General features: G+C 41.3%; 3 protein-coding genes across 7 annotated transcripts; 2 read left to right on the top strand and 1 right to left on the bottom strand.

Moving 5' to 3' along the window:
* Positions 1-21,597: 21,597 nt before the first annotated feature.
* On the top strand, positions 21,598-174,264 carry KIAA1549 (KIAA1549 ortholog). Of its 3 annotated transcripts, XM_030478696.1 has the most exons (21): positions 21,598-22,188; positions 91,714-94,455; positions 95,947-96,035; positions 102,035-102,212; positions 102,624-102,751; positions 104,161-104,344; positions 111,409-111,468; positions 113,983-114,128; positions 124,379-124,556; positions 126,734-126,918; positions 142,108-142,310; positions 145,623-145,747; positions 147,703-147,717; positions 151,110-151,315; positions 154,031-154,254; positions 155,785-155,929; positions 157,599-157,832; positions 158,856-158,908; positions 162,483-162,628; positions 164,479-164,633; positions 169,680-174,264. In XM_030478696.1, exons 1-21 carry the CDS (start codon positions 22,068-22,070, stop codon positions 169,932-169,934), a joined length of 5,772 nt encoding a protein of 1,923 aa, XP_030334556.1. In that variant the 5' UTR covers positions 21,598-22,067; the 3' UTR covers positions 169,935-174,264. The 3 variants fall into 3 exon arrangements, with proteins under 3 accessions (XP_030334556.1, XP_030334557.1, XP_030334555.1); XM_030478697.1 differs by lacking the exon at positions 147,703-147,717; XM_030478695.1 differs by lacking the exon at positions 147,703-147,717 and having other exon boundaries at positions 157,599-157,928.
* An 8,338-nt stretch (positions 174,265-182,602) lies between these two features.
* TMEM213 (transmembrane protein 213) lies at positions 182,603-187,606 on the bottom strand. 2 transcript variants are annotated; one of them, XM_030478715.1, is made up of 3 exons: positions 187,325-187,606; positions 185,011-185,079; positions 182,603-183,382 (listed from the first exon to the last, which is right to left on the bottom strand). In XM_030478715.1, the coding sequence occupies exons 1-3, from the start codon at positions 187,404-187,406 to the stop codon at positions 183,213-183,215; spliced, it is 321 nt and encodes a 106-aa protein (XP_030334575.1). In that variant the 5' UTR covers positions 187,407-187,606; the 3' UTR covers positions 182,603-183,212. The 2 variants fall into 2 exon arrangements, with proteins under 2 accessions (XP_030334575.1, XP_030334576.1); XM_030478716.1 differs by having other exon boundaries at positions 185,011-185,076; positions 187,325-187,491.
* A 5,182-nt stretch (positions 187,607-192,788) lies between these two features.
* ATP6V0A4 (ATPase H+ transporting V0 subunit a4) lies at positions 192,789-220,037 on the top strand. 2 transcript variants are annotated; one of them, XM_030478707.1, is made up of 21 exons: positions 192,789-192,951; positions 194,793-195,004; positions 195,499-195,577; positions 196,379-196,473; positions 197,816-197,941; positions 198,337-198,428; positions 199,488-199,614; positions 199,927-200,009; positions 204,317-204,410; positions 205,789-206,001; positions 206,419-206,569; positions 207,360-207,499; positions 207,808-207,965; positions 208,420-208,513; positions 210,264-210,382; positions 211,289-211,505; positions 213,095-213,202; positions 215,152-215,286; positions 216,261-216,378; positions 218,329-218,500; positions 219,608-220,037. In XM_030478707.1, the coding sequence occupies exons 2-21, from the start codon at positions 194,888-194,890 to the stop codon at positions 219,699-219,701; spliced, it is 2,532 nt and encodes an 843-aa protein (XP_030334567.1). In that variant the 5' UTR covers positions 192,789-192,951; positions 194,793-194,887; the 3' UTR covers positions 219,702-220,037. The 2 variants fall into 2 exon arrangements, with proteins under 2 accessions (XP_030334567.1, XP_030334566.1); XM_030478706.1 differs by lacking the exon at positions 192,789-192,951 and having other exon boundaries at positions 194,310-195,004.
* Positions 220,038-220,513: the final 476 nt, after the last annotated feature.

Below are 220,513 nucleotides of genomic sequence, written 5' to 3'. Positions count from 1 at the left end.
GTTGCTGGTCATTCCCAACAGAGTGACTCCTGTCCAAGATGTGGAATCCCTCTCATTATTGCAGCTTGTCCATTCCTGGAGATGACCAGAGGGACGTTCAGTGGGTTGTACTAGGCTGTCTACGGTATGGAGCCACCCTTTGCGTTAGGTGTCTGACAAATGGCTTCTGCAAGTGTATGATAACTGCCTGATGGCACTGCACAGCACCGCCAGGCGATGGGCTTGCATCAGGACATAGACCTTCAGGTAGAGCAGGAAGCTTGTTTCATCAGTGAATGCCAGCAGTGAGGCAAAGGCTCCTTTCCATGGGCTTGGTTTTCCAGCCTTCTGTCTCAGGAATCTCTGGAATAAGCGGCAAGCATTGCGGAAACTGTTGCTACAAATTTCTAGGTAGGTATGAAACTTTTGGTAACAAGAGGTCATGGGATCTTGATCCTAGCTGCCTTAAACTGTCTGAGACCCCAACTCAGCAAAAGCAGTTAAAGCTGTAATGCCTGTGCCTGTTCAGCAAACCAATTAAGCCTGTGTTTAATTTTGTCATGCGTCCTATTAAACTTCAAGGTTTTTAGACATATGCTAACAGGTAATTGCATGGTTAGGTGCTCTACTGGAAATGGGGAGTTTACTGGGTCATGGTATAAGGAGGAGACATTAGTGAATGATCTAATCTCAGAAGCAGCTGTAAATGCAGAAGAGCTAGATTAACTAGTGCAGAGTTTCTCCATGATTGTGTCATGTTATGGTGTCTTCTTTGTTCTTTTGTTTTGTAAAACTATAACAACTGCAAAAAGCTGTTTGTCATTCTGTTGTCCAAGACCAAATCAGATTAAAAATGCACTGTAGTTGGAGAATGTATTTTCTGAGCCTTTTTTCCCAGGAGGGGAAAATAGTTTCTAAATTTAAGGAGCGTGATTCTGATGGAGCCTGTGAAGCCTTGTGACAGGAAACAGAGGGGTTTCAACCACTGTATAGAGGGATGAGAATGATGAGCATGGTCTTACAGAATCCAACACCATCAGTGGCCCAAGCCTGGATTCCAGACTGCCCAACAGCAAGGAATGGTTTGCAAGTGCAGCCACTTACCAGATTTCTCCTCACATTGGTCATTTATCTGCGTATTCACTTGTAAATACTCCTGAGTCCAGCTAAATCTACCTTGGTAGGCATTTCACTGAAACCCAAGAGAGCTCTTACTGACTAGAAGAGGGCAAGGACTGTCCATGCATCTTCCACTGGCACAGCTGGTCACAAGCAGTTCATTCCCCATTCCTTTAAGCTCACTTAAAAGATATCAAATGTAACACACACACATAGTTTAGACTGCCTGGCAGAGCTTGGAGAGCCCAGCCTGCTTGGAGCCGAGGTCAAGCACTTCTCTCCCTGTAGCACAAACCCACTGGCACTGCAGTAACGTCAGCACCTGGAGAGCATGAGCCTGAGCAGCTGGTACAAATCACCACCACCAAGTCTGGGCCACTCCAGCTCTTTCTGGGCCAAAAGGAATCTCTGTTGCTGCTTTCAGAGTGTTAGTCTCAGCCAAACCAGTTCATTCAAGGTGGGTATGGCTCTAACCTGAAACTGGGAGGGTAGGGGACACAGTGATATGGTGTATGCATAGTGATGATGCTGTTCCTGACATGTGCTGCTTGTTCTTCCCAGTGCAGCAGCTATGTCTTGATTCTTTGGCGTCCAAAGTTTGGTACCTAAATTCATATTTATACATATGAGGAGAGCTTGTCTGACTTTAAGCACTGCTCTGCCCTCCTTGTTGCTGTTCACTTCAAATGAAACTGGAAAAGGGGGACTGGGAGAGGGAGAGGAATGGTCCTGCTCTGTGAAACACATTCTGTTATCCTTTAGCCACTTGCGCATGTGTGTCAGATCTCCACAGCACACTCATGCTGGAGCTGTGGCCCTGCATCTTGTAAATCCTCGCATCCTCTCTTTCTTACTGTGCCAGTCAGGCCAGGGTAAACATGCCTGCATCAGCGTTTCCCGCACTGTGCTTTCCCTTTATGTTTTCTCCTGCAAGGTAGCTGTGCAAATAACGAGCAATAAAGGCTGTTATTTAAAGGCCCCAGCACTGTGCTGTATATCAAAGTCTCTGCTATTTGGGGCTTTTGCTCAAAGGGAAGCAGCCACGGGAGGAGCTCGATGCAGATCCTGAGTCACACTAAAACCTATCTGTCAAGGCAGCAGGCTGGGACAGGAGCAGGATCATCCAGGCAGTGCTGCCACCACTGTGCCAGCCCTGAGGACACAGCACAAGCCAGGGAGCAGCACTCCCTGTGTCAACCATGTAAGAAGGTCCAATGAAGGGGCACACCAGATGACAGCTTAAGTACACTAATCTCCAGGCTGCATTTGTGCACAAGCCTTTCTGGACACATCCAGACACGTGGTTTTGGGATGTAGGAGGCCACAAGTCCAGGAGGCATCTGGAACACTTCCCATTTGTACTGGGACTGCCTCTGGTGTGTGAGCTCATTAAATATGAAAAAGTCATTTTATTATCCCTTTTTTATTCCAAGCTCATAAAAAAATTAATTTAAACTTTTAGTAATGTCACAGGAAAAAAAAAGGGGGGGGGGAGGTAAGGTTAAAAAGAAGGGCTTACTGTAGTTCACAATACTGTGACTGGACTCTGAGACAAAAGTTCACATCCCCTCCAGATGCCTAGGGACAGTCTGAAAACTACAGAGAGGAATTCATGCACAAACAAAGAGCAGGGCTGCTACTGAACTGCTCCCTTATGGACCAGGGTTTGGGTCACAGCTCAATTGCAGCAGAAAAGCTCCCTTCAGCTCTCAGAGGGTGTTTCTTCCACACCCAAACACTTGATCTGCTTCTCTCCCTCGCGCAGCTTCAGGCCTCCTCAGATTATGGAGCAGGAGAGATAGAAATAACAAAGGCAAGTCTGGAAGGAGGCCACAGGAGGCCTCAATGAAGGTTCAACCATACTTTACGTGCACGGATTGTTTGTCTACCCTGTTCTTAAAAACATTACATCACGTGGAGTCCCCAGACGTTGGAGCTCTGCTCTCTTCTGTGTCAGTGAGCCAGTGCTCCCTCCTTATCCCTGCTTCCTCTGGGCTCAGAATACCCCCTCCTCTTTTACTTAATGACCCTTGTCCTGCATGATCCCATTTCCTCACCTCTCCCCGGCCTCCTTTATTTTCTTTCAGTATTGTTTTGACCCCAGCATGTGTGTGCATAATTTAGCAGGGTGAGTGAAAGCCGAGGGGTGCGGGGAGGGCTGGTGCAGACTGCAAGAGGCAACCGCACGTAGTGGAGGGTGATGGGAAAAGCAAATCCCATTAGGCTGGGATTTGTTAGGGGGGTTTAAGGCTTTAAAATAATATTAGGAATGACCGTGTTTGCATGGAGACAAGGCCTAGAGATACTGATGTTGATAGCTCACCGTTCAGCCTTGTGATAAGCACCTCTTTCCTAGCATGTTTTAACCTTTCACATGCGTGCCTCTCTGGTGTTAAAACACAGGCTAGGAAGAACCAAAGTGGCCAGGAATCCCTTCCCTGCATCCATGCAATCCCCTCCTAGCTGTGTACTTGCCCCAGTCTCATTCTCTACACCACCACCACCCCCCCCCCTATGCTAAAATATGGAAACGGGGGTGCACAATACAGACAGATAAAACAAGGGAGGTAAAAAAGACTGTGAAGGTGCAGCACAAGGTGGGAGAGAGTCTGGTATTACTCGGAAAGGTGAAAAAAGGGGATGAAATGTTCTCAGATGGATACAAGAGGAAATGAAAGGCAACCAAGTAGAAACCAGGCAGTGGGTTGAAAAGGAGTAGAAGGAAATAGATGAAAAGAGGGGGTTTTCAGATGCATTGAGTTTCCACTGCTCTAACCAAAGTAGAGAAGACTGGTGAGGGGTTGCTCAACCCCTTGAAAAAAGATCAGGTGCTCTCTCAATCAGGTTTTTCCATTCAGCAGTGGGCTGTGCACAAGGCAGTCCATTCGGGTGCAGGAAGAAGACGTTTTCCCACCAGTTCTGGCAGCGGAACCATGACTCCATCAGGCGCTGCCTGCAAACAGGAGCCATCACTCTCAGTACAGGGTCCCTCCGAGGCGCAGGGCCCCGGAGGCCGGCAGAGGGCGCCCGGTGCCCGCAGCGCTCGGCTCGGCTCGGCTCGGCTCGGCTCGGCTCGGCTCGGCTCCCCCCGGCGAGTTCAGGTACACGCTGTCTGTACCAAGAAGTAAAGGGGTTTCAAAATCTTGTCTTATTCCTGCTGTTTAACTGCAGTTAGGCGGCTCTGGAAAGTTAGCGGTGGCCAGCGAGTTGTACTAGATGCGGTGCTTCCATATGAAATAACGCAGGCTGGGTGCCAGGTGACATTTTTAAGTGCTGAGCAGGGTGGACATATTCAAATATATAGGTGTGAAAGAAGGCTGGATTGAGATTGAGTAATACTTCACTTAATAAGTAAAGAAGAAAGCCCACATCTTGCCACTTCCTACCAGCACACCAATGCTCTGGCAGTCCCAGCAGCTCTGGAGTCTCCCCATTCCCCAAGTTTTTGTTGCTGAGTACAACATTACATGTTATGGAATATCCTTTATGGTCAGTTGGGGTCAGCTGTCCCAGCTGTCCCACACCAGCCTCTTCCCCTCGTCCAGCCTATGTGGGGGGGGCAGAGCGAGAAAGAGGGAAGGCCTTGACCCTGTGCAAGCACTGCCCAGCAACAGCTAAAACACTGGTGTGTTATCAGTGCTCTTTTGGACACAAATCCAAAACACAAGACTCTATGGGTTGCTGTGAAGAAAATTAACGCAGTCCAGTGAGACCCGGGAGAGATGGGAAACTTCCTGAGAGACATCGTAATTCAGGTGCTTTGAAGCAGAGGTAGCAGAAGAATTCAGAGAACATAGAGACAATTACAGAAAAAAATACTCAAAGATTTCAGTTAAAAAAAAATAGTTGGTACTAGAGGTAAAGCAAAAGCAAGCAGAATATTCATTCAGCACTCAAGTAAGGGTATCACTAGTGCTTTTCTCTAGGAGGAGTCAAAGATCCTCAAACACATAGTTTTGATCACAGGGCTTTCCTTTGATCACAGAGAACAGCGCTGTGCCTGTGCACAGGATTTTATAATACCTCAGTTGGATATCAAATGTTAACAACTCCGACACATCCAGTGCTGGAACCATCGATTCCCAGCAATCTGACGGAACTACTTCAACACAAGATCTGGATGGTGAAAGGTCGCAGGGGCCCATTCATCCATCTCAGTTGCCCTTCCTTTGAACAAAAATGGGAGTCCTCTGGCTTCTTAAATCCATTACTCTCCAAGGGCTCCTGGCTACAGCAATGAAGATGAAGAATATCACCTCTCAGGAAGCTGAGGGGCTGTTTGGGTTGTTGGGGGTTTTCTTTACACACCACACCCCCCAACATATTTCTCCTCAGCTGCAAAGGCAGCATCCTGATTTCAGCCCCCCGAGAAAACTGAGTGGAGAAAGGTGCCTGCCTTGTCCTTCCTCATTACCCCTTTCAGGGTTTTCAAAGGGGACAAGGCTTTCACCAAGAAATACTTCAAGGTTTTGAGCTATGTGCAGACACTTGAGATGCCAGTGATCTGCTTTGCGAGAAAGCGTAACTGATAAGCGATCTCTGAGAAGCAAACTGCCTGCAGTTCACAACGGAAACAATGTTTGGGTTCCTTTCATTATGTTTTATTACTCCTTATGTTTAATGAAAACTTTGAGAACATTTTCCTGAACCAGACTTGCCATTTATGAGCTTATTTCACCACAAGCAGAGGTTACAGAGAAAAGATCTGGTTTTATAAGAGATTTTTAATAGGGTATGTGCCCCCCTGTTCTCTAACAACAGGCAGTCAGGATCAGAAGGCAATGCACACACTTACTCAACAGCCCAGCTTTCTGCAGGTGACTTCTCTCTCACTTTTCTTCCTTCTTTTCTTTATTTTCTCCCATCATCCTGATTTTCCTCTTTGCGATGAGCAGAGGTATCAATGGTCCTAATTGGTTTGTGCTGACCTCTGTTACTGAGCCATCTCACTTACTGGTCCAGGGAACTATATTTACTCTCTGAACTGTGAAGCAGTTGTTCTTTAGATTATTATGGCCTCTATCTCCATTTATTAATAGGCTTCCACAGCAAAGGGCACAGCAACAAAATATGTTGCTGAATACAATAACAATCATCTGAAACTGATTCTGCTGCATCCACCCTCTGACCCATGCAATTCATGTTTGTCTTAAGCTCTCCATAGCCTGGCATATGCTCCTTATACGGGCTTATACGACAGGTTACCCTGGCAGACAGCCGTATGATCTTGAATCTGTTTTCTGGTGAGTAAACACTGATTTCTTGGACTTGTGGGAGAAATCTTTTCTCAGTTCTCTGGGGAATGCTTCAATCAGAGAATCTGGCTTGGTGGGATGGAGCCCCACGAGTGGCTCTGAAACTGCATGTTGCATGAAAGGGGCCTGGTGAATGGAAAGAAGCTCTGTGACTCCTCTGGGGAAACAAATGCAACTGCTACTGCTCTCCTGCAGAGGAGACCCTGTGATCATGTTGAGCATCCCAAAAAGGAAGAGAATGAGTGTGACACTTCTTTTACACCTCCAAGGAAATACAATCATAAACTCTGATCTGATGCTAATGAAAAGACTCCAGCAGACTTTAGAGCAGGCCCGCAGATAGATAAAGAGAAATTATATCATCTGAACCTTGCTGCTGACAACAACTGAAAGGATGATATTATGGTATGATCAGTCATAGCAGTGTTGTTAAACCTTTCAGACAAACGTTTTGAGAAACGCAAGCCAAGGCAGGAGAGCTCTCCAGCTCTGCCCTCCTCATTTGTCCCTCATTTCTGAGGCAGTCTGGTCTCTCTTGCGACCAGGGGCTGCCACTAACGTGCTGTGGACATACCAAGAGGATACTGTGGACATGCAGCTCCCCACAGCCCTCTCTCTTGCCCTCCACGCTCCCGCATCATAGAGTTTCCTACATGCAATAGCTCTGCAGTGTTCTGCAAGGTAGAGGAAGAAGCCTCAAGCACTTCCCCTAAGCCCCTCCATGAGCATGGGGAATATTCTACTCTCTGAAGGAGATCAGCGCAGAGACAGCCAGAGAGGTAGGGTCAGACACAATACAGGCACAGGGCAGAGTAACACACTGGTATTAATTTTGCCCCAGAGAATGGTCCAGTAATTGCAGGCTGGCTAGGCTTAGCTCAGTTCCAGGGAAAATAAAGGAAAACTTGTATGGGATTCAGCCAAGAAAGAATTAAGGGAAAGAATGTGATTAATGCCACTGCCATAGTTTTATGGTACCTAGAAGCAAACTTGTCAAACAAAACTGATTTTTGTGCTTTGATGAGCCTATATATTTGGTTGACAAGGGTAATTGCATAGTGATAATGTATGTGAAACTGTGTTGGGTGTATGAGTCAGTAGTGCGCTGCATTTTGAGTCTAAAAATGAATGCCGTGCAACATCAATACAGCATGCTTGAACAGTTCTGAGAGGAGGCCAACTGACAGACCCCAAAAAGCCAGTGAGGAGATCAGGAGAAGTCCATGGAGATTAGGGCAATGCTGGAAGCTGCTTAATCCATTCATGTAACAATTTAATCTGTGATCTAAATGAAGATGAAATCACTATTGATAACAGCAGGGCAGAAGACAGTGATGAAGACAGTTACACAGAGTGATTGGACATGCTCTGATAGCAAAGGGCTACTTAATCTTGGAAAGGTGGAAGCTGTGAGTAGGAGTAGATGGGGAAGTTTTAGCTTAGTGGATGGAATCAGTGAGTCTGAAACATCCAAGATCTTAGAGGAGATTTGGTGAAATGAGCTATTTTTTGATTGTAAGGGCATAAAGAGTCTTGGTTCCAAAAGCAATTACCAGAGGCTCTCCAGGACACAAGACGTTCATGATCAGGGCCCTTCCCCAAATCCCTCTCAGTCTTCCTAAACAGCAGAAAGTCTTTTCCTCCCCAGTACAACGCCAGCCAGGGCTGTGGAGAGGACACTGCTGCCTGCACCCCACAGCAATGCTGTCCTATAGTGCGAACGGGAGTTGAGTAGTGTAAAGCCCATGCGGACAGCAGAAAAGATAACCTTCAGGTTCTGCCTCCTGATGCCATTTGCCCAATTAATATGCTCAGATCTGCCATTAAGGAAGATTGTGCTGTTTCTGTGTGGAGTGGGATCACTCTCTTTTTGCAAACTGATATCCTCTTCCCTGCCATCAGCCTGGCAGGGGCAGGCGGCAGCAGGGGAGCGGCTGCCCAGGAACTATGCAGCACACCCCAGGAGGGAAAAACAGTGGGGTCGAGTGACAAGTACCCGTCTCAGGTTTACCAGTTTGTTGGTGTGTTTTTCTTATTGGGCTTCATTGGGGTTTTTTCTGGTTTGTTTTGGGATTTTTTGTTATGGAATCTGGGAATAATGAGTACTGATGCTTGTGTACCGCTGCTGAGGGGAGGAAGCACAGACTTGTGAGGCAGCTGGCACTCTAAGTCATCTCATATCGCTGCCAACCAGGGATGGTTTTTTCCCTCCAAGTAGTCTTCTGCAAGGTAATTGACTCCAGCACTCAGCATGTGAATAGGGAAACGAGCAGCCCCTGCTCTGCACTGCACTGATCCAACACACTTTCGGCCAGCAGCTGATCCAGGGGGCTCGAGAACATCTTTTCTGAAAGAAGCTTATTCAGCCAGAGGAAATCAGAAGATGAAATGTGAGTTGAAACAAAGAAAGAGCATTTGTACATGTTTTACCAGAAAACACGGTTGTTTCTACAGTTTCCACTGAACATAAACACACCTGTTTGAGGTCAAGTGCCAAAACCAACTCTGTCTTAAAGGCTGGCTTTTTCTGACTCATCCCACACTGCTGTTCATCCATTCCTCTTTGTCTAGCTGTGGTTTTCAGCAGTTCAGTGTCTTCTTTATTCTCCCTGGACTTAGGAGAAATTAACACTTGCCTGCCTGAAGGTATGTGGGTTAGATATTCCCTGGTACGCTTCTTTAACAGCTCTGTGATATTTGAAATGGAATTGGTACATTGTCATTGTTTCTTCCTATTTGCTTCCCTCTAACATTCTTCTGTACAGCCTGGTGGGAAAATAGCCCACAGGAAAACAGAGATATTGTTGACATTCATAAAAATAACTTGTTTTCCCCATCGTTTTTCACACATAGATTTATCTTACTACTTCTGTTACAACCACTAAACTGTCAGCAAGTGATTTCTGCAGAGAAAGTATCAGGGATCTCAGTATCCATGCATCCTGCTGGGCTACATTTAGATGCAGCATCTTAAAATGGACCCAAATGGCCAAAACATGCAGATTTCCTGGGCTCATAGTGAGCAATGCCACAAGCCTGCCCTGAGGCATAGGCTTGCGGAGGTCCCAGCAGAGGCACAGTAGCTCTGGTGCCAGATCTACTGGACATGTGCTGAGTGTTTCCATGGTGATATATGTATGACATAACATCTTCTCTCTATACATGCATGGTCTGGCCATCCTCAGACCATACTGTTATGTCTCATACATATACGGAGCTAAAAAAACCTCAGTAAGCTCCAAAAATGAGTGTCCAGAAGAGGAAGGGCTGAAGCATCGCTCCCTAACCACAAGCAGGAATTGTCTTTTTAATGTGGTCTACCTTGTTTCTCTCTCCCTAGGAGCTTATCCTGAGGAATGATTCAGTTTCTACATACCCCTGGCTTTTCTTGATCATCTGATATTCATGAGGTTTGCACAGTAAGTCTGCCTTCCTATGTGAGCTATCACTAGGTCACTTACAAAAGCAGGACAATTACCCTAAACGGTGAATTATTAAAACATGCCAAATGGCAGCCCTCTTCCCCATAACCTTTTTGTAGGTCTATGCCTCTTCTCTCCCTTCCAGCAGTTGGTGTGTTCGTCCTGTCCCTGCTACACACTGAGGAACTCGATTACACTGATATGATTCCACTGAATTTGAGGGGATTACCTTTCAAATTACATTGCTTCTGTCCTTCAAACAGTCACCCTGGTCAGAGTTGTATTTAAGGGGTATAAAATAAGTGCAACTGTCAGAAGCTATGAATTATACAGGTAGGACTCATTAGACTGTAGGGAACCATGCAGGTCTCCTGTAACTTGCCTGAAGGTACCTGCGTTTAACCTCCTGGCACTCCAAAAGTCTATCTTTGGCTCTGACTACATCTAATTTATTCTCTATTTGATGCAGGGGTTTTGCCTTCTATCTTCTTCCTACACAGGTTTCCATCTCTTTGCATCTTCCTTTCTTTTTCTCATTATCGCTTTTGCTCTTCAGCTGCATGTTACAATAAGGTGTGGGGGTTTTTCCACAGCATTTCTGCATGAGGCTGCAGTGGAGCTAAGGCTGTGGTGAAAGGAAAGATACCAAAAATACATCAAGCAGTACACTGCCGAATAATTTAAAATACAATATGTCTTGTGTTAGTCAAACAATACAGCACTTGATAACCTATCTGCAGCTGAGAGGATCATTTTCAAAGGGTCATCCACTTTGCAGCACAGAATCCAAGGATAAGAGGTAAGCTTTAGGCTGAACTCCCAGCCAAGGATCCTTGCCATCCTTTCCCATTCTTTCTTTTAGGTGGAAGTGAGGATGCTAGAGCTAGGGACTAGGACATTTAACAAGATTTTTTACTGTAGCAAGAAATGACACAATGGAAAGGAGGAATAGGGATGGAAAAGATTTATAGTTGTTTCCTTGGCAACTGAAACCGTGGAGCCTCATGCAGGAATCCCTGAGAAAAATCCTAGAGGAAGCCAGACTAGATGATCATAATCGTCTCTTCTGCCTTCAGACTCTGTTTCAGGCTAAGTTTACACATCACAGTGTGGTGCTGCATAAAGAGATCAAGCTAGTGCTAAATGGAAAGCAGAACCTGTAAGGTTATAAGAAATCCTTGGGAAGAGGAGAAGCGCTACTGTCTCCCTTTCATAAAATGGGGAACATTTTGTCATGCAAAAGATGAAAAGATTGAATAACTTGGCAAAGATTATTAAAATGTCTTTTGCAACACAGAGGGCACACACATTACAAGTTCCTGCTTATCACTCTCATTGCTGCAATGGAAACACATTCCCCCTCAATTGAGGGTGCACTGAAGAGGTTCAAGGAATTAGCAGAAGGGCTAAGGCAGCAGAAAGCAGGTGAATCAGCTGCTGTTTAGTGAGTTATGTTTGCCCACCACACAGTACACAGTAGTGCTCCATGGGGGCTATGGGAACAAAAGGGTCTGGGTCCTGCACAGTGTTCAACTGCAGCAGCAGTGAATCTTCATTAATGGATTTAAATGTAAGAACTGGGGCATATATATGAATATTAATGAGAAAAAAAAAAGATTTACTAACTTCATGCTATTAAAAGATTTCTAGTCCCAGAGAGTAGGTGGAGCCTTTTAAAAGATGTATAATGAAATATAATATATAATGATATAAAACGTTAAGAGCACTGAGAATGTGCATTTTGAACCCTTCTAATTTTCTGTTTATACAGTCCTTTGCAAGTGTCAAATGGAAATGCACCTTCATTTGAACATTTTTCTGCTCTATGTCCCATGTACTGGCATTTGTTAATGCAGAATTTTATGGCCATGCATTCTGGGGAGCTACTTGGCAGTGGGCAGATAGTACTGATGAATAATGATGTCAGATAAATGTGTAACTTTCATAACGAACAGAAATTTCACTGCCTGGAGAGGCAGCTGATCCTCTACGGCACAAAAAGAGAGAAGATATTTAAGGCAGCGAAAATGAAAAAGGAATTTAATTTTATTATTTTGATTTATGGGTACCCAAAATGTGACATCAGGGTTGGGATTCATTTCATCTAATGTTAACCATCTACAAGAAAGGACCTAGTTATTGAAGCCTTCCTCTACAGTCAAAGGAAAGAGCCAGGTGAGGCCAGAGGCTGATGTCTGCCCTATCTTATCATGAAATGCGTATTATTTCTTTCCTTTCATAACAAAGGAATGGAGGATGGGGCTTGAGTTTCAAAGAAATGTATGCATGTAACTTCAGTTAAAAAGTATCTATTACAATTGTCCTGGTTGATCCAAGGAATGCAAGTTCTTTCCGAAGTGGATGTAAGAATGGTTTCCTCCTACCAAAAAGGAGACGTCTATAAGCAATCAAGGATGCAGTACACTGAGCACAAACGAGGAAATGCAGGATAGGTATTTCAGAGGAACAGAAAGAGAGAAGAATGTATTGGAGCAAGAGTCAAGCCTTCTGAAGCTTCAAGGAAGTATACTCCACAGTATGATGTTATGCACATTTTTCAAGATATACAAAATGTGCTTCGTTTCAGAAAGCCAGGTCAGTTCACTCGGTTAATTCATTAACTTGATTTGGGCAACTTAGCATGTTGTCACTGGCTCTTACAAGTCTCTACTTCTTTTGTATTTTTCTTTAAGCGCTAGATTGTGGAGTCATGTGATCTAATAAAATTTTGAACTTCACTTAAAAAGAAAAGAAGCTCAATTTTTTTTTTCCTAGATGTGTAGCAAAACTTGAAGATGTGAACTGCAAGGCCTCCAAAAAGGGAAATGCAAGACATGTATGATCCCTTAGCCAGCCTTATGATTTCTGAATGTTCGGACTTGAATACCAAGTTGGCATTAATATAGTGTTAACATCATCCATTGCCTGCCTTCCAAAACTGTGTTAGCTGTGTTATACATGGAAGGAAAAAAGGATGTAATTCACTGTATGGCCTTCCTCTTTTCTTCCCCTTCCCCTGTGTATAAAGCCACACTTTGCCCCATATGTGCAGCTCAAGAGACATTTAGAGATACAATTATGGTGCAAACATAACTGGGTTATTACCACAATAACACAACAAACCGCTCTAGCTAAAGTATATGTATTGCAGGCCTGTGATGTTAAAATCAGATTTCCTTGAAGTGCCTTTGGTTGCAGACAATAAAACCAGCCTGTATGATAGAAAACCACTGAAAATAACTTTTAAAGAAAGGATCCATTTTTACAATAGCAGCATTTCATCTGATGTGCAGACCTTGGTTCATAATTGAAAGTGAGACAGCCAAGGGAACTAGTAGGACTAGGCTAAGGGAATTCAACCAAACAATGCTTTGCATTCAAGTAATTGCATGAAATTGGGCTATTAGTGTAAGTTTTGCAAATTGTAATAACATAAAACAAGGTAAAATATTCTCAGTGTATGCATTCAACTAATCTGCTAAAAGGGAACCACAACTGGTTTCAGACAGAGCACAGAGAACTTCTATTAACTATTCAAAGCTGTGTCCAAATATTGTTCTCTGTCTCACAGGTTCCTCAAACAGACTTTCAAAAGGAAACGTTTTATAAAATAGTAAATAAAGATAATCTAATAGTTAACTTGTGGTTTTCACTGGCAAGGACATTACTAACGTGTCCTTTATCTGACCTTCATTTAACGTTGCATAAAATATCACCAAAAAGAACTGCAGAAGGAAAGAGTTTTGGCTCTAATTGCAGCCACTCACTCCAGTAGCTCTCCTGACCAAACACCAACAGTAGCTGCAAGTCGTGCCTTTTTAACTCCTAACATGGGGTAGGATTATTCTGTCCTGTGGCTTTCCCTAGCTAAGAAAAAAGGTTATCAGGAGAGGAGTCCCAAATTCTCCTTTGTTTTAACTTCTTGGTCTTTACTTTTTACTCTGCATTCATTTTTGGGACTCAACCTCAGTATATGGAATTGTCATCTACAGGGGACAGTTTTAGAGATGGCTTTTGACCATGCAGCTCCAGCCCAGCCAAGTCATCACAGCAGACAAATGCTGGCCCACCATTGACTCGGGCTAATTATTCTAATGCTTTGAGCTCAGTCTGGCTAATGGCTACTTCTGTGGCACCTGAGAAGAAAGACTGCAATTAGTCATGCTTTTATCTTTATTGAAGACTTGGCTGCCCAGGAGCATGTGCCAGCCACGTGACTTGCTGGACTGCCGAGGCAAATGCCTGTGTCAGTAACGTCTCTCTGGGATTCAGAGCCAATTTCCAATTTGCCTGTCTCTTCTCTCTCATTTTTGAAGGAAGGGAAATAATTTTAATTATTTCTCCAATGTACATAGACTATGATAATATCAAATAACCAATTAATGTATCTGTGCCAGTAATTCAATCTCTTTACTAGTGTTTTTCAGCTTAAAATCTGTATCAGAGTACAGAAGAAAACACCACATTAGCATCCTGTAATGAATGTAAATGTAAAAGCTGAGCTGTGAGTAAAAGGTACCTTGTTAACACCAGAGCTTTCAGCTCATTTCTCTGTCACTCAATTTAGCAGCGGAGTAAGCCTTCTGTGGCACCTAATGTTGTTCCATGGATTCTGCTCTGTGCCCAGTCTACATGAGCCTTAACATTCCAAAAGAGGAAGGTTTTGTTGTTGTCCTTGGAGGATGATTTCCATGCTAGTGCATCCCACTGCCAGAAATCTTATCTGGAGGTTCTGACTCAGGTTTGCCTTTTTTGGATTAAATTATTTCCCTTTCAAACACTGCCCTTAAGAAACTCTTCTTTTTCTTGACAATCAAGGCTTTTCAAGTGTTACATGTCTCTCTAGAATGTCTACCTGTCCTGAGTCTGTACAATGGTCTTTCAAAGTTTACCTAGGGCACAGCTGCACCGTGACACACCAGGGTGCAAATATCCCTGTGGCAAAGCTAAATGAGCTGGCTCCAAAACTGGGATTTGTACTTTGGCTATTTAGTAGAGAGAGAGAAGGACCATCTTTTCTGGCTTGCTTTGTTCTGTGTCTGCTGAATTTGATACAATGGGGTCCTGGTTTGCAGGCAGGGTTTTTAAGCTCTACTTTCGGGAAAGAAAGGAAGTAATGGAAGTGGCAAGGAGTTGCACATCGCTCCAACTGCAGTGTTCAATGCTAAAGAAGGGTGTTCGGTGGGGGTCAATGCTGGTTGAAGAAAATTATGTGAAACGTGGCTTAGGAATCATGCCATTTGGGCCTCAAGTACAGTCATATAAAGGAAGTTTCTTGCTTTATGGAGATCTGGATGGTGATATTTCACTGAGAGACGGAGAAGCAACGTGGAGAGAAAAGGTCTTTATGGTGACATAAGGGCAAGAAGACTGTAGAAGATGAATTTGAATGAAGCTAAAAAACCAGTAGAGAACAGAAGTATAGGTATTTTGTGACAGGTATTGGCTGGGAGGGAGCCTGGGGTTGTAACTTCTGAAGGGACCAGAAACCATTAGCAGTAGGAAACCAAAGTAGATTTGAGGGAAGGGAAAGGGGTTGTTAATGCATTTGTCTCAAGAAGATCAAACTGCCATCATTTGTCAGCAGGAGCAAAAGCTCCTAGAGGCGAATGTCATGGGCAAGATTTTGAAAGTGTTCATTCCAGCTGCTCTTACTAAAATCTGTCAAAGCATCTACTGATGGCTCAGTTCAGTTACTCTTACTTTCCCAAAACCACTGATCCTTGAGTCTGCGAAACCAACCGATCTGCTTTGTTCATCATATGAATTAGGATAGTATTTGATTAATCTTTGGTATAAACTGTATCTGGGCCAGACAGGAGGTAGCCTTATCATTCTATATGAAGTCCAAATGGTTTCCGGAATGGGAGATGTGCCCTGAATTATGAAGTGATGATTGGAAACAGATGTGGGGGAGGATTTTGCAAGGTCTGGATGTTTTTTGGAAGTATTTATTGACATTGCATAAAGTGGCAGGAAGGTTTGTTGATTCTGTTTTGTGGGAGGAGTTTAATGGATGTATGTGTAAGTGACCTTTCAAGTGAGCATTCTGTTTAAGAGGGATTACTAAGGATATTTGATACTAAATTCACTGTATTTGAAATTTACTTCTCTTAAGTTCCAGAACTACAGCTGACAAGATCTGGCTTGCTCAGTTTTTGTGTGTCATTCCATAACACAGAGAAATAATCTAATTACTGTTATAATCAATGCTATAGTAGCTTGAAATGCATTATTTTTAGTATGGTAAGTTAGCTAAGTATAGATAGAATTATTTTTATTTGCTTAGGGTATAAGGTGAAGGATAGTTTGATAGAGCAAAATATATCTGTCGCGCAATAATTTCTGAATATGGTATGTCTATGTGTTATGAAATGATATTTTATAAACAAAATGAGACAGTTAAGGTCAGGATTGGTTGCAGATATGAAGCAAAAAAGACCAGTGGTTCAGAGAGCTGAACCTCAGAAGCTGAACCTTCATACCCCTCTACTGGAGGAACAACACTAAGCTCATTTATCCTAACGTGTTGCCTCAGAAGAACTCAGAACTCAGACAAGACAGGAATTTGAGGTAAAAGGTTTTGGCAGGTGGTGAAAGTGAAGGGTTGCTCCTCAGAGGAGGCACTTAGTGTAACTGTTCTTAGGAAGAGGAGTATGAGGCTGTGTGACAGAGATATTTGTTGCAGGCCTAGCGCCAGAAGCCCAGACAGCCTGAGGTATTTGCGAGAAGGTGACAGGCCTTCCAGCAAAAGAGAGATGCTCTTGGGCATTCTCTCTAGTGTCTTGATGGAATCTGTAGAAAATGTGGAAGAAAGCAACCTACTAGACACTTTTTTTCTTTAACAAAAGGCTATTTCCCTGAGTTACCTCTGTATATTTCTCAATCTTAGAAGCTCAGAATTGAACACACCGCATGCCCGCACCTCTTGCTTTTTTCCTTTTTACATAAAAACAATCTGGTATTTGTGGGGCCATTCCTGGTGCCAGTTTTCAGTATTGCATTTCACACAGTTACAACATGACACCATACAGGACTGTCTTTTTAAGCTACGCAAGTACAAAAATTTATACCCTAATGAAATTTGTTATTTTTTCTTCCACTTTTTAACCTAGAAAGCATATTTTCTAGTACCTTCCTTGTACTTTCTAGAACAAAACCGATCCATTTTGTTAGTCTTGCCTTTTGAAGTTGACTCTTTTCTAGTGCCAGGAGTTGTTACTGTACTTCATCAGCTAGTAAAGAGGATCAGGGCAGAAGTAACCTAGAGCACAAGTTTGGATCAAGTATGAGAGGTCAGCAATATAATGGAAGCGGGGCTATAAGACCGGGCTGTATTGATCTGTAAATGGTTTGAGTCTTTTTTTATGTCACATACCACACGACTTCCCATAGCACACGGTTTTGCAGAGTAAAAGAAAAACTGTAATGTCTGATCTCTTAGATACAAGTGTTGTTAAGAAAACTAGATGTCTGAGAGCATTGGGAATAGCCTAACAAACCATCTGAGGGTCTTCACAAAGCCAAACTAGAGCACTGCCCTCTGAATGTTTTTTTCAATGGTAGTTCAGCAAATTGGAAACATTCACAAAAATCTGTTTCTTCACAAGTTTCAGCAACAGCAAAAGAGCAGGAGAAAAAACTCTGTTGCTTTTTAACATAAATATTGTTCACTGAAGGAAAATACATCATTAGCATCTCTGGTCACTGAGTCCCAAACCAGTAATAACTGAAAGTTAAATTACTAAGCAGTTGTCTGGTTCCATTGGAAATAATGTTGATGGTCTCTGACTCACTTCAATGCATCTGAACCAGAGTTTTGATGTGCAATGTTGAGAAACAGGTTTCTGGATTTAAGTATTATGCTATGAAAAGCAAGGTGAAAATTCCTTTCAGGTTGGTAAGAGGGTCTAACTCACACCTTCACTTCCAGCAAAACCCAGGCAACAAGAAGTGAGCACTTCCACGAAAAGCCCTCTGAAGACTCTCTTGTTTCTGTCATTGCAGCATGGGTGCATATTTCCACTGCTGAGTTTGCAGCTTCCCAATGTCCCTCTGTGTGTTCATTTGTGAGGTTCCTACCCAAAACATTGTTGGGTTTTTTTCCCCTTACGTTCTTCACAAAACAAACTCTCAGTTTCTAGGTGAAGCCTGTCATCATTGATCTAATCATACTTTGTGCAGCCTTTAATTTTTTTGCATCTTCAGTCTTGCCCCAGTGATAAATCAGAGTAGCTGTCACTGTAGTGGAAAGCTCAGTAATGTCAAAAACTTCCTGGTGTATATGGAATGGGAAGTCATTCAGCAGTAAGTAAATAACCCTTGCAAGTCACACTTAGAAAAGATTTCTTTTACTCTCTGCTTAAGTAGGATGCCTAATAATCTTGCTCCATACCAACCAGGACCACAGAAGGGTACCACAGGAAAGAGAATTTCTCACCTTCCAATTCAGTTACTTCTTGCGATGAATGCATTTGTGAACTGCAGAGTAAAACTTAGTTAAAATTATAGCTAGTTTCACTTGGTGAGTTTGCAAGTGACAATGTAGAGAACCCTGTGAGAGCCAGACAGTCCAGAATTTCCAGCCTATACTAATGTCCTAGCAAAATTTGATGTATTTTTTCAAATTTCTGTCTTGATAGAATCTGAAGTCTTCTATAGATCTTGGTGTGTGTGTGTAATAATGTTATTGTAAATGTCGTTCTTCACTTAAGATACTTGTTAGAAGCATGTAAGGTATAGGGTGTGGGGTTTTTTTTCTGTTCCAAAAGGAAAGAAGGAAAGGAAAAACACACCCTCCACTACAAATCCCAACATGTCATCCCTTCAGGGAGTATTTGAGTGAAATTTTTGCTGGTTATTCTGTATCACCTTCTATCTGTGCATCAGCAATAGGTGAAAAGGACCAGAGAGAGGGAAGATGGTGAGGATGCACTGACCTAGCCTGAAGAAGTCCTGAGGAAAGCACAAAATGAAATACAGGCTGAGACATGCTTGAAGCTGTAACCACAAAAAAAAGGTCCTGTGTCACAATTCCAGCTGTACAGAAGAAAACAAGACTTAATGGTAAACAAGAAGATACCGAAGAAATAGCTGAAGGCTACATAAAGGAAAGATGCAGAAAACCCCTGTAGTGGGTCTTAAAATTGTTGGGAGTCAGCTATGACGAATATGGGTAACTCCTGCCCTGGTTCATCCAGACAAGTGGGTGAAGTGCATGTCAATCAAGTTGCCACATATGACAAAGCTTTCCAGGAAAAAGGGGTGTGAAGAGGACTGCAAAAAAGGTTAAAGGAACTAATCAACAGTACAAAGATATTAAAGTTAATGCAATCACTAGGAAGAGTAGGAGCTACAACTGCAAAAGCATTGCCCCAAAAGTATGGCTTGAGTGAAACAGGAGGCTAAGCATGACAGAGGATTGTACGTGACTAGTGAAATTCCCAGAAACACCTTCTGGGGAACAGCAGCATAACAGGTAGCCACCTCACAGCTCCTCTTTCAGCGCTGGTTGTTATTTAACAACAGGAGTTTAATTTGGAGGTGTCTGGTGGAATGTGTGAAATTGCAAAGGAATAGAGAATACGCGATCAGATGTGACAGTTCTTAAATTAGTCCAGGAAGTGGGGAAATAACATAAATACTCATTTGGTCTCAACAGACACAGAAACCAGGGAGCATGAACCCAAACACAAGATAGGAAGATTATTTTCGTGAACTGAACTCTGGGAACTGGAGCAGGAAATTGTGTTAGCTGAGACAGTGAATGACTTAGCAGTTGCGGTGGATTTCATTATGGGTAACATCTCAGAAATGTGAGAGGAGTTGTCTCACACTTCAGTCTGGGAAGTTACCTTTGGATCTTGATGGAACAAATTATCCACAGGCAATCTGAAATGTACTACAGGCAGCCTTATGAGCTCTAGAGGAAGTTATGCCTTAGAGTTACTAGAGGCAGTGTAAGGACAAGGATGCGAGGTGGTATCTTTCATCAAAAGAGCTGATAGGCAGCATCTGAAACATGTTTTGAAATTAAGTATTTCAAGGGTCTTAACTGCCGAAACTCCCACTGAATCTGAAGCAGGGAAGGATTCCTATTCACCTACTGAGTGCTTCTGAGGTCTAGCTTATTAAAAGAACAGGAAACCCACATTTTGCAAACAGAAAGAGTATGTAACTGCATGCTCCAATGACAGGCACGGGTGCTCACTGCTGCTTACAATGAAGGCATATTGGAATGAAGTGGGATTGTTAAGCTTTTGGTGGCTATTGTTCAGCCTGCGCTGTGGATCTGCAAAAGAGGTTGGGAAGGACAAAGGAAACTGAGAGAAATGGCAGCTAGGAAGTGCTCGACATGGCACGTATCCACAAATGGTGGATATATATTTAAAAAAAAGGCTAAAGAGTGCTCTTTTGAGTTGAGCTGTTTTCAGATGACTGGCATCTAGCAAAAAACAAATTTAAAAAAATAGGTGTTTGATTTGTAATGAGTTCTGGAAAGCAGAAATCTCTTTTTATTTTAGTAAATAAAAAGGAATATTGAAGACCTATTTCTGTCTATCAGCAATTTAATATAACAGAAACAATTCCCAGGCCCTGATTTTTTTGTTATCTGTTCAGGTTAAAAAAAGAAGGTGGGTGTTATGCAAGTTTTCCTGTATTCAGTTTTTGTTAGATGTTTTAAAAAAATATGGGGTTTTTTGGCTTCTTTTTGCAATGTTTAACATCTTTGCATGGGATATTATGGTTTAGATTTTGAGTTTCATTTTAAGATACAGGTTGTAATCACCCATGAAGTTTCTGTGAAACATCTCTCCACTGCACAGAATGAAAGAAAATTATATTGTACTGGCCGAGACTTTTAGAATGAAAGTATAGGTCTTGTGCTGGAAGGCCCGAAGTACTCATCATGGCGATGCCTTTGATACCTTGCCAAAGACAGGGTAACTGTGGACTTTTTGACCCTGAAAATGTCTAACCTAAAACCAGGCTGGTTTATTATGCCCTCCCCTTATCCTCCATGCCTATAGTGAACCACATCTTCAGCTGATGTAGTTCGGCTGATTTCAGCAGCGCTTGCTGACACTGCCAAGGATCTGCCACATCGCGCTGCCTGCATGATACTGTGTTGTGATGTGCGTTGTTGTGTGATGTACAGCTAAAGCTTATGGGTATCACTTTATTCCTGTATGTCAGCAAAATGAACCCTTCGCTCCTTCCATCCTTTTCTGGGAGTGAGGTGCATCTGTGTGATCCATGTTGTGCAGAGAACAGCGTTAGGAAGGACTCTGATGTACTGTTATGCACTGTTAGCCTGTTGAGCTGCGGGAGCAGCTGGAAACTAGGTGAGCCCAGCTCTGCTTCCCGGTGGGACCTTTTCCCAGCTCTCGGTGTCGACCGGACTCCCCGGTGCTCCTGAGGCGAGCCGGGGTCTGGAGGAGCCCTGTGGTGAAAGGGTCCCCGTGGTCTTTGTGCTCATTTCCACCTAGAGCAACACCAACGCTGCGTGGCTGTCCTGCCACGTAGCTATGCCCTCATCCCTGCGCCTTCTCCTTTTCCACGCGGGCGTTCATTACTGTTCCAGCCCCCTAAACTCCGCTCGCAGCCGGGGGGAAGCGAGCGCCTGCCCACGGGCACGACCTCAGCCCTCGGCCTAACGGAGAGACCCCCTGGGGGGGGGCCGGCCGCTGGGTGACCCGGGCCGCGCGAGGGCCTTGGCCCCTCCCCTCCCTCTCCACAGCCCCCGCCCAGCGGCGGGGAGGGGAGGGGAGGGGAGGGGAAGAGAAGGGAGGAGAGGGACGGGCGCGCCCCCGCGCAGACGCGGACGGCGGGGCGGGGGCGCGCAGGTGGCGGGCGGTCCCGTTGCGCTCGCCGCCGCGGGACGGCCTCCGCCGGGATTAGCGAGGGAGGGAGCGGGCGAGCGCCGGGCGGAGCTGCCGCCGCTGCCGCTTCCCACGTGAGGGGCCGTAGCCGCCAGCCCGGGCGAGCCTCGCTGCTCCGGGGCTTCCCCTCCACCTCCCTGTCCGGGGGCCGAGCCGCTCACGGGCCCTGCTGTCCCGCTCCCGCCCCGCCGCTGCCGGGAGGCGGCTGGCGCCGTGGCGCTGCCCCCGTGAATACCGCTCACGGGGTGGGCGTGGGGAGGGAGGGCTGCGGCGGCCTCCCGTCCCCGGGTGTCCCAGCCCCGCCGGCGGTGGATGCGCCCGGGAGGAGCCGCCGAGCCCTTTCAGCCCGCGGGGGGGACGCGGGGCGCCGCGATGACTTGACGCCGGGCCGCGGCGTGCCGTGCCGTGCCATGGAGGGGGTGACACGCTTCGTGGTGGCCTCGGCGGCCGCGGCGAGGTGGCGGCCGGCGCTGCCCGCCCTGTTGCCGCTGCTGCTCGCCGTGCCGGCGCTGCGGGGCTCGCCCGCCGCAGGTAAGGGAACAAAGGGGGCCTGCCGGGCCGCGGCAGGTGTGCCGGGCTGGAAGGGGGTGGTCGAGCTCCGCCGTCCCCGCATGCCGGTGTGTGTTACCGAGGGTCGGCAGCGCCGGTAACAATGCGGCGGTGCCGCGGGCGGGCGGGGGCCGCTCGTGTGCGCGGCGCTGCTGGGGAGCTCCGCCAGAAAACGCGGGCATTGTTCGCGGGCGGGGAGGGGGGGGCCTGGGACGCGGGACCCGTTCCGTGCAGCGAAGAAGAGCAGCGGTGTGGGGAGGCTGGTGGCAGCCCTGTCCCACACCTCCCGGGGGACCCCGTGTTCCCGGCGTGTGGGGTGCCCTGTGCGAGCCGGTGGTGCCCGGAGCGGAGGTCCCAGCCCCTGCGGCGTTTGGGGGTGCCAGGAGCGTTTGGGGGTGCCGCATGCGAGCCGGTGGTGGCACCTGCAGGGTGCAGGGCAGCCGGGTTCGCTTTCGCCTTTCAAGTTGGGAAGAAGCATCAGAACCCCTGGAAAGGCAGCGTGCTGCTTTCTGAGCACTGCTGTGGCGTGATGTGCGTGTGGAGAGAATTGTTGGGGCTTCAGAGGGTGTGTGTGTGCTTAGTACATACTTTAAAGCAGCCAGAAATCAGTGACCCCCTTTCTTCTCCCTTCTTTTCCCTAGTGGCTCTAGGGATCAAAATTAGTCTGTAGTTAAGCAGGCAGTTTAATCACAAAGATGTCTCCTTTGGTTCTGCTCCCGTAGTACTTCTTGGTTCATCTTTAATACTTAAAAAAAAAAAAAATGCAACAACTGCCATTTCATAGAAGGAGACGATTTTGCTGTGACTCTAGGTTTTCTTTTTGGTAGATTACAGGTATAAAGTAATACATTTTTATCAGTGTCAATAAATCGTTGATAAGTGGAAAGCGGTGATAAGAACCTGTATTAACCAATTTCATGAAGTGGACCAGTTAGTGTTGGCTCTTTTATTTAAACACGTGGCGATTATTTTGTTGGGTGCTTAAGAAGCCTTGGTGTTATAAAACGTGCTTACCTTATTAAAAATGCTTTGTTTCTGCTTCAGAAAGTAGTTTGCGTTTTGGTGGTGACTGATTAGCTTTTCAGGGAACTTGCACTCTGCTCCCTTTGTAGCCAACAAGAGTTGTTCCATTTCCAGCCTATATGACAGTTGATAATTTCTAGTAAGCTTCAGAGATTCTTTTTCTTAAATAGTACACACTTTGCATACAAATAGGAGAAGGTGAAGCAGTAGGTTCATAAGTTGGAGACTTGCTCAGGTGTTTTTGCCTCTTCGAGATTAATAGAATAGCTGGGTTTCTCTTTCTAGGTATTCATAGGAAGTCAGTGAAGGCCTTTGTTTAATTGTTTGTCTCATACTTAGTAGTTCTTAATTAAACGTTGTGGTGGATTTCTGTCAGCCTTTGCGTGATTGTTGTGCATTCTTGTATAACTTAAAAAGAGCACTAGAAATATTATGTAACCTAGCCAGTGTTTGTTCTGCTGGAAGAGAGCACCCAGAGACAGCAGATCTTGCCCAAAGCAATGCTTTCCTGCTCAGCCTAGTGCAGGAGCCTTCAAGCTGTTTTGATTTGTGAGTCTTATAGTTTTCTCTTTCCACTGGGCATATGAACTTTTGCATACTAAGAGCACACTTGCTCTTCAGAGGATGCTTTTGATAGACATCTCGGAAATGGTCCATTGATCATAGGGATTTAGAGACTGCAGGTTGCAGAAAACAAGACTATTTTGTTCCTTTTAGGTTAAGGTGAAATGCTTTCTTAAAAAGCATGACAGGATTCCAATTTCTCTTGTCTTGGGCCCATAGTGTTTAAAAAAATTAGGATGCAGCCTTTATTCTTTTAGCCTTGAAATGTTTTGATGGTGATGTGAAAGAGGAGATGTGTAGTAGTCATATGCAGTAGGCTTGGACAATGTTCCCTTAATTGCTCCACAAATTTACAACTCCCTGAGTATCTCTCTTGGGCACAGTTCATTTGCTTTCCTTGCCTTTTGGTCTTGACCAGCTTAGGAACAGCAAGAACAAACTCCTACAACTTTGACTTATGCAGAAAAGTCATGGAGTAAGAGTAGAATAGCTATTAGAGCCACTTGCTTGCAGTAGAAATAGCAAAGTGAATGTCAGTACTTAAGAAAATTTAGTAGAAAATCAACTTGGGTTTTGGAATGCCTGATCCAGCTCCCACTGAAGTCACATGTCGCTGAATCAGGGCTTCAGCTTCCACAATTAAGCAGATGCTGAATTCTGAGTATGTGGATAGGCTGCTGGTATTGCCAAAGGTAGGTATACATCTGAGCACCTCTGAACTAGGGCTTTGGTCAGGCTCCGTGAATGTCTTACTGCTCAGCGCAGGCTGTGGTTTTGCTTTTGTTCCATTGCACAATCTGTGCAACTCCCGTGCTGACAATCAGGAGGATTTATCTTGTCTCGCCACGTGGTTTTCATGGGGAGTGTGGAGAGCTGTGAGCTGGACTCTGAAAAGTCTGCAGTGAGTCTCCTCAGAGACTCGGGGACCAAAGACAACTTGTGGAGGTCAAGCAGGGAATCAGATGTAGCTGCCTTATGGGACAGTTGCAGGATATTGTTTATTCAACTTAATTGCATGAATGTGTTGCAGACACTTGAGTTGGCATTGTGTCTCTTGTGGCCAGTTCAGCTTGTCAAGCTTGCTTCCAGTTCATTTTCGCAGAAGACCCATATGGTTGGAGGATTCCCTTTAAGGCTGCTTTCTATGCTGTGCTTGCTTTATTTATGTCAGCCTCGTGTCTGCAAGCTACACTTGTAGTCTTGCCAGAGGAAATGTGTTCTTTGTTTACATGTTCTTTCAAGAAGTTAGAATGCTAAACAAGCTAGTGGACAGTGCAGCTTTTTGTTCAGTTGTGCCTGTTTGGTGAGCGACATTTGTTTTCTGTGAAGTAAGGTCTTTGATTTCTCAGGCAAGGCTGGGACTGGAAGTATACCATGCCTTTGACAAAGTAGGCTTTAACAGCTTTGACCTTCCTTGGGAAATAGATTTCAGGCACTGGACACGTTAAAGAGCAGTGATTCTTGCTGCAGCACGTATCTTTTCCAAGAGATCTGGGGAGATGATGCTTATGTTAAATGGCAGATTCTGACAACCCAGCTCTTACTTTTCAATTCATAGTGTGTGTGTGGGAGGGTTGCTTGGGAGAAGAGTGAAGCAGAGTAGACTTCTTAATAATACAGTCTCACTTCAACTGTGGGAAACATGGTTTTCCTTCATTTGAAAGTAAATCTGTTTATGGTTGATGTCCTAAGCTACCAGTGAGTCTCCGACCTTGCCCGTTGTGGTATACAGTATGAATTACACTAATTGCGAAAGAGTTATTATGGATGATGTCCTTTACTACTAGTGTGTCTCCAGCCTGGCCCATTGTGGCATACAGTATGAATAACACTGATTGTGTAAGAGTTATTAAACAGAGTGTGTCGTGGGAACCTATGTTCCTATATATAAGTAAAGAGCCATAAGGAAATAGTGTCTTAGAACCCCAAAGTTAAGTCAAATGGTAGCATTAAATGAACAATGCAGACTCATTTTCTTTCTTGGCTCATGTATAAGCACCACATTTTCACAGAATCCTTGTCAGTATGGCCAGTTTCGCACTCTGGAGTTACATGATGTGATGTCTTTTTATCCCTTTAAAAGTCGTATATTTCTGTGCTTTTCTTTAGTGGTTGCTAAACACACATGAGCTCAGTAACAGATTTGATTGACACTCCCTATATGTGCTGTGTTTTCAGCTGTCGATGTTATTGGAGACAGCTGTTTTGGAAGACTAAGGGAAAACCTTTCAGAAGAGCAATGGATCAGTGGTGTCTTTTTCCTAATGCATGAGATGGGGAAGAGATACAACTGACCATCAGTGCTCACATCGCTGATTACATCAATGTAATTAATGGCAGGTAAAATGCACAGGGTAGATACTGGAAATGGTAGACTGGGCTGATCGTGCTAGCTGTCATTAAAGCTGCAAGATGTTCAAAGATGCTTGTAAGAAATACTACTGCTTTGCGGTGAAGTTAAGAACAAGCTTTACTATTTCAATTGAAATTTTATCAAGTGTACATTTTGCTATGGGCCGAAGCTTTTTTTTTTTTTTTTCCCTTTGAGAAATGTCAGTTGGAAGAGTTCAGCTACTTCTGCTGTTAAGGCAAGAGGAAAACAATGGTTACTGCTTTGAGTTCTGCCAGCTTCTTTTCTGAACAACTTTAATACCCTTATGCTTTGGAGTATGCAGTTAAACTTTGGCAGATTGTGTATGCTCTGAAGGGGATGTTTTCTCCACTGCTGCTTTGAAAAGGATATTTTTTTCAAAAGCTTGTAACAACCAAATTTAGGCACATAATGTGATAGAGAGGATTTTTTTTTTTTTTTTTTTTTGTCTGCTAAAACTTGGATATAGCCTATTGTCATGGAACCTCACCTACCTATTAATACTGACCAGGTGCTAAATATGCTTCCCATAGCCCAAAGCGATATGTGAAAGATTTGACTTCCCTGTGAAAGTCTATCTAAACTGCTCCAGAAGTGGGACCGCATTGAGAACTGGAACCTGCCTGCGTTGTTCCTAAGGGTGTGTCTGTGCTATGTAATGGAGTGCTCTAACTTCTTTAGGAGAACTTGGGCATCTACTTTGTGGTGTGGTGTTGATTGCATTAAGCCCAAGAGGGAAATCAGAGAAGGCTTTTAGAAAGACCCACCATGGGACTCTGATTTTAGTTAAGCAGCAGGGGTAAGGGAAGGCTCTATGGATCTTTTCCAGTCACTGTTCTGCTCGTTGACGAGATGCTTGCACAAACTTGGAAGTTGTAGGAGTAGGAGGGGGTGAGACACACAAATCGCAAGAGGGTTTACGAGAAGGAGACTGGAACTGGCAGGGCACAAGGGCTAGGAGGCAAGACATTAGGTCAGGAGTGGGAAATAGATCTGTGGATAAGGGAAACTGCAATGCAGAAATTAAACCTCGAAGAAATAAGCAGTCCTGCCTGGTAAGGATAAGCATACTGGGAAACACAGATGGACTCAGTTTGAAAAAGGAAAATAAACCTCCAAAAAATGGTGCTGAAAGAAGGAATCAGAAGCAGGGAAGATAGGGACTGTGACAAGACTTGAAGAGATGGAGCTAAAAGCATCAAGTTTGGAGTTTAAGAACAGGGAAGCGTAGGCATGTTGTTCTGGGACACTTTCTTCAGAATTCTGCATAGAACCCAGGGCTTCAGAGTGTTGGCCCTTTTCTCCTCTCAGCCAAGAGCATGATAATCTGCTGCTTCTCCTTGAACATTTCATGCATGTGCATGTTTCAGCTTTGTGACAGCAGTGTTTTTCAGAGTTTGTTTTAAAAACTGGAAAATTTCCTCCACAGAAATTGTAGCAGCATATGAAGACTGCAAAGGCAAAAATTGGCAAGTTGGAAATACCGACATTACAATAAGCTGTACAGTTTTTATTCTGTGCCTGTAACTTATGGTACAGCTATACACACATGATCACAAAGTGTATGCCCATATAGATAATATTTATAGCTGTGTAGGCACCTGCGCATGAGTATCTGTACATACACATACCCCACATGCAGACAGGACCCTCATTGTATTCAATGTACAAAACTGATCCTGCTCTGGGGAGAAATGGGTGTTGGATAGCAAATGAAGTTATCTATAAGACTCTTGCTCCTTTTGTAGCAGATGTCTGAAGGTGTGAAATGAGTGAGGCGAGGGTCAGGGAAGTTTGAATAAAGGCTTCACTGTTAATGTAATTAAATGCTGTCCTAGACAATTGAATTGTGTTGCTCTTGCAGAGTTTCAGTGATGTGAGCAAGTTGCTTAAACCAAGCTTCCCACAGGTGGTCACTAGCTGTGTGTTCCTCATTTACTGGACGTGAGACCTCTGGGATCTGTGTTGCAGAAATGCTGAGTGCTTACAGCTGCCAAAGAAGTCAAGGGGAGCCGTTCTTGAAAAGATCTTGTGTCTGTAACTCTAAATACTCATTAATGTTTCAAATTAGGCAGTCAGAATTTGACCTTGTTTCTTGTTTCACCATTTGTAAAATGTAATTTCTTAGATGTAATTCCTTGTTTTATTTTCAAAATGGTATGGAATGTTCAGGTTCAGTAACAGAAAGCAGGAAAATTCATCAGAAAGCCAGAGATTTCTGTCTTTAGAACGGTAAAGAATCCAGGGTATGATAAAACTGTCTACTGAACTTGAATTCACGGAAATGTAAGAAGTAAACTATTTGTAAGCAAAGAGTAACAGCTGGTGGTGTAACAGTACACGCCATGTTAAGGCTCTTCTAGTGAGAGTTAACTAGCCTTATAGATGGAAAGGCATAGAATGCTGTGTCAAGGTGTAGTAGGATTTTGGTTTTGTTTCTTTTTTTTAAACTAAATAATCATAAAAAGAACTCTTATAGTTGCTTATGTTTGTTGCTGACTTTCAATTCTAGCAGTTTCAACCTATATCCCCTACCTGCTTGTTCTTCACACACAAACTGTTTTCTAATCCTTTTAGTCCTCTTCCATTTTCCCCTCTGATTTAGAGAGGCTTCTTTTTTATTAATCAGTTCCCTGTATAGTATTTTGAATTGGCTTTAGCTATCTGGTCAAGACAGTGTCTCTGGTCTTGTGGCTTGAAATAGATGTAAGCAGCTAAAATTCACTAGCAAGTAAAGGGGGGGGATAGAGAGGAATGCTGGAAACATAGCAAAACAAGGGCCTGAAAATCCAGATGCTTCTCAGTGCACGATAGTATCATACTGAAGAGGCTGAAAACCTGCACAGCGGTTAGGATGGGGAATAGGTGGTGCAGCAGTGCTGTATGGAGGGGCCTGGTGTTTATCGTGGATCACAAAAAGAATGTCAGTCAGCTGGATCTTACGGGTGATGGTCTTTGGCATATCCTATGTAATAACTTGTTCATTCTCTTCAGTGGTGGAATAGTTCCAGCTGGAATGCTGTGTCTAGTGTGGGACCTTGTCCTTCAAGGAAGGGACAGGCTACTGGACACAGTTCAGATCACAGAAGTATTGATGTTGCCAAATCTGGAACAAAAAACCTCCCCCAAAACCTGTCAGGTGTACAGGTCTTTATTCAGACATCTAAGAGATAAATACAAAAAAGTGTAATAAACTTGTTTATGTCGAGTAAGAAAATAAGTAAAAGAGTTGAATTGCAGGGAACAGGACAGGTTTTCTAACTGCTAATCTTTCTAACACTGAGGATAATGAAACCCTGAAAGATGTACATGGTTTGGGGCAGTAATGTGTTCTGTCAGCAGAGTTGAAAGAACAGCTTGTATAATGATCTAACAGAAGTGGATTGCAACAGTGATTCACAGTGGTGAAAAAGGATGGAGTAGATGACCTCCTGAAATATTTTTCAATTCTGTTTTTGTGAGATTCTAGAAAAACCATTATTTATGTGCAGACTACAACATTGGGGTCCATATCTGTTCATAACTGATAACTTTGGTGTGCTGTTCAAGTGAAGAAACAATCTGTGATTGTATAGTTAAGTACTGTGTCATAATGTTTATGCAGAGAAAAGCTAAATTAGGATTTCATAAGTAGCCTTAGTAATGGTACTTCCTAACTTTTGAATGATTGATTTTTAGGCTTATGAGTTTTGTAAAGTTTCAAAGAATATTTCATAATCCTTGCTATGGTAACTTTAGTAATAATGGGCAGGAGGAACACACTAATTTTTTAAGTTAGTCTCTGTGCAAGTTCAGTTTCTTAAGCATTTTATAATACTGCATAGATTATCACTGAGAAGACAGGCACAAATAAATGGTGAGGATGTGGTTCTGTCTGTCTTATCTTTATTCATCAACTGAATTATTAGCATTTGTATTTACAGCAAGTGGGATGGAAAGAGAGGCAGTATTAATGCTCAAAACACTTTGTTGATATAACTATATATAGTTGGGCAAGCTGGCAACTTGTTCATCTTGGCACTTAATTTAGGATTTATCCTTGCCCTTAGCGAAGGGAGAGATGGTGGAAGGAAGTGATGCAAGATAATTGGGACACTGAGCATTAAATAGCACTAGACCAAATCTCTAGTTGCCTGTGTTGTATGTACTGATGGCCAGTGCACCACATCGACAGGGGTCTGTGTTGAAGGGAGAATGCAGAGCTTCTGTTCTTCAATAGCTGAGAGACAGTGGGTGCCCCACCAGGTGACTGGGAAGTGACTGAGTTTCCTGACTGGACTGACAACTGCTGGGAGAGCAGTATGGATGTCCTGGCCAGAGCCGTGTGCTTGCTGCTTAGGTGTGTGCAGTTCTCAGCTCTGCAGTGAGTGTGTCCTGACAAACCTTTTCTGGACGGTTAAGATAACAGGCAGCTGTCTTTGTGCCATTTGACTGAAATTGGTTGGTATGGCAGAGGAAGAGAGGGAAGATAGGAACTTTAATAAGTAGGATACTGAAATAAGGAACAGCAAAGATAACACTAGGGGCCGGGGCTACTGTAGGAGTGGGTGAAATTTGGAATATGGATTTAGGGTATTGATGGCTTAGTTGAGAAGTGCTGTGGTAAGAAGAGGGCTGCTTGATACTGGTAAGTTGGAAGTTTTCATGGCTCCCCTGTATATTTGACTAGAGCATCCTCAGTTTAGAGCTTACCCTAGAGCTGTGCAGAAGAGACTGAGGCACTTCCATAAGGCATTTTCTAAAGGACTAGATGGTCTCAGTTTTAGTAGAGAAAAATTGGGTGCCTGCTAAGATATACTTGAGAACTGCAAATACACCTGAAAATAAATGGTCATATAGGACAGGTAGACAGTACAGGTAAAGATGTTTTTTTCTTAAATAGTATTTGATAGAATTGACAGATCTCATTTTCTGCCTATTTTTTTTTTTTTCTTAATTCACACCATGTTGGACTGAATTTCCTATTGAGTGTTCATACTGAAAAAGAAAAATTAAACTGGTATGATTTCAATGAGGAGTCTCCTTTTGTTTGCTCCCCAGCCAATAGTGTATGGAACTAGTTTGTGGATATAAAGTGGAAGTAAAAATTCTGTCCTAATTTAAAGGCAATTGCTTGATACTGCAGGGTGGTGCAGGGAATGTTTATTCTCCTCCTAGTTGGGTGTGAACTCGATTAGATGTTGAGCCTGTCTCACCTTTCCCTGTGGCCCGTAATTCTGTTGTAAATAAATTCCCCATCGTGTATGCAGTTTGCAGTAAGCAGTGCTCAGCCACAGAGCCACAATGATTTAGTTCAGCATTATTTGGAGACAAAGCTTTATGTAGCAGACCCCTCTGGGCTAATACTTCTTTACTTTGTGAATAGAAGAAAGATGGTTGTTCATCAGCTATGCTGGATTCTGATTAGGTAACTTCTCGAGTGGATGTCTGTATTTAAAACTGCAGCTACTGCTGAATTGGGACTAAACTTGTGTGATATATTGGGACTGAAATTGCATGTCCCAGAACAAAATCCTGATCTAGAGCAAAAGTCTGGTTTGAAGATGTTTTCAATTAGAAGCTGTCAGTGACCTTACTTCCTGTCCTTATGCTGAAAGATGAAACAGATTTGGGCTTCCAGCCATTGACATTCAATTTTCAGAAGATGTAATCTGTTCCACTCACAAAGAGCAAAGAAGAAAGAAAGAAGGTTTTCCTTTGTGTTTCCAGAGTGTGTGTGCTTTTTATACTAACTTGGAAAAAAGAAGTTACGTAAATGCTAAACAATATAGTAATCAATGTTTTGTCAAGAAATATTTTAGACAGTATTAGTACAAGCAAGGAAGTTTCAGGGAAATAAATTGCATTAGTCAGTTCACTTTGTTTGCTTCTGTGACTAGTTACTTTGCTACTTCTACTGCAGCCATGTTCTTAAAACTGTAAAAATTTTCAGAAGGATTAGGATAGCTGAGGAATGTGAAATGAATGTAAATCCATTTTGCCTCGTTTTAAATTGACTGGATTCCAAGCAGACAGTGTCACTTGAAAGTATAATCTTAAAATCCTGGGAGCATTAGAAACAAAACTGAACATAGTTTCTGTACTAGAGTATTAATTCTTATGATTCTTTAGTATTTACTGCTGCTATTTACTGTGTGTAAAGTTTGTTGAGGTCAGGTGAAGATAGTTCTAGAAGTCTTGAAGGGTTTTTTTTTCCAGATTTAGTGTAATAGACACTCAAGTTATTTGCTTTTATGTATTTTTTGAGTGAGCCGAAACCATCGTTAAAACATGCTACTGATATGCGAGATTGCACTGATAGTTTGGAATAGCTGTGTTGTTTTATATTTGGAAATAAAACACACCCTTGAAGAACAGAATGCAACTGTATGTTGTATCATGTATTCAGTACAGACATCCGTGTCATTTAGGTAAGGTACTTCAGAAATGCTATGCAGTTCTTTCCCTCATTCCTAAATAATATGAATCTTGAAGGTCTCATCTAAAACTTCTTCTCTGTGAATCATAGAATAGTTAGGGTTGGAAAGGACCTTAAGATCATCTAGTTCTACCCCCCCTCCCATGATGTTAAATCATATTTACAGATTTACGATTTCTAGATACTTGTGAAAGCAGAAAAATACATAAATTCAACATCTTCCAAATGCAGGTGAAAGAGTTAATATGCTTTGTGGAGTGTTTTGATTTGAGTGAATGTTTCAAGCTCCTACTTCCATTTCTCATACATCAGAAGTTACATTTCTAATGAATTAGTGGACTTAGGTTTTATGAAGACATATTTTACCATATGGAATGAAAGCAATGAATTAAAATGATAGTTGTTGGAGTTCTTCTGTGTGGTTAAGATCAATCCTTGTGGATGGAATTATTTGGAAGAGGACAAGTGAAAAGCACAGGTGCATGTTAAATATAGGCAGTCAAAGCAACCACCCTAACAGCAGGTGTTTGTGGAACATGCATATGAGCTCGGGCACATAGTACTGGTTTGTGCTTGTAATACATTAATGTGTGTGTTTTGGTTTGGTTCCCCCCTCCCTTCGGTTGTGAGGGAAAACTAAATAGGATTGTTTATTTTTCATGATTGAAGAATGTGTAAAGAGTTGAAGACTGTCTGTGCAGGTTTGGCTGCATGGATTGAAGTTCTGTTGTGCTCACCTTTGGAGCTACATTATACAGTAATTTAATACCAGTTTACTCTGGTAATTCTACAACACCTTCCTGAAGTGTTTTATTCTAATGTAAAGGAGCATGAGTACATTCTGTCAGCCAGAAAGCAGTAGAATAGGGAGCTATGGGAAGTTTACAAGATGGGGAACCCAAATGATCAAAGCTCTCGTTAGACTAGCTATCTTTATAACCTACGGCATTTTTGTTGTGCTAACTTTTGTACAGCTTATCTTGCCTGGAGACTTTGTAAGGTCGTAAGCTTGTTGATGCTTCCTGAATTGTTGCTGCAATATAAGAGAAATAACATTACTGCATCCTTTCTGACTTCTGAGACTGGATTTCTTGCTGCTTCAAGTATGTTGAAGGTAAATCTATTGAGTTTCATCCTGTTTCTGCAGGTTGAAAGAATTCAGAGCTTTTAAATTGCAGCTCTGTGAGCTGGGTGGAAAATATTGAAATAGGAGTTTTGTTTGAAACCTAGCTATTTAAAAATAATGTTTGGGGGTTTTCTTTTGCTGATTTGCTTTCATGAAAGAATATCCAAGATAAGTAAATCAAAGCCAGTGGAGTATGTTATTAAAAATAAATGTCTTGTATGTCTCATACAAGAAACTCCTGTTCATAGTCTTTTTGGGAAACAGGTTTGTTTTTTCTCAATGTGCAGGATTATTTTTTTAATTTTTTTTTTTTTTTGTATTTGAGAAGTTGAAAAGAGCATGGTAGGTGTAATTTATTTTCTTTATTAAATGCTTGTGTTCATGCAGAAATTGTTCCATGGCTGTGTAATTGTGTTAGAGTAGCATGACTTGTGATGATGTAGTCTCTGACAGTCATATCAATAGCCTGTTTTCCATCCAAAAAAATCTTGCAGACCTATTCATAGCATCTTCTGTTAGAGTTTATGCTTTGCTAAGTGGGCTGTTCATGAAGCAATCAATTTCTGTTTTAAACAAGTAGATCCACCAGATTTTCCTCTCTTTTTACACATTACAGCAGGTGTTATGTATGTTGAATCAGAAGACAGAATAGTAATAGTCAAAGCTAGTCTTTAGAGCTCAGTCTTGTTTCATATCAGTGTTCTATGTTGTTACTCTGGAATGTTGAATTACCATAATATATAGACCTGTTGAAATAGAGGCACAAGACCAAGAGATTTCACTTCACAAATATTGTAACATGGTTTCTTTTATCCAGTATAGTAAATCTCAAATCATTTTCTTCGTCTTCTTTTCACCTCTTGGAAGAAAACTCTTTTATGAGATTTTCCCCCCTCCCCCCAACAACAACAAATTTATCACCATTCTCTCCTGTGCTTTCCCAATGCTCCTCTTATTTTCTTCTATATATTCTATATTCTACCCTCTTTGCTATGTGTCTGTCTTAGAGTGAAAGTTGCAGGGAGTTCTGTCTTACCTCCTGTTGAAAACCAGGAAAAAAAATGACTTGATTCCAGCTTTTGTTGGTTTTGCACTCTATACTTCTTACAAGCTCTTAAAGAGGAAAGTAGAACTTGTTAGGCATGGGTGGGGTTTTCTCTTGTTGAGGAAGACTTGGAAAAATGGGAGGAGAAACAAAGCAGGAGTGCAGTCTCTTGCCAGACATGAATGATTTTTCCCCTCTTACGAAACTGTGACTCTGTTATTCCGTGCAGGGGAAAATCCAATTTAGGATGTTTCTGTTACTTCTCTCCTAGCTCGTCATTGCGGCTTTTTGGATTGTTTTGTGGGCTGTATTTTTAACGAGTACTTTATCGGGATGCTTTTACTGTTTTGGTTTTGTTTTGTGTTTTCTCCTTTAAGTGAGGTAGTTCTCGAAACCCTCACTTGGAGCACAGTCATGCAAACAATAGGATTGGCACCTCTGGAGCACAGAAATGAGTATCTGGGGACATAAGGGAGTGGCAAGAACCTTTCAAAACACAGCTGCCACTGACAGAATGGCACCACAGCTCTATTTTACTCTGAAATTAGTTTGTTAAGGAGCAAACTGGATTAGAATTTGCTTGATCTTAAATAGCATCTGCTATTGAGAAACCCTTATTTTAACAGCAACTCCTTTCTCATTTGATCTCAATTACTTCTGGTAATTTTATGTGACTGTTGGTCTTTCTGGAAGTTTTGTCTCTGAAAGAAAATAGGATCTTTAGATTTTTAAGTAGTTCAACTCAGAGTATGTAGTAAAATCTTTCTCTTGAAGGAAATATTCATATGAATGATTGAATTAAAATGTCTCCTTGGTCCTCAGTGGTATTATATTTTCTATGGAAAGTTTAAGCTCCATCATTTGTCTAGATAAAGGATTTTCACTTTTATAATTGACATGTTAAGAGAACATTTTAGTAGGAGCCTACATCCTTCTTTACAGTTGATGCCTTCTGCGTTAGGACTGGCTTCAACACTTGCCCTAGCATCAAAATAATTTACTGTTCAGTCCCCACATGAGCACTTCAGTTCCTTTCTTCACACAGTTTCTGCATATGCTCTCCCTGTGAAGCCTCACTAGCCCCAAAGCTTTGCCAGGACGCTAGGCTTCCCTCCATCTGCTTGCTTCCCTGCGCTACAGCCACTGCTCCTTCTTTGTGGTCCCGGAGGACTAGCTGGGGTACTGGTTAAACCAGTGCTGCTATTGCATTTTCGGTCCTCTTCTATTTCTGTATGCTGTATCAAATAGAAAACCACCTTGTAGTTACACCTGTATTACTGCATGTGCAAATCAGGCCCTTACTATAAATTTCTTCCAGTCTAACAAGCCATGCTTGTCTGTAGGGCAGCAAGTGCATCCCTGGGCAGTCTGAGGTGAATGCACAAATACGTGTTTAGAAGCATCAGAGGTTTTCACTTTGAAATATAGGCTGTCCAGGCCCATGTGAAAAGCAAGAAAATTTGGGGAGTTAAGATTTAGGTGGCCCAATATGAGATGGTAAATGTCTATCACTTGACTGAAATCAGATTTTAAAGTATCTATGGTATATCATGCTGTTTACCTACTGAGGAGCTGCTGCTTTAGATGTTTTCTGCATCACCTAAGAGAGCAAGATTCCAACTAGTGGGCTTCAGCATTAAGTTGGTAGTGGAAATATTTATTTTCTTGCCTGATTCAGTGTTACCAAGTGAGAGACAGGATTTGAAACCAGTGTCACTGAGACAAAATACTTTGAGTGAGTGCACTCATCAATTCCCACAGACTTTTGCAAAGTTTTACGAGTGTGAACTTGCCCATTGCTGATGCTGAAGACAGCTTTACTGAGAGCAGAAAAGCTAAGTTAATGGTATTGGGTTCCATTGGGTTAATGGGTTGCCTTCCAGAGCAGGAGGAGCAGCAGCGATGTTGGCAAGCAGTGTGGTGCATGTCAATTCTCAGCCCCTTCTGAGGGAAACTGGGCGAAGGCTATCTAATGTGTTGTACCGTAGAAAATGCAGGAATCTTCCTGAATGTTGTGGCATTGTGGAGGATTGGGAGCAGAAAAGAATACTGAAATATTGTGGAGAAAAATATAAAAAAGCATGTTTCTTATTATGGAGTAAATGGATATATTTTTATTTTTGTCTTGGTCTTTTTAAAGCCAAGTGATACTGAACTCAGTATTTCTTTTTCTGTTGGCTTAATGATGTAACAGTGTCTTGGGGAGAGGAAACCTCACCAGGGAGAAACTAATAAAAGTGAGTCATTGAGGCTGTGCATATTGTAGGTCACTTTAGGGAGACTGTGTTTTTCCAATCTTGTGTGGAACTGGAAGTGTTACCCTTGTGGTTTTTTTAATTATGATTTAAGTATCACATGGCTGTGAAGCATTAAAAATTCTAAAGCATCTCTGGGACTGAATTAAAAAGTCAATGTTGCAGTTCTCAATGATACTTTAAATGGAGGATGACTTTTTTGCCAGAATAGGCTTTCATTGAAAAACAGACTTGCTGAAGTGTCCCTACATAATGGTGTAAAAGCTTTAGACCTTTTGCTGTTTTGCATAGTTAACTTCAATAATAAAATTTTGCGCTGCCACGAAGATCTAATGTAGGAACATTTTCCAGAAGTATGTATTTCAACATATAATTCTAGTCATATTTCACTGCAAAACCCATAATTTTCACGGATTCTCTTCAGTATTTGTTTGAAAATCAGTAATAGGTGTATTTTTCTGGCTATCCTGTCTAGCAGTATAATGGTCTTTGAGATACTCAGGGAAATATGAAGATCTGTCATGATCCTGACCGTAACAGACTTAGGCTCTAATTAGGGCTGGTTTATGTAAACCAGTTTGGGAACTGACAAGTTCTCAGTTTCCTAATCCCTTGCAGGGGAGGGAGGGAGGGGGGGAGAAATCAACCCAGGAGGCCAAAAGCACCATACAAATCTGAACTTGCTGACATTTTAAAGAAAACTGCAGGTGTTGCTAATGTCAGGTTTCATTAGATTTTATTATTAAATAGGAGGTTTTGGTACTAGTTGGACTTTACTGGAATCTTCTCAACAGGAAACACCAACATGCATCTTTGCTGTGAAGCAGTACTGTATTGAGTATTTGGACTTTCACAGCTTCATTGTTTTTATCACCTGCATGTTCCCATATCTGTTTTGTAGGAATATTGGTATGTGACTTGCACCTGAAGATGATGTAAGGATTTCCATGCAAGCTTATTACTCTTCCGTAAGGAAACTGTGGAGCAAGCTTGATGTGAAGTGCTTTTCACTTTTCATCAGTCACTAAGTTAACAGAGCAGACATGAAGATCCTTTGGGATTTCCCAGATATTTGATAGAAAACTGATATGTATCAGTAGCTTGTGGTTTAATATATAGGTGTTTCTTCTTCCTAGACCAAACTCAAGTCAAATATACAGCTGCCGATTTTTCAGGTAGAGAAACATCATTCTTACGTCAACAGCATCACCTTATGGCACCCACAAGACCATATGACTGACATTTGATAACCACTGGCTACTTCTTAGAGCCTTCATGTCTTGAGGGCATAACTTTTGCTTGGTGTAATGCAAAAGTTTGTTTATTTCACTTTATGTATACTTTAGTTTATGATGAGATTAACACTCCAAGCAATGTAATTTACCTCAGAAATGCTTAAAATGAAATAATCTTTACTATTTTAGCCACTTTAAACCCTTTGGTAATCGTCTTCTGTGCAAAGGTCTAGTATCTCCCAATGAATTTGATCTTTTTCTTGATGATTATGTTTGTATGTTTAAAAATGCCTCTAGATGAAGGGATGAAGGGGAGTGTTGTTAAAATGCTCTGGTTTTGTAAACCTGAAACTGAACTGGATAAGAGGGGAGCAAGGAGAGGGAAATTAAATGTTCTGTTAATTAGTTTAACATATTAGAAAGTAAGCGGACCATGCTTGAATCTTGGCATTACAGAAGTATAAAAAATGGTAAGCATATTTAGTCATGGTTTGTGGTATTTTAGGTCCTTAATAACAAAGGAAGGAAGATAGGGGATATATTTTCCTTTTAAATCCTCATTTCAGTGGTTTTATTCCCCAGTAACAGAAGTTGATAGAATAAAATGGTGGTGAGGGAAGGGAAGAATCCTGTTCAGGTCTCTGTTAGCTTGTTTGCATTATCCAATTTCATATTTGCCAAGAGAAATGAGGTTAGTATGTTTAGTGAAAGGTACCACAAACACTTTTCATTTACTAAAACAATATTTTTGGTATTGAAAAACATTATTGAGTGCTTTTTACTTTTCCTTCTTCAGCTGTGGGGAAATGGGCATTCGGTTTTTAGATTATAACAACTTTTATACTTCTATTAAAGTTGTTTTAGACCAGCTTTATGAACTATTTCAAATTCAGCGTATAACCTCCTGTTTTATGACTATGGAAAGACCTACTATTGCAGCTCCACCAGATACTGCATATGTATTTTCTTCTAGATTAACCCTTGGGTAGGGTCTTATGGGCAGTGTTCTCTGTAGTAATTTAAACATTTAAACAGCATTATTGCACTTCTGTCATGAACTGTTACAGACTATCACACAATATGCTAGACCAATGCATCGTAAATGTAGGATACTACTTAGCAAACATGAGAGGGATGTTGCTGGTTTAGGGTGTGTTTAAATGTGTTGGATCTTGCTTTGTCTGGCAACGTGAAAAAGACATGAAGTGACTTCCTGGATTGCAGGGATGTTGTTGGGAATTGGGAGTAATGTGCGCCATGGGAGCTGAGTCCTTAAAAATGTACTCCACAAAGGTATCTGTTGTGATTAGGTATTAGCTTTAGATTAAAAAGCTGATTAAACCCATTTGTTTAAAGGTGCCATGGAACAGACACTAACATAGTGTGCTAGGCTTTGTTCACTAATATGTTAAATAAAGTTTTTGTGGAAAGCTTCATCTTGTTTTTTGTACAAATCGCATAGGTAGGCTAAGCTGATTTATCTAGAGATAAACAGTGAAGGCCATATTGATACCACAGCAAAAACTTCTGGAAAACAATGTTTTGGGGCTGCAGGGGAATGTATCAGGAGGAGGAAGAGTTTGGTAGGCTGTTGAAGAGGAGCTTATTGTGCAATAGTGTGATCGGGAATAATCTTTAAACACATGAATGGAATCTGGGAAGTTTCCTTACCTGTGTACGTGGCTATCGTGTGGTAGGTACTAGTGTCAACTGTTCAGGAAGGATATTGGCTAATGGGGGATGGTTTGGAGAACATTCCTGTGAGGCTTTAGAAAGGAAGTTTCCAGGTGAAAGTGCCAAAACCAGCAGCCTCGTTAACATGCTCTAGGGGCAGTGGAGATGTGACTTGATTTCTGTGTTATGGAAAATATAAATTCGATAGTGGAAGGGCCTTTGGACCAGATAGGAAAGATTTTCAGAAAGGGGAAATTGAAGCTTAAGAACATTAGACTAGGAGTTATATACATATGGTTTGTAACAATGAGGAATGGTTAACTATAGAGTGACTTACTGTGTTGGAAACTTGAAAAAGCAGGAGTTAATTTAAGCAAGATTTGTGAATTGTATTAGGTGCTGGAAGATCACATTGTTACTTTCTGTCCTTATAAACTTCTGGTTATGTGCTGTAAAAGAATGACATTATGGAGTCTAATCCTGTGGCATGGAATGTAATTCTCCTTTCCTTTGGCTCCAGCCACCTGTTGGAGCAAATGACAAAACCTGCTCTGGCCAAGAGGATACGATTGTGCTTGTCTCCATTGCCTGGGGTTTGGGGGAGATTGATACAAAGTTTTAGTAGTTTAGAAAGAATTGCTTCTGTACCAAAAAAAAGGTAAGATAATAATGAATTGCAGTAAACTTACAGAATATGATGCTGAAAGCATAACATGCAGTCTGATACATAAAACTTTAGCTGATATATCAGTATTGTAGTGCAATTCTGGAACACGCAATGTTTTGGAGAGTGGCAAGGCACAACATGGGATGGTGGTGCTGCTGCTATGGCAGGCTCAGCAGTGGGGAGCTGGAGGTGACCTGAGCTCGGTCACTACCACCCAGGCTGACTGTGCTCTTCCCTTTTTTTCTAGCAAGTGCTAAAGTGGAGTAGAGGTGTTACACAGCCTGTTATGCACTCATACCAGGAAGGATTCTGTAGATGTATATGCAGATGCTCGTGTTTGGATAATACTCTGAATTCCCATGCAGAGACAAGAAGAAAGAAGAGCAAGAAGACTCAGAGTCAACTTTTCCACCAAACAAGAAGTTCCTTAGAGATGTATGCCATCACAAGTAAGAAGTAGCTCTAGAAATAAAACTAGAAGAGGACCAGAGAACAAGTTGTAGATGCCTTTCTTCCCTTCCCTATTGACTCCATTATACCAAGGGTTTAATTTGCTTGGAGTATTGGATAGTATTAAAATAAATATATATTTATATTTTGGCATGGGTGTCATGCCAGAGTTCAAATGGTACTGGCTGGTATTACGTGTAGAAGGGCTCCCTGCAAGCATGTTCTGCGCGCTGGCAACTGTTAGTATGCACAGAGCGAAGAAGCTGGAGTGAGTAAATCTGACACTTTGGTAGTAATGGAAACTTTTGAATAAATAATTCAGTGCAGTACTATAGAAGCTGATATCTGTGGTCACCAATATCAATCATTTTAATGGGTCTCTCACTTCCTTGCTAAGTTAGCCATTTACCGGGAGTATTTGTTATTTAAACGGTGATGTGAAAGGGGGACAGCAATATCTCAGTAGTTTTGTCTGTGTGGTTTTGAGCTGTAACCTTTAAAGCCTCTGCTGAGCAAAATGCTAGCATAGGGTTATGTCTGTGTCACTCTGAGGAGAGATCCTATCGATCTTGTACTTGCTGTCATGAAGATGGCATCATCTGAACAGGACCCTTCAGGCCAAAACCATTTACTGCTTGTTAGCTGAACTAGTTTATATTGGTTCAGTTGTTTGCTGCTGAATTGCTACCATGTTCAGAAATCCATACTGAATTTCTTGCTCTACAAGCTATATGCAGCAGCACTATCACTCTTTTTTAATTTGTAGACCCCTAGTAGCTAGTAAAACTTGATAGTGATGGGTTTTTCCCTTCTAAGTCTCCTTTTGTGGATGTTCTAGAAACAGTTATATGGTCTCCCCAGGAAACTGGGAAGTAAAGGTTGAACAACCTTGCTGTAATAATATTTGAGGGTTCCTGAATCCAGGTTTATACTAGGTTTCAAACTTAGTGCAGTGGTTGACCAAGAAAAGCAATGGGTGGGGAGAAGACGAGCTGAATGGAAATGAGGCAACTGTTTTGCAGGTTTTTCTTAGGGAAATGAATGTGGCTGAAGAAGTGTTTTTTATTGATGGTGCCCTTTATTTTATTCACAATTGGCAGAAAATGTGAAAACTGCAATAATCTGAGAAATGAGAGAGGAAGGATGTCCGATGGTGCGATTGAATAGGGTTGTGTTCTGAGAGGTCAGGGCAGCGAAGGACAAGCTTGAAAAGGGCATCGTAGATAAAGGTGCAACTAGAACAAAAAGAGCAACAAAAGAGAGAACAGAGAATAAAAATATGCTCTTCAAGACCAGCATATCTAGGAAACAATCTTTTGAAGCTGAAGTAAATGAAAGTCTCCAGTTCTGTAGGTAGTGATGCATTTCAGTAAAATTATTCAGGAGCTCCAGGCACACCATCCGAGTATATTAATGTGCAAGAGCTGACTGACAAAAAAATAGCTATTTAAACAGTTTTTGATGTGTGGAAAAAACCTGCCAGTATGGAAGAAACCAAGACAAGTCTGTGTGCCTTATGTTTCTCTTGAAATGAGAAATAACTTCATTTTCAGTTGAAAACTGGATCTTTATAGAGATACGTGATGTGTGCGTAACTTAGTGAAACTTCCTTTTGGTTTTTTTTTTTTTTCTTTGTTTAAAGCGAGGGCTGTAACTCTTGTTACAATATGTCACAGAACAGCATATTCTGAAGTAGTCGAAATTCATTAAATATATATCAGACCATGCGAAGATCCACATGTTGAATTGAATAATGGCACTGCCATGGAGGTAGTGGGACAAGTTTTCAAGCATGTGTGTAGGTAAAACAGTTGAGCGAGAGCTTTCAAACATTGCATGGTTGAATGAAGAGGAAGGTAACTTGCATCACCCAGCTGCAAACTTGAAGGAGGGTAGTGATTTTAGTTTGTTCTGGGGTTTGTGTTCCTCTTACTATAAAGGTTTAACTTAATTTCAGCAAAGATGTCTTGGAGGAGATAGCATTCTGCCAGCAAAAATTCAATTCCCCAAGCATGTTGGGAATTAAAGTAAATTGTTTTAATGGAAGGTTTAAAAAACACTACCTTGTTTTGATAACATACCTAGCAACTTTTATGTCTGCGACTGTGTGTTTAGTGTGCTTTATCCGCATTGCTGATACTGCAATTTGTTTCTGCTTTACTCCTCTGTCTCTGCTGTTTTGTAGCGAAGGTCAAATTAACTCTGTGATTATTCAGAGCTAGGGAGATGGAGTAAACTTGCAGTATTCATTTTTCTGGTGGTTTTTTCTATTTTTTTGCAACTAATGCAATATGAATACAGTATTTTTCAGGTGTTTGTCTAGGTTTCTTTTGAATCTATTTATGCTTTTTGGACTCTTAATATCTCATGACAGTGAGTTCCACAATTCAGTTAAGTTTGGGGAGAAAATACTTCTATCTTGTTGCTGATAAGCTTATGGTAGTTGATACCTTTATGATTTTTTTAATTTTTTTTTTTTTATTTTTAGCGTTTATTCAGAAATGTCGTAATTGTTTTTTAATTCATCACATCTACTCATCACTCTTAGAAACCTCATTCTCATATCTTGCCTCTGTTGTCTCTCTTCCAGTCTGAAGAATCTTATGATGGAGACAGTCTGTACCTACACTTTATCCTTAATCTTCTCTGATACCTCAATTTTTCTTTTTCAGGAGTGATAATTATAACTGTGCAGCACTTAAGATGAGATCACAATGTTTACATATAGTGTGGCATGAGAACAAGAACAGAAACATGTTATTTATTCCTTTTCTAGTAGTCTTTACTGTTCTGGTTTGTTTTTGATTTCTGCTGAGCACTGAGCTGATACTTCAAAATCATGGTGGATGGTACTTCACAACCTCTATTCTTAAGTTAGTAGTAGCTAACTTAGAGCTTATTGTTGCTTCTGTAGGTAGGGTTGGTTTTCCTCCTTTCTGTATTTCACATTCATCAATTTTGAATTTCGCCTATCATGGTAGAAGCCTGTGGTGTCTGAAGAACCTTCCACTGCTGCGCTGTTTTCAGTTGAGACTTTTCTAAAATGCTGTTTGCAAGTATTGTCAACTTACTCAACTTTCTGTTCCTGAGCGCGGTTTGAGGGTATTAAGCATTGTAGCTGCACCCCTATTGGAAATCTTTCTGCATTCTAAAGCTTTTAATTGCTTACTGCTGACATCTTCAGCTTAGTCATAGTAGTTAAATTAGGGAGTGATTAGGAGCCTTATTAAAGGCTTTGAAAATCCAGTTAAAATTGTTTCAAGTGGATTAACATCGTGTACGCACTGCTCTTCACAGGACTGTCACTGACGTGACATATTCACTTCTACAAAAATTATTTGGGAACCTCTGAGATTATAACCATTAACTCTTTCACAGATTGTTGTGCTTAGTCCATCTGTGCAAGGCAATTGGGTAGCAGGTCCAAATGCTGATGGATTACAGGATCTCAGTGTTTTGGGAAGGTAGGTTTATGCTCTTGAAACTAAGCAACCTGAGCAAGAGTAGTCTTTAAATAATGGAAGCTTTCTTCAAAAGTAAGGCACTTTAGGGTAATCTTGGGAAGGAGGCTTATGCTTTTGTCTACCACCAGTAAAACCCAACTCCAAGAAGAGACTGTATGTTCTTGTTGTTATATACCTGGCATTTAGGGGTGAGTATAAAAGCAACACATCTCATGAGATTTACCTTTAAAGTGTTTGGCTACTATCAATGGAGAGAAAAGTAGAGTCTTACTTGCTATTCTTGGGGGTTAGCAACCATTTACAAATGTTTTATTTCTTGGTTTATACTACAACTATTCAGTTTCAATTTGTAAGCGATCTGGAGTTACTTGTAGCACTACAAAAGATCTCTGTGAATGAAAATGTGTTAGTTTCTCTTTCTGCATGCCTGTGTGTACATCCATGAAACTAAAGAAGTAGCATTATGCTTAATATTCAGCCTCCTGAGAACTGGTATGGAATCTAGTTGAAATTATTCAAAAGTAAATAGTTGCACCTCAGGATACTGTATATAGCTGAGCTTGATGTGTTCTTTAGTAATTTTTCTCATGTTTTTCTAATATAAATGTTTACAATTGTGCTTAAGAATTGCATGGTAGTATGCAACATTATACTGATTTTAAAGCAAATATATTGATGCATATGCATAGATTTATACATGTATGTATACAATATTTATATATATATATACAAGATCCATATAAAAAATACATGTATGGATGTATTTTGGCAGTATTACTGCCTGATGTGCAGCAGTAGAAACCTGGAAAGTAAAAAATTTGACTGTTAGAAACCTATTTTGGGACCCATGAATTTAAGACCCTGTAAAAGAAGAAGCTGTGTCTACGGAAAACGCATAACTTTTCAACAAATCTTGGGATTACAGCTTAAAATCAAACAATGCTTAACTGTTTAACAATTTTCCTGTCCATCCTTAAACTGCTGAGTTGATGTGGTTCATTGTATCAACTTAAATGGTGGATATTTGCTTGCGAGATCATTCTCTTCAGGCTTTTTTTTTTTTCATTTTATAGTTTTTTGAAACTTGTGAGTGTTCTTTTGATCTAGGAAACCAGTTTATGTTGGATATGCAGCATACATGCATACATAACATCCAAATACTGCTGAGTAATGCTGTGGAAGAATTTGTAGGGGGAGATATCGGAAAGAAGCAAAGCCATGATTTATTGTCTATTCCAGAATGAGATGCACAACTTTTTTTCATCATTATTATATACAGTATTATATATATGTTTTTCCCATGCTATGGTGGGCTTGCTTATTCACATATAGCAGAAGTTAGCAAACAAATGTTATGATGAGAAGGCTAGGTGCAGGAGTGAAAGCAAGTAGTTTATAAAATACCGTGTTGAAGCTGCTAGAGTTGTGTCAGAGGTGAAGACAGTATGCAAGCCATTTTTTAAATTATGAAAGTCATTGTAAGCATCTTGATCATGAAGGCACCAGAAAGACTGATTAGACTCATTGTTGCCAGTTATTAACAAGGTCATGTATAGTAAACTTTGTTGTCACCTTCATCTATTCTCGCTCATTAAGAAAAAGATTGGGAGAACAATATAAATGGTAGCCATCTCTTCTCGTAAATTCCACAGAGGGAAGTTATGTTCAGGGGCTTGTAATTTCTCTACAAACCATACACAACATCCCAGCTGATGTTTGCAATACTTGCAGTTGACAGCAGACTGAAAAGCCATGCAGCTGGCTCAGTAAGGTTTTTATTTCAGTTAGGGCTTTTAAATTATAGCTGGCCATATAGTTTGTGGCTTGATCCTGTATAGTGAGCTAGAATTGGGCATTTCCTGTTTTCCTTGGGAGGACTTGATGAAATACAAAACTCTTGAGATTTTTGTTTCTTGTGTCACGTTTGATAATTGAGAAGTTGGTTGTCCAAGGTACTTACACTTCAGGTTTGTGCTTTAGTGTTCAGGACAGCAAAAACTTGTCTGGATTAGAGAGAAATCGTGGCTCTGTCCTTTTTGTTATGCCAGTATAGTCAAGTGATGACTTGGTTTTACCTCTTACATTGTGCATCTAGTGTGACTCTTAAATGAGATCCCCCTGATAAAATGTATAGAAGATTTTGCATAACGTTTGCATAACGTCCACTGTTGTTTCTCTTATAACTAGTAGTAAATGTTAGCTCATATAGGAACAGCTGAATGTTTGTATGTTGTCAGCATCTATGCAATTCTGATCCTTAATGGTATCAGTAAGGAGATTATGTACATTTTCAGAGTGTTACAGTTTATCTGTGAGGCTCCCAGTTAAAGATTAACAGTTTAGGAATACAATAGAAAAGATACTTCTGAAAAATTAGAGTTTTATTTCAAAACCTTTGGTCTTTCACCAGTGAGAAGATGATCTTTTCAACAGTTCATTTAAAGCTTTGTGCTTAATGCTGATTTCTGTATGGGGATACTACATGCGTGAAAATGTATGGCACTGTCAAAGGTTTTTACTATTCAAATGCATATTTGGATAATGGAGAAGATTTGGAGTGGAAGAAAACACTTGACACATTGAGTTCATTACAGATCTTGACTTGCTACACTGGCAGTTCTTTTCTGAAAGGAATTTGTGTATTGAAATATGATTTTGATTGTGAATTTGGATGTTTTTCAGTATGTCAGCATTCATGTACAGTTCTTCAGGTGAACCATCTGTATGAAACTCAACTTTTAGTTTCTGGCAACTTACGTAATACATGAGAGAAAGCGGAATGATCCAGACAAAATGTCCTCAAACTATCAGAGGTATTCTGTTGTTCTGTCTTCAAGACCTTGCTCGTACAGAGTTGTGAACTGTGTCAAAGCATATAATCCGCTTACTAGAAAAAAGATAATTGAGTAGTACATTTTGTCATTATTTTTTTTCCCAGTTTCCACATAGCAGCCAAATGGAGCCTTCAAATTCTGGTATGAAAAGTCAGTGTCTGAAGATATTTTTCATGTGTGTTCTGACTTCCTGAAGTAAGAGGAATGGTAGGGCACAGTACGCATTCAAACCACATATCTGAAACTTTAAATTGTCCAGCGGTATCTTTCATGGAATGAAAGATTCCATGGGTGGTTCGTGGGAGCAGTTGATACTGGAAGAATGGTGCACCCACTTTCAACTGTTGCGGTCTGTCACTTTGGAAATAAAAAAGAATGGAATTGGTGTAGTCCTGGCCAACACGCTAATGCACAGGTGCACTCATTGCCAGTGGTGAAGTCAGCATATATAGCCTGTGGTAGTACAACTGCTCCAAGTGGGATTTATTTCTAGAAGTGTTATGTGTATTTTTTGGAAGTAACATGACTGTATTGACTCTCCTCTCTTGAGGTGAAACCAAATCCTGTAGCTGTCAAGGCTAGCAGACAGCAGTGGGGTTTGTAGGAGAAATAACACTTGTGCAAACATCGCCCATCAGGAACTATAACATCTCTGTATGCTTGTTGGCTATATTTACCTCCCTATTTTTTGAAAATCTTAAGCTAATGTTCCTTGCTCCTCCTCCTATCTCCTCCACTCCCCTTGGTCTTATTGTGGAAGTATTACATTAGGTTTATAAAGAATAAACTTGTCAAACATGTCCATCCTGGTTGGAAAGTCCTGTTTTAAAATAGTATTTTTAACTGTTTATTAGTATCTAGGATACTGAGAAAATCCCATTTGGTTCAGATCAGATGATGTAAGAGAACAGCCAAGCAGGGTGTCTTGCACCATAGAAGTGTTCCTGTGTTTCATGATGAAAATACTTACCAGCAGAAAGATATCATGCTGGGATCTCTTTGGGTATCCCTGGGTGTATAATAAATCCTACTACACTAGAATTAAAATAGAGAGGTTAATTTTCCATTGATGTTGATGATCCTTTTTGTTAGCTGTGAATGAGTTCACAGGCTCATTCACATGAGTAGTTTAAGACTTATTAGGGCTATGATTATTGCTGTTCCATTGGGCAGCAAAATGTAATTTCAATGTTACCTAAAGCATTGATTTACAGTAGCTTTTCACACTGAGCTTCTGCAAAGGTAGCATTCCCCTTGCTTTCCATATTGCACTGTTGATAAAGGTGATTTCAGTGAGAAGGTTCAGCACGCTGGTAAAATCTTTGTCTGCGAGCTGTATTGTGGGAGGTCTCTGGCCTTGCCCTTGTTCAGTGTATCTTCACTTGAACACTTCAGTACCACTTTCCGAGGCTGTGACAGGCTTTGCTGTTCTAAAGAAACCTGAGTTTTGTTTCTTCAGTATTAAAACTGCGGTTAAATTTCTCTAGAGAGCCTCAGCACTTGTATGAAAATTACCGCTATTTGGTGGTGGTGGTGGTAGAATGGAACTAAGGAGGAAGTCTGTGGGAGGAGGGTTTGGTTCTTATTTTTTTACTATGTAATATATACTGTATAATAATTATAATGTTTTGTTTTCTTTTGTAACCCCTGGACAAAGAGAAAGGAAGATTTCCCAGCTCTACTTAGTAACGTAGGTTCCATATCTATGTTGGTGTGTATCCTTAATATGGGAGATATGTAAAGAGAACTGTGTTTAAGTAGTGTAACGCTTCTCTCTCATAGTAAGTAACTTGTATTAGATCTGATAGGATTATTTGCATAAACGATGACTTCAGAATTGGCAACAAAAATTTGTTGGTGGAAATCTGTTTAATTAGGTTGCTTGCTAGCTTATGTAATGTAAGAAATGTCCATACACTCCAGGTTACCCAGCTTTACCGCACTCTGTTGTAAGTTCTCCAAAAACTTTACTGCACTAGTAGTCTGGTGACATACTTTACTCTCTATTTACTCTTGGAAACAGTCATTGTATCTGTATATGTAATTAACTCGAATATAGTAATCTTCTTGGGGAAGATAACATCACATATGCTGCGAAAGTCTGTTGCTTGTGTTCACCATATCTACCTCATATCCATATGTAAATAGAGGAAAATCCAGAACAAGCTTCAGCAGTGATGATCACAAAAAGCCGTGAGTACAAGCCTTACAACAACGCTTAGGGCATGCAAAGCTGCAGTAGTTGAAGTCTTGCAAAGGACGTGTTTGTGCTTCTTTGTATATGCTTGGCTTTCTAAATGGCCTTTTTCCCATGAGTAGCAGTTGCCTAGGCTTTTCTAAGGTCCCAGATGTGAGATGTCTCATCTCACTACCTTTTGATCTCACAGGGTTTGTAACTGTGAAGGCTGTGCATGACTCCTGCTGGCTAGACAGAGCGGGTCCTTCCAGAATGTGCTTGGCTTATAAACCACCAACTTCTGGAAGAATTGAATTGTCCTGGTATGAAGCTGTCTCTTAACTAGCAAAGGCTTAAAAATCTATTTGGTGGGCTGGTTGCCCAACTGCTGCTTACTGCATGCAGAGTTGCATGCATCTGTTGGCAAAGTGTCTGGTGTTGGCTGCTGTTACAGACTGAAAAGCGTGCTGTGCTGTGTCCTCGTACAATCAAGAGCACCAATTTCTGCATCCTCTAGAGAGTTAAACAAAGAAGATACTAATCGGAAAAAGCCTTACTGTGAGTTTACTTGCTGATTAGTAAAGCAAAGAGACTAAGTGTGTCACAGATTTGTAATATGTGAATTCTGAAAGATCAAAAGCATGTATTTTGTGTAGCAAATGTTGGGGCTGGAGGTGATGTGGGGATTGCAGACTGTTGCCTGATACGTTCCTGACTGCTGCCTTGCTGGCATCAAAAGCACAGCTATGACAGTCTGTACTTATGTAAAATGATGTTGGTCAGATTATACTCTTTCATAATGCAACTGTTTTCTAATGGGGCTCAGAGTCAACAGATTGATCATGTGTCTTTAGTACTGAACATTTCAAAGACTTGTAGCTTCATGAGTTATCCTCTGTGAACCTGAAGCTGGGGTGAGATGGGGTGTTGCCAAGTGCAGACTAATTTGATTTGATTTTTAGTTTAGTCCTTGTTACGTGCAGACTAAATTATATACTATATAGTTGGTGTGAACTGTCTGTACAAAGTTATGGAAATTAGTTTATACTCAGACCTTGTAACTGAGTCATTACTAAAAACAGTTAATCTTTCAGTCAAAATATTTTGATGTTAATAAAGGTGTGTTAGAACATAGGGTGCTGGCTCTGACTTCTTGTGTAAATCAGTGTATCCAAATGATGGGGTAGGAAAAGCAATTTCAAGACATCACTTCTGTGAAATAGTATAGCCTCTGGAAATGTATTTTCCAGCTCTTGGAAAGGAGGCGGAAGGGGACTGTGTCTGGCTAAAAGCAACATAAAAGAAGTGACAATGGGTGTTACGTACAGGGAGGGAATGGAATAACTCTGCTTTCAGGTCTCCCCTAGAGCTTTTGAAATAGGAAACATATATAAGCTTACATGAAATATGATTTTTTTTTTTTTTTTTTTTTTTTGTTAAATTGACATTTGCTTGCAAATTACCTAGTGAGCCATGTCATTTAAGTCCAATGTTCGGAATTCTCTTTACATTTAAGCTGGAACCTAAGAACCGCTATAGGCCTCCTCATCACATGTGGTCCCTCATGATCTCACTTAAGTCCCTAAATGAGTCACTATATTTAATCTTAGATTTCCTAAATTATCAGGCTTAATAAAGAAACAAAATATTTGGAATTTTGGAGAATGGTAGTTCATACTCCTTTATTGAATACATTATGATACTGTTAGAGAAAATTAATTAGGGACAGGTTTGCTGCAAGGCTGGCAGGCTGGTTTGAAATGCTGGGTACAGCCTGCTTACAGACCTGTGCAGGTCTTCATCAGTGATGTTATTGCAGTTATCTAACATCCTAAGTATCATCCAAGCTGTGCTCTAAGCAAAAACTGCTTTGCATAATATGTTGAAATGCTATGTTGGAGAGTCAACAAATATCAAATCGTATTGGAAGGGAAATGTTACCAGCATGCAACAGAGAAAATAATAAATCCTTCTATTATTATTCTGAGAAATAGATATAAATATGATGTAAAAGTTATGACAGAAAATGCAGGACTTTTTAAATGTGTAAAAAGCTAAAACCAGAAGGACTTATTAAATAAAAGCTGTTACCTTTGCCTATCCAGGCTAGGGAGTTTGAGTTACAAAGGGCAGCTGGGGTATGGTGGGGAAAAATAAACCAACAAATTATCCTGCTTGTGGCCTAGGAAGAGAATAGGGGGTTTAATTTCACAGTGCAAAAGTGAGGTATAGTTAGATTAAATGCAAGAGTATGTTGTACATAAACAATTATGCTTGTATACAGGGGAAGCCTTTTGAAGCTCTGCTTACATCTGTTATTTGAAAATGGCTTCCTAGGGTCCTCAGGATTCCCGAGCGGTAAAAATAACCAGTAATGGATGTGGGATAATAGGAGTATTGTAGAGGTCCTAAAGACTTCAACACCTGCCCTCATATATATGTATAAAATATTGCTAATAGCAGTCTTTAAACTGCATTTTTCTTTACAAAGCAGACTTGATACTATATCATTTTAACATGAGTCATCTGCTTAAGTCTGACTTCCTTTAGTCTGTAGAGTGCATGTTGATACAGTAGAGTTTGCATTTTAGCATTTGGTAGACTTTTTACAAAGGAGCAATTCAAAGCCAAGCACTGGCTGTCTGCTTTAATGGAATGCGTCAGTTAAGGCAATTTCCTGTTGCATGGAGAGAAACCTTAAGTAGATTTACTGAATGTGACAGGAGACGTATGTAAAGAGCAAATTATTTAGTAGTTTGGAAAAAAGACATTATGTTGCTTTGGAAGATTTGACTGAGCGACATGTTACATAACAGGTAATTCTGTAGGGTATTAAATATGCCAGTTTTGGGCAAATTATAAACACAAAAGCAGTTTTCTTGTGCCTCTTTTATGCATTTGATCAGGCATATCAGACAAGGCTCTGCATTGTCCTGTTCCTGTCCAATTTCTGTTTCTGAAGGGAATGGAAAAGCAAGGCGCTGTGACAAAGTGAACCCAATTTTATGTACTTTAATATCTGTATTTCCATTCTTCATGACTTGGCGGCAGTAACAGTCCCTTTTAATGCCAGGCCTGTGTACGGCTTCAGCTGCCACAGTCTTAGGTTGCTTTTGAACTAGGATTTTGTTACTTTTTTTTTTTTTTTACTCCTTCTGTGAAAAGACATTGTATTAACTTAATTCCAGGGCAGTAATTTTGGGGATTTGCTTTTTAAATAAAATTACCAAATGCCATGTGTATGGCTTGGCTAAACAGCAGTTAGTAATTTGCAAGAATTGACAAGTTTTAAACGCTAGCATTGTGGAGGGCTTCATTCACGTACTACTAGTCGTAAGCAAGAGCAGTCTATTGAAATAGAGAGATGGGCTGAAACAGGAAAAATGTCCTTAGCTTGTGGCTGGCCTGGAGAGACTGTTGCAGCACAACAGTCCATTTATAAAATTAAAATGAACAGAGAGCAGTAAAAGATGTTGTGGGGATAAAAGCATCACAGTAACCTACAGTGAAACAGAGTACGTGTACTGGTGGAACGCACAGGATGTGAGGCATCTTTTGCCACTTCTGTTTGTTTAAATCTTAGCTAAATTTAAAGCTCTCATTTGTTCTTGCATGTCCAAAGATTTGCCAAATGTTAACGTTTTGAAATTAGTGGAAAACTTGAGTTTGAGAAAGGATTTGCCAAAAGGTGTTTTCCGTTTTTCTTCCTTTTTTTCTTTTTTTTTTAATAGGAAAAGATTACTTCAGGAGTAAACACTGTGCTATTTATTCCTTTTTTTTTCATAACCATTCACTGCACTGTGGCTGCTCAGAGGTAATTTTGCGGTCATCTGTTATAAATCACTTCTGAGAATTGCTTCACTGTGTATGGCATGAATTCATTTAATAGAAAAAGTGACCAGCTTTATCCTCCCATTCCTTGTGTAGCTTTGAGCACTAGTATTGTATTTTGTATAGGAGCATGAAAGATGCGTGCTATGGTGATGTTCTAGTACAACTTTCCTCTCTTCAAGGAAACCTAGTATTTAAAGAAAATTGAAACCACAGATGTTTGTTCACTGTGATATATTTTTCTATCATTCCGGTTTTTTATCAAACTCAAAAGAGAGGGTGGTGGCAGCCTCTGAGATCAGAGGCAAAGGCAGCTGTCGGTCTCCTGGGCTGCATTAGGAGGAGTGTTGCCAGCAGGTTGAGGGTGGCGGTCTTCTACTCAGCACTGGTGAAGCCACACTGGAGTACTGGGTCCACTTCTGGGCTCCCCAGTACAAGATAGACAGGGACGTACTGGAGAGTCCAGCAAAGGGCTGCTAAGATGATGAAGGGACTGGAGCATCTCTCCAGTCTGAGAGCGCTGGGGACTGTTCAGCCTGGAGAAAAGAAGTCTCAGGGGGATCTCATCAGTGTATGTAAATACCTGAAGGAAGGGTGCAAGGAAGGCAGAGACGGCCTCTTCAGAGGTGTCCAGGAGGGGCAATGGGCACAAACCGAAACACAGGAGGATGACTGTGAATGTCAAGAAACACATATTTACTGTGAGGGTGATTGAGTTGTTGGCACAGGTTACCTGGGGAGGTTGTGAGTCCCCATCCTTGGAGATATTCAGAAGCTGTCTGGACATGGTCCTAGGCAACCTGCTTCAGGAGGGGGGTTGGACAAGACCTCCACAGGTCCCTTCCAAACTCAACCATTCTGTGATTACAAGGCGGCATTTTGTTGTCAGTTTAATTGAACCATTAAAAGAGGCGAGGCTTGTCATCCTGTTTGTGTTAGCTGCCGTGGAACAAATGCAAGCTTGGAAAAGCAGTGTTTTTGCAAGGAAGTGGAGTCGTCTTTTTATCCACTCCCTTTTTTTTTTTTTTTAAAGCTTGAAATGACCTTGTTTGGCCTAATCTAAGGTTATGCCATGTGAAATGATGTTCTTTTTCAAAATGGGAGTCGTACTTTCAGTATGTGGTACCAGTATGGAAAAGATTCCCAGCTCTTGATCTGCGAGTACCAAAGCCGGCAAAGTAAAACCAAGAGTGGGAATTTTGAGCATGTAATCTGCAATGTGTATCCCACTGTTGTTTTAGAGCATTGGGCGGGTGGGGTGGCTACTGACAGCTCTGCAGGGAGTTATCTAATAATGCAAAGGATTATTTTACTTAAGAACTTCCTGAAATGTTGAGATGTATGGCATTCCTTGATTTTATTTTTTTTGGAGGTGTGTGTGTCACTTTTTTCCAGTAATTTGTGCATTATAAGCTAAAGCTGCTGCTTTGATTAGGCTGGGGAAGGGGACATGCCAATGCTTGGTTTTTCAGTCTTATCAGCATTATTTTGACTTCAGCTCTCTGGATAATAATGTGAAGTGAACTGTCTGCACTGTGATTTACTTGATCGGTTTTATGGTGGTATGAAGAAAAGAGAATTGTCATATTAGTGTTTTGGTTTCTGTTTGTTGGGGGTTTTATGTGTTTTTCTTTCTTCCTTTGCTGTGTCATGGTTCAAGAAAGGAAAAGGGCTACATAGGTTTTTCAGCCTGACCTAGAAGTTTTGGTTTGTTTTGTCATCTGCCCCACCTTCTTTGCCTGCTTTTTCTCTTAATACATTTCTCTGGCAGCAGAGAAATATTTTGAAACCTGAGCTGCAATGAGTTCTAGTCATTTACTGTGTGTAGTTTGAATAAATGCAAACTGTATTTAGCATTAATAGACCACAGTGAACAGCGTGCTATAGGAAGGACTTGTTAAGATAACTAATAGGTCATGCCTCCATGCCTGAAGCAATATATTTTATCATTCCTGGTGAGAGTTTTTGAACAGTTTTGGCTCTGTATATACCTGCTGAGTATCTGTTCTAGATCAGGATATAACCTGCCTCTAAAAAGTAATTGCTAAAATGTCTTTTTACTAACAACATGGGAAAAATAAAATGGTCATGAACCCAAACACGGATAAAAATTTCTCTAGAAAGCTACGTTAGGATTGAGAATCTGTTAATGGTGACTAATAAAATGGGCCAAAATATTTATGAAGCCTTATGAAACTCAGCTTTCAGAGATAGCATGGTTCTACTGTTACTAGAATCTATTGTTACTATATCATGGTTGCAGGAAGACTAATGCAGTTATCCTGACATGGAGGGAAAGATAAGGTAAATTGTCTTTGGGCTTTACATAGCAGCCCGTAGTATGGAACTGTAACTTGCTGCTGGTCTGGCTATTGCTCGAGAGGTTAATTGAGATATTGCTTGATGTAGCATAAATGTTTCAGAGGTAGGCAGGGGATTCTTAATGCTCTCTGTTCAGCTACAATTCCCAGTAGTGCTTCATACATTCTTGTGGCCATCTAAATTTGTCAGTTTCAACTCTGCCAGAAACTTTAACTAAACAGAAATCACAGTTTTGTTTCTTTTGACATGCATGTTTATATTAACTATACCATTGCTTCTGTAAATTGGTCCAAGTTGGTTTTTTAAATACTAAAATCTCTCTCTCAAAAAAACCTTGGTGCATTTTTTTTCCCTCATATCACACATTCATGATTTATGGTGACTCAAACGGCAAGGAGGAAGAATACTGCTGTTGCGTGACTAAGGCTTGAATGATGCATAGGGCTGAGCAGTTAATTTTGTAAACACTTAAAGACTGTTTTAAAGATGTTTGGAAACTTGGTCTTTTTCAGCCAGCTTGCTCCTTATTGAAAATCAAAATGCTGCCCTCTTCCAAAAAAGAATTGCTAATAGTGAATTTATTGAAATAAATTTCTAGCATCTGTCATGGCTTTTATAATTGAAGGCATTCTTACTGATTGGATTTTTATGCGCACTTAGTTTTATAACTTCTAGTTTCTTCTTTAGAGACCTCCTTCAAATGGCCGTTTCTTAGATGTACCATGGTTTTGCCTGTAATCTCCATGTTGAGCATAGGATTCTCACCACACAGATGCCGAAGGGTTGAAGACCTGTAGCTTTCTGTATCTCTGGACGAATCAGTATCACATGTAACTCTAGATGATCTAGTCTTCTTCAGAATCAACCTAAAGCGGCACTCAAAATTAGACAGTACATTTTGGTACCAAATCAAGTTATTAAGCTTAGTTAGAAGAACCTAGTACCTGAACTCCGAACTGTAGCACAGAAATGGTTTATTATTGGGCTGAAGAGCAAGTCTGAGGAAAGCTTTTATCTGTTCTTTAAGGAAATCTCTTAGTTTCTCTGAGCTATGACTGCAGTGCTTCCAGGCAAACCAGCTGCCTGTCAGGTGACTTCCCACCACAGAAGTGCTCGTGTGGGATCCTCGAGATGTGTTTTGGCAGAACCAGGCCACCTGCAGATTCCAGGCTCAAGGGCAGTTAAAACTTTCAGCTAGCTACAATTTCTCTGTTTTGGAAGCTGGCTGTGTCCAGCCCTATGCCCTTTATATTAAGGTCAGTTATTTATTCTGAGACCAGAAATTTCCTTAGTTTTAAACTTAGGTGGTTGGTGACATGTTGATGAAATTGGCCTAAGTTGTGGGGGTTTGTGGAAGTTTGCTTGCTTGCTTGTTTTCACTCAGTTCATAGTAGCTAGATAGGGAATAGTAGGAAAATTTTTCAGGAGTGGTTCCCTAGATAATTCTCCTGTGCAGCCTAACATAAAGAAACTGCCAGAAATACACGTGCTTTTTGTTCCTTCCAGATAGACACACACAGACTGAATCATGTTTAGTGGTATCAACGCTTCTGATGTGAGTCCCAAATGCAACCTGATCTTCCATGCTATTTCTTCTTGTTCCTTGGTGGGTTTTTTATTTCTCTGCACGAATCCTATTTTTTTAATTCCAGCCAATTCTTATCTCTACAGCTCTCAGCATGGAGATGGTTGTAGATAGTTATGGGGGATTTTTGTTACAACTAGGTAAGCCTATTTGTTTCAGAAAATCTTTAGCCTTGTTTATTTCAAAAGCTGGAAAGACCTCACATGGCTTCTGAAACTACTTTAGCTGAAGTGTATTATGGTAATATATAACAAACATAGGTAGTTTTGGTATGACTCTGTAGGTAAACATAAGCCAAGTAAATACCCTTCTTTTAATTATATTTTTGTTAGATGTCTTAAACAATTTCATATCTTAAACACGGTAGTATTTCTAGTGCCTTATAAAAACACAAGGTGTTAACATATTTCTGTTAAATCTTTCATTTTAAGAAGCAAACTCGTTACTGTGTTTGCATTTTGGTTGAACAGCGATGAGGTAAGACTTGCAGACTTTTCTGTGACAACCTTAATTGAGCACAAGATGTAGTAGAAACCTGTTACAGATACAAGCACCCAGAGGTGAATCTCTTAAAAGCTTATTTAGGTTGTGTATCTCCATATCTTGCTAAAAGCCTTTTTTTTATGAATAAGAAATACTTTCATATGCGAGAATTCTGAAGGCTGTATGGTGCTAAAAGCATCTGCTTTGCCTGACCATCACTTTGTTAATTTCACAAATAGCCTTGGCACAGTCACTTTCCACGTTTTAGAGTCCTTTGGCCTTTTAGTTAAGTATTGATTTGAACTTATGGCTTTGCCATCTCCTCTTCAGTATACACTTGTTTCTGAGAGAACAGAAATGAGTGTATACTTTTTCTAAGAAAACCTAAAGTACACAAGCTTTTCTCTGAAATGATAAGGGAGGAGAGAGAATAACTTCATAGTTTTAGTGTATTTATGGGCTGTCAGTGCATCACAGACATATTCTGCATGTGATGTGAATTTTTTCAGCTTTTCAGTGCTTAGGAAGTTCATTCAAGTGTTTCTGCAGGTACGTTGTTGGTTTTATAAGTGTTGGAAGTTACAATCCACTTTGTCTTTTCACAGCGTCTCTAGTTCTGTATACAGAAGGTGATGCTTTCCAGAAAAGTCTCAAAACAGTTATGTGGACTACTCAATAACAAAGATTTTAACTTAGAAGGAGCTATTTACAAATGCGGGAAACCTAGGGATAACTTTATTCTTTACTTGTTCTGTAACCCTCAGGCAAGGCCGTTTTACTCACAGTACTGCAAGTATGGTCCGTGCCAACAATGCTACAAAAAAATGGCTGGCCTCGTGCCAGCACCATTATCCTGTCATTATTCTGACAATAAAGAAATGCAGATGTGCCCCAGTTCATACTGTCTAAAACACTGGAGAATTAAGAATGATCAAAGTACATCTGATAAGATTTTGGCGCAACCTTATCTTAGGAGAATCTAGAGGGGAAGGTGGGGTTGGTTCAGCTCCTTTTTATATCAGCTTATTGTATTCTCAACAATGCTGGCTCATTCGTGTTGGTAATGGAGTGAGCGGTGAAAACAGACTTTCAGGTAATAAATTCATCATTTTATGAAAATGGTGTTTCATAAAATGGCAAGTTTTGCCCAAAAAAATGTCATCTTTGGAAAAGTCTGTATGCTTGTAACTGTACTTCTCCCTAAATGCTCAAGCATTATAGTAGATGGGCTATGGTGAGATGATTTCATCAGTGCTGGGGTCTTAGGTATCTTTGCTCCACTAACCTTTGTTAGCTCTTCAAAGTGTCTGGAAGACTTCAGTGCTAGGACTCAGGTTTTTCAGGCTCTACTTTCTAACTTCTTTCAAGTTGCTGGAGATTGCTTGTACCACAGTTTAATCTAGATAAATGTTCTTGGCTTTAAACTATGAATCATGTGAGAGGTTCAACATCGGAGTAAATGCTGTTCCTTTGCACCATGAAGCTAATGTTGGATTATCTTTGAATTTCTTGCAGTGAAAGTTGTGTAAGTCCATCTTTCTTTGCTGTTGGGGCTGTGCTGTTCTAAATAGTAAGTTAGCTTCACTTGATGTGATTAGTTTGCCCTGTTTGCACTTAAAATTCTTTTGGGCAGTGGAGTGTTCATATGGGCGATAATTTTGGGGCTTAGCTGGCCAACAGTGAAATTCTGGAGGACCTGAGAGGGAATAAGAATTGATGTAGACCAACAGCACTTTCCTTTAGCAAAAATAAGGTATGTAAAGAAGGTCTGATGCCGCTGGCACTAAAAATGGGCTAAACCAGCATATTCCCAGGGAGGGGGCTGAGGCCTTTGTGTAGTACTTGACACTGGTGAGTCCTGGTTTAGGTGAGGAAAACATTCAGCGCTCCTCAAAAAGCACCCATCATCTTAATATGTTAGCTTATTTTACATCTGGGGAACATGGGCTTGTGGGAGACTCAAATGATACAAGAAACTTGGGAGAAGAAACTATAGTTAAGTTTTTATAGCAGCATGTGTCAGTTAATACACCTTGCCAGGCTTTTGATTCCTGAAAATGTCTTTACAGAGATGCCTTTTACAAAACTCTCCATGTACCCCCTGATTTAGATCTATTGTTTTAATCAATAGTCAGATTTTCCCAAAGTATCTACTTGGCTGAAAATATTGAATAAAGAATAATGTTATTGAAAGAAGACACTTGATGTACTAGCAAGGGAAAAAAACTTCCCCCACGAACATTTTACCCATTTAATTAGGCATAAAATGATTTTGTAGATTGGTTATGCAAAAAAGCTTTTTATCATTGTAATTGTTATTCCATTAGTAATTCGATCGAGAGAAAATTGCTTCAGTCTGTAAAGAAGGAATACAGATTTTAATACTTGTGGTTTTGTGTACAAACAATCTGAGCTTAGAGTAATGATTTCCATAGCGTTTTCTTGGGTTTTTAAGTGCAATGAAAAGAACCTTTCGGTTATTTACCTCTTGCTGCAGGGTGGGGCATGTTGTATTAATTATCTTACAAACCGCTTTATGGAGCTTTGAATTAGGACCACAAGATCTCATTTCATTTCTTGTTCTCTATAATTTCCTAGTTTCCAGCTACAGGTATTAATTATTGAGCCCTTCACAGAGGTGGCTGCGTGCTTCCTTCATTTAAGGAAATTTCATTTTAGTGCTCATCCGCAAGTCACTTTGAGTTCTTTCTGAAGATTTGGGGTGTCCCTGCCCATGGCAGGGGGGTTGGAATTAGATGATCTTAAGGTCCTTTCCAACCCTAACTATTCTATGATTCTATGATTCACTTTTGTCAAGGTTGACATTTAGGTGGGAAGTTAGATGACGAGGAGGCATGCCAATGAAAATAGCATGGGATGTCTCTCTTGTCTGTCCTGATGGAAAACCTGATGAGATGCAAAGTATGCAAAACCTGAGAAAGACCATTTCTTGCTGGTTGCTTGATTACTGCCTTCCTATTATGGCTATTTACCTTTATTTTTACTTTCTGTGAGAGGAATTCAGCAATATAGCTGTTTAAAATTGTGTGTGATTTTGGTTACGTCCAAGATGGCTCTGTGCAAAGCAGGCTTGGATGTTCAGGGGTTTGCTAGTTCATGCCAGCACTACTGTGCTGCTGGTTCCAAACCCAGCGGTTCTGTTTTCATAGCCCTGCAGCTGACCTCTGGGCCTGGAGTACCCAGAAGGGGGTTTGTGCAGGCTGTGTTCCCTCTTTCCTCCTAACTTTTTCTCCTACCACAGTGGCTTAGGTAGTCTGTGCATGGACAAAGAAGAGTTGACCTACTGACAGAAAAGTATCTATTTATTGACAAGTGGTGCAATCTGTCTGCCATAGTGTTTACCACAAAGAAAGCATACTGATTCCTAAAGGTATTTTTATAATGGTGTTTTTAATATGCTATTTGTATAAGCACAAAGAACAATAACTTTACAAGGCCAGAGGTGAATTGGATCCCTCTTGAGTATTGTTTGCTTCGATGTCTAATGTTGTTATGGTTTTCAATGAAGAAGTGATTCAGTCAAGTATTGTTTCCACTGTGCTTTTAAATTCAGACCATCATAGTAGTGAGGAAGGAAGACATAATAAGCACTTCGTTCACAGAAGTTGTCTCACATGTCTGTGGCGAGAGCTGAGGCTGCAGAAGCCAGGATGGCTTTTACAGCAGCTGAGCAGCATTATGGATGTCTTTGTCAGTTCATTTGGTTGGGAGCTAAATGCTTGCAAATACAATTTACATATGCAGAAAAAAACCCTAAATGTAAAATAGCAATCTTAAAGTCTTGGAGGAAAAGAGGACTAGCTCATGTAGAGTTTCTCAATGCTTTTAAGTTTTTAAAAAATGTTTATTGTTTTGCAATAGGGACACAAAATGGAGAATGAGGCATTCACTGCTACAGACAAAAGGCATATTACTGCACTGAGCAGAAAAGGCTGATCTCCCTTCCAAAGCTTCTTCTGGTGGGGGAGTTGTCAGGATTTTAATCTTTTCATAGAATCATATTTTTCCTAATATCCAATCTAAACCTCCCCTGGTGCAGCTTGAGGTCATTACCTCTTGTCCTGTCACTTGTTACCTGGGAGAAGAGACCGACACCCACCTCACTACGTCCTGCTTTCAGGTAGTTGTAGAGAGCGATAAGGTCCCCCCTGAGCCTTCTCCAGGCTAAACAACCCCGGGTTCCTCAGCTGTTCCTCATCAGGCTTGTGCTCCAGGCCCTTTACCAGCTCCGTTGCCCTTCTTTGGACCCGCTCCAGCACCTCAATGTCTCTCTTGTAGTGAGGGGCCCAGAATTGAACACAGTATTTGAGGTTCGATCTCACTAGTGCCCAGTACAGGGGATGATCACTGCCCCCGCCCTGCTGCCACACTGTTGCTGATACAGGCCAGGATGCTGTTGCCCTTCTTGGCTGCCTGGGCACAAGCTGGATCATGTTCAGTTCCGTCAATCAGCACCCCCAGGTCCTTTTCCACTGAGCAGCTTTCCAGCCACTCTTCCCCAAGCCTGTAGTGTTGCTTGGGGTTGTTGTGGCCCAAGTGCAGGACATGGCATTGAGCCTTGAATCTCATGCAACTGGCCCCTGCTCATGGATCCAGCCTGTCCAGATCCCTCTGCAGAGCCTTCCTACCTCCCAGCACATCAACACTCCTGTCCAGCGTACAACAAGCTTACTGAGGATGCACTCGATCCCCTCTACTGATCATTGTTAAAGTTATTAAACAGAACTGGCCCCAGCACTGAGCCCTGGGAACACCGCTTGTGACCGGCTCCCGGCTGGATTTAACTCCCTTCACCACCACTCTTTAGGTCTGCCATCCAGCCAGTTTCTGACCCAGTGAAGAACCCACCTATCCAGGCCATGAGCAGCCAGTTTCTCCAGGAGAACACTGTGGGAAACAGTGTCAAAAGCTTTACTAAAGTCTGGGTAGAGAACAGGCACAGCCTTTCACCCACCCACTAAGCAGGTCACCTTGTCATAGAAGGAGATCAGGTTGGTCAAGCAGGACCTGCCTTTCATACACCCATGCTGACTGGGCCTGATCACCTGCTTGTCCTGTATGTGCCGTGTGATGGCACTCGAGGTGATCTGCTCCAGAGCCCTCCTCAGCACCGAGGTCAGACTGAGAGGCCTGTAGCTCCCCAGGTCCTCCTTCTGGCCCTTCTTGCAGATGGCCGTCACATTTGCTAACCTCCAGTCAACTGGGACCTGTCCCGTTTAGCCGGGACTGCTGGATCACCAAATTGCACCTCAGAAACAATGAGGGTCTCTATCTTCAGTTTGAAAGTGAATATTATTTTAGGGAAAATATTGCTGCATCATCTTTTATTCATTGCTCTGACGGGTATGGCTAATTTCATATGAGTTTTTGGCATTATTGTATCTTGGGCTGCATCCAAAGGAGCGTGTCCAGCAGGTCAAAGGAGGTGATTTTCGCCTTCTGCTCTGCTCTGGCAAGATCCCACCTGGAGTACTGCGTTCAGCTATGGAGTCCTTAGTACAGGAAAGACATGGACCTGTTGTAGAGGGTCCAGAAGAGGGCCACAAAAATGATCTGAGGCCTGGAGAACCTTTCCTGTGAGGTAAGGCTGAGAGAATTGGGGTTGTTCACCCTGGAGAAGGCTCCAGGACACCTTACTGTGGCCTTTCAGTACTTAAAAGGGGCCTATAAGAAACATGGGAACGGACTTTTTAGCAGGGCCTGTTGAAATAGGACGAGTGGTAGTGGTTTTAAACTGAAAGAAGGGAGATACAGGCTGGATGTGAGGAAAAAATTCATTACAATGAAGGTGACAAAACACTGGCACAGATTTCCCAGAGAGGTGGTGGATGCGCCATCTCTGGAGACATTGAAGGCCAGGCTGGATGTGGTCCTGAGCAACCTGATCTAGTTGAAGATGTCCCTGCTCATTGCAGGGGGGTTGGACCAAATGACTTTTGAAGGTCCCTTCCAACCCAAACTGTTGTGTGATTCTATGATTATTGAACTTTAAATTCTTTGAAACTCTGATGTTTTTGACTAACTGGGGAAATCTTGCTACCCTTCAGTGATGAAGTAAGGTTTTTGAAGTCATGGTAAATTATTCAAATCACTTTTTGCTTGTAATGCAGCCTAGTTTTAAAATGCTGATCAAAAGAGTGTTTAAAAAAAAAAATCCAACCAAAAAAAAACAACAACAAAAAAAAAAACCAAAAACAAAAGCAAAAAAACCAAACCAAAACCAAACCACAAACAAAAAAACCCAACAGAAAACAACAAATGCCACAACTTTTAAGAACAAAATCATTCTAGTTTTCAGAGTTCTGATTTCAGGGCAGAAGGTCCAGTCTTGTCCAGTTGAACTTTAAAAAGCTGTCCTATTTTTCTTTTTTCAGTGGGTGGCAGGCCCATATAGAGTAGAAAATAAATCAGGTCACCTATGTCTCAGCAGCATGCTCCACATGTCCTGTTATAGTTCCTAGTTCATAAATAAAACTGAAATACTATTAGCAAGTATCTAATGACTTTGCCCCCAATCAAGACATTTGTAAGATGTGATCCCCAAAATTTAAAGGTCATTCTTATTCAAAAAGTTATTCAAGCCTTCAGTATAAAGGAGGAAGAAAATTCTGTTTATAAGTTTTATCTGTAGTGCTGGCTGGTTTTTTATTTTTCAGGTATTTCTATCTATATATGTGTACAGTTGTCAATATATATTTAATAAGTATGTGTATATAGTAAATTTTTATGTATTTAAATGTTAATTTATTAATCACTTAAGAACTTCCTGCCATTAAAACTTTTGTTTGCCTTGACTATGTAAAAAGTAACCTTAAAAATTTAAAATATCAGTTTCTAGAAGTTATCACAGGCACCCTGCTTTTTTAGTTTCACTTTTCCTCTGTTTAGTTGGAATTCACTTGCCAGAGCTGCTTTTGCTGTTCCTTCTTTCTGTGATACTGTTAGCTACAGCATTGCAATCTCACAATAGCTTTCTGTACAGAAAGACTTCAGACAATTAAATTTATTTGTAAATTGGAGGGGGGACAGATGTGTTCTCAAACTATAAGTGTATAAGAACATTTTTAACGGTCCCTGTCAGCAATTGAATAAGGCTGGAAACAGGTGATTTAGCACTTTTGCAGTGTGATCCATTCCTGTCCTCCTGCCCCCCAGGTGCAATCCCCTCCCCTTAGAAGTTAGAAGCTGTGCTTCCATTTCATCAACCTCTTAAAGAGCTTTGAAATCAGGTTCGCTAATTTTGGTCTGAATTGCTTATGTGTGGATTTCTCTACCTTCTGTCAAGAGGTAATGATTAGAATATGAAATGAGTCTGTTAAGTAATGGAGTAGCTAGGCATCTAAACAAGTCTGCTCCATGAAATGATGTGTTTAACATTATTTTTCAGTGTGGTGCATGTTTCCTGCTAATACTTTGTAAGCTGGTATTTTGGTGGAGATTTTGGCCTTTGAAAAATCTTGATAAGGAAAAATATTACAGAAACTTGGTTTGACCAGTCACTAGTTCTCTTGCAGTTAAAAATTTGGCATAATCTGCCTTTCAAACACTTCCTGTGCTGCTTTGCAGATGGTTAAACTGTGTTCTCTGGAATCTGCAGTAAGCTGGCAGGATGTGTACTGGGTTTATTTTAATGATCACTAGAGGTGCAATCTGTTTCATAAAGCTTTGTAAAATATTTTCTAAAGCTAATTCTCAGTCAGACAGTTATGTGCCAGAGGCTTGAATTATTTGATTTACATGCCTCTGTCTCTTGTTCAGTAATTTAAGCATGGTCTTGCTAGGTTAGATCAGAAATCACTCAGAAATCCTTCAAGTGAAATACTCAGTCCCCTTTTGGAGAACAGTGGTTGCTGTCGGGACTCCTCTGCTTGATCCCCCTCAGTTCCTTCTCTTAATGTTGACCCTGACACATATTGGGTCTCCTCTTGCTTCCCAGAAAAGTGAAAGTGTATTTTCTGAAGCATATGTGATGTCAACACTTGCTAGTACTTTGCAGCAAGGCTGACTTAATATATACTTTGAGCAGAATATTTAAGAATTGTTAGAAATAAAAAGAATAATTTGCTTCTTTGTACTGGCTGAATTTGGAAGAGGTTAGAATTTTCCCTTTTTGGCACGTTTGTTGGATTAATGAACCTTAGCTGCTTCAGGTAGACTGCTTCCAGTTTTAGATGAGCTAGCGGCTAAAACTTCTTGTCTTGCTCTGCATATAGAAATGCAGGTATGTTTCTTTTTTCAATATTACTATCTCTACTTTCCTCAGTGTGCTTGCTTTGATTGACTGATGCTCTGTCACCATTGACAAGTGCAAAGTAGCTTCAACTGCTTATGGCATTCTCAAAACACAGCGTGTTCTTAAGAACAGTTTTCTGTAAATTGATGCTGTAACTGTATATTCCAGATATGTGATCAAGCTGCTTTTTTTTAATAGTGAACAAAATGACGGGCAGAGAACTGCATCTGTGACTGGATGAAGGTGCATCCTGACTCTGTCATTGCCTGAGATCTCCATTTAAAAGCAGGCAATGTTTTTGGGAGGAGGGGGGTTATATCCCATTCTGTACTGGAGAAATTCCCCCTTCTTTCAGCCAGATGGATTGCATCACTGTCTAGCTCTAGCTGAATTGCAGATTTGCATCAATAAAACATTAATGACTTACAGCTCAGCCTAAATTAAATATTTAAAGTTCTCCATTGTGCCCCAACCTTGTTGTTGTAAGAGGAACTCCAGTGTTTACAGTTCATCATTCATATTGGGTGGGACGTCTCAGAAAATGCTCGTTTTTTATGTTAAATAGCTTAATTGCCTTACAGCTTTCTGAATTAAAAGCCTTACTCAATTAGCTCTTTGCTAATTCTTTAATGTGCACCAGAACTGAGTCAACTACAGTTTTGCTAAAAATAAATAATCCTTTGCAGTTTCAGCTGGACAGTATTTGACAGTTCTACTTCTGAAATTGTGAGCCATGCCTGTTAGAGTACTTATCTGCAACTAAGTCTGAAAGGCTTTATTTTGGAGGAGAGAGTATTGAATTTAGGGGTAGAAGGGAGTTGGGGTTTAAATTTCCTTTCCTGCTCATGAAAGGAAGAATGGCCAAGAGCAAAATATTTTTGGACTAAACCATTTCTCTTGATTTAATCTTCTGCCGAGAGCAAGAAGGAGTTTCTGTGTGTTTCTGGGGCACAAATTGGATCCTTTGTTAGTTTAGGATAAATGACAGGTTTGGTGGGCTTAGTAAATCAACCGACTAGCTGAACATGCTTTTGCAGGTGTGTTTTACTTTTGTTCCTCATTAAAAGATTATGTAGTGACACATGTAAATATTCTATTTAATATTCCTTGGAACTTTCAAGGTAAGAGAGTTTATGTTGGTAACGTTACTGAACTGTTAGTACTAGTATCCACTTTTTGTTCTGTAACCAAAAGAGGGAGATGGTTTGAAAAAGAAAAAGCAGGTAATATTTATTCACTGAAGTCCTTGATGTATGGACAACATAAACGTAGGATTATTTAAAGGAAGATGTAGCTCAGTAAGCTTTGGAAATAGTCTCGGAGATCTGGATTTTGAGGTGTACCAATGATAACCTATTGAATTCAGTGAGTATTTAATGTACTTCGTTGCAGAAAGCATTTGGCACCTTGTAGGCGGAAGCTCAATCTTAACACAAATTACTTTTCGGTAAGTAAAAAGTAAGTATTCTTCTGTTTTTAGGAATATAGAGAGAAGCATTTGAATGCAAAATATGTTTGACATATTTTGTAATCAGGTTCATTTGAGAAAGATGAAGGTTCAGTAACTTAAACTGTAGTATCAGGTTACTAAAATACCTTTTTTCCTGACCTTTGCTTTGGTTTCCATAGTTATGCATATTTATTGTTACAGTTCCATATGGGGCAGCTGTAAACTGCAGTGTTTAAGAACATCTGGTTATGCAAACCCTTGTTGATGAAGGCAAAGGAATGGAAGTAAACCTAATGTACTGAAAGACTGCCACCTTAAACAAAACCCTTGCATGTGGAGTTCAAGTATAGCATGAGTTTTGTTTCTATTTTTTTCCTAACTTAAAACATTTTCTGAAATAGCATGTGCTCCTTGTTGTATAGTTCTCTTAAATGTTTCGTTCTTTAACATACATGACTACCTAAAAATCAAGAAACAAAATGGACCTTATCTCCTTATCCCATTTTTAAGACAGTTCTCTAGAGGGTAGAAGGGGCTTAGAGGATACCAGGCTGGCGAGCCTCTAAACATGCAATGCTAGGAACTGTAAATTAAACCTGTCAGTGGAAAGCAAAGCCCTTTGGACTATATCAAAGTGTTATTGTGGAATCATGAAATAATCATGTAGACAGAGAAAAGCGGTTAGGTTTTACCTTGATTAGCTCCTAGGGAAACCCGTTTGCACTCTAGGCAGTGATTAGTATGTGTTCTGGAAGCACAGTGGCACTAGCTCCATCTCTGAATCACTAATAATGGGATCTTTGAGTAAAAATTATTGCAGGTTTCAAAGTGGTAACAAGCTCTGTGTATGTTATGTTTAGATGCCTCTGTCTTTCCATCTGAAAGAGTATAAAGAACCTTTAATTTGAAACAGGTTGCCTATTAAATAGTGAAAGCTGCATTTGATATATTCATTAGAAGTATGTGTTTGATATTTATGTAATATTCAGAATATTCTTTACTTTGGTAAGCAAGGGTATTGTTTATTTTGGGGTTTTTTTGGGGGGGTTTGGGTGGGGTTTTTTTGTTTGTTTTTTTCATTTTAGTCTGTTGCAGGACTCTTCTGGAGTCTCTATCAGCTTAAGGGTAATGAAAGTCCTTTTAATAGATAAAAAAGAATACATAAAAACCATGCCCTCTGTATTACAAAGCTAAAAAACCATTGCAAATGAAGTGCTGCATCATTGAATATTTAGATGAATACAGGTGAGTACATCTAATCTGTGACTATCTTGGATTTAAAATTGTCTATGCTTGCCCATATGGAAGAGTAAAGAGGAAAAGGAGGGGGATGGCAAGTAGATCTCAAGATGCAAGACTTCAGAAAATTATTTTGTCTCTAGCTTTTTTGTTTGAATTGTAGTGAGGTGGAGGGAGGCCATAGGAAAGGAAAAATACATAGTAGTTTTTGAGCAGTCTTAGGGATTACATCTTAATGTATCATCAACACAGCTGTTACCTGCAATACTATGTCATGATTACATTTTATGGAAGGAGGAAAAAGAATTAGATGAAGCGATCCTTTAAAATCCAAAGATTTAAGATATTATTTTAACATGTCTTATAGCTATTAAAAATAAAAAAGAATACCTGTTTAATATATACTTTATGGTCTTAACGAGTTAGGGGAATGTGAGGATCCAGAATAAACCATTCATAATTTACAATGCCTGAAATTTAGAATGTACGAAAGCAATCTGGAGCTACAGCAGCCTGTATGGCACTCCTGTCTTCAGAAAGATTTCTCAGACCTTCTGGGATGCCTACAACAAACTGCACAAAAAAAGTCCACGGTTTGTTTTTTTGTTATTATTATTATATAGCTCTGTCTTGTTTTCATGATGCAGTGTCATGCAGTTGTATTAAAGTAAACTCTAGCAGTGCTAGAAAAGGAAATGGTGACGAGGATCAGTGTTTGTAGGACCTTCACTTTAAAGAAGTTTAAATAATGCTTTCTAGGTTGTCAACTGCTGGGAGAAGCTTTAATGATCTGGCATCATCCAAACTGGGATGTTACTCTTTTTTGAAGGTAAGTAGGGGGTCTAAGGAGATTTCTGAGTTCATAGATAAGAAGGAGAGTGTTCCAATAAGAGGATGGAGCTACACAGAGAAAGAAGGGAAAGTGTGGGACTGGAAAGGGAGTTTTCTTGGTGCTGCCAGAAGTGTGGAGTTCAGGGAACTTGGGAATAATGAGAGTTGCAAGTCACAATATGTACAGAGATTTTATTCATTATATGCTTTCATTCTAAAGCTTTGATTCCAAGATGCTGATAAATTAGTGGCTCTAAGTGGTTTGAGTCACTCTAATGAACTTCAAACCTGTGTTCTTGAAAGCAGGCTAATACTTAGTGTACTCTTAACTGGACTTGCTGAATTAGGCAAGAATAATAACCCGAGCTTATCATTGCTTAGAAACCAGCAAATTGTAAGTGACGTGGAGTCTTCATGCCTGATGTGTGAGAGCTTCAGGTAGATACTGTGGTGTAGCTGTGTTGATAACCAGGTCAGTACTGAAGCATGTAGCACTTTAAGGTTATATCGATTGGCAGAATTTAGTTACGGTACAGGTAAAGTGTGTCAAGCATAGAGTTTAATGGGAAGAAGCAGAAAAATCGAAAGACTGTACAATGAATCAAAACTAGCTTCTGGAAAAATACGCTATCATCAAAGTGGGACCTCCCATATTAAAAAACCAGGACTACACATTTTCCTGTGCAAACTCAGGTTCTAGTGCTCTGAGGCTTACTCAGTTTCCCTCGTGGCCTTCCTTATTCTGAAGGCCAGATAATGTTTTATTGTAGCAATGGTCATAATAGATGTCAGGCTGATGTCAGTGATTTGTTTTTAAACAATCTCAAAAAAAAAATCTCTAAACCACACCCAGTGATTTAGGATGTTTAGATTTACATTGTTAGCATGTGGAAAAAAGTAAAGGCAGAACACATTTAATACTTATTTTACTTTTAAAGCATTCAGCACTACCAATTCAGCTTTACTACTGTAAGATCAGATATTCCTCTTTACATTTCTCTAGAGGTAGAGCAGAAGCTAGACAGATTTTGTCTGCCGAACTACTTAATCTGAAACTTGCCTCATTTAGTTTACCCTTCAAAGGTGTTTCCTCTCTCCACTCCCCCCCTTTTTTGTGTGTTAGCATTCTGTTGGTGCTTAGTACAGTGAGCTGACTGAACTGTTTACTGCTGCTGAAATAGGGGGACATCTCACTGCTTCCAGTGCTCTGATTGTTGCCCAGTTCCTCTTTCTCGGTGGTTCTGGTGTGCTTTGGACCCTTCACTGAGCCAATGCATCTCACTAACCCAGCAAAACCATTCTAATTTTACCAATTCTATGCTGTTTGTAGGCTGCTCCCCTGTATAGCCTAGCTCTGTTCTTGGACCTGGTTACTACCTTTTAAACAATTTTGCTGAAATAGCAGCATTCTATTTGTCCTGCATGTCATGGCTGATTCTTGAAGACAGGGCATTAAAGTCTGTTTTGCAGAGTTTGAAAGTTTGCAGTAGTTGAACCGACTTTGAGGGGCACTGCAACTCACCCAGCACAAGGGGAACTTGTGGTTGAATTGTACTAATTAGTGCACCTTTTTTAGATTTAGAAAAAACCTCTGAGCACCAGAAAATGAAAGAAAGTTGTACATCAGGAGTTAACAGCTAAATGTATCCTCAAATAGATCAAAGCTGCACATTATCTCTTTGCTGAGTTTCTGAAATCAAATGCAGAAGAAACAGGTTTGTTGAGATGGAGATGCTTTTAATCAGTAAAGCACCATTTGTGCTCGTTTCATGTTCATAACTGAGCTTAGCCAGATTGAGCCTGGTGTTGTCCTGGTTACTGTCATCTGGAACACTGTGCAGTTTCAAACTTTACATTTATTGCATTTGCAGTGCTCCAGTACTTCCGATCTTGGCACCTCAATAAATATTTTGTGACATTTCCTCTCCATCTCATCTTGCATGTCTTCTAGGCTCCTCTGTGTGTAAGGAAATAACGAAGAGGTTACATCCGATTTGTCTTTGCTTGCTGTTGTGGGTTATTGGACAAATATCAAGCCAAAAATTATACTTCCATTTAGTTAGCTAACCAGCTATGTGGTTAAATGACACTAGAGCCATCTCTTCAGTCTTGTTCTCTCCTGGGATTTTATCTTATCTTACTGATCCATGACATTGTAAAAGTGACGTCTTTGTCCTTGCCTTCTCCCTTGTGCTGGGTCTCACTCTTCACTCCTTGTTCTCTCTTGAGAAAGAATTAGTGGATTTATTTTTAGCCACACGTCTGATTCTTAAGCTGCTGCAGTTGAGATGTGTAGAGTGTTTTAAGCACTGTGGTCTTTTTCTATCCTCTTTTAAATGTAAGCATAGTGCTAGTATTAACTTGAAGATAACACAACCTACTTTACAGGAGTTTCTATCACTACTTTAAAGAGTGAATGCTTTCTTCATATGTTTGAAAGAAAAACTTAATTAAATCCTAAACTGTTACTAATGCAAAATAATTTTGTTTTATTTCAAAAATTCAAACAGTAGAAAGCTGAAGTTGTAGATTTTTTTTTTTTTCAGGGGTGTTTACTTCTTGTTGCTGTAATGTGCAACATATATAAACAGATTTTCACATAGTTTCACTTAGTGTTACATCGAGATGCAACATACAAATTCTGATTTTTCTCCTCTCTTCAGCCTTTTACTCCTCCTCCTCTTCCTTCAGCAGAAATGTCCTTGCACAGATAGGAAGACACATAAAAACATGCACTGAGAATGCGGAAATAAATTCTATGCAGCTGTTTAGTTCATTAGCTTTTCTAATTCCTTATGGGAATTAAATTACTGGTGGGATGAAGGGGATGAAAGGTTCACCACAGTGGGATTCTTGGATGCAGTGCTAATCAAAGTTCACTTAAAGCTGGCATGCAGCTTGTGACTGTTGGATCCTATGTTTTTTTTTTTGAGACGCAGAAAAGATCATTACTCTGCTTAGTCACAGTACAGCATAGTTTTATGAGTAATTATATAGTATAACAGACTGTTTTAGGCTGGTTTATATAACTTCTTCTGGTAGGGCCTTTTTTTAATCTTAAAAACATATTTTCAAACAGATGCTTACCAGAGTTTTGGTATGTTGCTTTCTCCCCTGTTTTAGCACATTCTCTTCAAGGGTTAATTTAATTTTGCTGCTTAATGTATTGACAGCCTGTCTTCTGACATGACATGGATAAAATGATGGCAGTTATTCTGTGTTTTATATAGCTCCCAACACAGTCTTTTGCATGTACAGTGACTTGATTTGGGAAGATAACCCATGGATTTTAACTTCTGCTCCCCAAAACTGTGTCAGTTCCATAGTCTAATCTGTGCATGTTGGAGTTCAAGTTATTGAGCCAGAATGTAGCATAAGCAGGAAATCTGAATGTGCTGCCTTTAGGCCAGATATGGCCTGCTTGATGTATTTATCTAGATCCCATGGCAGCTTGTGTAGAAGTCTTAACAGCTTGGAAACAGAAGTTAAATTTCTGATGCTTAGAAGCTAAGAGGACTAACTGTAGAGAATGTGTACCTTGTCCTCAGTAACTCCAGCCTTCAGTCCAAGTAATAATTGTAGTTCAGTCTGTTTTACCTCTTCAGTTTATAACCCTGTGTTATAAAACAAAAGCATAAACTCTACTTCCCTCCTATTGATTGTCTTTTATACCATGTCAGATAAGATGCTAATTTTATATTAATGAAATTACTGGTTTTATGAAGTGAATAAGATTGTTCAATAAGAACGAGGGAGGAAATAGGTATTCAGAGGACTTCAAGCTGCAGGCTGAAGCATAGACAATGCTGTAGTTGCACTTTACCATTCCATTATTAAAACCAGAAGGAAACCATGCTTACTGTCAAGAAGTTTTTGCAGTATTTTGAGCTGAAAACAGGATTTAAAAGAGAGCAGATTTCCTTGAAATACAGGAATTAATTTTAGTGGTAGAGAGGACTATCAAAGATCGTTTTTGGATGGAAATTTTTGTTGCAGCTAATCACTCTGTGTGTGGAGTCTCTCAGTAATGGGAACAGGAGTCAAAGTTGGAATAATGTAGCAGATTCATTGTGTTATCATCATCATTTTCAAGCAATTGTTTTACTTGTCTAACAAGTGAATAATTATTTGGGGAAAACGTGAATGCCTCTTTTCTCACTGGGGGGACAAAACACTGTCTGCTGTTTGTGCTGGACATTTGGATTGTGTTCCAGGTTGAGCTTTGCATCTGAAAGTGTTTGGCTGCTTGATCACATGCAGAAGTAACTTGAAGGATCTATTTTCTAAAGTGAATTAGGTTCAATGTTTTATGCAGCTAAAAAAACCCCCAAACCAAACCTGTTGTGACTAGGTGGATTTTGGGCTTTCTGCACAGGACAGAACTAGGTGGGTAAGTGGAAGGTCTGCTTGGTCTAAAATAAATCTGTTCCATGATGGGCAGAATTTATGAATCCCAGTGCCTTGATTGTAGTGTCCTGTTTCCCTCTCCCCCCTCCATCTCCATCCAATCCAGGCAGTTAACAGCAGATCAGTGTCAAAAAGATATTTGTACTGGGGAAGCAGTATGTGTGGTGCTATGTCTGGAGCTGTGGATATGCACGTTTGCTAGGCACCTGCTCCCAAAAGGCATGTTAAAAGCTGAGTTCTGCCAGAGCCTCACTCAGTGGAGAGAAAGGCAGGTGAACAACTAGTGTATACTTCTTTCCTCATCTCAGATTCTTATGTCTGGGAAATATAATTGAAACTGATTATTTCTGAATTTCTAGACTTGAGTGTGTTTTTAACTGGTCATTGGATTCAAAAGTTATTGGAGAGGACAAAACATAGACTAACATACTCCATACTCAGGAAGTCAGGTGTAGTATTTTTTAGGTTATGATCTGTGCAGAGCTGTGCACCATCGGAGGCTGGTAGGAGCAGATCTGCAAAGGAGGCTGCTGTAGCATCTCCCAGAGACTGGGCTGGGAATAATGGTCCTCAAAGTGCCCTTTTTCCATTGCTGTCTTCTGCTGACAGGTGGTACAGCACGCTTTGTTTACATGCCTGCGATCATGATTTCTGCCTGGTTTTCTTGTAGCCTTCCTTAAGGTGATCATTATGCCTACTGTGCCCAAAGGCCCTTAGAATTTTTAAAGATGAGTCAGGATGTTATAAATCTTCACAAGAAAGTTCGTATCTTCATCCTAAGTTGCTGGCTGCGAATCAGGGAACTGGATGGATTAGAGACACAGAAGTGAGGATTTAAGTCTCCATGAAATCACAGCAGAGTCTGGATATGAGCATTATCTGATTACCTGTATTTTGATTTGTTGTGTGAAGACAGTCTGAAGAAGATATAACTGAAATAAGAACTGAATCTCAGGCTATGAAATTGAGAAAATATCACAGCTTTAAACTCAGCTGTGTGGGAGGGAGGATCCTTAGAACTGATGTAGAACATACACGTTAATGTATTGTGTACTATGTGCATGTATCTATTAGATCTAATATATACATATTATATATGTGCGTATATATGTATAATGTTTTCGTCACCCTTTTTTTTTCCCAGACCTTTAACTGTGTTTGTATTTTGATTACATGAGACACCTTCCATTTGCTTTCATCTTAACGTGGTTTGTATAATGTGACATTTCAGAGAGCTGGCAAACAGGAAGGCACATCCCATGTCTCTGGGCATAGAAACTGCTAAAACTAGAACTGCCAACTGCAGGTAGTGCATTGGATTTTAATTTATTTCTCCTATCCCCTAAAAGGATAACTGGTCCTTTCCCACAGAGTGTGGCTATTGGGTTTAAAGTTAGTGCTGCAAGATGTTGAAAGCGTTTGGGCTTTATCTTTTTTCTTGTCTGTCAAGTGTTAGCAGAGACTTTTGAGCACATAAGATTATTACAAGGATGCCTGGACCCTGAGGGTCTCACGATGTTTGGTGACTTAGCTGCTTGTGAAGATGACCGTACTATGGCTTTGTGAATACTTGTGCTAGTATACCTCTTTTGTATGTTTTTTGTTCCTTTATTAAGCAGGTTGTGATTTGACTGACATGTATATCAGGCCTGGCTGTGTATTTTAAAATGAAGTTTTCTTGGGTGGGAGCACTACTGCTTGCATATCTTAACTGAGTTTGGTACCAAGTGCTTCAACCTTTTTTCATGTCACTCATTTGAAGAGATAATAAGCAAAAACATTGCAGGTTAAACAATTCAGTGATCTGATGGGACAAAATGGAAAATGCTGTTGGAAATACTCTCAGTGTTACTCACATCTGTAGGAAACTTACATGGCCATATGCTTTTAACTTCTTCCAAATCCTAATTAATAAAGACTGAATGTGTGTATGTGTGTGAATGAATAAAATCTATGATTGTCTCAAGTAGAAGTGGTGCCAGGTAGTTAACTTTGCAGGGAAGGAGAATAAGGAGCTAAAGGAGGAAAAAAAAAAGTCTTCTGGGTCTAGTTTCAGTCACTTTAAAGAAATTTAATTTAGAAAACTCCTACCAGCACTTACTGTAATTTTTAAGAAGCAGGATATCGTGGAGCAGGTGTCGCCAAGGCCTAAGTCTGAATCTCTGCTAGGGGCTTGTACATAGCGCCACAAACCAGCAAGTAACAGCAAAATGTCTTTCATGCACTATAACTAGGATCATCACCAAGAATTCCCATTTTAACTATCCCGCCTGTCAGGTAGCAATGTATACTAGAGGAGGCAAACCACACTTTTTTGATCCTAGGATGGCAGTGTTAGACCAGCTTTATCTCTAGAGGCAAGGCACATACAGATTTTCTTCTAGTTTTACTTCCATATAAAGAGCAGCCTCTCTTGCCTTCCTAACCGAGGCTGTATTATCCAGCATTGCTGCAGGCACCAGAGCCTCGACCCTACAGCACAGAAGTGTAAGAAGACAGACACACTGTCTGTCCCCATTTCTCATCTGAGCTTCTTCAGGTGAAAGCATCATATAGTATAAATTTGGAGAAAATTTTTCAGTCCAATGTGTAGTATATGATCACTGCTTTCTCTCATGAAATTGTCAGCAGTGATAGGAATTTAAAGCATTCCACAGCAGCAGGAACTGTCCTACTTTGCTCTTACTCTCAGTTAGCAGGGGAGCACTAGTTGATAAAAATGTGTGTAGTTTTGGAAGCCCAAGTAGGTCTTGGAGTGCAGCTGAGGATAACTATAGCCTAGGTTACTGAAGAAACTTCTTTGCTAGCTATAGGAGTCCAAAGCAGCTCAGAATACGTTTTTCATTACTTTGGTTTTATCCTTGATGTAGGTATTGTGGGAAGCAGCAGGGTAGGGAAAGAGAAGGTGAAATCACCTCATAAAGTAAAAAGTGGTATGTGTCTGTGACAGGGATGATTTCCTTGACTGTGCAATTGTACAGGCGTTTGTACTTGTAGTGCTTTTAAAATGTTTGTGGCTGTGACTAAGAAACTGGTTATAATTTCTTCTTCCTTTCTTATGCTAGTAGGAAGATGTGGAAACAGGTTTTGGGGAGCTGAACATTGGCTGTGTTTTGCTTACAGGTGGAAATATTACTCTCTTCGTTTGAGGCTTTCAGAATGTTTGACTTCATTGTTACTCCAGTTGTAATCAAGAACTGAAGGGTCTGGCCTTTGAGAGGGAATGGGTAATGCTGGAAGGCAAGAGAAAGAATTTGGAGGCTTGCCTTGCTTGAGAAAAGATCCCTGACAGCACAGCTAAACAAGTTGTGCTTCTATAATGAGTTCTGTGGTTGTTTAGAGATACTGTAAATAGCACATTCACCACAGAGGATGCACAACTGCTAACAAAGTCATGCACATACTGCTGCTTTGAAACACTGTTCCTTTTTGCTGTGGGTCCTCAGTGGTGTGAAGTTGTTTGTATATGCTTTTGTCCAGCTGAATATGGAACATGTTGTTCTGTTGCTCTTAAAGAGAGTAGTATGCATTTTGCTTACTATCCATTGGCAACTAATTGATTGTTAGGATTAGGGAATTCCTTATAATCACAGATTACAATCCCTGCTCAGCATACCTTTAAGTATTTTAGTTGACTTATTCCTTAGCAACCTCATGTTTATGGTAACAATTCATTATATGTAAGCTAAGATTTTTAACAGATCCTGGAGAAATTCCTTTCTCAAGTAGCAGGAAAGTTTGGTTATTCCTAGACACGGTTTATTGGTTTATTTTCTTTAAACCAGCTTTTCTGTATATGAGAAATTGCACAGAAGGCTTAGCCCTGCAACCTTTTTATTTTTTTTAAACACGTGACATTGATTTCCCTCTGCAGTACATCTGAACAGCTTGGATCAGAGAAAATAGGTCTGAAAGAAGTCTCAAAGCAAGAGTCAGCTCTAATTATAGTTCCTGATGTGGTTATTTAAACTATTCTTAAAGACCTCCAGTGATGGAGACTCCTGGACCATCTGGAGCAATCCTTTCCAGTACAGAGCATCATCGACCTTTGGAAAACTGATCCTAAAGGCTATTAGGACTGAGCTATGCACTGTGGATGTGGAAAAGAGATTATTCCTCTTTGCTATAACTTTACATGTGCTTAAAAACCATTGGCATGTTTTGTTTCGTACTTTTCTTTCCCCCTGTGTCACTTTTCCTTTAGGATGATTAATCCCAACTTTACCTCAGTTGTTTCCTCATTAGAGAACCTCTGTCCATTCTTGTACTTTTCTTTGGATTGTTTATAATTAGATCATACTTTTCATTAAGTACAGCATCCAAAACCTGACACAGAGTCACACATAAAGCTCTTTTATTTCCTTTTCTAGTATCATAGCATGAGACAACCAACTTGTGTTCGTATGCCTTCGTGCAGAACCCCATGCAGTCAGCCAGGCGAAGAGCACTCCATTTCCTACAGCACTCAAGGTGCTTTGCATAGGACTGCACTGGAGGGACTAAGCTCAGTTGTACCACTTGTGCTGGGTGCCATATTATGTTGGCCCTGCAGGAAGGAGTCTGTACAGAAAAGAAAAATCTTACTCCAAAGGTTGAACAAGGCTCAGATCATTGCAAAAGGAAGTGTTTAAATGTAGTGCATTTGAGAGCAAAGCTTTAACTGTCATCCTCCCAGTGCTTTTCTATCTTCATTCTGTGATTCTCTCAGTACCATTCTCTTTCCTGGATGATACCAATACTAGTTAATGGACTGAATTCTCTGTGTTAGGCAGTTACTTTCTGTGTGCTGTGTGCAAACTTTCCCGTGTTAGGATAACAGCACTTTACAGATATGTGAATATCTCTGTATGCTTAAAAGTAAAGTAGCTTGATTATCAAGCTCATGTTCTCAAAAATCGTATCTTCCTTAGACCTTTTCAAGCCCCACCTGGTCCACTTAATAAGAAAATGTTTGTTTCCTTGTGTTTTATAGTTATTGGGATGGGGGACAGAGTGGAATGGACATGACACGACAATATGCCCTCTCTGAAGTGCTTTTTTCTGTCCAGGAAGCAGGGAAATGTGCCGTAAGTCTATGATAACTATACTCCTGCCAGTCTTTGCATTAGGTCAGGTTATGGCAAGAGAGTGTTCCTGGGATAGTAGGAATATCTCAGAGATAATTATGCTAGAAGTCCATTACCAAGCAACTGTTGGAGGGGGGTTTGAAACCACAGGGAGTGAAATACAGTAAACTATATCTTATAACTTGTGTACTGATCTCCTTTTCCTTTAGCATAAATAAAAATTTTATATTAGTTTGGCTACATGGCAGAGTAGTACAAATTATCTGTTGTGACCTGATCTAGAAATCCTGGCCACTTTTGATCGTTGGTACTTCAGCAGTGTCTTGTAAAAGGCCAAGCTTTTGTAAGGGGAAAAAATAGCCATATGCATGATATAGCCTCTTAAATAGTTAGAATCAACTTGATATAGAAGACTAAGCTTGATTATATAAATTAAGAAAGGGGAAGAATCCCAACATACAGGAGCTGGGGTGACCTCTGAAGTGCATATCTGGTTATACCGAATATGCTGTTCTCTAGCAACCCCTTTCCTTTAAGGCAGGAGTGGATTTTCCAGCTGTGTAAGGAACATATCAGACAATTCATGTACATTGTAAATACTCCATTTCAAAGAACTGATGATAGAGAAGGTTAGTGGTTTTCCATTTCTTTTGAACATATTTCACCGCAGATAGAGTTCTTCTGAATAGAAAATTTAAGATTGATGTAGTATGGAAATTATCCTGTATTATTTACGTGGAATAAAAGTGAAAGTAGTTATTAACATGTGCAGTCATTTTAATTTCAGTTTTATTTGGAGATGTTGTGATGTGCGTAAGCTTTTTTTTTTTCTTTTTAAATCAACAGAAGCAGGCTACAATTATTTTAAATTGTACTAAGCACGCAGCAAAGTAGAACAATTGTGTGTGTTTGATCACAAAGGGGTCTATTCTTTATTTTAGAAAATCATATCTATTTATTTGCATTTATATGCAAATAAAAATGTGCATCAGCCTTGTCTCTCCTCTGTGTTCTTATTTTTGGAACGCATGTCATGATTCCTAATAAAACTGAACTCTTGCTTACTTTTCTGCCTTTTCCCTCATCACAGATGTAACTGAACTGCTTCCTTCCTATAGGTGAGTGTTTTGGGAAGGGAGGTACTTCAAATGTGTGGGATCTTGTGCAGAACACTGGCAGCCCCATTCATACACGCTGGCAGAGGCCCAGTTTCTATGCAGTGATATTTTTCAAGTAGGAAATTTAAACCTATTCATGACATCAAACCCCCAACTTTTAAGTTCAGTTTCAAATCCATAGAGTAATTGTTCCAGCTTCCAAACACAGTGTGCTGTCCTGAGGCGTACCACATATGAAAGGAACCCACTGCCTCACCAGCTTCAATGTGATGATACTTGTTAAGTAGATAGGTTGAAGCTATTGACAACACCCTAAACAAAAAATGTGCTTTTAAGTTCAGTTCAGAATCTAAGGGGTATCTGTTTCAGCTTCCAAACATACTGTGTACTCTGCTGAGGAGTCCCAGATAAGGAAGTCATCAACACTTCACTGGGTTAAACTTTTAGGTTGTCCTAAAATGTAGATCAGATCATCTTGAAATAAATACCAAGGTCTGAATTCAAGAGAAGTCTGTACTCTTCTTATGAGACCAATATTCACTGTTCTGGGATATTACTTATTTTGCTGTCTTTGTCTTGGAGACTATACAGCCAAAATGCATCTCAACCCTGTTTCCCAGTTGCTTTTTCCAGTGTGCATGGGGATCAGCATGATTTTAACCAGATGTGAGACTCACCTGAGGAGCTCCTAATCCTGGCCCAGTTTTTTTCTGTGGAGAATACCTTTAATAGTGCCATCTGTGATAGATGGAGTAGTGCATATAGGTCTGTGCTTACCCAGTACATGCTGCAGTTTACAACCCCTCACTGACTCCTGTTTGTAGCTTTACTGAAAAGTAATAGAGGTAGATTTGAACCTTATGCAACCTTAAACACTAGAGCCTATGGAGAAGTTGAAGGGATGACCCAGGGAGCTTAAGGACCAGGAAGGGTCCTAGTAAGGATTTAGAAGGGCCATCTCTTCAGTGTCATTATTCCCTTCAGCAGCAATTCACAGCCAAGCTAACATGATGCTGTGCTACAGGGTCTTGAAAAGTCTGATTATAATGGGATGCTTATGGCAGCCAAGGTGACAAGTGTGCAGTGATTATTACAGAATGTGGCAGAGTTTGGCTGTTGTTATCTGCAAGTGCATGATGCCTTGCCCACCTCCGTTTCTCCTCATTGCCTTAAGGAAAACATATTTTCTTTCATGACACCAATAAATGTCAGTTATAACAAAAACATCTTCTCTAAGGCTAGTGTGGCTGTACTGTGGCTTTTCAGTTTCTTTAATGCTCAGTTGTTCTGAAACATGTTTCAGTTTCTCTCTGCTAATAGCCTTGATTGGGAAAGGTGCATTAACTGTTCTGTTTCCCAACAAGTTGGTTTTGTTTCTCATTTGTCTTATATGTGTTAAGTTTTGGTAAGGGGATAGTCCTTGCCTCTCCTTTTTAGTGTTGACTTTGTAGTGTATTTCTCAATATATTAATTAGGAAGTCATCCTCTGTGATGTTCCTGAAGAGATACCATTCCTGTAAAAACTGCTGTGAGCAGACTGCCCTATAGACTAGACTATGTAATACTTTCCCCTCCCATATATTTCTCTGTCCTTTACAGTTGTTATGTGACCTTTCTGGTTCTCCTATAGGTATTTCTAGTAAGAATAATCCTTAATTCTTTTTCTGGACTATCTGTATGTTGTTTCCTACAGCAAATCCTTTTCTGATTTGTTTCTGCAGCTCATGTTATTTACTTATTCTTTTGTTTCCGTTGTTAACTGAGGCGATGAAGTTTCTAGGGTCATGCAGAAACTGCAGCTCTTATAACAAGATGATCTTATTACCACGAGGTGGGGGTTCAGTATCCACAGTTGCTTTCTCTTAAGTGTGGAGTGCCACGTGCATCTGGAGCAACTAGGAGTACCAAGAAATAGAAGACTTCCATCTCAGTATCTTCTGTGTTATTCTGCGGCTGATAACTTGTGATCTGCCAGCACCGACTTAGCGCTGGGAAACGATGATGGAACTTTGCTGGAGCCAGTAGAGTTGAACTCATTTGTGTTGGTCATGAACATGGCCTCAGGTCTGAAAGCTTAGACAGTAGTAACTCAGGATAACCTGTTTCCAGGAGAGTGCTCTGAGAGTGGTGATCAGGCCTGTTGTATTGCATTAAGGACATGGAAGAAAAGGCTTTGGGCAAGTTTCCTTTCTCTTAAGATGCTAGCAACTGTGATTTCTTGTCACATTTTGAGGATGTTAAGGAGTAAAAGAAAAAAAGACCAGAATTAATTATTAAATCTTGAGATGCTTCCACAAGGAAACATATTACTTTGTACCATAATTCTTCTTAAAATTAGTGCAGTTCCAGAATCTCTGGTAAGGATGGTTGCATTGAATTTGCCTATGTTGTGCAGTGGATGACTGAGCTTGACAGCCTATAGGGAAGGGGCAGAGAAGTGTGTGCTGTGGTTGTTTTGGTTATTTGTTGTCGGTTGGTTTTTATTACTTGAAATAGTGCTTGTGTTGCTTTATTTCTTCTTTCCTAGTAATTTTGCCAGGGAATTGTCTTCTGGAAGTTCTGTGGCTATAAATTATGTCAGAAGTTTGATCTTTCGTATTACGCAGTGACTCTTTCTTACAGGGCTCTTTTTAGGACATTTCTCTTTTTTGACCACGTGAGGTCAAGGCCAAAACCACTTGCATGTAGTAAAGAAAAATATTGGGTAGCTTATTTCGAACCTCTACTTAAAGTGAGTACTTTAACTTCTGTTCCATCTCTTTGTCCCTTTTTCCACGTTTTCAGCTCTTGGTGAGCACTTAGTTTCAGCCCCCAAAGGCTGCGGTAGCTGGGATTGTTCTGCGCTTTTCCAGCTTTTCTGTGAAATCTCCTTTTTCTGTGAAAATGCATTGACATTTTCATGTGACTTAATTTGCCAAGTGATACATGCTGCGAGTACCACTAAATTCCTTTATATCTGACTGTGCGAGAGCTTTTCAGTATTATTTGCTTATGCATATACAGCTGTTAGAAAAGTTAAGCATGTACAGGTATATTGTTACATTCCGGCCCTGGAGCAATAAAGTTGTTTTGCCAGTTCAATACAGAATGGTGGTACTATGCCAGTTCAAAATCTCATCTTTTCAGATTTTTCATCATGCTTTGTGTAACAAAAATCTTGTGAATTAACTTCTCAAAGGAGCTGATTTGGGGTGTTGCAGGTTGGGACTTCCATTTATCCCTTGAAGTAATATGATTTTTGAGCAACAAGCCTGCTGATCTGAGCAACTTAAAGCTCAGTCAAGGGTATTTTCCTTTGTCAGCGCGGCACAGTTAAAGATATGTGTCAGAGAGTCCCTGTGGATAACTGGGTTACTAGGATACAGCATAGGCTCTGTTTTAATTAGACAGTTACTCTTGTCTTCAGGCTGTCTGTCATTTCATTGCTCCTAGAGATATTGTAGTGATAGTGCAATTTAAGAAATAAAAATTATTTTGTTTTAAGGACATAAGGATATTTGTATGCACTGGGTGCAAAATACTACTCAACTGATATGTCATCTGCACAAAAGAGAAGCTAATATAAATTTAATTGGTCTTTTCCAAAGCTTCCAGCATTTGCATTTTGGAGGATGCTTCAGTGTTGAGCATAAACAGAAAGCTTCTCGGTAGTCATTCGGTTGGATGAAAACTGACACTGGCTCTTTAGAGAGTAAAAGTCAAATTGCTATGCAGAGAGCAATTAAAGAATAAAAAAAAAAAATAAAAAGGATTGAGGAGGAAGGGAGAAAGCTTTTTCTTCTTAAAAATGTGACCTGGTTATCATGACAAGCAAATCTGATGTGAGTTTTTCTTAGAATGAACATTTGTAAAGCCAATCCAAGTTTGTGTGTACTTTATCCCTAACATATGGCTTCCCACATGATGATGTCATGTACAACTAAATGCCAAAAAAGCCTGAGTGCTCCCAACAAAAGCTACGCTTTAAGCTCTAATTTGATTTGCAGTTTTCTGTGCGTGTGCATGCATGGCCAGCCATCCGGTCACGATAGAGCACTGAGCCCTGCATATGAAGCCTTTGCTTTCCTCAGCTGTGGGCAATGGTATGTAGGAATGTGTAGTGGCCATGGAAAGCTTTTGTGTGAGAATCATCTACCTCTTTTCCCCCTGAGATGCTGGAAATGGCATGAATGGTCATGGCTTTCTCATTTTCTCTGCATTCAGGTATCTGTTCAGAGAAGTTCTAGAGAGGGACTGTCAGCCTGAGGCATCTTGGTGCTGTAAGAGCTTTATGCAGTTCCACAACTGAGGACTTCTGCATCATTTGGATTTGCAGGTGGTGTGTAGGTGTGACAAACTGTTCTGTGCATGGGTTTTGTTCCCAGCCCACTTGTTAGCAAAGTTGTGATTTTTCAAAAGTAATAATACTGTTTGGGAGATGAAGCTCATTGTGTGCTTGTGTTTGTGGAGTCGGTGGTGGGGTTGTTCCCCCTCTCCCCATCTGTATGTTCTTCTGCCCTTACTGCCTGATCTGGTGGTACGTTACAAAAAGCTTCACTTTGATTACAAAGCTGTTCTTCCCTTTTACGCAAAACAGAATGTGTTACAATGGTATTAAATGAAGAGAAGCTGTGGGTTTTTTTCTTTTAATCTACCATTTACTGTAAACTACTGCAGGGTCTTGTTCTGCCTCAGCAGTGGGTATGTCAGGAAGATTTCTGGATCAGAACACAGACTGTGGGTTTTCTGAGGAGGTGTTCCGTGGGCTGTGCAGTGGAAGTTGGGATCCCAGATTACCTACAGCTCTTTAACATGATGGTTACCAGCAAGTGTCCTAAAGGAAGTTTTGAGTGTTTTTTAATGTTTGATAAGGAAGAATTACAGATATTACAGGTTCATTAGTATTGGTTTTCAAATGCGATGTTTGATGAGGAGTGTCGTAGTGTATTTTTTAATACACTCAGGTATGAATGCAGTTAGATTGTTTTCTACTTAAACCTCTTTCTTTACAAAATCTTCATCACCTCTGCTGGCAAGCAAGCAAGGGTTTATCTTTGCCCCTTCCCTTTGTGCTTTGGCGCATCTTTTCACCTCATACAGAGATGGAAGCTCATGCTCATTTGCTGTAGAGGAAGGGGAGTTTCTTGTGTACTTGCACCTGGGCAGCAGCTGAGCCACATCTGTTTGCATGTGGATGAAGAATGACTTCAAGATGTTCCTCTTCTTTCCTGGCTATGCATTGAAACCCGAAGTGTGGAAAAGTGATTGTGTGTGTACATAGGCACTCACTTTGCATGCTTCCTATTAACACTGTTATTTTTCTCTTAATACAACTTTATTTTTTTTTCATCTATTTGCTGCAAAATTTTACGTCCAACTGCAGCTCAAGAATACCAAGGCTCAGCATACATTTTTTTATTTCTTTACTTGCTCTCTCTTTTAGCCATTCAGGTAGTACAAGCAGTTTAATTAGTTAAAATTCATAAGTGCACATGGTAAATGATGAGATATTCTTTTACAATAAGAAAATGAGCATCTTTGGGAAACAGCTGTTATGACTCCAGTTGATTTGTGTCCTTTTCACAGCCTAAGCAACAAGGGAGCATTGGGCATGGGTGCAGCATGTGCTATGGGGAACAGAACCTTCCAAACACTGCCCAGAGCCCCACAGAGGAGCTGGAGCTCTGGAAGAGAGGAACTGTGCAGTCTCTCATCCCCTCCTTTCCCTGGCTTTTGTGTGCCAGGGTTGATTACTGTCAGCGTTCAATCCATGCTTAATGCCTCCCAGAGAAGAAAGAAGACAGCTTTTCAGCTGCACATGCTTCTGTGACTGGTATTTTCTTCCAAGCCAGACACCTAAGAAATTTAGTTAGAGGCTTACACAAGAGAACTGTGTAAATTTTTTGCGGTGACCTAATGCATACAAGCTCTTTTTTACGGAAGCTGAACTAAATGTTGTTAAATAAATTAGGAAGTTATGAAGTGTTAAGTGATATGAAGAAGAGTTATAATTTTTTTCAGATACATTTAAGTCTATCATTTTTTGTACCCTTGGGTGGTCTCATCCTATGCTAGGTTCAGTTATTTCAATTTCTTAATTTCCGTTTCTCAAAGAAAAAGTGAGATTAAAAAGCGTTGTTAAAAGCTTTCTTTAAATGCGATGTGCTACTCTACCCTGTAGTCAGGGAGCTGTTTCAGGTGGTGAATATTCCTAGTGAGTCCATAGCTTTAATTTTAAGAATTTGAGAACTGTTATCAAGTGTTCAGGGCAGTGTTCAAGGCCAGGTTGGACGGGGCTTGGAGCAACCTGGTCTGGTGGGAGGTGTCCCTGCCTATGAACTAGATGATCTTTAAGGTCGCTTCCAACCCAAACCATTCTGTGATTCTATGAATAGGAAATTTCCCATAATAATTGGAATGCATGTAGAGTCAGTTGCCTCTCTTATCTAAAATACCTTTGTTTGAAACAGGGGGCAGCAATAAAAGAACAGTTTTTCTCCTTGCCTAGAAAAAGAAAGGTACTAAAATTTAATTTTGTAGACCGTTGTATTAGTACACAGAAGATCGGGTTTTTTGAGGTGATGTGTGTTTGAACTGGTTTGCGGCTAGGCTGCTGGCACTTTCTGATGCTTGCAAACTTTATTAGATGTTACTTAGTTTCTAAAAAATAATAGAGCAAAAATTACTACTTTTATTCTCAAGGTTTAGTTTTATCAGCAGTAAAGACTCCTCTGTTATATTTGTTGTTGTCATCCCTGTACCTATCATCTTAATTTAACATCTTCATAATACAGGAAATAACCTACATTTTGGTGGATACTGGTAGTCATGATAGTGTACAATTGCCACATTTTAATTGCAGAGTGCAGAAAAGTGTTGCAACTTTTTTGAAGCTGCAGGAAAGACCAGTGGCAGAGGCAAGAGTTACATCTTGGATCCTACATTTAAAAATATATGACAGTATATTATAAATAAATATATATGAAAGCTTCTGAACAGATGCATATATTATATATTTGGAAAATCATCCTTTTTTTGCCTTATTGTAGAGTATGGAACAGACATTACTTTTCAGCACTGCAGCTACAGGAAGGACGAAAACTAAATCTCTCTAATTGCTTTTGGGAAAAATTACTAGTCTAGTTCCTGGTTGATGAACACACATAGCTTTCTGGCAAGCGCACATGGTATATTTTTGTCACTGAAGTCTGTAGACTGCAGCAGTCCTTTGCTGTAGTCATGGGAAAGTGCTGTGCTGCGTTATGGCTCTTCCCAAATTCACACAAGTCTGCACTAGTGTTAATGGTGCACGGCTGTGCATCTGTAAATACAGACTTGGCAGTTGAAGGGGTCGTTGTGCTCAGTGACAGGTTTCATTACTTGTGAATTTCATTCAGGCTCTAACCAGTTCTGCAGGGCAGCAGAAGCAGCGGAGAGTTCGTCGCCCCAAGCCCATCAGCGCATTTCCTATGCTGTCATTCTTCCTGTGTCCGAATGTCGTTGTCTGAGCTGAGGCATTGTACTGGTGCCATCTGTGCCTCCTGTGGCCCCTGCCACAAGCACTCTCCCTTCCTCCCCTTTGCTGTAGCTTGGGATCACAGCTTTGCTTCCTAAGCTAACTGTTCTTTCTCATAATGTTATCGGCTTGGTGCAGTTTGGCTTGTCTGATTGTCGGCCTGTCACCGTTGCTGAGCTCAACAGCAGTACAGTTGCTGGATGGCAAAACCGTCACCCAGCAGCTGTGCAAACAAACAAGTCAGCATTGATATTCATCAATAGCTTTGTGCAGTCATGATGTTGAGATATACCAGAACATGTGCAATCTGTCTGATTTCTTTGTCCCACGCTATAGCCAGATCAGCTGCTCTGCGCTGGTGAGGGCGTGATTGTCATGCCACGGTGTGCTTTCACCTCCTTCTCTTTTTCTTTTGCTTTTCCTTCCTCTCTGTGGGCTGTCCGGCTGCTCCGCGGTGCATCTGCTGCACGTCCCATCTGCTCTCCATGAGAGGCACACACAGTTCTAACAAGCAGTATTGAAGTAGTACAGTGTTGTTCTGGAGGTGACAGGAAACGATAATTTGTATTATTAATGGCATGTCACTAATGCTCCCTGATTTTAAAATGCAAAGCAAAGCAAAAAGCACAGAAGAGTAACTCGGGATCTTGCTGATGAGTTGTTTCAAAGTCCTAGATGTACAAGTGAAGTTTCCTTACTCCACTTACCCCACGTAACTGCTGTTACCTTGTCTTATAGCCTGTAAGTTTTTCAGGACATGGTATGTTTTCCTTAAAACAAAACCCCATCTTTTTCAGAAGTTGCATTCTTTCCTTCGCAGTGTCAGTGGCAAGACTCCTTACATTAGAGGCACAAGTGTGTGATAAAATTGTTATTTACTATTTATGTCTTTCAAGTTAAAAATGCCTATTGGCCTTGCGTCTTACGCATGTCTGTTGGACAGCTTATGGTGGTGCAGGTGACTCTTCAGAAGATCTTTGTGCCATGAAGTCATTTCCAGCAGGATCTGGCCTTGTGACATCTCCGCTATCCTATTGAGCAAAGATAAAGGGAGATCTCTGGGTGAAGGAAAATGATGATAACATGGCACAGGCATGAACACGCAGTGAAACTGTTTTGTTTGTGGAATCACCTCTAGCTTTGGCTCAAAGATTTGTGGAGATACGTGATCAAAAAGGCAGTTATTAATCAGTTACTCTGTATTCACCTTTGCTGGTCATATTAACTGTTGTGTAGCAATTTTACATTTACCATGCTTACTGTGTTGAAACTAACACAGCTGTCTTGCGTTACTGCCACAGGGATTTACAACATGAAGCTGTGATGAACAACTTCTATCTCTTAGCATGTTTGCCTGTAGAATTCACTGTAAGCAAGCACTAGGACTCCAAAGTGTGATGAACGTGCACAGGATTTTACAGGGCTGGCTAAAAGGAATTGTGCATGGGGGGAGATGTGATTCATTTTGGCAGTGTTTGTTTCATAGCCTTGAATTTCTTTTCCTTTAGTAACCCCCTGCTTATTCAAAACCTCACAAAGAGAAAAAGGCTGAAAGCCTAAGTCAAAGTGGCTGCACTGTGCCATGTTCAAAAAACTGACTTCTATGGAAGAAGTCAAGGATGGACTTGTGTATTTGTCTTTCATAGCTTTTACAGGAGCGTACCTGTTCTATTCTTTCTTCCCCCTGTTTTTCCTTTCCCTTTCTCCTCCTCCCCCCCCCCCCGCCCTTCTCTTTTTTTCCCCCCTCGCTTCCTCCTTTTTTCCCCTTTTCTCCCTGATGGCATTGTAAAGAAGTATATTTTATCATTGCACTGCAACTAAGCATCATAAATTTGGCAGTACCTACAGTGAGTTTAAGGGGGAAAAAAGTTGATTTGGAGTATTTGAGAGAATAGTATCTGCTATGCTGCAAAACACTGCATGGCATGTGCAAAATAACCTAGAGAATCACAGTGTTCATATTTGATTAGCTGTGATTAGTGGTACAGTGATATTAGCTCTGCATTAATTCTTGTAATTGTGCTTTTCAGCTTCAAAATTTATCAAGTTGATATTTCAGCTCTAGAAACGTTGTGTCAAAGAATTCAACAAACAGACCAGGGAGAAGGGGATGAATACAGCAGTTTATCACCTGTGGAAAGTGTTGTTAGACTGACAACAGTGTGTAACAGATAGGTGAGCTATTCCTGCAAGACCTACCATGGGTTATTGACTTCAAGGCATTCTCTAAAGGGTCACAAATGTAGTTACAGTTGAGCAGTGTGCTGTATCACCATCTGGCACTTTATACTGTGTATGCTCGTTTTTATTTTAAACTGATCCCTGGTGGTTTAACTGGACAGGATTCCCACCCCCCCATTCCTCCCAGCCTTTTTAGTGTGCATTGCAAGTAGGTTCCAGGAGTACTGTGTGGATACTTCCATGTGAAAACAGGGTGATCGGGTGGGATAGATAATTTCAGGATGAAGCCTTTGTGTGTATCCTTGAAAAATATCCTGAGGCAATTTTCTAATATTCCCTTAATATTCAGCTCTGAAGGTTATTAATTCAGTCTTGACATTTCAGAAAAGTACTCAAACAATAATCAACCTTTTCTTTGCAAAATGCGTCCACGTTTGGAAAAGCTTGTATACAGAACTTCTCTGTAACCCAAGAACACTTTTGTGAGAGAGGAGTAATTAGAATCATAGTCACAGAATGGTTTGGGTTGGAAGGGGCCTTAAAGCTCATCCAGTTCCAACCCCCTGCCATGGGCAGGGACACCTTCAACTAGACGAGGTTGCTCCAAGCCCCGTCCAGCCTGGCCTTGAACACTGCCAGGGATGGGGCAGCCACAGCTCCTCTGGGCAACTGTTCCAGTGTCTCACCACCCTCAAAGGGAAGAACATCTTCCTGATGTCTAATCTAGATCTCTCCTCTTTCAGTTTAAAGCCATTCCCCCTTGTCCTGTCACTACCTGCCCTTGTAAAAAGTCCCTCTTCAGCTTTCTTGTAGGCCCCTTTTAGGTACTAGAAGGCTGCTCTAAGGTCTCCACTGATCCTTCTCTTCTCCAGGCTGAACAAGAGCAACTCTCTCAGCCTGTGTCCATAGGAGGGGTGCTCCAGCCCTCTGAGCATCTCTTTGGTCTCCTCTGGACTTGCTTGAGCAGGTCCACATCCTTCTTGTGTTGGGAGTCCCAGAGCTGAACACAGGACTGAAGGTGGGGTCTCATGAGAGGGGAGTAAGAGGGGACTTGAATTATAGTCAAGTTATGCAAATTATATTCATATATGATTTTTGCACATATTTTCTTAAAATATCTGCTGAATTCTTAGCTTTTTCTCCTTCATGTTTGAACTCAGCTATTACTACTTGGATTCTGCAAACTGGAGCAGTGAATGTTTTAGTACAGGTGGCCCATGAATAGGGTACTCCCACAGCAGGTTGTGAATAAAGATGGCAATTACGTACAGAAGCAATTTGTCACTGACTGCTAAAAGACCAGCAGTTAAATGAATGGCTGGCAATACAAGCGTAACTACTGGACATGTTACTTAGGAAATTCTCATAGTTGATATCAGGTCCGCATTTGCCTTACGTAAAGTTAACTCCTCTTCATCTCTCACATGTCACTCATTTCTGACACGAGAAGGAGGATGTGGTCGTTGAAACAGAACAGATCTGCTAGTGAGCTTAGTATTAAGAAGTAATAAAACAGGGGAAATGAAGTGATGCTAAAGGAAAGCAGAAGGCTTAAAGTTAGGCAAATTTTTTTCCTGCATTTTTCCTTGTTACCCTTCTTGTTTACTTTGTGACACCATTAGCTGCCATGAACTGTAGCCTCACATAGGGAGCTACTTTCTGTCCTGTGGGGCTCACTGAAGTGCTGCTGTAGAGAGATGAGTAGGTGCAGAGTGAGAGGAGCTTGTGTTGTCCTGCTCATTTCCAGGGAATGGAGTTTCACAGGGAATCTTACTGTTTGTGCTGACCTCAAGCAGGTGTTTCTTTTACTGAGAAGTTTTGCCATAGCCTTCAAATTCTGGGCAGTTGTCTCCAGAAATATTGTATGAGAGGTTTGCTCATTGTAATCTTTCTACTTGTGCTAATTTGGTGTTTTTTATTTTCCTCTTTCCCTCTTCATTTAGATGAGAGATCCTTGGAGCAGCAAAATTTTTCCTTTTTCTCGGTGGACTCAAAGATGCACGAAAGCATATCAGGCAGCAGGACACAAATGGCCTTAGCAAAAAGTACTTTGGAGTCCCAAGAAAGTAATTTCCTTCAAACGGTTTTATCATCAGTTACCACTCCCTTTGATGTGACTTTATTTAACCAAGAAGAAATGGTCACGATGTCAGAAGGGAGAAGTATGCCGTTGGTAGATGGCTCTGTAACAAGCAATGAGGCTTTCTTAAGTGACGATGAATTTATTAGTTCACTTCCAAAGGCACAGTGGACTCCTCCACTGAAGTCTTTTGTAGTTTTAACAGATGATCACTCAGTTAACATGGTAGAGCCACCAAGAGAAATGTTAGAAACTGTTTTGCTAACACCTTCATTATCTGTCCTTTTTTCACCATATGACATCTCAAAAACAGCACAGCAGAAGACTCCGTTGGGCACTGTCCCTGAACGCAGTAATGCTCCTACTGAATCGAAGCCTTTTGTACCAGATAGTGAAATGCTAACACCAAGCAGAGACTTGCAGTTATATCCTCCAAATACAGCTATTTATTTCACTTCCATTCTTTCAGAGGCAGGAGTTGCAGTGCAGGAAAACATAAATGCAAGTTTAACAGCTTTGCCTTTTAGGGCTGCTTCAGAAGGGTCATCTTTTCCTCTCAAGCTGCTGGATGAAACTAGCCTGGTGACCCCAGGTGCCACAGCACAAAGTGCAGACCCGTATGGTGATGTTTATGCTGATGTGAGTAGCAGGGCAGCAGAAACTCTCAGCCTAAGGACCTACCCCTCTCCAAGCATTCCCTGGGCCACGTTGGCTTCAGCAGCCAGTGCTGAGCCTGTTTTGTTTCCTATTAGTCTTCCACTTGCGTCTTTCCTGCTTCACTCAGCTGCCATTTCCATGGACTCTAATAGTGTTCTTAATGCCAGCCTGTTTACATATGAATCCTCCAGTACAGCACCAAATTTGCCTGCCGGTTCAGAAATACCAAGTCAATCAGAGCTTGCCGGTGAGCTCATGAGTCCAGTGCCTTTCACAAGATCATACAGTTCTTGTCTGTATTGTGACTCAGTTTCACTTCTGCCCGAAGCAGGCTTTTCTCCAGAACAGGATGTGGGCTCAGGTGATTATGTTGAAACTTTGTCCATCAAAGCCTCTGAAGTACAAGGCATAACTCCATTTACAACTATAATTACTGACGGGTATGAATTAGAGGAGCCTACGCCTGAGACTTTTGATACTTCTTTTCCATCAAGACCAGTTGTTTCATTTTCTTCAAGATTTGCAGAAATTCATGATTCAAGCATATTTTTATTAAGCACCGTGGACACTATCCTTAACACTAGAACACCTATAACAATTTCTCCTTCTTACCATCAGCTTGCTGAAGGAACATCACTGAGCATCTCTGTTACCCAGTTTTCCCTCCCTGTTCTGGAAACAATTTCATTGACACCAAGCACTCACATAGAACTTCCTGGTGCCACCACCATTCTGTTTGACTCTACCTTCATTCAGAGTGAGCTGGTAGCATCGTTTGCAGTCAGTTATACAACTTTGTTGGAGTTGCCGGAATTAATACCATCAGCATCTGTGGTTTTGCTTGACAAGACATCGACAAGGGAGGAACCATCTTTAAATATTTTGGATTTCTCATCCAGTCTTTTATCAACACCATTTCTTATTGAACCTAGCTACGTGTCTCTATCATCGGCCATGGTGAATTCTTACTCTGTTACGGAAAGTGATTTATCAGTACTCTTACCTCAGACCTCGTTGATTGGAACATCAGTATTTTCTGAGGATGTTTCCAGCTGGGACTTCACTACCGCTGTCAGCTCTGCCACTGATACTGAGGTTTCTCAGTTCCCTCTCAGCCAAACATCATACTTGTATTCAAATGCATCCTCTGTTCCAGGTGCACATATTCCTGAAATAACACCGTCATCAGATTTTCACTTTGAGTCGTCTGTGTTTCTGGAAGCACGCTCAGTATTGCCAGCGGGCTCTGAAGTTGTGTTTACCTCAGCTGTTACAGGAGCTACCTCTCAGCTGGAGCCTTCACTCTCCACATCTCACTCCGTGGTTCCTACCCTGGTGCTGCCTGCTTCCAACACCCAGTCTCTTACCAGTAGCATCTTGCTCAATGAAACAAATCTGATCTCTTTGTTTACTACCTTTCCAGCAACTCCTGTCTTAAGTGTATCTTCATCTCTGCTCTCAACTGCTCTGGCTTCTGATGAGGATATTGGTGCTACAGTTAGCCCCACGCTGCTTTTAACATCTCGCAGCGAGGGCAGTGCCCACACAACCCTTCCTCCTGCAGACCTTGACAACCTGACGTCAGGGGCCGATACCATCAGTGTGATGCCCTTTCCTACAGCATCTCTGTCAGTGACCACATCGTTTGCTCCCACCCAGTTTCCTCCAACTTCTAGCCCTGCCACTGAATATGAAGTTCCAGCAGGAAGCACTGTAACTTCTGGCACTGATGCATCGGCTGCTTCCACCACTGTCCCCACAACCACAGCCACCAGTGCTACGGGCAGCCACAGCACGACCGCTGCTGACAGCCTGCCGACATTCTCCTCCACCCCTCTGGTGACTACTACTCCATCTGAACCTGTGGTTGTAACCTCTGCAGTGAGCACTACCAGGCAACCCTATGTCTGCGACATCACGGTTCCTGATGCTTACTTAGTTACTGCAGGTAAGATACTCCTAATGTTTCTGTTTTGTTTTTTCAGAAGCCAGGGACCCCGGTTAAACTGTAGATATTGAATTAACTAAGAGAATCTTTCAAAGAAATATGGTGTAAATTTAGACAAACAGCTGTAAAAGTGGTAATTTATCATTTACTCTTGAAAAATAATAGAATTCATTTGAGCAAAGTCCGTTGTGATAGTGAGTTACATACACATTACACTGCGCAGAGAATGAAATTGTCTTCTAAAATTGCTGGTGCGTATATGCAAGCATGCTGAATTAGAGGCTGCTTTATCATTTCATGGGTTATAAATGAATATTACTGTCATGGTGATGTTTTGCCAAACTGTTAAATGTTCTGACTGAGTAAGTTTCTCCTTTCAGTTGTTGCTGCTGTTTGTAAAAAAAACCTGCATGTGAGGTAATGTTGTAATATGAAAGAGGAGAGTTGGTTTAAAAAATGTTTGGGGTTCGTAACCATTTTTATAATTTTACCCTACTAGCTTATATTTATATTTCCCCTCCTTCTCCTGTACTTATTTCAGTTGATTTGGTGTGTTTGTAACCAGAAAAAGTGACATTAGCATGTTTCAAAACTAATTGTCTTGGCATCTGTGTTTGCTTTTTTGGTGTTTTCCTACCTCTTCCTAACTTGTTAACAAAACAATACCAGCAAGCTAATCCAGGGCAGCTGCAGAAGTGCTGCATGTTCTGTGATAAACAACACCGCATTTTGCCTTTAAGATTTACTTGTAATATGTAAATCAGAATGAGCATAATTTCATCTTCCAGATATGAAGGTGAGCTGGCTGTGCTGGTGATGAGAAAGTTGATGGGTTTTTAACCTGTAATTTGAGTAGTTTTGTAGGCAAGTTACTGACGGAAAGTAAATGCAGGATGACAACAGCTTTCAGTTGTTTCTTGACCATAGCCACAATCTCAAGTGTGACTGTGACAGACATGATGTCCATAGGGATGTGAGGTTTTTAAAGTGATTTCTTACTCGGTGGATATCCTTTTCAGTAATTAATGTCACGCTTGTTTACTTTTTATTTAAGAGAAAAGTAGATGCATATTTTCTGTGGCTTTTTTCTGACCTCATCTGCATTCCATGCATTGCCTACAAAACTTTAACTGTGTTATGACAGCGGGCTTGTTATGCACAGGTCAGACTCAGTGTGCTGCAGCTTTCAGATCCAACTTGAATGCCTCAGTGGCCATTTAAAAGATTCTTTTACTAGAGTGCTAAAGACACTAGATATGGAAAAACAAAATAAGAGAGAAGATAAACCTGGAGTTCCTTAAACTGTATGTGCAGTCACTTTTTAGGATACAGCCACACCTTTACCTTTTTCCTTGTCTGTTGTCTTAGCGGTTTGATGCGGTTGATCTCATTGCCTGCTTTTTCATGCATTGCACAATTGAAAATGCAGCTTTGAACCAAAGCCCAAGAGTTGAAGCTAAAACGTATTTACTGACTGACATTAATTTCCAGTGCTGGCACGAAGAGCTGTTCTACAAAATGTCAGTGAATCCATCAAAGAAGTGCTCAGAGTTCAGTTCAGGCGATCAGTAGAGCTAGAGGTAAGTGGCATGAGTGTGTGCAAGTACTGTTTGATCAATATAATGCAATAGTGGCTTTAATTCACAGGCTAAAATGGTGATTTAAAAACAACCCATAGGGTACAACATTAGAGAAGGATTTATTCTAACTTAAATGTTAGTCACGTTTTGGGTTTTGTTTCGGGTTTTTTGTTTGTTTTTTTAACGTGAATATGACATGAGTTTTTTTGCTTTTAGATTGTCGTCATTTTCTAGGACAGATCTTTCTTGGTTTTGCCAGAGGTGAGCAAGCAGTGCGCAGCCTCTACTGCTCACCTCCTTTGCCTGCTGAATTGAAACTGAGCTGAAAAGCTTTTACCCTTTGAAATACCTGTTAAAAAGTGATTTTTCTGCTAGCTGATTATATAGTTGGCACCTTAAACAAAACAAAACCTGCACAGCCTGTGCTGTTTTATGTTGTGAGGACATCAACACTTGCAGGGGAAGTGATGGAATCCCAAATGCGAGATTTAGCGGATGAAAAAGGCAGGGGAGAAAAATCAGGTGTACAATGGTAAAATGTTATTTTTAAGCCTTCAAATAGGTGTGACTCCTGTTCTTCTCCCCCTCACAGGGCTAAGAATTGCTGTGCTCTTGGCTTTTTTTGGAAGCTTCCTCTGCTTTGATGTTCAAGGAATCATCTTTGAACAATATTTTTGTTGTTTTCACAAAGTGAGTGTCTGGTTGAGGTGAGGCAGAGGTGTACTAATCATAGAATCAACTAGGTTGGAAAAGACCTTTAAAATCATCAAGTCCCAGGACTGCCAGTCCATCACTTGTCTCAAACCCTCTTACTGAGAGGAAAAGATTGTAGAGGTAGTTTGGGTGTACCTTTGTTGTGTAATCAGATACTTCAACACTGGGGACAAAATGAAATGTTTTAATGGAATTACTGGTATGGTTGCAGGTTCAGCTGCACTTGCAATTTTTCATGTCTGCATTTACACAGTTGTGATAGGCGAGCACCCCATTATCTTACTTTTTTGAGTCTATGATCTCATTTTCTTTATGAAGTTAACTCAAGTAGCAGTTTGAATGTTGAACGTAACTTGAGTTTCTCCATGCACAGAATCCTTGGTGCCTTTAACTTCTGCTTGCTGATCTGTGTGGGGAAACAGTGTTTTGACAGCTCCTGCCATAATCACTGCACTCAGTAATTAAATAGCTCCTGTCTGATGTTTGAGAATATACCTTTGTAATACTCAGTTAAGATAGGAGTGTTAGGAATTTCTGCCAAACTTCAGCCACAGTGAGCTACCACTGTAAGTTATGTGTAGTTTAGGTCCTTTTAGCAATACCTACCCAAAGCTTTTTAGTTGTTTTGGTTGTTGGTGGTTGTTTTTTTTGGGGGAGGGGAGGGGGAAGGAGGTCTTTTTTAAAAGAAGAGATTTTTCTTCTAGTTTGAGAATTCTACCTTTGGATTGTGCAGACTGGCGTAGTCAAGTAGAAGTCAAAAGTTCATGATGGTAGAACTATGCTAATTTTCAGTGACCTTATACGCTTCAGTAATATGGAAGCGCTTACCTTCCTAATACTAACAGCAGTAAGACAAAATGTATTGCTAAATATTTGAAGATTGATTGGAGCAAACATTTGATATCTTGCTTCTTGATGTTTTTGTCCTTTAAATTCCTTCCTTTCATGCCCACTATTGCCTTGTGAAGCTCTCAATAGGATGTTCTGGCCCTAGGGCTTCTCAGAAGCAACTGTTTTTATAAATAATGCAGTTAGCCTAGCTTCATTCTTTGGAGTTTCTCTTTTATCAAAAGGAGAAAGCATCTCTGGAGTCATTTATGCTTATTTTATGCTAGAATGCTGCTATCGTATCTGTTCTTTGTGATGCCCTGGGTATGGGTTTTGCACTAAAAATAATCACTAGCAAATGTCTTTACCTCTAACAGTGGAGTATTAACAAAACTCTTATTTAAAAAAAAAAGCTGTCTGTAGTATCAGTATGTTGAGTGGTGATGTAATGTAGAATTTGTCTGTATTGCTAAACTTAATTAATCAAACAGATCTGACTTTTGTTAGTCGAGAGTACCCAGGAAGCCTGTGTATATTTGCAAGTTATGGTAAAGCAATGCACTTCTCTAAGCTGCTTTTTAATTGTGTCTCCTGTTACAGCTCACAGATGTTGTTCCCTGGCTGTGATGTAATGCACAGTAAATCAGGAGACAGTCTTGTTAAATTTAACTTTGTAGTAATGTATGCTTTAAAATTAAATCCATGGCAACAATGGATATAACTGCAGCTCACTTTAAGTTCAAAACAAGTTTAACACTGACTGGAGGATTTTTTTTTTCCCCCCAGCTTTTTCACTTGAAACTTTGGTGTCTGCTTATTTATTGTTTCGAACATTCTGAGTTGTTCAAGTGGAAAAAAAAAAAAAAAAAAAAAAAAGGCTTGAATCCTGCCTGATGAAAAAAAATGTTTTGTCATTTTTTTCCTAGCAAAAGTCCTTGCAACAAAGTGAGAATAACCAAAAATTCTAAAGCTCTTCCCACTTGGTTTCAGTGTATAGCATCTGCAAAAGAGTAAGACTCTATTGTTTGAATAAGAGTAACTTTTGTCAACTTTCTCTAATGTAAGCCTTATGACACTTGGTTAAGATCTGTTATACAATGTTCCCTTGACTAAGATTCGTTGCACTGGGGTGTGAAATAAAATAGTGTTGGCAGTTAACTCGCTGCCAGGACCCCTGGTGCCATTAAGTTCATGCCAACAGGAAAAAGCTTTTTGCCAGCCTCATTTGTGCTTGGAAATTTTATCATGCAGCATAAAGTATAACTCAGACACTTTGTTTGCTGTATTTAATGTGCTTAGTGTTTGGGGCCTGTCCTTAACCTGTTGGTTTCTGTAATCCAAAATTAGATGAGACCCTTTGTGGCACGGTTTAGTGATGGACTTGGCAGTCCTGGGACTTGGTGGTCTTAAAGGTCTTTTCCAACGTAGTTGATTCTATGATTAGTACACCTCTGCCTTCAACGTAAGGAGCTCAGTTCATTGTTGAGCAGTTAAATACTTCTTTCATAGATGCTGCCTTGTGGACTTGCTCTGGCTTCATTGCCTCTCACTGCTGTGAAATTCTGTCTGGTATCATTTAGGTGTTTAAAAACAATGAGAGAATTGTTGCCTTAGGATCCGAAAGTGCACAGAAGCAGAAGCTTTGTTTCATTTTTAAGACCTGTGAGCCTTTGTAGCCCATCTTTGGGATGTTAAATGCTCTCTGCAGGCTCTTTAAAGGATGCTTAATAAGGTGGTGGTGAGGAAATCAGTTGTTTATGCTTTCTGCCAGGTGTTTACACTGCATAATGCAGTGGAGTGTAAGCATGGATTAGACTGTAGCAAAGGTGCATCTAATCTATTAGTGGACAATAATCAGTAGCAAATGCTTAGGGAATATCATAAGGGACAGAGTAAGCATACACGAATGTTTTCTCTGAATACTCTTCTAGCCTCTAGTAACTCAAGGCTTGAAAATTTTCTGCACTAGAAGCACTCTCTCGTGGGGGTAGGTTTGAATGAGGAAGGTTGTGTCCTGGAAACAGGAGTTGGATTAGCCATCACACTCTGGGGAAGGGATAGCTCAACCTGAGGTGGTGTAAGAGTCTCTGTTCCTACTGAAGGTTTCTGCTTTTGCTACGGGAATGGCTCCAAAGTGCACATGGAGTTTTGTGTTCTTCTCCAGCTTTCTGGCCCAGAATGTTAAGATAAGAAATTTGTACTTATTTAATATAAGAAATTTGTGCTTGTTTATTTTAATGGATGGTTAGCTAATTTGTTGGCATCTAACTGTCCTGGCAGTAGAGGTGAAACCTCCAAGAGAGGGTTGGATGGATGGCTGGGTTTGTGAACCATTAGACCTGTGCCAAGAGGAGCTATTCTCATTCATGAATCAAGTGTCATGGGCTATGCTCATCTATCCTAGATAGCTTTGCAAACTTCTCTGTGAATTAGCTTGTAAACAGCATCATGCTGGCATGGCTGGCAGCATTATTTCTGTCATGTGAATTAGGTTGTAGAGAGTTAACTCTAGACAACCCTGCAGTATCTCAAGCAGAAGTAGCTATTGTTTTTACCTGTAGTGGTTCAGATCTACCTACCTCAGAATTACACTTTCAAGGTGTGGGGTTTTTTTTCATTTCCATTCTTCTGGAGCTGCTATCTTTTATCTGCTGCAGTCAAGGACAAAAGGGAAACAGTGTTAGCTGTGAAGATGAAAAAGTTAATGCAAAATTCCGCGGGGTGCTTGGGGTAGACTGCTTTCATTGTATCTATGCTGCACTTGCAACAGGTCAGAGACTGAGACAGCTGAGTTAGTTATCAGAGGTTTGCTTTCCTGTCTGAAATACCTAACTCTAGTGCATGAGTACATGCTGGCTACACTAGGCCTCTCTTCCTCAGCATATATTGCTTTAGAAATCACCAGCAAATTGTCACCGAGATTTGTAATTCTAATTCCTCTTTTTCTTGCCTTTTAAGTCATCTCCTTTGCAGTAATAGGCAACTTTCCTTTGGCATGTCTTACCCATTATAACTGCTATTCCCATTTGACAAACTGAAGCTGCAGAGATCATTTCATCCTGAGATAAAAGGATAAAATTTCAGATAAGAGGAATTGAAAAGAGCTGTGCATATTATTCATATCAAACAAATTTGAGTTCTATGGGTCTAAATCCATTTAGATTAAAAGCTGGATGTTGCATATATTTGTGGACTAAGAAGGAAGAAATGAATAATGAGCAGCATAGATTATTTCTTATTTCCTTCTGCTGCTGAGGTAGTTTCTTCTGGTGAAGATGATCTCTTTGAAATGCATGGTTTTTAGGGAACAAAAAAGAAGCTGCTTGCTGTCTCATCTAAACAGCAACTGCCATCACTTTACAGTGCAGCAGAAATACCAGTAAGGAACATGTGGTTAACAAGTAGTACTGTGCTTTTCTGTAAGGCTGATCCTCAAGTTGAGGATATCTAACAAACCCTTCACCAGCACAAAGCCTGCAAGGTGCTAGCATCTCTTCATCTGGGAGGTGCACATTTACCAGAACATATAGGTCTCTGGTTTAGGTGATTTATTTATTTGAGAGGCTATCATGTTAGACATCTCAAAATGTTTTAGTGTGACTGTCTTAGGCAAATAAAGCAAACTGGGGAGTAAACCAAAGAGGAAAAAAATACTGCTGGGGAAACAGGTGTCCTTAATATTGAGAAAGTTTCTCTGAAGGAGAGAAGACACTGCAATACAATTCAATAAATAAAAGCCTTCAATTTTTTCTTACTTAGGCGACAGAGAAATAGTGGATGAGAGTGTTGCATGAAAACATTCACAAGGGTTTATATTTAAATTACAATCTCATTTCTTCTATATGATGACTAAGGCTCCTCAGGGTTTTTAAGATGACTCAAAGTCAGGAGATGAATTGGAAGAGGAGAATCGTAATTGTGGTAACTACACTGAAATAAGCAGATAGAAGTGTTCTGTGGAAGAAAACGTTCTTGAGTGTGAAAATTATATCCATAAAACACCGGTTATGTGTGCTTTGCTCCTTGCATGTCACATGTGAATGGTACAGGATGTATTTGCTATGCAGTATGCGACTGGAATGCAGACTCTATGCAAGCAGTTCAGTAAGTAAATAGCAATATTGTATGGGAACTCTTACGTAGTCCAGGGGAATGCCAGTGAGGGGGAGTGCTACTATGCCAGGATGTGATAAATCAAGAGGTGTTGAGATTGGTGTGTTGTACTGAAGAGATTCTAGTAGGTGCAGCTAGCACGGGGGAGTTGCCTTTCTGATGCACTGGAGCAGAGACTGCAAGGCACAGCACTATCAGAGTGTTTGTGCTTTTGCTCTTTCTTTGAAAAATTGCATTTTCGTACTTCTTAATGATGTGACTTTGAAATGCTTGAGACTATGTAGGTTTAAAGTGTTGCTAAATTTCACATTGAAGATTTTTTTAAATTTTTTTTTCTTTTGTAGGTTTATAAAATTTCCCCCAAATTTGCTTTTCTGGTGACATCAGGTCCTTTTGTTTACACGGCAGTAGCTGTCATAAATGTGCTTGTGAACAGCAGTCTTCTTCGTGGTGAGGCCCCCATGATCCTCTCATTGCATCCTTCTTTCACTGTGCCAGATAACAGATTCCAAGTTCAGACAGGTGAGTTCTTATCGACATGAAGAGGAGGAGAAGTAATTTTGTATTGATTCACACTTTTTCACTTGTTACTAAGTATGCAAGGTTGAGTCAAAACCTGTGTTCTACTGCTGTGAATCTTAACTACTTCATAATGCTTGAGTCAAGTTTCAAATTATGTTTATGTTAAATGCTACAATAGGTATTTTGTCACTAATGTTTTTCAGTAATCGAATTACTGCTGCAATAGATATTAATGAGTAGAGAATTTATTGCACTAGCACAAAATGTTTCTAGTGTATTTTTACTCAGTGTTTTACTGAATGTGTGCTGAATTCCATAAAAAACTGATAGCCCCATGGATTCTCTTGCTTATTTCGTTCTCTCTCATGGAAGTACTTGTCTATAGGAATAACCTGTACCCTTTGCCTTCAGTGCTTCAGTTTGTACCTCGGAACGTGGATGTTGGGTTCTGCAATTTTAGCCAGCGCATTGAGAAAGGGCTGAAGATGGCATTCATGGAGGTGAGCAAACACCAGGAGTTCTACAACTTCACTGTGCAGGTAAGAAGATTAGCATGGTTTGTGTCTGTCTCTTCTTTCTCCTCACCTTTGGTTGTCCTGCGTTTCATCCAGCCAGTAAAATGAGTTAGGTGTTCACTGGCTACCAGTTGCCATCTAGATCATGTAGATCTATGAAGCTTTGTTATGAAGTCAGGGGGTTTTTTCCCCTACAGAATTATATGGCAGACATTCCTTTGGTTTCAAGCTTTTTGAAAAACTTATAAATCATCATCTTGTATATCCAAAAGCATTATTGAATATAATAGGATTTATAGTTTTTCATGAAAAGGCTGCTTCAACTCTATCAAAGTAATTTCTATCCTGTTTTACTATTGCAGAGTTAGGGTATGGTTAGAATGTTTTTATTGGAAGACAACTTTCAGGTCTCATTGCTGCTCAGGGGATTGTATTAGGGAATACAGGAGTTACCTGCATTCTGCCATTATGTGAGCAAACATGCTAGTTGCTTCTGAGGTCTAGAAATACTTACAGCAATATATGTCTGTGGCAGCTGCTACTGGAACTACACGTGAAAATACACAGTTTATGTGCTGGGCACTGAGTCACATAGCAGAACTTAAAACTCCCTGGAAAGTTGGTAATTCAGCTTAATGACACCAACTCCCTCTTCTGGCTGAATTCTTGAATTTAATCTGGATTTGTAGTAATACCAAAATTGGAAAAAATTTTATTGTATTATTTAACTGGCACCATAAATGCCCATCTGTGGTGCCCTAAAAATCATATGAGGAAAAATAGCATAAACTTTACAGTATCTAAAGTACTAACTATATAATACCTATAGTAAAGTCCTCAGAACTGAACAACTTAATGACACAATGTGACTGGGTAGACTGAAGACAGAGCATGAAAAAAAATTTCTTGGACTATCCATTTAGCAAACTTTTAAATACTACTTCACTGTCTGGAAAAGGCTTGTCTAGATGAACACCCTGGTTTTGGTGCAAAAATCAGGCTTCTAACCAGCGTTAGGATCTGAGCATGCACAGTGCAGGAGGTTTTGACCAAGAGAACATCCTTTCAGAATGTTTCTTTACCATGGTCTCTTCTTGTCTGTTCCACGCAGTTTAGTATTTTTTTATTAGTAGACTTATTTTGCTAACTCTTTCTCTAGGTGGGGGGTTTTTTCATCATTTTCTGGACTGTATCTTTCAGATCATTCTGGATTATGATTGACCTTAAAGAATAATGCTTAGAAGAGGATTTCACGTGTAACTTTGCTTCATCTGAGACTCAGCAAGCTGAATCAATCTGGAACAGATGTTCCTCTGTTTCGATGTGAATTGTCCCCCTTTCCTATTGGGGGAAAAAAAATAAATCTGTGAGGGAAGGACTGGAAATGCTAGTGATTTGATTTTGCTGACCCTGCTTCAATCTTGTTTTTTCAGATATTGAATATAACTCTGAGCAGGCCTGGGGCAGCATTTCGGCAAGGCCCCGTGAGCATTGTTTTTGCCATCCGAGATAGGTATGGTTTTCTAAATGGGTCTGAAGTCAGTGAGCAGCTAAGAAACTTGTCTGTGGTGGAATTCAGCTTCTATCTGGGCTTTCCTGTGCAGCAAATCGCTGAACGTGAGTACTTGCTGTTTGCCAAGACTGCAAAAATACATTTTTTAGTGTTTTTTCCTCTCTACAATTTTAGAGTAATTTTGCGCATAAGTGATAATGCAGCTTCAAATACCTGACTCTTATCATAAATTCTGCAGAGCAAATCCATATCCTTCTCTGCTCACATACTGCATATCAGTGTCATAGCAGCTTGTTGGTTTTGTCATCATTCTTTCCTGTTGCTCTGGGCCAGTTGTACTTAACCTGACTTCATTAGTCCATTTGGTTTAGTCCAGATTAAAAAGAAGAAAAAAAAGTCACTTCAATCAATATTGCTATGAAGGCCAATCCAAGGGGTATGTCTGTGGTTATGTCTACAGGGGCCTCATATTTGCCCTAATAGTCTAACTGGTTTATCTGTCAGCAGCAGTGCTTTTTCGAGTAGTCTAGTATCTTTTAAGGTGTTATCTTTTGAAGTTATCTCTCACTTCTTATGTACAACTTGAGTTGCAAATATTTTTTTCAAGTCCATGGCCATCCTGAGCTTAGATTAATGGGAGCTGCCTGCATAGCAGAATTTGTGTGACACTCAGCCCTGGCAGTTGAGGTTTGGTTAGATTTTTCAGAGACCTCAGTCTCACAGAATCATAGAATAGTTAGGGTTGGAAAGCACCTTAAGATCATCTAGTTCTAACTCCCTCATTAAGAAGTCGAGTTTCTAAACTCAACATTTATCCTTGTACACTAATTAATTGTTCATGACAGAAATAACTCATGAACATAAGCAAGATCATGAGAGTGCAGTGCTGGCCTTTCCCCCCCTCGGTGTTACTGTTAACTCAGTCCACTAATTCCCTGTTTCTTCTATCTCACTGTGCTTCCCAACGCAGATTTTTAATTTTCAGAGTTATTTCTGTGAGCTATATAGCTGTGTAACATCTGACCCAGTGGTTTTTGCTACACAGTTAAACATCCAGTGGAAAATAGGGCCTAATGGTAGCTGCTGTTCATTATACAGCTGTGTAGTAGTATGTCAATGAAGGTACCCTAAAGAGAGTGATTGTCAGCAGAAATTGTTCTCCATAGCATACAGAGTCACAGAATGCATCTTTAGCTCTATGTAAGATGATTGCACAGGATACTTTCCAATAACTAGAAGTAGCATAAGCTTGCTCATTTTTTTTGAAACTTTTTATTTTTCATCATTTCTGAACCCCCTGCTCCCATAATCAATTAAAAAATATTTCTACTCTCATTTGGTCTCACATAAACTGTATTTGTGCAGTGGTAGCTGTATTTAGTTGAGCCTGGACCAAAAGCCTTGAGAATCCCTGTCCGTAGATGGCTAGCATTTCTTTTTTTTTCCCTTGGGAAGCCACAGAACTTCTCAGGTTGTAGGCTGTGGTCTTTATCTCTCACTGAATTCAAATTAAATGTTGCCCTTGCCTTGATTGGTGGTCTTGGCAGTAATGGTTGGACTTGGTGATCTTACAGGTCTTTTCCAACCTAGTTAATTCTGTGATTCTGTGGTTGCTTGAAAGATATTTCTCTTTACTCTATCATCTCTTTTGCACCTTTGCCCTAGAGTTTATTTAACTTTTAGACTCTTGGGTAATATTTTTAGGGTTGTAGGGTTTGTGGTTTTTTTTTTCCTGTGATGTACACACATCTGTTCCTACAGGGTTTTTTTGTGCACATATTCTGGAGTGATATTTGTAGTGAATTTTAAGGTTGTCCCTTGTTGAGAATCTATCTTCTGGATTGTGCAGTGGAGCTACCATGCAATTAAGTGATAACAGAATTACTACTAAGGCTGGTGTATTCTGAAAGACAGGCTGGTCATAGGGGATAAGCATTCCTATTAAACATGCATGTACCCTGTTCTCCTTATTTCCCTTTCCTGATGGTACTTAGGAAATTTGAAGGTAATTTCTTCAGTGCTCACAGCAGGAGCTCTCCCTGTGTTATCTGCATGCTCATAGTGCCTGGCCAGTGGGGCTGATTCCAGGCCAGTGCCGGTGGAGCTCTGTGATAGCTCGCGTGTTAATGAGAAGGCTGTGCAAAGTAGAATGAGTGAAGAGGTCAGGCAGTGTCTTTGGAAAAAGAAGTCCCATTCGGATTTTTCCTCCTTTCCTGACTACCCTGAGGAGTTGCAGCGAAGTAAGGTAGATTTTGGCTGTTGTAGCCTGGCACGTTTATCCTCTGTTAGTACACTGGCATGTCTAAGCCTGGGGATAAGTTATAGAAATAACTTTGTTTCTGAAGCTTCAGGAATTGTTTCTTTATTCCTGATGGCGATTTTCAACAAGTACACCAACAGCATGGTAATTTCATTCCTGCAAATTCCAGCACAAGCATCCAGACTTCAAATACAGAATTATTTTTCCTCTCCTCAAATCCACCAAATCTCCCAAACAATACCAAACCTCAAATCCTCAAGCAGACCTTTGGTGTAGGAAGGCAGAGTTACTCATCAGTGGTGACTAAATCCATCATGATACACACTTCGTTCTATGAGGGTGGTGAGGCACTGGCACAGGTTGCCCAGAGAAGCTGTGGCTGCCCCATCCCTGCCAGTGTTCAAGGCCAGGCTGGACACAGGGGCTTGGAGCAACATATTCAAAACATTTAATGTCATATTAAAATAAATAAATATAATAAAATTAAAATAAATATACTAAATTTCAACTTAGTAATTGAGAATTTTTAGGAATGATGAGATCTTCCCAAAGTTTGCAGTGTAGTAAACATGAGGCTTTGGTGCCCAGGGAACACCTTGTCAGCATTTGGCTTGCTTGTTGCTAGAGGAACTCAAGCTTAAAGTAGATTGTGCCCACTGCAGGACAGCTCATTTTGATTTGAACTTGCCTAGTTTGGTCTCAATAGCGCTTCAGGGCGTTTGTAGTCACTATTTTGGAATACTAGACATGGCACCATTTGATAAGTGAGCAAAGTGGGAACACAGTTTCTCAGCTTGTTAGAGCTATGGGTCTGCCTGTCAGCAGCACAATAATGAATATATTTCATAGGCTTTTATAATTGAGGCAGCCACACTCAGTTATTTGTAGCTGTTTCTACAGTGTGTTTTTCACTGTTGATGTGACTATTTTGAGCCTAAGGATTTTAGATCTTCAGTATTCAGAGCCAGAAATCACATCCGAAGGCTCAGCAGTATTGGGCAGATCCTTCTTGATACATTATTCAGCAGCCTGTTGAGAATGACCAACAGCCAGATCCACTTGGGCAGGAAGATGCCTAATGATTTTGTTTTCTAAGCCCTGAACTGTGCATTCGTGCTCTCCCTTGGTCTGCAGAGCAGTTGTAGCAGGGAAGATGTGAAGATCTTCCTTAGATAGGTAGTCTCTTTGCTCTGTGCAAATTAATATGCAGCCCTCTGCTTGTCAGTGTGAATTTTTGGGGGGAATTTCGGATATTTGCATATTTACATGTAAACAATTCATGTATGTTACTGTTTATATGTAAATATGTAATGTTCCATGCTGTACTGCTCTATGCTGTTTGTGCCTTAGTTATCAGGCATGCTAACAGTTAATACTCTTGGTGGTGACTTTTTCTTTTTCCCCCTTGAGGGCTCTGTGTGTGATTTTGTAAGTTTTCTAGTCTGCATCTGAAGAAAGAGAAATGATATGTAGGTGAGCTGAGCTGTCAGGGGGTTGAAGGTGACTCATGCTAAGGAAAAGATACTTGTGTAATATCACTGTATCTCAACACTGTTAAGTGAGACCTATCCCAAGTATGAGCCTTGTTCAAAGAAATGTATTTGCTCCCTGCTTCTTGTTCACCTCACATTTCTTTCTACACACAGTCCTTACACAGGTTTTTTTTCTTTTTTCACATAGCTAGTATGTACTGTTTATACTTTTAACTGTGTGGGTTGTCCCTGTGCAGCACATCATTAACAACAGGAATTTTTTTATCAGCTTTTTTCTACTCATTTGGAGTCCAGGTCAGTAGTGAAAGTTGTTAGTTTGACAGAATGGGCTATTCTGTGCAGGAATAGGGTTGTTGGAGTAGCCAAGCCTGGAAACTTCCAGACTTTTTTTCGTTCCCCCACGGACTTCCAGGTAACTTCAGTACCATGCTTACTTTCAAATGTCCAGTTTACGCCTTCCTGCATGCTTATTTTGCGTTGTCCACATCTGTGTAAACTGGTTAGATGGTCATGAACTACATATCGGCAGAAAGAAAACCGAGTCTAATCACAGGTTTTGGGTGCTAGTCCATTAAAAACAATAGGAAAGAATGTATTTGGTATTTCTTTGTCTGGAAGATTTCTCTGAGGACAGGCAAAGACTAAACAAGGAATGTTGACCTTCACGAACTCACCCTGAATAAATCTCTTGGTTTTTGTTATGACTTTAAATAAGAGTGAATTGCCTTGAGCCTTGCTATTTTTTCAGTGCCATAAGTAGCACTTTGATGGGTGGCATCTATTTTAGATATCTTAGAGATGTTGCAAGGCCAATAGGATGATATAAAATCATATGAGATGGTCCAAAGACTGCAGAAATATTTGGCAATCTTTTTCTGAGTGGATTTTGGATGACTTTCAACAGATACAGTGCATTACTATTGCCCACACCCTGATATTTTCATGGAATCTTATTTTTCAGTTGATCCCTTCTCATTCCAGATATTGCATTCCCTCCATGCTTTCTATTACTGTTCCTCCATTTATCAGAAATGAGAATGATCAAGGTGGTGCCAGTTTTGTCCTGCATGGTCCCACACATCTCTGTATGAGGGAGTCAGAGACATCCTTGGAGCATCTGGCAAAGGCTGTGTTGTCCCAGTCAGACTGCTGTCAGGAGGTTTCTGGGTGACTAGGTGACCCTCTGTCTTTTCAGTCAGCATTGAATCAATGCTGTTACGCAGTGTGGTGCTTCAGGGCTGCATGTTAGCGTCTTCTAATGATGCTAGCATCTACTTCATTAATGCATCTATAGTCATTAGCAGACCAGCTGCAATCTAACTAATAATTGCATTTTGTCTATCCAGCATCCCTCTCAGAATAACAATCAGTCTGCGCTGGTTTTAATCGTTAGTTCTGGAGGCATTAGGAGTCTTGCAAATATGACCTTGCTGCAGTGCTGAGACTCCAACTGAGCTCAGGATCTGGCCACATGTGAGTCGGTGAGACACTTGAGTGACCTGCAGAGTAAGAGTTAGAGCCTGGGTTTTCTGACTCGTGAGCATGGTCTCAGTTGCAGAAGCATCCATCATTTCATGCCTTCCTTCTCATGTTTTAAACCCCAGCCTTAGTTGCCAACGAACACAGCACATCTTCCTTTTCAATTTCAAGATTTTCTGCTCAAGTTGTTTTATTTTTAAATTTCATTAATTCCATGAAAAGTTTAAGTGAATAGTCATCCAGCAATTTGCATGAATTAAATCATTTTCAAGTACTAATTAGGAAAAGTGTGAAGAGCACATTAAGTATTGAGGCAAAACATGGTTTAAAAGAAGAAAAAAACAACTGCTAGCAGTTCAAAGCTTTATGGCCATTGGAAGGTTTTTGATTTTCTTATCTTGCTCTTTCCATGCTTTGGAAAAACAACAGATGCAGTTTCGTTTATGCTTTTTTGTTCAGGTTGTATTTCTAAATTGAAGAAAACAATTGCATGACCAGATTAAATGGATTTGAAAGCTACAATCAGATGAATCGTATAGCAGGGTGCCAAAAATAGATATGTTTTTTTCAGTGGTCTATGGGGTGTTTTTTGTATGTCTGAGAGTTTTGGAGATTTGGTGCATCCTGGTCAGTGTATAGAAGGACCATGTTTCCTGTTCAGAATAAATGACCATATTCTGATACCCTGCTGAACAGTAAGTTGCAAGCTACCTCCCAGCTGGTAGGCTTGAAGCTAGTGGTGCTATTATTGAAATAAAGGCAGAATAACCAAATTTATGTGTTTTTTCCATATGACCTGTTTATAAATCTATGAAAATAAAAGGTACCACGTAACTAGTGATTCTATTACTCTTACCTTAACAAAAAAAAAAAATTTGTTTCAAGGGGCAAAAGAATCTCTTTTTAGGTACACCGACAGAGGTCAGCTACTCTATGAATTACTACGTAATTAAATATGCAACAGTGGCAAACTATTTTACAATTGAAGATATCTTAACTGTAAATTGTTTTAGCATGGACCAGGTCATTTAATTGTTATGTGCCACATTCTTTCTGTCCATGAAATGGTTTAAAAATTAACCTTTGCATAATGCTTAGCAAACTGCATCTGGATTAAATATTTTAAAAAGGTTAAGACCATTCCTTTTCCTTATTGCCATAGTGAAGTTTAAGACTTCCCTTGAGGAAACGATTGGCCCAGCCCCCCTCTTCACTTGTTTCCCAACATGTCTTTACTGCTCTCCAGTGGAAACCTTGGGAAAAATCTTATCCCTACTGAAGTCAGTTGAAATAGACTTTATTTACTTCACTGGGACAAGGATTTCACTCTGGAGCAGAGCTTTTTAAGAAAAATTGAGAAATGAAGAAAGCTTGGAGCCAGCAAGCCAAACAGAAAAGCCGTAAGATTTGTCTACAGCAGTGTTTCTACATGCATTTATTTGTGATTTTGTTTTTAAATACTTCCCCCTGCACGTGTCTGGAACACAATGAGCTATATTTTCTGCTTTATGTTTAGTGGTTCCGTGTAGTTTCTGCCTCAGAGAAGGTCTTATTTTCATTCTGAGACACTCACGAGTTGCCTCATTGCCCTTTGAGCAAAATTCTGATCCTTTAGCTAGCTCGGTAAGAGTCACAATTCAGAGAGTGAGCTTTTAAATTTCTAAGAGCAATGACCTCGGTACAGCAGCTTGAAATCTTTGACATAATAAATCTGACTGCTTCAGTTAGCTTCTTTTTGTTCAGAACTGAACTGGGGAGTGTATATTCGGAGCGCTTTCCTTACCATTGTGCCTGCGTGGCCTCAGGAGTAGTAATACATCTGCGTAAATAAGATGCTTACTGACAGTATAAATTATGAAGTTGTTACTTTTTTGGTGTATGTTGTTGAGAATACTGTTCTTACGGATGTTTTTCCTCCATTCTGTTTTTCCCTCAGCCTTTCATTATCCCAAGCTTAATGTGTCTCAACTGATGAAATCTTCCTGGGTGAGAACAGGTACGTGGAGCCTCTGTGAGTAAGAGTGCAGTTATTTTTGTAACTAGCCTACATAAATATCAATAGCTTAGGCTGATACATTTTTATGAGGTAATAATGTGCCTGAGCTGAATAAATTCTAAAACCAAAGGCCTGGTGACCTGGAATATCTGGGAAATGTAATTGCTGGGTCTTTAGTGAACTACTGCAATTCCTTGATAATGCACACAAAGTTTTTGTCTATCAAGCAGTTCATTCTTAGTGAGATAACTTACACTGTCAGGCATAAAGTACCTACTCTGTGTGTTGTCAATATGCCACATTGATTTTTTAGGTTTTTATTTTAAATGAAAAATGAAACTTTATTTGTGTGGCACTTTCTCCCAAAATATGTCAGGAATAATCCAGAATGAAAATAAATACATTCTGAGCATATTTGTTTCATCACATTGCATTGACCTTTTCTGAATCATCCCTCCTGCCCAAGTCTTGTGGATGTTTTATTCTATAATTCACAGATCTGGTTGAACTGTCACATATAGACGCTCAAAAGCTGTTAAGGTTGCCTGCATGCTATAAGTCTTGCCTGCTTCTTTTAAGCAGAAAGCCTGAAAGGCAGCCATCCTGTGCCTACCAAACTTCCTACTCCCACTGGATAGACTTTTGTCTTCCCACAACTTTATCACCTGTAGTTCACCAGTTGTGCAGGCTTACTTTTTTTCAGGTATCCTTGTCTCCTCTCACTAGTGACCCAGTTTACTTTTCACAGGAAACCAAGTTGCAACTTCATTCCTGAAGCCCACACAGTTTATTTTAGAGAAGAAAAATTAAGATTTTCAGATTATGTTCAGTAACATGAGAGAAGCTGCATCTATGTATTCCACATCCAATGTCACCCTTCCTTATGATGTTTGCTTTTTTGGTCATATCCCCACTCTCTTCTGCTCAGCCTTTGGTTTGCTTTGTCCATTGTTGATGGAAGTTCCCTTAGATGCTGCAGTTAGGAGAGGCTTCTTCCAGCTCAGAAATCATGTCCCTTTGTGTTTTTTCTAAACTTCCTGACTGTACGATAGTGAAAGCCAATTGCAGAACCTTTTGTGCTGTGGAGGAATTTTTTGTAATCCCAGTTCTTGCAGGCAGCCTGGGAAGAGCTAGTAGACTTTGGCTAGGTCAGTCCTTTCAATCTCTATACTGTATTCTAAGGGTAATGAATCATGACATAGGAAAATGACACATTTATTCTCATAAAGGTTTTTAATATTAGATTACCCAGATATATGTGCATGTATCCCAAGAGTCATAAAATGTTGGGATGTGCAGTGTTCTCTATAGCTGTCCCTCTTGGTTGTAGAATACAGTTCATGCTATTAAGTATAATTCATTGATACTGAAATTTAATACACAGGCAAGAATGGTCGTTGTCTTGCTGTATATAATAGCCTTAGGCAACTGTCTATTTACTTTGCTATTTAAACCTGAGATACTTAGGCTGTGGTTGAATTTAGAAGACAGATGCTGTTGATCTCTGTAAGAAATAATGAAAATATTTCCTTTTCCTGACATACGCAGTGAAAATTTTTAAATGGAAAAAGTGGTTTTAACATTTTTATTTTATTTTAAAAAATAATATATATTTAATCTTAATTGGATGGCATTTATTAAGCACCACACTTAAAAAATAAAAATTAAAACACTTACTGAAAAAGGGACTTTAAAAAATATAAAGCATTTTAGTGAAGTGCAGGAATGAAAACTGAATTATTTTACTGCAGTCAGTGGTGAGTTGGATTACTATCCCTTAGGGTTGTTTAATTAGGTCATTTGAATGACTATCGTTCCATTCACTCTACTTTTCTTTTACTTCATGCCATCTTGCTAGTAAAGGTCCATTCTTTTTTCATGTTTCCTATGTGTTGTTCCTCTTAGTGTTAGCTGCCCCAGTGACCCGGAGTACCTGGGGTTGGGAAGCAACGTGGGCAGGGCTCCTAACCAGGTTTTTTGTGCTATAATTGGCATCTTGTTGAACTTTATCTGGGGAAGGTGCACTTGGTATACACAGCTTCATTCACATGCTGCTGTTCTACTTTTTCTCCATGATTCTGACCTCTTTCCCTGTTCATCTCCACCTCTATCACTTCCAAACACATTTTGACTGAAAGTAGTTGTAGCAACTGAATTTTATCTCTGATTTGTTTCTAAATAACTCATTGAATGCTCCTAAGTTTATGGGGTTTTTTAGAATTGAAACTTTCTTCAGTATCCGGAGTCTCTCTGTAGCCTGGTTGAGATTCCAAAAATGCCCTCTGCCCTAAGTTATTTATTTATTTATTTTAACCTTTCCCCACCCAGTGTCTTCCTTTCCAACGTGTAACCTCTGGCTGAACTGGGCAGTATTCCCGTATGAATGCAGCTGCTCTTGAGTTGTCTGTGAGCTGTCACAGGGTGACTCAAAGCTTGTAACTGAAGGTGCAGAAAAGACACTGAAAAGTTTTACTAATTCATTTGTGTTCTTGGGTTACTTTCTCTGCAATGTAGTTCTCTTGGGTGTCGTCGACCAGCGAATTCAGGAGGAAGTGTTTCGGGCTGAGATGGAACGGAAACTAGCTCACCTGTTAAACGAGGCTTTGGTCAGAGGGCGGATATGGAGACGAGCCAGTTTTGCAGGCAGCAACGTTGTTCAGGTATTAAGAGCTTAAAGTCAGAGGAAGAAATAAAGGGTAATAAATTATTGAATAAGTTAATATTGTCCAGGTTTTGAATGGAGAAAGAAAACTCAACAGCATATGTCTCATATTTAACTGGTTGATGATGCTTATGTTTTGCACCTAAAATACATTTCTTTTGGAGACTTGTTGTCTTTTAAGCTAAACATAAACAAGTGGAAACAACTGGGTATTTTAAAAAATGTTGATGACTTCTTAAAAACAATACTGAAAGTTATTTTACCAACATCCTATTTTAAAAACTTGCTGTCTTGTCTGACTTACATGAGATGCCTAGCAAAAGGAGACAGGATGATCATCGGAGTCAAAAGAAAGTCCTATGCTGGAACAGCTACTTCCCAGCTCTCTATAGTGTTTTGGTGTTGGTGTAGAAATATGAAATACAATCATATGCAGCAGTATAGTAGTATATACTACCCCTTAATTCCCTATTTGTCACAGTACTCCTGGTCACAGGAATGGCTTTCAAGTATGAATGATTAATCTCATCAAATTATGCACACATGGCAACTTCTGCTATCTGGATTCCAGTGCTGTTTTATAGTTTTGTCACAGGTGGAATTATTCACATAATGTCGAGGGAGGCTTGAATATTTAAATTCTCACATGTGTTCTTTCTAGTCAGTTCAACAAACTGAAAGCCAAAATACTTTTTAATGGCTCATCTTCTTAAAAATTAATTTTCCAGCTAATTCGTCGACAGTTGGTTTATCTCACATATGTCCTTCTAGTAGTACAGACCTATTATCCTTATTTAATTTAATCCTACAGCTTTTGCTACCACTTAAATTTCCAGATGTTGGGATTTTCTTACTTTTGTTTTCCCATCTCAGAAACATCTGTTTCAGTAATAGAGATTTTATTTTATTTTTCTTTTGTGCAGCTTTTAATTGCTGTAAGTAGATGTCTAAGATCTTCTATTCCCAACACCTCTGTTGCACTTTGTTCTTTATGCCCCTATCCTCCCTTTGCATATAAAATAAACAAATATTCCTTATGTTGCTAGCAAAGATACCACAACCTGTGAAATCATAGAATCATAGAATTGTAAGGGTTGGAAAGGACCTTAAGATCATCTAGTTCAAACCCCCCTGCCATGGGCAGGGACACCTTGCCCTAAACCACGTGGTTCAAGGCTCTGTCCAACCTGGCCTTGAACACCGCCAGGGATGGAGCATCCACAACCTCCCTGGGCAACCCATTCCAGTGCTTCACCACCCTCACTGTAAAGAACTTCTTCCTTCTATCTAATCTAAACTTCCCCCGTTTAAGTTTGAACCCATTACCCCTTGTCCTACCACTACAGTCCCTAAGGAAGAGTCCCTCCCCAGCATCCTTGTAGACCCCCTTCAGATACTGGAAGGCTGCTATGAGGTCTCCACGCAGCCTTCTCTTCTCCAGGCTGAACAGCCCCAACTCTCTCAGCCTGTCTTCATGCGGGAGGTGCTCCAGACCTCTTATCATCCTCGTGACCCTCCTCTGGACTCGCTCCAACAGCTCCATGTCCTTTTTATGTTGAGGACACCAGAACTGTACACAGTACTCCAAGTGAGGTCTCACAAGAGCAGAGTAGAGGGGCAGGATCACCTCCTTTGACCTGCTGGTCACGCTTCTTTTGATGCAGCCCAGGATACGGTTGGTTTCTGTGCTGCAAGCGCACACTGAAGCCGGCTCATGTTAAGCTTCTCGTCAACCAGCACCCCCAAGTCCTTCTTTGCAGGGCTGCTCTGAATCTCTTCTCTGCCCAACCTGTAACAGTGCCTGGGATTGCCCCAACCCAGGTGTAGGACCTTACACTTGGCTTGGTTAAACTTCCTAAGGTTGGCATTGGCCCACCTCACAAGTGTGTCAAGGTCCCTCTGGATGGCATCCCTTCCCTCCAGCGTATCAACCGAACCACACAGCTTGGTGTCGTCGGCAAACTTGCTGAGGGCACATCAATCCCACTGTCCATGTCGCCGACAAAGATGTTGAACAGGACAGGTCCCAACACTGATCCCTGAGGGACACCACTTGTTACAGGTTTCCAACTGGACATCGAGCCATTTACCACAACTCTTTGCGTGCGGCCATCGAGCCAGTTTTTTATCCACCGGGTGGTCCATCTATCAAATTGATGTCTCTCCAATTTAGAGACAAGGATGTCATGCGGTACAGTGTCGAACGCTTTGCACAAGTCCAGGTAGATGACGTCAACTGCTCTGCTGCTGTCCATCAGTTCCGTGGCTCCATCATAGAAGGCCACCAAATTGGTCAGACAGGATTTCCCCTTAGTGAAGCCATGTTGGCTGTCACCAACCACCTCGTTGTTTTTCATGTGCCTTAGCATGTTTTCCAGGAGAAACTGTTCCAAGATTTTGCCAGGCACAGAGGTGAGACTGACTGGTCTGTAGTTCCCCGGGTCTTCCACCTTCCCCTTCTTGAAAATGGGGGTTATATTACCCTTCTTCCAGTCATCGGGAACTTCACCTGACTGCCAGGATTTTTCAAATATGATGGACAGTGGTTTAGCAACTTCATTCGCCAGCTCCTTCAGGACCCGTGGATGGATTTCATCAGGTCCCATGGACTTGTGCACGTTCAGGTCCTTAAGATGGTCTCGAACCTGATCCTCTCCTACAGTGGGCCTAAGGTCTTCATTCTCACAGTCCCTGCATTTGCTTTCCAAGACTTGGGTTGTGTGGTCAGAGCATTTGCTGGTGAAGACTGAGGCAAAGAAGTCATTAAGAACCTCAGCCTTCTCCAAATCCATGGTAGCCAGTTCTCCTGATAGCTTCTGGAGAGGGCCTACATTGTCCCTAGTCTGTCTTTTATTTGCTACGTATCTATGGAATCCTTTCCTGTTATCTTTTACATCCCTTGCCAAACTTAATTCTAGCTGGGCCTTAGCTTTCCTAACCTGGTCCCTAGCTTCTCGGGCAATGCTCCTATATTCTTCCCAGGCCGCCTGTCCTCCCTTCCACCTTCTATAAGCTTCTTTTTTCCTCTAAGTTTCCTCAGCAGCTCCTTGTCCATCCATGGAGGTCTCCTGGCCCTCCTGCTGCACTTTCTTCTAGTTGGGATGCAACACTCTTGAGCATGTAGCAGGTGATCCTTGAATACCGACCAGCAGTCTTGGGCCCCCCTGCCCTCTAGGACTGTATCCCATGAAACCTTACTAAGGAGGTTCCTGAAGAGGCCAAAGTCTGCTTTCTTGAAGTCCAGGGCAGTGAGCTTGCTGCACGCTCTTCTCACCGTCCTGAGGATCTCAAACTCAACCATCTCGTGATCACTAGAGCCAAGGCTGCCCTGGAGCGTTACATTTCCAACCAGTCCCTCCCTGTTGGTGAGCACGAGGTCCAGCATGGCACCTCTCCTTGTCAGCTCCTCTATTGCTTGAAAGAGGAAGTTGTCTTCCACACAATCGAGGAACCTCCTGGATTGCTTGTGCCGGGCCGTACCGTCCCTCCAAGAGATGTCAGGATGGTTGAAGTCCCTCATGAGGACCAGGGCCTGCGAGCGTGAGGCTGCTCCTATCTGTCTGTAGAGCGCTTCATCCAGAGTCCTCTTGATCAGGTGGCCTGTAACAGATCCCCACCGTAATGTCCCCCATTGCTGTTTTCCCTTCGATCCTTGCCCACAAACACTCTCTTACCTCATCACCCGTCCCCAGACAGAGTTCCATACTCTCTAGCCTATCACTGACATAGATAGCAACGCCCCCTCCCCGTCTGCCTGGCCTGTCTTTTCTAAACAGCCTGTAACCTTCCATTCTGACATTCCAGTCATAGGAGCCATCCCACCATGTTTCTGTGATACCAATGACATCATATTCCCGTAGCCTTGCACACATCTCTAATTCCTCTTGTTTGTTTCCCATACTACGGGCGTTTGTATAGAGGCACCTTAGCCGAGCTCCAAATGAAGCCGACTCAATGGCTGGGGCAGCTGGAACATCTCTACATTGCTCCAAGCACTTATTACAGGTGCTGGCAACTGACCAGGAGTGTTGGGATGGATCAATGCTCCCCTCCCCCAACACATCTAGTTTAAAGCTTTCCTGTGTATGTGTAGATTAGAGTTTTATGATTTTATGATTTTACATAATAAAGCTCAGGTAATTTATTTTTGCATGGATAAAATTACAACCAGGTCCTTTCTGCCTAAAGAACAGTATTTCAGAAAGCGAAAATACAGCGTTGTCCTTATGAGTTTGTATTACTTACTGCTCTGCAGCTCATGTTCCTAACAGCAGTGCTGCTCATTCATGCCCCTTAATTAGTCCAAAGAATCTGCAAACTGCTGTATTTGGTCAGTGGGGGATCCTCTTTGTTAAGGTCAACACATCATACTATCCCACATAACCAAGGCTTCTTCAGGTGCTCACAGCCTGTGCTGGTAGATAGGGTTAGCACCGTAATAAAGAAGATGCAGAAAAAGGAAGGCTGAAGGACATACTTTGCTGCTAGGTGTCTGTGGTAGTTGTCCTGCTTTCTGCACAAGAATAGGTACCATCAGGTCCTATTGTTTCTTGATAGCTTGCTTTGGGGGGATCTTCAGGTGTGTGGTAGGTGTGACAGCCTTAGAAGCTATTGTGTGCAGTGGGAGTGATGCACCAGGTAGTGGGCTACTGAGTGGAGGACTATTTCTTCCAAGGATGCTCCCCTGTCAGTTGAGGATCTGGTCCATAGTCGTTTGCAATAAACCTTTTCGTTTTACTGCTGCTAATTCTGTTCCTCATATCCAAGTTTATAAGCTATTTTTGAAGTGTGGTGTACATACGCATCTGTTTGTATCTTCAGGGAGAGCTATTAAGGTTCTTGGTGCTTTACATTCAGATTTTCCCATATATTTTTTCTTTCACACAAACCAGTGACTGTTACAATAGTAGGCCACGATGAAGTGAAAATAAGTGTTGGATACTTTTATTAACAGGGCAGGTATATATCCACAAAAGACTAGACATACGTTTTACTTGTGTTCAGCCCCTATAGACTGGTGTTTTTCCTGAGGTGAAAGATATTTATAGTGTATTGAAATATGACATTTCTAAGCTCTGTGAAAAATCAGGATTGTGGGTCAGCAGGTGAAGCAATTATTTGTGAATGTTACTGCAGGCATATTAGTTTCCTCTCACGTACTGAGGAAATAGAAGCGATACCTTGTGAGGTTTACATTTCATTTCTAAAGACGTGTTAGGATCTAAAAATGTTAAAATTTACTCTTTAAACCTAGATACTTTGCATAAGAGCTTTGGACTATCTGTGGTGCCCAAATAGCATGCTTTCTCCTCCTGTTTGCCTATCTGTGCTGTTAACAGGTGGCACTCCATGATTAAAAAAAAAAATCAAAAAAAGGAAAAAAGCCTATAACCATTATGTACAAAAAACCCTCTGAAGCCTCACACCTGACAGTTATACATGAGATAGTTCCACTGATTTTTTTTTTTTTTTGTGATGTTGATATTACTATTTCACAGAGCAAGTCATATATATTTTTAGTAGGTATCTGCTGTTGCTGCAAATTTGAAGGCACGTTTAACATGGTTTTCATTGCACCTGCAGAAGCTAAGCCCTATGCTATATTTTGTCAATAGTTTACTACAGTATCTCAATTGTCATTCGTTTTTTTTGGTTGTTTGTTTTTTTTTTAGGAATTAAATGGCTTAATTGTAATTTAAAAAATCCAGTAGGAGCTAACACAAAAATAATTTTTCTTCGTATCAGCATGCTTTTTCTTTTGAACCTAACAGAAAGCAGAAAGGTGATCCTACTAAGTGACGAAAAGAACGATGTTCTGATTTAAAGAGCACATTAGGTGACACTGTAATTGTAATGTGTGTGAGGAAGGTAGTAGCTATGAGGAGATATAATGACTTCATTGAGATTTCATTAAGGCAGAGGTTCATTCTCTTGGTTTTCAGCTGACAGCTCTCCTGAGTGTGTAATCTGAGTAAAGGCCCAGTCTTGCTGAGAGATTAGGTTTTTAAATAGAGCCTTTGGGGACTGCTGCTGCTTCACCTTTTCCTCAGAGGCATTTCACTCCTTCAATGACCGGCCCCTCCATCAAGTTGCCCACAGCCTACCTCTGGTTTGGCAAGCCAGTTTTTTGGCTAGCCCAACCTCTGCAAGTCAGCAGAGGAAATTTCCTTAGTGTTGCTTTCAGTACCCTGGCCCTCTCAGTTCATGTACCAGTCTCCCTGGCTTAGCACGAGGCGGGTCTGCCACAGCAGGTAAGTGTTTGGCCTACAACAGCAAGTGCTGCCCTATCCAGGTTCCTGTGAGAGCTTTCTCTGACCCCGGGCAGGTTATGTGTGATGCCTGTTTCACATATGCTTTATGTCATATTTTCTGCTGAACCGTTCAGACCACAATACAGCTTCATTTGATTGCCTGGACACTAAAATCCTAGTTTTAATAAGGCAGAAAGCAGAATATTTTTTGATTATTTTTTCCCTAGGGGATGAACAGAGTGAAAAAAGGAAAATAAACCTCATATATGTGCATTTTGGAGATGGTGTGCATGCGCTTGCTTGTTTCTATTTAACACTCATGCCTTCGAAACCCAGAGCTGGTTCACCTAGGGATTCCTTATCCTGATGGGGTTGCTGACTGGGGCATCCTGCTGGCTGACTGACACTCTGCAAACACCTTGCGAGCTTGCCGGCCACCTGGATTTCCCCACTTTAAATTATGAACTAGGTTTGGTTTTCATGCAACTCTGTTCACTGACCTATGGTTTTCTCTTGAAAACACTTTTTAAATTAAATTTACTGACACCTGAACACAGTTAAGCCTTTACTCCATGGAGGTTAAATGCGCATCTGGTATCAACAGAGATGGTATCATTTATGTACATAGAAGTTAAATTAGTCTTTTCTTTTTTTCTGCCTGCCATATAGCGAAATTCTTGTATCTCCTTCCTATGTCATCCCTCACTGCCAAAGTATAAATGTAAAATGCTTTAAATGCTGCTTTACACATGGGCTGCTTTGCTGGCTGCCTTCAAAATACCATTTCTACCCCTTTTTGCATTCTTAGCACTCTCAAGGATAGAGACACCTCTGTAAAATACGAGACATAACCAGTGCAAAGCTGCACAAAGGCTATAATTTGGAGCAAAATGGCACAAAACGTAGTATACAGAAACTGGAAAAATAAAAAATGAGCACAGTGGCTGTGTACCTCAATTTTATACAGACTTAAAATTTATACAGACTTAAAACCAGTTGAGATCCAGTGTGCCATTTTCTGTGTTGCAGCAAACTCAGAGGTTAGTTAAAAAAGTTCAGTGAATCAGTATGACAGACATGAAAACTGAAGTACCACTATTGTCACAGTTGTGTTTGTATGCACATCTAGTTGTCTCATCGTCACCTCAAGAATACCCTGCTCAGCCATCAGCTTTCCCAGAATAGAAATCCATAACCATCTCCCCTTGGATTGGAAATTTTGTCTGCAGCTTCTCTCAGCATGCTGTGGGCAGTCGTGAAATACTGAGTATTAGAACAAATTATTTCAGATAAAACCTTAAACTAAGTGAGCTTAGTTCATCAACACCAGCCTGCACCTCCACCTTGCACTGAATTTATTCATGTTCATTCCCACGTTCTCTATACTGTGCCAAAATACTTCCAGCTACTTTTTCTATCAACTCCGACTATTCTCACACATTCCTGTTCCTCAGCATAGGGAGCCATGCAGTGTTTTGAATTATGTGCTAAAAGTTGTATTGTTTTAGTTGTGCAGCTTGCACTGAAATCTGTCCTCCTACTCCTCTGCCCTTTCAAAAGGCAGCTATGGAGAAGTTTCTTTTTAACCCATTCAGCCAGCTTCTGACTGTTACACTGTGTATAACACACATAAAATTACAGTACTTCCAGGATACTCCACTATGCCATAAAATGTATGATGATTCTCCACTATGCCATAAAATGTATGATGATTTAAGAATCTTCTGTCTCTGATTCTGTAGCTTTGCTATACACAGAAAGGTTTCATAAAATTAAGGGAAAAACCCATTGACTTTCAGTCCCATGTGGCCTTTCAGCTCCCTCGCTGTCAATGTTAGTTAAGTGCTGCTTAGGAAGATACCAGTCTGTACGCCCTGCTGCTCTGTGCACTGAGGCCAGGGTGTGGTAAAGGCAGCCCAGCTGAAGCAGAAATACGAAGCTGTTAACATTTGCGAAGTAATGATGTGCCTGGGTTCTGTGAAACCAGTTTCATCCTTACAGCTGCTGAATATGTATGTGGAAACCTTATGTATTGATACTCTCTTGTTATACCTTCAAATAGAGATCGTTGCCCCTTAGCTGATAGCATTCAGGATGAGAAGCAGCATTGGTTAATGGGTCCTGCTAGCAGGTCTTGCTGTGTTTCAGGGATCTGCACATTTTTCTGCTATGTTTGTAGGTATTCTGTTTCTTACATCAAATGTGACTGACGTTGAACATTACTCTTTGCTTTCAGTTGGTTTGGCCTAGAAGACTTCTTTTTTTTTTTCCTTTTTTTTATTACATACCTTGCTGTTACCACCCCTGGGAAATGCTTTTTTAGGACATGTTGAGTTGATGTCCCCAAAGACCAGAACATCATCCCTGTTGAGCTAGAACATTGCTCTGCTTTCCTTCAACATGATTGTTTTGGTGGAAACTAGGAAAGAAAATAATATAGAGCTTTGCTTTTGTAAGCCTCAGAGATGCAAACATTTGTGTGTTCACTTTAAGCCTGTGGGCAGTGTTTGAGATCCTAATTTGTTAAATATGTATTTCATATTAAAGGATAATTCTGAAGGAAGCAAAGTATATTGCTCTATTTGTGGCAGTTCCTTTCAGAGCTCTTCAGACTCTGTTTTACATGGTAGAATATCTCCTACTATTTGTTTGGCCTAATTCTAGATTGAGCTCACCATTACATGTAAATGGTTAAACAGAGGAGAGTTATGTATAAGATCTAATTTTACAGGAATTTGAAAATGTTACGTGATTCTTACATGCAATGTAGATGTCTGGTGGTTATCTACAGGGCTTCCTCATAGCAAGCATTCTTTTGATTATTAACATCCTTAGAAGTAGGTAAGAAGAATTACTTCCCACAGCATCAAATACATTCCTTCCTGAAGAAAGGTGGATGCCAGGGAGAGTTGTTTGGAGGATGAAGGTGACTGTGCAGATGCTTTCGTTGAGGAAGAGCAACAGTGGTATTTGAAGCTAACAGAATATTTGTATGTATAGCTGATTAACATTTGGAAAACCTGGAACAAAGAGGTGTGTGTTATGAATAACAAAGCAAAGTCAAAGTAGTAGGTATTTAGAGAAGGGGGAAGTGCAATCACATTCATCTCTTCAGTAGCTCCTACCGCTTGACAAATGCTAAAGGCCATAGAGGCTTCCAGGGTGGCATGGTGTTGGCATCTTCAGAGTGAAAGCAGTTCTCTTCAGTACTGGATCTGTACATTGTCATGAAACGGGAAAAAAAATGGAGACATCAGGAATTATCAAAAAAATTTATTATACAAGGATTGCTTCCCTGGAAATTTTCCTTTCAGTTACCAAATGCAAATTTCTGTAAATTTCCCAGGGCCCTGGAGCACTTGAATAGAGCTTCTGTAATTAGACACCAATATATTATTCCGGCAATGTTGTTTTCCCCTGGAAGGCATCTACTCAGAATCATTTCTATGAGTATTAGGTGAAAATATCCTGAATTTTAGTTTAGAAGAAAATTATTAGTACTGAATATTAGCTTTGTGTATCTATGCTTGCCCAACATTGACTTAAGCTCTTCTCAGATGACAGAACTAGCCTTTGTGTATGTTGCTTTTGCTGCATACAGTATTTTGGAGCACTGCACATGGTACATCTTCCTTTCAGACTTCTCTGCATATTGACAGTATCCAAACTGTACCAGTTCATAGCAGTTATGTGGTTAGCATAATATCATATTCTTTGGTGTCACAGCTAGAAGGATTTTCTTTAACAGCAATTGTATTTCTACCTCATAATACAAGGTAGAATCCTTTTTATGCACTAGGGGTTGCACACAGTGAGAATTAAGACAGATATTGATTCAATCTTGGCAAAGCTGTTTGTTCCAAATGTCTATTTTTAGGCAAGTGTCCTCAAGGTCCAGGCCCTGTAAAGAGAAGAGGGAGAGAGCTGAAAGGCCAAATTTGTGGGAGCCCAAAATAAATACAACTTAAAATGTAGAAGCTTTCCAATTTCTTTTCAGATTGTGAACGTGTCGCGGTTAGTTGGTGTTGATAACCCTGTGGAGCTGATCTATTTTGTGGAGGACCAAGATGGAGAGAGACTCAGTGCTCTGAAGTGCTCGGACCTGATGAACAGAGTTGACATCCAGCGGGCAGCAATCATCCTTGGATACCGCATTGAAGGCACCGTTGCACAGCGTAAGCCCTTTCAAATCCACACTGTGACACAAGCAAAGAGAAACTGGAAGGGTGACATGAGCTTTGGAAATTATGGCACTTGTCAGAGCCCACTGTCGCAGTGTTTTGTTATTGGGACGCTGCAATTTTGACACTCCGAGGGGAGTAATTTTTAGCACTCTTGCAGTGAGCTATGTGGTGTTGCTTTGTTTCTTGATGACTGCTGAGCTTGGAATTGCAACAGGGTCCTTAAGTGCAAACCTCACTGCATTTACTTCAGTGCTTGTGCTAGAAAAATAATGTGCTAACTAGATAGCTTCTTGCCATTTTCATCTCTTTCTACTAGGCCAGTATTTCTTTAGAACTTACCTTTCCAAGGAGCTTGCACAAACCCCATGATTGTGGAATAGGAGGGTGTCAGTGTGAAATGGGTGTTTCCTGTAGCTGAGTAATAGCAGTGATGTTTAACACAAGTCACTACTTTTTTTGTCTGAATTATTGTTTATGTGAGTGAAAGATGTAAGCTAATGCTATTTGAGGCATTTTGAAGTGTGTAAGCAAAAAGAAGCAGTTTATTTCCTCCATTGAGTATGATTGACCTTATTTTTATTTGTTTGTCCATCAGTAATATATAAGTAATGTGATCTTTCAATAAAGATAATATAAAAGTAATGTTTATTTACTAGATACACATCAGAATAAATACAACAGGTCATATAAAGTCATATAGTTACTTTATTCAGGAAGAAAGACAGAAGACCTACTCAAGATTCCATGTTATGATTAGGAAAGAAATTTGGAAGTATTTTAAAACAGTAATGGACATGTATATGATCTTCAGAATCCCTCATTGATATGAATGCTTAATTATCTTTTCGGTTTTCTATGCAATATGGAGGCATCAGTTACATTGTACCACAGGGTATTTTGCCAATAGAACAAACATGTCTGATTTTTTTTAAATTCTCTGCAGAAAGAAAGGGAAGAAAATAGTAATAATTGCACCATCTGGATGTGTTTTAAAATTTTGTCCCTCATTAAAACAGCGGTTTAAAAATGGGTTAGTAGCTCATATGCATCTGCTTAATATCTGCTAATGGGCTGTGATATTGGTTAGACAGAAATGCAAAAAGTTGCAAGAATAAATTCCCTTTACAAAAACAGTGTTTAACAAACTATGAAGTGTTTATAGCTTATTCTGCATGTTGAAACTTATCTTTGACGTGTCATTAGAAAACTCTTCTAAGAGGCATAACATCATAGAAATCTTTTCAATGTTTCTTCTTACTGGAAGAAACTAGATCAAAAAAGAAGTTATTTTTATAACAGAAAATGGAATGTCATAAATGAGCAGTCAGATGTATAAAATATAGGAATTACGATATATTCCTTTTATCTCTAGGTACACCATTAGAATGGCTATTATTAAAATGATATCTAAAAATAAGATTGCACAGAAATATCCCTTTTAACTTCAAGACATCATTTTAAGAAAGTGCATCACTTTGACTAGTAGTGCATTACTGCTGTTGTGTTTAGTCCCACATATAACCACTATGAAAAATAGAGCAAATGGAAGCTTTGTCAATTCTTCCAGTTCACTTTTTACAAGCATGACTGGTTTGATTACGCTTCCTAGTAGTTTTGTCTAAAGGATCTCACACACTGACAGCAAAACAGAGGAAGGAAAACAAGTAATAAAAAATGTGGAACTATACACCTTGGGGAGGAGGGTCTTACTGATTTCAAATTGACTGTGATTATTAATGGGAAAGGTCACAAAATATATAATGTAGAACTGAAGAGGCAGCTGATAATACCACTTAAAGCAGGAAACAGGCAATAGTATTGGAAAATCCTTCTCACCTTTGTTAGTGGCAAGTCATTTTTCTGGACCCATTTCACTATGTCAGCTCAGTTTTGGGTTACAGGATGTTGGGGCAGAAGTCTATTTTCACTAGTATTTTAAGCACAAGCCTTCAGAAGATAGACCAGGACAATCGATTACCTGCCCCATGCTTCCTGAGCATGACATACGTTAACTTATAGGTGGTATGACATTTCCTGTAATGTGCAGCTGGTTTCTGATAAATTTCTTAACTAGCATTTACAAGCACATAAAAATACACAACCTTGAAGTGTCCTCAGTTTAAAATATATAACCATGTAATATTGCTGTCTTCCTTTTAACTTCACAGCTGTGGAGAAGCTGAAGGAGTCCACCTCAGAGTCACAGAATAGCAACCTATGGATTATTGTTGGTGTGGCAGTCCCAGTTGCTGTGGTGCTTCTAATTGTTATTATTTTATACTGGAAACTTTGTCGAACAGACAAACTGGAGTTTCAGCCAGACACGATGAGCAACATTCAGCAGCGACAGAAGGTAAAAGGGGAAGCTCTGCTGGGAGGAGCTTGAGTATTCTGAGCCTAGATGAATCTGAGAGTCTATGGAACACCTACAATCCTTAATAGCATGTGGAAACACAGTTTCAGAGCCTTCCAGTTTAAAAAAAAACAAAACAAAACAAAAACCCGGAAAAAGTCAAATGATAGTTGAAGTCAAGAATCCCATAGTGTTTTATTTGTTCTCCTAGGTATATGATACTGCATTAGATAGATACATCATTCTGAAATGTGGGCACTGAGGCTGAAAGGAACTTTTCTTTATCACTTCATTTCAAGGCTTTGGCTAGAACTGAATAAGATGAAATGTATTAAGTGTTGAATCACTGACCTTGCTTTCTGCAGAGGGCTGAACTTTTCTTTGGAGAGCTTCTGCTGAACTGATTTGACAGCTGAACTGTACCATCCATTATACCTCATGCTGGAACTATCATTTGCTAGAGCCTGTCCATGCTGCTTCATCTTCTGCCAGGGCCCTTCTGTTGCCGTTGTGAGACCCTGTTGCAGGACTAGAACTTTAATTAGTGGATCTGCATGAGACTGCATGGGTGAGCGTGTTGGCCACAGTCTTGGAGGACTGCATTAGGATGGTGAGAAATTAAGTAGTCTGACTTCTTTCCTGCCCAAGACTGTAAATTAAAAAATGTGAACCAGGATTTTCACAAAGGATGTAGTCAGTAAAAAGAATGGAAAAGCTACTAAAGGGTTACAAATCCTACTTCTCCTTTTTACAACTGAAGAGAACCAGTCTGTGTGTCAGAGATGCTTATTACTGACTATACCTTCAGAGGCATTATTGGAGGCAAAATAATCTGCTTGTGCTAATTCTGTAGTACTGTAGTCATGTTCTTGTACTGTCACCTCTTGTTCAGTCATACAGTTTTCTCCGTAACAAGCCTTGTCTGTACACCGTGCTCCCTTTCAAGATAATTAATGATGTGAAAGATGAGAGAAGTGGAACCGGTTGCACTTCCAAAGCAGTCAGAACAAATCAATAGTAACTTCCACTTGTCTCGTCACTGCAGATTGAGTGTCAGAATTGAGGTCAGCAACAAGTGGTACCCTTTGATGAACTTCACCCCCTGGTACCTTTTTTATCTGTGCTGTGGTAATATGTAACACAGATTTCGATTGAAGAAGTTTCCCACAGTAGTTTTGGTTAATTTGAGAAGGGTCATACCAAAAAGGCAGGAGAGGATCATTACCCTTGATACACTATATTATCACATATGTTTTCAGTACCTCTGTACTGTCGCAAGCTTTCTGTAAGAAAGCAGTTGGGTTGGCGGTAAGGCCAGAAACATCATTCATAGTTTTATTTTCTTTTGGGAAAATGGCTCAGTTGTTTTTCTCCGCTGCTTCCACGGTATTCTTCATCTTAATCATTCATGAGTCAGAAGCCTTGTTTGTATGCAGGTCTCATTTCGGTTTGCCTAGGAAGCTTGTCGCTTTGCCTTTAGGGAAGTGTCTGTAAGCAAAGTAGAAAGAACCAGTAAGGACATCTAGTCCAATCCATGTACCAGTGGATGGCTCATATTTTAATACTAAATGAGGTAAAGCAATAAAAAGTGTCTTAAATTTTTATCAGCACATCAAACAACTGGCAGAATCTACTTTGAAAACCATTTTCCTCCTTTGCCCAAGACACAGAACAAAAGTTCTCAGACTTCTTTAGTAGCAGGCTTTGGGATTTCTTCATGTATTCAACCAGTGGGTCAGAATCAGGCATATTTAAGAATCGCTGAAGACCCCTAGATGGTCACAACAGTGTGCAAATGATGAGGTACATTTGGTCTGGTCCTGCCATTTAAAATTGCTTGTGGTTTTTGTAATTTTTATTCCAGTAAAAGCAAAGAAATGTTCAAATGAATGAAATCATGTGGTTGGGGATTTAGGTCTGTAAATACACTCAGTTTATACAGCGTATTCAGGCTTCCCCTTCCTCACGCCATCCACAGTTATTTCCATTCCCCCTTTACAGAGCCTGACTTTGGTACCAGTGAAGGCCTGCACTGAATCTGTAAATGGAAGGATATTTAGGTTAAAGATCTGTGTTTTTCTCTTGAAATCAATATTTCATTGGTAAAAGCCATAAAGATGTATTTATAGTGCTAGCTTTTCTCACTTCCATTAATCTTTAAAAAAAAAAAATCTTTTAATGTAAATATAGAAATGGAATGTATAAATATTGAAGTATTTCATTATCATATGCATGGCGCATCGCTACTGGAAATGGAAGACAATTCTGTTTAACCGTGTAGTAAGTCTGGAATGTGTTTTGCGCTTGAAAACGTGTGTTGGTTACAACAGAAACTGAGACACCTCAGGAGGTCGAGGGAGGCGATTCTCTCCCTCTACTCCACTTTTGTGAGACCTCACCTGCAGTCCTGCATTCAGCTCTGGGACCCCAACACAAAAGGGACATGGGCCTGCTCGAGCAAGTCCAGAGGAGGCCGCAAAGATGCTCAGAGGGCTGGAGCACCTCTGCTCTGGAGACAGGCTGAGAGAGTTGGGCTTGTAGAACCTGGAGAAAAGAAGGCTCCAAAGAGACCTTAAAGGGACTTTTTAAAGGGCATGTAGTGACAGGACAAGTGGGAATGGCTTTAAACTGACAAAGGGGAGATTTAGATTAGATATTAGGAAGAAGTTCGTCACTGTGAGGGTGGTGAGACGCTTGCACAGGTTGCCCAGAGAAGTTGTAGCTGCCCCATCCCTGGCAGTGTTCAAGGCCAGGTTGGACAGGGCTTTGAGCAGGTCCTGGTCTAGTAGCACGGGGCTTGGAACTGGATGATCTTTAAAGCCCCTTCCAACCCAAACCATTCTATGATTTTCTTGTTCAGATGAAATAGGATATCTTACCGCACTGGTGGATCTCCAGAAGTATCACAGTCTTTTTTTCAATGTGTTTAATTAGCTATTTTAACATAGCAGATCAGTGGCCAGCATAATAATCTGTTTAGAATTCACAGTAGCATCCAATAGCAAATTATGTCACTTTGCCACTAAAAGGCTGGTTCCTTGAAACGTCAAGAGTGAGAACTTCTGTAAATGTACGGTAATACAGATTTCATAAGAAGGGCATGGGTTTTGCAGGAAATTTTTATTCTCTGTTTAGATTCTCTCTTACAAATTTGTGTTCTTCTCTTCAGATCGATGCTTTAAAGACACTACAAATTTTCCTGGATTCTATAGCTCCATGTATCATTCTAGTACCGTCTTTTCTTTCTTCCTTTTTTTTCTATTTAATCGCTTAATTTTGGTTTTAAACTCCTGCTTTTTCCTGAATTTTTTTTGTATGGTCTCATAAAATATAATCATTCAAGTTTTAATTTTTATTCTTCTATATGTGAAAGTTTACTTTTATAGAATAGGTATAGTTTCTATGTTCCTATGGCCACCATTAAAAGTAAGTCATAAGCTGCATACCCTCACAATCTATCTTCTGATTAAGCAAAGCAGTACTATTGGAGTATCTCATAGCAGCCTTCCAGTATCTGAAGGGGGCCTGTAAGGATGCTGGGGAGGGACTCTTCCTTAGGGACTGTAGTGGTAGGACAAGGGGTAATGGGTTCAAACTTAAACAGGGGAAGTTCAGGCTAGATATAAGAAGTTCTTTACAGTGAGGGTGGTGAGGCACTGGAATGGGTTGCCCAGGGAAGTTGTGAATGCTCCATCCCTGGCAGTGTTCAAGGCCAGGTTGGACAGAGCCTTGGGCCACATGGTTTAGTGCGAGGTGTCCCTGCCCATGGCAGGGGGGTTGGAACTAGATGATCTGAAGGTCCTTTCCAACCCTAACTATTCTATGATTCTATTATCTCTTGGTATAAGTACCCAAGATTGCATGTATATTTAAGTGCCATAGCAGCCTACAAGCTGGGCTTGAGTCCGGATTTGCTGCTTGTCCCTACCCTCACTGCCAGGTCACTCTCAAAGATAATACAGATAATAGCAAAGATAATGTTTCTTGTAATGTGATGACATGGGCAGGGCAGGCTCTATTCAACAAAGGCCTGTTCTGCAGGTTGGATGTACCATGCTACTCTACCAGTTTCTGTTCTCTCCATCTGGGCTCCTAGTTTCATCACAGGATCAGTGTCCTGCAGACAGGATGGCATAAGGGTCTGTCTTAAAAAGGCTCATAATGTTATCTTCTGTAAAGAATGTAGAGAGTGAGCCTGAACTCGAACTGTACTAACGGACGTTTTACCTTTGAATAGTCTCAGAAGTCTGATACTTCAGTATCATAGGAAATAAAACTTTTTGTGGGAACTGATGGTTAGCAAAGAAAAAAGGGATCTTGAGGAAACTCTGGTTAGCTAATCCATCCCTCTGCCTCAAAGCAGGATTAACAATACTGGAAAAACATTAGGTTAACTTTTTCATTCTGGAGATTTAATGGAAAACCATGCTTACATCAGTGTTATTTGGACCCTTTTTTTAAACTGGGACTTAAGGAAACAGGTCAGAGCAGAGAATTTCTGTGCAAGATTCATTGGTCTGTGCAGGGATAATTCTTTTCAAGAGATGGAACTAAGATATTTAAAGGGTGCATCAAATATTCATGACTTGTTCTGTAAGCTGTAGCATCCTACTGGAAATTCACCTTGATGTGATCTGGGTTGTTGCACTGGATAAAGATGTCTTTGCTTTCCTTTGGAAGTAAAAAGATGCATGAGTGGCATTTTTAAATTACAGGATTTTCTCTCTTGCCATTGCCTATATCCACCTCAACATTGTCCCAGCTTGATCTTTTCTTGCAAAGAAGCTTGTCTTTTGTGAGCAATTGAATTTTTGTCATGGTTTATTTTTCTTCCTCATGAGAAAAATGGATGAATGTCTTTAATACCCCAACTATCCTTCTGCTGTGTACTGGACTACTGATGGTTTTGTGTGAAAACACTGTCAACCCCTTTCATCTTCCCCAGAGAGCAAAAAAACATTCTACATGTTATCTCTGATGGAAACAGAGTTGGCAATATTACTTCTTTTTCTATGGACACCCAGAAATGAAAATGGAACCTGGTTCACCAGGGATTTCACTTTCCCTGCTGTGTACAAGCATTTGGAGAAAAAAGTCAAATCCTACGCTAGGACTTTTCAGAGGTAGCTTCTGCTCTAGACAGTTATTCAGAGCAGGGGTTCCTGCCTTAATTACAAGAATCTCACTTGTGGACAAGCTCACTGATAGTTTATTTAGAAGGTCTTGGATGTTCTCCTGTAAATGCTGGGCATGCTGAAGTCATTGCTTTTGCAGTGCTAAGTTTGAGTGGCTTGTTCAGTTCCTAGTTTTCCCAAGGTCACACCCTAACGCCCTAGGCAGTGAAAGCCTGCTCCTGCAGCCAGAAGTCGCTTCTCTCTGGAGCCCTCTGAGTGCTGCTATGGTTCTTAAAGGCTGAACATGTCTCTCTGGCTCAGTGTTCCTCCTGTGTGTCTGCATGTGGGAAAGGTGGGGTTGGTCAGTCCCCATGAAGCCTTGGACATAGCATATAGTATCCCACCATCTCCTCAAGCAGCAGCATGGATAGTGCCAGAGCTGAAGGGCTGCCAGCTTGTGCTGTGTGCCAGCAAACCTCAGCTAGTGCGTCATCATCACCTGGGGACTGTTACCTGTGTGCTCTAATCTGCGCTGCTTTGACATCCAGACAGACCTTTGTGTGTCACTCACGGTTACAGGTAATGAGTTGTGTTCTGCAAGGTGTCTGAGAGAGGCTTGTGTGGATTCCCATTTCCCTCCCCCCCGAGCACAGATAGCTGATACCTGAATCTCACATGTCAGGTGTAACTTTGCACCTCTGAATTGAGAGTTTTGCTTATTACTGTGTATTCAGTAGACTACCTCTTAGATGTTCCCAGGATCAAAGAGGCCAGCCCTGCTGGAGGCTAAACAGTAGTCTTCCACTCCTGATATAAAGAATTCTTGTGGTGTTTTGACATCCTGTAATGCTTTTGTTCATCTGTATATTGTCGAGGCAACAGCTCTGCCTTGCAGAATAATTCCAGTCAAAAGAGACTCATGTTGAGAAAGGCAGCTGACACCAATCTCATAAAAAACTACTTGAAAACTGACATGAGTTTCTGCAAGAGATTCATGTCTGTGCCTACTGTTTGCATAACAAATATCATTCATTTCTAATAGCAACCTTGACTATCCAAAATGATGTCTTTTTGGAATTGGCATACAGGTTCTGCTTCAGAGTCAGTGGCTGATTTCTGACAAGGAATACAGTATTCAATGTCTTAATTACTTCTCAACAATACATTTCTCTGATGACAGTTCCTCTGCAGGAGCTCTTTTGTAGGAACTCTTCTCCTGCAATGAGGATTAACTATTCACAAATTGTCGAAATATAATACCACACTTGGAGATACCCATTATATATGAAAAGTCACGTCTCACTCTGCTTTTTTTATAGACATTTCAGTAGCTGTCTTGAGATCAGACCAAAAGGCCAGCTAGCCCAGGTGCCAAAAGCAAAAGCCTGTTGAAGGGGAGAAAAATAGGGCAAGTACGCATGATGCTCTGCCTGGAGTAACTGTTCAGCCTCTAGTTATTTGTGTCTCGGAGACTTTCTCTAGAAGTGATGATATTTAGCAGCCCAGAAAAGATTTCTCTTCCACAAACTTGTCCGGTCCTTCTAAACCCATCTGAGCTGCTGACAGGGATTTCCACAGCTTGTTACACAAAGAACCACATCATCTTGTTTCATCTTGCTTTTATCCTGCCACCTCTTTGTTTTCTGTGATGCCCCTTAGTCCTTGTTATTGGAAGGGATAATGAATAACTCATTCCTAGGCACTTGCTCCTTGCCAGTCCTTTACAGATCTCTGTCATATTCCCATCTCCATCATCTCTTTTTCCAGGTGGAGGCGTCCCAGTTTTCTCATCCCTTCTTTTGAACCAACTGCTTGGTTAACCCTTGAACCAACTGCTAACTTTTGAAAAGGCTGAAGATTTTCCAATTCTTTTCCATCCTTTTTGAGGGGGAAAGACTACAACTGAATATGCTATTCAAAATGTAGGTGACCCATTGATTTACAGAATGACGTTTATATAGTGGCTTGTTTTGAAAAGGAGTTAAAAAGAATCCGTTTTCAAAATTCGGTTAAACTAAACCATCCTAAACACAATAGAGCACTGATACTAGATTAATACTGGGAAAGTAAATTCTGTCTTTCCTAACAAAAGGCTATAGAGAATTTACTGTAGAATTTAGCTATTTTGGGAACAAGGAAATGGGCCAATATCAAATAATTATTGCCTGAGGTTTTAACGATGATACTCACTTGTAGCTTTATTTCAAGGGGCAGATTATTTCTGCAGTATATGTATATGCATATGCACTTGCTTTCTGTGTGCATTAAACCCTTTTTAGATATATGAATGTATTGGAGTCACTGAGCTCAATAAAATGCCAGCGAAAATAAATGAAAATTGCTGACCCATGCTCTATCTTAAACGTCGCTTAGCACTTTTCTCATTATTTGTGGAGAGCAAGCGTTTCTGGACTGTGTTGTATATTCTTTTGCTTCACAAGTTGAGAAAAGTTTCCTTAAGTTATAGTACTGCATCCAGCTCTGGACTCCTCAGTACAGGAAGGATACGGACCTGTTGGAGAGGGTCCAGAGCAGGGCCATAAAAATGATCAGAGGGTTGGAGCACCTGTCCTGTGAGGAAAGGATGAGAGAGTTGGGGTTGTTCAGCCTGGAGTCCTTATTGTGGCCTTGCAGTACTTAAAAGGGGCCTTATAAGAAAGATGGGGACAGACTTTTTAGCAGGGCCTGTTATGATAGGACGAGAGGTAATGGTTTTAAACTAAAAGAGGGGAGATTCAAGCTGGATGCGTAGAAGAAATTCTTTACAATGAGGGTGGTAAAACACTGGCACAGGTTTCCCAGAGAGGTGGTGGCTGTGCCATCCCTCAAGACATTCAAGGCCAGGCTGGATGTGGTTCCGAGCAACCTGATCTAGTTGAAGATGTCCCTGCTCATTGCAGTGGAGTGGGACCAGATGACCTTTGAAGGTTCCTTCCAACCCAAACTATTCTATGATTCTGTAATTGGTTTTTTTTATGTGTTGTGCTACCTCTCTTAGAGGTTGCAGTTGATGTTGGAATCATGTATGTGGCCTTGGAGGAGTAATTGGTTTTGACATAACTTATGGATAAGTTTTGGTGGAACTGAGACACAGCAATGACCTATCCTGTCTATCCTGTAAAGTTGGTGATCTTTTTCTAACTTACTCCTAACACTTCTGTCTTGCCAGTGTGCAAAAGAACCTCAGCAAACCATGATTAAGATAGTATCCACCCCTGCAGCATTTCTGTCTTAGAAGGAAGGCTAAAACTCTGTGTGATTCAGACACAAAATTCTGCCTGTTACAGCAGTTACCTCAACAGCCTGTAGGCATATATATGCTCAGAGTTATGGACTTTCAACAAGATGATCCCTCTTGTATTTTGTGTAATTTACTGAGCTGTCACGGTGATATTAGTGTGGCAGGAAGAAATGCACAAAGGAAGAGGGATGATGAAAATCCACAAGAACAATCTGTCTTAAGAAAATATTTCAGAACAGGTGTTTTGAGAATTTCAGGCTTTATAAAGTTTTGTAAGTTTGGGGGGTTTCTTCATTTCTTTTTAATCCTACTCCACGAGCAAAATTCCTGAGGTGATATTTTTTGTGGGATTCCTGTTTACTTACTATTTGTTTGTTAGCGAGCAGTAAACCACAGTTTTGACTTTTCAGAGTAGGGAAGGATCAGAGGCTGTACACTAGCTCAGTCTGGTTTTCTGTGCCAGCACTGGCTGTACTGTGTGGTACTTTTCCCTGGTTTGATGGTAGAAACCCATGCAACTATAAGCATGTTTCTTCTGCACAAGGATATATTTGCTTTACCCATTCCCAGTATGGCGGTAGTTGACAGAAGTGCTGTTGTGATGGTGAAGGTGAGACATAATTTGTATAAAGAGGTACTTGATCTGAGATGAGAAAACGGGCAGCATTTTGTATATACAACCCCTTTTTTGCCTCTCAGATCGCACGATCTTGAGATGGGCTTGCCACAGGGGATACAGGCAGTAACGCCGCTGTAATGGGAGGGTGATGGCAATATAGTCAACTGCAATTGCGCATACACTTCTTTTTACATACACAGATGGGGTTATCAAGTGAAGGTATTTAAACTGAATCTGAGACCTTGTTTGTTTTGGTGCTTAGAAGCATTTCCTAAACCGGCAGCAGTGAAGGATCTTTCTTCACATTTCTAAGTGATGCTTAGTATTGTTTTTTAAAGTAGACCAGGAAAGAGTATGTTCTCATGGCACAAGTTGGTTGCATCATATCCCATTTCATAGGGAGATTGTTAATGGCACAAAAAGACCTTGAGAAACACAAATGGGTCTTTTTTCAGTACTTTTAGGAGAAGCTATGGAGGTGGAACTCTGCTTCTATGTGATCTTCTAATAAGTTGTTTTCATCAACAAAGGTTTCTTGTGTCTTAACTCAGATATGCATTATTGTTATTGAATTGCATGCATGATTTGTATGCATACTTTAGAAGCAGTCCCTGGCTATGATCCCAAAGGGGTTTATGTTGAAGAAGAGCAAGGTAAACAGAAATATAGAGGGTATGCTTATGTTCATAAGCGATAGGAGTGACATGAGAAGAATGAGCTGAATAAGAAAATGAGATTAAGAAAGGTGAACGTGCCTCAGTACTTCTTATTTATTTGTAGATTGGTAGATGTTTTAAATATCTCATGGAACAGTCACTGCAAATAATGTGAATGAATGATCCTTGTGGGAGGAAAAAGTAGGCAATATCTTGGGTTGGATAGTAGAAGCATGGTGAAACAAATGAGTTAAAATTAAAATAACCCTAGCAAACACACTAGCAGCTGCAAATAATTGTCCTTTCTGGTGCTTCATGAGAGTAATGCAGTGAATTCACACTGCCCTATGTTATGGTGCCCTCAGAATATGGAGAAAGGTTTGGTAGTGTGAATCTTGGGCACTTCTTTGCAGGGATTCCTGTCCTGTTCATAGATTATTTACCAACACTAAAGTATTATTTTTGAAATCATGTTTAGCTCCTTTGTTTCCTTAGAATTGTATTTTAACAGCCTCTGCTCAATGCATCTGGCTCTACCAGATGATCAAGGCAAGACCTGGCATAAAATCAATAGCAGGTTGTCGTAATACATTATTCTTCATATTATGTCCAAATTCAAATGCTGCTTGTAGGAACTGCAGGAAGACTGCTGAGTAAGAGTATTTCTTCTGCTTTCAGCTGATGTTATTCACTGACCTGTGTGTGTGGTATTTGCTTTTTTGAGAAAACAGATTGACAACATAACTGGTATGTCTCTGCATCTAGCAGAACAATATACTGGCAACTGTGTTATATTTCTGCAACTTGAACAGTACTGAAGCTACAAGCTGCTTTCATGGAATAAGTCTTGGCTCAATTCTGCAAATTGAGCTTCAAATGCCTTTTCGTTCAGTAACGAAACGAAATGTAACAATAGAATTAAAGCACTGTCTTGACTTGCTAATTTGAAATCATCTTCCCCTTAGATTTCAGCAGGTTCTGCATTTGTATAATAAGATAATGCCTTACAAATGCAGTAGTTTAAACATGTTCATTTTGGTGGTAGTTTAGAGTAGTTTATCTTTTCCCTTTCACAAATATGTGAAGATAAAACAAATGAAAACCTTCTGTAACAACTTTAATTTAAAATAAGAAATCTTTGCTAATACTGGTTTTGTGCAGTCTTAGGTAAAGGCATTTAAGGCTGATAAAAAGAGGCTCAGCTCCTGAACAGGTGGAGGTATCTGCACAAATGTGCTTTTAAAAAGAGATTGTATTGTTTCCTTGGTGGTGGTTAATATGTGAGTAGCAGATGACTGATCCACACATGGTGTTCTGACTACTTACCCTAGGATGAGCAGAGGTCATCCAATCTGTTACAATATATAACTTGATATAAAGAAAAGAAAGAATGCAGCAGGTGGCACACAGAAATTCATAAGAAAATGAAAGAAACCCATCTGGAACAACACTTTGTTCATTCCACTGCGTCTCAGTGATACGGCCATCAAGTCTCACAGAAAGCAGAATTGTGTTTCAGTATCCTTCAGAAATTTTTCATGAAAATGTAGATTTTTGGTTTGTATCAGTTCTTAGCCATAATGTTGCCATGGTCTGCGAGGTGAGGTATCACAAATGTAGATTTTTCTTTAAGAAGTGGGTTTCTGTCAGTGTTGTTTCTGCAGTAGTAATCATATTAGTATTTCTATTTCTCAAATAGAGGGTATTATTTTTAGTAAGTCATTTTCTCAATATTTTTGTTGAGAACTATCTTTTTATATTCAGTCAGGTATTATATTTTACATATATATTTTCACATTTTTCTGTCATGTTTTCATTCATATGCACAAACATGCATATACACATGCATATAGTCTCCCATAGTCTTCATATATTGGCTGGGGATGGTAGTGCCATCTTAAGCTTTTTTAGCAGGAGATATCTGGAAATGTTGTTTAGCTGTACAAAATTCTGCAAGACTTGAATTGTTCAGTTTGAAGTTTTCCATTCAAGCTATCAGTTTCATACTGAATCTTTTTTAACATGATGAGAAGAGCTTGTTCATTCAAAGAACAAGGTTATGAGAAGAATAGTGCTCTATCCAAATTTTTAGAATAGTTTTGGAGAAGGTCTAGTGCATGTGCTCAGCCTTTGGGGATAGAGGGTGGGGAAGGAAAGGAAATAGGACCAGAAGGTTGTTTTGTGCGAGGGAAACGCTTTTGCCGATTCTGTGGGGAATTGCCAGTTTCTGACTAGGTTTTAAACCTTGGGGAAAATATTTGCATGGGATCGACAAAGACTAGGTAGAGGTTTACGAATTAAATTCTCATAGGATTACACCTGTTCTGCGCATATAAGCTCTGTAGAGCTGTAATTGAAAAGCTCAGCCAGTTTTCAATCTGTTGCTGTACACAGAAGTTGTTATGAGGCCAGGTAGAGGAATAAGTAGCGATGAGCCTCAAGTTCTTGGATAATGTAAACTGGAACTGGCAGCTGGCAGAGGGAGACAGGGGTAAGAGGTCAGGATGGAGACGCTGGTTCTGTCTGGTTAGGAAGAGGTAAGACCAGATGAGTTTACTTGGCTACAACTTCAGGGTAATAGAGCCACAGGTTCTATTGTGCCTGGGGTGAGTGTTTCTTGACGTGATACCCAAGACTTGCCAATCCTGTGTTGCCAGCAAGCGTCCATGAAATCCATTGGCAAAGTGTCTGCCACCCTAGCTGCAGATGTGCATAAAAGAATACATTCTTTCTCTTCTTACATCCTGTCCTTTCACTACGTGTTTGCCAGCTTCTGGATGAAATGTGATGAGTATCCTGGTTCTGCAAATAAAATTCTGATATTCTACCCAGCTTTGACTAATAGCAGAAGGCCTAGACTATGCCAAGGATACAGCAGGGTGGGAGAAAGCAAGAGAGCTCCTATGGAAGAAATGAATTTAGGATTTTGTATCTCAAGACTCTATTGCGATGCGAATGTATGAGAGGATCCAGTTGTGATTGTTCATATAATCTTAACTGTGCCATTTCTTATAGTATGAGTGGTTGTCTTTGCAATACTAACAGTCTTTTAATTCTGCTTCTGTGTGGTCTGCCTGCAGATAAACATTTGTGCATACATATGCTGTGGTGTATGTACATGTATACATAAATATATCTGTTTCCCTAACTGTGCTTAGACAAAAGATTATGCTAGACTGAAGCTAGGAATAAGGCTATTCAAAGTTTAAAAGATAAAAAATTTATGGGTTTTGCATATTGCTTTGCTCCCTGGAGGGTTTACAAACCCAGTATGCTAGAATTAACTCTAAGGTATGCTGAAATGCATGCTTCAGACATGCAGCAGTCTTAATAAAACCATACCAGAAACTCTGATATTACTAGAATGTTTGTTTCTTCAGTTGTCCTTGCCTAGCCTACCTGTCACACTATTGAAAAAGCAGTAGTAGGTTTGTAGGTCAAGCCAAGAGTGCTTAGGAAAGAGTAGTGCACCACCAATTTATTTACTTATTGCTTTATTCTTTTGTGAAAGAGTTGTGCCCAGCACATGGTGGAGACTCATCATCTCTGGAGGAAAGGCAGCTGGAGGCAATGAAGGGGAATGTACTGAAACAGAGGAAGGGATCACCAGGGATCAGCAGCAGGGCTGTTGTATAGGTGTGAGGGTGGAGTATGAAAGGGGTAGAAGAAGGGAAACCACTGAAGGGGTTCAAAGGAAGAATGTCACACACAAGAATATCTTCAAAGAGAATAGAAATAATGTCAAACACATCAGAGGAGGAGGTTTGGTAACTAAGAGGAGTTTCAGTAATCAGTGTAGCAAGCTGGCATGATATGTCTGTTAGTGGAAGTGAGAAGTTCTTCCTCAGAAATAAAAAAGACATGAGAGAAAAAAAGAAAAAGACATGGAGTTTTGGGGTGGTTCTCTTAAGCCAGCAAGATCCCAAAACCAATGTTTCAACTCTGAAGAGGGCGGAAGTTTCAAGAAGGGTTCGCTAGGTGGCTATGACTCAAAAAATAGAGAACAGTTACACTTTGACCTGGTCTAGCTCAACAGTGCCTTTTTGAATCAGTGGTTGCAGCCGTTTACATAAATTCAATAACTGAGTCACCCATCATGCTGAATTGAAGGGTCTGTTGTAAGGCCCAAGAAAAATGGAGTATAGTGGAAGACATCCAGATCTGTTCAAATAATAAGCTTACTCATTTTGTGAGAAATGAACTCCAAAATCTCAACCATTCAGGTAGTTGTTGGATTTTACAGGAGAGCTTTTATTGCCATCTACTGGTTTAAATAGGCAGTTTGCTGTACTACAACATCCTTTCTAAGAACCATTTGGAATATGTTTGCTTACTGAGAAAATATTTTGAAGAGATTGTTTCAGAATATTTCTTAGGCAAGCTTATCTTTGGCATGGTATCAGACAAATCTGTTTGTAGTTAGCTATGTTGGCATGCCAAGCTTTATGAAAGGGGGTTCATTTAAACATCTGGAACCTGACGCACCCATAAATGTACTCCAACACATGATTCACTTTGCAGAAATCAGCTCTAGGAACACACAGAGGGTTTTGTACATGTGCTGTGCAGTGGGTATGTGCATACACTTTGAAAACTGGAACTGTCAACATTTCTTTCTACTTCCAAACAACATAAAATTGAGCAGGACTTGAAGAAAAACTTTCTTTTAATTCTTCCGAATTTCTTAATTACTCCAAAGCCCCCCAGAAATCAGCAGGAAAACTTGAAACTTGGAGGCTTGATGAAATCAAGTCTGAATCAACTCACTGACAAGGTGAGATTGGCTTTTTATAAATACAGTTATGAAAATGAAAGGCCCACTTCTGTGTCTTTCTCAAGCAAGATGCCCATTGAATCCATAATCCCTTAATAAGATCTCTAGGATAAGTATCTTATTTCTCTAAACTCCAAAGCCTTTAATATATTTTTCTGTCTATTCAGTATGAAATTCCTAAGAGCTAGATTTTCAGTTGTTCTCTGGAGGTGTCCATGCTGGCAGAAAATTCATTGCCAGGCTGCAGTATCACTCTGGTCTGCAAAATGTTTATGTTTTATCATATGAACTAGGTGTTTGTAGAAGCACTCCCAGACTCCTGCAGATTTGGTGAGCTCAAAATGAGGAAGATCAGCAGTAACGTTATGGAAATTATTTAAACTCACTTCACTCATTTTGACAGAAAGAGACAGAAAGGTGACCTGGCAGTCATAATATGCAGGTGTCTACAGCCTTGCACCCACAAGTACACAAAAAGCTCTTCACACAATGATTAAGTCTGAAGAAATAGCTGGAAAGAGATGTAGTGGCAGCAGAAGGCTATTTTTTTTAAACTAGATTTGCTGATGTGGAATTTTAAACTGTGTATCATATACTGAAGTAAGATGACAGAATTGGGGGTGGGGGGGTTATTTTGATTTTTCCCTGCAGCTCTCATGTTCATTCCTGAGATTACCATAGCCTAACCATCCTCTTAGTGGCCATTGTTTGCAGATTGTAACCAAAGCCTTTGTACTTACTGTCACTCATGGTTCCTGTTTTTTGTCTTTGTTCTTCTCTCACAGCTACAAGCCCCCAGTGTGAAAGGCTTTGATTTTGCTAAGCAGCATCTGGGCCAGCACAATAAAGATGATGTCTTGATTATCCATGAGCCAACTCCTTTACCAGGACCTATTAAGGATACTACCCCATCTGAAAATGGAGATGTGCCCAGCCCCAAATCCAAGACTTCCTCAAAGCCTTCAAAGACTGCTCGACACAGAGGGAGGTCAGTTCACAGAGATAAGACAAATTGTAATAGATGACAGTTTCTTAGTGGCTGACAATTACTGTATTTTCAGGGCAATTTCAGTGGAAAAAAACTGTTCCAGATCTCTGGGACTTGTGTTTTCTAGTGGGCTGTCAGAGTTATACCTCACTACCCATTAGTACAAGGTTGTTAGAATTTAGTGTCTCTTAAAGGCAACATGCCTAGTTTAGAGGGGTGTTTAAGACACTACTAGGTTGGCTGGAGTCAAGGAACTGCTTGCTTAGTGGAAACACCAAGTGTATGTTTCCTGATGCATTCTCTTTGTAGTGATCTCTAGCTACTAAGGCAGCAGGTGGTTAAAACCAAACAAAAACCATTGACAAATAGCAGTGTGTTTCAATAGTATTAATAGTGATCAATACATGTATGATAAGTTGGAATTTCCAGAAATAAGCAGTATCTCCAAAAGTCAGGGAAGATGCGCAAGTGTTTTTATTTGTGGTTATATGGTTGCTCTCATAGCCAACCAGCTTTGGTCAGGAAAAGGAGTAATAATTTATAGCTGAGCAGATAGAAGCGTCTGTCAGCCTTCAGCAGTGATTTCATACCTTTTTCAATAATCATTATTGAAATGATGTGAATTATGTGAATGTACCTTGCTGGAAAGGATTGTGTTTGTTGGATAGGCACTGTAACATCTGTGCAGTAAAGAAAGGTCTGTGCATTAAAAAAGGATAAGCGGGAAGGTAATAGGTAGGGAAAAAAACAGAGCCCTGAGGAGTGCTGTGATGAGTCGCAGACAGCTCCTCACTGTTGAGCTGCTCTGTGTTCCACTTCCCAGTAATTCTTTCCCTCCCTCACTACCTCCCTCTCGTATTTTCGCACCCCTTTGTCTCCAACTCTGTCTCCCCTGTGCTTTTACGTATGTGCATGGTGGACATAGGAAAAAAAAATCCAAAAACAACAACTAAGGGCACAGTTAAATGAACTTAGAAAGAAACCAGTGATGAGCTGCAGATCTCTGATTGCTCTGCTGCTTAACGTTCTGTGCTTCCTCTAAAGCCCCAGTTGTCCAAAGATCCTCACTTCATCTTCTCTATATGGGCTTTGTACAGCTCAGTTTCCACCTTCCCAGTTGCTGTCTTCCTAATTCCCTATAGGCCTTAGAAGTAGTAGACTAGCAGTGGGCAAAATGGAAAATAATGGAAGAAAAATTAGCTAACTCATTTTGGTGTAGCTTAAATAAATATAAATCAAAAGGACAAGTGTTTCTGTGTTTCTTTTAAAAAGTTCAAAAGTGGCCTAAGACAGAGATGATACTTAGGGGGAAGGGAAGGCATCTATATTCATATGGACATAAGTATAAGAAAGAAATTTAAACTTGAGGCTGTTACTGTATTTCATCTGGAATAATTTACAAAATGAAGCAGGAAAAATGCTCAGAAGCCAACATTTCAGTGCTTTCCCTGAAGACAATAATGAATCATTGATCAAATTTGGAACAAAGATATTTCTTTTTTTAATAGCATCTAAATTCAGATACTTCAAAATGTTTTCAAAAGAGAATTTCCCTCCTCTCCCTCATCATCCTTTAAGAGCAAATCTCCCTTTAGGCTTAACTATGGAGATGTCACCATTATCTCCCTAGCATGCTGACATGCACATGTCAGCTTGAGATTTAAACATCTATTCCCTGAGGCAGAAGTTGAAATGTGAAATGATAGCATAGTGTGTTATGTTGGTTTTAGATGTTTTCTATTTTGTGTGGAAATACAAACTCAGTTCATCACAATGCAATTCAGGACTGTATGTTGCATGCCAGGAAATACAATGGTGATGTGAGTACACATTCTGAATCTGTAAAAACAACAAATAAGAAAAACAATCAAGTTCAGAGAGCACGGCATCTCTAGGCTCCAGCTGAGAGTTGGACCTGTTGTTTTGGCTTGAGAGGATATGACTGCATATTCCTCAGCACTTACAAAGAATGACTGATGTTGGCTCAGCACTGTTTATGCTCCTATAGTTTACTTAATGATAATTTAGATAGACTGAGGAAGGAGCGTGAAGCACAGCGTGGTGAAACAAAGTCAGTAGCAGATCTGGAAATGGAACTCCAGTCTTATACTTTGCTGAATCAAGACAGGGGTGATGGAGACCATAGCTCTGCCTGCTCTCTCCACCTTAGAAAGAGGAAATGATGCAGTAATGTAGATCTGTAAGCTCATTAAGAACCATTTCTCCTATTTTCCCTGATTATATTTTTTGGTTTTTATTAGGATGTGACCTTTTAGTACTTCAGTACTGCAGAAAAGAATGAAATACAGAGTTCAATTAACAGTGCATTGCCCAGGGAGGAGAAAAAAGGGAGTTGAATTCAGAGCATTGCCTGCTGCAAGGAGTGGGTTTAACTTTCAATGAACTTGTCTGGCTAGGTATAGTTATCTCAGTCTGTGTGCTCTAGGCAGGTTGGTGTTTAGCCAAGAGCCTCAGTAACTAGTTCAGATTCCACCTAGCCCAAGCGAATCTTGCACTCAACAGCATTAATGCACAGACAAGTGCATGCTTTCAGTGATTAACTCTCTGCAGGAATGGAATATGAATGTTCACATGACAAAATGGTCACTAGAGACACTCACAAAAGCTGATCCCATATGAAAACACAGGCTTTGGTGTCTGCTGGGCAGTACTGTATGCCCTATATTTTTGTTATTTTTATACTATGTGAATAATTTTACAGCTGAAGTATTCTGTTGGGGAAAATCACAGTATTTCTTTATCTTTTTCTGTAATTGCCTGCAAAAACTATGAACACTGAGATTGTAATTTGCAGGCAACAAATGTTTTTAAGAGTCTTATGACTGCATGGGATAAATACATAAAATAGCATTTTTTTTTAGTGGTTCTATGTTTAACTAGTCAGGGAAATAATAACAGAGGCTTGTAGTGTTAAGAAGAGAACACCAAGTTGGCAAGTCTGAATAGAGTAATTACCTGTATGGGTTTCTTATTTCTAATATAATTCTTTTCTTTCTGAAAAGTAAACCATTACTTAGAAACAGAGAGTTTTTTCTTGAAGTGTATTTTAAAGGGAGGATTAGTTAAGAATATCACGTGTGAATCCTCTTGCAGTCAGTTTTCACATGCAGCAACAGTAACATTATGGCAATGAATATCTAACTATGATAATTTATTATAAATTTACTTATGAACAGAGGAAAATATTAGCAGTCTTCACAAGATACTTTAGCACAGGATTCTTTTTGTGTGAGAACCATGCCCTTTGCAAACTTAAGTGTTGGTTTGTTTGTTTTTCACTGTTTGTGGCAGGGTTTTACCATCAGATGCTGACTCCACTGCAAGTGAACAATCCAGCGGGAGAGAGACAGGAGAAGAAACTGCAAGACCATCAACTGTTGCAAACGAGGGCAAACCACGCAGAGCAGTGAAGAAGGGTTTGTTACTCTTTTTTTCTCTTGAAAAATTACTCTAGTGCTGTAACTTTTCTAAACTCATCTTTGTCTGTAAATTTTTCTGGTTTATGTCATGGAAAATTTTCTTCCTCTCCTTTTTGGTTCAGTTTCTTCTGTTGAAACTGAAGATCTACACATTCCTTCCATTCCAGCAAACTTTTGAAATTAATGGCTTAGCAGGAACAAATCTTCACTCCTTTTCTCTCCCACATACCTCCCAGCAAACTTCTTTCCATTTAGGCCTAATTGTGGTTCTCCTGGTAGCAATTTTGCAGACAGTTACATGGGCAGTAGAGGTCACAGCAGGATTTTTTACAGCACAAATATATGTAATTGCAACTTTCAAAAAGTGAGATGAAAAAGAAGAGACCAGAGAGGTAAAAGTTTTACAAATAAGTTCTAATTCAGGCGTCAAATGCCTTCATGATTGTGCTTTAGAAAGATGAAGATCCAGTGCCAATACATTAATAACAGTGACTTTATTTTTTTTTTTTTTTTTAATATAACCATCTTGCTTCCAGTTCAAGTGCCACCATTTGTCATGGAGGTACCTAAGATATATTTCTTCCCTTATTGAAAAGTTGATAAAACACTTCACACCTACTTTCACTTTTTAATAGAAGCATTCTTTTAAATTCTTTTCCTGTTTAAAAGTGTGTGGTTAACTGTGCCTGCACAAAAAAATAAGTGGTTTTTCTGAGAGCCTTTTGGGTTTAGATGGTTTGTTCCTTGATTAAGGTTTTAGTTACCAGATCTTTACCTTAAATCACAATAGTCTTTGAAGAGAAAATTTTGATACTGAATATCTGGTAAAGGAGTTTGCAATACCCCATGTGTTCTTAATACACATGGCCTTGATGGCAGCAAAAACTGAGAAGAAGAAAATATTGTCCAGCGTGAGCAGTCTTTTTGGCATATTGAGTAGTTTTCCACACACTCTGTGAACTACCAGCTGAGATGTTGGAATGACTATAGAGGAATGCAGTGCAGGTGAAATTCAGATCATAGCAGACAATCTTTTTTGCTTATGTTGAAGAAATTAGATTGAGGAATATGTAAGATAGTTCATACAACCTGCTAGCTTTTGGGTGGCTAAACAGCAAGTTAAATAATGTATGATTTTCAAACTTTCACAATGTGGACTATTCCTGGAAGAGCAAGGGTTGTGGAGCAGGCTTTCCTCTGTAACGAATATGTAAGAAAACAAAGCATAGGATCTGCTAATGTGCCTAGAAAGTTATACTTCCCAATAATTCAGCAGGCAGTGTATGCTGTATATACTTCCCAAAATTTACAAAAAGAAAATACTGTACTGATACTATATATGTGTTAAGTGGGTTAGGTTTGCTCTCAGGACTAGAAATCGTGTCCAAGTAAATGTATAGGAAAACAATAGGAATGACAGCTCACCTCAGGATGGTTTATGAGTTGCACCAACCTATCTGACTTCAATTCTGTTGTCCTGGTTTAGTGTTATCCCATTTCTTCTTTCCTGGGAAATCAATTTTCCATCTGGCTTAAAACTTTATATAGGGTTTAACATTTCCTTTTGTATAGAAGTTATTAGGTATTGCTGCATCTCAATTATCTGGCAAAGGCAGCAAGCATATTGTGTAAAATGTGTCCTTTTTACCTATCATGCCCTTACTGGATCAGATACGCTATTTTTTCAGCATTTGGTGCCTTTAGCTGGGTAATCATAGGGACTATTTTTAGCATCCAGAATTGGAGGCACTGTCTGAAGAGAGCTCTCTGTTAAATGGCAGATTCAGCTCCCTTTTTGTGCAGCTGAGGCTTGGCAGTTTGATCCAAGTTCATGCATTTCATTCAAAAGTAAATGCAATCATCTTACTGCTGTGTTTTTTCCAGTTGCCATTCCAGCTGAATTATTTGTAATAATTACTGTGTTGTCTCTTCTTTTTCCTTTATGTTGTCAGGAGCAAACAGAGTGGGTAAGTAACCAGAGCTCATAGTTGAGTACAGCTATGAATAGAGGTGCTGGGGTAGCTACAGTTATATATTAAGGATGGAAGGATTTGTCTTATGAGTCTAAAAAAAGCCAAAATTGCTTTTCAGCTATTGAAGTATAAAAAATTCTCAGTAACACAAATTATAGTCATCCAATTTAGGCACTTTTTTTCTAATTTTCTTCCCAGTCCTTTCAAATTATTGAGGAAAACATCAAAAGAAGCAAAACTGAGGCAGCTGTTGGTCCTGAAACTAGCTTTATATAAACAAGTTAGAGATATTGTTAATGTCTCTACTGGAAATCCAAGACAAACACAGGCTACCTGCAAAAAGCCACAAGTATTTTCTCATGAACTAGTGTTTTTCTGATCAGGACTGGCTGATTTTCTAACCATAGCAAAGATGGGGCAGGAGAAAGCTGACACTGTCTTTAATAATGCATACCATATCTAGTAATAAGTTAAAGACTGTGTTCTCTGATAGCAGTTTCCATATTACAATAGTAGAGAAGGACTGATATACAGCTGGCTGTGATGCTTTTCATTGTTGGGGTTGTACAAGTGACTAATGTGAGTCATGATGTACTGGGATACAAAGAAATTGAACTTTATCTGAAACTGCATACTCTGACATGATTCAAATACCAGTGGATCAGTGAAAGATTCCCATTGACTACCTGATTTTGGATTAGGCTTTATGTACCATGGTTGCTGTGTCCCTTGTTTTTATTTCAGGAGGGTGCAGGAAACAATAGCCTTTCCTTATCTCAAACTGTATTGGTTTTCATACAAAATCATAGCTTCCTGCAGAGCAACTAATTTTCTTGATGCTTCAATTAGTAGTTTCAACCCAGGGAAGAGTGATGAACATTGATCCTGACATGTGACCTACATGGACTAGTTGTTTAAACGTGTTCTGTCCAGTATTTGGACAGAACAAGTCTCCATTATTTCTTTTTTAGGCTTAACTGGCTAGTCTGAGATCAAAATTTAATTCATAGAGTGCTGTCTGATCACTTTATAAGGAAGATTTTCTAACCATGAACAACAATGTAAGAACTTTGAAATGAGACATTTCTTATTCACTCTGTCAAAACTTCTAAAGGAGCTCATTCATGTGTTGAGTTAGAAATCATTTCTCCTTTTGTTGTATGTGTACAGAACTGTGCAGTTTCCAAATTTCTTACCTACTTTACTATAATTCCATCTTAGTTTGTCCTTACAGACACATTCAATGTATGCACACAGATTGGATCTAAAGGTCAGATGCAGTTTATGGGGGGTTTTTTGTATGTGCATCTTTTCTGCAAAGGAGAGTAGCATATGACGTTACTGTAGAGCCATACCAAATTTTGGGTATGGGACTTTTGAACAGTGTTACAAAATGAGCATAAAAACTGTTTCAGCTAGGAGGCCTCTGCCAAGCACTTGTATATGTGTGTAAAAGGAAAGGTTATAGATTAAATGATAAAGATTCAGAGTGAATGCTCACCGTAATTTAATATATTGGTCCTTGCTAATGCAGTAATATGAAAATAACCTAAAATTTTATGTTGGAGGTCAGTGAGTGTTGAGAACTGCTGTTAGACTGGAAAGGCTGGAAAGAATGACTGATGCATGGGGAAAATGGGAAAGATGGATGCAGAAGTTCAGACTTCCATTGCACTGCAGGATTGCTCTGAGGGATTCACACTAACTGCTTCATATATCTTGTGCCCCTCACTGTGAGAGGCAATGCTTGCGTGCTTCTGAGAAGTACATGAAGATGGGGCTATGAAGATGACAAATGATAAAGATCATATAAATAGCTACGGAAGAGAGAAGGATATATTTCATTTAGGCTCTGTGTCTTGCAGAACATTTCGGGGACAGAGATCCTAAATGGAACTGTTTACCTTCTTTTTAAGGACACATCCAGGAAAGTCACATTTATAAATGATGCATACCATTTATAAATGTGTACATTTGACAATGCATTAATCAAATTTGAGAAGTATGAAAAATAAAAATTTTGCTTAGCTTGTGGCCAAATTGCTTTCCAGCCCAAAAGCAGTGTGCTGTGAATATAATGAAGTGTACCATGCCTTCCCTCTCCCACTCCCTTTTTGTGCTAGAAGAGTGAAGCAAAGGAACAAATCATCTACAGTCATCTGCAGAAGATAGTATTTACTCCTCTTCTGAACCTTGTACTTCATTACCAGCACAAGTTGCAAACTGATCAGAGCAGTGGCTGTTTTCTTCTTGTTGTCTGTTGGAGCTGGATCAGGTTCATCAACAATTGAATCTCTATCAGAATCAAACCAGATTCTCCTTCTGATTTGAATCTGAGAACCACAGCCCATTATTAGAAGTCTGTGCAAGGACATGGAACTATGTCCCTCTACTCTGTTGTGTTCCTCCATACAGAGAGTCACAAATCTTAATCTCTTATTGCTTATATTTCATGGTGAAAAGCAGTTTAATAATTTGTGGCATTACCATGTGGACAAGACAAAAGATTATTTTGCAAGTCTTCAATAGTTTTTGCAAGCCTAATCCACATAATGGTTCCTGTTGTAGGCCTATCTCTAACAAAGAAACTGAGAATCTTAAATATGTGCTTAATTGCAAACCACAGGGGTGATCCTTCATCCTACGAATTTCAAGCCTTTTGAGAGAGATGACCCATTTCTGTTGAAGTGATTAACTCTTGGCAGAACTAGGGCCATGACTTTCATGTGTATTGGTTTCCATAAGATTTTTTGCTGATTGTGTTTGAGTTGATTTAACCTCTTCAACGAATTACAACATGGCAATATTTGTGCAGCTTGCTTACTACTGTATTAACTGTTTATCCTGTCACAGAGAAGAAAACTGCTTTAAAAGCTTTAATCGGTAAAATGTCTGCAAAATTCTTTGTGTTTTGTGTGGGTTTCTAATGATATTTTTGTTTAGTTCATATATCACTCCTCCTGTCACTCAAGAAGTGCATTTTGCAGTGAGACATCTTTCATTGCTCTTTGAACCTCCATTTGAGGAACTTGCATCTCCTTAAGTACTGATAAGAGGAACCATTAGCAGTATGTACTTGAACAGCTTTTTATAGAGTAAAGTAGATTGAGATTTTGGTGGTTTGCAAATGCCAAGAGCTTGATTTACAGAAATGAAGAATGACAGCTCCCCTTCTGGAAATATAATGGAAAAATGTTTATAATTTGCAAACCACTGGGTAAACTTGTTGTGCATTAAATGTGAATCAGCTGGAAGGCCTATAGGGCAAATTAAACACAGATGGAAAACATGGCATAGTCTTGTAGCATAGCATCTGTAGAGCTTAGCATTTGACTGAGATAACCCTGGCAGCACTCCTTTACTCTGTATTTGTTCTGGTGATTTAGGACCTCCTCAGACCAGCAGTGGAAATGAGCAGCACTCATCAGCGTCTATCTTTGAACATGTGGATAGGATGTCACGTTCCTCAGATGCCAGCAGGCGGGTCCCAAGCAAGATCCAGCTGATTGCTATGCAACCAATGGCAGCACCTCCGGTTCAGAACTCGGTGCTTTCCGATCGAGTAGCAGAGACCAACAAAATTAATAAAGAGGTATTTTTAAAGTGCTTTGAATGTTTGTGGAGGACTGTATGCACAGCCAAGAGGGAAGTGAAAAGTATCCAGTTTCTTCTTATCAGGCGTTCCTCATTAGTTTCAGAGGAGTTGAGTTTTGACAAGTTACAGGAATAATCCCATTTCTGTTCAGAGAGGTAATCAGACCTGTTTTTAAGAGATACCTAAATCAAAACTTAAACACTGAGAGAGGAGCAAATTTGATGGTCAGAATACCTTGTGTTGCCATCTTTTTGCTAGTCAGCAAAAAATGACTTATGAGAGTTGTGTGTTAATTAATGTACTCAAAGAGTTGTGGTAAATGGCTCGATGTCCAGTTGGAAACCTGTAACGAGTGGTGTCCCTCAGGGATTGATGTTGGGACCCGTCCTGTTCAACATCTTTGTCGGCGACATGGACAGTGGGATTGAGTGCGCCGTCAGAAAGTTTGCCGATGACACCAAGTTGTGTGGTTCGGTTGATACGCTGGAGGGAAAGGATGCCATCCAGAGGGACCTTGACACGCTTGTGAGGTGGGCTGATGCCAACCTTATGAAGTTTAACCAAGCCAAGTGCAAGGTCCTACACCTGGGTCGGGGCAATCCCAGGCACAGCTACAGGTTGGGCAGAGAAGAGATTCAGAGCAGCCCTGCAGAGAAGGACTTGAGGGTGCTGGTTGATGAGAAGTTTAACATGAGCCGGCTTCAGTGTACACTTGCAGCCCAGAAAGCCAACCATATCCTGGGCTGCATCAAAAGAAGCGTGACCAGCAGGTCGAAGGAGGTGATCCTGCCCCTCTACTCTGCTCTTGTGAGACCTCACTTGGAGTATTGTGTACAGTTCTGGTGTCCTCAACATAAAAAGGACATGGAGCTGTTGGAGCGAGTCCAGAGGAGGGCCACGAGGATGATAAGAGGGCTGGAGCACCTCCCATATGAAGACAGGCTGAGAGAGTTGGGGCTGTTCAGCCTGGAGAAGAGAAGGCTGCGTGGAGACCTCATAGCAGCCTTCCAGTATCTGAAGGGGGTCTACAAGGATGCTGGGGAGGGACTCTTCCTTAGGGACTGTAGTGGTAGGACAAGGGGTAATGGGTTCAAACTTAAACAGGGGAAGTTTAGATTAGATAGAAGGAAGAAGTTCTTTACAGTGAGGGTGGTGAAGCACTGGAATGGGTTGCCCAGGGAGGTTGTGGATGCTCCATCCCTGGCGGTGTTCAGGGCCAGGTTGGACAGAGCCTTGGACCACATGGTTTAGGGCAAGGTGTACCTGTCCGTGGCAGGGGAGTTGGAACTAGATGATCTTAAGGTCCTTTCCCACCCTTACTATTCTATGATTCTATGTATGAGTATTGGAATATCTGGCCCACCTTGGTTTTCATTCTACACCATTCTTGTGGCTTTTCTGCAACTCAGGATGTGGGTATACAAGCAGGTTGACTCAAGACATTCTGGGGTGTAAATTTGAAGCACACTTACTGCTTCCAACTTCTGATGTGTTTATCTGACAGTAAATATACAGAAACTTCCTGCTTTCTCTGAGGCTCACGTTACTGTCAGCAGAATATGAGCATGCCTGGGGCATTAGGAGAGATGGTAATGTGCTGTGAAACCATATCATACCCTGCCTGACAGTACCTTGTACTGGGTGTAAGATGGCACTTTCTCATAATTCTGAGTGGAAGATTACTGAAACCTTTAACTTCACTGTGTTAAGATGTTTCTGAGTACCTTTCAGAAGAGAGGTGAATGTGTATATCTAGTACACATAGGCAAGAGGAGCCACAAAACAGAAACCCAGTATATGGCAGAAGACATATAATTCTAATTATAAATGTAAAAAGTAAGTCTAGCTTGTGACCTTTTCATATTTTTCCAGGATTTTCACTAGAGAATACACAAAAATCAAATTTTACTTGGTTTTTAATTTGCTGACGCAGATGTGTCCAGCACAGGCAGAGCAGTTGTTGCTACCTGATCTGGTGCCCAAGTGTTTTACATTGATAAGAATGATTTCAGTGAGTGTTGGGCCAGTGGTGTTACGATAGCTTTCCACACATGATGACCTACTCTTCATGGAATTTGAAAAAAAAGTGGGAGAGACGCATAAAAACACAGCCTGTAAGATGTAGAGCTGGTAACACATGTTCATCTAGGGACCTGGGCCCCTGTATTGCTGCTACATTTCTGCATAGCTTATGGTGGCCTTTCATGTTCAGCAGAAGCACTGAGTTATGAGCTCAGCTCTTTAAGTTCTCGCTGCTTACATGATGAAGGTCATTAAAGGGAATGGGTGACATATTTCAACACTATTGATCAAATGTATCTCTTTTTGACAAGCAAATGTAGATATAGCTTTACTGATTTTTTTCAGAGCAGTGTCACTTATGGCAGACAGCAGGAGTTTTTTGTGTTCCTCCTGCCTTTTGTTAACAAACTGCCACCTCTCTCTCATTGCACCTGCTGTTCTGGCAATCATATTGTGTTTAATAGTGCATCTCCCTGGGGAGACAATGAGGATACTGCAAAATATCCAAGAAAGAAAGTGTGTTTGCAAATTGTGTGACTTTAATCCTTCAGAGATTTGGGGGAGACAGGGGAAGCGGGAAGGTAGAGGCAGGGAAAGAGCTGAGGAGGAGAGGTTTACGGAAGAGCAGCAAAAAGTTTTGTTTGCAAAAACTACTCTTTTTTTTTTTTTTTCCCTCCTTCCTTCTTTCAGATACAAACAGCCCTGAGGCATAAATCTGAGATTGAGCACCACCGCAATAAGATTCGTCTTCGCGCCAAGCGCAAAGGGCACTATGAATTTCCAGTGGTGGATGATGTGGTGGTGGTGGACTCCAAAGAACAGCACAGAATATATCGCAAGGCACAGATGCAGATTGACAAGATCTTGGACCCTGGAGGCAGTGTGCCTACCGTCTTCATAGAGCCCAGGAAGAGGTAAGGATTCAAAGATGGGAAAGAGCAATTTTCTTTTAAAGTCAGCATCCAAAGGACATCAAACCTGTACTTTTGAACTCTCAGAGCTTAAACTCATTTTAATCACTAGTTGAACTTGAGTTATCTAGGTGAAAAAGTTTGAATTGTTTTAAACATTATTATTTGTTTCAGTATATGCCAATATTTTTTGTTTTCGTATTATTCTTTTACAAGTTCTCAACAGTGAATTCTCAATAAATAAACCCAAATGTATGAAAACTGTCTTAAAACAATCTAGCATTTGCTCTGCCATTTGTTTGAATAATTCTTTTGTGATGTAGAGGGATCAAGGTTTCAGTATAAGTAGTAAAAAAAGATACATGGAAAATTTAAACTTGCAAGAAATAATATTTTTATAAAGGGGGGAAAAGATCATAGAATCATGGTCTGGTTGGAAGGGACCTTAAGGGTCATCCAACCTCCCTGCCATAGGCAGGGACACCTTCCACTACACCAGGTTGCTCAAAGCCACGTCCAACCTGGCCTTGAACACTGCCAGGGATGGGGCAGCCACAGCTTCTCTGGGCACCCTGTGCCAGCACCTCACCACCCTCACAGGGAGGAATTTCTTCCTAATACCTAATCTACATCTCCTCCCTTTCAGTTTAAAGCCATCATCCCTTGTTCTGTCACTACATGCCCTTGTAAAAAGTCCCGCTCCAGATTTTTTGTATGCCCCTTTTAGGCACTGGAAGCTGCTCTAAGGTCTCCGCTGAGCCTTCTCTTCTCCAGGCTGAACAAGCTTCTCTCTCAGCCTCTCTTCATAGGAGAGGTGCTCCAGGCCTCCCTTGAACAACTTAAAAAGCTTGAAGATTCTGAATTCAAATGGCAAATTCACAAATCAAAGAGATAACCTTTCATGTATTCCCTCTGGGTAAAGAGTGTCACGGACCTGCCTCCCTGGTCTTTTCAGAGAAGGTCTTCCCTGAGCTCTGTTTAGGGTTTATGAATACTGGCACTTTGTTCCCAGAGCACTGGTACCCTGTGACTGCTTCCGCACTGATAGAAAGTAGCTTTTCTCTAGCTGCATGGGTTCCATAGCTTGTTTGGCTAGTAGGCTTAAACCCAACAATGCCAAGCACAGACCTTTGTTGGCAAATCTTTATGGTCTGTTCTGCTATTGCAGATGTGTTGACATTGGTCTGAGAGATCTGGAGAAGCACTGGGGGAAGGCTGGAGCACAGACAACTTTGGAAGATGAATGTAGAAGGAAGAGGTGACACTGGAGAGAGTTTGAAGGAGGAATAAGACAGTTTGGAGAGCTGCCAATGAGAGAAAGGCAGGAGTCAGATTTGAGGCTACCTAATGGGACTGGCATGAAAAAATGGGAAGGGGAAGAGAAACAGGGCTGAGGCAAGGATGACTTGAAGGGAATGGGCAGAGGAGTTTAGCCTTGAGTGGGATGCGAAGAAAAACTGCAAAAAGAAATGTGATCACATTTGTCTTGTTTGTTTGTTCTTTCTCTCTGCTTTTTATTTTCCTCCTGTTAAGTTCTCGAGCAAAACGTTCTCCCAAGCAGCGCCGGCGACATCAGATAAATGGGAGTCCGATTGATGCAGAAAAGGACAGGTTAATCACAACTGACAGTGATGGGACATACAAAAGGCCCCCAGGAGTCAATAATTCTGCATATATTGTATGTATGTCTCTTGAATGACAGGAGTGTTCTGATAATTGCAATTACAGTTGTGACATTCGGAGGTTTTTTGCCTTCTGACTATGGTCTATATGGCTAGTTTCAGTCCTATGTAGTTAGCGCGTAAATCAAAGTGAAACAGGGATTTAATTGGCATTGACAGTCTGTTAGTATTCAGCAGTAAAATTCTGCCATGTATTCCTTGATATTAAAGAGGCCAAGAACCAAAGCCTTGTTTTCATTAATGTCACTGTATTATGCACATGAAAGTGTGCTTGGCATGTTCTGCAATATCTTAAACATAGTTTCACTCTAGTCCAATTTGCTGGATGTTATATATTCATATGTTACAGAAAATTTCTTCCTTTGGTCTCACAGAATGGAAGACTCGGTTCCTTTCATGAGAAATATTCTCATCTTTCAAATGTGGGAATTAATTATTAATGAAAGAGAAACATGTCTTTGTACTACAGTAACTTGAAACAATTCTAGTGCAATGTCTTGAAAATTAATTTTGCTTACTGTCTAAAAAAGGCAAAGACACTGGAGAATGCTTCTGTTCAATCATATCCATGTCACAAACTGTATTTAGGCATCTTTAACCACTTCTAAGCAGACTTTACTAAGCTTAATGCTAATATTGGAAACCCCTGGACAGTTTTCATCTTGAAAGATGGTTTATTAATTTTTAAGAATTTCACCATTAGCTGCATATGCAGTCAGGTGACTACAATGTCTATTTCTGCAGTTTCCCTCTGCCTTCAAACGACTGTAATGATTTTAATGTTATGCTGCGGCAGAATGAATTATCATCTGAAGCTGTTTAATTAAGACATGTCACACAGCAAGCTCAGCCCCTTTGGCATCTATAGTGAGAAAGTACTTGGAATGCTAAGTTCCTGATAAAGTAGAGGCTTTTGCATCTTCATGACTGATTTTGCAGTTGGCATACAGTGGTAAGAATGAGCTTTGATAATAAGTCTGCTGCTGCAAAGCTCATTTAATTTCCTGTTACTGGTGAACAATAAGCCCATGTGGTAAGATCCCAGGTAGCAATTGCGATGCATGCCTCAGGTATTGCTGCTGTGAAGTGCTTATATTAATCCTATTCAGGTGATGCACCCAAATTCAAGTTCCATGCAGGTAACCACTTAATTGCATAACAGCTCCATTTGTGTGGTTTTCTGAGAGGTAATAATGCCAGTTTAATATTACTGCTGATGTGGTCAGTTGTAAGCTAAATACTGAATTAATTTCTTGGAACTGCAAAAGCTGCAGAGAAGTCAGAGATGTAGACAGAGCTGATTGTCTTTTATTCTGGGTGGGGCAGATGCTTTCTGCATGACTTCATTATGTGCTTGCAAACCACAAGATTTCTGTTATATCTGAGTAACTCCTGCAAAAAGCTCTGCTGCCTTGTCTGAGATCAGTCTCTCAGGTGACAGCGAATGAAGGATTTAAACAGCCAGCATTTCGTATGCACATATGTGCATGTAGAAGTGGGGAGGGTAAAGGGCAAGTTTTGTCCAGCACTGGCACTTGTACCATTTATCTCATTGTGGTTTTGGCAAAGAAAATGTTGCTCAGAATTAAGGTCCAGAGGGGCTTGGAAGCTGGCTGGTTAGGTCTTCTCTGTGGCTGCCCTTCACCTTCTTTCTGTTTCCTCCAGTCTGACCCAGACTTGCCTCCTGAACCTCAGACATCATCTTCAGCTGATGTGGGGAAGTTCCCCGGCTTGCCTTCCCACCCAGTCTCCCAGTATGTCCCACCACAGCCATCCATTGAAGAGGCTCGGCAAACCATGCACTCACTGCTGGATGATGCTTTTGCGCTGGTGGCTCCCAGCAGCCAAGCAGCCAGTTCCACAGCCATTGCACCACCCGGGGTCTCTGCAGGACAGCCGGTAAACAACACTCCTGCTCGAGCAGGGAGGGGAACCACATGCACCCAGTGGGGATCACCTTATGGTCCAACTCAGGCAGTAAACAACCCATTTAATGTGAGTGATGCAATTTAAAAGGCTTTTCTGGGCAGGTAGTTCGCACCAGTTGAGCCATGATCATTGTTGTTGTGCCCTTGCCATCAGGACTTATCACAAATGTGGAACAGTTTCTGGAACCTGGAAAATTCAGGAATGACCATCAAAAGATGGTGAACTTGCTTTTTAAGCAATACATTTAGATTCTTTTCCCCTTTCCCATCCCAACCACAGGAGAAGGTAGGAGTTTTTCTTTAGGATAACTTTTCTGTTCTTCTCAGTTATAATCTTTCACAGAGCAGTCTTGTTATGTCCAAGAGTAAAACTTTATTTTTTTAAATGTATGTGCTAGTTCATATTTTGACAATGAAAAAAGAATGTATTTGGCTTAGGTCATATTTTTCAGCAGGGTATTCAAAAGCTTTCAGGAAGCAAGGGATAGGGAAGCAGTATTTCTGTGTATGATTTTTTGCATTTTATGGAGCACTGAGACACATGGATAATCTTTCAGATCATCTCAAGTTCTACAACAATTCAGTACAAGTTTCATAATGCTATTGGACTGTTCAGTCCAAGTCCCATGGTCTCTGCTGCAATCTGCTGCTGGTTAAGGTATAAAGAGATCTCCAAATACAAAGCTTGGTTTGCTGAAAGTTTTAAGCTAAGTAGACTTTGGAGAAGCCTTGATCTTCTGCAAGTGAGAGAAAGTATTTTTGAAGGGTTCTCAAGTTAAGCCTCTGATGAGACAGAAGAGACTGCTAACCACTGTAGCAGCGATTCACAGATCTTCTTGTGCTTCTGGGTTTGTAAAACCAAGCTCTTACAGATGCAGTCAAGTCACACATACAGACCTAGTGATCTCTGCCATTCACCACTTAAAAGACTAACAGTGGACTTCCCAGGGTATGCATTTTTATTTTAATTTGGGTTCTTTTGTTCTTCTCACAGAGATATGTGGAATTTGGAATGACTCCGCCAACAGCACCAGGTCTCCTACCAAGGTAGCTTTTCTCTGATAGAATTATCATTTAATATTTTCCTTGCAATTCCTCCAGAGTTCTTACTGGCACTGGTATATTATTATGCAAAGTACTGTATAAATGAGAAGTAACAGGAGTCCAGATCCAGCCTGTGTAATTTATTTATGTAGCATGAATGACATACATATGCTCTATGGAATCCAAGCCTCCATTTAAAAGAAATATGTTTCTAGCCCCTTGGCTATAGAGATATCCTTCCAAATACTGAGTAAACCACCGAGTTTCAGCTTTTAGAGAGCCTGAAACAGTTACTCAGATGCATGTCATTCTCCCAGTACTCTTGCTTTCATCTTGTTTCTGTAGCTTCGGGGCAACGCTCACTCTCAAAAGCTTTCAGATGGCTAACAGATTCATTCTATTTTTAACCAAGTTGAGAACAAATTACAGAGCATGGTGACCCTCCCAGAGAAAACCTGCCCTGCAGGCCTATTGTTATAAAATCAGGGGGAAAGAACAAATTTTCCATCTTCTCCTGGTCTTGCTGTGGGAGAATCATGTAAAAAGAAGAAAACAGTTGTCCAGGTGACTGTTAATTCCCCATTTGGTGTCTGTGTTTTAACTACATGCGAAGTTGGACTCTTGAGTCGTGGTACCCACTGTGGTCAGATTTGTCTCACCCTCTCCAAACTGCTGCAACTCACTCAAGTGCTAAGATGGTGGCCTTGAGCTGCTCTCCCATTATCTTCTTCCAGTTCTCCATGTGAGATGAAATCCCACTGGTATCCATAACATTCATTAGATTTCACCTAAAGTCTCTGCTGCCTTGCAAACTTGATGGTAAAATGGTTATGAAGAACTTTACCCATTCTTCTGCAAACTGATTTTTGAAAGGGACAACTAGAAAAGGAAGAGGCTCTAAACACATTTTCTTACTTAGGACTTGGCTGAAGGTGACAGTTTCAGTGTGAGTGGAGCATACATGAAATGGCATACAGTATAACATGCAGAGTATTTTTTGTAATTTAGGTTACCTTGAAGATTGAGCTTTGCAACTGCCAACACAAAGCATAACCAGTTGTTTGTTAATGAGGATTTTCTCTTTGTTGGCCTGTTACGCATTCAGGGAAAATGTGATAAATTAATCATGAAAGTGCTGTAACCCATGTTAATACAGCTGAGCAAGATAGTGTCTTTGCAACGTATTTTTTGCTCAAAAGTTTATCAACATTTGGCATAGGCAGTTTGGATTTCTGTAAATTACAAATGAATGACATCATTATTAATATTTCAAATGCTGGCAGATTAAGCTAACAATCTGCAAGGTCGTTCACTTTAACAGGAAGAATTCCTGTTAGAAGGCTTCCTAAAGCTTGGTCAATAGAAAACAACTGGAGAGTTGTCATGCTTGTGGAGTGAGGGTTATGCTCAAATTCAGAAGATAATGGTAAATTGATAGAAACAGTGCACCAATTAGAGGAAGGAAAAATAACCTGAGGTCAGTATGATTAGGTGGCATGTATCAATGTCATAGTCCATTGGCTTAAATATCCAGTGCATGGAATAATAGTTGTGTGACTGTACTGTTCCCTTCTCTGTACAAACACAGCATCTTAATGGAGTGGAACCAGCCTGGGTAGAAAAAAAAGTGAATGTAAAAGACCTAGGTCATGTAACACCTAGGCAAACATGAAGGCACAATGAGCAGCTTTTACCAGAAAATGAATATTGCATCATGCAACAGAGATAGAGATAGTTAGCCATAGTGGATTAGTGGTGTAAAATTGATTTTTGGGGTGGCATCTCCCCACTTAAATAAATAACTGGAGATTAATTCTTTTTTTTTAATGAGCAAAGACGAAAGCTGTGTCTCAGTCTGGAAATAGGAAGGAGCACTAGAAAGCCTCTATGATACAGATTCAGAGCTGTATCCCATTTTTATACTCTTTGTATTGATCTCTGATGATAAACAGTAGCTATATCTATTATAAAGAAGATGGAGAAGAGAGAGTGATGGGTTATTAAATATGCACCTCTCAAGTACAAATCCATCAGCCATAAAGGATATGCTTCCTTTCCTCTGAAAAACTGGCACCAAACCAATACATTTGCAGGAATATATTTGAGAAAATATTTTCTTTAGACAACATCAAAAAATTAATCGTACTTTATCAGCTACGAGATTCCAGCTCAGCACTGCGGTCATAAAGGGCCAGATGATCACATCCTTTACTGGTTACAGTGATTAACATAAGGGATATTGTTAAACATTACCTACCCATTCAAGCATTTATTTTAACTAGCTTCTAAGACTGGTTGGAAATGGTTTCCTTTAGGTTTGCTGAGTGGACAAGTGGGATTGCTTTCAAGGGAGCTGGGGAAATTTTGGCACTTCCACAATGGGATTATTGCAGCTTGAACCCCTTACACCGCCTCCATTTAATACTGTATGCCAAGTAGCTAGTACTTTAATTTACAATTGCTTGTCTGTTCCTTATTAGGCTCTTATTTGGCTTTATTAGGCTATTTATTATTATGTCAACTTTCTATGCTATCTGGCTGTCATGTAGGTAGTTTTCCAAATGAAGCGCAAATCAAGAACAGTTTGAATTAGGTGTAGTCACAGGATTTTCCTGTAAAACAAAAGGGTGTAAAACTTGAGTTCTTGAGGAATGGAATAGGCTGCAGTCCATAGCCTAGAAGGGGTTAGATGCACATGTGGTAAATGGCGTAGAAAACTTGTCCCTAGTCCTCACTGCATGTAATTTCATCTGCCTGAGTTAGGGTGTTTGTCTCACTTTGCTTCCTTTATACTCATCAGTGAGAGGCTCCTGCAGAAAATGATTTAGTGAACCTAATCTTTTGCTTTGAATGCCTCTTGAGGAGCGTGTCTATCTTCTTTGATCACACCTGGAGTCTAAGAGAGACCTAAGCATGTGAAGTTTGAGCATCCACACCTCCACCATATCGACAGGAATCAATAATCCTTGAAAACTTAGCTGCCATCAGGCTTCTAAAATATAATCTGTCCATGCCAGGGTTAAGATATGTTAATAGGAAACATAGGAAAAGCAGCTGTTCCATCTCCTTCTCTACTCCTGTTCTGAGAACGAATTATAGGGTTCCTTTTACAAGTCCCATTACCTTGACACAATTTATGAAGTGAGATTGGTGACTGTTTATGCCTCCCGATTTGTGTGCCCAGAAACTCTTGAGTAAGAGTCGGATTTGTTGCTGAGGTAAGCAGCTACATCACTACTAAAGTCTTATTTTTCTGTTTTTCTTTTTCATTAAGGATACTTTTTTCTCCAAGGAGAAAACAACATCCGTGGACTTTTTTCTCTGAATTGAGGATACTATAGGATGTGAAAAACACACGTGTGTGAAGTTTTGTTAAGAGTTTATAACTCTTACTGTAGTGCAATGCAGGTCATGAAGGAGGAATATACTCCTCAGATGTAATTATTTTCCTCAACATTTAAGGTTAAAATGTATGTGAAAAGGCATCATAAAGAGTTGTTGTATGAGGTACACCTGCATTACTGTTTCCAGTTAGGGAGTTCACTTATTGTAATCTTGAGTCCTTACTTCTCCACAGGCAGAACTTTGGGCCAGGTTTTCTTCAGCCTGCGGAGTTAATGCACCCAGACCAGCAGCCACCTGAAGTTCAGTATTCCTCCAGAGGGATATACTCAGAGGAAATGCCATCAGTGGCACGGCCACGACCAGTCGGAAGCACTGCAGGTACACTTCACTGAAGTTGAATATGTGCTAAAATAACTGATCATTTTCTGTATCTACTCTTACACTGAGGTCACCGTTAAGACATCAGTCTCCTTCAGCTGCTACACTTGAAATGTGATTCTTGTCTCCACTGCCAAAAAAAAAGTGATCACAAAGTGAGGTTAACTTTACATCCATAGGACGTTGCAAAAAAACGCAGTGCTTTGCCACCTTTTTAGTATCTCACAAGCATTGGTTATCACACAGCATATTTTCAAAAAACCCCGTTCTCTAAAAATGGAAAATTACTTGGTTTAGAGCATACAGCGTATGCTGACTTTCCACTGCCAACTGTTTTATTGTACTAAATGAGCTAACTACTGCATCCCAAATCAACCTGCTAAATAGCAAATCTTTTTAATACTTCTCTGCATCTTTATTTCTAATTTCTCTTCCTAGAAACATGCAAAAAAAGCAGGATCTTTTAGCTTCTGATGATATTATCTATTGCTGCTCTCCTGTATAAAATCTCCCCTTCCCTGATTTGCTTGAGATAATTTCCGTAGCACTCATCAATGCCATCATGAATAAGATTCTAACGTCACACGGCAATTAAGCAGCGAACACTGATTCTAAGAATAAAAGATGCTATTCTTATGCAAATGCCACAGTTAATTTTCTCCCAGAGAAATGTTTTCTTCCTGGGGAGTTGGAAAAGACTGAAAATAAGATCATATACTCCTGTCAGAGGCCTAGTTTTGATAGCTGCTATCCTCTCCCTGTAAATGTTAAATGAATGTGAATGACAGGGATGTAGTGACTGCTACAGTTTAATGATGATTATGTTATTGTCCAATTCACACTATTTCCTAAATGTTCATGTATATTCTGCTTGAAAGTTTGGAGGCAATTCAGATGATTAGTTCCTGTCCTTCAGCATAATTATGTGCAAATATCAAACTTCTCAAATATTGGGATTTTTTTGAGAGGAAAATATGGAAGTGACCTAAATGTCCATCTGTTGTTTTTGTCTTTTCCTCCCTTTTTGTACATACGCACACAGTTTTCTCTTATGTATCTGTGGGTTTATTAAATGTGTTTCATTTCTAATGAATAATAAAAAACTATAATAATAAAATAAATTTCCCTGTGGGAGGAAATTCAGGAAAAAGGAAAGCTGGCATGTTGTTACATGTCTCTTGCAATTAATGGTGGTGGCTATCCTTGCATGTGTTTGAAAACAGCAGGAGGGAAGGGAAGGGAAAAGAAAAGAGAAAGGAGGAGGTTAGCTTTCAGGCTGAAAGGAGATACAGTGTGTTCTGACCTTCTCATTAGTCAACGACAGCATCGTTTAATTTTTAACCACAAAGCAAAGCTGAAAGAACCATACTCTTACATAGTCATGTATTTTATTCTCCTGAGAGATGGAATAGAAAGCAGTCTGGAGAGTTAGGGTCTTGCCAGTGTGATGCAAATAAGGTGTACCACAGGAGCAAATGTCTTCTCTTTGCTGCTAAGTAGTTTACATGAAAGCATTGCCAGGGCCTTCAGTAAACGCTGTTTGGAAAGGGCTGGCATATTTTTGGAATGAAGTGTAGTCCATGTCTGAGACGCATGTATCTCAACCTCTTCTTTCTGTGCAGTGGCAATGAAAAGCATCACACTCAAACTGCACAAAATGCACATAACTTTTCCTTCTTTATTCTACACTGAAGCCTTCTTTCTGCTGATTTTTTTTTTTTATTAATTGCACAGAAACAGAGCTCCAATTTCTTCTTGTTTCCTGCTTCCAACAAAGTTTTATGTTGTCATTTGTCTGCCCTACAAACTTGACTGTGTATAAAGATGAAAAAACAATATTTGCTTTTAAGGTTCTCAGATACAGCACCTCACTCAGGTGGGAATTGCTAGCAGGATCGGAGGTCAACAAGTGGAGATCCCCTCAGGCAGAGCAGGGCATGGCCAGCCGGGGGGGCCAGGGTGGCCCCAGTACCGTGGAGAGGATGAATATGCTAGGCGAGATGCAGTGAGTACTGTGTTACACATTTGCATAGTTTCCGAAGTAGTGATGATATGTTCGGGTATATTTTTTTCCTGCATTACTGTTTGGAACCTTTTTCCCCTGGAATACTTTCAGTTGCTTCTCTGACATTCTTTGCTTTGCTCTTCGAACCCTTGTTAGCTCTTCTAACTTTTGCTTGCTGTCACCTTTGCTTCTCTAACTGCTTTCTCTCACTTTACCCTAACCTTTATTTTTTTTTTCTCACTTGAGGCCTTCACCCATTAATTGCAGTTCACCCAGTTCTGCTTCTGAGCTCCAGCAGAGGTGGATACTGCTTTCCATTTTCTTCTTTGAAATATGCCTCTGTATTTTGAGACCATTGTAAGTAGAAAAGTTGAATTAAATTGTCCCAGACTACCGTCCTACTTTGTATTGGTATAGTTCTTTTGTCTTACGTATCAGTGCACAACGGCAGGAGCCAGGGCAATGGAATAAGGTACATACTTACACATAACAGTACAGGTGTTTCTAAACAAGTTATTTTACTAGCCTCCGTGAGCAGGATGTGGTAAATTAATATGTACTCATTTACCAGTGCTGCCTAGGCAGCCATCATGATTTCATGGTCTTGGCAGTGGTGCTTCTAGAAGTTGACGTTTCTGATTCAACCAGATGTGTGAGGTTGAAGATAGTATATGGCCTTTCCAAGAAAGATACAGCTGCCTGCTACCAGGCCATGTTTGATTACTTGCATCCTGAAGCAGACTGACCTGTGACATCTTTATTGAAGTGCTCTTGAGAGCAACAACTTTATGCTCTTTCTTTTGCTCCTTTGCTCAAATGATCATTTTTCTGGTTTCTTCCTTGAGGGAGGGAGGGAGGATCTCCTCCTTTTGCAAACTTAAGGCAGTGTGTGTTCACACTGCTTGAAGTTGCTTTGCAGTATCGCATGATCTCAAAACGGCTTTGCAGAGAAGAAATGCAACGGGATGTGCCTGCTGTCTAGATTTGGGTGTAGCCAAGCTGCCACTACTCCAGATCAGCTTGAGAGGAGCAGCATAAAGCTTTTGAGAACTTGGTACATGAGACAAACTTTACTAATACTATTCAGAAACTTTAACTGTCAAAGCTGAAAGGTTTATTTGCCTGATTTAACTTGCTGTCTGTGCTTGGAACTGTGATATTTGAGTGCAAGAACATCATAATTTCAGTTTACATGTAGAAGAGCACTTGCATGAGAGATCCTAGTGTTGCTCTTGTTCCATTTTCAGAGGCGTCTCTAGGTTACCATTCATTGCCCCTTATAACTTGTCTGTCTTCTCTGAAAATTGAATTTCTTTTCTAGATCTGTGGGCCTTTCCCTTCTGCCCCCCAAGTGCATGTTCAGCTGTTACTTTCTTAATATTTTATTATACGAATTGCAAATGTTACTGAAAATTCAATTATGGACCCATTATCTAAGATGCTATGCAAACTGTTGGGTTTGACATGTTACCTGCACAACTTTAAAAGATTCATGGCCCAGTACAGTAGGATTTGGTTGCGGTTCGCACCTTCAGTCAGCATTTCAGATGGGTACATGTCCCCTTGGTCCAGGTTGACTTAATTTATCAGAGTTTAAAACACTTCCTCAGCTTTGGCAGAACTTTTTGCTCGCTTGTTGCTGCAGCTCTTATGTTATTGCAATGTTGTATTTGTCAGTTTGTTCTTTTTAAAAATAAAAAAAAGTCAAAAGGAGGAGATCATGGACTAAAGCGATTTGAGTATGGTATCGTTTAGTTGTAGGAGAGCTCATCTAGTGCCTGCACTTTCCTTTTCCTATGAGGAATTCTTTTTTTACAAAGGATCATTCTATTAAAAAAAAAAGGCATTATTAGTTGCGTCTTTTAGTTTTTTGTAGTTAAATGATTACCTTCAGAGTTTGGATTCCTTCACTAGGACAGAGCTCTGAATTTGTCTTTCCTCCTTTTGGAAAGGAGGTTTTACTTAATGACAGTCATATTCCTTATGGTGCAGTATTCTACTGATCCTTTGTAAACAGTCTTACTGTTCTCTCATTCTGAGCAAGTTTTCTGCTTTTAGGAAGATTAGGTTTAGAGCATTCTTCTTGCCCACAAACTCAAGAAGAATCTGGATTTGTCTTCCTGCAATGACCCTTTTCCTCACACTATCCTCAGCTATTATTCCTGCAGTCAACACCTGATTTTCCACAGAAACATGACCTCTCACTTGTATCTCCTCATCCAAAGCCAGTGTGCAGGTTATCATCAATTCACCTTAATTCTCCATCTAGAAGGCCTGGGCAACAAGGGTAATTACAGCATTTCCTTAGCTGACACAAAATACAGTACGGAGAATGTGGTCATTTGAGCAGCAGAATAGATGAAACCTCGTTTCTTACAGATATGTATTGTCTTACATATCTACCTCCCTGCCACCTCCTGGCATCACTTGCTACCCTTCTACAATCCCCTATAGCTCTCCACTGTTCTCCCAAGTCGTCTTCAGGTTTCCAGTGTTTCCCCTAAGGCACTCTTACCATTTTACTCTATTTTTATACTCTGGCTGCCCACTGTAGTATCTCTACACCATCTCACCATACTTCAAGTTGTCTCTCATGTCCCCTAGCTACCCCCTGTGAGATACATGCTGGCTGACAGCTCTAGCTAAGCACAGCCTTAACTTGGCCTTAACTTGGCCTTCCTGCCACTCAGAAGCAGATTCGGTGATGGCACAAATCAGGGTATGCTAATTAGCTACCTATTTTATATATCTGTTCATACATATATACTTGTGTGTATATTTATATATGCAATTCAGTTGAAATTGGCCACAGAGTTCAACAGTTATTAAATGGAGATTAAAAAATTCACAGTGTGATCTCTTAAATCTTCGTTCCTTAAGAAGGAAGACTCAAAGATATTTTTGACAATTATTTCGTACTGCTGTTAATTATACAGAAGTTTCTATATGAAAATATGTAATTTATAGATCCTATATAAAACTATATATTGTTACATATCTAATATTATATAATATATCAATGTGAATTTCTGAAAACAAATTTGAAAACAAAAAAAGCTCAGCAAAAATTCTTCCAACCTTTTTACTCTCCTTGTTTCGCTGTTGTAGTTTAGTATAGGTTAGGTTTCTAAGCCAATCTGGTTTGATTCTGATGGTACATAGAGATCACAGAAACACACAGTTCTGTTTTTCTGCGATATTTCAGAAAACTTTGATAGCCTTAATGTTAAAAAGGAGCCACTGCAGCCATCAGATTTCTTCCTAACTTCCCTTAATAAACCACTCTTATGGTGGTAATTCAGTGCAGTATGTGATAGGAGCTGAATCGTGTAATGCATTTTAACGTGAAAGTAACCCGAACATAATTTAGGTTGCTGTTAAGACTCATGTGTCAAGGAATGTTTGCTTTTACTATTTTTTATGTCACCTCTTTTCTATAAACCCACAGAGCACTTGTCAGGTTTACTAACTCTAGACTTCACATATGAATTAGTTTCAGGTTTCACTGCCAAATAAATAGCTCTGAACAATCAAGAGACCCATTCATTCCTTTCTGATATTAAAATCACCTTCCTTTTATAAGTGGTAAGACAGGATGATACTTGGAAAACCTTCTTTACCTATCATTCTTCTATTAAAGCCTCTTTTCCTCTTAATCTCTCTCCCCAAATTAACTGTGTAAATGATGAGTGCTTCACATGAGCTGTAAAAGAGAGTCAGAATCTGTTATGAGTTCTACTTTATATAAAATGTCTTAGATCTTAGTAATTTATATTATGAGAGATGTTAAGGAGCTGCCAGTCACCCTAGGTCCCCAATATCCTTCTCAGGCTCTGCGCTGTAATCCTTTCATTCCCCTCCCTCTCACCCCCAAATCCTCTTCTAGCTGACCTTGCAGTCCCTTCTTCCTTCATCAGATTGCTCTCTCTGCTACTGCTCAAGGCTAATCCACAGAGAAGGGTAGTTAGTGCTTACTAAATTGTGATAACTGTGACCTGAGCTTGCTGCAGCGAGCTGCTCTTCATCCCCAGCGCAGACCCTTTGGAAGGGGATTACGCTGCTTTGCTCGCAGCTGAGCGTTCAACATGGTGTGTTCAAGTCCTTTGTGTCCAGTGTTTTCTTCTGACTGTCTCTCAGCCTTCAGCAGTATGAGGCAAGAGGAAACGCTTGCTTTAGGGATGGAATTTAGATTTTTTCACTATGTACCTCGCGTGTGCCCATACGGGAGTCCATGGAGTCACCTAGTGTACTGTAAATTCATGCTCTGTTTTAGTGTAAGCAGATTTTTTCCAGATAGGCAAGCCCATAAACTCAGGCTTCTGTTTTGTTTCTCTCTTGTTTTGTTAGAAAATGTACCTTACAAACAAATGGAGAATTAACCCCTTTCTACCCTGAAACAATGATTGTCCCTAACCTGGGATAGAGTTTCTCAGATATGTAAAACAGCTATTGAGTATGAAAAAAACATACAATCTGTCTGATTTTAATAATTTTCTCCTGCTGCTTTTTCTGTTGACCATGTTTTCCTGGGCACTGGTCAGGGTCCTCACAAGTGTACAGCCTGACCAGGCAAGCCAGGCAGAGAAGGGGAAGGTGAAAGTAGTAGTATCTCTATTTGTAAATAGTACAGAGAAATGACACCTGGGAATAAAGTGATTTGCCTGTTGTCTTTTAGGAATTTGATGGAAGGCCAAGGAAATGGAAGCCAATTCTGTTGACTTCCAGTTCTGTGGGTTTTCTCCCCACCTCCTTCCACTGCAGTTTCTAAACATACCATAGATTAGTAAGGGGGTCAGACTTTTTAATGGATGCTCAAAGAGACTTTAAAAATCCCTGAACTTGAGGCAGTCCAACAATTTTGTGTGCGCTTGTTGTTTTGTGCTCCATAAGAGGAATCATTCATTCATACAACTGAAGAACAGTGGCAGAAGATAGAAGCATCTCCATGTTGCTTTCCCTCTGTTCGTTGCGTTTTTTCTTTCTTGTCTTTTCTGGGATTATCACGTTTGTTCAGAAAGTACAATAATGCTTTCTGCCTTTTTCCAGACGCATACGCATGGACACCAAGAATATTCCTCCTCACCAGTATTCCCGATGCCGAGGACTTCAGCCAGGCAGCCCTCAGCACCCCCTGCTCAGCTTCCACACAACAGCCTCCAGGGCCAGGGCCTTTGCTACACCACCAGTTCCACTGAGGACCTCCAGCCAGGTCACTCCTCAGCCTCTCTTATCAAAGCAATTAGAGAAGAACTTCTACGACTTTCTCAGAAACAGACAACAGTGCAGAACTTCCACAGTTGATTTAGCATTCCCTTGCAAATCTGCCACGTATCTGCTTCCTATGGAAGCAAAGACTTAGAGGAGTTCAGCAATGTTATTCTCTCAAAAGAATGAACTTCACAGCTCTGTTGACCACACTCTGGAAAAACTGAAAAAGGCAGCAAAATGAGGATAGTGGGGAGAGATGGGGGACAAACAGGGAAAATCATTGGTGTCATCACAAGTAGTATTAATCAGTGCTAATATTACGGTGCTTCTCTTCTCTCCCTGCCCTCATTCAACGTAACATAAATAAAACCTTAGGTCAAGAACTCAATGCTCCAGCAACAAAAAAATCACTGAAACAAACTCCAAGTATGATAGACTCCTTTTTCTAAAGAAGTAGGTGAAGGCTTGAATAAACTGAGATGACATTTTGCAAGAGATTGCAAATATTCTGATTCTCCAGTGCATATGGGGAACTGGTTTGTGTTGCTGTTCTGCAAGACTACAAACTGTATCAGCTCAAGGGTGTTGAAGGTGTGATCCCACATAAGAATCACTTTGGTTGTCAGGAACAGTGGGACTACTTAGAATAAAAGTCTTTATGAGCTACTTGTAACAAACTGGAACAATATTTGTTATAGCTCTATGCTTCCGAATGGAGCTACCCTCTGCACTCTTCCTTGTTTTCCTTCTGGTGCTGAAGCTTCAAGTGTTCCTTCATCTTCAATGTTTGCAAAGTGAAACATTGGCCTTGTATAACTAAGAAAATATCTGTAGACTCATTCAGGCTGGAAAAACAAAGCAAAGCATCCAAACAGAAAGGGCTTGGTATTTATTTTGTTTCAAAATTACTGAAAACTGGGAGAATACTACTCAGCCACAGTTGAATTTGGGGTGATGTGTACATATATCTTTAAACAGTATCTTTACATACAATATGCTCTTGCAAGACCAGCGATAAAATATTGCCACTCTGTCGTTTGCTTTGTGGACAGAAACCAATCCAGCCTGACTGGTACAGGGTCACCAGCATTATGTTATAAATTGATGTCCTAAATCATTGCTTATGTTTGGATCTGAATAATTTTAGTGAAAGTCAGTGACAGTTTAGAGCATTAACCTAGGCTTAGATTTGCAGTTTTGAGACAGTTTCTATATTTATACTTGTTTCCACTGTCCCTTTGGACAAAGGGTGAGCATTATCCCCATGGTAAGAATGGTACGTGCCATGGAACTGTTTGTCGCTGGTTTTTTCAGTTTTAATTTAATATTAGCTACGAGTTTACTAATATTTGGCCATTGCATAACTGTAACTGACATAATACATACGGAAATTTTACTTAATGATTTGTTGGAGTGTGTTTATTTTCAGATGAGGCTGAACTAAAGTTAACAGACTGACACAGAGATAGAGGGTAAGCTCAGTGTCTGTGAGGACGCTTGGGAGCCTTGCTACTTGGTGCTACAGTGTGGGTATTTCAAACACTAAGAGATGGTAGTTGTAAAGGGTCTATGGGACAGTAGTCTGCCAAAGAGATCACTGGGCACTCGGTCATGGTAGGGCTGCATTTCCCTCACTCACTGGGGTAGAAATGGCATTGGTAAAACATGGGTATATAACACTGGTGTGGTGTGGTGGTTGTTGGCTACCAAATCTGTTCTTGGTTCCAGTGCACAGTTCGGCAACTGTGACAGGACTAACTCAGACTGAAATGAAAACAGGTAGGTGGGCATCAGGAAAAAAACCTATTTACCTTGTTCATGAAGTGTGTACATAATATTCATTGCCAAAGCCAAAACTAGGAAGTGACTGGCTGCTCACTGATGCAGAAAAAAAGGTGGAATGTTCCTCTTTATTAGGAAGCTGAGTTATCTTTTCTGTTTATACATGATCATCAAAAGGCTGTATGAAGTCGTTTTGAGGGATTTACTGTAGTGAAGCAGTCTAATACTTAAAGTCTTTATGGGCACTGGTTGAGGTTTGAACGGAGTCAGAACACCAGCATGGTTGTGAACAGCAGTATCAACAGGTTATGATATTTTGAATTTTTTAAGCTTTTTGTGTGGTAATCACTTCTAGGATAAAAATAAAGAAATGTTTATTTTCTGCCAAGTTTGTAAACATGAATGTTGCCAGCACTTCTGCAAAATACCAGGTTTTGCACAATGAAGAATGTATCAATCAGGCAATGTTTATTTGGTCTTTTCGACAATGCTGAAGACTGACTGTTCCTGTGCTCCCATTAAAACAATCTTTTTCAGAGCACACATCCTTCTCTAGCCTAATTCTGCAGTGGGGTCAAAGGCCAGTGCTTATAATATTTACATGTTACTGTGACTTCATTTCAAGAAAATGTGGGCCTCTAGAAAGTAAGGTCATTGTCTGGCTGCTGGTGCCAGCTATTTAAGAAGGAATATGAAATAAGAGCTTTGAAAGTTAGAGGTACTCAAGCCATTCCTCATTCATTTTTGCTGGTGATGATGATTCTAATGTGATATTCCATCTTTTAATGTTTGGAAGAATACCCTTTTTGTTTTCAGTCTCAAATCTTCCAAAGAACATAGGATACAGGACAAATATGGACTGGTAAGTAAAAGAGGCTTTCTGATGCAAAAAAAATCCGTCTTTAAAACTTTACAAGTTCATGGAGCAGGACAGTAAAATATAAGTTGGAAAGCTGTGTTTGGAAGTTGCTTAGGGCAGAGAATTTTGTTTAAGAATGCTATGTTCTCAAACTGTCCGGAGACCTGATCCACTGTTCACAAAAAAATGGTATGGCATAATCTGTATCTTCATCTAATAAGTAACACATAAAGCACCGATTCCAAGGATGGTCTTGGAAGACCCACACTGTGCTCTCTGCAGCTCCAGGAAAAGTTGGGTTTTTCATGTGCTGCAGAAGGACTGTGTGGAATGCATGTGCCAAAATGTGTGTTTCCACTTGGGAATTCAGGGAAAAAAAAAATCTGTAAGCTTCTACAACCCCATGTGCTTGAGCTCTTTTGCCAATGTTTTTTATTGCCCTATTAGAAGGGAGGGGGATGGGAACTAAACCTTTTTTTTTCTGAAACATTAAATTATCCTGAATTTAAGTATCTGTTAATGAATCTACCAGTTTCTGAAAACACTGATCAGATGAGAAGCTGGTACGGGCACAGAAAGCTGTTACCAACAGTTACATCCATTTCCGTGACTAAACCATCTGGTTCATGGAATCCTCAGGCTCTTCTCTTTCTTCTCAATTTTCCTTGACATTTGTGTTTAGTCTGTGTTTAGTTTGGCATATAGAAGAACTTGGCAAGATGGGGACTACGCAATTTAGCTTGGTTGGTTTGCTTTTCCTTTTCGTGGCCAAAATGTTGACCCCTAGCCTGCTCCTTGATTATCCTTGGAGCTAAGTGAAATTTTACAATTATTTTTCATACACTCAATTTGAAAGGCAGCACACACTTCAGTACTATAAAATATTCTCCACCAGGATGTAACACATGGTCCTGTCAGTGGCTGTGGGCATACGACTCAGGAAAGAAAACCTTACTTTTAGGAGTGAATTGCATAGGTGCTGGACTTAACATGTTAAATATGCTCACTTTGGAGCAGTAAGTGGAATTTAAGTGACCCTTTGCAATGTATTGTACTTGCAGTGGTTTGGAACAGGCTTCAGATACAGTATTTGGAGAGCAGCAGCCTCCCATGAGGTCTACATATCACCTCTGTGCCCAAAGGAGTGCTTGGTGAGATGCTGGCTGCCCCAATGTCATGCACATTTATGCACACACATAAATACATAAATAGATTGATCACCCAAAAGTGCATGTTCCTACCAAGTGCTGAAGCGAGTCCCTTTAAATTAGACCACTGACAGCAGGGCTACAGTGTTCTCTTAGAAAGAGGTTGTTGGTAGGGATCATAACTTCCCAAGAACCAAAATGACTGACGCTGTTGTGTGCAAACTCACAGCTTGAAAACACATCAAGTGGATTAAACAAAGAAATTAATATGTATTTGAGCCCAGGTGAAGTCACCAATTGTGCAATGTGGATGGCAGTAGGCAGTTGAATTCATCTTTTAACTCTTGCCCTCACTACATTCTCCCCTTTTCCAGCTTTAACACTTTTTCAGCTCAAGGAAGGAATGGGCATTTCCCATGCCATGCCTTATCTAGCAGTTCTTTGTTAACAGGTGCCAGTCCTTGAAAAAAAACATCTTGGCCAAGAGCTTTGAAGTGGCAGGATGAAGAACATTTGTGACTTTGAGGTGGAAACATGTTGTGGGCCATGTTTTTGCAGCAGCAAAGAAATAAATGGATTAAAAAGAAAAAAAAAAAAACAAACCACCACCTGTTTGGTGTGTTCTGAATATGGACATAAAGTTGGAAATAGATTAAAAGGATGGCATCTGATTGTCAGAAGGCAAAGGACAGCAACAAGGTCTCCTGGACCACCTGTGACAGTGCCCTGAAAAGAAAGAGAAAAAGTCTTGAGGGCTCCCTCTGCCACCCCTCAAGCTGATTCAATAACACAACCCCTCTGCTGTGCAGTCCTTCACCACTTGCGATGCTGGTTTGTACAAGTGAGGAACATTTCCCATCAGTCAGACTCCCAAAAGCAGTTGACCAAGGCTGTAGAGTTTCTCCAGGACTTTAGATGTGCCTAGAGAAAAGTAGCAGCTTTCAAGTTCCCTTTTGTGGTGGGCATCTTTTCCCTCTTCCTGTTATGTTTTATTTACAAATGGGGGAGAAAGCCTGGGGATGTGTTCTACTGTCACCAGTCTGCTCGTCGTTCACGTACTCCGCTGTCCATAGGTCCTAAATACTGAGGAAGCAGAAATTAGGAATGAAAGTTTTTCGCAATGCCAGTGAAGATTCACTGTAGTTTTGCAGTGGTTTGGTGTGAGTGCACTTGAGTGCTTGAAAAGTCTGGTATCCCTCTTACAGCGAGTGTCTCATGAAATGCAGCTTATGTCAGGAGGACTGTAAAAATTTTCTTCCAACTCTCTGACGCCAGTTCAGTGAGCGCAGAACAAGCTCAGCTTGTGACAGTTCATACCAATAGGAGTGGTATGAGCAGATGTGTGTCTGTGTATTGTCCCTGGTCACATCTGCATGGCTTCCACTGAAAACCATTTAGTTGCACATACACTTTGGAAGGAGAATTTATCCTACAAATTCTTTAGTACAGTTTAGGATGCACTTGGCAAGATGCATCTAGCTTTGACGTACAAGTCCCAGAGTGAGTTTATTCACCCCGAGAGCAAGAAACTGGAAGCAAAAATCCCGTGGAGTTGCACTGCCTTTTAAAAGACTTTTCCAGGGTAGGACTGAAGTCCTGTGAATCCCACTGAAGACTGATAGATGAAAACAAAGTGACATTAGTACTAGAAAAATACACATTTCTTTGCACTTCATAGTTTGTAGAGCTGGAATGTTTTGTCTTGATTTCATGTTGCTTTTTCTTGATACTCCTTATATTTAAAGTATGTATTTTCTTTTGTAATGGCCACTCCTGTTTCGTTTTGAGTAGTTCTTACTCCCTAACTGGAAGCTTGTGTTTAGGCTGTTACATCATGCCTTAATCAGAATAAAATGTTGGCACATTTGAACAAATGCTTTAAAGAGTCTTCCGAAATGAATGCTAAACTTCCATGGATCCCTGATGTGGTGGTTTTCAGGTTCACTTACAGGGGGGAGATTTAGATGAGACATTAGGAAAAAATTCCTCACTATGAGGGTGGTGAGGCACTAGCACAGGTTGCCCAGAGAAGTTGTGGCTGCCCCATCCCTGGCAGTGTTCAAGGCCAGGTTGGACGTGGCTTTGAGCAACCTGGTGTAGTGGAAGGTGTCCCTGCCCATGGCAGGGGTTGGAACTGGATGAGCTTTAAGTTCCCTTCCAACCCAAACCATTCTGTGATTCTAATCCTCTTATTGCCATGTGTAGAGCAGGCGAAGTGAAATGAGAATTAAGAGAGTAGAAGAGAGACTGAAAGATGAAAATTCTTGGTTTGCATTTCCAATTCTATTCTAGTATACACACTTCTCAAGAGCTCTGTCATGTTTCCATGAAAACTTCTCTAAGATTTCTGTCCCAAGGCTTCTTGGAAGTTGGTTTTCTCATCCAGGCTGTTTGAAAACTTTAGTGCTGTGCATGATCCAGCAGTAGCTGGATATTGTTTGTGTTTCAGGAAAAACTCCTTTATATTCAAGGAAAATTGATGCAGTATTACATTTGGCACTGTGCTGTGCTCTTTTGGTCCTGAAATTCAGATCTGAAAGAAACTTGGCTAAAGAAATATGAATTTTTAAAATACTGCAATAATAAAAAAGCAGGAAGCCTTTATTCTTACACTTATGGAAACACGAGAAGGAATTGTGGATTAGCCACTATTAGTAGTACTTCAACATAGTTGCCAAATATGAAATTGTTTGATGATGCAGTATAGGTGATCTGGGCATCCACAAACTTCTAAACCAATTACCAGGTGTGTCAGTCCATGCAATCCTGGATGAAATGGTTTCAGGTAAGTTGCCTGGCATTTCACATGGAACACTTCCTGTCCAGGGATGAGTCTGATCCTTAGGATAGTTTCTGTCTTCAGGCTTGGTGATGGCAGTTTTAAACAAGAACACCTCAAAAATTCAAGATAAAAGGTAAGGAGTCTCCTGTTTAGAGGATTTGTAGATGCGCAGTCAAGTATTTACACAGTTGCTGCATCCTCCTATACTGCACTGTCACGTGAAATAAAATTTGACAGAGTGCTGGAAACCACATTCTTGCTTTTGCAGAGTAGAACTGCAAAGCAGTTAACAGAAGTTGTTTGTCACTTCCAGTGAACAGCATCGCTGACACAACATTGCCTACAATAATCTCACTTCAAAGCAAGAGCAAAGAGCATGGTTTCCTGCAGCTTTGCACTTAAGCACCACTCAACACCAGTGCTAATGAGTATTATTAGTCCTCTTTCTTTAGGGGTGAAGCAACATCTCTTACCTAACATTAGCACACATCTGTATGAGATGTTAGTATAGCTCAGCTAACACATGGTGATTTCTTCATATATCTGTGCCCAGATGGTTGCCACATTAGAATTGAATGTTGTTGGACTAATGTAGTTTAAATATACAATATGTTGGAATGCCACCAAGGGGAAACAGTCTGGCAGAGATTGCTTTGCAGATATTTCTCGTCTCTTCCTACATTTAGACAAAGCAGACAGAGCTGCAGAGGGCCTGAAGTAGTACTGTAAGTCTTGCTCCAGAAAGTCACGCTGAAAAACTAATTTGGCTGCATATTTAATCATGTAATCTAGAGGCTACAAGCTAGGAAAAGTGGTTCTGGTTCTCCCAGTCACTCACCAGCTGCAGCTCTGTATGTGGGCACCACTTCTTTTGTATTTATGATTAGATAAAGAGACTAGAAAAGCCACTGATGGGGTATTAAAAAAGAACTTAGTGAAGAGAAGTCACTAGAAAAGAAATATCAGTTGAGGGTCAATTCGATCTTCAGTTCTCCACTGGAAAGGGAAGAGAAGGAAAGGACGAGGCAGGTCTTTGTGTTTTTGCAACCAACATTGGGCATAGCTATGAGCTGGGAATAAAGGGAAGAAAACTAGTATATTGAATAAATCGCAAATAGTAAAAGTAAAGCTGAAATGAGTAAATAGTTTGGAAGATGTGGCAACCAAAGAGCATAGAGGCAGCAGAAAGTTTAACTAGGGCTTGGGGATTTGAGAAATGTCTTCTATATGCTTGTCTTAAAAAATAAAGCCACACCTGAAATCGTTGAAGGGTGACACACTCAGTTTAAGTTGGTGCACAAACTCAGTAGTGAATATGTGAAGTCCGTAGGAAAAGGAGATCAACAGGAGAGAGAAGGGTGGAGGGAAAAGGCAGTGATTGAAATCACAAGGGAAATGTTGAAAAGAAAAAGTCATAGAAAGGTGCTATTGTATGAAACTATCTGCAGTCCTCAAAGGATTCCTTTCAAAATGCCAGGGGGAAGAGCTGCAGCAAGAGAGCTCAGTTCTGTATTGGAAGGGTGCTGTATTTCACCTGTGAGCAGGCAGATGAGGGGAGTGGAAGAGAGGGATTGCTGTGTGCAGCGTGGTTTTTATCTTCTTCCCTCAACACCTGCTGTTGGGAGACAGAACTCGGCTAGAGGGGCTCTGATCCCACCTTGCTTTTGAAGCAGCATGCGGAAAGTCTGTACAGCTTGTGGCATCTTCATCTAAATTAGGTAACAAATTGACCCAGGCTCTTTTGGTTTCCTGAAGCAGCAGCCAAGTTTTGGTGGGGGCCTTTGGAAACAGAGAAATGGCGGTATTTGAGACTGACACAACATGAGTGATGTTTAGTTCATGCTGTCTCCAAAATGTGTGTCTAGCAGGTTTCAGATAGAAGGTGTGACTTTAATACCACACATAACGGCAGAGGGAGAAAATGTAGACTTTTACAATTAGTTTAGTTCTTTAGCTCTTGCAGCAAAGGGCACCGTGACAAGCAAGTGGGGGGTTTGGACCAGAACTTCATTTGCTGGTCAGGGAGACTGAACCCTTTTCTCCTGTGAATGCAGAGAGCCTTTCTTTTCGGAGGGAGAAGTCAATTCTGGGTGAGTTTTATGTCAGCAAGACACAGAAGCCATAAACCATTAATGATTTCTGATAGGCAGGCAAAATGGTTAACTGAATGTGTCTAGATTTCATACCATCAAATTGGACAGGCAAAGTCTGTCTCTCTTCCAGCTGTATTTTTTCCCAAGTTTTTTGCAGACATGGGAGACAATACAATGTATTGTTTACTCCGTGTTAATTTCCGGAAGGTTATTATGAAATAGGAGTTAGAAATAAACCCTGTGAAAAGTGCACAGAAACCTGCGGCAAGGTTTGAATTCCACAACAGATGCTGGTATCATCAATACCACAGAGTAAGCAGGATCTGGAGTCACAATGATGAGAGAGAGTGGTTGCTTCCCAAAAATGCCTATATTTCATTCCTTGGCTGTAATTAATCACAATAATTTTCTGAAATCTGAGGTTTTGTAATGGCTTTATAAAAATTCCTACAGAGTCCCAATACAGAGCACCTTTTCTTATGAATTTAACCTCTGTCTTTTCTCTGTGTTTCATGTGAGTAGGAAGCTCCAATGCTTGCCAGTTTCCATCTCTCTAGTGATTTTGCAAAGTGTAATCATTGTAAAGTGCAATTGCTTAACATGTAGCTCATTCACTAAAACCCCAAGGATAAAGGCCGTGAGTAATGTGAGTCATTACCAGAGCAATGGTATCTAAAAAGATGAAGAGTCATGCATCAAGTACCAATCCATTTAGTCTTGAATTAAGAATTTTAAAAATCACTATTCAGATGTGATAGATATTATCTCCAGGCAAATTAGTTACCCTGGAATGCTGTGCTTCTGCTGCTAATGTTTTTCCTCTTTTGGTATTAGAAGTGCTGATGGTGATTACACGTCCCTACTGCTCTGTTTGTCTATTCGAGATCAGCAGCTTTCCCAGGTGCCTTCTGCGCCTCTCTTTCCTTTCCCGGCACTACGTACCTTCATGCCTGAAATTCAGACACTTTCTCCAGAAAACATGAAGAACTGTTCCAGCTTGATCAGCAATGTTAAGGTCCAAACTGGTGTTTTTCAGTCACACTTATTTTTATTTAGCCATCTAGGTTTCAACCATTTTTTTGCTTTTCCTTGTGCTAAATCATATGAGCTGGAATAGATTTCTTCTCCGTCTCATTCCAGCAAGGAACTTTTTGGTCCAAGGACACAGAATTTGACTACACAATGTACTATAAATGACCGAAGTGTTAATACTTCCATCATCATTCTGAGAAGGTACTTTGCAGTTTAATAAGTGATATGAACTATCATCTTATTTTTTACATGCTTTGAGATGTAAGAGAGCCTAAAACAGCTCAGTGCTATAGCATGATATTGTATGTTCTGGGGAGGGACTCTTCATTAGGGACTGTAGTGATAGCACAAGGGGCAACAGGTTCAACCTGAAACAGGGGAAGTTCAGGTTAGATATAAGAAGCTCTTTACAGTGAGGGTGGTGAAGCACTGGAATGAGTTGCCCAAGGAATTTGTGGATGCTCCATCCCTGGCGGTGATCAAGGCCAGGTTGGACAGAACCTTGGGCCACATGGTTTAGTGCGAGGTGTCCCTGCCCATGGCAGGCGGCTTGGAACTAGATGATCTTAAGGTCCTTTCCAATCCTGACTATTCTATGATCCTATGTTTGTATAGCCCCCTTGAAGTCAACAGGACCTGGGCAGCATAACACTAGCTGGGAATCTATTACTGGAGGTATTATAATGATGTTATTAGGAATGTGAAGTAATACACAATAAATGAGTACACCAGTCTATGGCATTGCTTGAAGATCACATTTATAAGGTATTGTACTTTAATTTGTGCATTAAAACCAGACCACAGCCTTTTACTGTGACTTGATTGGTCTTAAAATAGGGATTATATTCCACAAACTGTGCTACTGTTTGTTCCCTAGCTAAAAACATTCCAGGAAATGTAACAGCGGACCACAGATAATCTTTAGATTATACTTCTTGTTAATCAGGTATGTATAATCCATTTTTGCATACTAATTTTTCTCTTTATATCAATTTCTCAAGTCTTTTGGGTGCTACGTTTTTATTCCACACTTTCTGTAACTATTGACAAACCCCTGAAACACTGGCAGTACCGTCCGGGCTTTTCTCCCTCTTTTGCGTGGTGTCTTGCTTTTCATTGTACTTGTGATTGCCCACCATGCCTAGGATCAGTACTACATGTAACATGTACCTTGGGGAGTCTCTTTAATCTTTTATTTTTGTGCTGAATTGCATATGAACAGATGAGATGTTTACATTGGTAGCCTCTGAACTTTTGAGATACTGCCACTTTGTTTAGGGATCCTGAACACACTGGGATCCCAATGTGTCCCATAAATATATTTTATTTATGTTCATAAGATTCATTACAGGACTACATTTTTCTAAATGACTCAATCCATTTCCTATGAAATCAAATGACTTGAAAAGAAGGAGCTATTGATCAAACCTGGCAATACCAGATGTGTGATGCAGTAAGGAGACAAAACAGTTATATTAGATCAGAGGTTTACAGGTCACTGGTCTAGAAAAGTACACATTTCACAGCAGAAATGATCTGTAAGATATTGCATTTGTGTACCTGATTTTGTTGAGACTTGAGTGTTACCCTTGAACACAGGTATAGAAAATCCTGGGAGGCATTACATTATAGGGAAAACTATGGGGTATTTTTCCTTTTTCCCACAGTTCAGCAGAGCTGGGAATCCTCAGCAGAAGCCGCAAGAAGCAAAACTTGAGGTTTAAGTCTAGTACATTCCTTGAAGGTAGCTACACACAAGCAGACTATTTTGAGAGTGTGAACAATAAGCCGTGCTTTTAAAAGCAGGCTTTAGGAAGCCTCCCAGATTTGCCCACTTGAAGCTAGTTTGTGGGTGTTGTGCTGGGCTATACTTTAGGACATCTAGAGCTTGCATCACACGCTTACACCACTTCAGACTGAAAGATATACTTCCATGACTGGCTGCATCCATGCACTCATAGCCTTAGCCAAGGAATTGTGAAAGGTATGAAACACATCTCCTCAAAGATGAAAACCAGTGCCATATCCAGCACGTGCTTCTGTGTTCCCAACCAGGAGAACAATCTCCGTAAGACTGGAGAACTGTAGGAAGAGGTCTGCAGAAGGTAGGCACTAATGCAATACGTGAAGATTTTCTCACAGTATCTATCACATTGCTTTCATGCCAGCGCACATTTTTCCACTATTAAAACTAGTAAATCAGGAAAAAAATTATGTATGTAGCTAGAAGATTTGTTGTACATCAGTGATTGCAGAACTCACCGTTCTTTCAGTCAACACCAATAAGAAGATGTAGGCGCTTCGATCAGGACAACTCTGTGCCGTTTTAGAGTGACGGGCATTTCACTCCAGAAGACTTTTCATGTTAAATGCTACTAATGATAGGGAAGGATGTCTTTTCTTCAGTGTCCAACTTGTACCCATTCCTGTTGATGGTGGACAACTGCCCATCCCTCTGAAATGGCACAGAGTTGTCCTGATCAAAGCGCGTGGTTGTGCCAGAACCAATTTGAGAAGTCTTAAACTGATTTACTGATTTGTATCTTTTCTAACTGGAAAAGTTATGCACTGATAAGTTGAAGGGAGGCTTTAATGGTATTTAATAGATCTCCAATAGAGCTTGCTTTTATTAAAGAGTAACTATGTTTAATTTCAGTCTGTCTCTAGCAGGTTTGCTAATCCTTGGTATGTCTAGATGGGTTTAACACTGATTTATTGTTTTAATAATGGATAGAAATCAAACTGGTGCAACTGCCCCAAACCAGACAGTTTGACTGCAGAGAGCCAAATCCTCCTGCACAAATATTTCATGTTAGAATCATGTTTCTAACAATTTGGGTTGAGTATTTCCTTGCCAATATAAGCTTTATCAATATAAACCGGTGAGAATCTTCCCATCAATAAGATTGTTTATTATCATCTTGCATAAATAGGAATAGTTTCGTGTATGACTTGGATATGCTGGTTTAAACCTGCTTGCCATGGTTCAGCTTGGGTTAGTTAGGCAGGCACAAGCTGAATAAATACAACCAGTGTTCAATTCCTACAAAACTTCACACATGAACTGCATTGGAAAAACCAATTTTAATTTCAAAACAGCCCAAACAATCCTTAAGTTTCCAGAACAGAGCTTTCACTGGTATCAGTTAATAGACTTTAAAATAGGGCAGGTCAGTGAGTGAGAAGGACTCGGTATAATCAATGACTTACATCCACTTACTGATGTAGTAACCTGGTCTGTAGCTTAGTAACAGATCTTGTAAAACCGATCCTCCAGAAAATAGCTTTATTTGCCCACTTTCTGTTTCAAAGCCAAAGGTTATGTACTGGGTTGTCTTAAGGCAACATGCTATAGACTGGTAACTGGTCCTTCAGTGTCTCATTATGGCTGGCACACTCACAGCCAGCATGAAAGGTCTTGGGGAAAAGGTTTTCTGCGCACTGTGGGATGTACGTGGTGGCTTGCAGGGATATGTGGGCTCCACACCTTGGCCAGCAGCTCTGACCTGCCAGGGAGGATGAAGCCCCAGTAGGTGCCCTGCTTAGATGTGGCTTGATTTGTCTGCAGGTACATTCCCTTTCTTTTTTGTTTCTTAGGAAGTGACTGTGAAATGCTTTGTCAGTCTGTCTGCACCTCAATGCTCCCAGTGCTGCTGCTTGCTGGCTTGCCTGGCTTCAGGCCACCAAATATTTGGGTTCGTCAGGCTGGAGTTTCAAGACCTTGTCCACACAGAGCAGGATGAGGGTCAGAAACCAGAGGCTCCAGCCAACAGCCGCTGCAATCCATCCATAATCGTCCATGCCCGTCGAGCAGCACATGGCTGCTTTCGTGCAGAAGTTCACGTCTGGTGGAGAAGAAATGAAGTGAGCTGATGAGAGGCTAAGGACATACCAAAGGACATAGCTTTGCTAGAAGGCAGGTGAGATGGTGACTTCACTGTTTGTCCTGTCATTCTGCCTTGGCATCTTTCCCCTAAGCCTGGCTCTTAACCTGGGGGATGGCAATATTCAGTTTTCTCTCTATGTCTTCAAGACTCGGTCACCCCTGCTGGCCAAACACCTGAGCTGCTCCTCTTTACCACTCAGTCCACCATTATGGAAATCTTTTAAAACACCTATTTAGCATAAACTCAGTCGCTTTTAGGAATGGAGTATGATAGAAGTAGCTATTTAAAATTAAAAATAAACCTGGGATGGAGAAACCTTCATGTGAGAGAATAAGAGGATCTCCAATAGTTTAGGTACCCAGCACCTCGTCCAGCAATAGAAGCACTGGTTGCTCTCTGCTGGGCTGTTAGCTATGACTTGTGTGTAACAAGGGCAAAACAGACTGTCATTGAGGATCCCTGGTTTATGGTTTAAAAATGAAATAATTTTTAACAATTCCACATATTTTTTCTTGCACCTTTTGCATCTTTTTTGATTGTTTGTTTAAATCAGCCCAATTTCCTAAAGTCAGTCAAGGAATATGTCAGTAGTTGTTTCATTTATGCTGTTATTTAAAGGCATCTGCCCTACTTTTTCCACTATGAGGACACAGTGAAGATACCCAGCTTTGTGTCTGCATCCCAGGTGGTAACATGGAAATATCAAGGGAAGCTTGGAAGACCATGGCACCCCTTGGGCTGGAAGAGAAGCTGAGTGTGAAACCCCAGGCAGCCAAAACCACCTTGCATCTATGCGCATTGTGTATTGACATGCACAAAGCTTGTCAGCTGTGAAAAGTGAATGCCTCCTGAGCATGATGCATTTCCAAGGAAATTACAGTATTTCCAAGGAAATACAATATTCCAAGAAAATACAAAATACAGTATTTCCAAGGAAAAGCCAGGTGAAGGTGCTGCTCAGCTGCTCTGGGTCATGTACATCAGGCACGACCATGTTCCTGTGCATCGGCTTTCAGCACACACAGTACAGTTGTCCTGCACTGTAGAGAGCAGCTCTTCCCGCAACAAAAGAGACATGGTTTGTGTGTGCCTACAGAAGGGAGAGGGGTGCCTGCCCCCTATGCCATGCTTTGAAATAGCATACCTCTATTTGTATGCATACTATAATTCGGGAAGTGCAGAACTGTGGGGATGTTTGACATTTGGGCTGGAGGACAACTCAGGGAGTACTGGTGGGCTCTCAGGTTGTCTGGGACTGGCTGTTTGGGGAAGACGTGGTAGGGTGGGGGGAAGAGGCACTCTTGGGAATCTGTGTTGTGCCTACAGGCAGGCAGTCTGGCAGGGAGCTTTAGGACACACAAATTGAATTAGTTATGAAATAGTCTGTTCAAAGCTATGAGTCCACCTGAAGGTACCTAAGGCATTATGGGCATGCCAATGGAGCAGTCTTAGAAATGTATCCTAGAGTTCCACCCGCAATGGTAGCCTTGACAAAAGATAAATCCTTTTCCAGGACAGCCTCTCAGCCACCTGTGTAGTCTCATCACCTGACTTTATCATGGTAGTAATGATTTATAAAGACTTACTAAGGCATGGTGCTTCGTACTCAGTTGTGGGCATGGAGGTTGTTGAAACATTGGAGACCTCTTGAGCTGCTGCCAGAAGGAAAGCACAAAAGAAAAGGCAAGTTGGATTAAAAAAGCTGTATTGGGCATCAAGCACGAAAATCTGGAAGCCATTGGCCTCGCAGAGGTCTGTAGGATGGCAACAACTTGGAGAAAGTTCGTTCTTCTCCTAAACATTGCTGCAGCAGGGTATGCTTTCTCATTCCACCACTGTGAACACACGCTCTGGAGAGACCTGCTCTAGCACCAGCCATAAGAAGCAACTGAATCATTGTGCCTCTACCTGAGTATGACCCTGGTGTGAACATTCAATCAGAGCTCGAATTAATCACCATCCTTTCCCAAGATACAGGAGCAGAATGAGCAAGGACTGGAATGAGAGAGGGCATTCAGTGGCATGCGGAGATCCATGGCCAGCGAGCTGTACATCTTCCTCCTTCTGCCCTTAGAAAATTCCCAGTAACTCCAGGGTGTGAAGGATCTGGCAGAGCTGAGGGTTGAGCCCATCTGTGGAGAGCACCAGCAGATCCACCACAGCCTCAGTGAGGAGCTTTGGCTTTGCCACAGTTCAGGTACAGCTGTGCCTGAAACTGTTGTAGTTGGGCTCCAGCTCAGGCCAGCATGAAAACTAGCTCAGGCTGAAAAATACAACATACAAGAACAAGAAAGGGAGGGAGAAGGACAGGGGTTTCAGGGAAGGTTTTGCCTCTTTGTCCTGTTTCCTACCCAGAACTGGAGCACACGTGACTGGCACAGCTCTGTGGCTTGTCTCCAGCCCTCCAAAGCTGTACATGGTATCAGGCCAAAGCCTCCTGAGATCTTTTAATACCCTCTTGCCCCTCAGCTTCAGCACTGCAGCATCAGATGCAAGGACAGCCGCAGGATGCGTGCATGGGAAAAGCACAGGCTGCTGTGGTCCCTGTGCAGTAACACCAGCCTGTCCCTTGCTGCAGAAGGAAAGGAGTCAAAGAAATCCCTCTTCCTGTGCCACTACGTACAGTTTGAGTTCAGCTGGGTGAAGTATCCCATGCTAAATGGTCCTCTGCAGAAATACATGAAAAACAGCCTGGAGAAGCTACAGGAGTAAGGGCTCCTGCTGCACACAGATGGAGGGGCTCCAGCGTGTTGCTTGTCCACAGACCAGGCAGAAGCTAAGAGAGAACTGTTCCCAGCCAAACCATCCCTCTGAGCTGATAATTTGGAGTGTGACAGAGAAAATCAATTCCAGCTTGATTTTACTGAAGACTTAAAAATAACAGCTCAGGTTTAGTTTCAGCTCGGGAGAACAAAACATTACAAGAGCTCTGACCAAACTTTTGCTTTAGGTTTGGTTTTTCACATAACAGCAAATAACCTGAAGTTGTCCTGCAGGTGATGCCTCTCTTAGGGTCACCTGCTGTTGCCCAGCTTTGCATGTTGAGCGGACAGGCAGCAAGACCAGAGCTTTCCTTATGGCTGCTGCCACACTGGGAGCTGGTCCCTGGGCAGCTTGCTCCAGGGAAGAGTCTGAGTACTGCCCATTGCTCTTTCTGACTCTGCTGGGACTTGCTGAATGACCTTGGCCAAGCCCATAACTTGTTTTCTCAGTTAATAAGTACCTCACTGGAGCACTCGAAAGAATCATTAAGAACTGTGTGTGCCCTGTGGAAGAAAGTCCTACAGAATGCCAACCACTGGATCATGTTTATAGACTTCGCAGCCTGAAGGACAGGCTGCCAAGGCTAACCCATCTTTAAATACCTGGCAGGTCTCAGCTGGTGCTGATACAGGAATGCAGGTAGTAGCCTGGTGGGAAAGGAGCAGCTCATAAGTCTCAATTGCATTTTATTTTTAGGCAACTTCTACAATTAAGGAGGCATCGAACCCATATTTCCCACAAACAAGCACCTAGTAAGAGCTAAACCGCACTACAGTGAGCCTCTCCGGTGGTATTCCATATGGTCCCTTGCCTCAGCCAGGAGGGGAAGGCCAGGTAATTGTGGTTTCCTATCTCCTTGCCATTCAGCAGAGCAACCTGCAGCTCAGTCACATTTACAGTGGCTCTGTAAATAGCTGGTAAAAGCACATCTCTTTAGAAAGATGCTGTGATCAATCATGTCACTGCTAATTCTCATTAGCATTACTCATTTCCAGCTCTTGACACTTTTTAGATGAGACAAGGGAGCCCACCTTGTTTTTAAGGAACAAATTACTGTCAGTGGGCAATATATTTAGGTATGGAGTGGGGGAAAAGGCAGGGAGCATAAGAAACTGGAGCATAAGAGAAGAGACATACCTGCCAAGCAGGAATACCAGAGCACGGTGGTGCAGAAGAGCACAGTGATGGCTGCCAAGGGCTCGCAGGAGAGGTGCTTCATGCCGGGGGTCCAGCTCCCACCCGAGCAGCTGCACAGGTCAGGCTGCTGTGGCTGGCAGCTCTGGTTCAGCAGGTCCTCAGCAGGCTCAGAGAGCCAGGGTGCAGGGCAGAGGGTGGAGCAAAGGAGCTTCCTGCTGCCAGGACACCTTGAACTTTCCTGCCACAGCCGGGTGAGGAGAGAGAAGGGCTCTGACCAGAACAGCTCTCGCAGGAGGTGGATGCCGACGCTGAGGCAGGTGAAGGGCCCCTGAAGGTCAAGCCAGAAGGTTTCTCCCCAGGATCTGCTGCAGCTGGAGGGAGGAAAGGTCTCCGGAGCGAGCCCTTCCCAAAGAGGCCTCAGGCAGGTTGCTGGTGCTCTTCAGCAGCGGGCACTCATAGTTTCGGGTGCTCGTGTGACAACAAAGCTATCTGGGGCCTGTTCTGGATGCGCAGCCATCCCACGGGAGGCAAGGGGGAAGGTGTCTGGGGTGGCAATCCTACTAGGTTGGACAGTACTTAATAATTCTTTTTTTTTCCCCTCCACACTGCTGAAACCCACAGGGGAGGGATGTACTAGACTTCCCACATGGACAGCATAGTACAGGGTGCTGCAACAGATGTGAGACAGTGAGATTTGCTTGGTCTCCTTGAGAGCAAAACCCCTGTAGCCTTAGCCCTGCCTAGTGTCTCTGTGGGGTGACCCCACTTGTCCTCTCCACGGGCCACCCCTCGCCACCAAAACCACTCCGCTTCCTTCCAGCTGGCAGTATTCCATGCTGCAGCGGGACACAGGCAGCCAGAGGTTTGCCCTAGAGAGAAGGCACACCAAGCAGCAGATGAAGGCAGCTGGAAGAGGCATGTTAACCCGCCTTGTCTCCTTGCTTTCATGTCAAAACGCCGCTGGGGCTGTCAGAGTTAGGGCTGTGGTGGCTGGTGCATGACAGCCACCTCCGGCTGTTGCAGGTGTGCACGTCCCTGTCCTCCGGCTGGCACCCAAGCAAGGGGTGGCCCAAGGTATGCTCAGCTGGCAGCCAGGCTGGGTGCGTGACCCCAATGGCCATGGCTCTTGGCCTCAACAGGCACAAGTCACAGCAGGAGAGATGGTGTAAGAACACTCCAACTGCTCAGAGTTGCTTGAATAACCTATATGGATAATAATCTTCATTTCTGCCTTGTTTCAGCATCTAAGTCCTTTCGTGCTGGTTGTCTTTAATTCGTGTTTTTATCTGGGCGCTCTGTTCTGTCAAAGCTAAAACCCAACTCTGCTGGGGAAAGGCCTTTCTTCCAGCTTCACCTTTTCCTCCTGAATTTCTCACCCATGATTCCTGCTGGAAGTTGACCTGGCAGTTATTTATGCAAAAATAATGAGTACAGAAGTGTTCTGTGCAGCACAAAATGTTTGAGGGGAAATGAAAAGACAAAATTGTTCTGCTAGTGCATGAATGATTCAGTTTTTAATGAAATCTCTTTTGAATTCTGACTATTACCTAAATGCTCTTTGTCAGCTTGCAGGTAAATGTGCCCATTTCTAAGGGATGCTGAAAATGTTTTGCACAATTAACAGCGTATTTCTTTTCCTTTCCAAAATGTGTTCCCTCCATGGCTCGGAAAGGGCCTGCTCCAAAGCCTCCTGGAGCAGCGAACGGGCTCTGCTTGGCTTCGGTAGTTTTTGGATCAGATTGGAAATGAAGGCTTTGCTTGATAAGTTCAGACACAACGGGAGCCCTATAAAATCATCTCCTGACACAGATTTGGTTTTGTTTCATTTCTTCTTTGTAACGCATTCATATTTCAGTGCTATGACTGCCTGAAGAGTGATAAGAGTCTCCAAAGCCTTCTCCAGGCTTGGTTTTCATGCATCACATGAATGCCTGTCTTCACAGGGGTGTCCCGGCACATGAGGCATGAAGGCTGCACCAGTAGAGATGGGGGCTTCCTCTCCTTGGGGTCCCCTTTCCATGCAATTTTCAAGGCAAGACTTCATTTACTCTCAAATTAGGTACTTCCCCACTCCTCTCCTTGGAGACTCTTCCACAGTGTGTAGGGCTGCTGGTCAGCTTTTCCTGATGATTATGAAGGAGGCAATACCTACCATTCGGTATATTTCATGCCACAGAAAGCTTCCCAGTTAAGGTTCCCTGGTGACCAAGGTGTACCCTTGACACATCACCACCAGGTGTGGCTCTCAGGAAGTTATTACCTTTGTCACACACTCACTTTGTCTATATATGTTTTTTTTCTGTTTGCATAGGCAACATGCTTGTATTTTTCATTCCAAATGAAAGCTGATTGCTGCTGCAGTGCTGTTCTGTCCCAGCAGTGACCAGCATAATGTAAAGTGAGCTGTAGCACAATATTTAACTCGGGGCAAAACACACAACTCACAAAAGCACAGCAGAGCAGGTACATCATCTCTGGTGTAGCAGTGATAAGAGGATAAATCTCTTCCGTATGACACTTGAGGTTGGGTTATCTACATGCCTACTCTCATTTTACTGTACCTAAGGTGCTACTCTGCTTAGCTGCTGTGATAGGAGGGAGCTTTGGTGAAACAGAGCTCAAAACTTAACGTCTCATGTAGGCATGCAAAACCTTCTGCACGGTGGAGGTAAGCATGGAGTGATTATAACTGAAACACTGATCCCAGAGCCACCTACAGCTGCATGAAGGTTCCCCATGCTGCTGAAAGTGATGACAGCCCAGCTCTGGAGGAGTTGCATGTTTGGGACCCCCCTAAGCTCTGTGCATTGGCATACTGAGGTTGATGATTAGCTGACAATTCCAAGGGCTCTTTGCAGCCTGGGAGATCATGGTGCTCCATACCAAGGAGGATGCTAGGTGGTGTGAGACCACAGGAGTGGACTGTCTCCTACGCTTGCTTTGTAGATAGCAAAATCTCCAAGTGACGCTCTAGAAGAGGCATGTGTTGAGAGGGCAGGTCTGTCTGTTAGCAGCTCACTGTCTTTGTATTGCAGGGTTAGCTCCCTCCCAGGTGGCCTTTATAAAGCTCAAAAAAAGCTTAAGGGCCTTTATAAAGCTCTCAAAATGGCTTTAAAGAGCTCAAAACCTCAAGCCTGATGCCAATAATTTGTCCATTGCGGGGGAGCCATTTTGTTTAGTATCTTCATTGATGTGAAAAATAGCCATCTAAGATAAAGCTACCTATGAACAAGGGATTTGATTTTTTAAAGTGAGGCAAATGGAGGAAAAAAAAAACCCACAAAGGTTTTACTCTTTCAATGAAAGAAGGAGAGAAAGGATGTGCTTTCTGTTGCACAGAGGAAAGCAGCTCTAGGGTTTTGAAAAACTCCACAACCCTGCCCTTTGTGTTTTCCAGTCCAGGCTGGGGTTGCTATTAGACAAATGTTGAGCCTGTGGCCTTGCTGTGACCCCACGCTGTCCCTCTGGAGACCTCAGTGAGGGAAAGCAGGGCTGCCTTCATCTAACCAGGGCAGAGCTGCCAGCACTGACAATGAGCGCACTGACAGGGATCCTCTGAATGGTGCCTTATCATCTGTTGCCACCATCTGATCTTTAATAATAAGATTATTATAAAATAACATTCTTACTTCCACATGCCAGAGGCATGAAATAGGATATGGTTTCTGCTGTTCTTCTCTAGCCGGGAACAGGGCAGAGGGAGGGGTAAGAGAGATGGCTTTGTCCCTGCGCTCCGTGTTAGCTAATGTGATGGAGTGACATGGATTGTGTGGCTTGATTTGGTGATGAAGTGTGTGTTGAGGGCCCCTTCTGCTCCCCCTGTCCTGACAGCTTGTAGGGAAGTAGCTGAGTGTAGCTTTGGGGCTGAGTAAGAGCAGCATGGGTGCAAAACAGGAACAAATCCTGGTATTGTCAAATGAGCACAACAGCTTTGCCAGGGGGAAGAATGTGCTGTGGGTTCAGAGGTGGAGGGAGTAGCCTGAGAAGCTGCTTTATTTTGTTGTGTCAATATCCATCAGTTGATAACTGAATGATGACTCCTCATTATAGCACAGACTGGAAGACGATGTCCTTCCTTTCCCACCCCAGCTTCTCCACAGCCCTGCATGATGGAGGTGCGGTTGATGGCAATGACTTCACCTCTGCCTTACCGAGAGAAGTTCTGATTTCTCAGCAGAAAGTGCTGACTTTCATCAGCCTTTGCTCCCTTTTTTTGGTAGCACTGCTGGAGAAAGCAGGACTGATCTCCTGGCAGTGGCTGGTACAGGAGGAGCACAGTGCAGCTAAAGCGGGTAGGAGGTCAGGGAGCCAGTGGCCAGCTCAGCTAGGCAGCTGCTGAGCAAAATGGAAGTTTTTAGGCCCACCTATCAAAATTACCTTATAATTTTGAATAACTCCCTTTTGGGTCGTGCTGCTTGAGGCAGCTGGATTTCAGAAAGTGGCAGGAGCCCTCTCGCACTAGCTGATCTCACAAAGCAGGGCCACTCTTTGTTGCTTTTGAATGGAAAACCTCTGTGGTGGGAAACTCCCTGCTGTTACTCACCTTTCAGCATTGTTCCCTTTGGACAAGCTATACCCTTCGGCTCGTCCAGTCAAGTTACTGGGTACCCCTGAAAAAAACAGGTCTTTGAGAAAGCGTTTCTTTAGAGGGTAGTTTATAATTTACATATAGCCATGTGTTTTCATTAGCTCTTCTTTTGAGATAAAACTTACAAGTGCTAGATTTAATAGTGACCCAGCCAGCCTGATTTACCAGGATGAAAAGCCCTGCCTCCTCTGACCTCCGTGGGAGCTAAGCCATTGGTTTCAGGAGCGGCTGAATTTCTCTCTGGAGCTCCTACTTTAGCAGCTGAAGCAGGAGAAAGTCTATAAAGCCACTTTTTCCCAAAGCATTTGTTATTTCAAGGGATGAGAATCAAGTTTCCTGTCAGCATTGCCCCAGGCTAGCACAGCTCTGCTCACTGAGCCCCTGCCCTGCTAGCCCTCTCTTTACTGTACAGCTCTGCCTGTCCCTTGGCTGCAGGAAAATCATTAATCTCCCATTGTTTCCCTGTCCTTTCCCGGTCTGCCTCCAGTGAGAAAAACCCAGTGAGAAACAGCTCAGAAGTCTTCCACGTCTCTGGCGACTGATCCTCCATCCAGGGCTCTCAAATGAGTTTTTATGGGTTTACAGCTCTCCGTATACAGCAGGTTTCAAAGGTTCTTGCTCGTTTTCGGGTGGCCAGGGCGGTGTGAGCCGGCATGCCCCATCTGTTATTAGTCTCAACAAGCCGTGTGCTGCTGCAACACAGCTCGCACTTGTCGCAGACCTGATATAGGGGTTGTGACCGAGCCAGAAAGCGCTGGGTCCAGACCACCCGAGGGGTGTTTCAGGGCAGAAAAGGTTTCCCTCCTCTGGTCCAGACCAGTTCTGACCTTAAAAGGAAAGGCTTGCTGTGCCCTGTGCGAGACAGGACAGTTGGCCAGGGTGCTTCGCTTACCGCCCTCCTCGCCCGGCGCGGTGCCTGCAGCCATGCCAAAGCACCATCCTGCTGTCGTCGGCTGACGCGACATCCGGCTACCTGAGGGGAGAGCTCGCCCCTTCCCCAGGGAGAGGGCCTGCTGGAAGGGAGCGCAGTGGCTGAGAGGTAAACCTGAGTAACACCGTCTCCAAAGCAACTTGCAGCACCGGCATTTACCCTGCCTGAAACCCGGTGTGCTTTAATGCACTTTAATGCAGTGCACTAGTGCTGGAAAACAGCGACTGGGGAAACTGTTCCTCTGCCAAAGCGAAAAACTGGAGGGAGGGAGGATGTTGATAGAGGCATGGCTGGCAGCAGGTGCCTTTGGGAAGCCTCCTGTATCTGCAGGAATGGATGGAGGGTGAATGCTCAGCTTTCCCAGCAGGGCTTGGAAAGGTTTCCTCGCTGGAAAGAGGTTTCTCTTTTTATTTTTCATTTTGCTCTCATTCCAAATCAAGATGAAAGTGAGCCTTTGGGGGGTTTTGCTGGCTGATTACCGAGGAAAAGCAGAGCCCTGGGCTTGGATGATTTGAAGCAGTTTAACTGAGATGTTTCCAAATATTTCATTTGAGTTTTGTTCTTTTAATTCTAAGGTTTTAATGCTTTTTTAATGGAAATTAACTGCAGGTTTAGAAGCACAAACCTGTTTTAAATTATAGTCTCTTCACAATTATCAGTCTAAAGAAGTTAACGTGGAATAGTCTGATCTTTTAAACTAAGAGCTAAGGAATTTTTTTACTTTCTTGATTGAGTAGTGAGGCTCTCTTGCAGCTTTTGTGTCTTTTTCCTTGTGAAAAATATAGCTTGCTAAAACACGTCCAACCAACTTTAAAGATTATAGCCTTACTCAACCCACTGGAGCTGGCACATTGTACGTTTTCTTTTAACAAGCTACTTGTTATCCTATATTTTCAACATCTTAAATCATTTAGTGAATGGCTACAGAGAGTCAGAAAAGGAAAACTCACAGGATAATAGAGCAAATACAGGCTTATTACTATGGTGCTCTTCTTAAACAAGCCTTTAATATCTTGCAAAGTGCTTCTCTCATATTTCAGATAAATCTTTCACATGTTATAAAGAGAATTATTAGAATCCACATTTTAAAAAGCATTGCAAGACAAGGTTCACGGAGAGAGAGAGACAATTGACTTCCCATCCCTGACAACAAGTAGGAGTGAGGTTATAAAGGGATTTAGTTTTGCTATTTATAAAATGTAGGCTTGCTATGAAATTGTATGCATGCAAAAAGTGTATCTACTTGCATGTTTTTCTCTGGGAAAGAGTAATTACTGTGTTTGTGCATGCCAATCAGTTAATTTTGTGCAAGAACAACTAACGGCAATTCGTATGTTCAGGTTATTGAAAGTAAATAATAAGAAGCATATAGACAAAGGGATCTTTTGTGAAATGCATATGTCATTTTGAAAACAGTCCTTTATGGGGAGAAAATGCTTTTTAAATCTGAAAATTTGTTTTAATTTAAATGAAATAGTCTCCTCTTCTCCCTGTCCCCATATAACATGTTCCAGACACGTGTTTGCAGTGTTGTGTTCACACTCCCAATTAAAGTGAGAAAAACCAGTCAGGCCTCTTTCACCCATCTAATTGCAAGGTGAAAATAATGATTTTTCTTCTCTGTGTTGTCGAAGACAAATAGAAACCAAGTTTTTCATAAGCTCATTGTCCAAAACCCAAATAAAGGGCTAGAGTGCAGTGGCCTGAAGCATCTGGCAGGAGACAGGGCAGGGTATTTGCTCATCATCCGTCCTAAGGACCAGTGGCTCCCCTCTTTCCCTGTGTCACATACATACTTCAGCATCCATCACTGCTCTGGTGAGATGAAGCCTCATATTTGAGGGTTTGAGGAGACTTTTAGGAGGTAAAGAAACTCTTTTGAAGGACACGATGGGCAGCATTGGCTTAGCTTCCAGTATCTTAACGCAGTGATCGCAACGTTCTTGCAGTGTTTCTCACCTTCTGGCACCTCCCTAAGTAAGGAAGACTGTGCCACTGCCACCAAGGCCCCTGCGGACACCCAGGTTGGAGGAGGGCAGGTGAAATGGCCTCAATCTTCCGGAGCGAGGAGATGAACCTGATGCAGCTCTTCATGCAGGTGGAGGCTGCCTACTGCTGCGTGGCCGAGCTCGGCGAGCTGGGTCTAGTCCAGTTCAGAGATGTGAGTAGTACCCAGCCAATGCTGAGCTGTGGGAGATGTGCCCCGGGGTGTGCTTTTCCTTCCCTCAAAGCAGTTGGGGAGGATGCACCTGCAGGGTGGTTAAAAAGCCCATGGCAGTAGTGGGACTTCCCAAAAGCTGATTTGAAAGCAAATCACCATGCTGAGACCTGACCCATCCCTGAGTCCCCATCCAGTGCTTCGCACCCTCTGCACAACCTTAGGACGATTCCTTCCACCACCAGAAAGCAGGGGGTCTCTCCATAAGAGTCCATCTCTGACACATGCTGTCACAGCAAGGCTGGCTGGAAATGAGCCTAGTATAAGGCTACAATGTCCTTGGCCATAAGGGAAACACAAGGTATTGCCCTGTCACTGGGTGTCTATAAGATGCAGCAGTGTTAGCCAGCTGCACCAGAGGCGTTCATTCTTTTCTGATGCTAAAAATGAGCGCAGCAGTGTGCAGCCTCCAGGCTTGTTTTCCCTCCTGTTTTTAGCTGAATGCGAATGTCAACAGCTTCCAGAGAAAGTTTGTGAATGAAGTGAGAAGGTGTGAATCCTTGGAGAGGATCATGCGTAAGTAAATGCTTGTCAAATGCAATCGGCTTTCTGCCAACTGGTGGTGTGGGATTTATTTCTTTGTTAAGTGCTCTCACACTCTGGAGCAGAATTAGTGGCGAAATGGTGATGTTTTCATCTGAGCCCCTGCAAATGTTTTGCATGCGTCAGCTAATTACCACTTCACCCCATATGGGCAATAAATTGCTACCCCTGTTTTGAAAGTGGTTAACTGAACTGAAAGGAGGTTAATTAGCTTATATAAAATCACAGGATAAATCTGGGGCTGGGCAGGAGGCTAATCCAGATAACCTGACTGTTACACCAGTGCACACATGCCTCCTGTGGCCAAGGGCTTCAGCCTGGGGACAAACCCTTAAAGCCCGAGCAGCAATGCTTGTGGTGTCTGCTGTCTCATGGACGTGTGTTCTGTGAGTTCTGCACTTCCCCACCAGTCCTATAGCCACTCTGGTAGCACCTGCCCTTGTAGAGCAGAGGAATGAAACCTGACCTTGCTGTGTGTCTTATTCACTGGCCCAAGCAAGGGGGTTCCATCCTGGCTGTGGGTTCCAGGGTTGAGGGCTCCAGCTACTGTGACTTCAGGAGAAACAGAGTCCTCACTGAGGAAGGATGCTGCCAGGTCTCTAGTTTTTGATGAATGGGTGTATGCACTTGGATGATGGCCCTTGTATATCGCTTCCTCTTGTCACACCTCCAGGGGATGCCTCAGTCCTGACAGGGGCCTTAGCAGCAGCTGGTGGCCAGGATGGTGCAGCAGGAACAACTCTGTATAGACACTTCTGTGTCTTTTCCTTGCAGGTTTTCTGGAAAATCATATGGGAGACAGTGTTGAGATGGTCAAACTAGAAAAGTACCCAGAGACCCCTCTGCCTCGAGAAATGATTGATATGGAGGTACAGAATTTGGAGCGGACCAAAGAGAGAGAGAAGGGGATGTGCACCAGGATGTCTGTGTGATTTGCTTGATACAGCCCTCCCCTGCAAGAAAGCATCTGGTAGCTGAGGCTGGCAGAGCTCTCCCTGCCTGTGGAAGTGTTCCCCAAGTTGCTGTTTGAGCAGTCAGGTTAAGCCTGGTCTCACTGTATACTCCTACAGGAGCCCAGTCTTTTTACCATCCTCTGTGAAACATCCTTCTGGTCCCACATATTAATGGAAAGGTATCCCCATCACCCTGTAGGAGAGAACAAGAAGTTTTTTGGTGATGAATCATAGAATACCAGGTTGGAAGGGACCTCAAGGATGCAACCTTTCTTGGCAAAGCATGACCTAGACTAGATGTTCCAGCACCCTGTACAGCCTCATTTTAAAAATGTCCAATGTTGGGGAATCCAGCACTTCCCTGGGGAGATTATTCCAGTGTCTGATTGTGAAAAATTTTCCTCAAGCGTCCAACTGGAATCCCCTCCAGAGTAACTTGTACCCATTACCCGCCTCTTTCCCATGTGACACCTTGTAAAAAGGGAGTCTCCATCTTCTTTGTAGCCACCCTTTAAATACTGGAACATGGTGAGCTGATGTTAGAACCAGCTTCATTGCATAAGAACCTCAGGGCTGTCTGTCCTAGTAGGAGTATGGTTATGATACAGTAATATTGAGGCCTGACATAGGTATTTGTGCCTTGCTTTTGTTTGTGCAAGGGATGGTTTATTCTAGCTCAGCTGGAAGCTAAGGTTACTGACAGGGTAATTTTTAAATGCTTGCACATGTTCATGACTAGAAAGAAATACCGTGCTTTTCAAGGGCTTCAGCTTCATGAGCAAGGTGGTTGCCTGGTGTGTTTCTAGACCCACCTAGAACATTCATCTTCACCTAATTTTTGGCTGATAGCTATGAATGTAAGCTAATGGGTGTGTGTAGGCTGCTTTTGTAGTCAACCTATTTTCAGGTGTGACAGCCAGTCCACATGGGGTCTGAGATGTCCTGCAGGAACCACAGAGGTGCCAAGGCAGGCTGATACCCCTACATGCACCCACTTACCTGTCTGTGCTTTGGTCAGGTGAGTCAGAACTCTAATGCCAGAAAAGGACAAAGCACCCAGCAGGGAATGTGGCAATGGGAAAATGAGGCATTGGTACTGATGAATATCTTCCTACAAACTTGGTGTTTATTAAAGTGCTCATTGAATATTTGTGTCTTCCCTCCTGAAAAAAACCCCAACCATCTGTTTGAGAGGTGGTGTTAGCTGAAGCATTGGTCTGCTTCAGAGTTTTTATGGATGTACTTGGACCCTAAACAGACCGTGCTGGAGAAACTTGAAGCTGAGCTGCTGGAAGCCAACCAGAACCAGCAAACGCTGAAGCAGAACTTCCTCGAGCTGATGGAGCTCAAACATCTGCTGAAAAAAACTCAGGACTTTTTTGAGGTGAGAGGCCTCTTTGCTCTTCCAACAGAGATGTGGAAGGTTCCTAAAAGTACTAACATTTTAATTTGGTATGTGTTGCTGTTACTGATTTTTAATCAAAACCCATCGGTCTTTACCACAAGCCAGTAAGATATGTTTGCAAAAGCACCTCAGTCACTTTGGAGCCTGCATTGCTCCATGAGTCAATGGGGCTCAAGAAATCGCTTCCCAGATCTCTTTGAAAACGGCATTTATGCTTTTCAGTTGCTAAGATACAGTTTACCTATTTTTTTCCCTTTGGTCTAAATCTCTACGGAAAGCTAACTTTGGGGAGAAAATGTCAGGAGAAAAATGTGAAAATAGTTTTCAAGCTGGAAATGCTGAATTTTTTTTTTTTTTAAACTGATGTTTTCCAGGCAGAAACCAATCTGCCAGATGATTTCTTCAGTGAAGATACATCTGGACTGCTGGAGCTGAAAAGCACTCCTGCTGCAGCTGCGAAGCTGGGGTGTGTATTGGTGATGGCCCCAGGTTGGCCAGGCTTCCCACCTGCCCTCCATAGCTCTGACATTGGTACACTTCCTTAGGCTTCTTAGCAGAGGTTGCTCACCAGCCTCTTCAGTATAGATATTTAGTGAAGATGAAAGAGTGACTGTCCTCCAAAGTTATCATTAAAACTATGGTCAAGTTATGGATCAGTGGGACAAATGGACATTTACTTCCAGACCACCAATTCCAGTGACCCCTTAGTAGGTATTGGCTGAAAATTGACATCTCACCTCTGGCTTCTGGACACAGGCATCTGGCTACCAGGCTGGTCTTTAGGGATAGATGTCTAACCATACAAAAAGCTGTAGGATTGCTTGCAGTGGGCTTTGTCTGCGATAGAAAGCAGTGAGACACAGAGGGTGAGAGATAAGGGAGTGGAAACGCCACTGCACGTATTGCTAATGGTAATTCAGTGGACAGCATACACTCAAACAGCTTTCCCTTGTGTATACATCAGCTAAGTGTGGTGAAAGTTGCTGATAGTGATCCTTCAGGCTAGTGATTTTAGCTGCTCGTGCTGCTATTTCTGAAGTCCTGTTCAACTCTTATGAGCAAACATATGCCTGCAGAGGGCTTGCCTTGGTGAGTGTATACCAGCATGTCATGCTGCAAAGGTGCAGTCTGGTGCTTTCTGGGAAAAGGAGAACAGGAGGGAGTAAAGATAAACCACCACTTCAGAATTGCTACCTCCTTCCTCTGTCATTCAGGCACTCTCTGTTTGTGTGACTTTAAGCCTCAATCTGTTCCTCTGTTTCTAGCTGGGATTGTCTCGTCTCTTCTTTTTCTGTTGGTCTGGGGAGGACTTAGAATATTTTAAAGAAGAACAACAGGATAAAGTCAGCAGATTGAGACAAGAGCCAAGCTTGAGCAAGGACTTCTTTCCTAGTAGTGCCTACAGTAACAGCAGCACCATGGCTATCATGGACTAGGAAACGAGAGACTGTAAAATCATTTGTGCTACAGGTCCTAAAAGACTTAGAATGGGCTTGTAATTTATTTATCTTTTAACTCTACTCAGATTCACAGCAGGGGTAATAAAGAGGGAGCGGATGATACACTTTGAGCGTTTACTGTGGCGAGCCTGCAGGGGAAATGTCTACCTGAAGTACACCGAAATGGATACCCCCCTGGAAGACCCTGTCACAGTAGGTGCCAACCTGTTATTGCTTCATGCTGCTTTTCATGCATGCCTGACCTGCAGGAACCAAACTGGTGCCCTGGCTGTGCTGCAGCACCAGCTGCCTCACCAGAGCTGGGTGTCTGAAGGCAGCCTGTAGAATAAAGGTGGGAAGGTTTGAGGATGGAATAAGTTAATTTGACATTGCTTTCCCTTTTTGTCATTATTGACGCTTACTTTTCCTGCCTGGTTAAGATGCTTGTGAACCCTAGCAAGGTGGCTGTGTTACAGGGACTCTTCGCTCTTGGTAGCATCAAGTTCTTCTTGAATTGTGTTGCAGAGAGAAGAGGTGAAGAAGAACGTGTTCATTATCTTCTATCAAGGAGAGCAGCTTAAGCAAAAAATCAAGAAGATTTGTGACGGGTAAGGCAGTCCTGTGGGCAAGGCAGAGGCAAGTAAATACCTCCATGGCAGGGACTCCTATGGGGGGATTTACCTGTTGGCTCGGGCTGGCTGAATTTGGAGCTGGAGATCAGATCTCCAGCTCTCCGGCAGTCAGCTCTGACACCGAGCTCCGTTCTGCTCTTCAGCTCTGCTGCTCTTAATCATGAAAGGTGTCCATCACCTTGGCACTTGGAAATCAAGGTCCTAAATTTTCCAAAGTGACTTCAAGATCTTCGAGCTTCACTTGTTAGGTTTTTGACTTGGGATATCTTAAAGGGGCATGGTCTTTAAGAAATATTCAGCATCCTTCCCCTGAAAAGCAGGAGCCCTAACTTGGGCACTGGGAACATGGTAATCCCCAACCCGTTCTCAAGCTTTCCTGCATTTCCTCATGAAAAAGAGGATGCTGTATTTTATTCAATCCCTTCCCAAGGCCTTAGAGCAATATCTGTGTAATCAGAGACAGAGCCCAGGAAAGAAATGAAAGCTTCATACAACCTGCCTTATTTCCACCCTGTTAAGCATCTTGAAAAGGTAATTCAGGTTGAATATTTTGTTACTCTTTCATAACGCTGATGACCAATGGGCTTTGTTGCAGTGTAAATCAGATTTGACGACGGGATCTGCCTGTTGTCACCAAACCCATTTCAGGTATATCGTCTTGGCCAAGTGGGGTCAGCGAAGCGCCTGCAGGCTGCAGAAGGTCACAGGAAGGGGGTGAGCAATTGCTCTTACCCGACTTGTGCACTTAAGGCAGGTGTTTCCTTACATCCTTCCTTTAATCAGAATAAAAGCAGGATGATCAGTTCATCCAGCTGGGATAACTGAGTTCAGTCCCATGAAGGGACAGATCCCTGGGGACTAGACTATTAGCAATTCCTGCATTAGAAATTGGGCCCTCCAAGATGCCTTCTGTAGGCAGTGAAGGGCAGTGCTCATCCTAAGAGCAATTCAGCCCTCCTGAGGTGGGCATCTCTCTCTATGAAGAAGCCACAGGAGCATGGCCAGCTGGGGGAAGACTCCCAGCTCTCAGTCACTGCTTTCTGATCCTGAACCTCAGACATGATCCATCACCACTGTGCAGGATCAGTCTGCTGCTGCCAGTGGTCTTCGAGTTTTCACCGAGTCTCATTCTCCTTCTGGATTACAGTTTCCTGCCTATGGCCCATTTCTTCTCCTGCTTTTCAGATGCTGTTCAGTACCCTACTCCCCTTCTGCACTCATAGGCAGTTGCTGGTGGTGAACATTTCCCATTGCATCTGCCCCTGTGCTGATGGCCTTGCAAGCTGCCAGACCATACATTCAGAGCTAGCTGGGGTTGCCCACAGAGTGCTGCAGGTGCTGTGTTTTGGAGGATTTTATTTTTCATTTTTCTTCCCCTGGTGCAACTTAAATTCCCTGCAGTCAAAAGCCCAATACTGTTTTTTTGCTGGGGAGGGAGTAAAAGAACAGGCAGTGCAATTCCTGTCAGCATTTTCATTATTGATTGAACCTAGAATCATCCAAACCAGAGGCACGACCTTCTGCAGCGGGATGCAGCTGGGAGTGTGAGCAGATGCCTGCAGGGTGGGCCATGACATGCAAAGTTGTTATAAGCTACTGGCATGGATGTGGTGGTAGGTTCATAGAAAGGAACTTAGACTAGTTTCTTTCAGCCTCTTGTAACTGAAGAAAAACATACCTACCTGAGACGAATTCGCAGGATATCCTTTGCAGTGCTAGTGCACTGGTTTTTATTTATTGCCGGGTAATCAGGCTACCCTTGAAGTCATCCTCTACCTCTTTTCTTCTGCCCTTTCAAATCTTTTGCTTGCTAATATGCACATATATAGGGATGTTTTGCTGAGTGGCAGTTTTTTAAATGTATAAATCCTGTGATTCTTCTTTTGTGCTCTGTGGGCCATCAGCCATCCCTGGAACATAACGCAAAGTTATTTTGGTCTCGTCCATCTTTAAGGCAGGGTTAACTGTACCTAAAGCAGATGGCACTGTCATTCCAGCCCCAGCAGGACATTTCTGCTTAGCACTAAGTCATCATTCATGACAAGTAAATACCCTGCAAAAATCATGGGACTGGTATAAGCCAGTCTCCTGCAAGGCAGGCTAAGATTTGTTTGCAGAGCAGTGTGCCTCAGGTTACGCTTGTAGTCCCTGCTTGACTCTAATTGGTAACATTAGTCTGCCAATTTCATGAGCATTAAGTCCATGCACAAATTTATTAGTGGAAGGTGTAGAGGGAGCAGGGAGGAGGAAAACGTGCGAATTTTTCTTTTCCTCCTTTTCTTGCGGCTGCGTCAGTGCTAATGTGAATACTAAACTGGGTTTATCAATGTAAGGATTCCCTGCTGAATTCTCCTGGAGCTTTCAGAGATGTCTGTGCCATTAGGGCAAAGCCAATACTCGGTATGCAAAATGGCTGTTAAAACATCAAAGCAACACTGCTGCAATAACGTTATTGGAAATGGGGGAACTGTACAGCATGGAGGAATAAGCTTTCAAGTTTGATTAAAAATCCTTATTAAAGATGAACTAAGAGCTGTGAAGAATAAGAAGATGGAAATAATTAGGTAGGGTGAATAACCTTTGGAAATGAATACCAGGTGTTGAGTGAGGAAAGATTCAATTCTGGAAAGGGAAGTTTAGCTGAAGAGCACGTGCTGTCACTGAACACGGCTCTGCGCTGATCTCTAGGAAATTGCAGCACATTTTGTTCAATTTGCAACTGTCCTTGCTTCTGCGTGTGCTGGAACTGATTTTGGAGAGCAGGTGGTGATATATTCTGTGCTCAGACAAAGCCAGAACATGACACTTATCTGTACACAGAGCATGCACATTTTTGTCTCTTAAACAGGGATGAACCCCTATGACCCTATTACATCTTCTTTTAATTCATCTCACGTGCAGAAAGGCAGCCCTTCAGCAGCCCTAACTCAGCGTAAGTCCGCTGCAGGATGGTAGAGGTGTGTTGCCTTAGGTGGGCAGAAGATCTTCGCTCTGTAAAGAGGAGTGAGATCTCTTCCTGCAAACCTGTTGAGGCAATATTGAAGGATGACATTTACAATGCCCTTGAAGTGGCAGGGCTGGCACAAGCACTACGCATTGCTGAACAAACTGAATAGGAAAAAACTGAAGGATCTCTGCTGTTTTAGTTACTGCAGCACCTCAGTTCCGTTGAAGCTTGTAGCCACAGAACCTTGCAGCAGCGCACCTTGTGGTCTGTGATGTCCCAGTGGGAACTCCTTGTGCCTGCTCTTCATGCATGAAGTATACTCTGGGACTTGTTTTGCAGGCAGAACAGGTAACTGTACACTTTTCAGAGAGACATGCAACTTATTTCTAATTGGCTGTATTGGGTTCATATAGTGGCTTTGCCACGTCGCAGTGTGCTGTACTAGTGTAAGCACCTTTACGCAGGTATGACTTGCAGTTGTACTAGAGAAGATCATGTTGTATACTATAGATGAAGCAGTATACAAAACCTGCATGGAGATAAGACCTTCACTTTTGTATTAGAAGCCCAAATTATACCATACTAAACAAAACAGCTGGATCTCCCAAATACAGCCTTGGGGGTAGGCTTATAAAAGCATTTCTACTGGCCTGGCCACATCTAAGCTGACATAACAGCTACTGCTCTCACCCATCCTTCCCTTGCTCCCAAGCTGTCTAGCCAAACAGATGGACCAGAATTCAAGAGCCGGCTGTACAATCATCCTCCTTTTGTTTCACCCTGGAAATACAGTCTTTTTGTTTTTCTTTTCGTTTTCTATTTTTTTAACAGAGTTATTCACATCCACAGCCTGCAGGCAGGAAGGGTGTTTTCTTGCTGTGCAGCAGTAGCTCAGCTGATGCCTTCTCCCAGTGACTGGGAGAGGGTAGTACAGGGACAAGGTATTTTTCCAGCCTCAGTGCAAGAGGGACATCTGTTGGCTACTGTGTTAAAGGAGCTGCCTTTGCCACGGTGGGTTTTTCTATGGCTCTTTGCTGCTCTAGCAGCTTGTGGGCATGAGGGGGGTGCTGACCACTGTATAGTATCATGTAACTTGTAGCACCTGAGACAGAGGCTGTTTTTTCAGCTAGAAACGATCTTTTTTCTCATGAAGACGTAAATGTACCTCTGTCGACCTTTCTGGGAGACCAGGCATGACTTTGTAGTATGTAAGAAGAATATATTACTGGATGAGGAATAAAGTACAGTTTCCCCATCTTTTGAGCTGAAAAAAGTCCAGAGGAAGAAAACTCAGTCAAATAAATCGTGTTTCTCACTTCTCTCTTACTGAGGCTAGATTTCATGCCACAGTCTATCCCTGCCCAGAGTCTGTCACCGAGCGCCGAGAAATGCTTGACGGAGTCAACACAAGGATCGAGGATTTAAACACAGTAAGTGCAGCAGTTTTACTGAGGTCTGAATCCTGCAAGTGTGACCTGCCCAGATATTTGTCCTGTCTGACGCCCTGTGACCATGGCCAGATCCCAGGCTTGTTTTGGGAGCTGGCTGTGAAGAGCTGGCCGGGCGCTGGGCATGAAGCTGTCAGCCCAGGAGTGGTCCTCCCACTGGTTGCGGAGACCAGTGCTTGTGCTCTGCTCTGCCCATTTATACCCCCCTGGAGCTGCTGGGGGACTGCCTTCCATTTGAGGGACCCAAAAACTACTTGCTGCTGTTGGCCATGCAGAGGTCAGAGATTTAGACTTTATGATATGGGGCTACAGAGTGGGATTTAAGGACATCAGCAGGCTGCAGGTATTGTAACCAAATTGCACATGATCCAAAGTGTTTTCATCTAGATTTTACAGCAGCTCACAAAGTTGTTTGGTCACAACTGTAGTACTCTAAAGATTTCTTTTATATTTAAATTAGGTTTTCTTTACTGAGGAAATCTTGGGGTTCTTGTCACACTAGCAGTAGAAAGCCAGTACTGCTGTTATAGAAGTCTCCAACCTCTTTATTCCAACATTTAACACAAGACTGAAAATGACAAGTTCAGTTGTTACGGGTACTCACTAGCTTGTATATCAACATAGTGTATCAGGACTTCACACCTTTGGGAGGGACTCCTGCCTGTGACCTCTGTATTGTCACACATGACAGTCAGTGGGTCCAGAGGCCAGAGGGAGCAGATACCCTGTTTACCTGAGGTGGCCCATCTGGCATTTGACATCCTGCTGTCACCCCTCTTGTGAACACCTGTGACTGCCAGGCAAGCACTCAAGTCTGCTTCCAAACTTGGCTTTCACTCCTGAGCATCATGGGCAGCCAGGTTGCTGGCTTGTAGCAGAGCTTCTAGACCACACAGGTCTGTAAAACACGTTCTCTCTACCACTTGTTTATGCAGCAGTGTTGCGGTGGCCACATCATGCATGGAGGTTCCATCAGGGCTATGAGCTTTAGCTCTAGTAGTGCAGGCACACTCGTGGATGTGATGTGCCCCAAGTTAATGGCACAGAGCTGCTTGCAGGAGATGGCAGGGTGGGAGTGCATGGCCAACCCCACAGCTCAGTAACTCCCAGTGGTCTGCTCTACATTTACAGAGGCTTGAGGCCATGCAGGGAAAGCCCTTAGTAAACAGCATTGTGCACCTGGTGTCAAGTGCTCCTGTGTTCAGATCTGCACGCACTATCCTCCAGGATACCCCACACATTCATACAAATCACTCCCTTTCCACAACTCTCTTCCAACTGCCTTCCCCAAATAACTGCTGTGTAGTTCATGCCACCTATGCCTTTCCTGTCTCAAGCACTGCCTGTGTTGTGCCTACAGGTGATAGCCCAAACCAAGTCCCATTGCCAGCGACTGCTGCATGAGGCAGCAGAAAACTTGTGGTCCTGGAGGATCAAGGTGAAGAAAATCAAGGCCGTCTACCACATCCTGAATTGCTGTAACATTGACATCAGCCAGCAGTGCGTCATTGCAGAGATCTGGTTCCCAGTGGCTGATGCTAGCCGGATAAAAAGAGCTCTCCAGCAGGGAATGGTAAGAGACCAACATTTTGGGTAGCTGAAGATCTCACCCAAACTTTATTGTTTATATGTTGAGCGTATGTTCAGACTTCTCTTTGTTACCCTGATGTTGTGCTCCCTTTTTTGTTTTAATTAAAGTAGAGGTTGTTGCATGATTGCTTGGCCTCAGGGAGTTTAAGGTCAGCATTAAATCTTAGCAGGTTTGTGATTGACCCATGAGTCAGCAATGCTGGCAGCTTTCCCTGAACAAATCAATAGCACAGAATATGGAAAAATCTGGATATTAGAAAAAGGGTTGAGGTATAACACTCTTGAGCCCAGCTTTTGTGTTGCTGCCTGCACATGTTTGGATGCAGACCGTAGTGCTGTGGGGCTGATTCTTCTCTGTTAGCCACCCTGACTGCATCTGTCCTTGTCACTGGGTTTGCAGGAGCGCAGTGGCTCTGCTATTGCTCCTATCCTTACCGCTATACATACCAGAATGGCACCACCCACCTTCAACAGGACCAACAAGTTCACAGCAGGATTTCAGAGCATCGTGGATGCATATGGTGTGGGCAACTACAGAGAAATTAACCCAGGTGAGAAACACTCATCTCCCTGCACCTGGCTCGCCAGAGCTAAAATAAAGCCTTTGAGCTCTGTCACTATCCTAAAGCATTCACTCGTTGGTGATTGAGATAGCTGAATGATATTTTCTGCTGGTAAAAATTTATACTGTTTGGTGCATAGGCATGGATTTTCTCAGGCGAAGAATTTGGCCTTCAGTCTTCAGTGGTTGATTGTGGCAGGAATAATAACTACACAAATACAGGATGGGGAGCAAATGGTGAGGTAGCACCTCTGAGGAAAAGACCTAAGCTCACAAGGCAAATATAATATTTTGCCTCAGCATGATGAACTCAGCTCATCATGCTGAGGCAAAAAAAACCCAAAAGGACCTGATAAAAGCCTGAAATAATGGTAAGGAATCTCAAAGAGACCACTGAGAATGAACAGAAACCTAAAAATGGGGGCCCGTGGGAAGGGTTGGATGAACTCGGATTGTTGAGGCTAAGACTAAGAAATAGGATAGTAAACTTCAGGTACATCATTCTGTTACAAAACAGAATGCAGTTGTCTATGCATGGTGTTTATTATGGTGAGACAAGAAATGAAGGCTAAAATTGCAAGGAAAATGCACGTCATACTGGACAATCTGATGATAAAGCTAGTTCTGCGCTAGATCTGACTACCTGGTGAGTAGGGGAGGGATCATGGAGACCTTTGAGGGCAGCTGCAGTGAGGAATGGTCCAGTGGGGTGAACTGCTTCTCTGCTGAGACCTTTTTGTTTAGGAGGGGCTGAGCTTCTTGTCCTTTCCTTCCTGCAGCTCCATACACTATCATTACCTTCCCCTTCTTGTTTGCGGTGATGTTTGGGGATTGTGGCCATGGCGCTATCATGCTGGGCTTTGCACTCTGGATGGTCATTAATGAAAAGAGCCTTCTGGCCCAGAAAAGCACTAATGAGGTGAGTACCAGGGAGCCGGTGCACCCTATTAGCGTAGGAAAAGGCTCATCATCCCCATTTGAAAAGGGGGCATCCAGCCTCCCAAAGGATGAGTGGAGCTCCTTCAAAGATGCTTGTGAGGCAGAGATTTGAGAAGTAATTCTGTCTACTTCTACCCAGAGACCTGAATGGGCCCAAGGGCTCCAGAGTTTCCTATGAATTATTGTATATAGATAGATCAGTACAGTCATGTCTCCCGTTGGCTAAGGCCCACTATTTGATGGGACTGCCGGTATTTTGGTGACTAGCACTGCCTTCTCCTCCTTCAGATCTGGAACACCTTTTTTAGTGGGCGCTACCTGATCCTGCTCATGGGCGTATTCTCCATGTACACTGGCTTCATCTACAATGACTGCTTCTCCAAATCGTTCAACATCTTTGGCTCTTCCTGGCATATCATCGCCATGTTTAGAAATAACACTTGGAAGTAAGTGGCTAAATGTGAAAATACACCAAATGCAGCACGTAGACTTTGAAAGAAAGACATAGTGACTGCCTGTTTGGGGAAGGGAAGAACTCCCTGCTGTGGATGCAGTCATGAATGAATCAGAGGTTTTGTCTGACACACACAAACGAGCTCACTATTGAAATGTAAATGTAGAGTCCCGGGGAACATGCCTGTTTGTTCAGGCACTGATGTGCATAAAAATCTGCAGGTGTCCGGGACTGATGCATAGAGAATTATCGGTGTAATGGAGACTGTCATTGTGCAGGACCCATTTACAAACACACACATGCACACAAGCCCAGGATAACAGTTCACAGAAAGGCTGGAGTCAGTGACAGATATCATGTGGTAGTCCTCAGCACATCTCACAAATATACTGTAGGCTTATAGGGTGAGATTAAGCTGCAAAGGTCATTTCCCTTTCCTCTTGTAGCCAGGAGGTGCTTCTGGGCAGTACGGAGCTGCAGCTGGATCCGGCAGTCCCAGGAGTCTACTCTGGAAATCCATATCCATTTGGAATAGATCCGGTAATTAAATTAAATTGCTCTAAGATAATTTGTATTTCATTTCTGTTTCTACGTATCAGGTACATCACTAGCTCCCTGCTCTGTCTCCTGAAGCTCTGCTCTTCACTTCTTGCTCTTTGCCTGTTCTTTACATAGTCATGATGCTTTTCTATAGCAATCTATATATATATATATTGCTGACCATTTTGCACAGGCAGCAGCAAAATGGTAAGCAGGAATGAACTTCGATTTTGCTGGAGAGTGGTCTTGTGCTGCAGTCTCTGTCCTGTCACCAGACTGCTGGACTCAGTTTCCTTACTTGAGTACTTAACCCATTCCAGAGCTACCTCACAAGTCTGAAGGTGAAGTCCTGTTTTCCATGCAGTCTATTTATTGCGTGAAGTGTGAACTATATGCCAGTATTAGTTGACTTCTCCACATTTTCTTCTCTGTGTCCTATTTCCCTTTTCTTGCCATTCGGTCTTTATCACGTATTGAAACGTAGTTGTTAACATCAAGCTTTCCTGTTTCGATCTTCGTGTTAGCCGGTTAACCTTTGCTCTGCTGGATGTGTGTTCATTTCAGTTGGTCACACAAAGAAACACCGGCTTCCCCTGGTTTGCAGAGACATTGACCTTACAGTAAGTTTTTCATAAACCCAGCTCTAAAGCTGTGTCCAGGACATAGGCAGTTAAGTCCTGACAGAGGAAGCTGAATTTTCTGTACGTTGTCCTGACACATCCCTAATTTAGGTTAACTTAGGCTAGCCCCTCTTTGACCCTGGCTGCTGCCTGCTTGAGAGGCTGGTACCCGTTGCTGGGAGGGAGGAATTGCTGACAAGTGCTGGCAGGGAAGCTGTGGACTGGAAAGCACCAGTCCTTGCATGGCCCTCTCTGTGGAAATTACCCATGTCATCTGCCCAGAAGGATGGTGGCTCTTTACATTTTGCAAGTCCTGACAGGATGGTTGAGGTGTATCTTGGAAAATACTCACCCTGAGGTTAATAGGCTAGGCAGTCTCTTTCATAGCCAAAGAAGAGGCAAATTATGTTGTACAAAGGCTCATAAATTAGTATTTTGGCTTCCAAATAATCCTGTCTTCATTCTGTTCATCTGTTCATCATCACATCTCTGAAGTCAGAAGACTTTGGGGTCTAGGAAGTTTTAGAAAAAAGGAGAAGCAGCCCTGGCGCTCTGTAGCATAAAAAAGGCAGGACTGAGAAGAGGCATATGATTACTGTCCCAGCACATCTGAAAAGTTACTGCAGAGGAGCAGGCAGTAATCTGGTCTCCATGGTCAAAGTGTTGGAATGAGGCGTTTTTTGTTCAAACCAAAGGTTTGAACATGCTTTGCCCTGGATACTTCTCTGGTGAAGGTGGAACGAATTTACCTAGCAGCAGAAGGGATTTTCTCATGCCTTTCCACCTCTGCTAATGGATATATGACTCCTAAGGGCAAGGAATGACACTGAAAAGACCTAGGCTCTGCTACCAACCTTTGGTTTCTGGAGGACTGAAACAAAGTCACATAGTTTTAAATCCCTGTTACTTCCTCTGTTAAATGAGGATAATACTTTATACCTTTTAGATGGGAAGCTTGGCAGAGTGAAAAGTATTATAAGGAACATCTAGATTTCCATCATTTGTTATCTTCGTACTAGAACTGGTAGGAATAAGTTGGTGGTGTCAAAGCAACAACTGTCAAAAACCTGCTATTGATCATACACCTGAAAATCTTGTTCTTCTGTCTCTCTCTGCTCCTTTCCCCAAAGATCTGGAGTATTGCATCGAACAAGCTGACTTTCCTGAACTCCTACAAAATGAAGATGTCAGTTGTCATAGGGATAGTGCACATGATTTTTGGGGTGATACTCAGTCTCTTCAATCACATGTAAGTTTGCTTCGCTGAACTAGTGTACTTCATTCAGAGAAAGCCTCATATTTCAGAGCAATGACTTGAATTTTGTCCTTTCCCCAGTGCGAGCAGAAATGCCCCATGCACTGACTGACTCACACCACTGCTGGTAGAGTGCTGAGTCTGAAGGCCAGAAGGACAGCTGTCACATTGCAGATATTCTCTTGGATAAATTCTCTTTTTCACTTTCTCTCTTATATGCTTGATCCTGCAGAAATACTGAAGTGCACTAACTTAAAAATGTATCTCACCTACCACTATTGATAATTTTTGCCACACTGAAATTTGCACAGTATGCGTGTATGCGTTTCACCTGGCTTAGTGAGCCTTTGGTCAGGGTCTGTGGGTGTGCATGTCTGTAACTCTGCCTCTATATTTTGCAAGAAAAAAATAAGAAATAATGATAGGGTGGAGGGGCTGACACTACTGTCTTGAGATACTCTCCAAAGTGGGAAGTTGTGTAGTGACCTTGAAGGATGGAAAGTGTTTGCAGATGACAGAGAGGAGGACTGGCCTTACAGAGTTGATTCTGCACCTCGTTCTGACCTTCCTCAGTGTATAAAATGCTTAACTTTGTGAATTAGCCATATGTTTTTAAATTAGCTTTTATTTCAATGTAGTAGTCTTTTGAGGTGCTGAGATACTGATGAGTCAAGTACAAAAACCTAGAAAAGAATCAGTATGACAAAGATTTTGTATTTAAATAATGGCTTTCATTGATAAAGACTGCAATTACAGACTTCTTTCTTAGCTAGTGATAGTTGGATGTTTCTTATGTTATTTTCCAATGACTAAGTAGTGTACTGTACTGCCATACTGGGGTGCGACCTTGTATTAATACCTAGTGTATTAATTGCAGTTATCTTTCTTGATTCTTTCCAGCTACTTCAAGAAACACATAAACATTATCCTTCAGTTCATTCCAGAGATGATTTTTATTCTCTCTCTTTTTGGCTACCTAGTCTTCATGATTATTTTCAAATGGTGCCATTTTGATGTCAGCTCATCCCAGAGTGCACCAAGCATCCTCATCCACTTCATCAATATGTTTCTGTTCAGCTACAATGACGCTTCAAATGCTCCATTATATCAGCATCAGGTATAGATCAATCCACTTTTGCTGGTTTTGGGTTCGCAGTGGGTGGTGTGGAGAGTGGGCATAGAGATAGGGAACAGGCTCAGAAGTTCAATTACAACTGCCAGTCACATAAGAGAAGTTTGTTCCTCTGGTATTTGTGTTGACCTTGAAGACAGGTAGGACAGTGAAGCTATCAGTCACTGATGCAGAGGAAACCTCATTCTTTGTGTCATCCTTACAAGAATGATGATGCAATTTAAGATGCTTTTGGGGAAAAAAGGTAAGAAAGGTGTTCTAGATATGCAAAGGTGGGTACAGCAGATGTGCTGTCCTGAAGTCTGAGCATGGTGCTAGAGACAAAGCAAGCTTTTCCTTACCTTGATAATTTCTTACTTCTTCTTTGGAAAACTTGAAAACTTTATATTTTCAGCTGAAAAATAGAAGTAGCTAAAGGATTTTCTGGCAACTTTTTGCCAGAAATACCTCCTTTGGGGAGTTCACTTTAAAAAAGAAATCTCCCCTAAGAGGAAACTTCTTTTAAAGTCATCCCTATTTATTTGCTCAGAGCATGGATTATTTTTTTTCTTGCTTGGTTTTACATCAGCAGCATCAGTGAAGAATCTGCAAGCAAATGCTACCTCCAGCCAGACGTATGCATTTACAGCTATACAGTTTCACACTGGCTTTTCAACATGAGTTCAGTTTTAGGGCTTCTGGTGAGTCAGTTAGTAGAGAACCCCAATCAGTTCCAAGTTAACTACATTAAGGTTGCAGGAGAGTTTGGGAAAACACAGTTTTCCCAGCCTTCAAAAAGTCTTTAGATAACACTTTGCTTTGTAACAACCCAAAGCCTTTCCAAGACGGTACTTTATTCTTATATTCCTATCACACTGCCCCACCAGTAACTGTCTGTGCCATCCACCTGGGTAGTCTGAATGCAGAGATTGTATGAGACCAACCATAAAGTGATTGGAAATCTGAGACAGCTTTAAAATAATGCAAAAGTTGTAGTTTGGGGTGGTTTTGGTTTGCGGTTTGGTTTTTTTTTTTACCTTCTTCAAGTACAGTTATGTTAGGACAGTGATACAGGTGGCGCACTGCAACAGAACGCCTTACATTGTGGAGCAGTGTATTATCAAACCTAAGCTATGGAGATTCAATTCCCTTCTGGAATTGCAAATGTAGAGCATATCCTGGTTTCCTTGCTTTCCAGGGAAAGACTTGAATGACTTGGCTCTTACTGCAGTGTTTCTAAGTTGATCAAAGCAAGGCAGACTCACTTGCTCACCCATCAGTTAGGACATTCACTTGGGACACTGGACAGCCAGGTTCAAGTCAGAAATATTGGGTTTTGGCAAATTAACCCTTTCCAACATGAATGCCTTTCATTTCTGAGTCTCCAGCAACCTCTAGCTGGCAGTGCTTTCTGGAGCCTAAAGTGGTATACGTTTATTTTCATATCCTTACAAGCAGAGGAGGCTCAACTGATACAGGGAGTATATCTGTTGTTATAAAAAAAATACCATTTTATACAATTGGGTTTCTAATTGTAACTGTAGTTGGTTAAAGGAAGTAAAGCAACTTTTTGCTCTTGTTGTTTTGTGTTTCAGAAAGAAGTGCAGAGCTTCTTGGTCATATTTGCTCTGATTGCTGTTCCTTGGATGCTCCTAATTAAACCTTTCATCCTCCGAGCCAACCACCAGAAAGCACAGCGCATGGTAAGGAATGTGGATCAGGCAAAAGGGATTCAGTACAGCAAAGGCAAAGCTGAGGAGACAGACCCCAAAAACTGTTTGCAGTGGTCTGATTCTGCTTTTCTCTGTTATAGAATCATGTCATAGAATAGTCAGGGTTGGAAAGGACCTTAAGATCATCTAGTTCCAACCCCCCTGCCGTGGGCAGGGGCACCTCACCCTAGACCATATCAGAGTTTCTCTGGTGATTTCTAACTGTGTTTTATGGCACATGTGCCAAAAGCATGTGTATGTACATTTGGCTGAGCCATCTAAAAGGGAAGTGGGAGCTTTGCTCACAAGGCCATCCTCTGTTTGTTGGGAGAGGAGTTAAGCTGGCACCGAGCTCTTTCACGTGTTGTATCCAAAACCAGAGAAGGTTTAGAAAGACTGAACTACTGATAAAGCCAAGACAGGGCAAAGACCTAGGTTGTGAGTCCACAAGCACCACTAACCACTGGTTGGCTGCTCTGTAGGAGCAGGGCATCTGTGATACTTCTGGCCTTGGAGAGGTCAGTGCTGCTTGGAGACGAGGCTTGATTTAAAAGCTGTGGTGCGCTTTCTAGTGGTGCTTTCTTCCCTAAGTGATTGCCTTCGCATTAACAGAACCCTCCTTCCCATGGGCTCTGTGGTTTGCCCAGCTCTTCAGCACGTAACTGCGGCAGCTGCAGTTTCCCAGTTGCTCATTAATTCTCTCCTTTATTACACTAACAGGACTTTACTTGTCTGTCAGGATTTACTTCTCTTTATAGTTGGAGTTAGTGCCTGGAGTACCTTTTATAGGGCACAGATGTTTCCATTTGAAGAAAGAGATGCTGGTTGTGCTGCCTGACCTTTTCCAACCCAGTCACTTCTGACCTATACCAGCAAGCCAGGTCCCTGGGAGACCTTTCAACCCTGCCTCTGAGCTGTAATTTCTTATTTTGTCATTCTTCTGGGATTTGGATGAAAGCTTGACATGGCTGACTCCATCTCCTGCTTTGGTGCTAGCAAGGTCTGACAGCTTTTCCCCACCTCCTATTATGCCCCTGTATTTCTGTTCCTAATTTTCATATGTTAGCTGTGTGATCACATCTTACATTTAGCCAGATTTATGTGTTTGCAACAAAGTCTGTTCTCTATGCTGACATTCAGGTAAAGCAAAGATAAAGCGGGCGTGACAATGATCACGGCTGCAATAGGAAACAATATGTTACCATGAGTCCTTGCCCATGAAACCTGATGGAAGCTATAGAGAGTGACAGGGCAGAACCTGACAGAAGCTGTGAGGTCCGTATTTTGTTATGCTGTATAATAGGACTGTTACAGTCATATAATGTAACTTATGCTGTGCTGTCATTTCTGGAGAGAAGCTCAGATAAGGTTGTTTAGGCCTCTAGAAAAGCTCTACAAAGAATGATTATGGAGAGGAGATGAGTTGTCATGAAGTTTTTGTCAATTTGAAATGACTCAAGAGATCTGAGCTGCATTTCTGCCTGTACCCAGGAACTGTGTGACCTTCACCAAGTCACCTGATCCTTTCAGGCTCCATTTCCTTTTCACTTGATGCTAATTCCTTTGATTTGCACCCATCTAATTGAGATCATCAGTTTTAATGTGCCTCAGTTTTCTCATTTGTCTAAAGTGATGGATCTTTTAATGATAGGTATAAAGAGTGCATTGTGAGAGTAGCGACTAGCTCCAAATTAGTTGGAATCACCGGAAAATGCTCTAGGATGGAAAATATCTAAGTATTATTAGCCATTCCGCAGGAGTACTCAGTCTGTGGTCCATGATGACTGACTGCTGTTAAAATTTTTCTCATGTTCATGATATAGTCCTTCATATATTGCCCATCATGAGGACATTGATGGAGTTCTGTGCCATGGTCTGCTTCATTTTGGTATCAACCTGTAGCATGACACAAAAGACATATTACATTTTGTTTCCGAAAGATGCGGTCTCAAGCCATCTCAGGAAACCCTGGAGGAGAAAATGAGATAGATGTCCCGGAGACTAATCATTCCAAGAAAGCTTCCCAGGGAGACCACAGTGGTGGCCATGGAGGACATGAAGATGGTGATGAAGAGGTAAGAAAATGTGGGCAAAAACTGCTTAAGACAGACACAATAGTAGAAGACACAAAGTCAAGCAGGAGCCTTTTGCAGAGTTGCCAGCCCTTCTTTTTAACAAGATACCAAGGCACACTGTTGTAACAGTTTGTGTTTCCAAACAGAGTAAGGTTTGAATTTTCATAGAACAGATTCCTCTCATTTTTTCCTTTAGGAGGGCAAGGGCAGGCATTCTTACAAACCTCAAGCTTCCTGGTGAGGACAGGCATTCTTACAAATCTGAAGCTTTGTTTCACTAGGGGCAATTCTTTCACTTCCATATCGCACCCAGAGAAGGTCAAGCCTTCCCCAAGAGTCAGGTTTTTTTCCTTCTTTTAAATTGCAAAGGACTGTTTAAAAGTTGGCAGCCTGCAGTGCTGGCTAGGGAGAAAAGTTTTCCTTTGGCAGATATTGTCAAGGGCTTCTGCAGCATGCAGCACCACAGTTAAAAAATTGACAAAAGTGTCTGTGGCAGTTGGGAGTACCAGCAATATCGAGTGTGGATATAGCTGGCTGTTCCCAGTCACAGGGAATCTTCACAGTCTTAGAAGATGTGCTTATTTGGTGTATCTCCCCAAACAGGTATGCCAATAGATAGACAGTCTGAAAACTCCTATTTTATCTAAGAATTTCTGCTTCTGTAACAAATCACAAAGATTGGTAACAGTTGGATTGACATGTAAAGATTTGAAATTATATGACTGGAATATGAGCTGTTTCCTGAATATTTGCTTTTCACTGGAATTGTATTTCTCTGGGGATAGTGTATAGGAAGCTCATACAGAACTGACATTTTTCAGAGCAGTCTCTATCTGGGAAATATCATTGTGTTGCTCAGGTCATAGCAAGGAAAAGAGAGGAGTATGAAGATCCTTTGGTGTAGTGTTGATCTGTTAACGAGGAAGCCCTGTACTAAGAACTAATAAAAAGTGTTTGGTTTTATTTTGTTTCAGTTCAATTTTGGAGACATATTTGTCCACCAAGCTATCCATACCATTGAATACTGCCTTGGCTGCATCTCCAACACAGCATCCTACTTGCGGCTCTGGGCATTGAGCTTAGCCCATGCACGTGAGTGATTGACTACCTGCTGGTTACCTCAGCAGCAACTCCATCTCGATCAGTGCTTCTGCCAGTGTTTGGTTATTGCCACCAGTTTCTCCAGGAGATCAAAATTCTCCTTGTGGATGTTTCTGTGTCAGAATATTTTGCTTTAGGTCAGATCAATCCAAGTGTTTTGTGGTGGCCATCTCTAGTTTTCAGTGGTGATCCCTGGTAGCTGTATATCAGGCAGTTCCTGACTGCATTTACTGACTGGGGGCCCTTTCCCACGCTGTTCTGTAACCACTCCTCTGGAATAGTCCTTACGGTGTGTGGCATGGTTAGGGTTAGGGAGGTGCAATCCAAATGGATAGTCCAGTCCATAGAGGTAAAGGAAGTATGAGAACCATAGCTTCTTTGCCCTAGAGGCACTTGCTATAGCCTTAAGGTATGCAGATGAATTGTCAAAATGACTTGAAATAGTTATTTTGATTGGGTTCAGCAAATCAGAAAAAATCTGGTTCAGGACCTCCTGGACTTCTTCATTTTCACTGGGATTTTTCCCAAGTAGCATTTACTAGATCCTCACAATACATGAGAAATGTACAGCATTTCAATGTGTTTTGTCTTGATTTAAGATAAAAACAAATCATGCTCAAATACTAGAAATTGCCTCAGGCTGGAACTTCAGCTTTTCAATGACCCTAATTTTTCTGAAATGTTTTTTATTAATACTGCTGTACTGCCTCTGGCTATGAATTGTGCCTGCCCTAAAGAATTGGTCAGACACTAAAGGAAAACAAAAGGAGGGGGCATGCCATGGATTGGCAGGGGTGAGCTATAATTCTAGGCACAGAAATAAGCTTGGTAGGAGTCACATGGAAGCCGATACACATTAGCTTTTACATGGACAACAGGTATCTAAGTAAAAGAAAATAAACCAACTACAAAGCTTAGCTAAGGGCAGTCCTATGTGTTATGTCAGAATTCTGCCTGGAATTCTGCCTGGAAAACCACCACGTTCCTTTCCAGCCTTATAAACTGGCATTGACAGTTTTTTTCCTGAGGGCAGGGGTTGCAAGGGATCCCTTGCATCTGTTGTCACCTAGAGTAACAGGTTATTGAATCTGATTGTGGCTTAAGGACCAATGACTGGCAAAATGGAAGGCTGAACTGGTGGCTGGATCATCCGGATAGAAGAGAGCTGAGCAAAGTCCTTGCTTTGCCTGCATCACAAGAGGAAAATTGCTCAGCCATGAATCTATCCTGAGTGACTGGGGTAGTTAAGTTAGGAATATTGAGCTGACAGGGCACATCAGATATACCAGTGCTGTGAATGTTGATATAAACCTGTGCAGGAAAAGAAATCTTCAAGAGCATACAAGAAATCTAAACACTAATATGGCTTGCCTTGGGTATGAACAACCAGTTACCTTGTATTTTCCACCACAGCTTCTCCATGGCACCCTAAGAGAAGTGATTTGGAGAACAAATGGGGATGAAGTGCTTCCTGTGGGACTTAGCTAGCATCAATCAGTACAGCTTGTAACCTAGTCTACGTATGTATTGACTATGTCAATCGATCATGTTCACTGGGATTTAGCAGCAGGCAGTCCTAGAAGGCTCCACATACTGCCTATCTGCCATGCTAAAGAGGTGCAAATGAAATTGATGACTGTATCACGCCAGGGTAATAGCAGTCGTGGTAGTGTGCTTGCATAAACTTGTGCTGCAAAGCCAAGCCAAAACAGCACCATCAGCTTCCAACACAGTGAAGACGACCAGTGGAAAACAATCTGCATCCACTTTACTTCCCCAGTCATCATGGAGAGGCAGGGTGGCCGTACATGATTGCTGTCATGTACATTTTATCCTAGGCCAACTCCTCTAACTGGGAAACATGGGTGAGCTTCCAGACTGTATGCTCTGTCTGTCCACAGCTGTTGCTCAGCACTGTTTTCCCTTTATTTCCTTTTGCAGAACTGTCAGAGGTCCTTTGGACCATGGTGTTGCACGTCGGGTTAAGCAACAGCAGCTGGGCTGGCCTTATCATCATCTTCATCATCTTTGCGGCATTTGCAGTGCTGACGGTAGCCATCCTGCTGGTCATGGAGGGGCTCTCAGCCTTTCTGCATGCCTTGCGTCTGCACTGGTAGGTGGTGAGGTCTTCTGGAGCTTTACCTGGAGCAATCTTTAGGCGGGATCAGGCTGTGAAGACAGGCGGCCATACCGGCCCGTGTTAGACCTGCTGTCTGTACCTAAGCATTAGGACATCAGTCCCCTTCCTTTGGCCAATGAAGCAAGGGAGACTCCTCCAAAGGGAGGTCCAGGCTCTCTGCTTCATCTCTGAGCTGCTCCTCGGAGCAACCTGCCTGTCTTCCTGAGCCTGTGGTGGCTGTGGGCACATGTGGCAAATCACAACCTGCATTTCTGCCCTGGTAAACATGCAGAGACACCAAGGCTACCTTGACCTGCGTGATAACGCTTGAAGGCATCACAGCTGCACCACTGGTTGTGCATTCCACCAAGGGTTACCATCAAACAAGACAGCTGGGGAGCAAGAGCTGGAGCTGTGGCAGCAAGAGCTCACCTGGGGCTGCAAAACCAGCTGTAAACCTGGGTCAGCACTTGTACCATTAGCCCAGGTTGAGCTCCAGCCTGTTTTGGCTTTGTGGCAAATCAGTTTCAAGTTAGCTTGTATCTGCCTTAACTAGATGTCAGTCCAGAGAAGGACAGCGGGTGTGGCACACCGTCAGACTAGTATGTAAAGCAAGACCAGCATAACAAGTCACCCTTCATCAGCACCATAACTTGGCATCATGCCTGAACACCCAAGCTGTGGCCTTTCTCACCACATAACATCCCACCACAAACCACAAACACTGCAAACTGTGGTGCAGTTGTTTGTCACTGTGCAAGGGGAGATGTCTGTCTCCCACCAGTGTGTACAACCAGCAGGCAGTGATCCCAGTTCTCAGAGCTGCTAGAAGCAGTTCAGAGGGCAGGCAAGGTCCTGCTGACTGGCCTCACAAAGAGCATTTTCGTGCTGAGGGATGAAGAGCCAAGCTTGATGCATGCTGGGTTGCTCCCTGGACTGCCTATGTCTCATTGCTGGCTCTAGAGGAGCCTATGTTGCTGGCTTAGAGACCCCCATCTCTCATGGTCTCCCTTTTCCCGTGGGTACCACATTTCGGCCTCTCAGCTGAAGGTAGGTCCTTGCCTTTGGGCAGCACTGACACCCTGCTCTGCTCCTCCCCAGGGTGGAGTTCCAGAACAAGTTCTACGAGGGAGCTGGGTACAAATTTTCTCCATTCTCCTTCAAGCACATCATCAGTGGCACCACAGAAGAGTGAATCCAGTGCATTGCTGCTTTGCTCCTCAGACCAGGCTCTATTTTCTTGTGGTAGCTCACCCACAGGGGAGGGTATATGGGATGAAACAGAATGGCATGTGGCCCTTGAAAGAAGAGCAGCTGTAGATGAAAATATCCTAGCTACATTCACATATACTGCTGGATCAGCTGAGAGCTGAACTACCTCAGCCAGGATAGCTGGACCCTTGGCTGAGTGTCTCCACTGATGTTTTTGCCAAGTACCTGGTCCTCAGCATTTGGTCAGGTCAGCTGCCTACTGCTTGGTTGGAAAAAGGAGATATGCAGCTTTTGAATTAAATTGGTTCTTAATAATCAACTTGCATGTGTTTTGCTCCATTTGCTGCCTTGTCTTTGTGGCATATTTCTTTCAGAGGAAAATATGTTTTGGCTGTTGCTTCAAGCTGTGGTTGATTGTATGACATGATCAAGTCCCTTATAAGATTGCAGCCCTTCATTTAGCACACAGTGCAAACCAGCTCGAAGACAGATCATATTGCAGACTTGCAGTTTTCTCCATGCTTTAGTACAACAACCCTCTTTTTATCTGATTTGCTCCAGGGCTTGACAGCACGGGATTATAGAAGTTTGCACACGTTATCACTTAACAAAAGTGTTAGTTTTGAGCTGTGTAAACAAAAGAGAGTGCCAGTTTCCACATTGGCAGCCAATTTATTTATCTCTATTGACTTGTTTCTCACTGGAGACTTAAGATAACTCCCCATGTGCTGTATTTTTCAAGTTGGGAATGTTAAAGCAGACCATAGAAATGCTAATACCTAATGAACAGAAAGA

Source organism: Strigops habroptila, chromosome 3 (genome assembly GCF_004027225.2).
Source record: "Strigops habroptila isolate Jane chromosome 3, bStrHab1.2.pri, whole genome shotgun sequence".
Classification (NCBI taxonomy): Eukaryota; Metazoa; Chordata; class Aves; order Psittaciformes; family Psittacidae; genus Strigops; species Strigops habroptila.
The sequence above is the reverse complement of the archived record's forward strand: the minus strand, read 5'-3'. Positions and strand labels throughout refer to the sequence as shown.

Excerpts from the sequence above, each read along its gene's own strand:
- ATP6V0A4 (XM_030478707.1), top strand. The coding sequence starts at position 194,888 with ATGGCCTCAATCTTCCGGAGCGAGGAGATGAACCTGATGCAGCTCTTC. Across the intron at positions 195,578-196,378 it reads ATCCTTGGAGAGGATCATGC|GTTTTCTGGAAAATCATATG; the intron begins GTAAGTAAATGC and ends TTTTCCTTGCAG. Across the intron at positions 215,287-216,260 it reads ATGAAGATGGTGATGAAGAG|TTCAATTTTGGAGACATATT; the intron begins GTAAGAAAATGT and ends ATTTTGTTTCAG.
- KIAA1549 (XM_030478695.1), top strand. The coding sequence starts at position 22,068 with ATGGAGGGGGTGACACGCTTCGTGGTGGCCTCGGCGGCCGCGGCGAGG. Across the intron at positions 151,316-154,030 it reads CCAACAAAATTAATAAAGAG|ATACAAACAGCCCTGAGGCA; the intron begins GTATTTTTAAAG and ends TCCTTCTTTCAG. Across the intron at positions 162,629-164,478 it reads ACCAGTCGGAAGCACTGCAG|GTTCTCAGATACAGCACCTC; the intron begins GTACACTTCACT and ends TTTGCTTTTAAG.
- TMEM213 (XM_030478715.1), bottom strand. The coding sequence starts at position 187,406 with ATGAAGCACCTCTCCTGCGAGCCCTTGGCAGCCATCACTGTGCTCTTC. Across the intron at positions 185,080-187,324 it reads CTGGTATTCCTGCTTGGCAG|CAGCTCAAGAGGTCTCCAAT; the intron begins GTATGTCTCTTC and ends TCCTTCTGGCAG. Across the intron at positions 183,383-185,010 it reads GTACGAAGCACCATGCCTTA|ACGTGAACTTCTGCACGAAA; the intron begins GTAAGTCTTTAT and ends CTTCTCCACCAG.